The sequence below is a fragment of the Balaenoptera musculus genome, chromosome 6, assembly GCF_009873245.2.
Source record: "Balaenoptera musculus isolate JJ_BM4_2016_0621 chromosome 6, mBalMus1.pri.v3, whole genome shotgun sequence".
In the NCBI taxonomy this organism is placed as follows: domain Eukaryota; kingdom Metazoa; phylum Chordata; class Mammalia; order Artiodactyla; family Balaenopteridae; genus Balaenoptera; species Balaenoptera musculus.
In genome coordinates, this window is record NC_045790.1 from 80,043,217 (window position 1) to 80,331,574 (window position 288,358).

A 288,358-nucleotide genomic window follows, 5' to 3' on the forward strand; every position below is an offset into this window, starting at 1 on the left:
ACACCATGTGTGCGCCTACACTCAAGCTATCCTCTTGGCCTTTGTAAAGATATAAATATGTACCGTATGAGTTATAATGCAAGTTGCTTTTATGTTTCTAAGTTGTTTATACACAAACACAGAAACAAAAATCTGAATTACTGCCTAAAAGTTAAATCTCCCTGCTAGTAGCTCAAGAGCTCTATCTTCCTGTGGGAATCCCTCTCTACACCCCTCCCTCCAAACATACACAACCCCTACCCTTCCTTAACACAGTAACACCAAACACAACTGAATGTTTTAAGTGTACATCATACATTTATTACCAACAACCCTCTCAACTCCAAAATTGGGCACAGGGATTAAAAATAAAAATTCATTGCACTACTTAGTAAAGCATTACTAGTAACTTTCATAAAAAATGTACAAACTTTGTTAAAAATTTATCAAGCCTTCAAATGATTTGGTTACAGATATTTATAATACGTACATTTAAAACTATATGTTAACTGATACAATGGAGTATGATTTGAGGAAATGACTCAGCAAATGATTCCAAAGATACACCCCTGTAAGCTTTCATAATCTGAAAGAAACAGCAAAATGAGGTAACCAAATGTACCAACAGGGGGAAAATAGCTTTCTAACAGGCCTAAAGATATCTGTGAAAAATATTCTCATAAGTGAGTTGGTAGATCTCTTTCAAAATGTTATAAGAGGCCCAAATGTAAGAATCTTAACAAATCACATTTCAGAGAGCGTATAAAATCTAAATATGCTTTCACGTTTTCCAGATTTTGCTCAAAAAAATTCAGGACAGAAAATCCTAATGAGATCTTGATACCTGGAGGCCTTGTTTTTTGTTTTGTTCTGTTTGGGGAAGAGGGGGCGCTAAAAACAAACAAACAAAGATGGTATTTCATGCATAGAAAAACAAAAAACACAGCAGAGTTAAGGTGGTAAAGCCAAAATTGTTTTAGGAGGAAAGAGGAAGAAGGCAACAAACCAACATCTGCCTGCTATCTGGTGCATCACCCAAGGTGTCAACAGCTGGGTATGAATCAACTGTTCTTTCTTTTCTGCTAGCCACAAAGTTGCTCACTGTGGCTAGTCTAAGCTGGTTCAGAACACATGCATGTATGCTCCTAATATGCACTAACCACTTAATAAGCAAGTCTGCACACATCCTTAAGAGCCCCATGCAAGGAAGACATTCCCAAAGACAGATCAGTCACGAGAGTGCAACAATTAATTCAGGATTTTACCAAAATAGACCCTGCTGCCTCCTAAATTGCCAACAACCTCTCAAAATTTTAATGGAAAAGGGGTATTAAGAATTCATCAGAGGGAGGGAAGAAAGAGCTACTTTTCCTAGTCATTAGTACAATGTGCCTTGTTAATTAGGTATCTATATAAATTAGAAAAAGTGCTTTACTTGCATGCTTCAATAAAATGAATACTGAGTGTAGTAGTGTTATGTTAGATCTGTACAGATATAAATTTTTTGCAGCTATATAAAAGAGTCTATGTATAAGATGGGCTTTTGCCATTTTAAACATGATTTCTTAATTAAAAAAAATAAAGATTAAACTATACGTGATTTGTAATGTAGCGGATTATTACGCCAATAATTTTGGTCTTTAACACACTTTATTCATCAGGAACAGGTGGAGGATATTCTAATGATTTAAAAGTAACGTGCATTTTACCACTGTTTAGATGTATTTCTGATGCACTGACAAATACAGGGGCAAACAGAAGGTACACAAAATCCTACTTGTATGACTAGATAGAGGCAACAGTGTCTGGAAAAGGGCAAAATTGTGCTTCTGTGTGAATTGACTTTACTGAACTCTAAGCTGTGATGAGCTTATAGAGTCTTCAAGGGAAGGCAAGTAGCACGGCAGTAACAAGTAGTTAACACTGAGTAGAAAACGGACACAGAGCCAACTGAAAGCTGAGTGAGGCTGGCAGCAAGTCATTACAGTCCCGACTGGAGTTATGCAGCTTGTGCTACTGCAAACAGAGCAAGGACATCAACTGCAGGAAGAGGCAACGTTGACCACACTAGAAGAATGAGAGAGGAATCCAAACATTGCTGGAAAAATGATTTTAAACAATCTGAATTATGCTCAATGAACCTATTAAAAAAACCCACACAGCTATGTATTATTTTCAGATCAACTAAATGAAGGTCAATTCCTGTTTTACATCATTATTTTTTATACAAAAATCAAATCTTCATTTATACTGCAAGTATTCTGGACACCTGTTAAATTAATCTTTTTCTCATTCAAACAAAAATTAAAAAGAAAAGCAATAAAACATCAAAGCACATCAGGTCTAAAGAACTTGAGCTGTCACAGCACTTGATCCATCCTGGAAATGAGGATTTCGATGAGAAGCACATTTACTGAGGGGAAAAGAACTAGACAACTTTCAGAACTGGAGCTTGGCAGAACAGAAATATAGTTTTCTTAAAACAATTTAGTTGCCTATGGGAGCTTGAACAAAGAACATATCAGAAGTCAAGCTGAGTTAACAGATTTTGTTCTGGTGGAAGTAGAGGAGGTGAGACTTCATGGGACCAGTGGTATTCTTAGAAATATATTACTCAAATATCTTCAGAATAGACTACAAATCTAAACATTAAAAAAAAAAACAAAAACACAAGTACTTCCGGTAAGAAGCTTACTGGAAAGGTAAAGGAAAAACAAGAGAGTATCAACATTCAAATCATTGATTGAAATGCTAATATTGCTAATTGATGATGTATGATATTGCACCTTCTTTTTGGAAACAGCAAGTTGGAGATTTAAAAATTTCTTTTTCACAACAGAATCAAAATATCAGGTTCATGGAGTGAGAATCTGTTACACTTTTTTCCTTAAGTGACCCACTTGGGATCACCAACGAAGAGAAGGTGACAGCTGCCTGAAGCAAAGGAAGAAGGCTTTTCTCATTCCATTCATTGGGAGGGAAGGGGATGGAGTATTCAATGCTTATAATTGATGCACCCTTAGCAATCAGTGTGCAACAGCAAACACAAGGGAAAAAACCAGTGTACAGTACTAGTGCTGTTTAAATAACACACCAGATTATACATTGCAGCATAATTAAAACTACACACACATTCTTGGTACATGCTGGTATATAGGATCTCATACACACTTGAGCTACCATGCCCTCACACAAGTAGTTTCACACATTCTCTCTCACACACACACAGATACATTTATCACCAACAGTCATACGCTGCATTCATTTCCACTCACAGTTTCTGAAGGCTCTATATAAGGTAGATTGCTATATCATCTGGAGCTACCACTTTTTATAAAAGCACATGCTAAAAGATCACGTCCACTGTAATCTTGCAGCAACACTCGGAATGATCACACAAAAACCAGGGAATGTTAGTGCACACACAAAATTAAGCTAAAGAAAAAGTCTTTGGAGTTCCAATCACACGGTTAGTATAACAATCCCATAATTGTGAAGACTAATTGTAAGCTTTTATAGTTGATTAAGTCACACAGTGCAAAGAAAGGTCCATTGACCCTTTTGGTAAAGGGAGGGCTGGAAGCCACACAGATTAAGTTCAATGGATAGTCCATATATACATGTGATGAGGAACACCCAAATTAAATTTGTGCTCTTAGGTTGGTCACTCTGAATCCCGATGCACTTCTGAAGCATCAGCTCGGCAGATTGGGCAAGTACGATTTGCCTAAAACACAGAAGAGAAAACTTGTTTGAATTCTGACTTATAACAGTGAAACATATTAAAAGCAATAGAACTATTTTTACTTTCCACATAGTTTTTACATTCTTTGTTTCTTTAAGAAGGTACAAAGCAATCATTTAATCTTTTAAAATATACTCCACAAACCTCAAAAACAATAATAGCCTATGAATAATTTTTTAATAGGTCCGTGTCAACATACAGACAAAACTACCCATCACCAGGTTAGACAAATTTAATAACTGGCTTAAAACTCCATCTCAACAAATGGCACTACCATTGGCTGTGCTGCTAAAATCAGAAACATAAGCAACACCTGCTCTCTTACGTTCTACGAAGCATTTTTCATCAAATACTCTCATTTCTACATTATGATAGCTCTCAAATCAAGTACTCTTCTTTTCATCCAACTTCTACTGTTTCTTCTCCATCTGGCCCAGAACATCCTTATTTCATCTCTCTGTCTCTCAGAAATTATCTCCTCTATTCCATTCTCCAAACTGTGGCCGTGATCTTTCTAAAACATATCCTCTCACACGTTTTCAGGATCAAGTCCAAACTCCCGCACACTTCACAGTGACTTTGCAATAAGCTGGCTCCTGGTTTTACCTCTGAACCCTTCTCTTCTCTTGCCTCTCTCCCTCACACTCTAGCCATCAGCCACATGGAACCCGTGTTTTTCTGGTCATTCTCTGTTCTCACATGTCAGGGCTATGCATATATAATAACCTCATTTTTCTAAAAAGTCTAGACTCTTTGCCTTCAGGATTCACTTTGGACTAAACTGGGTACCCTTAATCTGTGCTCACACAGAGGACTGATTCTATTTTATTTTAACTCATCTGTCTTCCTCACCAACCGTGAAGTTATCTAAGCCAGTATTATCATCTCCTACTCAGAATAATCTAAAACAAACAAACCATAAAGTTTACTAAATTATTTTACTTCATCACATTTTTATGCAACTATTATAAAAAATAGAAAATAAGAAGTCCCTGAAATAATTTTACCCTGGCATACTATTAGAATTTGTGCCTTTGGACTCCCCCCCACCCATATACACAAAGGAGAAAATGGTCAGAATTATGTAAAAGCACTAGAGGTTTATTTCTCACGTAAATCTCTGACAAAGAACCTCCAGTGAGGTCCCCTCTAAACTCTTAGAAGAAAGTTAGGACATACTGATTATCAAGGACAGAAAACCCATTTTCAGATTTTGCTCAATCACTCCCACGTTGATGACTGTAGTTCATTTCTACTGGTCTTTTCTCTTAATTTGCAGAAATCATACTGAAAGCTGTGTTTCAGTTTTGTCTCCTTAATCACCCTCCACCAAACCATAGACTTACTCTACATGAAACTATGATGAATAAGAAAGAAAATGCGATGTCATTCTCTTCAGATGCCATCATTTTACCTTAAGCCATTTGTCGACACACTTGGCATGGAACTCGTGGTTACAGGGTAAAACTCTAAGTAGCTGCCTTGACTCAAAATCACACATGCATACTACACACCTAAAATAAAGCAAAAAGATTGTTTAACCATAAAACCAAGTGGTTTCTATTTTGTTACAAATGTCGAAGCCTACAAAACCACTTACCATCTCACTTATCAAAATATTTAAATTTTAAAACAAAATAATCTATCAATACGTCAAAAAAAGCATGATGTTAAGAAATTTAGTAGGAGTGCTTTGTTTTACTGAGTGAGAGATCATCAAGAAAATTCCTGGCTTAACATCCAAGACAACTTTAATACTGAAGATACTATTATATTCAACAAATGGTGTTGGAACAGCCGGATACCCATATGCAAAAGAATGAAGTTGGACCCCTACCTCACACAATATACGAAAATTAACTAAAAAATGAAAAGCCTAAATGTAAAAGCTAAAAACTATTAAACGTTTAGAAGGAAACACAGGAGTAAATCTTCATGACCTTGGAATAGGCAATGGTTTCTTAGAGACGGTATCAAAAGCACAAGAAACACCAACCAGAAAACGCAGATAAACTGAACTTCATCCATTAAAAAAAAAGTGCTTCTAAAGATGTCAATCTATAAAGTGAAAAGACAACTAACTCACAGAATGGAAGATATTTTTGAAAATCATAAATCTTACAAGGACTTATATGTATAATATACAAATAACTCCTACAACTCAATAAAGACAACCCAATTAAAAAATGGACAAAGAATGTGAATACACATTTCTCTAAAGATATATAAGTGGTCAATATATAAATGGTCAATAAGTATAGTAAAAGAGCTCAACATCACTAGCCATCTGGGAAATGGAAATCAAAACCTCAGTGAGATACCACTTCACTCCCACTAGGATGGCTAGAATCAAAAGACAGAGAGTAACAAGCGTTGGTGAGGATGTGGAAAAACTGAAAACTTCTATACACTGCTGGTGGGAATGTAAAATGGTATAGCCAATTAGGAATGAAGTGATACAGTAAGGGGCTGAGCCAGGGTTTAGAGGGTTGGGGAGAAATGGGGAGTGGTTACTAATAGATGAGGTTTCTATTGGGGGTGATGAAAGTGGTGTAAACTTGATTGTGATGATGCAAATCAAATTCAGAGTTGCAAAATTCTATGAATATACTAAAAACCACTGGATTATACACTTTAAATGTGAATTGTATCTCGCAGAGTTGCTATTAAAAAAGATACTATAATAAGGAGAATCTTCAGGTAAAACCCTCAAATTTTACAGGTATGAAACTTTTCAATCTAATATAATTCTAGTGTTTGAATTTAAAACCTTAAGATTTCTAGGCCACCTAAAAATCCAGAACAACACTGTCCAATAGAACTTTCTCAGGTTACAGTAATGTTCTACATCTACATCTTCTGATATAGCATCACTAGCTAGTGCAACTAAAAATTTTAACTTTTATTTTATTTAATTTAAATAGCCCCATGTGACTAGCAGCTATCTTACTGGACAGCATAGGCCTAGAGTATGAAATAGTCACTACTTATCTTTATCAAGTTATCTTTGACTTCCAAGCTTTTATTTCACAAAAAGGTGGAAAAGGAAATTTAACACAGAATGAGGTCAGAAAAATATACTTACAAAGTCTGTTCTGACTGGTGGTTGTTAGGATTGAACCGGTAAGAAGGAAGTTGTTCAATATCTGCTTTAGTTAGTCCTCGAGGCTTGGCCTCTCCCAGTCGCTCTGCTAGGTTTAACAGGGCCTACAGAGGGAAAGAGAGACGTAGCTGCATTTTTCTTTAAATTTTATATTCCAATATATATTTTTTTAAACTACCTTTATTATGGAAAAATTTTAAATACATACAGAAGTAGAGAAATAGTATAAAGAAATTACTTCCATATGACCATTACCCAGGCTCAACAATTCACAGCTAATTTATTTCATCTTTTACTGTCCACTCCTAAACCCCAGATTATTTTGAAAGAAAACTAAAACATGGTATTTCATTGGTGAAATAGTTCTGTTTGTTATCTTTAAGACAGTCTGTCAACCTCAGCATTTTGGACATTTGGGGCTGGATAAAATTTTGTGCGAGGTTTTTCTGTGCACTGTAGGATGTTTAGCAGTAACACTGGCCTCTACAAAAATATCTCCAGATGTTGCTAAATAGCCTCTAAGGGATAAAACTGTCCCCAGGTTGAGAACCACCACCAATCTAAAAACTAAAACACTTTTTACAAGAATATAATCACACTAACTTCATCACACCCCCAGAATTAGTAATTCCTTAATTATCAAGTACCTCTGATTGTTTCAATTATTTTCAAAACACTTTTTGAAATAGTTTGTTCAAATTAGGATCCAAATAAATCCATGTTACCACTGCTTGACGTCTCAAGTATCTTTTTTTACTCTTTTATTTGTTAAAGAAACCAGGTCAATGGCCTGTAGAAATTCGCAGTCTGAATTTTGCTGACTGAACCTCCCCATCCCTGACTCGTGTGGTTTAATAACGTTCCTTCCTTGTCCCCTGTACTTCCTATAAATTGGAAGATTTTACTATTTCCATCGTAAGGCTCAGCATGTCTAGTTGTTATGTTAGTTAGCACTGATGGAACACTGCCTAGATCCATTAATTCATTAAAGATGGCAAAACGGTAATATTCTATCACTCTTTCTTCATTAGATGAAATACTTCTACACTGATCAGCTGCCTCATATTAAACTATACTCAGTAGTTTAATTTATATAAAATAGGCAGGATAAGACCAATGAGTTTATTTTTTCTTTTATTTTTTCTTTTATTTTTTGAAGTATCACTCATGAATTCATGGATTTTAACACAGTTGATACGTTTCAACACATTGCAGCTATTATGCTTGATTTTACACTAGTACCTCCTTTCTCCCAGTTTTCAATGGCTCTAATTGCTCATTTGCTTTATCCTACAATCAGGCAGCCATGTGCATGCTGCTTCCCCTCGTTTTTATTTTTTTAAGGCTGCCACAGGGTTAAGAGAATAGGTAACAAAGAAATCATGATGGACAATGAGAGGAATAAATTTAATTTCCCATAATATCAATAATCAATGCTGTGATAACTGTGTGTTTTAACATGATGCCGCTGCAACACTGCTTTCGGTACAGCTTTATTTGGAGAATTGTGTCATCTAAATAAATTGCTCCCCCTTCCCCATGCATGCCCCTAAGTCCTTCTAAATGCTAGTAGATGGTAATTTGTTAAATTTAATTGATGCTGATTACAATTAGCCATAAAGTTTATGATAGAGGTGATATATCTTTTACACCTATATTTTATATTCTATAGGACACTTACGTCAAGTAATATAATTTATGACCATTATTTTAAGCCCTTATTGGATGGAGAATGTAATGATAATTGAGCCCTCAACAAACCTACATGATCTGAAAGCAAGACAACTGAAGGCAGGACATGATTAGTATGTATTGTTTTGTAAGACCTATGAGATCAAAAAGGAGGGAGAGACTCACACAGACCTGGGAATGGGCTAGAAATGCCTTTCACAGAGGTAGCAGGTTTTTAACTGGTTCTTGAAAGATGGCCATGTGCAGGAAGGGGGAAAAGTTCTTAAGCAGAAGAATCAAGGGGAATAAAGGCACTGAAGCAAGGATGTATAGCGCAGACTCAAAAAATGGTGAGTACTCTGGACTAGGGTGTGTTGTAGGCATGTATACTATGAGACAAAACCAGAAAAGCAAACAAGACTATTGACTGGATTAAAGTATGCCTTTGCAGAAGATTAAACATAGTCAACCCAAAATACAATTTAGAAAGGGACTCCTGGGACTTCCCTGGCAGTCCAGTGGTTAAGACTCCGCGCTTCCACTGCAGGGGCGCAGGTTTGATACCTGGTCAGGGAACTAAGATCCCGTTGCCACATGGCGGGGCCAAAAGATAAAAATTAAAATTAAAAAAAAAAAGGTACTCTAATGCCAAACACAAAATATTTTTCTTATACTAGGATGGTATCACTGTTTTTTTTCCACTGATACGTATATGATTTGTTTAACAAAGAGCTGTCCTTTTCAGCAACATGACTTATGACTTAATTTTAATACAGAATGCCTGAAGGATAACCAACTCCTTTTCTTACTACTCTGTTCAAAACTAGCATAAACAGTGTAGGAACAGGAAATTATTATAGTCCCTTTCTCAAGAAATCTGAGAATGCAATCCAAAGGACACTGCAGTGTGACTGTATATGCAGAAAGTAACATAATGGCATTTTATAAGGATATAGATAGCATTTGGCCTGATCTCTTCCACATGCATTTAAAAAAAAAAAAAAAAAGGTGCTGCAAGACTGTGTTTGCGTATGTGTGTCTTTCCTCCCTGTTCCCAGGTTCAATTCACCTAAAAAAATGAACAACAAAAAAAACCCTGTTCCAGTATTCATATTGCATAGAGACTCATAAATAGAGTGAGGCTGGGGTAAGGCAGTACCAAAACAAAGTCACATAGTCACTCATATTCAACATTTCCAAATCCAAATGTGCCTTCCAACCCTTAAACTGTCTGTCCTATTCCTAACCTCAAATAAATATAACAATGTCAACATTGTCTATTTGCCCCATCATCTTTGAGTTTGCCTTCTGCACAAGCTATTGTAGTCCTTTTGCAAAAGCATCTTCTCTTGCAACCTTCCCACTCACAACCCTGACACTACCACAAACCATTCAATGATCAAATCCTGTTGATTCTAGTGTTAAAATGTCTTTCAAGATGTACTCTTTTCTATTTGCAGTTCCCATAGTTCAGAACTTGCATGGTTTCAGAACATCCACTCATAATTCACCATTTTCTCATTTACATTCTTTCACAGGAATTGTATGTAATTCTAATAGAGCACCAAAGTCTATCTTGTTATCATAACTGTGTGGTACATGCTGAAATATCTTTAAGGATGAACAGTATTTTTGACACATTTGTATCTTAAAATATACAATGGATTTACCTAATAAATGTTTAATTAGATCAATGAGTTGAGTAGCACAATATTTTTATGCATACAAAATTCCCCAAATTAATTCACATTTCACCTACTAACCTCGTAATTTTCTACTTCTCCATCTTCCACATCCAATTCAAAACTGAAAGTTGGGCCCACTGCAGGTGGCACTGGAAGCATTGATCTGCAATGAAAATAAGCAACACAAGCATTGATAATGCATTAATACATTATTTCAATGAACAGGATGAGAAGAACAAGGCCAGTGCTAAATGGATAAAGAATGGTCAGTGTTGATCAGTGACAACCTTTTAAAGAAACTGACTTCACTAGTAATAAACAATTAAAAACTGACATTAAAAAAATACCATTCACAACAGCATAAAAAAACATGAAACATTATGGATGAATTTAACTAAACATGTGCAAGACCTGTATAATATAAACTGTAAAAATACTGCTAGGATAAATTTTAAAAGATGAATAGAGAAATATACCATATAAGTAGGCCAGAAGACTCAATACTGTTAAAGACGTCAATTCTCTTCCAAAACTCACCTACAGATTTCATGTAATCCCTACCAAAATCCCAGCTTTTTTAAAGTATAAACTGATCGCTGATTTTAAAATTTATATGGACATGCAAAAGACTTTAAATAAAATCAGTTTAAGAACGAAGTTGGGAGACTTATACCATCTGATTTTAAGACTTACAATAAAGCTACAGTTATCGAAATAGTATGATATAGGCACATGGCCCTCTGGTATAGAGACAGCATTCCCCAGCCTTCCTAGAAGGTAGTTACAGACATGAGACTAAATTCTGGCCAATGGGATGTAGGCAGGAGTCATACACGCAACTTCTAGGAAGTATCCTTGGAAGGAGGCAGGTAGGCAGAGAGATCCATCTTCCTTTTTGCTAGCTGGAATGTGGATGTAATGGCTAGAGCCTGAGGAGTCATCTTATATCATGCAGAGGAACCCATAAAATGCTGAAGACAGTAGAACCATTCCTCAGGGTGACGGAGCTAACAAACCACGTTTGAACTGCCTACTTCCAGACTTTAATTACATGAGAAAGAAATAAAGAACTGTCATATTTAAGCCGTGGGTGTTTCTGTTACAAACTTAATCCTAGAAGAGTATTTCTAAGGCACAAATACAACTTCTTTCTCCCTCTTCCTCTGAGAGAAGTAGCAGCATCAAATGCTAGATAACCAAAAGAAGGCAGCAAGTGATGCCAGCTGTAAAAGATGCAAAAAATTTAAACTTCTCTATCTTTTGATTTGTTAAACCTATCTTCTGGCTCACAAATTTCTCCCCCACACCCCCCAACTTCTACCTTGTCCTTGCTCTTTCTTTCACCCTTAAATGGTCCCCCCCACCCCAACCTCTTAACATTAAATAAAAACAAATATCTAACACACTCTAAATTAAATATATACTACACAGAAATATTCATAAAGGAAAGAGAATCTCAAGGATGTCAAAATTCAGAACTCATTAAAATAAGAAAGACAGAACTTACAACACATATGGCAGTAAGCTGGGATGATAAGGGGGAGGTGGTATTGGCTGCTGGGATCGATATCTACTACGTCCTGTGAGCCTCCGAGGCATAAATGGAGGATAAGACTGTAGAGAAAAAAATGGTAAAACAATTTAAGATCATTCTACGTTCACAACTTTTTAAGCTGTCGAATAAAGTCTCTTCTTTTTTAAAAACCTAGGAAGTTATTTACTGTTCAAGTGGTATTTAATATTTCTTAAATGTTAACATAGATGCGACAGCTTGTTTAAAACATACACTTAGGTGTACTAAATATAATTTTCCAACTGACTGCAAGAATACATTTAAAACTCTAAACGTGTAGAGTTATACTGAAACAGAACTCGAGGGGCTTCCCTGGTTGTCCAGTGGTTAAGACTTCGCGCTCCCAATGCAGGGGGCCCGGGTTCCATCCCTCGTCAGGGAACTAGATCCCACATGCCACAACTAAAGATCCCGCATGCTGCAACTAAGACCTGGCGCAGCCAAATAAATAAATAAATATTAAAAAAAAAAAAAAAAAGAAACAGAACTCAAAACAAGTAATCAAGTAATAAATTAATAACAATGAATGAAAACTTACTACTCCAAAGGAAACCTCCTGATGCAAAGGATCATGTGTTAAGAACTGCAAAGGAGCTGATGGAGGCAATGTTGGGGGATGGGCTGATGGCGGGTAAGTAAAACCTCCTACAGGAAGATGTTCTCCTAAGAGTTCCACTTCGTTTTCTATCCTTTGCAGAGGCTGAGGGGTGGGAAAAAGCAAACTAATATACTTCCAATATTTAGACAGATTGTGCTTTATAACAACAAAAATCAAAAACCCCAAAAGACATCTTTAAGGTCATGCATTTCTTGATGTTTACATCAATCTAAATTCATACATGTGGACATATAGCCTATAGTAAAATCTTACTGCCTTTAACTGAATTTCAGTAAGAAAATCTCTCAAACATGTTATTAAACATTTCCACTATCCACTAAAGGATACATTTCTTTCACTATTTGAACGTTCTCTAAAAAATGATAGAAGGAAAGACAAAAAGTCATGTAGTAAGCCAATTATATGAAAGCTAAAATTACTTTAGTCATGGCACACTGACCTACATCAGATTTTCAGACACAACCTTTAACAGATGAAATCAAACACAGTACATATTGCAAATGAGAACTAAATAAGGCTAAATGGAATAGAACACAGCAGGCTGTACACTATAGTAGAAAGCTTACAGGCTTTGGCATTAGACAAACTCTTGGTGCTGCAACTAATGAGCCATGTGGCTTTTATATAAATTACTTAATCTGAACCTCAATACTGTCATCTATAGAACTGATATGTTCACAGCCTACTTCAAAAGTGTGTTGTGAACACTGAGACAATGCTCAAAAAGCACACAGTGCTATGCAAAGCACATTTGCTATAGATTTGCTTATTCTGGACATTTCATATATGTGGAATCACACAGTATGTGCCCTTGTATCTGGCTCCTTTCAAGTATGTGCCCTTGTATCTGGCTCCTTTCAAGTATGTGCCCTTGTATCTGGCTCCTTTCACTTAGCATAATGTTTTCAAGGTTCATCCATCTTGTGTTTGTGTAGTTTGTGTATCAGTACTTCATTCCTTTTTATAGTTGAATAATAATCAACTGTATAGATATGCCATGCTTTATCCATTCATCAGTTAATGGACTTTTGGACTGTTTCCACTTTTTGGCTATTAGGACATTTTGGGGATAATGTTTTCATTTTGATTCTCTTGGGAACATATATTCTTAAATGTTAGTCTAACTTCTTTCCACAGTTAGAAAATGGCAACACAGTATTCAAATACAAGTAACTGCTAACACTTTACTTTGGAAGCTTATGTATGCTTGTATGATGGCTAAATTTAGTTTTAACCTTGAATTCCCAGGTATGGGAAAAGCTTCCTAAGGAACATCCTGGCATGAATCCTGTCCTGATTCTAATAAAAGATTTTTTGGTAGGAGTAACTTGAACCCTAAGTAAAGGATGGTCAGGCTCTGCTAGAGTGACCGTCAAGCTCCTTTCACAGGGCCAACAATTTCCACTCCAGTTCCACTCTAACCATTTCTATATGTTCTTTTCCCCTGTTCTCCCTTAATGCCTGATGGTTCAAATGTTCAACTTGGCCTGTCCAAAAAAACAATGGGGTCTTCTTCCTGTGTCCTTCCTTCCACTGATACAGTGCTTACCTCTTCCAGCCCCGTGAAATAATATGCCTCTCAGCTATATTCCAGCCCCAGGACAGAGTTAACTATATTAATAGACTATCTCATCTACTTTTCATCAAAACACAGTAGAAAACCAGCCTTTGGAAAAAACAATTGCGGTTCAAAGGATTACTTTACTTGCCTAAATGAATATAAATATTATTCTAACAAGTATAAATAATTTTATAATATTTTCATTTTCCATTTTAGAAACACATGAAAGGAAAAACCAGACTGTATTTTTTTTTAGATTTACTACCTAAAGGACTGCAGATACGAAAGGACAAATATGATTAGATAAGGAACATATAAAATAACTAGAAAAACTTAAGAAGCCAAGATAATTCTAGGTAAATTATATCTATATATATTTGTATCAGTGGGGATTCCTTAATTCTTTTAAGAACCAGAGAAGTGCCTAAGTTATAATTTTTAAATGGTAACAACTTACATCTACTGAATTAATCTGTCTTTTAGGTCTAAACATTCTGTGAAAGTTAAAGATATAAGAGTAGAGATACTTACCGATCGTGACTGCTGTGTTTGAAAAGGGACAAACTGGCCTGGAGGTGGCAAATGAGGAGGATGATGGGGAGAAAGGTGAGGAGGATGTAAAAGAAATGGATCGCTAGAAATAAGGGGTGGAAACGCAGCGTATGGTACTGGTAAGTGCTGAACTGAACACGCTTGAAGCATCTGTAAGAGAAATCATTATTTTTTGTTAAAAGTATTAGAATATATAATTAATTTTTAAAAAACCTATACAGTGAGATTGAAATGCTATTGCCATATCCCTCCCAAAAATCATACCAAAATGTTTTAATAGCCTATATTAACAATGAAATACTAGTGTATTTTTGCATCTGTTAGTAAAATAATGGTAACTAGTAGTTATTCTGGATCTCATATAGTTCTTATAAATCAGTCAAAACACCTACCTTTTACTTAAGCTTTTGTAACACCTATGAAATGGAGGGAAAGTGCTGCAAAGAAGAGGAATCTCTTTCCACTTGGTTTAAAATATAGCAGATATTACTACTTTCCAAGAAGCTCTCCTTTTCAATCTTGTAGATTTTTTTATTTCTAAGAGCCCAACTCACAACTAAATGCTTTATGGTCTCTCAATATTTTAGTCTGCTAATTTAGAACACTGGTTCTACAATCTATTACTGAGAAACCAAGCATGGGTAAATTAATCTGTTAAATTGGTGTTGGTGTTTGTATGTATGTGTTTGTTTTAATCTCAAATTCAAACAGGGATATTAGGATTATATTAAGATTTAGCAAAGTGATTTACTTTGAAGACATTATTGACCTTCAGCAAGTCATTTAAATCCTCTGGTTTTCAGCAACCTCATTTTTGAAATAAGGAGGCTAGACTGGGGGCTGGTAAAGGATAAAGCATAGTTTGTAAGAGGCAGAAAGAAGTGAGCGTGAACCCCCGTTTTCTCAAGCTAATTTTCTCTCTGATACTAAGCAAGTCATTTTCAGTTTCATCAGGCTTCCTATAGTGAGGAATAAGTAAGACCAAGTATTCAAAGTGCCTGTTAAAACCCAGTAAGTGCTGAGACTATTAATGTTGATCACTAAAGTCTCTGAGACTTTATTACTAACCAGTCCAATATCCTATGTTAAAACCCCAAGCCCAATCTTTATCAAGGTTTAATTATAAAGTGCTGATATGTGAGGAACATGCTTTGACCTTCAAAGGATATTAAAATATGTGTAATTTAATTAATGTAAAAACATATCAAGTTTTAAAGCTAATTTTATTAAACTGTTACTGTACAGGTGCTATTGAGATTTCTGTTGCAATAAAATTGCCTTTTTTTACTTGAAAGTGAAAAGGTACAAGTCTCTCAGGTTTTGCTTATATAACACATTTAGCCACTCTACAGAAGGACTGCACAGACTTACTGGAGGAGGCACACTACAGACAGGGAGGTGCTGTCCACTGAAAACCACAGAGCATCCTGGGACCTGCTGTGTACTGCAAGCAGGGATGTGCTGCCCTGTGCAGAGGGGAATCCCATGTGGTGCCACTGTTGTTACTGTGTAAGAAACAGGAACAGTGCCCTGATGAAGCTATTAGGAAAGAAAAACAGAACATTAGAACTTATAACTGTTTGGATAAAACATCAACTATTAAAAATTAAGATCTGGGCATTTATTGATTCTCCTCTTCACTGCACATATTTTCACAATGTACTACAGTTTCAACCAAAATATTCTCGTCAAAAGAAAAAAAAGGTGACTGTTTCAAGAGTACTATATGATACCCAGTGACCTGGGTCTAAAGTCTTCCCTCAAAAAGACTTAAAAAGTCCAGGAGAATAATGAATTGCTATATTAACTCTTCTAGCCTGCTGTAAAGAGCAGAAAACTTTTCTAAAGAGGACATTTGGAAAAATGAAACATATCTTCTAATAACCTGGTCACTTTCAACAGAAAAAAAAACTTTTGTTTAATTGCAACTAGTGAAACAATGTAAAGTATTGATAGTATTTTTAAAAAGTTAAATAATTTCCTTCTCTCCTGGCCAGTTTTATTCCCACCCTACCTATCTGGAAGAAATCAATATTAATAATGTGTTCTCCCACATCATTCTCCATGAGTATATAAACATATGCGAGCATGATTACCATTATTGTCATGTTTGGTTTTGTTCTTAACAGAAATGAGATATTACCCTGCAACTTACTTTTTTCAATTAATATTGTAGATATCTCTTCAAGGAAATTGAAAGCAATTCATTCTTTTTGACACTAACAAGATATTTCAAGTACACTCATCACTTTAACACAGTCCTATCATTTATATACTAATGGACATTCAAGTTGTATTCACTCTTTTTACCAATTCAAATACAACCATAAAAAATGTCACTGAACATATATCCTTACATATTAGTTTCATTTATTTCATAGGGGTGACTGGGTAAAGGGGTGAATGTATTTTAAACTTTAGCAAAAGTCTGGATGGATTAAGTCACAATCCCAACAGTAACAATAGGACTCCCAGCACCTCCATTCCAGGTAGATGCATCTGCATTACAAGCATGCTTACCTACTAGAAGAATGGGGGAGGTTAAAAAAACAGTATCACAACCGGCTTCCTTTAAATTTGCATTTCTCTGATTAGAAAGGTTGAACATCTTTTAATATGTTTATTAACCACTACAGATTTATGTAAATAATCTATATCCTCTGCTCACTGCCCACTTTCTACAAGGCTGTTCATTAACATTATAGTTTGGCTTTCTAATTAGAGATATGTGTAACAAAAATATTTTCCCAGTCTATGTTTTATCTTCTGTTAAACCCTTTGTTTAATGGTAAATAAACCCTCCCTTTTCCTCTAAACTGAAATACATCTTTTTTCCGTCAATAACTTCCCAAACATACCTGGATCTATTTTCTGCCAAATTTGTGCTGTGTCAATTCTAGTATCTTATTAGAAAAGTTAGTATCTAGTAAGACAAATTCTTCTCATTACCATACTTTCTTTTCATTTTACTTTTGGGCCATTTTCACACATTTATTCTTATGTAAATAACCTCAAGTAATTTTATCCAGTTTCAAAACCCACTGGAATCCTAATTTATATTAATTGTATTAAATGTTATTTTACAAAGGACATAATTTTATACTACAGCTTTTCATTGGAATATCATGTCATTACATGTTCAATACTACAGTACTGTACCTTCAAGAAATTAGCTTTCTTCATAAAGATTATATTATTCTTATTAAATTTATTCCTCAAAATTCTTTTTTAAGTTTGTAGACTTTGTTATATTGCTGATAGGTTATTTTTCTCTATTTCCATGTCAAATTGCCTTTTTTCTTCTTTCTTTTTCTTTTTTGGCCATACCACGCGGCATGCAGGATCTTAGTCCCCCGACCAGGGATCAAACACTTGTCCCCTGCAGTGGAAGCTCCGAGTCTTAACCACTGGATCGCCAGGGAAGTCCCCACGTCAAATTGGTTAAGTGCTAGTAATGAGAAAAGTTAGTAATTTTATGTTTCTCAAATCTAACAACGTTATCCAATTTTTTAATTCTAGTACTTTAAAAAATTAGAATCTCCTTTTCTATGTATACAACTATATTTGCTAAGACTCAACACAATTATTTACTCTTGTCTTTCTGCATTACTAATGAAGAACCTTCAAAAATGATGCTCACAGGCACCTATCTTAGATCTGATTTTAATGGATATGTATACAAAATTTTTTTTAATGTTCTGGATTCTAGTCCTTTCTCAGAAATAGTATTGTGAATATTTTCTTCCAGACAGTGGCTTGCTTTTTCACCTTTAAAATACTGTCTTTTGGATGAGCAGAAATTTTTTATTTTAATGAAATCCAGTATGTTGGTGTTTTATCAAGCAGCTAGTACTTTATATATCCTGTTTAAGAAATCTTTGCCTACCTTATGAAGACATCTCTTTTATTTTCTTTATCTTTCACATTTAAATCTAGAAACCAACTTTATTTTTGTGTACTATATGAAGTAGAAGCCAAGGTTCAAATTTATCCACATAGATATCCAGTTGTTTCCACACCATTACTGAAAAAGACCTTCCTTTCTCTCCTGGAATTCCCTTGGCATTTTTGCCAAAAATTAAGTGACCAAAATATATGTCTAAGTCTATTTCTCACAATGAACACAAGTTCTTTAATTTATCAACAGTTCTCTGTATAGTTAGTGCTTTTCCTATGTCTTAAAGAAAGCCTTCCCTACTTAAGGTCATGAAGCCATTCCCATTTTACTTTCTTAAAAGCTTATATTGCCATTAACATTTACGTCTTTAATCTACCTGGAACTGACATTTGTGGATGGTATGAGATAAAGGATCCAGTTTCATGTTTTCATTTGGATATCTAATTGTCCCAGCATCATTTATTAAAAATTCTCTCTTCTCCCAACTCATCTGCAGTTATATATCACATATAAAGTATTCTTAAACCTGTTATAGTTTATCTCTGGGCTTTATATTCTATTTCACTAGCATATTTAATTATTCTGGCAAAAATACCTTCATACAGCTTTATAATTAGTCCTAATAATTGGAAGAGCTACTCTACCCACCTTGTTCTACTTCAGAATTATACACCAGAGGTTCTCTTAATTGTAGTGTGCATTAGAATCACCTGGGTTAAAAGAGAATGCTGGATCCCTTACCTAGTAAGTCTATTGTATAGTCTGAGAATTTGCATTTTTAACAAATGTCTAGGTGATGCTGCTGCTGCTGATCAGCTGATCCAAGACATACTTTGAGGACCAAGTGGCCTTAGAGATTCTAGACCAGAGCATTAGTTGGCCAACTATTTCATAAAGGGCCAGAAAAGTAAATATTTTAAGCTTGTGGGCCATCCTGGTCCCTGCAAAAAGCAGCCACAAATGACAGATAAATAAATAAGCATAGTTGTATTCCAATAAAACTCTACAAAAACAGCCAGCAATAGTTTGCTTTTCCCTGCTCTGGATAATCCCAGGTCCTTTAAAATGCCATAGAAATTGCAGAATCAGCTTCTCAAGTTACATCAAAAAACTTACTGGAAATTTGCTTGGGAGTACACTAATTCTACACACCCTGTATGTCAGTTTTGAAAGCAGACAGTTTTTACAAATTTGGCTCTTTCAAGCCAAATCTTTTAGTATTTAGACAGTTTTGTAATCTTCTACATAGAGGACTTGAACATCTTCTGTTAAGATTCTTAACTTCCTTCATATTATTTTGATTTTTCAATTTTACTTTCTTATTTGCATATTTATTATGGAGAATTTCAAATATGCTCAATACCAGTATAATGAACCCCCATATCTAGCACATAGCCTCCAAAACCACAAAACCATATATCCAATCCACTCCCATCAACTTCTCTTTCCTGTACTTTGCTAAAGCAAATCCCAGGAACCTATCACTTCATAAATATTTCAGAACTTATTTCTAAAAGACAACACTCAAAGCACTCAAAGTTTTACCATTAATTATGCTGTTTGAAATAGGTTATGTGCAACAAACATAGAAGATGGCTGTGTGGGAATATGTGGAGCTAGCATCTCCCCACAACTAGGGCACCTGCCGGCCACTGGTGGGGGACTCTGACGCCCAAGGAGATGGGAGGAACCCCAAAGTGAACTAGTAGGATGTAGGGGGACTGAGTGGGGAGGAGAAGTGGAGGCCAGACAGGATCAGTGCCCCTGAGGCCGGGGAGATCAGGAGAGGCAGGTGGGAGGGACTCTACGGGAAGAGCATGAGAGAAGCAGAGGGCAATCGCCTGGCCCATGCGGGCCAGGGAGCCTGCTGAGCTCCCAGGCAGGTCCCCTGCCCTCCAAGGCCCCGTCCAGGCCGTGGAAATCAGGAGAGGCAGGCGGGAGGGGCCCTCCCAGACCAGAGGAGCAGGAGAGGTGGGAGGGAGTTTGCCCCACCCACTCGAGCCCAGGAAGCCTGCTGGGCTCCCAGGTGAGGTCCCCTGCCCTCTGAGACCAGAGGTGGGGGGCACACCTGGGTCCTTTCTGTTCCTTGAGCCTAAGCCCCACCCCCCCCACAGCCCCCAGGGCCTTTTCCAGCCCTGTGGGGCCTGAGCATTGGCCCCACCCACTGCCCAAACCTCGCCCTTGCTTAGGCCCCGCCCTCCACAGCCAAGGCCTCCACCCACCTTTTTTTCCTTTTCCCCCCTCCTTTTTACTACTGTGGTACTGATGTACCTTCCAGTTGTTGATTCATCTATATTTTTATTTTTATATTCTTCCTAACATATCTGTCAGTTTCCTCGTCTAATTTTATTTTTTACTTTGTTATTGTTGTGGTTCCCACCCCCACCACCGTGCCCCAGGCGGCTTGCGGGATCTTGGTTCACAAGCCTGGGGCTGGGCTGAAGCTCCTGCGGTGGGAGCTCTGAGTCCAAACCACTGGACTAGCAGAGAACCTCAGATCCCAGGGAACATGCATCAGAGTGAGGTCTCACAGAGTTCCTCATCTCAGCACCAAGACCCAGCTCTACCCAACAGCCTACAAACCGCAGTGTTAGAAGCCTCAGGCCAAACAACCATTAAGACAGGATCACAATCCCATTCATAAAAAAAAAAAGAGAGAGAGAGAGAGGACGCAAAAAAATATGTCACAGATGAAGGAGCAAGGTAAAAACCTGTAAGACCAAATAAATGAAGAGGAAACAGGCAATCTACTTGAAAAAGAATTCAGAGTAATGACAGTAAAGAAGATCCAGAACCTCGGAAATAGAATGGAGGCACGATTGAGAAAATACAAGAAATGTTTAACAAAGATCTAGAAGAACTAAAGAACAAACAGAGATGAACAACATAATAACTGAAATGAAAAATACACTGGAAGGAATCAATAACAGAATAACTGAGGCAGAAGAATGAATAAGTGAGCTGGAAGACAAAATGGTGGAAATAACTGCTGAGGAGCAGAATAAAGAAATAAGAATGAAAAGAACTGAAGACAATCTCACAGACCTCTGGGACAATACTAAATGCACCAACATTCGAATTATAGGGGTCCCAGAAGAAGAAGAGAAAAAGAAAGGGCCTGAGAAAATATTTGAAGAGATTATAGGTGAAAACTTCCCTAACATGGGAAAGGAAATAGTAACCCAAGTCCAGGAAGCACAGAGTCCCATACAGGATAAACCCTAGGAAAAACACAGCAAGACACATATTAATCAAACTAACAAAAATTAAATTCAAAGAAAAAATATTAAAAGCAGCAAGGGAAAAACAAAAAATAACATACAAAGGAATCCCTATAAGGTTATCAGCTGATTTTTCAGCAGAAATTCTGAAGGCCAGAAGGGAGTGGCAGAATATACTTAAAGTAATGAAAGACAAAAACCTACAACCAAGACCAAGGATCTCATTCAGATCCTACGGAGAAGTCAAAAGCTTTTCAGACAAGCAAAAGCTAAGAGAATTCAGCACCACCAAACCAACTTTACAACAAATGCTAAAGAAACTTCCCTAAGCGGGAAACACAAGAGAAGAAAAGGACCCACAAAAACAAACCCAAAACAATTAAGAGAACGGTAATAGGAACATACATATCAACAATAAACCTGAATGTAAATGGATAAGATGCCCCAACCAAAAGGCACAGACTGGCTGAATGGATACAAAAACAAGACCCATATATATGCTGTCTACAAGAGACACACTTCAGACCTAGGGACAAATACAGACTGAAAGTGAAGGGATGGAAAAAGATATCCCATGCAAATGGAAATCAAAAGGAAGCTGGAGTAGCAATACTCGTATCAGATAAAATAGACTTTAAAATAAAGACTGTTACAAGGGCTAAGGAGGGACACTACATAATGATCAAAGGATCAATCTAGGAATAAGATATAACAATCATAAATGTTTATGCACCCAACTTCGGAGCACTTCAATACATAAGGCAAATGCTAACAACCACGAAAGGAGAGATTGACAGTAACACAATAACAGTAGGGGACTTTAACACCCCACTTACACCAATGGACAGATCATCCAAACAGAAAATAAAGAAGGAAACACAAGCTTTAAATGACACAATAGATCAGACAGATCTAATGGACATTTATAGAACACTACACCCACAAGTGGCAGAATACACTTTCTTCTCAAGTGGACATGGAACATCCTCCAGGACAGATCACATCTTGGGTCACAAATCAAGCCTAGGAAAATTTAAGAAAATTGAAATCATAGCAAGCATCTTTTCTGACCACAACGCTATGAGATTGGTAATCAATTACAGGAAAAAACCTGTAAAAACATAAATACATGGAGGCTAAACAGTGTGCTACTCAATAACCAAGAGCTCACTGAAGAAATCAAAGAAGAAATTTAAAAATACATAGAAACAAATGACAACGAAAATACGACCACCCTAAACCTATGGGACGCAGCAAAAGTAGTTCTAAGAGGGAAGTTTATAGCAATTCAATCTCACCTCAAGAAACAAGAAAAATCTCGAATAAACAATCTAACCCTACACTTAAAACAACTAGAGAAAGAAGAACAAAGAAAACCCAAAGTCAGTAGAAGGAAAGAAATCATAAAGATCAGAGCAGAAATAAATGAAATATAAACAAAGAAAACAACAGCAAAGATCAATAAAACTAAAACCTGGTTCTTTGAGAAGATAAACAAAATTGATAAACCCTTAGCCAGACTCATCAAGAAAAAAGGGAGAGGACGCATATCAATAAAATTAGAAGTGAAAAAAGAGAAATCACAACTGACACTGCAGAAATACAAAGTTTTATAAAAGACTACTACAAACAACTATATGCCAATAAAATGGACAACCATGAAGAAATGGACAAATTCTTGGAAAGGTACAATTTTACAAGACTGAACCAGGAAGAATTAGAAAATATAAACAGACTTAACATAAGTAATGAAATTGAAACCATAATTAAAAATCTTCCAACAAACAAAAGTCCAGGACCAGATGGCTTCACAGGCGAATTCTATCAAACATGTAAAGAAGAGCTAATACCGATCCTTCTCAAACTCTTCCAAAAAATTGCAGAGGGAAAAACACTCCCAAATTCATTCTATGAAGCCACCATCACCCTGATACCAAAACCAGAAAAAGATATCACAAAAAAAGAAAATTATAGACCAATATCACTGATGAACATAGATGCAAACATCCTGAACAAAATACTAGCAAACAGAATCCAACAGCACATTAAAAGGATCATACACCATGATCAAGTGGGATTTATCCCAGGCATGCAAGCATTCTTCAATATACGCAAATCAATCAATGTGATACACCACATTAACAAATTAAGGAATAAAAACCATATGATCATCTCAATAGATGCAGAAAAAGCTTTTGACAAAATTCAACACCCATATGATAAAACTCTCCAGAAAATGGGCATAGAGGGAACCTACCTCAACATAATAAAGGCCATATATGACAAACCCACAGCAAGCATCATACTCAATGGTGAAAAACTGAAAGCATTTCCACTAAGATCAGGAACAAGACAAGGATGTCCACTCTTGCCACTATTATTCAACATGGTTTTGGAAGTCCTAGCCATGGCAATCAGAGAAGAAAAAGAAATAAAAGGACTACAAATTGAAAAGAAGCAGTAAAACGGTCACCGTTTGCAGATGACATGATACTATACATAGAAAATCCTAAGATGCCACCAGAAAACTACTAGAACTAATCAATGAATTCAGTAAGGTTGCAGGATACAAAATTAATGCACAGAAATCTCTGGCATTCCTATACACCAACAACGAAAAATCAGAAAGAGAAATTAAGGAAACACTCCCATTTACCACTGCAACAAAAAGAATAAAATACCTAGGAATAAACCTGCCTAAGGAGGCAAAAGACTTGTACTCAGAAAACTACAAAACACTGATGAAAGATATCAAAAATGACATAAACAGATGGAGAAATATACCATGTTCTTGGATTGGAAGAATCAATATTGTGAAAATGACTATACTACCCAAAGCAATCTACAGATTCAATGCAATCCCTATCAAACTACCAAGGGCATCCTTCACAGAATTAGAACAAAAAACTTTACAATTCGTATGGAAACACAAAAGATCCCGAATAGCCAAAGTAATCTTGAGAAAGAAAAACAGAGTTGGAGGAATCCGGCTCCCCGACTTCAAACTATACCACAAAGCTACAGTATTCAAGACAGTATGGTACTGGCACAAAAACAGAAATATAGATCAATGGTACAAGATAGAATGCCCAGAGATAAACCCACGCACATATGGGCACCTAATTTACAACAAAGGAGGCAAGAACATACAATGGAGAAAAGACAGCCTCTTCAATAAGTGGTGCTGGGAAAACTGGGCAGCTACATGTAAAAGAATGAAATTAGAACACTCCCTAACACCATACACAAAAATAAACTCCAAATGGATTAAAGACTTAAACGTAAGACCAGACACTTATAAAACTCTTAGAGGAAAACACAGGAAAAACACTCTTTGACATAAACCACAGCAAGATCTTTTTTGACCCACCTCCTAGAGTAACAGAAATAAAAACAAAAATAAACAAACTGCACTTAATTAAACTTAAAAGCTTTTGCACAGCAAAGGAAACCATAAACAAGACAAAAAGACAACTGTGAGAATGGTAGAAAATATTCGCAAATGAAACAACAAAGGATTAACTTCCAAAATATACAAACAGCTCATGGAGCTCAATATCAAAAAAACAAACAATCCAGTTAAAAACTGAGTGGAAGACCTAAACAGACATTTCACCAAGGAAGACATACAGATGGCCAAGAGGCACATGAAAAGATGCTCAACATCACTAATTAATATTAGAGAAATGCAAATCAAAACTACAATGAGGTATCACCTCATGACGCTCAGAATGACCATCATCAAAAAATCTACAAACAGTAAATGCCAGAGAGGGTGTGGAGAAAAGGGAACCCTTTTGCACTGTTGGTAGGAATGTAAACTGATACAGCCACTATGGAGAACAGTATGGAGGTTCCTTAAATAACTAAAAATAGAACTACCATATGACCCAGCAATCCCACTACTGGGCATATACCCTGAGAAAACCATAATTCAGAAAGAGACATGTACCACAATGTTCACTGCAGCACTATTTACAATAGCCAGGACACGGAAGCAACCTAAATGTCCATCGACAGATGAATGGATAATGAAGATGTGGCACATATATACAATGGAATATTACTCAACCATTAAAAGAAACGAAATTGAGTTATTTGCAGTGAGGTGGATGGACCTAGAGTCTGTCATACAGAGTGAAGTAAGCCAGAAAGAGAAAAACAAATACTGTGTGCTAACGCATATATATGGAATCTAAAAAAAAAAAAAAAAAAAAAAAAAAAAAAGGTACTGATGAACATAGTTGCAGGGCAGGAATAAAGAGGTAGACACAGAAAATGGACTTGAGGACATGGGGTAGGAGAGTGAAGCTGTGGCAAAGTGAGAGTAGCATTGACATATATACACTACTGAATGTAAAATAGTTGGCTGGTGAGAAGCAGCAGCATAGCACAGGGAGACTGGCTCGGTGCTTTGAGATGACCTAGAAGGGTGGGATAGGGAGGATGGGAGGGAGGCTAAAGAGGGAGGGGATAGGGGGACATGTGTATACATATGGCTGACACGCTTTGTTGTGCAACAGAAACTAACACAGTATTGTGAAGCAATTATACTCCAATAAAGATCAAAAAAAAACACAAAGAAATAGGTTATGTGAACTCACTGTAGATCTATTTCCGTTGGTTTTCATTTGTAGTCCTTTTTTCCTCACGTACTTGGTTAACTTTGTTTACTGCTTACTGTCCTTGAAAATTTACTGGAGGGAATTCTTTGAAAACTAGCCTGAAGATTTCTTCCTCCAAAGAGAATCTGCATGTTTTCTAGGCCCCTGAAGTCCAAAGTACTTTCACTAATTTCACAGTCTGATGTGAATTTGGCCGCAAATTACATTTGTTTCTGGTCACTCTTATTCTAAGGATACAGCCCTCTAAGGTGCCTATTTTATGTAAGAAGGGTCATCTATGTAGGAAGGGACTCCTTAAACTTAGTGGTCTCTGATTCCTGTTCTCTTGTGCCTCATGATGGGACTTAAAATTGAAGTTCAAGTTTGCATAAATGAACAAAATGCCTTCAGGATAGAACTAGCATCCCTACTCTCCCTTAAATTTTGACCTGCCAATTCCTTCTGATCTTTAGGCTCTTTTGATGCTTTTAGGATACTGTTAATAATTTATCTAGTATAGTCAATTGTCTTCAATCAATGGGGATGCTCTCAATAACCTTGCCTACCAGCTCTAGAAAATAAAACTCCCTTTTCCATTGTAAGACCTTTTATTGGACATGAATGATGGCTAAATTTTATATTTTTGCATCTATTAACAAAATATTCTCCCTTTAGAGTGTTGATGAAATCTATTACCTTAAAAGATTTCCTGGGCTTCCCTGGTGGCGCAGTGGTTAAGAATCCGTCTGCCAATGCAGGAGACACAGATTTGAGCACTGGTCTGAGAAGATCCCACCTACCACGGGGCAACTAAGCCTATGCACCACAACCACTGAGCCTGCGCTCTAGAGCCTGTGAGCCACAACTACTGAGCCCACGTGCTGCAACTACTGAAGCCCGTGAGCCTGGAGCCTGTGCTCCACAACAAGAGAAGTCACTGCAACGAGAAGCCCACGCACAGCAACAAAGAGAAGCCCCCTCTCGCCGCAACTAGAGAAAGCCCGCGCACAGCAACGAAGCAGCACCAACGCAGCCCAAAACAAAACAAAACAAAAACAAACAAAAAAAAGTTTTCCTGATGTTGAACTTATCCTGCATTGCCAGGATAAACTCTAATAATCATTATTTCAACTTTGCTAATAGACTATTTTAGTATAACACTAGCTATGGTTTATTATTTAAAGTATCTGCATCTGTATTCAAGAGGGAAACTAGCTGAACGCTTTCATCTGTTGTACTGTCTGAGGTTTTATTATTAAGGTTATGTAAGCTTCACAAAATATACTTTGAAAATTTCTATCTTTGTCTATAATCTGGAATAGTTTAAATTGGAACTTTCAGTTCTTTATAGAGATTAGACAGAATTCAGATGTAATCTATAAAGACAGGTTTTTTATTATGCCTTTAATTTCTTCCATAGCTATTGGTCTGTTCAGGTTTTCTATGTCTTATGTTGTTCTGGTGTTTACATACGCAATTGTTTCAATATGTAGACCCAATAAGTAACTTTACACAAACGAGATACCATCTTTTCTGAAATTAAGTCTTCTCCTTTTCTTTCTTTGGTTCCATCTCTACCCTCTTTCCCTTTCCCTTCACTTTAGCACTCGCCCCCCCTCACGCCTAGTATATATTTCTCCGTATTTTTCTTTATGTTCAGAGTCCTATGTATACAAATATTTAATCACCATGTTTTACAAAATTAACATAACACTTTCCTCAATTTTGTTTTTCTTGCTCAACAGTATCTTGCAGATATCACTCACATTCCTGGCATAATTCTAAGTAATTCTTTGTAACAGTTACATTCCATGGTATGAAGGTATCCTAATTTATTCTACTATTCTACTAATGATAAGCAATCACTTCATTCATACTTTGTTTCTATGGATTTGCCTATTTTAGACATTTCATATAAATGAAATCATACAAACTGTGAATCTGTGGCCTTTTGTGACTGGCTTCTTTTACTAAGCATGTTTTCAAGGTTAATCCATGCGGTAGCATGAATTAGTACTTCACTACTTTTTGAGTGAATAATATTCCACTGCACAGATATACCGTATTGCATCTATTCATCTGCTGATCGACGTTAAGTTATTGTTTTCTGTACATTTAATTTGCATTTAGGCACTGTATCAAATTCTTTCAAACTAGAATATCTTGTGTTTTCTTCTACTACAATTATATAATGAGAGGGAGAAAGATACAACGATCTCTTTCAATGTTTTATATCCATTACAATATCATTCTGCATTTGGTAGAACTCCTAACGTAACACTGAATAAAAACGAACAGAGCCAAGTATCTCTCTAGTTGCTGATTTGTCACTCACAGATTAGGATACTTGCTATTAGTTTTATTTATTATAATTAATTTCCTTCTTGCTCTATTTTGTTAGAGTTCTTAGTAAACTTTAACTGACTTTTCAACATCTTTTGATTATAATCATATGCTTTTTCTTCTATTATTTGCTGATGCGATATGATTTTCATACAAAACTATCGTCTCTTACTTGGAATAGATCTTATTTGGTCACAGTTTATTACTCTTTTGATATGGTGCTATAGTGTATTTTCTAAACATCTATTTAGAAATTCTGCCTATGCATCAGGGAGTTTGGGGGGATTACTATCTTTATTTGCTTTTGGTATTAAAACTACGCTGGTTTCACAAAATAGAGAATTTGACTTAAAAAAAAAAAAAAGCCGCCTGGAATTATTTGAGCGCTCTCTAAAGGTTAGAGAAAACAGCTGTGAAGCTATCTTGTCACCGTGCCTCGGTAAATCTCTGATTAGCTTTCACACTTCTGTGGTAATTCAAATTTTCCTGTTATTCTTGGGTCAATTTTCGGAACTTCCTTTAAGTTTTCTTTTTCCCCCCCAGGGTTATATACAAAATTTCATTATAATAGTTAATAATGAAGCAATACTTGAGCACTTACCACTTGCACTAGTTTAAGTGCTCAGAATGGATTAACTCTTAATTCTTTCAACATCCCTTATGAAACAGGTGCTGTTTTCATTTTACAACTGAAAAAACTCTTTGAATGTTTCCTACATATAGAGATATGTCTTTTTATCATTCCTGCTCTTCTTTACATTTGTTCTTTTTTCTATAACCAAGCTCAGAAGAGGTGTGCCATCATTACCAACTTTTCAAAGCACAAGGCTTGGGTTTTCTTTGTGCTACTTCTCTTATTAAAAGAATAGATTTTCAAATCATTAATTTTAGTTGTTTGCCTGGTAAGTTATTCATCCCAATTCCTGTTGGTTTATTCTGTAACATTTCACCCTAATTACTCAAGCAATTAAGTGTTCATAATGAAGGTTTATAAAAATTTCTTGGAGAACAGCTTTGGCCTGTCCCACTGACTATGGTATGAAGATTTTTCCTTTACAACCTTGCCTCAAATATTTCAGTGTCATTTTTTAAAATCTTTTTTTTAAAACTTATGATTTACAGTTTTATCAGATTATGACCACAAAAAATATGGTCTGGAAAAACTTTTCTTTTTTAAATAAATTTATTTATTTATTTATTTATTTATTTTTGGGTGTGTTGGGTCTTTGTTTCTGTGCGAGGGCTTTCTCCAGTTGCGGCGAGCGGGGGCCACTCCTCATTGTGGTACGCGGGCCTCTCACTGCCGCGGCCTCCCTTGTTGCGGAGCACAGGCTCCAGACGCGCAGGCTCAGTATTTGTGGCTCATGGGCCTAGCCGCTCCGCGGCATGTGGGATCCTCCCAGACCAGGGCTCAAACCCGTGTCCCCTGCACTGGCAGGCAGACTCAACCACTGCGCCACCAGGGAAGCCCCAAAACTTTTCTTTTTAAAACTTATTATTATGTGATTAATTTTTTAAAAGTGTTTCATGAACATAAAGCGAAAGAACATGGCTGAAGGAAGAAGGATGTCTGAGCAAAATCATATTTTCTTTCAACTGTCAGTATACGGTACTTTGTTTTCCATCATCCAGTACAGTAGATTTTAAAAAAAAAATCAAACGCTAGTCTGATTTGATTTCCTTTCCTTTGTAATTTCTGCTGTCTATAAACTTGGAAGATTTTTTTTCCTTATCCTTAAAATCCAGAAACTTTATAAGAATATGTCTAGATTTGTCTTTCTTTTTAATAATATTTACTTATTTATTTTGTCTGCGCCGAGTCTTAGTCGTGGCATGCAGGATCTTTTAGTTGCGGCATGCATGTGGGATCTAGTTCCCCCACCAGGGATTGAAGCCGGCCCCCTGCATTGGGAGCATGGAGTCTTACCCACTGGACCACCAGGGAAGTCCCTAGATTTGTGTCTTTTTTGACCTCAGAAAATCATACAATTTTGGTCTCAGGCTCTAAGGACTGGCAAACCCTCTTCTCAGCTAGTCCCTCAGTTCCTGGAAGGAACAAAGGGAAAGGAAGCTCTGTACCTGTCATCTCGGTGGAGACCTAGAGAAACTTGTCAGCAAAGATGCACCCAACTGTCTTGCCTACTGAATTACTCCAGAAGAAACCGGAAGGGAGAGGGAAACAGGAATATAGACTCAAACCACCAAGCTGTCTGATATCCGCTATAAATCCTATATTCATCATTTTAAACCAACTATTACAATGAAGTCATTCTGAGCTTTCACAACCTTGATTCTAACTTTTTAAAGTTCAACTTTCTTCTAAGGAAGCTGTGTAGAATTTAAATTTTAATCCTCAGTGAAGAATGATGAACTTACCTAAAATAGCTTCATTTTGGGTAAAATTGTTTCCTTTTAGGTAAAATTAAAAGAAATCTACAACAAAAACCAACCAACCTCAATAAACTGCTACCAACTTTCAGCATCTGTATTTCCTGGGCATTCTGTTACTATACCTGATCATGTATGTCAACCATTACTGCATTCTGCTGGGGTGGATGAGCAGCAGGGTGTAATAGACGGGGAGATACATTCGGAGGGTGGAAGGCTCGAGGTTCCTCTATTGCTTGCTGCTGTGCATAGGGGAGATGGTGATAATTTTCATCTTGACTAATGGAATTATGTCGAGACAGACGATCCCTTCTTCCTCTCTGGCGCCTGACAGGAGGACTGTAATATAGCAAAAATGTCAAAAAGGTTGTTATAATGTTTACTGTTGTGATCCATCAGGATTCTGTATTGTCTCTCGTTGTAATCCATTAGTAGTATATGCTAAGGTAGGCTTGAGTATTAAAGAATTGCTGTGGTTCATCATCAGCTCTGAACACTTACAAATTTAAATAGAATGTATATGTTTTTTAAAAAATAACAGAAGTAAACAAAATTGATATTCAGCTCTGAGATTATTTAGAAATCAATAGCCAATCACTGTCATTTTGGGGGAGGGGGTTTAATTGTATAAAATTGATCCTTTTATAGGCAAATATAGTCAAATATCAGCAATTTCATATGGTTTAACCTATTATTTTGCCTCCTTTATTTTATAAACATTTTAGAACAAATTTTAATTTGCATATGTACCTTGGCCGTAATCCACATGTGCCTAATGGACATTTTATGTTGTCTATCTGGCTAAGACACATAGAAAAGACATAGTTCCTATATGCCCAAAATGACAATTTTAAAAAATGAGAGTAGAAAATACATGAAAAAACTAAAGAACATTTAATTTGTTGACAACTGCAAATAATCGAGTAATTGGGTAAATGCTGAGAATGGAAATGATGGCAAAATAGCATCAGCATAAATGTTCCAGTAATATACAGAATTTTTAGGTAGAATCTGGTCACTGAAGGAAACCACTTTTACTCCCCATGCACTTGTCATGGACATAGTTTAACACAAATAACAAGTTATCATGAGTAGACTTCCATCTTCCACTTCCCTACAATTCCACAATTCAGCTCCACTGCTTTTTACAATGGCTCAGCACGCATAACAATTCGAAAACGCAGCAGGCCTCATTAAAAATGTACTCCACATTAGGCAAAAGAGGCCAAACAGCCCCCTTCAAGACACAGCTGCACACAGCCACCTCAGCAGTATTTACTGAGGACAGGTCACCTTTCCCTTAATTGTTGCACTCTGCACCTCTAAATCTGTTTCTTCTCACTCTCAACTGCCCAATCTTAAAAACAATAAGGGACACTCCTTTGCAATATCAACTCCTCTACAGAGTTGTTAAAACTAACCCCCAGGTTCTCGCTCCATTCACTGCTTCCTCTATCTTTATTTTCAGCGTAACTCTTTTTTGCATTTCTGCTTCAAAACTCACATACTGTATTTCACTGATTTTCAGATGCCATCCACCTTTGAACTCACTTTAATGTTTTATTTTGAGATAATTTTAGTATAATTTTTGCGTACCCCTCACCCAGCTTTCCTTCATGTTAATATCTTCCATTAGAATAGAAAAATTATCAAAATTAAGAAATAAACCTTGGTATCATACTGTTAACTAAACAACAGAATGTATTCAGACTTCACCCAGTTTTTCTACCAATATCCCCTCACGGTCTAAAAATCCAGTGCAGGATGCCATTATTGCATACAGTGGTCATGTTTCCTTAGTCTTCTCCAATCCATGACAGTTCTCAGTCTTTCACGACCTTGATACCTCTGAAGACATATTTACTCTGCAGAATATCCTTTAACCCGGGTTTGTCTGATGTTTTCGCATGATCTGCATGATGTTATGCATTACTGGAAAGGATATCACAGAGGTGATAGGCCCTTTTCAGTGCATTGTATCCAGGGGCACATGACATCACATGCATCACTCATGCCTATGTATTTAACACCAATCACTTGGCTAAACTGGTTTCTGCCAAGACCCTCTACTACAAAATCACCATTCTTCCCTTTGTAATTACCAAATATTTGGGGGGGAGATACTTTGAGACCATGCAAATATTCTGCTTCTGCTAAAAGTTTTGCCAATAACTTTAGCATGCATGAATGGACCTTTAGCTATCACTATTATGATATTCTAATGGTGATTTTCTACCCCCCTCATTTCTTCCACATGTATTAATTGGAATTCCATAAGGAAGAACTATTCCCTCTCTCCCATTTATTTGTTTATTCACTTATTTATGAGTATGGACTAATGGATATTTATTTTATTCTTTAGGTTATAATCCACATTATTGTTTTATTTTGCTGTTAAAATTATTTCAACTTTGTCCAATGGGAGCACTTTCAGTTTAGCTCCTGTGCCCTTTTACTATTGTTCCTTACTATATGGACAATATGCTCTAGGCTTATCTTGTATTTTCCCTATACCAACTCTGGAATTAACAAGTTCTCCAGAGCCCTGGTTCCTTTGATTATGGAATGGTATTTAGAAGGTAAGTGCGCTGACTGCTACACTATTTTTAGTCTCTCTAAGAGAAAAGAACAAGAAAATTTATCTATGTATACTAACTCATGTATATGTACATATCTTTATACCCGTAAAAATATTTTAAAGGACTGTTTAATGTATCACTAAAAAGAGGAGGAAAGCTGCCAATTAGATTATGCTATACCATCAATTTAGAGACATTATGATGTGAAAAAATGTGCACCTTACAATCAAAATAGAAAATATATGCCCAGATCACTCATCTCCCAAAAAAACACTCAGCCTGTCCACACACTTTAAGGGTCCCTTTTAATATTGTTTTATTCTGTTGTTGCTTCTTGCTCTCACTTCCCTACTCAAACATAATTTCAATAACTCAAACTTAACACAAATTAAGACCCAAGCTCTCATGCTGACATGTAAGTTCCTTGACAATTTTGGTCCTTGTCTTTCCTGAATTGCCTCTCATTAAATCTGTTACGTATGCCTTTGTAACAGAACATTTAGAAAGCAGAATTACTGGAAAATCTAGAAATAATAAACAGTAATAAGATGGACAAATATTTCTTTCAGTTGACTTTTATATCTATGATAGGTACTACTTTGTCACTTTGTTTTAGATGTATCACTTGTAAACAGCACAAAGCTGTTCCCTCCTGGCCTCACTGACCTGCCTTTTGTTGGACTGCGTTTTCTATATATGTTGTTTATCTGTTTCATTGTGTGGAAGCTATATATTCCAGTTCTATTTTTCTAGTGACTACACTTAAATTTTTAAACACATACTTCCATTTTTTGGAAAACATCTAGATTGCACATTTTTACTTCTCTCTGCTCTGTCCCCATTTTACATTCAGATCTTTCCTGAAATTTTTTCTTTTTTTTAACAATAGACCTTTATTCAGACTTAGCAGTATGTCTTTTTTGTTTCCTTTCCTAATCAAATGGTATTAAATCCTACTTCTTGCATTTATTCTTCCACTTCCTAGAGTACAGTATTTAAAAATTCTTTCAAGAAGGTTCTCTTTTTTTTTCTTTTTTTCTGTCTTCTTTTTTAATTGTAGTTGCTGTACAATATTACATAAGTTACAGGTGTACGATACAGTGATTCACAACTTTTTTTTAAATTTATTTATTTTATTTTTGGCTGCGTTGGGTCTTCATTGCTGCTTGCAGGCTTTTTCTAGTTGCGGCGAGCAGGGGCCACTCCTCGTTGCAGTGCGCAGGCCTCTCATTGCGGCGGCCTCTCTTGTTGAGGAGCACGGGCTCTAGGAGCACGGGCCTCAGCAGTTGCAGCTCTCGGACCCTAGAGCATAGGCTCGGTAGTTGTGGCGCACGGGCCCAGCCGCCCCGCGGCATGTGGGATCTTCCCGGACCAGGGCTCGAACCCGTGTCTCCTGCATTGGCAGGCGGATTCCCAACCACCGCACCACCAGGGAAGCCCTGATTCACAATTTTTAAAGGTTATGTTCCACTTATAGTCATTATAAAATATTGGCTATACTCCCCATGTTGTACAATAAATATATCCTTGCAGCTTATTTTATACCTAATAGTTTGTACCTCTTAATCCCCTACCCTTATATTAGCCCTCCCCCTCCTCCTTCCCTCTCCCCACTGGTAACCACTAATTTGTTCTCTGTATCTGTGAGTCTGCTTCTTTTTTTACATTCAACTTGTTAGCTGTATTTTTTAGATTCCATATATATAAGTGATGTCATACAGTATTTGTTTTTCTCTGACTTATTTGACTTGGCATAATGCCCTCCAAGTCCATCCATGTTGCTGCAAATGGCAAAATTTCGGCCTTTTTTATGGCTGAGTAGTATTCCATTGCGTGGAATACACACACACCCTTTATCCATTCACCTCTTGATGGACACTTAGGTTGCTTCCATACCTTGGCAATTGTAAATAATGCTGCTATGAACACTGGGGTGCATATGTTTCTGAATTAGTTTTTTTGGATATCTACCCAGGAGTGAAACTGCTGGATCATATGGTAGTTCTGTTTTTAGTTTTTTTGAGAAATCTTCATACTATTTTCCACAGTGGCTGCACCAATTTACATTCCCACCAACAGTGTATGAGGGTTCTCTTTTTTCCACACCTTTGCTAACATTTGATTTTTGTGTTCTTTTCAATAATAGCTGTTCTGCCAGTTGTGAGGTGATATCTCATTGTGGTTTTGATTTGCATTTCCCTGATGATTAGCAATGCTGAGCATCTTTCCATGTACCTGTTGGCCATCTGCATTTCCTCTCTGAAAAACTGTCTACTCAGGTCTTCTGCCCATTTTTTAACTGAGTTTTTTTTTGACATTGAGTTGTATGAGCTGCTTATATGTTTGATATTAACCCCATATCGGTCATATCATTTGCAAACATCTTCTCCCATTCATTAGTTTGTCTTTTCATTTTGTCGATGAATTTTGTGCTGTGCAAAAGCTTTTAAGTTTAATTAAGTCCGACCTGTTTATTTTTGCTTTAATATTCTATGCTTTAGGAGACAGATCCAAAAAATACTGCTGCAATTTATGTGAAAGAGTTCACTCTAGGAACTCTAGGAATGTTTTCCTCTAGGAGTTTTATAGTTATCTGGTCTTACATTTAGCTGTTTAATCCATTTTGAATTTATTTCTGTATATTGTGTTAGAGAATGTTCTAATTTTATTTTTTTACATGTAGCTGTCCAGTTTTCCCAGCACCATTTACTGAAGAGGCTGTCTTTTCTCCATTGTATATTCTTGCCTCCTTTGCCATAGATTGACCATACTACGTGGGTTTATTTCTGGGCTTTCTATCCTGTTCCATTGATCTATGTGTCTGTTTTTACGCCGGTATCATACTGTTTTGACGACTGTAGCTTTGTAGTATATAGTCTGAAGTCAGGGAGTATGATTCCTTCAGCTCTGTTGTCTTTTCTCAAGATTGTTTTGGCTATTCAGGATATTTTGTGTCTCCATACAAATTTTAAAATTATTTGTTCCAGTTCTGTGAAAAATGCCATTGGTATTTTGATGGAGACTGCACTGAATCTGTAGATTGCCTTGGGTAGTATGGTCCTTTTAACAATATTAATTCTTCCAATTCAAGAACACAGTATATCTTTCCATCTGTTTTTGTCATCTTCAATTTCTTTCATCGGTGCCTTATAGTTTTCCAAGTACAGGTGTTTTAACTCCTTAAGTAGGTTTATTCCTAGGTATTTTATTCTTTTTGATGCGATGGTAAATGAGACTGTTTCCTTAATTTCTCTTTTCGATAGTTTGTCATTCATGTATAGAAATGCAACAGATTTATGCATATTAATTCTGTATCCTGCAACTCTACTGAATTCATTGATGAGCTCTAGTAGTTTCCTGGTGGCATCTTTAGGATTTTCTATGCATAGTATCACATCATCTGCAAACAGTGACAATTTTACTTCTTCCTTTCCAACTTGGATTCCTTTTATTTCTTTTTCCTGTCTGACTGCTTTGGCTACGACATCCAAAACTATGTTAAGTAAAAGTGGCGAGAGTGGACATCCTTGTCTTATTCCTGATCTTGGAGGGAACACTTTCAGGTTTTCACCATTGAGTGTGATGTCAGCTGTATGTTTGTCATATAAGGCCTTTATTATGTTGAGGTATGTGCCCTCTATGCCCACTTTCTGGAGAGTTTTTAATCATAAATGGATGCTAAATCTTATCAAAAGCTTTTTCTACATCTATTGAAACGATCATATGGTTTTTACTCTTCAATTTGTTAATGTTGTGTATCACACTGATTGACTTGTGGATATTGAAAAATCCTTGCAACCCCAGGATAAATCCCTCTTGATCATGATGTATGCTTATTGTTCAACATTCTTCATCTCTGAATGTTTGTGTATATTCTTAAATTTCACCAAGATCTTGCTAACACTCAGTCTTTCTTCAATTCTTTTTTTTTTTTAATATTTATTTATTTATGGCTGCATTGGGTCTTCGTTGCTGCACACGGGCTTTCTCTAGTTGCGGCGAGCGGGGGCTACTCTTTGTTGTGGTGTGCAGGCTTCTCATTGCGGTGGCTTCTCTTGTTCTGGAGCATGGTCTCTAGGTGCACTGGCTTCAGTAGTTGTGGCACGTGGGCTCTAGAGCGCACGCTCAGTAGTTGTGGCGCACAGGCTTAGTTGCTCCGCGGCATGTGGGATCTTCCCGGACCAGGGCTCAAACCCACATCCCCTGCATTGGCAGGCGGATTCTTAACCACTGCGCCACCAGGGAAGTCCTTCTTCAATTCTTGAAAATGATTTTGTACTATTTCTGTCAAAATCGTTCCCTTCTATTGTTTCCGCCTGGAAATATGATTAGACATATTTAGAACTGATGACTCTTGTCTACATTTAAATTTCTTTTCCACACTTTCCATTTTGCCCTTTTACACTACATTCTGGGAAAATTCCTTCACTTGATCTTCCAGGGACCAAGATGCTTTTTCTGCCTGTTTATTAATTTTGCCAACTAAGATTTCCAGTTGATTTTTATGGATACAATCTCTTCCACTTCTCTCATTTACACTTAGTCTAAAATTCTATTTTGTTTATTCTCTTAATTGTTTTATTTCTTCTATTAACGGTTTCTTCAAGTTCTTTCTTTTATTGAGTTTCAGTGCCCTTCTTTCACTTTGTTGGCTTTCCTCAAATGTTTGGTTTTCCTCAAATGTTTGGGAGTGATGACAAATCACAGGACAGGGGTTATCAGAAGGAGGGATTTTGATGTTCTATTTTAACCTAGGTGTTGGGCACACCTGTGTGTTATCCTTTTAAGTGTACACTTGTTTTACAAGTTCTCCTGAATGTACGTCACATTTCACCATAAAACAATAGGAAAGATTACGGCAGGGGCTCAGGCTGTAACCTTGAAACAACCAACCTTATTTCCCCATGCTATTACATTTAACAGCTATAAAATATTTTACCTGGTTGGCATAACATTATTTTACTTAAACATTCCCATATAATTGGGTAATACTGCACCAGATAATGTAAAAGTCTTCGTGTGTCAACAGAATACAGCTCAGGAACAGGTTTATCTTGTCTCATTTGGAACAATGAATGATGGGTTTTAAGATTCCTTCAGTATTAGTTTCCTAGGACTGCCCTAACAAAATACCACAGACTCACTTAAACAACAGAAATTCATTTTCTCACAGTCCTAGATACTATGTCCAAGATCAAGGTGCCAGCATGGCTGGTTTCTAGCGAGAGCTCTCTTCCTAGGGTCTCCTCTTATAAGGACACTAATCCTCTTGGATCAGGGCCCCATCCTTATGATTTCATTCAGCCTAAATTACTTCCTTAGAGGCCTCATCTCTAAATACATCCACACTGGGGGTTAAGGCATCAACCTATGGATCTTCAGGAGACACAAACATTTAGTCTGTAATACCACCCTACCTCAAGATTATCAGTACTTCTTATATTATCAACATCCTGGACATATAAACAGTTGTCTCACCCCAAGTATGCTTTATTTCCTTGGAAGAAGAAAGGTATGACCTCAGGCAACTACTAAAGAGGAAGCAGCTCAGGAAATGTATTCCCCTGGGAAGGAAAGGCAAGGGGCAAGTCCTATATGGAAGATAGGACTGAAAGTCAAACTAAATTTCAGTCACTCTTCATATCACAGGCTCCACAATTTTAAAGAAACTTAATTAAGCTCCCAGTTGCCTTAGAGGATACAGAAGGAATATGTGGAGAGAGGTTATTCATTTCTAAGAATGGAGTGGATAAGAATGGCACGAAAAAGAGGTTGCTCATTCCAAAGACTATGGTTCTATATTTCCTTACAGTTGTAAACTATAAAATGCATTTTTCAGTAATATGGATTGAAGGCTAGCCCACAAAAAGTCTTAAACCTTAAGGTAGTTGAATTCACATATAATGGTATGGATTGATTTTAGGTAAACCACTTTAGCCTCTTTCAATTTCTTCTTCTGTCAATCACAAGCTAAATGAACTCTCATGATGGACTGTAGAAGTCTAAACGACTTGTAATGTTGTTTCTCGTGTGTAAGCATACAAGTAAAAAGGTGTTGATGTATTTATAAAATTCCTACAGAAAAAATGCTTTCTGATGTTAAAAAAAAACTCACAAATCTACCAATGACCACAAATTTAATAAGTAACTGTAACCAACTAACCTTCTTCTGTTGCGTGCAGGTGTGTTGCATCGTTCCCCTGAGAAGTGATGTTGGCTTGGTCGAACTGAAGGGGGCTGCCTATTTGATGTCATCTCCCATGGTCGCATTGGTGGTGAGGGAGCTGGTGATGCTGATGTATAATCAAAGACTGAATGAGAGAGGCGCTGTCTCTTGGGACTTGGACTATCTTCACTCTGCCAATGTAACAAAATCAGTCAACTGAATAAAATCTTTTAAGGATTTTTGCATTACTGTTTACATGCATCGGTGTTTAAGTATGTTTACCACAAAGTGTAAAGGAGGAAAAAATACACTATCAACCTGAATTAAATACCTTTAAAAGATACGAGGGGTGGGGTGGGAAAGGGAGATGCACAGTAAATAATATCAAATGAAAAGTTAACTCTTTCTTTAAAATCATCATAAAATTAACCAGGTAACAACACACAAGGTACACAATAGGGCAATAAACAATTTCTATGGTACTTGACCACCTCTTTAAAACTCCAATTCAACTGAGAAAATCTACTACTTCCTCCCATCAGTTAATAGTTACTCTTTTAGGCATTAATTCTTAGCTGAGAGATCAATTTAGGAAGGGGTATAATTTAAGTAGGCCCTTGATTTGATTTAAAATCACACTTGCCTGCCTCCTTATTCCTGTTGTTTAAGGCCATTAGATTTATTATTTAATAATGTTTATGTGGACAAAGTAAAATGTATTTAAAACATTAAAAAACAGTCAACTGATCTAGTTCATCAGTTCTTAACTAGAATATCATAGAATATCTTTGGGAAAGACATGGCATTTCAGGTAGATCATGGGAGTGGTGGATAATTAAAAACCCATACGTGTTAATGTTGAAGCACAGTCTCAAGTTTTCAAGGGTTTAGCTATAAAATTGGCATGGATCACTTAATTGAATTATTAACTCTCCAGGATTCCCCACACAACTCAATTTTCCAATTGAGTCTCTAATCAAAACTGTCAAAATTACAAGTTAACTGAAAGTCTGATGAGGGCTGTGTGTTTTCTAATAGAGCCTCTCCTATCTCCAGTCTACTCCTGCAAATTCTAATCATTTGGGCATTAGGGAACTTTTGACTGCCACCTGCTGCTAGAACAAAAATGTTAATATTAGCTAAAGAATATATGAGGTTACATACTATGTTAGATTTTAAAATATAAGCATATAAAACAGAACTGATTAAACTGATAGGAATGAAGCAAACTGCTAAATGGTTACTTTTGATCATTCTAAATTATTTAGCAGATGTATTCAAAAACCATGTCATTTTCCTTCTATACTTAAGAATATTATAATTCAAATTTGTTATAACTAAAACAGAAAATAGTTTTCAGAACCATATACAAATGCTCTTGTAACTTTCTTCACACTAACCTTATTTTCTCCCTATATTTAATGGTGCTATTAAAATTAGTTGTTTTTAACCCCTTGATTTTAATAAGAAAATCAGTTATGTTCTGATAATCCTAAAACTTAGAAAGTGAAAAATAACCATTAATATTTAGATATTCTGATTAAAACAAAACAGCAGAACAACTAAGACTTGACAAACTCATACATGAACTACACATAAGCATTAGAAATGTGATCTCCACGTGTGGTAAAACAGACTTGATTAACATTGACTTTTTGAGGTACAAAATGCTAGCAACCAATCATAATCATTGGCTTTCATATGTATAAACCTGTACCGCAAACCTTGATGCAAGCTAAGATATGGAACTCTGAATTCTAAAAATTCACTGCCCGAATGGAGAAGAATGCTACAGATACACAAAATAACTAAGTATTGAAAAAACACTTAGGCTATCAACCTTTACATATTTCCAGTGATGTTCAAGTTGTGAGTTAGCATATTCTTATTTTACAACAAATGCATTACTTTTAAGAGTGGAGATAAGGAAGATGACTGAGAAAGTTTCCCATCCCTTCTCTTTGTGTTGTGAAAGGTTCTCAGTGTGTAAGAGGAGACAAAGACTAGGAAGTGAAGGGAAATATGTGGAAGTGAGCTCTTCATTAGTATTATGGTAATAAGCCTTACTTTTTCACTCAAAGTAACAGGATACCACAACTGATATTTAGGGACATGGAATTACTAAAAAGTTATTTTACTATATGCAATATGGTTTCATCATATTCCTTATCAATTTTAATACTCTAAGGAACTGCATAAAAAATCCTCAGTTTCCAGAAAAAGAAAGGGGGAGCAACCTACAAAGAAAATTAGATTAGCATTAGACTTCCCACAGAAAACAAAAGATGCTAAAGTGCTCTGGGGGAAAATAATGTTGAATCTAGAGTTTTATATTCCAATCAAATTATTAGTCTAGTGTAAGGGAAAAAACAAAGACCTTGCCAGATGTACTAAGATTCAAAGTTGCTTCTCACATATTCATTCAGAAAATTTTACTTGACTGATTTTTACGTATGCGTGCATGCTCTCTCCTTCACCTGGGGACATATATATAAATACAGGATCCAAGAAACAGAAGTAACCCAGAAGTGCAATGAAAAGAAATCCCAGGGTGATGGCAGTACAGCAGGTCTGAAAAAAAATCATTACAAATTAGAACGAATCAGAGGACTCTGAGAAAAATACCATACACAATGTGGATTCAAAAACAGTATGATTGAGAACTTACAAGTTCTTAATAAAACTTAAGCCCACAGCTCTCTTATCATAAGAAATATAAAAAGGCAATCAGGGACTTCCCTGCTGGTCCAGTGGTAAAGAATCTGCCTTCCAATGCAGGGGGACGCGGGTTCAATCCCTGGTCGGGCAACTAAGCCTGCACACCTCAACGAGAGAGCCCGCGTGCTGCAAACTACAGAGCACACGCGCTCTGGAGCCTGCGCGCCACAACTAGAGAGAGAAAACCCGCACACCACAACTAGAGAAAAGCCCGCGTGCCCCAATGAAGAGCCCACACGCTGCAACGAAGATCCCGCATGCCTCGATGAAGACCCCGTGTGCTGCAACAAAGACCCAATGCAGCCAAAAAAATAAAGAAAATAAATATTAAAAAAAAAAAAAAAAGGCAATCAGAGAGTGGAGGACAAAGACGAAAACAAATCCATATCATTTTGTCACCTAAAGCATCCTCTGAGTAGGATAGGTAGTCAAAACATTACAACTCCTCCTCCATGGGCCAAACATGCTACTTGGTTCTGCAAAGACTATACAAGTATTCCTAATACTATGAAGAATGTTTACTGGTTTTCAATTATTATAATCAACACAGGACAAGGCATGAAAGATCACTGTTGTAGTTACAGAACAGAAATAAGTATTGTAAACTTTGATATAAAGTAACTATAACGACTTCTGTGACAAAATCATGGACTAAAAGTGAAAATCCTAACATAAACATCTAGAAATAATGGCTTAAATACAAAAAACAAAAAAAAATTTTTTTAAGGTATTGCTGGATTCAGAGAAAAAGAGAAATTTCCAAGGACCAGAAACAAAGAGGAAAACTGAAAACCAGGTTTGTTTTTTGATATTCGCAGGAGGGACAGAAGATAAGGTCTTATCACTGACACCCCTGCATAAGGCCAAAATTTCCAAAGTACTATGCTTTCAATAAAAGGGAAGACTAGAAGAAATCAGCCATTGGCACAGAGTGTCTACTCTGTATGTATTGAGAACTGGAGGAGGGATCACATCCCTGAGAACTCAAACAACAGGTTAGCTCCTCACACCAAGGCTGGGGTTCAAATTTTTCACTACCCATGTTGTCTGTGAACCTCTAAACTTAGAAATTAATATAAAAACTGATTTAGAATTATGCTACCACAACGACTCTTGACAGAAGTAAATGCAAAGCAGAATCTGGAGGGATACTCCCATTACCTAGGACAGTGGTTCTCAAACTTTTGCATGCATCAGAAACACCAGATTGTTGGGTCCACTCCCCAGTCTCTGATTCAGAGAGTTTGGATTGGGACCCAAGAATTCTGCATTTCTAACATGATCCCATATGATGCTTGGTATTGCTCGTCTGGGACTACACTCTGAGAACCACTGAACTAAGAGATAAGGGACTCTCTTAAGAAAAGTCCCTAAGGATAAACTCACCATTACAGAAAAATTTGTTTTGAAATCTCAGGGGGGAGCAGTTCCCTCCTGTCCCTGCTGACTCTGTGCCAGTAGGCTGACTTTAGAAAGTACTAGATGTTGACAACTTAAACCTGTAAGATGTTGAGTGAAGTCAGGTACTAGTACTGTCTCTACTGGTACAGAATACTGTAGAGATACTACAGTACAGAATACGGATGCAGATTCAGGGATCAAGGGAGGAAGGAAGGAAGGACAGAAGAAAATTAGCTAGCTAGCTTTTATACTCAGTATTCAGCATCTGATAAAATGAGTACAGGATTACACCTCTGTAACACCAAATCTTTATAACCAAAACATCATTATTAGAAGTGAAAACAACCCATAAGAAAGTATTCCACAGTTTCAAAAAAGCAAATCAGAAATGATTAAATGCTAAATACCATGGGAGAAAAAAAAATACAAACACACGTGCATATGTATAAACACACACACATAAAATATAAATAATATTTATATATATGTCAATCAGGAAGTCTTGAAGATAATGCAAACTTTCCCCAAAGCAGAAACAGGTTCCAAGTTCTAGATTAAAAATGGTGATTGAAAAGTACTTCTGATTTCAGCAAACACTAGTGAGCCCCAAGGACTTCTCAAAGGAGCAAGGGGGCAACTAGAGTCGGGGAGGTAAAATCTCCAATAACCTGGTCCGCTCTCCCCTCATTATTCAGGACTACCATTCATCTCAGATTTACAAATAAATAAGCATAGCATGATTTATGAGTTCCCAATCCTCTTTTGAACTTCCAGACTCTATTTGCCTTATTCTATCTGACAAAAGATTAAGTTTCTCATTCCACAACCATTAAATTTAAATGGCCCGCGAGAGAAAACACTTACTGAATTCCATTAATTTAAAATAAGAGACATGAAAGCACTTAGAAAACTGAAACACTCTACATAAAGCAACTTGCTAATAAAGAACCACCACCAAGACAGATCCCTTTTTGTAAATAATAAGCAAGTAATTAATAACTTTACATTTGAATCACACAATTTACAAAATGATCTCTACACATTCTTTCATTTAATTTTCCACAAACGAAAAGTCTTTGTTTAAACTATATTCAAATTTATGTAAAATGTTTCTATTAGTGAAGATGTACAAAAGACAATTCAGTGAATATACTGCCTTTGAACTACACAACATATATATAGTCCTGTTTCATATACTTCACAAAGGACTTTAATTTTCCAATGCACAGCTTTGATTCCTCAGCTCAAAAGATTTCAGAACAAAATCCAACCTCATAACCACTCAAACAGTACATCCTCCTGGAATGTTATTTTACTTGTAGGTACGGGAGGGAAAAGAGACTTCAAATATTCTGTTTTCAAAAGTTACCACAGGGGCTTCCCTGGTGGCGCAGTGGTTGAGAATCTGCCTGCTCATGCAGGGGACACGGGTTCGAGCCCTGGTCTGGGAAGATCCCACATGCCACGGAGCAACTGGGCCCGTGAGCCACAATTACTGAGCCTGCGCGTCTGGAGCCTGTGCTCCGCAACAAGAGAGGCTGCGATGGTGAGAGGCCCGCGCACCGCGATGAAGAGTGGTCCCCACTTGCCGCAACTAGAGAAAGCCCTCGCACAGAAACGAAGACTCAACACAGTCATAAATAAATAAATAAAAGAACGTGAATTTCTTAAAAAAAAAAAAAAAAAAAGAATTAAAGATTTAAAAAAAAAAAAAAAAAATTACCACAGCATGCATTAAAAAAAAAAAATCAGACCTTTGCTTTTTGACATGGTTCAAGTTTGTGTTTTTTCATAAAAGGCCAAAGAACAGAACAATTTTATGTGCAGTGAGTGCTTGCAAAGGGAATGTAGTGGTATAACATATTGCAATTCCATCATAATGAAGAGGATAAAATACCGTGTGAAAATATTATGTTTCTATATTCATTGGCCATAACTGCTAACCCAGCAGTGGCTTCCTGAGTTTAGGGAGGCCTGTTTGGCTAATTTCTGAATAATGTATTAACAACCTTAAGTCCCAGATTTTTCTTAGAACATCACTGGTTCACAAAAACTGATTTACATTGATGCTGTAATTGTACTGTTTTCAAATGCTATATTTAGTTCCACAGAAGCTATAAACAAGGATCAATGAAATAATCTGAAGCATAAACATGAAACCAACAAAAACAGAAAAGCTGTTAAGAACAACCTGAAATCAAGGGATCCCTGTGAATCAAGGGATCCCTCCACATGGAGTCATTCTGCAGACAACTGAAGCTCAGACTAGATATGTTAATCAGTACTTTTTGGTATACTACAGATAGATGGTACGTCGACGAAGTTACAGGCATTGACAAAAATTGCTCAAAATAGTTTATACAATGAAAAGGAGGCCCAATACTGAACCCTGAGAAGCTCCAACATTTTACATTGACTACCTGATGAGAGGAGAGTGGAGTGTGATGGTGAAAGCCAGTGTAATGGAGTTTCAAGGGTTCAACTAAGAGGTCATGTAGAATGAGGGCTGCAAAACATCCACTGTATTTTAACAACATGGAACTCACTGACTTGAAACTATTTCTTTACAACATGATTTAGTATCATTATGGTATACTTCCCTTTATGACAATTTTTGGAAAAGTTTTTGTTCCTGTCTTTCCTTTGATGATCTTATGAATTTAAGGATAACTCTAGGACTTCCCTGGTGGCGCAGTGGTTAAGAATCTGCCTGCCAATGCAGGGGACATGGGTTTGAGCCCTGGTCCAGGAAGATCCTACTTGCCATGGAGCAACTAAGCCCGTGTGCCACAACTACTGAGCCTGCGCTCTAGAGCCTGTGAGCCACAACTACTGAGCCCGTGCTCCACAACAAGAGAAGCCACCACAGTGAGAAGCCCGCACACCGGAACGAAGAGTAGCCCCCACTCACCACAACTAGAGAAAGCCTGCGCACAGCAATGAAGACCCAACGCAGCCAAAAGTAGATAAATAAATTAATTAATGGGGGGAAAAAGGATAACTCCGTAAAGCTCTAAAATAAAAAATTTCTTATATTTTTGGCTAAAATTTTTATTAAGTCTATAAATTTGCTGGAGAAGAGACATTTTTACAGTAGTCTTTCAGAAATCTAATATATTTCTTTATATGTATAAATCAACAAATTTCAATCACCTAACTTTAGTAAATTTACAAAGTAAAGTTATCAAATAGCTGTATTAAGACACGTGCGTGCATGCACACACACATACACAGCCCTGAAGAGAAAAGGGAACCCTCCTACACTGTTGGTGGGAATGTAAGTTGGTACAGCCACTATGGAAAACAGTATGGAGGTTCCTCAGAAAACTAAAAACAGAATTACCATACAATCCAGCAATCCCACTCCTGAGCATATATCCAGACAAAACTCTAATTCAAAAAGATACATGCACCCTTACGTTCATAGCAGCATTGTACACAATAGCCAAGACATGGAAACAACCTAAATGTCCATCAATAGAAGAACGGATAACGAATATGTGAGGGGTGTGTGTGTGTGTGTATACACACACACAAATGGAATACTACCCAGTCATAAAAAAGAACGAAATAATGCCATTTGCAGCAACATGGATGCAACTAGATAATCATGTTAAGTGAAGTCAGAAAGAGAAAGACAAATACCATATGATATCACTAAAGTATGATACCAATGAACCTATCTACAAAACAGAAACAGACTCACAGACATAGAGAACAGACTTGTGGTTGCCAAGGGGGAGCAGACTGGGGGAGGGGTGGAGTGGGAGGTTGGGGTCAGCAGATGTAAGCTTTTCTATATAGAATGGATAAACAACAAGGTCCTACTGTATAGCACAGAAAACTATATTCAATATCCTATGATAAACCATAATGGAAAAGAATATTAAAAAAAAGAATGTATATATATGTTAAACACACACACACCTGAAATCAAGGGTTGTGCCACACCTGAAATTCAAGTTCCCCACGATGTACATGACTTTTTAATGAAAGCATACAATCTTCAATCACAATCACTGAATTGGTTGGTAGCATGAAACTGTTAATTTTAAAATTATAGGGGGCTGATAGCAAACAGATATGAGGGAATTTTGGGGGGTGCTGAAACTATCCTATATCTTGATTGCAATGGTTCCCACGTCTGTATGCGTTTGTCAAAACTCACAGACCTGTACACGGAAAAAGGTGAATTTTACTGTATGTTAATTATACCTTAATTTTAATTTAAAAAAGTTACAGGAGGCACTTTGATTCTAATGTGCATCTACTCAAACCTCTTTTGTAGGGAAAAAAAAAAAACAGAGCAAGAAGTACACAAAGCCACCATTTTTAAAGGAACATTAAAATACCAACTAAATGTACACCAGGAAACACACAAGAATATTCATGGCAGCACTGTTTGTAATGATAATAATAGAAAACTGGAGACTACCCAAATGTCCATCAAAAAGAGAAGGGATAAACTACAGTACAGTACATTCATATAAATGCAACGCTAAAAGCTGGAAAATGAATCTACAGGACACAGCCACATGCATCAATATGGATGAATCTAAAAATGACAAAAATACACAAAGTATGATACCATTTATATTAAGTTCAGAAACTAAATAGTATAGTATTGAGGTATACTATATGTGGTAAAAAAACCACACAGAAAAGCAAAGAGATACTAAACACAAAATTCAACAGAGGTTTACCCAAGGCACAGGTTTGGGACAGCACCTGAATATACTATGGAAGCTTCTAAAACATTGGCAATAGCTGATTTCTTCAGCTAGATGGTGGGTTTTTAAAACTTATACATATGTCTTCTTTATATTTTATAACTTGCATATATGAAATATTTCATAATTTTTAAAATTAAAAAACACGCAAAATTTGAAAGATTTTGACTAGAGAAACAAGTAAAAAGGAGCAAAGTGCAAAAGTCTTTAATAAACAAGGACAGTGACACAAACTTGGTAAGTAGTGGAGATGAATGATAAAAAGAGATCAAAAACAGGATGAGCTTTTTGTTCAAAGAAGACTGGTGATTAAAAACAAGGATCCAGGAGAGTATCAACACTTTCCTTCACCTCTATGACCATCCTACCTACTAGCCACATACCCAATCCCATGCTTGGAGCAGGAAAAAGCAGTAATTTCTTTACCCTTAGAGAAGGCTACAGGGAAAATGATGTCCTCATAAAAGAGACTAGTTTCAGCTACAATATGGAAGTGGAGAGGGTGCTTTAAGAAAAAAATGGAAGAGGTAGGTGAGTCTGTTTAGAATGGATGGAGTCAAGGGGGAAGGAAAAGCAGGAAGAGTTGGGAGGAAAGGAACTTGGAGGAAAGCCGAGAGAAAACAATGCATTAAGGGAATAACTTTCTGAGGATACGACGTGGCTGCATAGGTTCTCGTTTTTACATGGCAACTAAGTTTTATAAGGATGAGAACCATAACTGGAACTAAGAAATCACACCCAATTATGGTATCAGAATTGGTTGAAGGTATCTGACAATATCTCGAAGGGGATGTGAGGATTTACTTTGCTTCATGTGGAACAGTGGTAGGGTAATAAGTGGGCAAAGAAAATCTCCAGTCTCTCTTGGGAGCAAAGTACATTGAGGGCCTTATTCTAAAGTTAGAGAAAAGTAAGATTTAAGTTAAATTAGGACTATAAATAAAAATTTACCAGCAATACCTTTCACCTTTCTGCAACATCCAAATGGAATTGGGTCTAACTTTTTGGTTTTATTTTCAAAACATGGGTTTAATTCTTTTTTAAAAAAACTAATTAATTTATATATTTATGGTTGCTTGGGTCTTCGTTGCTGCACGCAGACTTTCTCTAGTTGCGGCGAGCGGGGGCTACTCTTTGTTGCGGTGCACGGGCTTCTCATTGCGGTGGCTTCTCTTGTTGCGGAGCTCTAGGCGCACGGGCTTAGTTGCTCTGTGGCATGTCGGCATGGATCAGGGCTTGAACCCGTGTCCTCTGCATTGGCAGGCAGATTCTTAACCACTGTGCCACCAGGGAAGTCCCAAAACATGGGTTTAATCTATTGCATTTGGCAGCTACTCTTTGCGTTTAAAGTTAATATTGAGTTAATATTAGCTTAAAGACTCAAAGGAGGTATGGAGAACACAGAAAGTGTCAAATAACTGTTTATTAGTGGCAGTAGCCACGGTACAAAGTCAATTTCTTCCTTAGTTACACTGGTCTATTGCTAAAGATCAAGCTCTTGCAAGCTAATGATGTATCCAAAATGGCAATCAATATGCCATTCAATTCAATACAGATGATGTCTCTTAACATACACTGAACTGTGTTTACAGAATTATCTGTTAATATCCAAAGCTGGTATGATATAGTAGACAAGAAATAGCAAAAGTTGGATTTGAGTTTCTGTTCTGCCAATAACTAGATATGTAATTGGGCATCTCAGCGAGATTCTCTGAGCCTATTTCTTCATCTAGAAAACCATCCAGGACTAGTTTATTATGACGGTTAAAAACAAAAGGAGAGGGGCTTCCCTGGTGGCGCAGTGGTTGAGAATCTGCCTGCCAATGCAGGGGACACGGGTTCGAGCCCTGGTCTGGGAAGATCCCATATGCCGCGGAGCGACTGGGCCCGTGAGCCACGGCTACTGAGCCTGCGCGTCTGGAGCCTGTGCTCTGCAATGGGAGAGGCCGCGATGGTGAGAGGCCTGCGCACCGCGATGAGGAGTGGCTCCCGCTTGCCGCAACTGGAAAAAGCCCTCGCACAGAAACGAAGATCCAACACAGCCAAATAAATAAATAAATAAATAAATAAATATTTAAAAAAAAAAAAAAAACAAAAGTTCATTCCATCATAAAAAAAAAAAAAAAAAAACAAAAGGAGACAATACACACAAAGCAGAGAACCTGGCACAAATATTAACAAGGAAAGCAGATTAAAGAGCCCTAGATCACCTACACACCTACCCTCAGAAATCCTACACCTCCAATTTAATGTGTCACAAGCATTTCTCTTTCAGAACTAGTCCCAAGTCCCAACCTGTCACTCCCACACAAACAGAAAATGAGCTAGCTCTATCCAAAAGTCCTAGCTTTGATTAGCAACTCTCACTACCTCAGGTTTATATACACATGTACAATTACATCACTTGGCCCACAACCGTAGTATACAAAAGCAATTCTGTAACTTAGTTTCCTTTGTGGTAGTAAGGACTTCCATTACTAAAACTTGCTTCTCTAGGAATAATGGATTGTAAATGTAGTAGCCAATGATTTGATTTATGTGAGCATATCCTAGTATTCTTGTTAATAACCTAATGACAGTTTAAATCCATTCATACCTTAATTTGTTTTCATTTTGTATGTAACCAAATTTTTAAACACATTTTACCCACAGGTATAAAAAGTCACAAAAGGCAAGTAACCATGTTTTTTCTTTGAAATATGCATTACCATCAAACTCTGGATGCTAAGCAAATAAGTAGTGATGGCTTTAAAAAATACCTTACATGCTTCCATTTTACCTTCCCTATACAATTTCACATATTCTGTAATATCTTCTACCTTCTTACAGAACTTGACCTATTAGGACAAGTGATTAAGACCAAAAGATCAAAAAACAAGAATATTAAGTGGTCAAATAGTAACAGCAGCTCAAGACAAGACAAACATTCTTCAGAAAAGCTGGCTGAAAAAGTTATGTTAAAGACGCCCTCTAAGAAGAATACTTATTCCCACATACAATAGAAAATAAGAAGTAAGAAGATTCTGAGAATTTTGTTTCAAGCCTTCCTAGAAACAACCTAGAATGTATCTTGTGGCTTTCAGCCCTATGAAGGGAAAGGGTAAATATATAAGAACCTGGAAGAAAGCTTTGAAGTGAGCATCCTCTTGAACGGTAGTGTTCTGATCACTTGGGAGGAGAGGGAACAGGCTCTGAAGTCTCACCCTTTCACAAATCACCTTGTTAGGATGGCCAGGTAGAGGTGCTGAATTGGCCCCGGGAGATATCTGGGAAAAAGAGGGAGAAGAAAAGGATAGTTCATGGCTAGCTGCACCAATGTGGAGAATCATGCCTATGAAGGACAGTCTGGATTTTCTAAGTATTTGATGATTTTGTTAGCAGAGACTGAAAAGAAAGAAAAAATTAATCTTAAACATCAAAACAAATATAAGGATGACAAAGGTTGCCTCTGGCAAAGGATCTCTCTTATAAAAACTTTCTTTAAAGGCAAAATAGCACTGCTCAAGAACGCAAAGTCCTTCCTATGTTTCCCATATAATATCTATTGATATCTTTTCTGTTGGCATTAATTCTGAAACCCTAAATGATAGATAAGACTTCACGTCAAGAAAACCTGAAGTAAAAATCACTTAAGTACAGAAAGATTAGTGTCTTCCTGGCGATGATTAATTTTTCATTCTCTTTTTAAGCTAACCTTCCAAATGATCATGCAAGGAAAGAGAGATTTCAGAACATCTATGGCAAAATTTCTATAGTGATCACAAGTATAGAAAACAAGATTTTCATTGTGGATATCTCAGCTCTATTCAACACAAACCTAGCAACCTTCCTAATGAATAAAGGACAAGATCATAAGCCTCAAAGTAAATGACTGCATGTTTTAAATGCTTGACGAGATTGTGAGTTAATCCCCTTAAATTCATATGTAAGTATACTTAATCTGTAGTATTTTTGATCACAGACATCATGAGTATCACCTGTTCCACTGTGCTGTGGCATGAACTGCCTTTGGGGGTTAAGGTTTATGTACCCGCTTGTTCCTACACTAAAAACCATGTGCTTTAAGGCTGTCTTGTTTTTAGTTTCATTGCTGCACTCATTCCCTTACATGTTAAGTGTCTATTCTGTGACAGGCACTAAAACAAAAGATAGTCATGATTTCCTACCTTCAAGAAGTATATGCTACAAAAAAGAAACAAAAGCAAATCACTGTATAAAAAAGTATCTTTCTGTGATAATGGTCCATACTGGTGCTTTGGAGAGGTATTGGTAACAGTGTAGTCAAGAAACTACAAAATGTTCAGTGTAACTGGTCAGTAAGGAAGTAGCCAGAGAGGAAGGCAGAGACAAATCATAAAGTGGCATGCTAATTACATGAATAATCCTGCTATAATAACCTTCTTTAGCCCCTTTATACATTTTTGTTTCTGGTTTGCTATGAGCCTGGTAAACAGATAAATGACCAGGCCTGTTGCTAACAGTAAAATTACTTCCAAAGACCTTCCTAGGATTGAAAGCAAAAAACTTGAGGGCAGTAACTTTAGAATTCATTAGTACTGCTCCACAAAATGTTGTGGACATGAACTAAAGCTTATCTCTGTACTATAAACATGAATGTGCCAATATCCTTTACCACTGTGATGAAGCATGAATGACTGAATCAAGGAATATTTACTCACTGCCTCTTATAAGCAAAGAGCTATGTGAGAAAAGAAAATAAAACATGGATCCCACCCTCAAGGAGCTTATTCTAGTTAAAAAAAAAAAGATGCAAGCAGCCAACTACAGAAAAATGTTTTAAATGCCATAATATTTATGGCATTAAAATATTTAATGCCATAATACAGGCAAAAATTAGAATAGAGGTAGGAGCCTTGGGTTTATCTGAGGGCAAGAGTAGAAAATATTTCAAAGGAAGAAGTATTTTTCACATTCCTGACTCATTCAATGTAAGGAGTGCTTTTGCCACTTTAAAGCAATTCTCTCGTCTCTCAAAATGGTCTGTTCCTTGATGTAGGCTTCATGTTCTTTCTGCAATCTTAAGCTTACACTTTGCACAATAAGTACATTTGAAGAGTGTTTTAACAAGGCCATCTACCTTCAACTATCATACCTAAAGCAGTCTCACAAACTGCTACTACAAGAGTTGGCTGGGAAAACAGATTTCAGTAATATGTAAGTAAAAAATTGGCAAACCCTGGTCCTTGCGGGGGGGAAGCGGGGAGAGTAGGGGGAGAGAAGGGAAGAGAGAATTCTAAGATGGTCTCCAAGATTCCCACCTCTGGTGTATATCTCTTGTATAATCCATCCCTCCCTGGTATGTGGGCAGGACTGTAAATATGGTGAATTTCATTCCCATGATTAGGTTAAATTATATGACCTAAATTACACAAACCCTTTCACACAGGTGAAGGGATTTTCAAATATAATTAAGATTCCAAGTCACTGAATGCTAAGTTAATCAAAGGGGAGATTACCTTGGGTAGGCCTGACAATCAGAGAAAGCTCTCAAAAGAGAAGTTGAGCCCTTCCTAAAGAGATTCTCCTGCCAACCCTATAGACTAAGCTGCTGTGTTTTGAGAAGTCATATGAAGGGGGCCATGTGGTAAGAGACCTGAGGGGGCACCTAGGAACTGAGAATGGTCACCAGTGCACAGCCAGCAAGAAAGTGGGGGAACCTCAGCCCTATAATCACAAGAACCACATTACACCAACAACAGTGAGCTTGGAAGAGGCCATTAAGTCTCTAATAAAAATCACAGCTCCAGCCAAATAAGACCCTGAACAGAAGACTCTACAGCTAACCCATACCAGGACTTCAATCCATGGAAACTGTGAGATAATAGATTTGTGTTTTAAGCTACTAAATTTGTGGTTATTTGTTACACACAATAGAAAACTAACATAACATACATGTATATAATAGAATAAAAACTGTTGTGCCATACTCAAGGAGTTTCTTCTCCAAAATCTAGCTGTATTAGTTTAATTATGAAAGATGACTTTTTATCTAAGCAATACAGCAGTTTCTAAAACCTCAATCTGGTAATAGTAAACTTCATGCCAGGAACCAAACTGGGCTTTCTGATCTTTACATACTGCAAGTTAGGGTTAACCAACTTGCTTAAAGCGAAACATCTCATAAACACCAGAGCCATAATTTGAAGCCAAGTCTATCTGGCTCTAAGGTTCAGACTCAACCCACTAAACCACCTTCTAACTGAAGAATTTGAAAAGTAACATTCTTCTTTATAATCTACCTAGTTGGATTAGTAAGGAACAACTATTCCACAATGCCTATTTAAAGCTATTTTAAACATTTAAAAATAAATGTTTCCTTGTAAGTTGTTTCTGACTTCCACTACTTCCCTAACTCTCCCTCAGTTAAGATTACTGAGGTTATACTATATCTGAAAATCAATACAGTTCTATTTTTCCCTAACCTACGAACTGCTGAGCATTACAAAGACATGGTAACTTCAGCCTTCTCTCAGGATGCACCTATATTTAAAAAGTCCTGCCATGAAAACATTCCTGAGATGGGACTGAATCTGCAACTCCCTACACTTCTCATTTCTAATGTTTATTTACATACAACTATACGACTAATTCACCCAGCATAACTGTTTTCTGTTTCACAAGACTAGAATTATAGAAAACAGTTTAACCTTTTAAGCAATAACACATTACTATTTTAAGGACATCTTCTGTTTAATGCGGCCTTTCCCTGTCTTGGTAACCATAATATAACCAACAATTTAACCTTTGTGTTACAGTGTAGTATTATTGTTAATGTGGCAAATTGTTGTAGTTATTGTGTTAAAAATAACATTGGACTTAGGTCCACATATTGTCCCAGAACTTGCTTCCTCCAAAATCACTTCTGATGACAGCTTCCTTCATTTACATTTTTCTCATATAAGTGAAGTAGAGGATATACAGGTGTATGATCTCTAGACCAGTATTAAATAATGTACTTTCCACAAAATAAATTGCTCAAAAGGCCAAACGGCCTTCTCCAAAATGGCCACATTACTCTCCAGAAAAAAAATTGTTCACTGTTACAAAAGCTGCGTACCATCTGCTCAAAGGCACTCAAATCATAGGCTAACAGACAAAGGGAAAAAAACAAAACAAAAAATGACAAGGTAGGTGCTTGGTCAACGTTGACTCCAACAAGTGCCTTACTCCTCTAGGTCCAAGTCTGGGTACCTAAAAAATGAAGCGGTCGAATCCAAATTATCTAAAAATCCAAATATTCTCACTACTTCCATGATGGCAAATATTAATCTCCTGGAAAGTAATCAAGGAGATTTCATTAACAACTTAACAGTTCGAATCTGACAAATTCTGAGATTATATTCCAAAATATGAGAAAAGCCATAAGCACAAATATGTTCATCACATTACAGCAACAATTTAAAAGAGAACTAAAAGTAACCTAAATGTTTAACAAATAAGTATTTGTTAAGTGAGATTATGGTATGTGTGCTTGGCGGACTATTATGCAGTCATTAAACCATTCAAGAACTGGTACTACTTACCGGGGAAGGACCATTACTGTCCAGCAATGGGACCCTCTTTTTTTAAAATAAACTATTATTCCCATTCTTGAGTTAAGGCAAACAACAAAATGGGCCCATGTCTTTCTGGGAACAGAGCAGAACCAGGGCTGGTGAAAATAGCTGAAAGGCTCCACCCTCCTTTCTCACCCCACAGTCCAACAAATTAATGGGAAAGGGGGGAAGGGAGGCACGTGCAACTAAGGAAGTCTCTAACCATTACATGTACCGAGCAGGTGAACATAAAGGTTAGGAAAAGTTAAGACTTACACATTCTTTTAATAAATTTTTCTTTCCTTCACTTCCACAATCCAGATTTGCACGCACAAGGATTATTTTCCCCTCAAGGAAGTATGTCTAAAATCATTTTACTTACTCTGGTAACCTCAAAGTAGATTGCTCTAAACCATCTTTTCAAGATTTATCTCTTAAGAATTACATGGATTTGGAAAATATCTAGACCATGACCAGTCCAAATCAATAAAAAATTTATACATATATACACACACATACACACATTTGAAAAGATGAAGTGTGACTGAGTGCTTTATAAGTCTTACTGAATAAAAGTCACAATTAATTCAAATACTTACTGCATGTCTACCATGTGCTAGATGCTGTGAAAACAAAAAGAAATATTTCTTGCCCTCAAAGAGATTCAGTCTAGGGAGGGACAAATTCAACAGGAATAAATGAGGACAACAGGGACCCCTAACATAGAGGGGAGAAGGAAAAGTGTTCAGATCCTTTAAAAAGGAACATGAAATGACAGAAGAGCTAGGGGAAAAATAAGACTGTGTACATGGCCCCTCTTTGTCTACTTGCTCAAAACTCACTCGTTAATTCATTATAGAGTTCAAGCATTTGCTTGATCTACAGATAGACAATGTGATGTTAGGAATCTAACATTTGCTGAACAAATTAACTAGATTACCACTATAGAGTTCAAGTATGTGTTCACAATCCATACACTCTGTCGAGAGAAAACATAAAGCAAGCTATGATTTAACCAAAGATGAACCTACATGAAAACAGATGCCTGATACATGTGGTTAGCAGGAAACAACCAGAAAACTAGTGACTAGACCCAGACACTACACAACAATCACAGGACTAATCAAGAACTACCTTACCGGGGATTCCCTGGTGGCACAGTGGTTAAGAATCCGCCTGCCAATGCAGGAGGCACAGGTTCGAGCCCTGGTCCGGGAAGATCCCCCATGCCGCGGAGCAACTAAGCCCGTGCGCCGCAACTACTGAGCCCACATGCCAAAACTACTGAAGCCCGCGCACCTAGAGCCCGTGCTCTGCAACAAGAGAAGCCACGGTAATGAGAAGCCTGCGCACCGCAAAGAAGAGTAGCCCCTGCTCGCCACAACTAGAGAAAGCCCGCGCGCAATAACAATGACCCAACACAGCCAAAAATAAATAAAATAAACAGTCTAGCGATGTAACCAAAAGCCTCATCCAAAGCAATTGCAGAGACACAACAGGTCTACGCTCCACATTATGATGCTAACACATTCAATTATGTCTAACTGTGCCATCCTCTGTCCACCCTTGCTCAAAAATCAGGTTGCTCTAGTAAAGAAAATTCTCAATATTTATTCAGATTAATAACTTCCAACTTAAGTTTAGCTATAAAAATTGGATGGGTATATAAAACTCAACAAGTACAGAAACACACTACCTTCCAGAGTCACAGAAGATATCAGAAGTGGAGGGACCACAGAGAACATTTAAATCCAACTCTCATATTTTACAGATGAGGACTTGAGGAGCACGTGGCTAATTTGTGGCAAAATTTATTCAACTATAACCTCTCAAGGCTACCGAGTCTTTTAGAAACAAGCCTTACAGAAAATTACAAATATCAACTTAAAATTGAACCCATATAATGAATAGATTTAAGGTTTAATAGGTTTTCAAAAGTGAAATATACTATGCCAATACATTTATGAGCCAGCAAGAGCTGGAGTACATTAAATGATACAATTCCTACTTAAAAATCTAGTCAGTAATTTTCATCTATTTACTGCAAGTATTGCACACATGCCAGCTGCAATGCAACTGATCTGATCCTTATATTTGGTCTTGTATTGTTACTTCTATAGAAGCCCAATTTCTTCCTAATGGAAAACAGAAACAATTTTACTTTGATCCCAACTGTCCCTAGATCCTCATTAAGTTTTGATTTCTTAAAAACTGAGAGAATGGATTTAAAAAAAAATTTAAGACTAGTTACCAGGGCTGCTACCTACTTAAAGGAATTTTGCGGTAACTGTGTTAACAACAGTATCTGCAATCGAGGCCAAATAGTATCCAAAAAGGCCTGCAATTCTAAGGTAATAAACGACTGTGAATGATTTGCATACACTTAAATTTTCGTATATTAAGTGCGCCTCGTAAGAAAAGAGAAAAGGCAATTCAATATTACATTATTCGTTTCTATTTACGGTGCAAGAACTAACATACCCAACTTTTAATGTTAACAGTATACATCATTTTGGAGCATAAAGAAAAAACAAGGTCTTACAAGTCCTACACACGTAAACGAAAACTTTATTCTCTTTGGCCCTCAATACTCTGAAAAACTCTCGGCTCAAAACCAATCTCTTTCATTCTTCAGCCCTGAAAGGAAGAATTCCCATCCCCTGAGAACAAAACGCAGCCTGTTCAGAAACCCGCGGCGTCACAAGGACGGAGACAGGACCCTTCTGACCGGGTTCTGCGTTCTCCTGAGTGACATCATTTCACCTGCGCCTGGGCAAAAAGGGAGGGAGCGAAAGAGCGAGGCCATCTGCCAGACGCGGCGGGCCGGCGCTCCCGAGGGCTGTGCCCGCACCTCCTCGCCTCTGCCTCGGGAACAAAGAGCGCCGGGCGGCCCGGCCGCGCCCCGCTGAACACCAAGCAACCTCATCTCTAGCGCGGCCCCGCAGGCTCCCAACGGCCCAAGGCTCGGCCCGTCCCGCCCTCGTGCGGGAACCAACGGCTGCGGCAGCCAGTACCTGCAAAGGAAGGCTCCGCCCTGCGGGGCTACTCCCGCGGCTCCTCGCCGGGCCACCGCCTCCTATTGTGACCGCTCGTCCAGCCAGCGGCCAGCTTGCCAGATCCTCTGTTCCCGGGCCTTCTCAACCCTGGAACCCGGGCTCCGACCGAGGCGCTATCACGGCGCTTCCTTCCTCCCGGCACCATCACACGGGCCGCGCCAAGAAACGACGGCTGCACGCCCAGAGCTGACAAAAGTCGGCTAACGCCTCGGGGGCTCCATCCTCTCGGCCCCCGCGCCCTAACCGCCCCGGCCGTCACACGACCCAGCACCGCTGCACGAGGGGGGCCCCGCCCCGCTGCGCCCCTCCCCGGTGCTCGCGGACCGGACGCGCCGGCGCAGTACCCTCCGCTGCGCGCGCAAGCGACGCCCCCCGCCGCTAGGCCGCAAGATGCGCGAGCACACGGCCCTCCCACTTCTCGGGTCTGGGTCGCTCCCACCCCACCCTGCCCCCTCTCCGGAACAAACCTCGCGATCCCAGGGCGCGAGACCGCCAGTCGCTCCGCCCCTTTCCCCCACGGCTGATCGCCGCGCGCTGAGCCCCCTTTGTTTCCACCCGCGGGGGGAGGGGGCGGGGCGGGCTACGTTCGTCCAGGCGCGCGACCCGGACTAGTTCCGGCAACAGAGCCGTCGCGCCGCACCCCTGCGCAGCCCCGCCCCGCCCCGTCCCCCCGCTCCTGGCGCCCGGAAAGGCTGCCGCCATGCCGGGCCGCGGGCGGGCCGAGTCTACGAGTTCTATGTATTTCTCCCCAAGTGTTGCTGCAAGTCCGTGCGTACCGCCTCCAGAACTCAGCCATCAAACAGTAACTGACCTCACTCAAATTCCCAATATAGTATGTATTCATGTGGCCCAAATGTTAGGAATTTTTATTGACGTAGAGAGAGGTGATTTGGCCACGGTGTCTTTGGCCAACGTGTCTCAATGGAGAGGCAGGTTCAAACCCAACTTGTCCTACTGTAAGGCTCAATTAAACAGTTATTCATATTGTGCTGAGGACAGGAAATGAGATAGGTACGAAGACCGAAGCTGGCATGGTGCCTGTCCTAATCACGTTCGAGATCTAAAAGAGGAAGTAAGATCTTCCATAAAAGCGCAATAAATACAAGGACAAAATAGTTTAAAATGGTATCGGAGGAAAAGAGGGCAGTCAAGGGGACATTATCGAAGAAGTGGGTTTAAAGCAGATAGGAATTATGTCTTCAAGGATGGTGATCATATTTCAGTCCAATCATCAAAAAACCCAGGTTCTGGTTCTTTTGGCATTACTTAAACCAGTCTCCTTCCTGCTGTGGGCCTCAGCTGCCTTCTGTAGAAAATCAGGGAACCAGACTAAACTGATGTTCCAGGACCCTGTGAACCTCTATGCATTGATATGAATAACACGAAAGGGTAATTATTTGTGAACATCTGTCTCCCATATCACACTGGGCGACCTGTTTTGACTCTGTAACCCTAAGGTCTAAACCTACAGCCTGAAATACAACAGCAGGTGCTTAGCAACTGCTGAATTCAAAGTTCCAGCAATAACATCACAGGTTTTTACAACTACTGGACAAAGAGAGGCTAGAATGAGATAACAGGCCCCCATGAACAAGTCCCCTCCCCCAGCCCCACGCCCCCATTATGTAGCCCAGTTATCTAGCTGACTCTTCTCCCAAAGCCCTCTCTGCTGGTCTTCCAAAGCAGCCAATTTGGAGATGATTACATCTAAACTTTTAAGGTTTTTTTTCCCCCTCATTTCACAGTACAGAGTCATAAATCCCAACCACACCTTTAGGTGCATCCAACGTAATCCACTTCTAACATCTGGATCCCCCACAATACCCCCTTTACTGCTGTGGATTCACCTAGCATTACAGATCTTCCAACAGAATCTCAGCTATACAAGCTTCCTTACATAATACAGCTTTTCTTGTTTACTTGGACATGGGCTATGTAATGAGAGGGGGAAATAGAGACAAAAACTGGGAACAGGGAGGGAAATTACCACTTGGAAGCTGTCCAATCCTAAGAGTCAGGTTCCTCAAGTGCTGAATTTCAGCAGCAAATATCTATTACAGTCCTCCAGGGTTCCTAACCCTTAAGCTTATGTGAATTCCCCCTGGGCTTCAGCCAATCCTCTGTCAGGCACTCTTTGGGAACCCTTCTCAAATGGCTGAGATCTTAGTTAACTGGGATCTGAAGGCTTCACTAAGAAGTCTGTCTACATGTAAACAATGCTCCCACACCTCAAGGTTGAATAGTTGGAAATTTGTACTGCAATTTCTTTTCTAATTGATTTTCTTAACCAGAAAATCTGGTACCCTGCTAATAAACACCTGATGAGTGGGTTATGTTTTAAGGTGGGCCACTGACCACCTAATGTGGCAGGAAGTAAATTATACCAGAGCAGTGGCTCAACCCCAGTCCACCTAAAATTCTACTTGGTGTCGGTCCAAAAAGGTGGGAAGCCTTGTTGGAGAGGTGTCCAATGGATCTTTCTGCAATGATGGAAATGTTCAACATCTGCAGCATCCAAAGGGTAGCCATTAGCTACATACATATAGCTACTGAGTGAGCACCTGAAATGGGGCTAGTGCAACTAATGCATTAACCAGGATTGTTTAAATAGTCACATGTGGCTAGGGGACAGTACAGCACTTGTGCGAAAAGTAGTTGCTTGTAGCAAGAACTTTTGAGAATTCTGACTCCAAGACTGCCCTTTAAAATTCGTTTTCATAACAGAAATGAAAACTGTGAATGCCTACTAAAAACTTCTTCCTGGGGTACCTAAGTCATTTAAGTCCCCTCAACTTCTAAAATAAAAATATACCAATATGTTGCTTACCAAACAGGAAGATACTGCAGTTCCTTCAAATGTATCTGGTCACTGGGATTGTCTACCCTGGTGCCCTACCAGTCTAACACATGGGAATGACAGCTGAGATTTTTTATTGGGCAGCATGGGATCCAGAGATAAATTAGGTGGTATTGATATCTTTACAATATTGAATCTTCAATCTGTAAGTAAGATGAACCCTTCTATTTACCCAAGTTGTTGATTTTTTCAATAATGCTTCACAGTTTTCTGTAGAGGTCTTGCACATTTGTTCTAGGGTCTATTCTAGGTTTTATATATAATTATTAATTATAATAGTTTTGTTAATTTTTTTTCAGTTTTCTACATATACAGTCCTGTTGGCAGAAAATGACTCTTCAATTTCTTTCTTTCCAACGTGTTGTCCTCTTGTCTGCACTTGCTAGGACCTCCAGTACAATGCTAAATAGATACAGTGAGAGCATGCATCTTCGTCTTATTCCAAAACTGGAAAGCTTCCAACATTTCACCATTAAGTATGGTGTTGGCCGTAGGTTTTTTGTAGATTCCTTTAGCAAATCAAGGGAGTTCTTTTTTATTTCAAATTTGTTAAAAGTTTATCATAAAATGGATATTTAATTTCATCAAAATTTTCTGTATATGAGATAATCATGGATTTTCTGTTACTGGGTTTACCTTGATTGTTTTTTGGAGGTTAAACCAATTTTACATTCCTAATAAAATCATGTCATATTGCACTACTCTTTTTATATATTGTTGGATTTGGTTTGCTTTTTACATCTGTGTTCTTAAGTGAGATTAGCTGTTATTTTCCATTTTTTGTAATGTCCTTATCAAGTTTTGTTACAGATATTATGCTAGCCTCAGAAAATGAATCACAGAGTATTCTCTTTTTCTATTCTCTACAAGAGTTTCTATAAGATTGGTGTTATGCCTCCTTTAAATGTTTGGTAGAATTTGCTGGTTAGCTATCTGAACTTGGAATTAGATTTCTTTAGTAGTTATGGATTTCTTGTCAGATTTTCTGTCTTTTCCTTATTTCTTTTTTATTTTATTTTCTTTTTTTTTGGCCGCACCGAGCAGCATGCGAGATCTTAGTTCCCCGACAAGGGATCGAACCCATGCCCCCTGCATTGGAAGCACGGAGTCTTAACCAACTAGACCACCAGGGAAGTCCCTTTTCCTTATTCCTAACAAAAGCAAAACAATTATAATCTTAGGACATATATAAGGAAGATCTCATTCTGAAACTCACAGGCAACAAGAGAAAAAAATAGATAAATTGGATTACTTCAAAATGAAAACATCAGTGCAACAGAGTGAAAAGGCAACCTACGGAACAGGAGAAAATATTTGCAAATCATGTCTGATAAGAGGTTAATATCCAGAATATATAAAGAACTACAACCAAACAAAATCCAAAACCTGATTATAAAATGGGTAAAGCACTGAAATAGACACTTCTCCAAAGATGTACAAATGTCCAGTAAGCACATGAAAATATGTTCAACATCACTAGTCAGGAGGGAAATACAAATCAAAACCACAATGAGTTACTACCTCACACTCATTAGGATGGCTACTATTAAACAAAACAAGTAAAAACAGAAAACAACAAGTGGTGACAAGGATGTGGAAAAACTGGAATCCTTGCGCACTCCTGATGGGAATGTAAAATGGTGCAGTCACTTTGGAAAACAAAATAGTGGTTCCTCAAAACATTAAAAATAGAAAAAAAAAAAAAAGAAATGATCTAGCAATTCCACTTCTAGGCATATACCCAAAAGAGTTGAAAGCAGGGTCTAAAAGAGATATTTGTGCACCTATGTTCCAGCAGCATTATTCACAATAGCCAAAACGTGGAAGCAACCCAAGTGGCCATCCATGGATGAATAAACAAAATGTATTATACACATACAATGGAATATTATTCAGCCTTTAAAAGGAAGGAAGTTCTGAGGCATGCTACAACATGGATGAACTTTGACAACATTACGCTAAGTCAGTCACAAAAAGACTTCACTTGTATGAGGTACATAGAGCACTCAAATTCAGAGACAGAAATTAGAAGGGCGACTGCCAAGGGTTGGGGGGAGAAGAGAATGAATTATTGTTTAACGGATATAGTTTGCATTTTGCAACATAAAAGAGTTCTACAGATTGGCTGTACGATGTGAATGTACTTATTAACACTACTGAACTGTACACCTAAAAATGGTTAAGATGGTAAATTTTATATTGCAGATTTTACCACAATTTTAAAAAATTCTTATCACAACAGAAAAAGGGATATTTAAAAAAATATAACATCACTCTTTGCTTAAAACCTTCCAAAGGCTTCCATAATACACAGAATTGAAACTTCTTCCCTGGCTTACCAAGATCCACTTAATCTAGTCTGTGCCTACCCCTTCAACCTCATCTCATACCACCACTTCCTCCCTCATCCACCTTGCTTGGGCACATCAGCTTTCCCTCTGTTTGTTTCAATTTCTAGCCTTATGGCCTTTGCACTAGCTGTTTCCTCTCCCTAGCATGTTCTCCTATGGCCCAGATTTTCTTGATTTGTTCTTTTCCATCTGTCAGATCTTAGCTTGTCACCTTCTTAAAGGCCTTCCCTAACACCTAATCTAGAGTAGCCAACTGCCCAATTACTTGCACAGTGCTTAAGAGTATCTGATTATTTACTGGTTTACATATACAGTTCATTTTCTGTCCCATCCACAAAAAATAAGCACCCAAAGAACAAGGACCTTCTTTGTCAGTCTTTTCACCATGGTAACCTGGTGACTCAATTATCCCTGGCACATAGTAGGCACTTACAAGTATTTGCTGAATGAATAAATGCACAATTTTAAAAAAATGACCTAAAGCTCCACAATTAAAGACAAGTTAAATAAATTACCATGAACCCTTATGGTGGAACATTATGTAGACATTTTAACTGATGTTTCATGTATATATAATGTGCAGATTATATTTTTCAAGATGGCCATGAAACGTTCTCCCATCCTTCATTCTCTTCTTATTATGTAGACATTCCTCCCCAGTGGTAGGATTGATGCTCCCTCCTCTTGAATTTGGGCAGGCCTGTAACTATGGTGGAAGTGAAGCTTTGTGACTTCTGAAGTTAGGTCATAAAAGGCCATACAGCACCTGTGTGGTCCTCTTGGGACAGTCACTCTTAGAATCAAAGCTACCATACTGTGAGGAAGCCCATGCTACATATAGGTGCTCAGGCTGAGGGCCCCAGTTGAAGTCCCAGCTGACAACCAGCATCAACCATCAGACATGTGAGTGAAGACATCGAGATGACTCCAACCTTAGCCACCATCTGACTGCAAGTGCATGAGAAATTCCAAGCAAGAGCCCACCTAGCTGAGCACAGGAAACCCCAGAACCATGAAAGATACTAAAAGATATGCTTTGCACCACTGAGTTTTAGGATAATTAATTACACAGCCATAGATAATCAGTGCTTTAGTTTTAACCATCCAGAGAATGCAAAGAAAAATTTGAAGAAAAAAATGTATGTTAAGAGTGTTATCTATTGAAAGATGGTACGGTTACTTATGACATATTCTATTTCCCCACATTTCCCTAATGGAACACATGTAACGATATAATACGAGGCATATGGACTTCCCTGGTGGTCCAGTGGTTAAGAATCCACCTGCCAATGCAGGGGACACAGGTTTGAGCCCTGGTCCGGGACGATCCCACATGCCGCAGAGCAACTAAGCCTGTGTGCCACAACTACTGAGCCTGCGCTCTAGAGCCCGTGAGCCACAACTACTGCAGCCCTCGTGCCTAGAGGCTGTGCTCCACGACAAAGAGAAGCCACCGCAATGAGAAGCACGACGAAGAGTAGCCCCCGCTCACCGCAACTAGAGAAAGCCCGCGCGCAGCAACGAAGACCCAAGGCAGCAAGCAAGCAAGCAATAAATAAATAAATAAATATAATAATAATAATATGAGGCATAGGGAGATTTTTTAAGCACAAGGGGCAAGAACAATAAAAGGACCTTTAACTGACATTTTTTAACTGACCAGAGAAGATTTAGGAATGGCCAATAAACATATAAAAAGATACTCAGCATAGTTAGTCACCAGAGAAATGCAAATTAAAACCGCAATAAGATGCCACTTCACACTCATTACAGTGGCTATAATTTAAAAGACAACTAGGGGCTTCCCTGGTGGCGCAGTGGTTAAGGATCCACTGGCTAATGCAGGGGACACCGGTTCGAGCCCTGGTCCGGGAAGATCCCACATGCCGCGGAGCAACTAAGCCCGTGCGCCACAACTACTGAGCCTGCACTCTAGAGCCCGCAAGCCACAACTACTGAGCCCATGTGCCACAACTACTGAAGCCCGCGTGCCTAGAGCCCGTGCTCTGCAACAAGAGAAGCCACCGCGATGAGAAGCCTGTGCACCGCAACGAAGAGTAGCCCCCGCTTGCTGCAATTAGAGAAAGCTGCACACAGCAACAAAGAGCCAAAGCAGCAATCAATCAATCAGTCAATCTATAAAAGACAACCAGGAAAAAAGTATTGGCATGTATGTGAAGAAATTGGAACCCTCAAGCATTTGTTGGAATGCAAAATGGTGCAGCCACTTTGGAAAAGTTTGGCAGATCCTCAAAGTGTTAAAATCATGTGAAAACAAAAACATACTCACAGGCAAATGTTCACAGCAGTGTTATTCACAATAACCAAAGCATGCAAACAAATATCCACTAACTGGGGAATTGATAAACAAAATGTGCTAGATCCACACAATGGAATATTATTCACCCATAAAAAGGAATGAAGTACTGATTTATGCTACAACATAGACAAACCCATGAAATCATCATGCTAAGTGAGAGAAGCCAGACACAAAAGGCCACATATTGTGTGATCAGAACAGGCAAATCCATAGAGACAGAAAGATTAGTGGTTGCCTGGAGCTGGCGGGAAGGAATAATGGGGAGTGATTGTTAATGGGTATAGGTTTTTTGGGGGGTGGTGGTGATAAGTGTTCTAAAATTAGATAGTAGAGATAGATAAACAATTCTTTGAATATACTAAAAACCACTGTTTGCAAAGATGAAAAATATTTTACACAAATATAATTTTTAAAAATCTGGTTAATACTAAAATTCCAATTGCTGTTACTTCTGGGGAGAGGGATTGAAGGTAGTGCTGCATATCTTTTTACAATCAACATGTAATTTTTTAAAAAACTGAAAACTTAAAAGATTAAGACAAAAGGAAGTATATAGTCATGGAAGAAAAACCAGTAGCACATTTCCCATCTTTCTGAAAGCAGTCTGTGTGGGAATACCTGTACACAAATTGGATTGGTACCGTCTTCCATGACAAAGGGCCTGAAGGCTAGCAAAAGGAAGTTTTGTCCAGAAAAGACTTCTGCTCTGAGTAGCCATTCACATGCAGTTTAGAAAGAACTCTCCATTTCCCTCTCTCAAATGGCCAGCCTTCCCAGAAGTATTACCAGGCCACTATGGAAGAGTGTACCATTGAGGCTACAAATTAATTCATCTCACCTGAAGGAATAGTCTCCTTTTACCAAACTGTTCAATGTTTTATCTCATTCTCAGGACAGACCTAATCCCCCATGTCAAGCTTGTCCTCACTGTGAAGATGACTACTTAATAATCCCAAGGTGACATTAGCTGATTTAGGTTAACTTCAATATCTAAGTGAAACATAAATATGCTATCACAATCACATTTTTGTGTTATTCTTTATACTTTTAAACTGCTTCTACATAACCATCACATTTGATCAGTGCAATACAGCAATATACAATGTGAGGTTTCTTATAAAGAAGCACAGATTTCTGAGTATGAATCAGGGCAGGGGTGTCAGGTTAGAGAAGCCTGGAGTAACAAATAGTCATGAATCACAATGGAGGCCAAAAGGAGCTGGTCAAGAAAAAACTGACAGGCAAAGATTACCTGCCAAGTGACTTGGTTCACTGTGATTCTCCAGGGCCTTCTCCACTTGAAGATATTTTCTCCTGAGCATGTCAGAGTTGAGTGGGTAAAGCTACATTAGGAACAGATTTCTTCAGATGGTCAAGTACAGACTCTGAATTAGGTAGCTTGTGTCTGAATCCCAGTTTTACTAACTGGGTAACCTTGGGGAAACTACTTAATCTATGTCTCACATTCCTCACCTACAAATGGGGATAAAACAACCCCTATTTCAAAGGGTGTTTAGAAGGTAATCTTCTCCCAATACTCCTATATCCCTTACCTGATTTATTATTCTTCATAACACAAATGAACTAACAGTATCTTTATTTATGTCTTGCCATCTCCCTAACCCACTTACAGAGAGCAAGCTCCATAAGAGTAAAGATTCCTGTCTGTTTTGTTCAATACACTGTCCCCAGTGCCTAGAACAATGCTTAGCTCATAGTAGGTACTCAAATATTGATATATAATAAGTAAGTGTTTGCTACCTGGAAATTATGGGGTATGACATTGTGAATGAATATAAAAATATTGCTGGAGGGCTTTGTGTGAATTGCTATGCCCAATATAAACTGAACATGAGAGTATGTAACTCACAGTAGTTAACAGTAAACCTCAGAGCTGGAAACAGCTCCTTCCGGCACTGTAAGTTACAAGCCGATGTATAGCAGCAGAGAAACTTAAGTTGGAAAACAAGCCAAACCATGGAATTTGGGGGCTTGCCACCACTTCCAAGGTTGTAGAATGGAGGTCCGACAAATGGACTGGCCCTTTTTCTCCTTGGTTCCACTCACATCACACATGAATTAGTTAAAATTCAGACAACGTTTAAGAAAAATCAACTTTTGTTCCCAAATCTGAGAAATGGACCATGCCTGAAAGCTAAGTGAGGATAATAAGCGAAGCATCAATATGTGTTTTGACAATGTGCTCAGAATAGCTAGACAATTACTTTACATGGCTTGTATCAGGGATAGAAGATGTGATCTAGCTGCAGCACTCCAGGGTGACTCCTGAACAAGTCTCTTCTCCCACTGGGGTCACAGCTTGCAAGTTTATTTTAAAAAGAGGGTTGAATTAGCTGTACTCTATAATCCCTTCAGTTCTCAGAGAGAGAGAGAGAGAAACACACATACCTATCCAAGTGGCATATATCAGGCAGCAGGTTTTGTTGTTGCTTTTGCAAAACCAATACCCATTTATTATAGAAAGAAAGAAGTCAGAAGCTGCTACAAACACAGAAATCTGATTCTTGTCCTATCCACCACTCTCCTCCCCAGAATGATGTCTAATGATCCTATTCAAAGCTGCAATCTGTAACATCCAACTCTTGGTGGTCCTCATCCCACTTATTCTGCTGTACGTTTCTTTAATCCATTGTGCTTATTGTAGCATACTATATAACTTATGTGTTATGTTTATTTTTATTGTCTGCCTCCCCCAGTTAGACTGCACACTCATGAAAAAACAGCAATCTTTGTTTTGTATCCTGATATATTCCCTAAGTGCCAAGAAACATAGCTGCCTATCAACAAATATTATTTGCTGACTGAATCAGTTGAATCAATTATAAATATAGTCAAGAGACCCTAATCCATTCTCTCCACTTCCCTCTGGGAAACCATCATAAATATATGCATGGTAGGCAAGAGAGGAGAGCAGTTTCTGACAGTTCTTTGATCTGCTGATCAAGTGACAAAAATCCCTAAAATTTCTCTTCCCTCCCCCCATGTATTTCAGGAAAGATCCTATCCTAAAAGCACAAAATCAGTCATACAAAGATTCAGAAATGAGGAGGAAAACCCTTTTAAAGTAGAAAAAAAGTATCTGGCAGAAATGGACAGAAATCTCATCTCTAGACTCCAAACCTGGAGACAGAACAGAGAATAGTCTGGCTTCTCCACTGTAAATGAACAATGGATAGAGGCATATTATACCCAGCTGCGGAAAGAAAGTTTAACCCCCAAACATCTTTACAATGATGTAACACAATTCTTTGTAATATTACTGACCGAAAGTGATTTTGCCTTTTCTATCAGTCTTATTTTCAAATGCTCGTCTAAAATCTGTGGTATACTGAATGTTAGGGAGCTAACTATATAGTTCAGAAGTCTTTTTCAGTGGCTTGTTTCTAAAAGAAGTTAAAAGTTAAACCCATGCCTCTGGATTACTATCATAATAAGAGAGAATCTGGAATACTAAAAGCATACCACTCTCTCTGTAAACAGACTGAAATCTGACTGAGCAAAGCTCACAAAGACAGAGAGATCAACACACAGAACAAAAAGGCCATTTGGAAAATCCCAATGATCAACCAACATCTTGATCGAGCTCCAACAGGATGAGGGAGGAGGATCTTGATTACAACAGCACAGAAAAACAGCACTTGGATTGGTCTGCCTGGGGAAACTACCAGGGGAGTGATACATTCCTGCATACAAGACACAGGAAGTGGGAGGGAGACCACTGGAAACTGATGATGGAAAAGACTAAATTTAAGCCCATCCAATATCAGCAGCCAGAGGTTCCAAACACCAAGCCCACATTAGTATCTACTTCAAGGGCTGGGCCATCAAGGGTGCTGATGAGTACTGGAAAGCCCCCAAAGACCAGTTTCTTTAGAGATAAAAAGAACACAAGCAAAATACCAAAAGTCTGGGCCTGATTTAAAAAATAAAAAAGGCCCAAAGCAGGCTTCTTTTGCATGAATCAGACAGGTTCCACCGTCATTCCTCAACATTTAAATTGGGCTTTGGAAACAGAGCAAAAAAAAAAAAAAAGAAGTAAGCATGAGAATGAGCCATAATACAATCAACTACAAAACAAACCAAATTGGAATGTCTGAGATATTTCAAATTGGAAACAGATACAAATTGCTGAAATAGTTATCAGCTTTGGGAGCACCTGTTCGTATATTAAGATAATCCATCCAGGCTGTGCAGGAAAAGAAGCGCAGTGACAGAGACAGGAACGGGGGTAAGGAAATGGGTTATCAGTAGTCCAGCCCACCTCCTGGGAATTATCTGCAAGTTTTCTGGAGCAGTCTAGTGAGCTGGCACACAAACCAGCAAGGCTCTCTGCATCTCAACATTGTGCCCCCCAAGTCACACTCTTCTGCCCCTACGACCAGAGTTATGCAAGTGAATCCAGTGATATAAGGGCAGCATGCATTTTCACCATTGTAGACATCAACACGGACCTCACCTTGTCACTGTCATCATGACAAATGTGGTCGTGATGGATGGACTGGCACTGAAAAGAAGCACCAACACTACCTACAAGAGAAAGGGAGGAAAAGTTAAGATGCAATAATTCCTTACATTTAAACTGCTTTACCAATTAAAAGTGCCTCTATATCCATCATCCCATCTAATCCTCAACAATACTCGGAAATAGGCAGGATAGGGATTGTTATTCGTGCAGTTTGAGCAAAACAAAACACAGACAGGCTGACTTGCACAAAGGAGCAGTCAGTGAAGTGGCAGGTCTGAAACCAGAACCCCATTATTCAAACCCCTAATTCACCACTTTCTACTACACTGAGTGGTTAGTTTTCAGAGTAAATAAGCCACCTAAATAAGCACAACAGCCTTCAATAGGCAAACTTCTATTTAGAAAAAAGTATACTGCTTTTCAGACTACACATACTTTCTTTGAGAAAAAAATTGACCCTATAAATTTTCAGCATACAAATAACACAATCTAATACACAATCGTAAGATTATAAATATGTTTTTATTACTTTAAAAAGTACACATTTTTAATATACGCAACCATTTGTTAATTTGAAGAACTATCTCCTAATAACTGCTCTATGACAACAGTGACATTTCTAACCAATAGGAAAACAAATGACATTAAAAAAATAATCTTGGAGTAAGAAAAACCTTCTGAAAGATGATAATACTAAAACAAGAAGGCATAAATGAAAAAAAATCAGCATGCATGACTGTGGACCAAAGATGAGCAAAACCCGTTCTCCCTATGTATGAGAATTCAACCTCAGGTTAATCCCTGTTAACCTGATTAAACAGCATGCCACCTATGTTACCTGGCAACATTTCTTACGACAGAAATTACCAAATTAGTAAATTGTATCTGGACTGGAAGTACAATAGCCACTTAGTAGGAAGCCACGTTCTTGAACTTCTCTGAGTATTATGACATGTTACCTAATTAGGCATGTCCTGGCAAAAGACCCTGGAAACTATGCCCACGGAGTTCTCAGCACCACACAATGTGAATCTCATCTCTTTGAACCTAAGCTGTGAGAAGAGTACTTCAGACCTAAGCTGTGAGAAGAGCACTTCAGAAAGAATGAACTGCTGCGAGGACTCCCACTGTCTTACTGATAAGTTATAGCTTCTGTCCTATATCCTTCTGAATAAATGTTGCCAAGTGAGACCTACGGTGGTTTTACCAGTCTGAATGTGCAAATGTTTAGTTGAACCTAAGAAAACATCCCCCTGTCACTCCTGTGGACGTTACACTAACAAATAAAATTATAAAATTTACAATGCCATCAATTCAGATGTCCAATTATTCTATATGCTTGAGAAAGAATGCTGCCAACTAAACTTTGACACATTTTCTTAATAATAAAAATTTCTGTTTTACACTTATTGAAATAACTCTTTTAGACTTTAAAGGTAGGTTTTTATCATATATTACTCTTATGCATTCATAAAAAGAAAATAAGAAAATAATTGGCAATAACAGAGAAAATTATTAAAAACTACAAAGGATAAAAAGTCCTAGGGGAATTCCCTGCAGGTCCAGTGGTTAGGACTCGGCGCTTTCTTTCACTGCCGGGAACCCAGGTTCAATCCCTGGTCAGTGAACTAAGATCCTACAAGCCTTGCAGCATGGCCAAAAAAAAAAAACAGTCCTTACTAGATAACTTTACCAGATAATTTCTTCAAATATACAGAATCAATAATCCCAGTGACAGTGACTATTCCTAACTTCCCAATATAAACTGTTGTTTCCCAACTCATTTTATATGACATTGATTATAAAATATAAAAAGGATCAAAATAAGAAAACAACCTCACTGAAACACAGGAATAAAAATACTAAATAAAGTTGTAACATACAGTATATATGTGTGTGTGTGTGTGTATATATATATATAGATATAGATATAGCATACTGACAGCATATGTAATATAGTGTGTCACTATAATCTACTCAGCCTGATTCCTTAACTAATTCAATAAAAGAAAATTTATCAACAAAGTATTAGCATAAAAAAACAATTTTAAAAAGTCTGATCACATCAAAAGATCTTTCTAATTTCTATTTCTCGGAAATATTAATAAGCTTAACAAGTTTTTGCCACTGGATGACAATTCTGGGAAGGATGAGATGGGGGAAGGTACAGTTGCCAAAAAGTTACAATTATGGATAAGAATAATATAAACCATAGAGTTCCCACTGGTACTGATAACAGTTAACATCATTTCACATATTCAACAACCATAATTTGGAAGAAAGAATATATATACGACAATGTTCCCAAATACTAAAATCTCCTGGGATAGTAGAATGACAAATCTAATCACAACATAAACTATTCTGTCAAAAATTCGGTAGATGAGGGCTTCCCTGGTGGCACAGTGGTTAAGAATCCGCCTGCCAATGCAGAGGACATGGGTTCGAGCCCTGGTCCGGGAAGATCCCACATGCCACGAAGCAACTAAGTTCATGTGCCACAACTACTAAGCCTGCGCTCTAGAGCCTGGGAGCCACAACTACTGAGCCCACGTGCCACAACTACTGAAGCCTGCGCACCTACAGCCCGTGCTCCACAACAAGACAAGCCACCGCAATGAGAAGCCCATGCACTGCAACGAAGAGTAGCCCCCGCTGGCCGCAACTAGAGAAAGCCCGCGTGCAGCAACAAAGACCCAACAGAGCCAAAAATAAAAATAAAATAATTTTTTTAAAAATCTGAATTATTAAAAAAAAATTCAGTAGATGAGTTTCAAGGAGTTAGTAAAAATTATACTTTCAGTCTCCTATTAGTCTAATATCATGTAATACTAAATAAAGTTAGACTGGTGAAAAGAACCCTAAGAACTGATGATTATAAGCATACATTTAGATACCTTTCAAAGAGGTACCAAAACAGACATTTATCTTACTCTTATGCAAAACCGCTGTATTTAACGTATCATGTTATGTGTGTTTCTCTTGGACACAGTCTAAGAAAAATGAAACTTTGTTAGAAATAGTTCACATAATACCATCTAATAACTATGAGGGAGACCACCATTTGGGACCATTGTCAAAAACTTGGACTCCATGAAGTTGGAAAGATGAAGGTTGAGATACATTATTTAGCAACTTAAAAATCTCTTCCAAAAGAGAGTATTAAAAATAAATGAATAGATATCCACATACAAAAAAAAAGAACCTAGACACTAACCATACACCTTTCACAAAAATTAACTCAAAATGGATCACAGACCTAAATGTAAAACACAAAACTATAAAACTTCTAGAAGATAACAGGAAAAAATCTAAGTGTCCTTGGCTTGACACCAAAGCATAATCCATCAAGAAAAAATTGGTAAAATGGACTTCAATAAAATTAAAAACTTCTGCTCTGTGAAAGACACTTAAGAAAATGAAAAGACAATGCCACAGGCTGCTAGAAAGTATCTGCAAAATGCGTATCTAATAAAGGACTGATACCCAAAAGTATTCAAAGAACTCTTAAAATTCAACAGTAATGGGAATTCCCTGGTGGTCCAGTGGTTAGGACTCGGTGCTTTCATAACGGGGCCCTGGTTTGATCCCTTGGGGAACTAAGATCCCACAAGCTGCGCAGGCAAAAAAAAAAAAAAAAACCGAAAAACAAAAAACTCAACAGGAAGAAAATAGAACCCAATTTTTAAATGGGCAAGGTTTCTCTCTTTGATTTTTTCCCCTGAATATCAGAATTCACTCCTTTGCCACAAAGGGAAGGGCCCTTTGCTGGAAAACAATGCAGAAGCATCCCAGAGGCAAATGAAAGCACAAAAGCACCAGTTTCCCTCTCCAGCTGTCCCTGCCCCATAAGAAAAAGAATGTAGACAGATCACTCAAACTGAACTCCTGAAGAATAAAATACAGATTGTAAGCAACTTTGGATAGCTAGTCAGGGAAAGAAGCACACAGAAGCAAAAGAAGAAACCTTCTATACTAAAATAAAGGAGCCAATTTTTGAAAATTGAAAGAATCTAGCCAAACATACATTAAATGACAGTGTTTACCACGAGTTTTCTGATGTTTTCAAATGCATTTTATAAAGTTATTATTCCTGCTCAAGAACCTACCCTGGCACTCCACTACTCAAGGCATAAAGTCCATGTCTGAATCCTCCACTCCCCATGAGAAATGTAGCAGGATGCTTCCACGCAGACGAGGCTTGTTCCTCCACCTGGTGAGCACTCAAGTGCTCTCCTCACACCAGCATGACAGTTCTCTCTCTAGGTTCTTAACCAAGACTTACATGGGAATAAAATTTTATCTTTATTTTCATTAACTTGAAACTAAATGTAAAAAATCTACTCTATTATGAATATAACAATAAACCACATTAGGATTGACAGTACCTGTGATTTTGTCTCTAATAAAAACCACATATATTTTCATATAATACAGTTGCTGGAGGTATATTGCAATATCATTTACACTTATCATTACTTTAAATTTACAATAGCTATTAGGCCCACTGCTAGAATGTATTATTTAATACATTAAATATAATAACAAATATATTTTTATCACAAATTAGTTTTTAATATTTTGATAACTACATTCCAGTATGATTGGTTTTCTTTGTAATCTCATGTATTTTATTTTATGCAATTAAAAGTATTCTCCTGGGAAGGGGCCTATAAACTTCATCTGATTACCAAAGGAGTCCATGACACACCCAAAACAGTTACAAACCCCCAAAATGGTTAGCAGAAAGTGCTGGGACCAGAGGGAGAACCAGATCAGGAGTGTTATAAGGGAAAATAGATGTACAACATCTTGGGAAGAGTCAGACAAGTATGTGAAATCGAGGGAAGAGAAGAGAAGTGAGGGCTCAAGTCGGGGTATGAAGCCCATAGTTTAGAACTAGGAAACACAAAGACGTCGAGGTTGAAACAGTGGCGGCAAGTGGAGAAGTTTCCGAGCAACTGCCAAGAATATCAGATAGTGTTTTAAGTCCACAGGGGTAAAGGTAGTGAGGTAAAGCAGAGACATTATTTGTCATGTTCCCGGAGACCACTATACTGCAAAATCTAATGGTCAATTCTGAATCCTCACCTTTCTTGATCTACTGGCAGCATTTGACCCAGCTGACCCTACTCTCCTTCATGAAACCCTTTTCGTCACTTGGCCTCACAGAAGCTTCCTACATCACTGACTGCCACTCAGTCCCATTTGCTGGATTCTCATCTTCCCATTATAAAGGTTGGAATGTCCCGAGGATCAATCCTCAGGCTTCTCTTTTCTATCTATATTCACTCCTTTAGTGATCCCAACTAGTCCCGTGGCTGATGACACCAAAATCTTTATTTCCAAGCTCTGACTCTCCCACCTCCCACCCCAAGGAAACCCAGATTTCTATATTCTGCTACCTATTCGAAATCACTTAGATATCTAAACAGCATCTCAAACATAACATGTCCAAAACTGAGCTCTTGATCTTCTCTAAACCTGCCTCCAGTTTCAGTAAATGGCAGAACTATTCACCAGCTGCTCTGGCCAAAACCCTTGGCATCTTCCTCAACTCCTCTCTTTAATTCACATCCCACATTTGATGAGTTGGCAAATCCTGTTGGTCCCACTTCAAAAATATGCCTGAAATATAACTACTCAGCATCATCCACTGCGGCTACCCAAGCCAAAGCCTGGACTAATGCAATGGTTTCCTGACTGGTCTTAGTTCCACTCTTTCCCCATGAACTTTCCCTACCTCCTCCTCAGTCTATTTTCCACATAGTAGCACGAATGACCCTTTTCAAGGTTCAGATAGATCATGTCACTCCTCCTTTGAAAACCTTGTTCCGTCTCTCACTCAAAATAAAATCCAAAGTCCTTACTCCTTGGTCTACGAGGTCTCACATGACCTGTGTATCCTAGACCTTTCTGATCATGTCTCCTACCTCTTCTTCTTTCCTAAAAGGGAACTAAAACACAATAAACACACCTGTAGCAAATTATCATGCTATTATGTTATATCCTTAAAACACTGTCAAACAACACCATTTCTTTATATGCAGTAATAAGGCCTCTTAGTGCCAGGCCCATCTAGAACTCACACCCTCTTTGTTGACATGCAGCATGGTTTTCCAAATGTCATGTTCTCTCAAGGATAATTGGAATGTATCAATAACTGAAACTCTTCTGCACATTGCTTTGAAGAAAAAAAATGTACTGAGTTTGTGAAACATTAACATATAATCTTCTTAGATAAACATCAGCAGAAAACCATTGTTGAGATATATGCATATTCCTCGAAATCTGGGTATAAAAAACGAGGGGCATTAAACCACAAAACTGAACTGCAGAGACTTGGGCAAAGTGTGCACATCTCTTTAAAAGTGGTTAGGCTCTTGAAGTTGTCATGAAAATGTGGCATTTTGAGCACTCTTAGAATTATTCCTCAATGTGCACATGTAAGATGGGGGTTTGCATTGTAATAGTACTGGGTTAACCTAGAAGTATGAAGTGAGCCCCTCTCAAGCATTTCCTAGACTCATTTTTGGTTTTGTTTGTTTTTTTTGGCCGCACCATGCAGCTTGCAGGATCTTGGTTCCCTGACCAGGCATTGAACCCAGGCCCTTGGCAGTGAGAGCGTGGAGTCCTAACCACTGGACGCCAGGAAATTCCCAAAGATTTGAGGGTTTAAAAGTAAAGGTTTTGAGGTACAAAAGTGGACAATGGGGAGAGCAACAGCACCAACCTAAGCACCACATGCTTTCTGACACCTGTTCTACAGGACCAAAAGCAGCGGCTCCCACTGGCCAAACTTTTACCAGTTTAAGCATTAAAAACAACAACAACAACAAGAAAAGACTGTAGCTAACCAAAACACATCATATCAATGAAAATCTGGGAGTCCCTTAATAGCAACTTTTAAAAAATCATGCATTTATCCTAACTTTTAGAGTAACTGAATAGCCCTAGTTCTACATTGCAGAAGAATGCCAGCTAATAGATACAGAAGGAATTTCAGAATTAGAAAACATCATTTTGCAAGCCCCATAAAACTGTTGATTCAGGCAAGGGTCACCAATTAGGCTAAAGTCATTAAGTGCATGGCTGATGGGGGTTTGTAAAGTGCCAAAGTAACGCTACCCACGTTATCTATAGTTGCAGGGAGAACCTAACTACAATGTAAAGAGACCTAATCCCGTCACCTTAATCCAATGGCCAATCTTATCATCATTAACAGTGGGCCAACCAGATGTGACTTCTGATGTGATACACTGTGAAATTCAGACATAAGCTCTATTTGGCATCCAAGCAAAAAATACTTTCCTTGGCTCCATCGAACTATTGGATATAATTGGCAGTTTACAGGAAATACAAGGGATAGACATCACAGGAAGCAATCAGCTCATCCAAAAGTTGGTTCTGCAGAAGTTCTCAATAAGTCGGTGTTATTATTATTATAAAAGGAAAAAGAAAAGATAGGAACTGTGCTAGATTAAAAGAAATTAAAGGAAATAGATACAATGTGCATACCAGATTGCTTATTAGTTTAAATAAACTAGTTAAAAAGGATATTTGGGAGAGAATTGGAAAAATCTGAACATGGTAAAATTAGATGAGATGAAAACTTACTGAAATAAAATGTTAACTTAAAAAAAAGCGGAGCTTCCCTGGTGGTGCAGTGGTTAAGCATCCACCTGCCAATGCAGGGGACATGGGTTCGAGCCCTGGTCCAGGAAGATCCCACATGCCACGGAGCAACTAAGCCTGTGTGCCACAACTACTGAGCCTGCGCTCTAGAGCCTGCGAGCCACAACTACTGAGCCCGCATGCCACAACTACTGAAGCCCGCGCACCTAGAGCCCGTGCTCCGCAACAAGAGAAGCCACCGCAAGGAGAAGCCCGTGCACCACAACGAAGAGCAGCCCCCACTTGCCGCAACTAGAGAAAGCCCGCGCACAGCAACGAAGACCCAACGCAGCCAAAAAGAAAATAAAAATAAATAAATTTATTTTAAAAATAAATAAATAGGGCTTCCCTGGTGGCGCAGTGGTTGAGAATCTGCCTGCTAATGCAGGGGACACGGGTTCGAGCCCTGGTCTGGGAAGATCCCACATGCCACGGAGCAGCTGGGCCCGTGAGCCACAACTACTGAGCCTGCGCGTCTGGAGCCTGTGCCCCGCAACGGGAGGGGCCGCGATAGTGAAAGGCCCGCGCACCGCGATGAAGAGCGGTCCCCGCACCGCGATGAAGAGTGGCCCCCACTTGCCGCAGCTAGAGAAAGCCCTCGCACAGAAACGAAGACCCAACACAGCGGAAAATAAATAAATAAATAAATAAATAAAAGTAGCTATTAAAAAAAAAAAAAAAAAGAATTAGAAACTCGGCCCTGAAAAAAAAAATAAATAAATAAATAAATAAATAAATAAATAAATAAAATAAAATAAGATTAAAAAAAGTGGAGTAGAGAATATGAATACTATGCTTTCATGATGGTTAAATAAATACGTATATGTGTACACAGATATACAAAGGAAATGTTCAGAAGAATATACACCATGATACTAACAATGGTAATCCCTGGGTGACAGGAGGAAATTTTTTTCTTATTTTTTGCTCATCTATATTTTCTGATTTTCCATGATGCCCATTAAAAAAAGGGCCTAGCTCCAAGGCTAGCTCCCAGTATCCCTAGGAATACTAGACCAAATAGGACAAACAAACTCAAGAAAAAAGACTCAAAAAAAAAAAAAGCAAGAAAGAAAAGAGGGAATTCCCTGGCAGTCTAGTGGTTAGGGCTCCTAGCTTCTACTGCAGGTGGGGCACAGGTTCGATCTCCGGTTGGGGAACTAAGATGCCTCAAGCCACACAGCAAGGCCAGGAAAAAAAAAAAAAAAAAAAAAGAGGACTCCAACAGCACCCCCATGACCATGAGCAGGATTCTTGAGGTGAACTATCCATTATCTTCTCTCTCCTTTGAGACCCTGTCTACAAAATAATCTTGGTGGCAACTGTTAGGATGTTCTGCTAAGATGCAACCGTTAGCCTAAGTGTAGGCAGGGATATTTTTAGCCCATTCTTTTTGTTATTAAGCTCCAGTCCAAATCTGTAATGGCTTCTGACAAAAGTACCTTGGCGAAGGCAGTTGAGACCAACCTATGAGCGCTTACCTGGCTCGTTCATGAAACCCCTCAAAGGTGATGTCTCTCTCCTCTCCATCCCATCCTCCCCCAAACACATACAGAGAACTGGGAGTAGAGACATAGATAGAATCACTCGCCTGGCCTGGCTCAAGGACAGCATTGGGCAGGTAAGGACTGAACCTCATGCCTCAGTGATCTACCCAGGGCTTTTTATACACCAGTTAAGTACACGAGATGATGACCAAGGCTTGGAACAACTATTGTCCACACATACCAAGGAGGTCAAGTGATTAACTGGGGTCACAACTGGGCCAAGATGGAAATCATGTCTCAGACAGACTCTCCTTGATAATCCAAAGACTAGCAAGGGAGAATTCAATTATGCATTGTGGCAGATGGATTTATAAGTTCCAGCAAGGAGACAGTAAAATTCAGATAAAAGATGCTAGGTCTTACACTGCTTTTAGATTCTTTAGGACACTGGTACAGGCCCTTCCACATAGTGGGTATTCTATAAATTTAATTAATTATTCTGAAATCTGGTCCCATTTTCTGAGGTATTAACAACCCTTCCAAATTAGTCTTTTGAAAACTTAATTAGCCTACCAGCCACCACAATCCAAATAATTGGCATAGATACTAAAAAGCACCTGAACTCAATCAATAATATAAAAAAAACTAAACAGCTACTTTTTTGTTCATTCTACAATAAGAGAGACAGGTAGACTTTTTAAAAATCCAGCCCCAGGAACTTGCATGTACTTTATAAGTAACTGTCACTGTAATTACTGTCCAAAAGAGACTCTCAGCACTTAAGTCTAATTTTTTGGTTCTGCTCCCACATACTGTTTTTTCAGGGCCCTTTTCCTTTCACTCTAGCAGAAAGAATTTTTTTTAAGTGCCTGATTTTGTAGCAGGACACGAAAACATATTGAGCCTTATCCAATACTTGGCCTGGGGGCTGCTACACTCTGGAACATGATCTCTCTGGGTTTTAATCACATCCCTTGCAGCAGCCTTCACAACTGCTACCGGGATACCAGAGTATATGGCACGGCTTTGAAGAAAAGTGCCAGGAAGGTTCCGAGTTTTAACAACCAACAATGTCCATATATCTGCTCCAAAGATTTAAGTATCAACCAATTGTTAAAACCCAACTTTATTTACACATCTATCCTCAATGCTTCAAGCTTTCTCCAAATGAACTTACAAAACAGGCTGCACTATTTTTAGAAATCTTACTTAAAACTTACTAGACAAACTCTATTAGCTAATAATACACTTTAAGACATTATTAGGGACTTCCCTGGTGGTGCAGTGATTAAGAATCTGCCTGCCAACGCAGGGGACATGGGTTCGATCCCTGGTACGGGAAGATCCCACATGTCATGGAGCAACTAAGCCCGTGCACCACAACTACTGAGCCTGTGCTCTAGAGCCCGCGAGCCACAACTACTGAAGCCTGCGCACCTAGAGCCTGTGCTCCGCAACAAGAGAAGCTACTGCAATGAGAAGCCCGCGCATCACAACGAAGAGTAGCCCCCGCTCGCTGCAACTAGAGAAAGCCCGCATGCAGCAACGAACACCCAACGCAGACAAAAGAAATAAAAGGCATTATTAATGTAAGGTAAATGTTTATAAATAACATGCGAGGAAAAAGCCAGTCTTACTCTGTAAGTGACGATCAGTTGCTTATTGATTTTTACAATAAGTAATGATACTTCTAGCTACCTAGAGCAGAAAATTCAATTTCAGAGTCTCAGGATGTTTTGTTTTAAACAATTTTGTTGAGATACAATTCACATACCATTCAATTCATCCATTTAAAGTGTAAAGTTAAAAGTTTTTTTTTGGAATATTCACAAAGTTATGCAACCATCACAATCAATTTTAGAACATTTTCATTACCCTAAAAAAGAAACCCAAGGCCATTACCTCCTTTTCCCCTTCCATGAGCCCCTGACAATCACTAATCTAACTTGTGTATATGCCTATTCTGGACATTTCATATAAATGAAATCATAAAATGTGGTCTTTGTAACTGACTTCTTTCACCTAGCTTAATGTTTGCTTGCAAGGTTCATCCATGTTATAGCATGTTATCAATTCATTTCCTTTTTATGACTAAATATTCCAGTGTATGGATAACCATTCATCAACTGATGGACCTTTGGGTTGTTTCCACTCCAGAACTATTGTGAATAGTGCTGTTATGACATTCATTTTTGGGTCGATGTTTGTTTTCATTTCTCTTGAGTGGAACTGTTCGGTCATATGTACCTCTACTCAACCTTTTAAGGAACTGCTTTCCAAAGTGGCTGTATCATTTAACAATTCTACCAGCAATATATAAGGATTCCTCTAGTTGTTTCTTGAATAGAATGAACCTTGGAGTCAGACCTAGATATAGTTCAGTCATTTACTGAATATGTGATCTAAGGCATGTCATTTAACGTTATCACATGCCTTCCTCATCTCTAAAGTGGGAAGAGTAATATCTACTTACACCTACTTCACAGAGTTGTTCTGAGGACTATTATTAAGAGTAAATATATAAAAATGCTCACAGCACAGTGCCTGGCACATAGTAATTCAAGAAATGGTGTTATAACTAACACTTCTATTCAAACCAAGGCTGCTGATTTTCCTGTGAGACACTGCCTAACTCCTTAATTTTTTGCTAGAACTCTTTCATTGCACTCATCATACTGTAATTTTTTGGTTACATGTCTGTCTCTCCAACCAGACCATAAGATCCTTAATTTATCTTTTCAATTCTGGCAGGTAGCACGTTTCCTGGCTCATGGCAGGCACTAGGTAAATGCAGAAACAAAGGAAGGCAGAAAGGAAATAAAAGAGAGAAAGGCGGGGGTGGGGTAGGGAGGAGAGGGGAACAGAAAGCAAAGGAAGCCTTCCTGATTCGTCCCTTCCCTTCCCTGGTCTGCACTTTAATCAGTCTCTCTACCCTCCCACCCCCAGTGAGATTTAATTATGCCTTCCTCCGTTCTCCCACACAAGCTGCTTAGGCCTCATAATATGTTTTGTATATAATAGTTAAACACATAGAAATTCGATTTCCCCTTCTGGACTATATTTTCTTTGGAGTCAGACACTGAGCCTTATTCATCTTTATAACCTCTACAGAGCCTAATGCCAAGTTTTGTTCATAGAAAGCCCTACTAAAAAAGTTTACTGAATACACAAAGACTTTGTGCAACTGATTAGCTCTGATTTTATGCCTAACAAAGGATCAACCAAGTGAGGCAAGGAGTATGCTTCAGCTGGATAGATGCAACAAGACACAAGCTGAGGGAAGTACCCTTACTACTCGCCCTCAAGGCTATAATTCTTGAATTGTCCATTTTAAAGAGAGCCCTGCACATTTGCTGAGTACCTACTGTATACCAGACACCTATGTACAAGACACAGCAAAAAGCAAGCAAGACCCCTTGCTCTATGTAGTTTACAGCTCAGTGGAGAGCATTTGCCTTCTATCCTGAAGGTTCTAATCTCATTTATACTCCAGAAATTTCATCTCTGCAATTGCTTCATTCATTCAGTAAGTATTTATCAAACCCCCACTGTGTCAAGTCTATCCTAGGGACATGGGATAAATAAGACAAGGTCTCTGCCCTTCATTTACCTTATATTTAAACCAATTCTATAAAGACGCATTTCCCAGTCAACTCTGTGAAATGCCATCATGTAAAAGTAACACATGCACATAAGCTTAAAAAATAAAAAAGAATGAAGTGGTTTATGATGAAAAAAGAACTCTTCTACTGCCCACCCCCCCCACCTGATCTCCCTTCCCAGAGGCAAGTATCGTCAAATCTTCTAGGCATTTCCTCCAGTACTGACCTCAATTTTCCTATATAATATGCATATATGACTGCTGTTTGGCTATCAAATTTTATGAGTTATTTATTGAATTTCTGTCATGCCACTATCAGACGACTAAACTCTTCCATCACTCCTGTTTCACTTCCTATCTCATCCAGTCCTCCAACATAATGATGTCATATTTTGTGTTTGTATCAAAATGATAGTCATCGAAATTTCAGAAACAGATAAGCCCTCCTAAGGAGAGTAGAGTTTTCTAGGCAACAAATATAATCTAGTTCTTTGCAATTCTGTGTTTTCTTATCTAGCAGGACTTACAGATTTTTATTTCTTAAAAAATGTAACCTGTTTCAGAAACAGACTAACAGATATAGAGAACAGACTTGTGGTTGCCAAGGGGGAAGGGAGAGGGATGGACTGGGAGTTTGGGGTTAGTAGATGCAAACTATTACATTTAGAATGGATAAACAACAAGGTCCTACTGTATAGCACAGGGAACTATATCCAATCTCCTGGAGTAAACCATAATGGAAAAGAATATAAAAAAAGAATGTATATATGTGTATAACTGAGTCACTTTGTGTACAGCAGAAGTTAGCCCAACACTGTAAATCAACTATACTTCAATTAAAAAAAAAATTCTGACTTGCCTCAAAAAAAAAAAAAAATCACCAGTTTCAAAATCACAAAACAGGGGGCTTCCCTGGTGGCACAGTGGTTGAGAGTCTGCCTACCAATGCAGAGGACACGGGTTCGAGCCCTGGTCTGGGAAGATCCCACATGCCGCGGAGCAACTGGGCCCGTGAGCCATAATTACTGAGCCTGCGCGTCTGGAGCCTGTGCTCCCAACAAGAGAGGCCGTGACAGTGAGAGGCCCACACACCGCGATGAAGAGTGGCCCCCGCTCTCTGCAACTAGAGAAAGCCCTCGCACAGAAACGAAGACCCAACACAACCATAAATAAATAAATTAAAAAAAAAAAAAAGCAAAACCTTTCAAAAAAAAAAAAGATCTTGGTTGCTTTAAAAAAAAAAAATCGCAAAACAATTCATTTAAATATTAAACTTCCCACATAATGCTGTCAGCTCCTAATGCTAATAAAGATAGCCTTTTGCGGGTATATTCATAATTGTGTAATAACGTTTTATAGATGAATCTTCCACTAAAATTAGGCTTTTATCACTCCTAAGTGGTAGCAGGGTGTTCTGTTTTGTTTTTATGAGGAAGGCACCAAAATGTGAAGAGTGAGTAGAAAACTAAAAAATTGGGGAAAGTTCATTGTAAAGTATCCAGGGATGCACTAAATGATCTCCATGGGAAAGCTGACATTAAACTCATGATCCAAACGAAAAGAGAGCCCAATTCAGTTTGGATAGAGCTAAACCACTCAGCTCCTTTTCTGAAAGATGACTGCCCATTATTAAAATAGTAATGATAAACTTAAATAGCATATTCTGAATTATCATCTTAGATTCATTTATATCCATTTTTTCCTTCTGTAATGTGTGGAAGATATTCTAATTTACAGAAGCATAGTCAATAGCAGGAAACAGACACAATAAGATTAGCACTAAAGAATGGGAACATAAAAATAAATAATATAAAAATGAATTATCATCCATCTTTTAGCCTTGCCATGGCAACCTGGGTCACTAATCTTTGAAGTTTGTTTCTTGACCTGCTAGATCTGAAAGAAAGCAGTTTCTACCACCAGCAAAAAGTCAGGCCCTTCGTTTTTCCCTTTTGGTTGCCCCTACACAGCTAAACATTGAGGAAGCAAATAGGATAGGAGTGGCTACTTAAAAGTCCACTCAGGCTGCAGTGGCACATGGCCAGCCCTTCCCTCCCTCTCCTGGCATTTCAGCTGATCAGGACAAGAAAAGTGAGAGGATTCATGCATCAATCTTACTATCGAAGATGCCACTTCTCACCCAGCATCAGATGGGTCATATGTATACTATCTGCTTTTTTTCTCAACAAATCTTACAATTAAAGTATCTTCTTATATCAATTCTTGGTTATCTATGATGATATTAGTGAGACCAAATACAAATGCCAGTATGTAAAATCAACTCAGAGGAAAATCTACCTAAGCTTGGTCAGTTACTGTTGTATCTTGCCTAAAATTATTCACACATCCTTAACTGTAAAATATTTATCCTCCATCTGGGTAACCAATCCTTTCCACCTGAATTCAAACCTTTCTAAGGGCAACACTCTAAAAACCAGTGTTGTTCACTTATCACCTGATGAGTGATAAGCCAATTAATGCTACTCGCTGTCAGACTGAGCTTGGTGCTGGAAGGAGGGTAAAGGCAGCAAAAATATGGTCCCCATCTTCAGGCAGCTTTCAACCTAGGAAGGGAAACAAGGCCTAAATATCAGAGGTTGACCCTAAAATAGCTTGTCAAGAAGTTTTACTTCGGACTGTAAGTGAATGGTTTTTAACAGATTCTCACAGGTTCACTACTCTAAAATCAAGTATTCAAGATTCCTCCCCCCACACTTCATCCCAATCCCCTTACAAGCAGGAAGAGCTTCAGGACATTCAGTACAGTACAGAGAAAAGCTTTCACTGAGCTGAGCAAAAGGCCTGGAGGTAGGAAAGCACGCTCATTCTCAGATACATTTACTTCCACAAAGCCAAAGAGGTAGGGGGTGGGGGAAGTGTCAACGCCATTCCTAACTAGAAGGAGAAAAGTTCCCTCTACCCAGCTGGCTAGGTAAGAGGCCTGACATCTTCCCCTGCTTGGGTAGAGATGCCCTCTCTCTTGCTCTCACTACCTTAGAGTGCCATGGCCTGGGGGAGGGCAAAGCAATACACAAGGTAAAAAGTTTTACAATGCAGACCTCAGAAGCTTAAGAATTATTATTAGGTGCATGTATCTTTTTGAATTATAGTTTTTGTCTGGATATATTCCCAGGAGTGGGACTGCTGGATCATATGGTAATTCTATTTTTCGTTTTCTGAGGAACCTCCATACTGTTTTCCACAGTGGCTGCACCAACTTAACATTCCCACCGACAGTGTAGGAGGGTTCCCTTTTCTCCACACCCTCTCCAGCATTTGTTATTCAAAGACTTTTTAATGATGGCCATTCTGACTGGTGTGAAGTGGTACCTCATTGTAGTTTTGATTTGCATTTCTCTAATAATTAGCAATGTTGGGGCTTCCTTAGTGGCGCAGTGGTTAAGAATCGCCTGCCAATGCAGGGGACACAGGTTTGAGCCCTGGTCCGGTAAGATCCCACATGCCGCGGAGCAACTAAGCCCGTGCGCCACAACTACTGAGCCTGAGCTCTAGAGCCCATGAGCCACAACTACTGAGCCCATGAGCCACAACTACTGAGCCCACGAGCCACAACTACTGAAGCCCATGCACCTAGAGCCCGTGCTCCGCAACAAGAGAAGCTACCTCAATGAGAAGCCTGTGCACCACAACGAACAGTAGCCCCCGCCTGCTGTAACTAGAGAAAGCCTGCACACAGCAATGAAGACCCAACACAGCCAAAAATAAATAAATAAATAAATTTATTAAAAAAAAAAAATTAGTGATGTTGAGCATCTTTTCATGTGCCTATTGGCCATCTGTACTTCTTCTTTGGATAAATGTCTATTTAGGTCTTCTGCCCATCCCTATGTTCATAGCAGCACTATTCACAATAGCCAAGACATGGAAACAACCTAAATGTCCATCGACAGATGAATGGATAAAGAAGATGTGGTACATATATACAATGGAATACTACTTGGCCATAAAAAAGAACGAAATACGGGGGCTTCCCTAGTGGCGCAGTGGTTGAGAATCTGCCTGCCAATGCTGGGGACATGGGTTCGAGCCCTGGTCTGGGAAGATCCCACATGCCGCAGAGCGGCTGGGCCCGTGAGCCACAACTACTGAGCCTGCGCGTCTGGAGCCTGTGCTCCGCAATGGGAGAGGCCGCAGCAGTGAGAGGCCTGCGCACCGCGATGAAGAGTGGCCCCCGCTCGCCAGAACTGGAGAAAGCCCTCACACAGAAACGAAGACCCAACACAGCCAAAAATAAATTAAAAAAAAAAAAAAAAAAAAAGAACGAAATAATGCCATTTGCAGCAACTTGGATGCAACTAGAGATTATCATACTAAGTGAAGTAAGTCAGAAAGAGAATGACAAATACCATATGATATCATTTATATGTGGAATCTAAACTATGACACAGGGACTTCCCTGGCATTCCAGTGGCTAAGATTCCGTACTTCCAATGCAGGGGGTGCAGGTTCGATCCCTGGTTGGGGAACTAAGATCCCACATGCCGTGCAGTGTGGATAAAAAATAAAAAATAAAAAAAAGTAAATAAACTATGACACAAATGAACCTATCTATGAAACAGAAACAGAATCACAGACATAGAGAACAGACTGGTGGTTGCCAAGGAGGACGGGGTTGGGGAGGGCTGGAGTGGGAGGTTGGGGTTAGCAGCTGTGAGCTTTTATGTATAGGATGGATAAACAACAAGGTCCTACTGTATAGCACCGAGAACTATATTCAATATCCTATGATAAACCATAATGGAAGATAACTTTTTACAAAAAGAATGTATATATAACTGAATCACTTTGCTGTACAGCAGTAATTAACACAACATTGTAAATCAGCTATACTTCAATTAAAAAAAAGAATTATTAATTAGACATTTCTCTCAGCCTTGAATACTACTACATAGTATACTGCTACTCTCTAACCCACAAACTAGAATAGGAGATAGAATGAGCCACAGGGGCCACTTCATATTGCCGTATTTCAAATCTACTCAGAATAGAGCTATGCATGAAAAGCAACAGAGAGGAAAACTACAGAACTACAAATAAACAAGAAGTGAATTTTAAATTAGAACATGAAAATTATATTCAAGCTAATTCTAACAACATCACTGGCAGAAAAACAATTTTTTTTACTTGCTAATACTATATTTAGACTTAGAAATGAGAAGTGGAAAAGGAGCAAGGTTTTGTGATGACACAGGCTTGGGTTTTAACCCTTGTTCTTTCATTCATGGGCTGTGAGACCTTGGGCAAGTGAGCTTCAATTTTTTTCTTTACCTGGGAAGGGGTGTTAACACCTATGACACAGATTGTTGCAAAGTTTATACGACGTATGTAAAAAATTTAGCACTGTGTCTGGCACAAAGGGGGTTAATAAGTGGTTATTCTTATAATATATCAAAGAAAAAGTTAAAGTACCAACCTCCTTTTCCAGACCTCCAGAAATTGTCTGGCATAGTCTGTAACTAGGAAAATCTTACCAGTATCCATCAATATGAAAGTGGTTAAGTAAATCATTGCTATTCCTTCCTATGATCTACTTATTATACAGCACTCCTAAAAGTTACTGACACAGAAAGGCCACCAAGATATATTGTTAAGTATATATATACTGAAAAAAAGCAAGCTGCATAACAATAAATACAATAAGGTCCAATTTATCTGGGAATATATACAAACTGTTAACAATAATTATCCTTGAAAAGGATAATGGGACTGGGGGTATTTACATATTTTATATTGTTTGCATCTTCAATTACAAGCACTACTTGCATAATTGAAAACTAATAACAAAAGAGAAAAAGGTATTACCTGTATAATTAAAATGAAAATTACTGGTACAAAGCACTTATATAACCCCAGACACTGATTTAACCTCTCTATCCAAAACATGTTTTTCCTAAAGTAGCTCATGGTCTGACACCCCATGAACACCCCACGAGCAGACTTATTTTTGGCTCCATCTGCTAGCCAATCTAACACAGCCAAGGCAAAGCTGGGCATGGCTCCTTTAATCACGATAGTGGCTAGGAAGTGTGGGAATGGGGTGCTGGTGTGGGTAGAGGAGAAAGTGGTAGAAGAAATGATGAGAAAGAAAAAAAGAGCACCCTTCTCTATTTCATACCGTACTCTTGGGGTAACAAAATGGTCTCTGCCCACACTGGTAGGCACCTATTGTGGCCTCAGCCATCCATATGACACATAGCCAAACTCTCCATGAATGTCAGCTGCTAAGTAAAGACGTAATTCATGTAATTTCATTTAGCAGGCTTTTTACCTGTTCAGGGTTACTCTGCCAAACCTTTCTTAACGTTGAATCATATCACCTTGGATGGATTCCAAAACTATTTTTCTCATCTCATATTATTTTGCCAGACACTGCAAACAGTCCAACATACATTCATAAAAACATCCCTCAGTATAAAACTTGTACACCTCCTTCAAAAAGGCTTGCTTTGGGAAGTTAATTCTAACGCTAAAAGACGACTCCAAGTCCATCTAAATCAGCCTTCTATTCAAAGAAATCACAGCTACTTAAGGAATGACTACCTTCAAGAAAGATTATTTCCGAATATATGAAATCATTTGTGCTTCCAAAATGATTTACAGTGCACATTAGGTGGTACTAATAGCTGTTACCACTGAGTGTTAGCCTGCTCTTAGACACTAATGATGATATATTCTTGTATGTATTATACTTTATTGAAACATCAATTCATAAAACTCTTTCCTAACATATAACTTTAACATTACCATTCCTCTGCATGGGAACTGTCAATTGTTTTCTGCTACTTATAAGATTGAAAAGTCAAATTTCTCAATCAGGCATTCAAAGTCCTATACAATCTGCCCTGGTCAATCTTCCTGGTCTCATCACTACCAACATCTTACCAAAGCCTTTTGCTCAAGCCGGCTTGAACTTGAGTTCAAGTTCCTGTTCTTTGAACTCATCTTCATCTGCCTGAATTTCTCAAGTCAACACATTTTAAAAATCCTACCTGAATTCTGCCATCTCTCAATACTCACCTCAAACCTCAGAAAAGCTAGAATCATGTTCCCTATGAACATTTTAGCAATGATTACCACTGGGGTTTAGGGGATCATTAAATAAAATCCCTTCCTCCCAGCTACCTACCTACCTACCTACCTACCCACTTCTGGAATAATTGAGAAACAAGACAGAAAAGTCAAATAGATGGAGATCAAACTGTCAGCTTTATTATAGGTAAAGCTCATATTTTTAAATGTAACTTAAAGGCATAGCAACAATGTCTTCCTAAAACTTCACCCAAGAACTGAGCTAATTCACTGGCCCAATCACAGTCACAGTCGGAAAACCACAGGTTTCCCCACACAGAGGTCAGTTTCTGGAAAACATAGAGGAACAGGCTACTGGTACCTTGCTCCCCAGGAAAGGAGAGAGGAGAGGGACTGAGAGCTAGGCCCTGACTAGTTCCTTGCCCAAATTATCCAATAAGATCAGCCACTCCTCCCTGGACAAAGATGGGCCAAGGGAATTACATGGAGTGATATCCCTCTACACGGAAACATGAATCTAGGCTGAAAGAGATTTCCACCCTTCAAAAAACTGCCTGTATAACTTTATTAGCAATTTATCAAACATAGACCTATGCCACTTCTTCTATAGATGACTTAAAATGTTATTTTTATGTAAGACTTTTACTCTTTTTATGTACTTACTATGTTTGTTATCTCCAAGTAGATTTTAAGCTCCTAGTGGGCAGCATATTAAATGGATTGTCCACAGGCATAGCAGTGCCAAGATTTAGAGTGAGGATAGCAATACTATGAACCAGATGACAATATCTCTCATGAATTGAGGGGAACAGGATGAGAGAAATGTCTGTGCCAGAAGTTTTAGTGGATGATCACAAAGAGGGGTAAAGGGCAATATGGTATAAACCTCAAAGACAGGTTTTTACACAAAGGTATTAAAGCAAAGGTAGGAAAGTTGCAAGAGTAAGAAAAATGACAATGCTGCTGTATATATACTTACATTAAAAAGTAAAAACAAAGCAATTTAATCTTTATATCGTTTATATGCACAATTCGACAACCACTCAGTTGCTGGGACATGGAAGACTCAAATGACAGCTGGAAATCACTACAAGCAGATGAAAAGTCTCAATTAACATACATAGCCAGAAAATTGTTTCAAGCTATCAAACTTTATAGACCTGAAAGCAACGAAAAGAACGTCATTAAAATGCAAAGAAGAAATGAACTCAAACATTGAAAAGCAGGCATAACCACTGAACTGAAAACACATTCCTTAAGATGGCAAACAGACTCATCTGCCTGGCTTCCGCGACTGACGGAGGCAGAGGTGCTCAGGGAGAGCACGTGGAGAGGAGAGGAGAGGCCTCAGATGAGAACCTGGTGAATATACCATGGAAGATGGGCTGCAAATGCAAGGTACAGATGCTAGGCGACAACAAACGAGTGAAGTGCACAGCATGGAGCCAAAGCACTGGAGCAAACATGTGCCCCTCCCAGAGGAGCAGCTCTGAGGATCACTGCCACAGGGGAACGGCGACCCAGTGCAGCCAGGTCATTTCCTCCCAAAAGTTACATTCAAATTCTTAATATAAAATATTATATTTTTATTATTGGCAACTACTATAAACATTTTCAAAACACTTTGAAGGCCAAATAAAACATGTCAACAAACCACATTTGAACCACAGATTGCCAGTTTGCCATTGCAAATTTGAGGCATGAACAAAGAAAAAGCCACCAAAGCACCTAAAAAGAAATACAAAAAAGAGACAGTGAATGATCAGGACAGAACAGTTCACTGAAGCAAAGGCAGAAGGATTTCAAGAACACTGATAAACAGGAAGTTCAACTAAAAATCAAGGCTGAAAAGTGTCTAAAGAATTTAATTCACTAGAAATTCACTGATAGAATAAAGGCCTGGAAGAGACAATAAGCTGACAGCTACTTTGTAGCAAAAATACTTCAGTAAACTGCCATTTTTGAAAACTCAGGGTTCAGAAAATTTTGCTAATCTAACAAAATTTTCCGCATATCCCTGATTAAAAATCAAAAATCAAATGTAGACCGTAGCTTTACAAATACTACAACTGTATAGTTTAGCTTTTCAGAAGAAAAAAAAAGTAAAATCTGAATAAACAAAGGAATATTCTCCCTCCCCCCGCCAAATGCTGTTATTTCTCTTTATTAACCTGAAAACAGAGCATGATTTCATACAACTTTAAGAACCATTCTCCTTTCTTTTGACAGCCACCTCTGAAGATCACTTATGATACACTCTGGTTAATCCATTATCCCTTAGGGCCCAGCAAATTCTGCATAGATCACAAAGGCTCAAATCTCCTAAACTACACTGGCTGACCCAGGACACATGGTACCTCACCAGGGTTCAGCATCCACAAGGGTGGACCACGTCATTCTTTCTTATCATGGGACAGCATGTTATGATGATACTCCCACCCTAGAACGGCAGAGAGGGTACACACGAATGATGTGACTTAGGAACACTCAAAGACAACTTATCAACAAGAACCATCAAGTAGAAGCAAAGAACAACAACAAATTCCAGATGGGAAGAAATTAATCATGAGATCCTTTCTGAGAAAATTTGAACATGGCAGAGAAATTGAACATGGTTAGGGAAACAGACAATAGAAATACAAAGTAGATTTCATGGCCATGTGTCCCCAACTTTGAGAGAAAATGATTTCACATAATTTTTTTTCTTTTTAATAATGGTTACTTATCAACTGAATAATCAAATGAACTTATCACTTGTTCCAATCTCTTTCATATTCATAGTTCTTGATTCATAAATCATAAATCTTGATTCATAAATCAAGATTCATAAATCTTGATTCATAAATCAAGAAATCCTTTGTCAGACAGTGTACACAATTTGAGATTGGATAACTGGTTGCCACATGTATCAAAGCAATGGAGGCTACAACACTGGTATAGAGATGCTTACAAATATATTATGGAGTTGGGATGAGAGAAAGTGTAAGTAAACAGTCCATGCTAAGACAGGGAAGTCAAGCCATAGACCAGAAAGACCTGGGGAGGGTAAGAGGGACAGAACCAGCTATTGCAAGACTCTCCTTAAGCACGGAGGCACATGGCTCTCTGAAAGCCAGGCTACAACTCCTTAATCCAAGTTTTCAACTCAGAACTTCTGAGTGTCAGCTGATCTCAAGGAGTGTCACAAAACAATAAATAACAGCAGTGAACATGTTCCTTTACAAAAACAACTCACAGCTTTAACATGTCACCTGAAGTGACAGCCTAGAAAAAGATGTATTGAAATTCTTCCCCCTTTCATCCAGGCTTGAAACACATCACCTTCAAATGGAACATGAGAGCCAGTCCCACACAGTGCAATGCTTAGGACTTGAGTTGTTTAGTCCTCCCATACTCATGCTGCCTCTAAACTAGTCCTTGTTTTCCTTCCTCCCCTTCCCCCAAAGTTTTGGCTCCTGCATAGAAAAGTCCACCAGGCTTTGTGATGCACTAAAAACTCACATGCTGTTCTGTGTTCCACATGCACAACTGGACCTCACTCATGTCAGGGAGTTTCTCTGTGAAACAGTCCTGCAAAGTCGTAACTATGCTAACAGCCTCCAGGCAGGACTTCTGGCCCTTCAAGCACAGGCTCTGGCAATGTTACACTGATTTTTATCACATGAAGGGTTATTTTCTGTTCCTGGAGTTTTAGGGCAAGGAGTTAATAATATAAAGGGCTCATACACAAAGTGAGGATTTTCCTGACAATTTCTTAAGAGTTGAGGACAATGTGAATTCAGTACAGTAGTTTATATGAAATGCTTTTTTTTTTCTCCCCTATGCTTCTTGGGAAAAAATTTTTGAATAAGGGAATGGTTTGGAGACAACTGTTTATTTCTTTGCATTAAAATAAAAATGAAATCTAAAAACCGTTTATTATAAAGTTTAAATACATGCACATTAGACTGATTAAGCTCTGTGATTAAGTGTGGTTAGAAATTTTGACTCCAGAGTCTCATCACTGTGCCTGAATAGCATGATCTAGATACTCCTCTGTGCTGCCACAGACCTCTGCATAACACATCAAAACACATCACAACGCTTTGCTTCTCCTGCTACACCAGGAGCTGCTTGACAACAGAGCCACGACTTAATGTTTTGCTAAACCAAGCCCAACACAGTGCTGGGCACAGAATAGATGTTAAAAAAACACTTCTCAATGGAAAGACATGATACTCATTCTGAATTCAGAAGACAAATTTCTAACTAAAATTCTGCTATCTCTGAAGGATTCCAAATTAGCAATAAATATCTACACACCTCAAGCCCTAGATGTGTGGGCATTTGGTAATGTGATGTTAGTAAATGGTAAGTAACAAATGACCTGATAAAATAGATAGCCAAGGAAAGGAATAAGCCCTTAGAGAAGCAAAGAAAATACAAGTACTTTATGGACTCTGAATTTTTTTTTAAACAATCATTTCAATTGTTTTTTTTTTTTAATTTATTTTATTTTATTTTTGGCTGCGTTGGGTCTTTGTTGCTGCGCGCGGACTTTTCTCTAGTTGCGGCGAGCGGGGGCTACTCTTCCTTGTGGTGCGCGGGCTTCTCATTGCAGTGGCTTCTCTTGTTGCGGAGCACGGGCTCTAGGCTCACAGGCTTCAGTAATTGCAGCACGTGGGCTCAGTAGTTGTGGCTTGAGGCTCCAGAGCGCAGGCTCAGTAGTTGTGGCACACGCGCTTAGTTGCTCCGCCGCACGTGGGATCTTTCCGGATTAGGGCTTGAACCTGTGTCCCTTGCACTGGCAGGCGGATTCTTAACCACTGCGCCACCAGGGAAGCCCTGGACTCTGAATTTTTGAGCCCCCTTAGCAAGCTTGGGATTCAAAACAACTACTGCATAAGTAACAAATGTAAACCCAGAAAGGAAATGGTCTTGCCAACTACCTTTTACTTTCTCTGTTTTCTTTTCAAACCCAATAACCTTAGGACCAAGGCCAAGAAGAAGCTTGAGATTTCCACATTCAAAAATCTATTAACTGTATTAAGACCTAAATAAAAATTTATTCATGTGAACTTCAAAATTGGGTTTGTTTTCACTATGTGCATAATTACTGTCATGGGCAACCAAGAGTAGCTGCTTCTACCCTGAGAGTATTTTTTAACTAAAAGCATGGAAGAGGGTGATTCTTCATTGCAATATTGAAGCCTACATTCAGCTTAACAGCTCTGGATGGCACTGCTGAAAGGAACCTTTCAAGCTCATCAGATCTAGGGAATTCCTTGGTGGTCCAGTGGTTAGAACTTCACGCTTCCACTACAGGGGGCACGGGTTTGATCCCTGGTCAGGAAACTAAGATCCCACAAGCCGCACGGCATGGCCCCTCCAAAAAAAAAAAAATCTACCTCTACCAGTTTCCACTGAGCACAAAATTGAAGTCCACTGAGGTCAAGATACTTGCCCTGGGGCATAAAGAGAGCTAATGGGAGAGCAAGGGCAGAACAGGTCTTAAAAGCTGAGTGAAGCCAGTGATTTACTACCCCAAACCATCTCTCTGCAGCTACTAAATGTGTGTTTATTGTGATAAACTGTGTCAAAGTTTTATGCAAATGCAACACTGAAATGATCAAATATAGCAAAATCTTTCCAAGCAGACTTCTCAGAAAAACTGCATATTCTAGTTGATTTAATTTTCTGGTTACCAAAGGTTTGTTTTGATAACTGAACTTCACAATTATCAGGAAAAAGAACATGAGAAAAGGGAAAAAGCAGAATGAATACATACTATCTTGCTCCTAGACATGCTATAAAGTAGTGATGGTACAGTACAAACAGCCGGCCTTACCACCGACTGATGAGCTGTGAGGCATTGTTCAAGCCAATCTCTCTGGAATTCAGTTTTCACATCTTTAAAAAGAAGAGGTTGAACTAAATAATGTAAGATTCCTTCCAGCTCTGAAACTCAAAGCATCTAGAACACTAAACATGTTTTCTTATTATTTGCAATGTTCTCCAGAAAGTGCCTACGTCCCATGCCCTCCTCCCATAAAAGTTTTGAGTATATGATTATCACACATTGAACTAGACCTGAACGGTAAACTGCTTAAAACACCCAACTAATACCTGGATCTCCCCTACAAATACTTTTAACTCTAATGAATAATGGTTTTGGTTCATAAAGGAACTGCTCAGAGATCTGCCATGGTTTAAAACATTTTGGGCCCTACAATGGGGTGGGAGTGGGGGAAGTTGCTCAACTAGATGGAAGAAGCTTTCCAGACCCCTCGCTATATCTAAGGAGTTCCAATTTTGTGTTTTATTTATCATGTTTTGCTGTTCTCAGAGTAATTCTGGAAGCTCACTAGGTCTTTCTCCCAAAAAATGAAGACAGCATAACAAACACATATAAGTTGTTTTCACAAGAACCATACTACTGAATCTCCTCATGTATTTATATGCTATCATATACTGTTATGAGGTTGGGTTGTCCCCCCCTTTTGTATTTTTTTTATTGTAGTGAAATATACATAACATAAAATTTACCATTTTAACCATTTTTTAGTGTATAATTCAGTGGCATAAATTTTATTCACAATGTTGTGCAACCATCACCACTATCTATTTCCAAAACTTTTTCATTACCCCAAACAGAAACCCTGTAACCATTAAGCAATAGCTCCTCATTCTCCTGTCGTTTATTTTTTATAATTATAGTCTCAAAGGCCTTAATAACTTTCAAACTATGGTATGCTGCCACCAGGTGGCAAGAGAGTGTCATGGCTGCCCAAGATTGGAACTTGTTTCAAAATAATCCAAGATAGGTATGGGGGAAGTAAGTAAAAGTGTAGATGAAATAAAACTGTCACAGTCTGGTCAGGAGTTCATTATACTAGTCTCTCCAAATCTGTACATGTTTGAAATTTTCTATAACAAATATTAAAAGTGTGCCTACAATATTACAAATACAGAGATTTCATACATTTTTAAACCCTAGAAAGCAAAATATACATCAATATTGCACAGATAATTGTTTTTCTTCAGGTATTTTTAAAACCTGGGAAGACATTTTATACCTAAGTATCGATTATACATTAATTTTAAATCTTGTAATTAGATGGCAGATTTCCAAGGTTACATATTTAAACTAGTTAGCAAAAACTTTGTGTTATATCCAACTAAACCTCATCAGCTACAAATGTGAAAAATCAAATTTATCAGCATTCAATTCCCACATGTATGTAGAAATAAATTTCTGAGTAACTGCAAATGCATTATTGGACTTTATCTCAATTAAGAAGCTTTTGTTTCTTTAATAGTAAGCACAAATATACAAAGGAGCCTCTCAAACATCTCCAGGGGAAGGAAGCTAGGAGGCAAATAAGGCAGTTTAAAATTCTACTTGTGGGCTTCCCTGGTGGCGCAATGGTTAAGAATCCGCCTGCCAATGCAGGGGACACGGGTTCAAGCCCTGGTCCGGGAAGATCCCACATACTGCGGAGCATCTAAGCCCGTGAGCCACAACTACTGAGCCCACGTGCCGCATCTACTGAAGCCCGTGTGCTCTACAGCCCGTGCTCCACAACAAGAAAAGCCACCGCAATGAGAAGCCCGCGCACTGCAACGAAGAGTAGCGCCCCCCCACTCGCTGCAACTACAGAAAGCCCGCACACAGCAACAAAGACCCAACACAGCCAAAAATAATAAACTTATTTTTAAAAAATAAAACTGTACTTGTTTTCCTTCTTTCTTTCTTTCATAAATTGCCAGTTGACCAGATCACAGAAAAGTCAGCTCAGTAATTTTTAATTTTTCTAGCATCAGTAGGGAGTAGAGGCTGCACTTGGATGAATTTTCTTGATATTCAGCTGATCTAACAAATAATTTTTATTTCTACCATCTTTACTGATATTATTCCGAAGTATAATATGCATTCTTCTGCTTTATAAAACATTAAAAGTAATTAAAAATTTTTCAGGGTACATAATCATCATTAACATCAATTATCAAACTCTGATGTTTGCTGCTGTAGAATCAAGGGAGACTTAGACATTTGCTTTCCTGAATGCCAGGCTCTTGGTTTTTCTCTTCAATGATCCTAAGCTCTGACTTGCAAGGGAAACTGCCTCCCCACCTGGGTTGAGGGTTTCTCTTGGCCTCTTCCTGCAATTCAGCTCTCAGCCTACTGAACTCAGTGAATCTAATGAATGCCCACTGCTTCTGTTCCTAGCTAGCTCAAGTGCCCCACACCTCCATGGGTCCAGAATGGCTACATACACATTGTGCCAGTTATGAAGACCAACAGACTGGGTTGTTTTGGCCACTCACCGTGTTTACCTATTTAATGGTGGATGTGTTTTAGTATTATAAGATATGAAAATCTTAGTGATAAGAGTTCAATCTTCCTATTTAATACATGAGTAAAAGCCCAGGAAGATGAAGTGACCCATCCAAGGTCACAGGATTATTTACTGACAGAAAAGATATTAATAGTCAGAACTGCTGGTTTCTAGTCCAAGTGCTTTTTGCACTACTTACATGAACATTCACATCCTCCAAGATTATCAAACAATAAGATACAAGCTGATAAAACCATTAAGAGTGCCAAATTTTACCCAAATTCTTTAAATTCAGGGACACTAGTCCTTCTAGGAATAAGACAGTAAAACCCTAAATTCTGATTTCTGCTAGATGAACTTGTATTAAGGTAGGACCAGCTTGATCACAGGTATTTGCTTTCTTCCAGAACATGGAGACACTCAACTCATAGGAAGCAATCCTATTTAAACTAAACAGGGAGTTCCCCGATGGTCTACAGGTTAGGATTCAGCACTTTCATAGCCTGGGTTCAGCCTCTGGTCAGGGAACTGAGATCCCACAAGCCAAGTGGTGCAGCCAAAATAAGAAAATAAACAAACAAACCAAACATAAAATAAAACTATCTCACAGAACCACACATTCTACATATAGGTAACAGTTTAGAGTAGAACATGCTTTAAACAGACTGCCTCTGACTGAATTTAAACCATCTAATTGGCAACTCATCTTTTTTTCTCTTTCTGGCTGCGTTGGGTCTTCATTGTGATGCAGGCTTTTCATTGCGGTGGCTTCTCTTGTTGAGGAGCACAGGCTCTAGGCCCGCGGGCTTCAGTAGTTGCGGCTCGCGGGCTCTAGAGTGCAGGCTCAGTAGTTGCGGCACACAGGCTTAGTAGCTCCGTGGCATGTGGGATCTTCCCAGACCAGGGATCGAACCCGTGTCCCCTGCACTGGCAGGTGGATTCTTAACCACTGTACCACCAGGGAAGTCCCAGCAATTCATCTTTTAATTTTTAACTCCTTTTTTACTGAGTTATGAGAGAATAGCATGCATCCATCCTTTCAAAAGAACTACACCTCATACCATGGAATTCTGAAAGTCTGCAAATGTGCACAGACGTTAATATTTATTTAAATAGTTTAAATGTCTTTGTTCAAAATAACTTAAAACCCTTATGTATAAATTTTATGGTAAATCTCGTTCATGTTAATCTTTACGGCACAGGTTCTCACATTGAAGTCCACAGCCCTAAAAAAAATTTATCAATGGACTTTAGGAGGTCTGTGAACTCCCAAAAAACTGTACATAAAATTCTGTGAGTATATGCACAGATGCATGTGTTAGGAGAGAAGATCTACAGCTTTATCAAAAAGATCAGCATCATGGCTTTCAGTAAAACAAAGTTTTCAGGCCGTGGAGGCAAGGCAGCTAGTTCACTGCTGGCTGCAGAATGCCCAACAGCAAAGGTTTGCTCTCTTTACTCATACCAACCTTTCTGGAATGCAGAACCTCAACAGAGTGGTAATCTTGAGAGACCAAAAGTTCCCTGGTCACAAGACTGGGAAACAAATCCACTATATACACTAAGTCCACTATACCTTCCCACCAACCTATCACCACATTTAGTCTCTTAACAAAAGAGCATCAAGATATTTTTTTTAATTTATTTATTTTATTTTATTAATTTTATTTTTGGCTGCGTTGGGTCTTCGTTGCTGCGTGCAGGCTTTTCTCTGGTTGCGGTGAGCGGGGCTACTCTTCGTTGTGGTGTGCAGGCTTCTCTTTGCGGTGGCTTCTCTTGTTGTGGAACACGGGCTCTAGGCACGCGGGCTTCAGTAGCTGTGGCACGCGGGCTCAGTAGTTGTGGCTTACAGGTTCTAGAGCGCAAGCTCAGCTGTTGTGGCGCATGGGCTTAGTCGCTCCGCAGCATGTGGGATCTTCCCAGACCAGGGCTCGAACCCGTGTCCTCTGCACTGGGAGGCAGATTCTTAACCACTGTGCCACCAGGGAAGCCCAAGATATTTTTTAAGAAAGCAAGATTGCTCTCCGTGGCCACACACTAAAAAGATGGGGGAAGGGGTGGAGACATGATGGGGGAGTCCCTAAGGTAAAGAGCCTTCCAGCATCCATGAACTAGCAAAAGCCCACCCTGAAAATACTTTATCTCAACTACTACTGCCACCTCTCAGGGTTAAATTTACTAACCTGTGTTAAGATATTAACTCCTTTTATTGTCCAAAAATAAAACCTCTTTGTCAAACATTGGGGATGGAATATTGCCTCATTTGGTACTTTGAATATTTAGTATTGTGAGAATAAATTGATTATCATGATTTTCTAAGTGTGATCACAAATCCCCTTAGAATTTTCTGAGAATGAAGAATTATTTTATATTTAACACCTTGGACGCATATGAGAGAGGGAGGGAAGGAAAGAAGGGAGGGAGGGAGGGAAGGAAAAGTATATATATATGTGTGTGTGTATTAGAGAGTATGTGTACATACTCCATACTCCATCACATACAGACCACATAAAACATTAACTCTAAATACTGTATGTTGCTTACACAGAAATCCTTTCCTTCCACCACCACTCAGTAATAATTGTTCACTTTAGAGGTTTGTTAATTTTTGAAATTTTTATTTTCATATTCTTCTTCTACTACCATGTAAAATGCTAAGAATGAGTTTTAAGTGATTTCAGTATTCTTGCAAAAGAAAATAAAGAAAGGATTATTTAGTCAGGAAATCTGTGAACACAAGATTCTCCACAGTGATTGGTAACATCAGCATAAATGCTCTGTTTTACACCTATGTATTTTTAGGCTATTGCTATCCAACACTTTAGAGGAAAAATTTTTATCTTAATGCAAAAAAAAAAAAAATTTTTTTTTAACTTAAAAGGCAGAGAAATTCAATTCATTCACCAAAATTATGCCTCTTAATATCTGAAAACTATACTCAGGGCCAAAATCAATGCCTCCAATTAAAGATCACAAATGTAATTAAAAAAACATTTTTCTTGTGGTTTATTAAGATCATGATCAACTGCCTACAAAACAATATTGAAAATTAAAAACTGTAATGACCAATAAATACATTAGAAATTTATAGGCACAGCATAATTGTTTGATATAAGCACACAGAGTTAATTACCTGTACACCTTCTCCACAACTCCATGCAGGTGTCTGACAAACAAGGTAGTGGAGAATATTAAAAACAGGTTGTTCTTAGCAGAGGGGAAAGAGCGGGGTGGAGGGTGAAATGGATAAAGGAGATCAACTGTATGATGATGGATGGAAACTAAACTTTTGGTGGTGAGCATACTATAGTATATATGTTAGTAGAAATATAATGTTGTACACATGAAACGTATATAACGTTACAAACCAATGACACCTCAAAATAAATAAATTAGTAAATAAATAGGAAGGAGGGAAGGAAGGAAGGAAGAATAGGTTGTGCTAGTTGCAAAATTGACAGTTTACTTCTCTAGCGTAAGTGACCATAAGTAGGAAGAAACTAACCTAATCCAAAACTTAAGCAACCAAACAGGAAATTCAGAGGCAGGAATAAAAAGAACTTTCTTTCATTTCTATTGGTTTAGTCAAGGTATCATATACACATACATACTGGAGTAAATGTAAATAGAGTGACAACAAAGTGTGTGGGTGCAAGTGCCTGCCCCACACCAGCCCCTACCACAAGAACAGGGTTCATTCAGAGAGTAAAGTAAAACACAGTGGTAGAAAACAGGTTTTTCCTAGGCCCAGGAACACTTAATGGACTGGGAGAAGCAACTAGCTTAATCAGTGACATGAACACGTAACATATAAAGAAACACAGGGCCACCTGAAGGTGGCAATAAGCAATGAGAAACAGGTACTAAGACCATTCGTGTCATGTCCAGCTCTGCCCAGAGGAGAGGACAGGCACAAATCTGGATACTAGAGGCATCTACTGCTGAGAGGAAGAGATTTTTCATCAAGCCCCCTATCACTGAGATGAAATTCTCACAAGATGAACTACCTGTTTTTGTTCTAATTCCATTCTATGCTTATTCTATACGGAGCAGCTACCAAGTGCCAGGCACTATATAAACCCTGGGTACATCATGATGGTGAAAACAGGAGACGTTAACTCCTCATGCTGCTTGCAGTCTAGTAGGGAAGACAATTTCTAAAGGGGCGGGGGAGGATAGGGGGACCCGAGTCCCTTTCATTCCTTCTATTCTTCCCAATGCCAAACTTGTGGTCAGAAGGAGGTACTTTAGGATAATATACCAAAGTTAATACTAGGAGAGCTGGCCAAATAAGAGGGAGGTCTTGGTCTATCCTATAAATGTTCAGTTTTGAAGAACATGATGATCAAAACCACCTTACTGGCTGGAGCCAGGAGCAAGTCAACCCAGGCCTGAACACAAGCTGTCAAAGATCTCCCAGTCTTGGGCAAAAAAAAAAAAAAAGTTATAGAAAAGGAAGGAAGATCAGAGAATGGGCTTCTGGGAACTCACCCAAGACAAAGTGGAAAATTATTTGCAGCCTCTTCTGAATTCACTTTCTCTGTGATCAGTTACAATGAAGACCAAACTCTTCTGCTAAAGGACAGGACAAGTATCTGGGCCACATATGCAAACCCATGAATGAGTAATTGTAAATTGTGGTTAAGTGCTATGAAGGAAAAAACAGGGTGTAATAAGAGAGCAGAGAAGTAGAACCTCCTTTAGACAGGGTAGCCAAGGAAAGCCTCAGAGGAAAGCTGAGCACTAATGGATGAGTAGGAACTGAGCACTCAAAGGGCAGAATGAGAAGTTTATGCAGAGAAAACAGCTTGTGAGAGGGAAAGGAAAAACTGGGTAAGTTCAAGTGCAACAGGAAGCCAATGAATGGCTTTAAGTAACCATGTGACCCAGTCTTTTAAAAGCTCTCTGGCTGCTGTGCAGAGAAAATGGGAGGGAAGCCAGAGAAGTGTGATGACCAAATGAAAGGCTAGAGTGGTAGTTCAGGGGAAAGGTGAGATGGATACGATGGAAAGAAATGGAAGGGTACAAGATACATTTTGGAGGTGAGATGAAAAGGACTTGGTGAAGGATGTAGAGGGAAGAGTGTGGGAGAAAAACAAAGGTGCCAGAAATGACTCCTAGGTTTCTGGTTTAAGCAATTGGATGCCATTATCTGAGGGGGAAAATGGGGGGTAGGGGGGGAGACAAGTTCCCCCTCAGTTTTGGCTGGATAATAAGTTTAGTTTTTGACATGTAAAATATGAGCTCCTTGTAAAATATAAATTTGGGAATTCTCAGCATATAAATGATATTTAAAATACTTGGTAACAAACGATATCATCAAGAGAAAACAGAAGAGATGAGGGTACAGGACCAAGCCCTGAGCAACTCAAACCTGTAGCGATTGAGGGGCAGGGGCTAACAAAAAGTACACACAAAGGTGAGAGGAAAACCAGGATTATGTGATTACAGAAGTCAAGAGATAAGGATTCAAGAAAGAGGGAGAATTCCATGGAGAATTCTGGTAAGACACGTACTGAGATGTGGCCTGAACCACAGGCCACATCAACTCACCACCATTGATCTTGGCAAAAGCAGTTTCCAGAAGCAGAAAAAAGGGTCAAGTAGATGAAGGCTGACTTCCCAGCTATAACCAAGAAGCAGGCAAATCACTTCATCTCCTGCTCAACCAAAACAGCCTCTTAATGGCTTTTCCTCCTTCAATCCTTACCCTTCTACAGCCCATTATCAACACAGCTGCTAGTGACCTGGCTAAAAAGAAAGTCACATCATATCATCATTCTCTGCTCAGTGATCTCATCTCGCTCAGAACAAAAGTCAAAAAGAAAGTCTTTATAATGGCCTAGAAGATCACTATCTACCTCCTGCCACTCTCCTCCTCTAGGCCTCAGAATTCCCTCCTGCCCCTTGAAGCCTCAGGGCTTCTGCATCTGCAGTTTGACTCCCCACTTCCTTCAGGCCTCAGTTCAAATGTCACCACAACAAAGAGGGCTTCTTTGGCCAATGGATTTAAATAGCACTTGCTCCTTTCATTCTTTGCTCATCTTTCCTTACCTACTCTATTTATCTTCTTAGCACTTACCATCTTTATGACATATTATATATTTATTAGTTATTGTTTGTCTCACATCATCAGAATGCAAGCTTCATCATAAGAGCAGAGGTTTTACCTGTTTTTGTTCACTACTGTATAACCAGTAAGTAGGCCTAGTACACAGTAGACATTCATATTTATCTGTTGCATTTAAATCATTAGAAAGGCCCTTTCACATTACAAATTAATAAACTTGTACTTTCAGTATGGATATAAGTCTTCTGTTATTTAGACAGCATGAGTCTTCTGATCACCTGTAGACATGCAGAAAAATGCCCAGTTTCTGGGCCCATGAAATTGAATACTATCCCCTATGCCTTGGAAAACTCACAATATCATCCTGTGGGCCATCCCCTATAGACTCTTCAAGGAGTATTTCCATTTAGATTTCAATATGAACTGTTTTCAATATGAACTTTTGGCTAAGGCAAAATACACCAGACAAAAACTATTTGTAATAACTCAGAAAAGGGGTCATGGACGGAACAGTGGTACTGATGAATCACACAAATATGAAGACAGATATATACATATTATATTTGAACAAAGGCAAGTAGATATGATGCTCTGGGATTAGTTGATTCTTCCAAATAATGGAACCATGCTCTCCGGTCTGTCCATCTGGTTTCCCTATTCATCTCTCTGATCACAAAGAAACAGACTATATCATTTTTCTCTGCAAACCCCCTACCTCAGGCTGTTCTCCCTGGAAGGGTAACTGAATGAAAAATATTACCTTGAAACTCCTGATGAATTTAGAGCACACAAAGCTCTGAATTACATCAATGAAATGAAAATCTTAACCATACCTTTGAAATGTTTAAATCAGTCATACAGATCATCAACTCATGTAATCTTATACATAATCTGTGAAAACATGGATCCTAAAACTACAGTACTCACCCAACGAAATGATTCACAGTACTCACCCAATGAATTGATTTACATTTATTGCATAGCTAAGAATGGAAGGCAACAGCAAAACAATTTAAAATTCTATTGTAAAGGGACTTCCCTGGTGGCGCATTGGTTAAGAATCCACCTGCCAATGCAGGGGACACGGGTTCAATCCCTGGTCCAGGAAGATCCCACATGCCACGGAGCAACTAAGCCTGCATGCCATGACTACTGAGCCTGCGTGCCACAACTACTGAAGCCCGTGCACCTAGAGCCCGTGCTCTGCAACAAGTGAAGCCACTGCAATAAGAAGCCTGCGCACCGCAACGAAGAGTAGCCCCCGCTCGCCGCAACTAGAGAAAGCCCACACGCAGCAACGAAGACCCAACGCAGCCAAAAATAAATAATAAGTTTAAGAAATAAAATAAAATTCTATTGTAAATCTGGCTACATAATTACATGAAAACATTTAAAAAATCATTCTCAAAAGAAAATATGCAATTTATAAAAACAACAGATAAATAAAACTATAGATTATATTTATATAGAAAAAATAAAGAGTGGAGAAGTATAGATGTACTGAAATGCTTGTATAAAAATTATGAGGACACTAAAGATACTATTTAGCTCTGCCTCTGACAATTAGAGAAAGTTTAAAAGCCTTTTTAAAATCTACATGGATCAATAACACATGAAAAGATGCTCAATATTATTAGCCACTAGGGAAATGCAAATCAAAACCACAATGAACTACCAATGTACCCCCAGTAGGATGATTATGATAAGAAAGACAGATAGTAACAGGTTTTGATGATAATGTGAAGAAATCAGGACTCTCATACATTGCTGGTGCAAATATAAAATGAAATGGTGCAACCACCTTGGAAAACAGTTTGGCAATTCCTCAAAAGGTTAAACACAGAGTTATAATTTGACCCCGTAATTCTGGGGTGGTGTGTGTGTGTGTGTGTGTGTGTGTGTCTTAAAGAAATGTAAACATATGTCCACGCAAAATCTAGTACACAAATGTTCACAGGAGCATTATTCATATTAGTCCAAAAGTGAATGCAACCCAAATGTCCATTAATTGATAGATGAATAAATAAAATGTAGTATAGACATACACTGAGTATTATTTGGTCATGAAAAGGAATGAAATGTTGATATATGTTACAACATGGATGAACCTGAAAACACTATGCTAAGTGAAAGAAGCCAGTCATAAAAGACTGTATATTGTATGATTCCACTATAAAAGGTCCAGAATAGGCAAATCTATAGAAAAAGAAAAGTAGGTAGTTGTTTCCTAAGCTTGGGGTGGGAGGAAATGGAGACTGACTGCCAGTGGGTACACGGTTTCTTTTCTGAGCAATGAAAAGATTCTGGAATTAGACAATGGTGATGGCTGCACAATTATGAATATACCAAAATACTAAAAGCCATTGAACTGTACACTTAGTATGCGTGAACTGTGTGATATGTGAGTTATATCTCAACAAAGCTGTTAAATTTTATAAAAGAATGAGGTAGGGGGCACAATGGAAGGTGTCTGGGGTAACTGTAATATCATATTTCTTGACCTGACTGTTGGTTACACAAGTGTGTTCACATTGTGATGATTCACTGATTGGCAAACTTACAAGATGTGCATGTTTTATAAATATATCACATGTCAAATAAAGGTTTTAGCAAAGAATAACTAGGTCTATAAATACTGACTTGGAAAGGGATCCAAGATATAAAGTGGAAACAAAGTTTCAAAACCGTACAAACAATATGGTCCCACTTTTTATAAATTTATACACATACACATATATGTATGTGCCGAGTAAAACACACACACACACACACACACACACACACACACACACATGAGTATACACACAAACCTGTTCTCATTGATCTCTGAAGAATTCAGACAAAGGGACTTAATTTTCTCTGATACATAATTCTGTAATGTTTGAATTTTTTGCAATGTGCATTTTTATAATCAGAAGACAATAAATGTATACATTTAAAAAATCTTTTAAGGTGTATAGAAAGAATTTAATAAAGAACAGAAATTCCTCAATCAGTATACAAAAACAGAAATAATAGATCCAAGAATAAAAGATAATCATTTTTTTAAAAAATAACAGCAACAATCATTTGATTGCTTACTATGTAGTTGGCACATATATTAGCTCATTTTCATTATACCTATTTTACAGATGAGGAAATAGGCCGGGAGATTTTAATCTAATCAAAATAGAACAAAATATAGCTTATGAAGAAAGTTCATAAAATCATTTACAGAGAAAATTTTTAAAAGAACATAATGAACTCACTCATACTTCTTTTTAAATCTGGAAAAGAATTTAATTTTCTTAAAAAAAAAAAAAAAATTGGGGGCTTCCCTGGTGGCACAGTGGTTGAGAGTCTGCCTGCCAATGCAGGGGACACGGGTTCGAGCCCCGGTCCGGGAGGATCCCACATGACGCGGAGCGGCTGGGCCCGTGAGCCACAATTGCTGAGCCTGCGCGTCTGGAGCCTGTGCTCCGCAACGGGGGAGGCCGCGATGGTGAGAGGCCCGCGCACCGCGATGAGGAGTGGCCCCCGCTTGCCGCAACTAGAGAAAGCCCTCGCACAGAAACGAAGACCCAACACAGCCATAAAAATTAATTAATTAATTAATTTTTAAAAAAAATTTGCCAAAATCGACTACTTCCCCCCCCCCCCAACACACACACACACACACACCAAAAACCGAAAACTGAATGGAATAAGCTAAAAAACAAAATAGAAATGGTTACTGTCCTTCCTCCCAAAAGGCTATTTTTCCATGCTACCAAAATCCTTATATCAAGAATGGTACAAGGAAGGAAACTTACAGGCCTTCTCTCTTGTGATTATATACCAAAGCCCTAAATACCAACAAATCAATCCAGTACTATGAGCTCCATTACAAAAATTTAGGGATAATTCCATACTAAAAATTGATTAAAGTAATTCAGCACATAAATAAGTAAAAAGAGACATAACGTCCAAGGGTAGATAACTGAGTTGGAAGGCATTTGACAAACTTATTCTTTCTAAGAAAAGCACTTAATAAATAAAAATACTACTTCTTTAACTTGTTAGCTTTCAGACCCACAGTCAACCCCACAACGAACAGTGAAACACAACTGAGGCAGCCTCATTACGCTACAGTCAAATACTGAATATGACATTTTCTGGATGTTACAGTGTAGCCAATGAAATAAGAAAGAAAAATAATAGAGGAAAGTATTGAAAAGGAGTCTAAGTTAGCAGCATTGTCCAATAATAGAGTTGTCCAACTGGTATACCCAAGAAAAATCTATGAAAAATTACTAAAATGACTGAAAGAGCTCAGGAAATTGGCAGGTTTTTAAACAAAAATCAGCTTTTCCTAACATCAGCAAAGCTCAAAAATATGATGAAAAACATCCTACTGTCAAAAGCAAGAAGAGGGGCTTCCCTAATGGCACGGTGGTTAAGAATCCACCTGCCAATGCAGGGACACGGGTTTGAGCCCTGGTCCGGGAAGATCCCACATGCCGCGGAGCAACTAAGCCCGTGCGCCACAACTACTGAGCCTGCGCTCTAGAGCCCACGAGCCACGACGACTGAGTCCAAGTGCCACAACTACTGCAGCGTGCACACCTAGAGCCCATGCTCTGCAACAAGAGAAGCCACCGCAGTGAGAAGCCCGCGCACCACAACAAAGAGTAGCCCCCACTCGCCGCAACTAGAGAAAGCCCGCGTGCAGCAACAAAGACCCAACACAGCCTAAATAAATAAATAAAATTTTTTTAAAAAGCAAGAAGAACATAAAATACTATGGAATTGACATTATGTGAATTAAACTGCAAAGCCCTACTAAGGCACATACTATGGCACTACTAAGCTCTACTAAGGCACATACTATAAGAAAAGTAAGGGGAAAGAAATCATGTTAATAGATTGATAGATGTTAATAGTGTGATGAGATTAACTATTTCCAACTTCATAAATTTAATGCTTTTCCAATCTGTGTATCAATGGGATTTTCGCAGTAATCCTCACAAAAACTTTTAAAAAATATATCTGGACGGTGGGCAAAAGCATGTAAGGAAAGGCAAAAGTCTTTTTTCAAAATAATAATAACTACAAGGAGTTGCCCTACAAAGCATTTATCCATATAAAACTACAATAAGTAAAACATATAATATTGGTGCCAGAATACTGACAGATCAATAGAACAGAGTGAGAAACAGATCTAAGTATTAATGAAAATTCAGTATATGATTAAAAATGTCATGTTAAATATATAAGGAACTGGTTAAATTGTGGTATGTCCATTATTAAATACAATGGAATATTACAGCTATTAAAAATGAGGTAGATTACACTGATGTAGAAAGATGGTCGCAATATAGTATGATGTAAAAAAAAAAAATGTAAAGAATAGGAAGTACAATATAATCCCTTGTGTTTTATTTGTTTATTTGACAGCCACGTTATGTATAGAAAATGTCTGGAAAGATACACATATACTAAATAGCACTGTCACTACCTCTGGGATTATAGTAAGGAGAGGAATAAGAATGGAGAGTCCACCAGTCATTACCCCAACAGTGAAGAGATGGCAAACTCAAATTAGAATAATCTGAAGGGGGTTTATTTATAAAAGGAATAATTACAAAGTTGGGAGGTGAGGCCTACAGAAACCATAGGGGATGAACAGGACTAGCTATAGCATAACAATTATCACTCTGGCTCCCAAAAAGACAGGACACAGAGAGTACCAGAACCTAGGTAATATAAGGCCGGCTACCCTGAGAAGAGAGAGAATAAATATTCTGACCTCATTCTTCTCCTTCCCTTCAATCTCCTCTTAAGGCTGAACCCAACCAGAAACCAGAAGACCTGGGAACTCTTTCCCTGGGGCAGAGAACCAGGTGGAAATGGGTGAAGGACAGGCGTGGAGAAGTAAATAGAAGGTACCGGGCCCAGATTTCTTTTACCTTTTTATAAAATTAATTACATAAATAGAAGTACAATATCTTCATTAAAAATGGAAAACTTACATAGAAAGCTAAAATCCCACCCTCCATAATCCTGGATCCTTCTCCAGAAGTAATCATCTTTATTATCATCATTTTTTTTTTTCCAACATAGCAGTCACAAATTGGGCCCTAGAGTCAGACAATCCCTTAGCCCTTCCTAGCTCTTTGACCTTAGACAAGTTGCCAAACCTTTTCTTTTTTAATTAATTATTTATTTATTTATTTATTTATGGCTGTGTTGGGTCTTCGTTTCTGTGCGAGGGCTTTCTCTAGCTACAGCAAGTGGGGGCCACTCTTCATCGCGGTGCGCGGGCTTCTCACTATCGCGGCCTCTCCTGTTGCGGAGCACAGGCTCCAGACGCGCAGGCTCAGTAATTGTGGCTCACGGGCCTAGTTGCTCCGTGGCATGTGGGATCTTCCCAGACCAGGGCTCGAAGCCGTGTCCCCTGCATTGGCAGGCAGACTCTCAACCACAGCGCCACCAGGGAAGCCCCATTATCATCATTTTGATGGGGTTTGTCACTGACTTTTTTCTAGACAGACACACATACTCACCACAATAAAACACACAGAATTGCTTTAGGAAGTGTTGTTTGCTCAACATGAACAGTATTAACCACCCTATTACTTTCTGCAACCTTTTTGTCTCACCATTTTCAGTTCAGCTATAAAATAATGCTCAAGAAACCAAGAGGAACAGTTTGAATCTCCTCAGGGTTGTTTACACCCTACCTCAGTGGTTCTCAAAATATCCCCACCCTCCCCCAACCACTGCATTAGCATCACCTAGGAATTTGTTTAAAAGGCCCCACCCTAGTACAGTGAATCAAAAGTTCAGGAAGTGGGGCCCAGTAACCTTCCTTTTAACCAGCCCTCCACATGACTATTATGCAGGCTAAAGTTTGAGTGCCACTACTCCATCACCTGTGCCCTTGCTAGGAATCTGCTTTTTAACTAGATCCCGGGGTGATGCGTAAGTAAACTGAAGTGTTAAGAAGCCGGTCTACCTCTGAGCCATAAACCTAACCCCAATCCATATTACCCGCACCTATCCGCACACAGGGTATTATGAGTGGTTTCTGGGAATGGGAATGGGGGAGGCCAGCAAAAAGAGCAGTGGTTTTTAACCTCTTTGAATTTAAATCTATCACTCCTGTGGGAAAAAATCAGCACTGCATGCCCTAGTTAGGCAGAGCATGTTAGCAGTGTCGTCTTTTGTGCGTGACAGATAGCACATAACTACCTTTAAACCACCCTGGAAATGTACCGCTCTTAGGTGTCAATATTATATCATAAGTTCTCATTTTTCTTTTAAAATAAGTTAATTTCAATGTTAACCCCAGGCATAATAAAATTACGTAAGACTAGCTAACCTCTGTTTGTATCACTAATACTGTAATGGGAATCCATTATTTTAAAACAAAGCGCAGGCATACACCTTTTCTGCTCTAACAAGGATACTTTTATCAACATTTACAAGTGTATCTACCCTCCACTTCCATGCTGCAGCCTCCACCTCTACAGAGCTTGTGGGGAGGGGGAAATGTCCCCAGAATTCCACCTTTAACTTCCTGCTGCCTCCCTCAAAGGCTGACATTTTCTTTCAAAACCTGCACCCTAAAGCCCCTCTTCCTTTGCTCTTGTCTCATTTTTCTCCACGGAGTCTTCAGGTCTGTCCTGAGTCACAGGCAAACATGTTGACTTTCTCAGGAAATCTGCCAAAGTAATGACATATACATCTGTGCTTGAGAATCATACTGTCTCATTGCTTAGGCAGCCTGATTCCGGCTAACACAACGATCTGCTTTTTTAAGGCACTTCCAGTTTCACTTCTAGTTCCTACCAGGCTTATGCCCCGCCCCAAGGCAGCACAGCCCCCTCTCTGAGCTTTCCTGACACAGGAAGTAGCACAGTCAATTCTGTGGGGCCCAAACCCAATTTGACTTGCCTCTCCCTTCTTAGAGCAATCTCAGAATCAAAATTTCTAAAGCTCCTTTTCCATCTGATAACTTTTCTTCCATACAAAAAAAGTTTTAATCAAGACAAAATAAATTTGGGCCTTGGGTTTTTAATTACATAGCATCAGGAAAAATAATATAACTATTCTATCAAACAATTCTATTTCGAAAGGAAACATGTTTCTAATAAAGATGTTAAAAAATGAAAAAAATGAAAAAAATGAAAAATAAAAAAAAGGAACATTACATCTCAAAAGTGCTATAAAAAGATTTTGGTATGGTAAAACTAGTTTGATTTCTATCCCCACCCCACACAATTGTTTCTTAAAATCATTTATGGCAATTGAGACAGAGTTCATTTTTTAAAGATTTTCTTCTACCAAAAGCTAGACTCAAAATATGTACAGAATTACCTAAACATTCTACAGTCAAATTCTGACTTTAGTTTTATCTCATGGACATTAATAACTTCATGAATTAAACACAGATTCACTTTAAGGCAAATCTTTTGACTTGTTGCCTTTGTAGGGTTTTGGGTTTAACTGTTGTTGTTGGTTGTTGTTGTTAAGCACACAATGGTGGCTTTTATTTAAAGTTAAAGCTCAAAAATATCATGGAATAGTAATTTGTTTTCAATATATGCATAGTTTTTAATAGAAATATCGGATAATTAGATCAAAAGAATTCATGACTCATATTCTTCATATACAGCAAAGACAGTCAACTATGTCTTCCATTAGAGCCCCAAACATACTGTAACTCTGGAGATGTTCTGATGCTAAGGTTCTTAAAGAAACACAAACCAGTAAATGGGTGGAAATTCCTCAATTATCTGGATTTAATCAGCTTTTATCCTGCCTGAATAGAAGACTATCTTCCTCCTATGAATTAATTCTCATATTGCTTAGTAATTTGAAAGGTGGAGAATTCATTTTTCTTTTCCAACTATCCATAAACAAAGAAAAAGACTGAGTTGGCAGTGCTCAACTCAAAAACAGGACATGTTCCAAAAGTCTAAAACTACTGTACCTCGTTTTGACCTTAGAATCCCATTTTCCCATAGAACATTTTCTAAATGGATGGCCCACCAACGCCTATTAAGCCCACAACATAAACGAAGTAATATTAGAAACACTATAACTGCTTGAGAAAATTTAATCTCAGATTCCAACTTGGGCCACCTAAAGACAGAATTTTCAACAAGCATTCCAACCAAGTTTGAAGTAGTTCATTTGGGAACCACTACGCTACATTATCTTCCTCAAATAATCTACTATGTCAGACAGCATCAACACAGCACCAGGCTCTCCAACTGATGCCTGAAATATTCATATTCTATACCACTGAATAAAGGGATATGTTTATACTTTAGCTTGTGACAAATTAAAGTTTATTATGGAAATTAAGAAGGCTAAAAAGAAGTCTAACATCCATTCTTGTACTAATTTCAGAGAGGGAGGTACTCATATCCACAAAAAGGTGGGATTCTGAATAGGGCCTAATCTTTCTATGAGAAGTTTTGTATCTGCTTAAGTGACCAAACAAGCACTGAGTTAAGATCAATGTTCAGAATCACAGAACATGGGAGATTTTCTAAGAAGCAATTTAACTATGCCTGATCTGAGGTGAACCCACTCCAATGCAGGTACTCCTACTCCTTATTATGTGAAAAAGTAATGAATGACTAAAAAGAAAATTAATTAAATAATCCTAACACAAAAATTCAGATCTTAAAAGGAGTGTATTTCTCAGGAGGAACAAAGGTAAAACTGAAGACTGCAAATTCTCTCTAGTGGCTAAGACAGTGGTCACCTTTGCTTATGTTCAATCTCGTTAACCAAAACTTAACTGCTATGTTTGCTTAGGCTATCTATAAAGCATGATGGCTAAAAATACAGACTCTGGAATAAGACGGCTTGGGTTCATATCCTAGATAACACTCTTAATAGCTGCGTCATCTTTAGCAAGTTATTTAACCTCTCTGTGCTCCAGTTTCTTCATCTGCACAATAAAGATGATAAAAGCATCAACCTTAGAGGACTGTAGTGAAAATTAAATAAATTAATCCAGGTAAGCCACTTAGAACAAAGCCTTGCACATAATAAGCACACAGTAAGTGACCACTGTTATCTAGATATTAAAAAATAAGCAGGATTTGGAGAAGATAGGAAAAATTAAAGCTGAAGCAACAATCAAACGAACAGAGGTGAAAAAGTGATACACACACATGGAAACAGGGCATTACTTACACTTCCCTGCAGAATATTCATGAAGAATAGTAGAGATTGGAATAATGAAGACCCAATTATGCTGGCCTTGACTGCCAAACCAAAAAATATTTTACTTACAAGGCAGCCACTTAAATTTGTGACCTGATTAGATCTGTGCTTTAGCAATGTTAATTATCATGATTATATCATATCACTACTATTTATGCAATTTTGATGTTCTCAAACCCAAAAATTTGTTTGGTCAACTAACACACTGTCGGAGTCTATTGCTAAACTGTTGTGTATGTGAATCAAATCTGAAATCCTCACTGTGTCTGGTACATAGTAGGCATTCAATAAATGTTTTATTGTTACTTTTACTGGCCACCAGAGCAGTGAAGTAAACAGTCAGAGGTTATATGTATATGTATTGTAAGAAATATGCATTATAAATGAAGCAAATGAAATAGCCAAATAACAGCTCGTAAAATGTTAAGTCACTGCTGAGCAGTATACTTGCCTAAAACAGGGGTAATCACCCTTACTTTTCATTAAAAGCAGATAAAATGGAACCTTGTATATTTTTAAATCTCATAAAATTTAGCTGTCAGATTTATACAGTCTTTTTAAGGATTATTTGGGCAATATCTTTGTAATGGACTACCCAGTATTCTTATGTGATGATAAATTTAAGGCAGATTTCCTCAAGATATCTGCACTCCCATGTTCATTGCAGCATTATTCACAATAGCTAAGATAGAGAAAGAACCTAAGTGTCTGATGAATGAGTGAATGAAGAAGTTGTGGTATATACATACAATGGAATATTATTCAGCCATGAAGAAAGAAGGAAATCCTGCCATTTGCAACAACATGGATGAAACTGGAGGACATAATGTAAAGTGAAATAAGCCAAAGAGAGAAAGACAAACACTTTAAGATGTCACTTATATGTAGAAGCTAAAAATAATAATAATAATTTGTTTTTTAATATAAAAGTCAAACTCATGGAAACAGAGAGTAGAATGGTGGTTACCAGGGCCTGGGGAGTGGAGGAAATGAGATGTTGGTCAAAAGGCACAAGCCTTCAGTTATAAGATAAGTTCTGAGGCTCTAATGTACAGCATGGTGACTATAGTTAATAGTACTGCATACTTGAAATTTGCTAAGAAAATAGATCTTAAGCATTCTCACCAAGAAAAAAGGTAGTTATGTGAGGTGATGAATGTATTAATTAACCTGACCATGGTAATCATTTCGCCATGTACACAAACATCAAACCATCACATTGCACACTTTAAATACATAAAATTTTATTTGTCAATAAAAAAGGGAGAGAGAGAAAGAAAGGAAGGAAGGAAGGAAAGAGAGAAAGGAAGGAAGGAAGGAAAGAAAGAAGGAAGGAAGGGAGGGAGGGAGCAGAAGGAAGGAATGAAAGAAGGGAGAGAGGGAGGGAGGAAGGGAGGGCGGAAGGAAAGAAGGGAGGCAGGAAGGAAGGAAGACATTTGAGACACTAGTAAAAGTAATATACTAATAGTTAACATAGTAAAAAAAAGTGTTCACTAGAAGATTGATTGCCAACAGATCTCAGAAGCACATCATGACAGGATGGTTGATATAAGAGGTTACTAAACACATATCCCCAGATTCACTGATTTTTTTCTGGTGGTGGTAGGGGGAAATCAGCTTCCCAAGATGTCAGTCAGTGCTAACTTTTAGAAACTTAAAAAAAAAAAAAAAAAAAAAAAATTAGTAAGAGCACCCCATGGATAGTAAGCAAGTTATAGATTTGGCTTTCTTGGGCAATCAATCATTCTGGCAACACAAGCATAAAACAAAGTAGGCCTGGATTTCTACATACCTTCTTGTAAAGTACTTTTTTTTTTTAATATAAGTTTATTTATTTTTTATTTATTTATTTATTTTTGGCTGTCTTGGGTCTTCGTTGCTGCACGCAGGCTTTCTCCAGCTGCGGCGAGTGGGGGCCACTCTTCGTTGCAGTGCGCGTGCTTCTCATTGCGGTGGCTTCTCTTGTTGCGGAGCAGGGGCTCTAGGCAAGCGGGCTTCAGTAGTTGTGGCACGTGGGCTCAGTAGTGTGGCTCGCAGGCTCTAGAGCACAGGCTCAGTAGTTGTGGCGCACGGGTTTAGCTGCTCTGCGGCATGTGGGATCTTCCTGGACCAGGGCTCCAACCTGTGTCCCCTGCATTGGCAGGCGGATTCTTAACCACTGCGCCACCACGGAAGTCCCACTGTAAAGTACTTTTCACTTACAGTTTTAGACTAGAAAAAAAAAAGTTCCCGCTGTCTTGTGCTTTTTAAAGCTTCAAGTATCTTGCAAGTATTAGAATTTAAAACCTTGAAATGTATTCACTTAAACACATTCCTGTCAGCATTACCAACAACGCTCCATTATCCATTTTGGTACTGTCTCCAGATGCTTTTAATCCCCGCCTGACTTCTCCCTACCAACAAGTACTTGGATACCATCTTTACCCTGTCTGCCCCCATTACTTGGTTGTGCTTAGGGAATTATAATTACAGTGATCCCGCCTTTAAAACATCCTCAGAGCACAAAGCCTCTTTGTATGATTGGGGGTGAGGGGGGCGCCTTCCAGCCTCCACAGCAAAGTGTGGGTGGTGGCAACATAGGCAGCAACGAAAGAAGAGGAGCTGGGGCCGCTCTGGAGGCCTTCAGGTCTGGTTCAATACTGTTCGAGGGGTTTTACTTGTGGGTGTCCAGCCCAAAGGTTCTACAAAGCCTCTGCACCCCTCCCATGAGGAGAGTAAAGAACAGGACCTGTTCTGACAGATGGAGAGATCACCACCAAGCCCAAAAGGGCAGGGAGCAGAAGGAAGCATGAAAAGGGGGAGAAAAGAAAGCAGTAGCTGAAACATACTCCTTTGTGCTGTTCTCAGTACTTCAGGTAATGAAGTCTCTGACAGTGAAGCTATCACCCCAATGAATCAGTGGCTAGTACTGGTATTACCAGCACCCAGTAGGTGCTCACTCAAACACGTATTCAGGCGGCAGCAAAAATCTACATAGGAAGACAAATCTATTAAAAATTTAAAAAAATAAAATAGCCTAAAAGCCAAATGAAAATACTTTTTAAAAATTATTAGAGTCCCATCTTCTAGTTGCAAAAGTGATTATGCAATGAATACTTGTTTTACTTTGCCTCCCCTACTACTTCAGTGTAGTCTTCAAAACTGCTCGCTTTCCAGCTCTGTGACAATAAAACAGACTTCAACTAAAGATCAGTGAGCACCATGTGCAAACACTGAAATCAAAGGTGCTGAAGCAGAACAGATACTGACAGGTGACTGTCAACTCAAGGTACATCCCAGAAGCACTACAAAATGTTCTACTACTTAATTGCTTGCAGCTCTCTCTTCCATGCATGTATTTCTTCCTCTTTACCACCTCTTCCCTTCTTTCAACAGGGTCAAATGGTTATATCAAAACTTACAATCTCTCCCTCATTTCTACGCATATTTTATCACAAAAGCAGACAATACAGCGACAGCTTTCCATATCATGACTGGAGGGGGCTACTGATAAAACTCTAGTATAATCCCATCATTCTCCTCCACCTGCCCAACATGGTTAACTGTCCCAAGCAGTCCCTAGAATAGCACTAACATCCATTTAAACTAAGAACAGAAAAAAAACCCTGCAACTGCTTTGGGTGAGGCTTATAGGTGAGAACTGTTTATTCTCCTTGTGTGGGCATAAGACTAGTTTTGTTAAACATTTTCAGTTTTATTTACATACATTTTCTTTAAAAAAAATTTCTTCAAGACAGCAACAAAAGCACAATGGAACCCTCTATCCATCACCCTCAATCATGTTTAAAAATAATAATAAAAAAGACAATAGAAACCACTTCAAATTGTACCTCTCCCTTGAGCCCGCAGAACAGCACTCTTCCATGACAACTGTTCTGAAAAACACACTGCCATTATTTGCAAAAGCAGTAGGAAGTCCAGTCTTGTCCTTGGTTCAGCACTCCCCCTTCCTCTCTCTCCAAGAAAAAATGAAACAGCAGGAAGCGTAAACAACCGCTTAATGGAAAATACAAATGGGCAAATATTTTCAAAATTGGCTAAAAAGCCTCAGGTCTTAAGAAATTCAGGAATACTAGTGTAGGGGGAAATAGGAAGAGAAAAATAGTATCGTATTTCCCCCTCAAAGTGAGCACTATGTGACTGCATGAGCAAATGTGGCACATAGCTACTTTCTCTCCTTCACTTACCAGATGCTTTTGTCTTTTCAATGACTTCTTTCTCATTGTCTTTCCATAAATAATGGTATTTATCAAATTGTTTATTCTGTACAATTTCTCCAGACCCATAACAAATTTTACAATTTTGAGCTGAACTCTTTGGTTCAACTCTTCGGTTCAACTGAGCATGGTAATGAAAAGCCAGGGGTAGGCCCTTTCCCATGAAAAGTTCACATAGAGAAAACTCTTTTGGAGTCTCAGGCCTAGCAGCGACCAGCCCTCTTCGCAGAGCCTGTGGTGAGTATGGACGGGTAACAGCTGGACCAACAGTTCCAAAGCCACAGGGCCATGCTAGTTCACAGAGCACCTTTGTGAGGATTAGAAAAGGATGCCCCCACTAAGGGGACACAGTTTCCACACAAGGTGTTCATCTTGGTAAGCGGAGCACAAAATGGGTTTCTACTCCCACTTGCAAAACAAAACAAGCACCCAGTGCTGAGAACAAGTTATACAACCCTAATCAGCAGCCTTGCAAAAGTGTACCTGGGGCAAAACTGCACCTCCAAAGTAGGTCTCCAGAAAGAAGAACGTCACCAACAACAAACAGCATTTCACAAATTTCATTACCAGAAATCCTCACACATGTTAATATAAGTTCATTCATAAACATATTAGGACCAGAGGAAAAAGGGTCTAGCAAAGAAGGAAAACTAGCAAATTTGAGAGAAAGGAAACTCTTCCATCTAGAGGAATAATCAGTTGTTCCTAAAGCCCCCAATCTTTGACTACAGGTTCAAATAGCTGAACTTCAAATGCATGTGCTAAGCTAAAACATGCAAACAATCACTATCATCTGCAGAGAAAGGCATGATCACATACATTTACCTTTGGGGGTTTACTTTCTCCAATTTGCTAGTTTTCCTTCTCAGTCAGACACTTTTTTGCTCCTATCCTAACTATAAAACCATACACAGTGATACATGTGGTTAAAGTTTATAAAACCTGATAAACAGCCTTGGTGGGTGGTGGGCCCCTTAGCTACCTGCATGAAAATAAGAGGAACAGACAACCTGGATTATGAAGGGTTTAACATTCAATGGCTTCCAACCCGATCATTCTTTTATGCCCTACAAAAGAGCTAAATATCACATGGGTCCAAATTAGTCCCAGTCATGCAGGAGGGGCAACAGAAGGCAGCCTGGGGACTAGGCTGGGCAAAGCTGAGAAGAAGTACAGCCCACAGTCAGAAGAAACCTTAAGGCAGTGGTTCTCAAACTTTAGTGGGCATGAGAATCTACCAGGGAACATGTTCAGAATCAGATTTCTGGGTCCCTCCCTACATTTGATAGATCAGAATGTCCTGGAGCACTTATATTTTGACAAAACTCAAACTGCTGACCTAGGTCCACCAGAAAGTTTAGAAAGACTGGGAAATCCTCCATGTGCCTATCAGCTGTTCCAAAATAAAAGTCATCCATCACAAAACTAGGCTTTGCAGGTCAGAATGGGGTGAGAAAAGGATCACCAGCCAGCATGCCTAACAGGCTGTGCTGGGCTGGATCCTGTAGCTAGAGTTTCACTATTATGGGACAAAAACCCTCTGCTATGTAAACAAGAAATTGTTTTGCATGTGAGAAATATTTCAAACATCTGAAAAATATTTAAATATCTCTGTACCCTACATCCAAGATAAGCAAATCTTAATTTGCAATTATCTGATTCAGGTTTAATAATAGAATACTAGATATAACTAAAGCCCTCTGTGTACCCCTGATCAATCCCATTCCTCACCCACTCTCTCCTGAGAGATAACCACTACTCTGAATTTGGTGTTAGCTGTTACCATGAATGTTTTTATACTATTACTACATATGTACACACACAGACAATATTATTTTGCATGTTTTCAGATTTTATGCAAGTGGAAACATTCTCTAATAATTCTTCTGTTACTTGCTCCCCCAGCCCCTGTTATGTTTGTAAGATTCAACCACTTTAATGCATGTGGTTATAGTTTATTTTTCACAGTGCTCTAATATTCAATTGTGTGGGACTATCTAACAATTTATGTATTTCCCTATTGGTGGACATTTAAGCAGCAATAAACATTCTTGTACTTCTTTTGTACTTATTTTCTTGGACAAGTATGCAAAGATTTCTTGAAGTATATACCCAGAAATGGACATTTTAGGTAAACAGATTTGCTTGCCCTCCTTCAGCTAGACATCACTATGCTACTCTCCAGAGTGACTGTATCTGTTTACATTCCCACTAGCAGTATATAAAAGGTGATTTCCCCATAACCTTACTAACACTTGGTTATCACAGCATTTAATTTCTGCCAATCTGATGAGTGTGAAATGGCATGTCACTGATGTTTCAATTTGCATTTCCCTAATTTTAAGTCTTTGACAAGTAAATTTTCATACTTTTATATATATCTGTCAAATATGTTTTTCTCAGTTTTTTAGAAAAATTTAACCCATCTTGTCTGAATCAGGGCAGTTCTTCCTAAAGAACCTTGCCAACAGCCACAACTGGAAAGCTGAGGTGCGGGAGGGCAGCAAGAAAACAGCTGACTTAAACAAGGAATCCTCTTGGACAAAGAGCCCTAATTAATGCATTTGCTAATTAGTCTTTCCCTTCCCTCTTTTGTCAAGGCTTACTTCCAAGACAATACTACGGGCCTGCAGCCTTAGAACATGAGAGAGAATGGGGGGGATGGGGAGTACCCAAAACATTATGTAAAAGTACTTACAACTGTCTTTACTCAAAGAAAATGATGTGATTGCAGACCAATACTTATTACTCAACCTTGTAAGATACCATCCACCTCTAACAGACTCCTTTCAAGCTCATTACCTTTGGCTCCCTCTTTGAAACAGCCCAATCTTTTTCTCTACACTAGACACTGTCCCCCTCCCTTCAAACAACCCTTTCATCTCCCTTCCCCCACAGTGACTAAATTTCCTCCTTTTCCCCCCTTCTACAGCTTCTATTTTCTAGCTCCACAGGACCCTCTTCATTGACTATAACACTATTCTCTCTCCGTTGCCTCTAGAACCCCAAATCCCTTTCCAAGATGCATCCACAATAAAAACCCACCCGAAAGAAAAACGGGAATCCCATGCAGTACATGGCCCTCTTCCATGCCAGGCAGGTGGGTGACCTGTCCCAATCCTCTCACTTCCTACCCCTTCACGCCTGGGATAGCTGTTCTTTCTCTGGGGGTTCCCCAAGTGTGACAGGTCCAGACCACCTGGGAAAACCTCATTTGGCTTTCTGTGGCAGAAACGTCTTTACTAGGGCCGTATATATATATATATACACTTGTTTGGGGCAGGAACGAAACTCGGGCCATTTCGTGAAAAAGACACCTTACAGGCGTCTCCACAAAAGCAGGCAGGCCTCCCTCCTATTAATTCCAGCTGGATTGGTTTAGTCCGTGCAGTGGTGGGAAAGGTGGCCTGGCAGAGACCAAATGGTACCCCCAATAAGAACTTTCCGAATCTCTGACCCACTCACTCAAGAAAGCCCTCTTCCCCGAGAGGGCAACCTCACAGGAGTCTCTCCCCCTGCGGCTCCCCAGGACACCACCAATCCCCCAAATCAGCCGCCGCTCTCCTCCGTCCCAGCCTGCAAGAGATCCTTTCTCCTAAGCCAGCCCCAAAAGCGCTGGGTGGGCGTGCCTGGGGCCGGGGCCTAGCGCCCCCTCCTCCGCGATCAATCTCTCTCGGTTCTCCGGGGCTAGGGGTTCTTCCTCCTCCCAGCGCCCCCTGCTCCGGGCCCGCGCCGGCCCAGAGTGACCCTGGGTCCCAGCCAGGTTACGACTTTCGCCGGCTATGTGACCTTGGGCAAGTCACTTCCCCCTGTAAACCTCCGTTTCCTCCGCCGCCCAGAGGAGACCTAGAGAGGTCCTGCCCTGCCCACCCTAGGGGAGGGGGTTACCCACCAGGGGGGAAAAGGCTTTGTGAGCCGCTCCGCGCAGCGGAGACGCAGGGCTCACACGGGCTCCGGGGCCGGACTAACCTGACCCGGACAACGCTCCACCCCCGCCGCGGGGCCGGGCGGCTGGACCACACGCCTCTGGGCGCCCTCCCAACACACACACCCGAGACCAACCCACGCCCCTCCCCGCCTGGTCCGCTCCTGGACCCCGTACCTGCTCCCGGCGCTCTGCCGCAGGCGCCGCCACCCTGGGCGCCCGCCCGGAGAGGCCCGTGGCCCGGAGGGCTGAGGCGGCCGGCTGCGGCGGGCTCGGGCCGGGGCGGCGGCGGCAGGGGGCGCGGGCGGCGCGGGGCCCCGAGCTCGGCGGGGCCCGGCCTGGGAGACGACGACTGAGGCTGGAAGTGCGCGGCGGCCGCGGCTGCTGAGGCGGCGGCGGCGGCGACCGCGGCGGCGGCGCTTCCGCTCATGGCGGGGCCGCGAGCAGCAGCTCCGCCTGCGACTCGACTCCGGCGCGGCGGGCGCTGGCTGGGCCCGGGCCGGCAGCGGCGGTGGCGGCGGCGGCGGCGGCGACGGAGGCGGCTCCCGGAGGGGGAGGAGGCGGAGCCGGGAAGCGGCGGCGGCAGCGGAGGGGGCGGGGACGCGGAAGGGGGTGGGGACGCAGCGCCGCCGCCGCCAATGGGCGGCGAGCTCCTCGGCCGGCCGAGGCTCACGGGCTGGGCGGGCGGCGCCGTGGGGCATCTTCTGCTGCTGAGGCGGGGAGGCTAAGGGCCGCCCGCGGGGAGAGCCGAGTTTCGGGGGCTGCCCCGCCCCCGGTCCGCCTCCGGGGTAAGGCCGCGGGCCTCCGGGGCAAGGCCTCGCGCCACCCAGGCCCGGCTGTGCCTGGGGCTCCGCCGCGGCTGCCTGTGGCGCCGATGTCGGCGCCCGCGAGTTTGCCGGGGGCTTGGCCCGGGTAGGTGCTGCCCGCCGGCTCGCCCGCCCGCCCGCAGGCTCCCATTCCACGGGTTGTGCCGCTTCGGCCTCCTTCCTCCACCTCTCCCCACTCTAGAGCCACGGACTCCTCTCCTCTCCCTCTCTTGGCTGTTTCCTCAAAGTTTTTCCTTTTCAGACACTTAGGAAAGAAACTCTCCCTTCCCTTCTTGGGCTGTGTCTCAGTGGTAAATCAGTCCCTGTGGACCCAGAGAGGGTAGCAGAAGCAGAAACGAAACAGATGGAGATGCGCTGCCTTCTCTGAGTCTAGAGACCCATCTTGAATTATGAGCAGAAGCGAGCCTGATCCCTCGCCCCTTTCTCTGACTTTATCTTCCTCTTTCTTACTTTAAACCCCCTTGTTGCTAAAAGACAGGAAACCATCCAACTCGGCTGTGCCTAGTCTCAAGAAAGGGAGGGACTGTGAGGTGCAGAAAGGCTTTCGAGATGTGCTGACAGTTTTCTTATGAGAGAAGAACTCTGCAGATTCATGACCCCCTTGCACCCTCCTCTCCTTGGATGTGATGTTAGTTACTGAATCCATTTTCCTTTCATGTTTCTCTGACTCTCAAATCAAAGCCATAGGGGAGCAAAATAAAGTCAGTCCTGTACTAGGAGTGCCTCTAAGTACAGCCGTGGGGGTAGGAGTGCAATTAAACTGCTGAATAGATCATTCCAATAAAGTATTATGCTCAGCCTTTCCCAACATGCAGCCACCAACTGGGGACTGAGCAGGTAGAGAGAGAGCTACAAGTTGACAAGGCATGGTGCTACAGTGGTGGGCTGGCCGCATGAGAGAAGTGGGGATGAATCTTCGGCAACATACATTTCAAATTACACCCTAACACTTAACTAAGTGTATGATCTTTTCATTTATACAATCGTGACCAATGCTAGACACTAGGATACATTGATAGAGATACAGTACAGGACTTTAAAGAGTTTACAATCTCCTTGGAGGCTGGTGAGATATATTCTTAGAAGTTAAGAATTTAAGGATGAGTAGGAGCTTACCAGGTGGAGCAGACTGAGGGAAAGTGGACTGGGAAGACATTAAGATTATAATCAGCCAAAGCACCTAGTATTTCCTGAATCCCACCCTTGACTTTCTGGTCGCAGAGAAGTCAGGTAACATCATATTACTAGCTGGGTTTGGTTCCCAATGCCTACTGTAGAATGCCCGTAAGCTATAGCGGTCTTAACTCTTTTGATAGGTCTCACAGCCTTGAATGAAATCAGGCCTATTTCCACTCCAAAGCCCAAGCTCCGGTTTCAGCTCTTACAACTTCAGTTTGGTCACATGTTTTGCCCACCATCCCTAGAAGAAAAGGGGCAGGAAAGCAGTTTGATCCAGTAACCAAAGAAGCCCACTGAGGCTGCCTTGCAGGCCAGGAAGAAACAAGGGAGAGGGCCAGGCCAGGCCCTGGGCCGCCTCACCTTAACAGTTAAGGGATGCAAAAGAAAGAATGGATGACATCATGTGTCCTGTGACCTTTATCTCTGAAAATTTCCATCCTCCAGCAATGATCGGGAAGAGAGACAAGCATGATGTGTTTAGGAAACCACAAGTTTAATAGGGCTGGAGCACAGCCTGGGTGGTGAGCTGAGAGATCAGACTGGAGAGTTAAGAAGAGACCAGAAGACCATGAAGAGTCTTGAGTGCCGGGTTGAGGCATTTGAACTTACCCCAAGTAACTAAAGGGAGCTATTGAAAGGTTTAATGAAAGTGACATGATCAGATTAGACTTTGGAAAGACTCTGGCTGCTTTGTAGAAAATAGACTGGAAGGGAATAAGAAGAGAGGTAATGAAACCGGGTAAAAAGCTATCATAATAGGCAAGGGATGAAAGTGACCCAAACTGAGGCAGAGATGGTAGGAATAGATATTAAGGTAGTAGAATCACCAAGACATAGCTGTTGAGGGAGGTGAGAGAGAATCAAAGATGACAGATTTTTGGTTTGGGCAACTGGGTGATAGTGGTGCCATTCCTGAAGGTAGGGAATGCAGGATGGGGAAGAGAGAACTATGATCCTGGTTAATTCAGTTTATTTCTCTAATCCTCACTAACCTCATTCGTATAAGGCAGAAGGGCTGAGGGAGTTGCCTAGAGTCACTACTGTACAATTACTAATGTCCTTCTAAGATTGGCACCGGCAGATTTACAAGGAGAGGCAAGATACCAGAATTGCCCTTTTCACTTTTTGTTTCCATTTTGTTTTATTATGGTAAAAAATACATATCATAACTTTATCATTTTAACGATTTTCAGGTATACAACTCAGTGGCATTAGCTACTATCTTAGTTCGGGCTGCCATAACAAAATACCATAGGCTGGTGGTTTAAACAACCGAAATTTATTTTCTCACAGTTCTGGAGGCTGAAAGTCCAAGATCAAGATGCCAATGTGGTCAGTTTCTGGTGAGAGCTCCCTTCCTAGCTCATAGATGCTGATTTCCCACTGTGTCCTCACATGGTGGGGAGAGAAAGAGAGCAAACTCTCTGGTGTCCCTTCTTATAAAGGCACTAATCTCATCTTGAGGGCCCCACCCTCATGAGCTCAAAACCTAAAATCTCCCCAAGACCCCATCTACAAATCGTATCACATTGGGAGGTTAGGACTTCAACATATGAATTGGGTGGGGGGGGGTAGGGTTGCATAATTCGGTCCATAGCAACTACATTCACAATATTCAACCATCACTACCATATATTTCCAGAATATTTTCATCATCCCAAACAGAATCTCTGTATCTATTAAACATAATTCTCCCACTCTCCCCTCCCCCCAGTCCCTGGTACCTCCCTCCATTCTACTTTCTGTCTCTATGAATTTGCCTATTCTAAGTACCTCATACAATATTTGTCCTTTTGACTTTGGCTTATTTCACGTAGCATAATGTTTTCAAGGTTCAACTATGTTATAGCATGTATCAGAATTTCATTTTTTAAAGCTGAATAATACACCATTGTATGTATACACCACATTTTGTCTATCCATTCCTCCATCAGTGGACATTTATGTTGCTTTCACCTTTGGCTGTTGTGAATAATATTGCTATGAACATTGGTATGCAAGTATTACTTGAGTCTCTGCTTTCCATTCTGTTAAATTCTACCTTGGAGTGGAATTGCTGCATCATATGGTAATTCTATGCTTAACTTTTTGAGGAACCACCAAAATGTTTTCCACAGTGGCTATACAATTTTACATTCCCATCGACAATGCACAAAGTTTCCAATTTCTCTACATCCTCATCAACACTTGTTATTTTCCATTTTTTATTTTTTATATTAGCCTAGCCATCCTAATGGATGTGAAGTGGTATCTCATTGTGGATTTGATTTGCATTTCCCATTTCACTTTTCAGCCCAGCATATCTATTACTTGCATTTGTCTTCCAGCATGGTTTGCAAAAATTTGGGGGGGGGGGTGTTGGTAAAGGAGGGAGATTGTAAGAAAATACTGAAAGAGTTATTTCCTGAAAACTTGTAACAATGATAGACTTCTAACTTTATTATTTATTTATTTTTGGCTGCATTGGGTCTTCGTTGCTTCGCGCGGGCTTTCTCTAGTTGTGGCGAGGGGGGGCTACTCTTCGTTGCCGTGTGCAGGCTTCTCATTGCGGTGGCTTCTCTTGTTTCGGAGCACAGGCTCTAGGCGCACGAACTTCAGTAGTTGCAGCACGCAGGCTCAGTAGTTGTGGCACACAGGCTTAGTTGCTCCACAGCACTTGGGATCTTCCTGGACCAGGGCTTGAACCTATGTCCCCTGCATTGGCAGGCAGATTCTTAACCACTGCGCCACCAGGGAAGTCCCACAATGATAGACTTCTAATATGTAAAACCAAAAGAAGAGCAAGATAGTCTTGGCTATGCTGCAGAATAACACTCTGCAACCTTAGCAACTGAAGGACTCCAGATGAGTGACAGTGACAGTCATAACCATGCCCAGAAAAGGCAGTGGAAATAGCAATGCCAAATGGAAGGGGCTGGAGCTGGAGATGATGAATTTAAGTACCAATACCATGTGACTGCACTTGTTCACAAGCACATCACAAACACCTGTGAAACACCTCTGAGGTTTCCCTGAAACACCTGGGGCTATATATTGCAGGGTGTGGGTGAGGGCAAAGGAACACAGGCTGACCATTTTTCTTACTGTTACAACACTAACAAGTGTTAGTTTCTATTTGCTTAGGCTAGATTCCTAAAAGTAGAATTGCTAGGTCAATGTTTTTAAAGATTTTACTTTCCAGAATGATTGTAGTAGCAATTTATTTATTTAGTCATTTATTTATTTTTACTTAAATAGAGGGGATTAACTCGATCCTATTCCTCACTTGCAAAGCCTCTCACATTGGTTTATTTATTTTTTATTCTCTCTTATCCATATTTTCCAACCTCGTTCCCCTTTCTCACTGTAGGAAAACATTCCAGTCTGTTTAGTGTACATCCTTTTGTCTGCAGGTGTTTATTTGAAATGTGTACCATTGTTTTAGATGCATGTGTTTTTTTCTTATGTAGATAGTATTATAAAATATATTTTTTCTTTTTTTCTTCCTTGCAGCAACATGTTTTTAAGATCTAGTCCATTGCTTCTAACTACTGCATAGTACTCATCCACCACATTTTGCTCAAGGACTTCTTCAGTTATGGACACCCACATTGTCTCCAACTCCCCACAACCAAAAACAATACTGCTGTGAATATATTCATATATGCCCCTTACTGTGACCTGTGAGAATTTGGGGGGGTTATATATCCAGTAGCAGAATTGAATATTTTATAGTTTTTTCTCCTTTATACAGTTTTGATTTTCATTTTTTGATTACTGATAAGGATAAGAGTGTGTGTGTGTGTGTATGTGTGTGTGTGTGTGTGTATGTGTGTATTTCTTTAACCAGTGTATTCTTCCAGGAATTTTCTGACCACATTCTTAGCCCTATCCTCCATTACTTCTTTAAAGACTAATTTGGTCTGTAATTGATTGTAACACATTGAATAAATGTGATACATGAGTCCACATGTGAATCCATAATGATACTCAGAGAACGAGTGAAAGGAGAAAAAACTCATTTGCACCAATGGGAATACTATGACACCAACTTCTTTGTCAGGAAATTGATAATTAAAGAGAAAGAATGAAGCATTTAACCTGAGATTTTTTGAAGAAATTAGGTTCATTCCCAATTGATGAGGGAAACTCTCCTTTATAGAAGAATATAGCTAATAAATGTAGAAGGACTGATAGAATTAGAAAATCACCATTTTGCAATCTCCAATAAGATAATTGATTCAGGCAAGGATCATCACTGAATGTTAAACTATTAAAAAAGAAAGAAAGAAAAAAGACCAATCTACCATTTTATCAATTTCGTACCACTCACTTGCCCTAGAACACTTCCAGTTTGGCTGCTACTCCCACCATTCTATTGAAACTGCAATGCTTAAAGGACAATGATGACTTCTCAGTTGCTAACCACAATGGCCTTTTCTCATCCTCCATGATCTCTTGATGGTATTTGACATTAGAGGCCACCTCCTTTTTCTTGTAACTCTTTCCTTTCATCCACAAAAGACTGGTTATCTGTTGCTATATAACAAACCAACTGTATTATTAATAAGTTATTATTATTGCTCATGATTCTGAGGGAAAACTGGGCTCAGTTGGGTGTTTCTCACTCAGAATCTCTTATAAGGTTGCAGTCAGATTCTTGCTAGGGCTAGCGTCATCTGAAAGCTCGACTGGGATAGATATCCGAGATGGCTTCCTCACTCACTTTTCTGGTCCCTAAGCTGAGATGGCTGGAATAGCTGGGAGTTAACGGGGCATCTCTTTTTCTCTCAATGTGGCGAGCTTGGGCTTCCTAAAAGTACCATGGTCTCAGGATAGATAGACTTCTTACAGAGTGCCTGGCTCCCACTAGAGTAAATGTTCCAAGTGTCCCAGGTCAAAGCTGCAAGGCTTCTTATGAGACAATTAATGGTCTCTTTCTCATCCACTATGTATCATCCACTATGTCCAGCACTGGGCTCTTTAGAGGGGAAAAAGAACCTAAAGACCCTTCCAAAGATGAGTGTAAAACCTATCCATATTTTTATTGTTTCATTTTTAACTATGTGTGTATCCATATCTAAACCCAAAGCAATTTTGAAATACTTTATATCAAGTCTTTCAAAAGTGTTAAATTTAGTTTTCATAGAACCAGGAAGTCTATCTTTTTGCACTTGTGTTTCTGCAGTTACTTAATATTTAATTAACTAACATAATTGCAGTAATAAATACAACTAACATAAACAGTTTGGGGGACAAAGTACCAGAAAGCAGCCATTGGCTGTGAGTGTTCAGTATACAAGGGCATAAATCAGTGTATTTTACATAGGGAATGAAAAGCATTGGTTAATCTGGTTAATCAGTTAGAAGAGTTTCTAACTTACCTTTTTTTTTTATTTTATTGCATTTTAATTAATTAATTAATTAATTAATATTTATTTTTGGCTGTGTTGGGTCTTCGTTTCTGTGCGAGGGCTTTCTCTAGTTGCGGCAAGTGGGCGCCACTCTTCATCGCGGTGCGCGGGCCTCTCACTATTGCGGCCTCTCTTGTTGCGGAGCACAGGCTCCAGACGCGCAGGCTCAGTAGTTGTGGCGCACGGGCCTAGTTGCTCCGCGGCATGTGGGATCTTCCCAGACCAGGGTTCGAACCCGTGTCCCCCGCATTGGCAGGCAGACTCTCAACCACTGCGCCACCAGGGAAGCCCTAACTTATCTTTTATTGAACATTTTGAATTGGAAGTAACAGAAAGCACGTTAAGAAACATAGAATGTATTGGCTTCATTCAGGGGCTCAAATGATGTCATCAGTTCCCAATCTTCCTCCATCTCTCAGCTGTGCTTGCCACCATGTTGGCTTCATGCAAGATTCCATGTGGTGGCAGGATGGTGATGGCAGCTCCTAGCACAGAAGAGAAAACATGTATTCCTCTCAGAAATCCTAGCAAAAGACTCACAACTCATCATTGGCTAAGATTGGGTACGTGCCCACCTCTGTACCAATCTGTGGCCAGGGCACTGTGTTAACCTGATTGATTAGGACTGAGTTCCATGCCCCGCTGAAGCCCTACCTAACCCCATGGACTAAGAAAAATTGCCTTGGAATGTTCCAGCATGCAACTATAGAAGTCCATTGCTGCAGTAATTATTGAAGGAAGGACAATGTGCTCCTTGAGGGCAAGTATAACTTCTTGTTCCTCCCTGTACTCCCTCCCCAACTAACCACCGCCCTGTCTGTTTCCCTCCACACAGCAGGCATTACTTACGGTGAACTAAAAATCGCAGGCATCTTTCTCTTCATTTACTGTGCACCTTAAGGCAGTTTATAGAAGACTTGCTCTTGGTATGCAAAATGCCAGTCCCCATTTGCCTGAATTTTATCTTTTGATCTCTCATGCTGTCAAAAGGTCTCAAAGCATGGGCTTCAACAGGGTTTGGACTCAAAGACGCACAGAGCTGAACTCTGTATAGAATCCTCTGAGTAAAGTCTTTCCTCTCCATCTCAAGTCTTGCATTTTGCCTTATAAGGCTGGTTATGGTGAGGCAGTTTTAATTTCATCCTCTGGGTTTGTACTAGAGTCACTTTTAAGGACTCTCCTTGGGTCTTTCCCGTAGTCCTCCTCCCTCCCTTCCCCCTTCCCTTGGTCCCTCCCTTCCCTGTAGCCACAGCTGCTTGACTCCAGGGCACTCAGGCACTGTCGCCTAGGCAACGTAGGAGGGGGCTTCAATCTACTGTCTCCCCAGAGGGGCTGGGCTGGCCCTGAGCCAGGAAGAGGCAGGGGGCAGGGGACCTGACCGGCCCTGCGCAGAGTGTGTCGGGAAGTAAACAGACCATTGGTGTGTTGCCTGCCAGAAGAGATGGGGAATGTCATGGCTGTGATTGTCTGTGTTGTACTAGCAAAACGCCAAAGATGCTATGGCTGGCTGAGAGAACAGGAATGGGACAGGAAAAAAGAAGGCCTGATGCATCTTGGCCTGATGCAGTATCAGGGGGTTAAATGGCTGAGGTTCTGCATTAGTTTCCTGGGGCTGTGGTAACAAAGTATTGCAAACCAGCCGGCTAAAAATAATAGAAATGTATTGTCTCCCGGTTCTGGAGGCTAGAAGTCCCAAATCAAGGTATTGGATGGATCACTCTCCCTTCAAAACCTGTAGGGGCATCCTTCCTTGCTTCTTCCTAGCCCCTGGTGGTTTACTGGCAATCTTTGGCGTTCCTTGGCTTGCAGCTCAATAACTCCAACCTCTGCCTTCATGGTCACTTGGCATTCTCCCTGATTGTCTCTTCATGTGGTCATTTTCTCATAAGGACATAGGTCATATTGGATTAGGGGTCCACCCTACTCCTGCAGGACTTCATCATAACGAATTACATCTGCAACGATGCTATTCCCAAACAAGGTCACATTCTGAGGTATGGAGGGTTGGACTTCAACATACGTTTTCTAAGGGGACACAATTTAACCTCTAACAGGTTCCCAGAAGGGTATGAATGACGGGTTTAGAAGTTCCTGTAGTACAAAACAAAGGCCTGGAAATGTTATTTGACTGAACTAAGGAAGATTTGGAACACCAGGCTGAGGAGCTTGGCTTTTACTTAGCAGAGGGGAGTCAAGAAGGGTCTCGGAGCAGGCAGCAGTGTGACCACCTGTGTGACTGACTACCTATGAGACCCAGGATTTTGAGTCATTTGTTGCTTTTTATTTTTTAGTACCAGTGGAATGAACCCCTTCTTTCTTCAGTGCATAATCCCTAACTGTCTAAGTCTCAGGCCAACCACATAGTTGAAGCCTGGAAAAGCCTCCAAAATGAATAGCACAGAGTTTGGCACAGTTCAGAAATAAGACCGCCACTTGGCAACTATGTCAGCCTTAATTGCCTCATAGTCAAATGAAGATAATCAGAGTACCTATCTCATAATATATATCATATATATGTGCGTGTGTGTATATATATATATATATATATATATATATATATATATATATACATATATATTAGAAGAATGCCTGGCAAAGTAAGAGCTCAACAAATGTTCACAATTATTATGCAAAGACGAACTGTTCATTTGGCGAAGAAGGCCAGGAAAAGCAATTATTATTAGTGGTGGTTGTTAGACTTTAGATCCTGGAACTACCGCCCCTTCCTTCTCCCTTCCAGGAATAACCGTCTCCCTCATCTGCACAGCACTTTTCAGTTTTCGAAGTACTCTGTCATTCATTCTCCTTCTGTGTAATCCTCTTGACAGTCTTGTGAGGCAATCAGGGCTTTCATTATTGTCTCCATTTCGCAGATGAGAAACTGAGACCCAAATGGAGTAAATCAGCTGCTTTCAACATTTTTTCTTCTGGAACATTTTGAGAGATGATGCTTTCAGGTGGACACACACCCCAGTGTAATTCCTGCCATATCTTCATCTCTTTCTCTCCCTTTGGAAAGTATTTGATGTTACACAGCCTTTAAGAAAGGCAAGAAGAGCTGTATGCAATTCATGTGGAACTATATCTTTGATATACTGTTGATGAAAATAAATCAGACTGCAAATTTACTATTTATAGCAATATTCTATGTATGTTTACACATGCATAAAGCTGTCAGAAAGGCCACATAGGAAACCGTTCATAGTGGTTAACCCTGGAATTGAGGAGTGAGACGTGGCAGAGTGGATGGAGGGAGCATTCACTTTTACTTTACACGATTTGTAAATAATCATGTATTATTTTTATAATGAAAACCTTATTCAGTTTTGAAAATAAAGCATTCAGTGTGCAAGCAACATTATTATATGCATACCTTGAAACTGCTCTGATTTTCTTCAAGGAAATCATTCATGAACATGCATAGAATATCTCTGGAAGGGTATTTAATAAGAAGCTGATGACAATGGTTGCCTCTCAAGAGAGAGAATGGGGGACTGGTGTTCGGACTCAAGGATGAGAGGAAAATGGACCTTTCACTGTATACTCTTTTATAAGATTTAATTTGTTTTTAACCAAGTGCATGTATTATGAATTCAAGTAAATTGGGAGAAAATTCCTAAAAGCTTCAGTGATTTATAATTACCAATGAATAATTTGTAACTCACCTCATGACCGATTACAACACACAAGTGCTTCCCACTGGATTAGATACTAAGCAGAGTGCTAAGATCCAAACTCAGGACTTCTGACTCCAAGTCTGTGGCTTTTTATACTACATTATTGCCCAATGCGGTTGCTTCAAGGGCTGCACCCTCTCATCCCCAAAACCCCTCAGGCCCACCCCCCAGGCTCAACAAACCATGGCAGTAACATCACAATTGTCATGGCAGAAAAGTCAGGACTGTGGAGTTAACTCCCCAGCTAGTCTTTAACCAACCACACTTCTGTATTGTTTCTTTTTTTCACATTGAGATATAACTTACATGTGGTAAAGTGTACAAATGTTCATCTCAGTGAATTTTTATGTATGTTCACCTGTGTAATCACCATCCAGTTCAAAATATATACCATACCATCTTTCCAGAAGGCTCCTTCAGGCCCCTCCTGCACATACCACCCCCTAAATATAACCCCTATCCTGGCTCCTAGCCGCCGTAGATTAATTCTGCCTGATTTTGAACTTCACATAAATGGACTCATAAAATATCTACTCTTTGGTGTCTGTCTTCTTTTGCTTAACGCTGTATTGTGAGACTTATCCATGTTGTATGTAACAGTTGTTTGTTCATTCCAGGAGTGGAAGTGCTGAACCACAGGGTATATGCACACTTAGCTTTATCTATACTGCCAAACAGTTGTTCACTATTGTTGTACCATTTATACTCCTACCCGTAATACAAGAAAGTTTCAGATGCTCCGCATTCTCACCCACACTTGATACTGTAAGTCTTTTTAATTTAAGCCATTTTGATGGGGGTCGCAACTCAATCTTGATCCGCCCTGCCACACCTCGGTTCTCTGGTTCCCCATCTGCTCAATGTTCTGGTCTAACAGCCCCTGAATGGACTTTTCCTACTCCTGATCAATGCTTCCTGCTCTTCTTTCCTGGAAGAGAGCCCTATCCTGCTATAACCCCAGCTATGGATTGAATTGTAGCACTCACCGCAAACAAATCTGATTTCTGCTGCAGGCTGAGACCTGATTCCAGTACAGACTAAGCTCTAATACTGATCACAGACAGGTCTCTTTCCTAATCACAGACTACATTCATAGCCCACCACAGACTGAGCCCTACTCACAGCTACCCGGTGAACCCTGACACCAACCACAGTCTGAGCCATGACCCCAGTAGTAGACCAAGCTCTAATGCTAGACGTAGCCTGAGCCCTGAACCTACTCACAAACTAACCTGAGCCAAACTCAGACTGATAAATACAAATGGATCAAGCACAATGTTAGAACTTACAGCTGACATTTGAACAACACAGGTTTGAACTGCACGGATCTTCTTATACGCGCATTTTTTTCTCAAATACTATAAAATCCACTGTTGAATCTGCGGTTAGTTGAATCCGTGAATGTGGAACCGCAGATATGAAATACAGTAACTGGGGGTATGAAGGAACCCCGGGTATGAAGGAACCCCGGGTGAGGAGCGCAGACTGTAAGTTACAGAGGGATTTTCAACCGTGCAGTGGGTGGGCACCGCTAACTCCTGCGTTGTTCCAGGGTCAACTTTATTAGAGAAAGTGAAATTACAAGAATAAAGTGCACTGTGAAGTGAATTACAATCTCTATGGTCTCTTCTTGGTTCACTTCAAATTTTAACTGGAACTAAATTTTGCTAAGTTAGGGAAAAAGACTATAATCAACCCCACCCTGACATGTTGTAAAGAACAGGCTGGAGGCGGGGGAGTGTGGCTCAAGGAAGCCTAAAGCTGAGCTAGCCCTGCAGATGGTGGTGGAAAGACAGGCAACCTTCTTCCTGTCCTCACAAGATGGCAGGTTTATTTTAAGGGTGTTTTTAACAGCTTTAAAAAAATGGATTCAGAGAACACTGGGGGAAGCCTCTGATTTTTGGGCTTCTGCCATGGTGCCTTTTTTTAAAAAAAAAAAAAACAATGGTATTTGACTCCTAGTGAGATTTGTTCCTTCATTACATTCTGATCATATTGCTTTTTACATCCCTCTCCCTGCAGTGGCTGTTGGAAAGGAAAAAGGAACCAGAGCTTTCAAGAATGAACGCTTAGAGGTTCTGTTTGCCATTTGTCTGCTAATCAGCAGCAAGCTAAGAACACAATTTTCACTTTTTCTCATGCCCTTGAGAAAAATCTTGATTTCACCCAGAATGCTAGGAGAAGTACCCTGAATGGACTGTATCCTGTGAAGGACGGATGACGAGTCTGCCGTGCAAAGTCGACCTTCACAAACGTTTTCTCTCCTGGACAAAAATCCTAATTGGCTTGAGATTTATGATTTTCTACACATTAACTGGGTAAGGAGCCATGTGCTATTACGGACAGGCACTGGGCTGGGAGTCAGGAGACCTGAGCATTTCTGCCACCATTTGCGACCTGGTGCAAATCCCTTTCTCTCTCTAAGCTTCCTGTCACCATCTATAATAATAAAGTTCAAGTGTAGCTGTTCATAATATCTTTTACATACTTTACCTGATTTAATCCTTACAACAATCTTATAGAGATAAGAACTATTATTATTCCCATTTTACAAAAGAGGTAGCAGGGATGTAACAGAAAGTAAGACTTGCCCAAGATGACGTAGAAGTCAAGTAGTTTTGTTGTTATTTATCATTAATTTGCTCATTGACAAACATTTATTAAGCATCTTCATGTGCCAAATACTGATTTTAACTCAAGGAACAGGGACATTTTCAGACCTAACCTTGTTGGTTAACTATTCTATAAAGGTCAGCATGTCAGCTGAAGCAGGTATGAATAGAGCATTTTACATTCTCCTTCTCTTAGGACAAATTTGGGCTAACTTTACAGCTCTGTCTCCCTGGAAGTGTAATAAAGGTGCAATATCAGCTATTGTAGTAGGCAGCATTGCTTATAGTAAAAATAACCCCTGATTGGTAAAGTGCATCTGGCCCAGGATATATAAGTACCTGGTGAGAAGTCATGGCTCTGGGCCACCCTAAGCACAGTGACTCTTGAGACTAGGTTCATCTCCCACAGAGAACCTGAAAGCTATGCCTGTGGGACACAAGGTATTGATTCCTATTTGGGACAGGGCATTTCTAAGCTAAGGCTGTTGCCCCATTCACTGGTGTGATTTTGTCTCCTTGGGCCGGGGGGGGGCCAAAGAAGACTAACCGCTGGATTACCACAAGAACTCCTGCTGAAGAGAAGTACCAGGTGCTGTCCTGTTGGCATGCTGTTTCTTATCTTGGCCCCTTGTTAGTTAATCTGATGCCAAATGAGGCCTATGGTAACTGAGTGAGGCTAAATGTCTAGTCGAGCCCAAAGAGCACCTGCTGATGGACATTTCAGGAACAAATCCAGGTCACGAAGATAGGATTCCAACCCTGTTTTTTCTGACTCCAGAGCCACAGTTCTCAATCTTGGCCACATACTAGACTCAAACTGAAATATTTGAATCACTTGCCACAATCGACACAGCAATGGAAAAGAGCAAAACACTGCTACACACGACATGGATGGATCTCTCTGACATAATGGTGAAGGAGAGAAGCAGACAAAAAAGAGTACCTACAGGCTAATTCCACTGATCTGAAGTTCAAAAGCAGGCGAAACTAACCAGAATAGTGGCAATTGTTGAGGGGTAGGTATTGACTGGAAGGAAGTACAAAGGAGCCTTCTAGGGAGCCATAAATATTCTGTCTTGATCTGTGGTGGTTACATGAGTGGGTGTATATATTCATAAAATATGTGAAAGCAGAGTTAATCCAGGAATGCAGAAGCAGAAAGATAGGCTGGACCCAAAGGTGGGTGGGACGTTTAATGGGAGATCAGGCAAATTTGAGGCCTTGGGTTAGAGGCTGTATCTTCTAGAAAAGCTCCCACTGATTCTTCAGGGTAGAGAGTGCGAGCCCCATGGTGCAGTGTGTGAATAGTGTTTCAATCAGAGAGACCCAAGGCTTTGAAGAGAAGAGAGATAGGGGTACATGACCCGCATGATCAACTCCCAAGGGAAGCAGGGAAGTAGCACCTGGAGATGGAACCAAAAGGCAAATCTCTACTATGCCAGGAGCTATTCATATAAAACACAGGGGAGGTAATATTTTGTGAATATCAAGTAACAGCTTTCAGGATGGTGTTTTACTTTGCATGTGTCTCCCTTTTTTCCCCATCTATTTTGTAAGAGACTTAATTGCAGGGAAATTTAATAAAATAATTTATAAGGCCTTATTTTAGTCAGTTTGGAGACCAGACAGTACCTGAAATTAAGTCCTGCCCATGGTTGAAATGGATTCATTCATTCCCGGCTTCAGGCTGGAACAAAACTGCCATAAAACCAAATTGAAAGGGAGAACCCAGGAGTCATGTCTTATGAGAAATGGCTGAGAGGGTGGAGGTCATGGTCCTGGAAAAGTAAAGATCTGGGGGAAGAGGACAGGGCATGAGAAGTGTCTCCAGATATCTAAATGTTTGCCCTGTAAGAAAAAGGCAGATCTGCTCAGGGTGACTTCAGAGGGGAACAAGGATCAGTGAGTAGAAATTCTGGGAAATAAGAGTGCAGTGAGGAGAACCCTCCATGACGAATTAGAGACCTCACAATTTTCCCAAAATGCAGTTTATTCATGCATATTTTCATTTACTGTGCTAGGCTCTGGGATACAGGGAACATGACCCCCAAGGTCACTTATGGGGTTTACTAAATGTGGCAGAGACTGCAGATTGCCTATCTAACATTTATTCTCCTCTTCTCTCTTACTGACAAAATTCTGATTTTGTTATGGGCTTTAATGTGTCCACCCAAAATATTACATTGCCCAATCTCTTATTTATTTATTGGCTGCGTTGGGTCTTCCATTACTGTGCGCGGGCTTTCTCTAGTTGTCGATGTCTTCTCATTGCAGTGGCTTCTCTTGTTGCAGAGCACAGGCTGTAGGCGTGCAGGCTTCAGTACTTGTGGCACACGGGCTCCAGTAGTTGTGGCTCACGGGCTCTAGAGTGCAGGCTCAGTAGTTGTGGCACACGGGCTTAGTTGCTCCGCGGCATGTGGGATCTTCCCAGACCAGGGCTCAAACCCATGTCCCCTGCATTGGCAGGCGGATTCTTAACCGCTGCACCACCAGGGAAGCCCCTGCCCAATCTCTCTTGTAGTTAGGGATGACCAGTGAGATGTGAATGGAAGTTGTAGGGTGAACTTCCAGGACATCTCCTTAAAAGAGGCTCACTTAGATAATAGAGGTACCATTATTGCCCTCTTCTTATTTCTGCTTAGAATATAGATGGAAGGGCTGAAGTTTGAGCTGCCATCTTGGGTCATGAGTTGCCCTTCAGAAAGGAATCCACTGAGGATAGTGGAAGAGAAAGACATAAGGATCTTGGGTTTCTAATGACTGTGAAGTCTCCATATTAGCTCTATATTGACTGTCTGTGGACTTTTTTACAAACTTCTACCTTGTTTTTTAAGTTATTTGTTTAGGTTTTCTGTTGTATGTAGCCATTTCTACTCCTGATACACTAAGCAAAACTTCTTTTTAAAACTAAACTTGTATAAAACTGAGATCCATTTTAGCTCAAACAGCTGTATACTATGACTGTTATTCTCTGAGGTCCCAGTATGGTATCACCTTCTATATGAAACTTTCCCAGATTCTTTAAGAAGGTTAAATCTCTCCCTCTTTAGTCTCCTACAGCACTTTGTTTATTCTGTTAGGATAACACTTATCAAATTGAGTCTTATGACAGGTCCCTGACACACACATTTATGATTCCTGCTCATTATTGATTGTATAGGCAGAGTGTGATGAGTGTTTAAATGGGGAGGGCACTTGTGTTGCTGTCCAAGGTCCTGAACCTTCAAACACACTAGGACACAGTTGCTTTCTCCAGTCTCTGAGACATTAATTCTTTTTTTTTTTTTCTTAAAAAAATTTTTTTTAATTTTCGGCTGCATTGGGTCTTCGTTACTGTGCACGGGCTTTCTCTAGTGGAGAGCGGGGGCTACTCTTCATTGCGGTGGCTTCTCTTGTTGCGGAGCACAGGCTCCGGGCACGCCGGCTTCAGTAGTTGTGGTGCTCAGGCTCAGTAGTTGTGGCTCGTGGACTCTAGAGTGCAGGCTCAGTAGGTGTAGCACACGGACTCAGTTGTTCTGCAGCATGTGGTATCTTCCCGGACTGGGGCTCGAACCCGTGTCCCCTGCATTTGCAGGCAGATTCTTAACCACTGTGCCACCAGAGAAGTCCTGAGACACTAATTCTATCTGACCAACCTCACCAAACAATTCTGATGAGGCAAGGAAGAAGCAACAGCAGGAAAAAAAACAGTAAGAGCTGAAAGAGAGAGACAAATGGACAGAGAACAGAGGCTGCTCAGAACATTTTTGATGAAAGGAGGCCAGGGAGGAAAAAAAAAAAGTTTTCTTTTGACAATTTCAAATAATGTCATCAGAGTTAACAAAGATTGATAGATGAGTCATAAATTTGTGTTCTAAGTGATGCAAAGCTGTGTAAGTATTGATATGAGCAACTATATTTGTGCAGACAGGGAAGCAGAACTTTATCTAGGTGGAGATGGCAGGAGGAATGATCTTCACTGGATTTACACCAGTGTGCTCATGCTTCTTCTTTTCAATCCTTTTTTAAAAAAATTTATTTAATTAATTAATTTATTTTTGGCTGCGTTGGGTCTTCGTTGCTGCACACGGGCTTGCTCTAGTTGTGGAGAGCAGGGACTACTCTTCGTTGTGGTGCGTGGGCTTCTCATTGTGGTGGTTTCTTTTGCTGTGGAACATGGGCTCTAGGTGCGTGGGCTTCAGTAGTTGTGGCTCGAGGGCTCTAGAGTGCAGGCTCAGTAGTTGTGGCGCACAGGCTTAGTCGCTCCGTGGCATGTGGGATCGTCCCGGATCAGGGCTTGAACCTGTGTCCCCTACGTTGGCAGGCGGATTCTTAATCACTGCACCACCAGGGAAACCCCTTCTTTTCAATCTTGATAAATACTTTGTGATTTTTAAAAATAGTGCCACATAAGAAGTTGGACTGTGACTTATGTTTTACAATTCCTACAATTGATTTCATATATTTTTCATGTTCTACCATATTTCCATGTTTTTATTGGTTATATGTATACATGTTATCTCTCCCCCAAACTGGAGAATGGATATTCTGCCCATAGTCCCTCCTCCTTGCAACCCATCCCAGTTACTCACCCTGTGTTTGGCTTGGCTAGCCACATGAGTCCCCTTGTACAAGATTTTTACAGTGCTCTTGATTTAAATACATCCTAGGGGGCTTCCCTGGTGGTGCAGTGGTTAAGAACCCGCCTGCCACTGCAGGAGACACGGGTTCAAGCCCCGGTCCGGGAAGATCCGACATGCCGCAGAGCAGCTAAGCCCATGCGCTACAACTACTGAGCCTTTGCTCTAGACGCGAGCCACAACTACTGAGCCCATGTGCCACAACCACTGAAACCCACGCACCTAGAGCCTGTGCTTCACAACAAGAGAAGCCACCGCAATGAGAAGCCCGCGCACCACAATGAAGAGTAGCCCCCGCTCGCCGCAACTAGAGAAAGCCCGCGCGCAGCAATGAAGAGCCAGTGCAGCCAAGAATAAATAAATAAATGTATTAAAAAAAAATAAATGCATCCTAGGTGTTTAAAAATGCATTATCTCAGTTAATCCTTTCAACAGCCCATAATATCAGTATAATTATTCTCAATACAATTAAATTCATGTCATGGATCTTTGAGGCTGTTTGTGAATTGAAGAGTTGAAACAATGAATAGTAGTTCACAAATGTCAAGGGTCTGTTCTAATTTACCTGTCTCCCAAAATAGCCTATGAAAACTTTGAAGTCATGAACCATATCGTATTCATCATCATATTTTCAACAATATCTAGCATGGTTCCTGACACATAGTAGGGGTTCGAAAGTATTTTTAGAATAAATGAATGAATTAATGGAAATATATAATCATTAGCATTGCATTTAAATCATTTAAATAGGGTGCATTTATGAATAATAGGTCAAAGACACATAAGGGAAATCTCAAAATAGTCTTAACTATAGTGAAGGATTAGAAAAACATCCTACATGATATTTCCACTATATGAAATAATGCATTCTTGAAAATTAAGACAGGGAGCAGGAATAGTTAAAAAATACCCTTCACATCTAGGTGTCACTCCTGTGATGAACCAAAATAATTTAGCTTACTCTAAGGAATAAAAGGGGAAGCCCTCAGTCCCATCTCCTTCCTTTCCCTTCTTTCCCTCCCATTTTCCCTTCTCCTTCCTCTCCTTTCCCTTCTGTTCCCATATTCAAACATTTATTGAGATCCTACTGCATTAATGCCCTATGAGGATTTCAGCCCTTGCCTTCAAAGAGTTTACTCTCTAGTCAAGAGGGGAAAACGTTCAAAAATAGCAATATCTACAACCATAGTGATAGCATCTGATTCTGTACAATAACATCAAACCCACAGTTTTGCCTGGAGCTGCCCTCTTGCTCAACATGAATCCCATCTTGGAAGACTTACCTGATCTTACCTCCTGAGCAAAGGACAAAGAAAATTCTTTTCCTCAGTATCTAAGTACTGATTTGATTGAATTACAATAATAGCAAGGCTTTCCTCTGGGATTAAAAGCTACGAAAAGCCCCAGAATTATATCCAAAATGACTAGAGCTACTCGAAAGAAGGATTATAGCAACTAAAAGGGGACTTTATAGCTCCTCCAATCCAACCCCCTTATTTTTCAGATCTCGAAGCTGGAGTCCAGAGAGGTGGAAAGATTGCCTCCAGTCACACAGCAAATCAGTGGCAGTGCCACAGCTAGAGCACAGGTTTATAGGCTCCCACTAAATACTCTCTTTATTTTCCACTATTTTTAAAGTTCCCAAGGTTTACTCAGGGTTAACATGTACATCCACAGGCTGTGCCCTGAACAGCTCTGATGTGACCATGATGCAAATGGCACCCTTAGACTTTTGCATGCAACAGCCCTGCTTTTACCAACGTGCTCCTGAGATTATTTTAAGTAGTTCAGGACAAACATTTAAGGATACTAATAGTTATGCCTTTATTTTAATGTTTAGGAAACATAAAAAGCACACTAAACTTTGATTTTATGGATAGGGGTATTAGATAGTAATCTAAAGTTTACTTTAAAATTTAAGTTGAAAGGTGAATGAATTAAAATTAAAATATTTTTTAAAAGGCATGCAACTGGTAACAGAATGTGATAAAAATCATGAAAGAAGTATACAAATTACTGAAGTTTAGGAAACATTGTGTTTATCATATCGTGCTGCATCCCTCTAAGATAAGATAAAGTATTTTTACAAATTTACCTGCTCAGGACATTGTGAGAAGATGAGTTTTTAATGTGAAAGTGATGATTGAATGGTTGGATATATGTATATTTAGTAGAAACAGGTTAAAAGCAGTTAGGAGAGGATACTTTATTCAGGAAGGTTAGAGGGCAACTAGATGGGAGAGTTAGGTCTGAGTTTTGGTGTGTCATGGAAAAGATTATGATTTTCAGATATGCACTCTTGGATTAGCAAAGGGTTAGGTAAAAACCTTGTGACCTATTTCCTGTAATTGAATGTGAATATTTATCAGAAGAGATAGACTCAAATCCTGCTTCTGCCACTTCCCAGCTTGTGCCCTCTACCAAGTCACTTAACCCCTTTGAATTTATTTTAAAAAGCTGTGTTGTGAGGAATAACTATGAGAATATAAAAATGCCTTGAAAGAGAGAGTGAGAGAAAGACTGAAAGAGAGAGGTAGAAAAAGAGAAGAATGATGAAAGACAGGAAGCCAGGTTGGATGGACTGTCAGAAGAATGGGAGCTGGTGAAATTATCTCAGACTTTATGTGCTGAAATAGTCATTCTTGTCACAAGCTGCTAGATTTTTTCTTATGAAAACATTTCTAAGGTGGCAGATGAATATATATATATATATTTTTTTAGATGGATATATTTTTAAAAATTTTCCTGAAACATAACACTCCAAAAGGATGTGTTAGAGAAATGCCAAGAAAAGAAGGCAGAAGGAGGTAAAGTCCTTAGATGAAGAGGAAGATAAAATGATTTATACATGGACCTATGGAGGCAGAAGTCTCACCTCCTCCACGAACCTTCCTGACCTCCTGGGTGGAATTGACTATCTCCTCTTGGACTCCCACTAGACTTGCACACTTTCTACTAGGGTTGGTACAATGGTTTAGGAGTTTCTCTGTTTGCCTGTCATTCCCATTAGATAATACAGGCATGCCTTGTTTTATTGCACTTCACTTTATTGTGCTTCGCAGATACTGAGCTTTTTACAAATTGAGGGTTTGTGGCAACTGTGCATTGAGCAAGTCTATTGGCGCCATTTTCCCAACAGCTCACTTTGTGTCTGTTCTGGTAATTCTTATAATATTTCAAACTTTTTAGTTATTATTATACTTGTTATGGTGACCTGTGATAAGTGATCTTTGATGTTACTGATGTAATTGTTTTGGGGTGCCACGAACCAGGCCCGTATTTAAGCCCCTTGAGTACTGGGACTGCATCTTATTCACCTTCTGTATTCTAAGTTACTTCCACAGAACCTGGCACATGCAATATGCTTGACTAATGTTTGTTGAATGAATGAGCGTGGGTCAAGGGACTTAACACCATATCCTTTGAGGGATGAAAGGCAGTCCAGAGGACATTTAACCTGGAGAAGAGATAACTCTGAGGAGGTATACTCACTATTTTTCCAATATTTGTAGCACTAACTTGGGGAAGTGTATTTGACTGTTTTATTTTTGGCTGTGCCGTGCAACATGCGGGATCTTAGTTCCCTGACCAGGGATCAAACCCGTGCCCCCTTCATTGGGAGCTCAGAGTCTTAACCACTGGACCGCCAGGGAAGTCCAGAGGAAGTGTATTTGAAATGGGCTCTGTGGTCCCCATGGCATAGCTAGGACTAAGAAAGCAACCTGGACTCGTTATAAGGAATTCTAACCGTCAGAACTGGCCATAAATGTTATGGCTTATCTCATTGAGGCAAAGGCTCATTTCTACAGAGACTAGATACCACCTTTCAATGTTTCAGATACTGGATTAGATGATCTCTGTAGTCTACCTGTCTTCTACTCTTCTTTTTTGCTTGTTAGGTTTCTAGCTGATTTTAAAACATCTTCCCACTGGACACCTCTATCTATTCTTGGAAACATAGACCTTACAGCTGGAAGGAACCTCAGAATTCATTTGGTCCAATCCCTTCTTTGTACCACTCTACATATGAGAAAACTAAGACCCAAGTCAAATAGCTAGATTATGGTGGAAGATAGCCCTAGAACCCAGTTCTCTAGGGTTCTCTTCAGTGCTGACCAAGATATGGTGCCACTGTGTCTTGAGCAGTAGGACCCTCTTCCCCTTCCTTGTAGTATGTCAACAGGTACTGTATCTCTATTTCCCATTCTCTCACTTCAGAATAAAAATTGAAAGAGAGAAATTGCAGAATTAATGCAGGCTTATCCTGAAGTAAGACAGAGAAAGAAAAATACTGTATGATATCACTTATATGTGGAATCTAAAAAATACAACAAACTAGTGAATATAACAGAAAAGAAGCAGACTCACAGATATGGAGAACAAACTAGTCGTGACCATGGGGAGGGGTGGGGAGGGGCAACACAGGATGAGGGAATGGGAGGTACAAAGTATTGGGTGTAAGATAGGCTCAAGGATGTATTGTACAACACAGGGAATATAGCCAATATTTTGTAATAATTGTAAATTGAAAGTAAGCTTTCAAAATTGTATACAAATTAAAATTTTTTTAACAAAAAAGAGGAAAAAATACAGACATCATAATGAAAATACCATTCTTTTGATAAACCATTATTGCATAGTGGTTAAGGGCTACGAGCTTGGAGCACAATGCATGACTGATTCACAGCAGATGTACCCATGTCCATGATCTCTGGTGCAGGGCTTCATGTGCCCCAAGGCAGAGGCACCTGTTTTTAATTTACACAGGTGACATGGGATTGAAACTTGAGGGTCAGAGAGACCTGGATTCTAGTTACTCCACATTTCTAGTAGTGTGACATTGGGCAAGTTAATTAGCCCTTTGATCCCCAGTGTTCTTATTTCTAATATGAGAATAACTATACCCCCTCCCCAGGGGAGTGGTAATACTTAAGTAAAATAGCATGTAAAACTCTGAGCACAGTATAGTAATAAGCACTCAATATATAACTTAAAGTCAGCCCTAGTCTTTTTGTTTTTCTTTCCAGTCTCTTATCAGATATAAAAAGAGATAATTGAAGAAAACTTCTCCTCAACATTCCAGCCTCTTCCATTTCTACTGGAAATAATCCAGCTCAATCTCAGTGTCTGTCTCTGTGAAAACTTCCCCTGCACCCTCACTAGATGACATTGCATAGTCACTTTACTCTATGAGCTGTTTCTTCACCTGTAAATGAAGGCAGGAGAGGAAGGAAGGTCTATTTGCTATTTATAGCAACCTGTTACAAGTATATCCTAATTTTGTAATGTAAAAAAGAATAAAGGATTTTTGAAAATTGGACTAGAGTGTTATCTAAGGTCCCTCCCTGCTCTGACAATATTTGAGTTTGAGAATCCAAACCTTCCTCTCTTTCTTCCACTCCCATTCCTTTCCTCCATCCCCACTCTTTTCTCTGGCCTTAGAACATGAAACTCAGTAAGAGTGAACCATGCAGGTGGAAGGATTGTAGGAAATGGATTTCTTCTTGAACCAGTCCCAAGAATCACTGTAGCTGGAAGCACAGGGAAGCCCAGGACAGATCCAGTTGCCTCCCTTAGCTGGAGCACAGCCTATCTTTTAAATTGGAGTGCTTTTCTTTACAATTTCACTATGTCATCCCTATCTAGTATCACATTTCCTTTAGGGAAATCCAGCCGTTGAGTTAGAAAAATACAGACCTAAAAGTGCACAAACTGGGTAATAAAGAAAACAAGTTTCGGGACTTCCCTGGTGGTGCAGTGGTTAAGAATCCACCTGCCAATGCAGGGGACACAGGTTCGAACCCTGGTCCGGGAAGATCCCACATGCCGTGGAGCAACTAAGCCCGTGAGCCACAGCTACTGAGCCTGCGCTCTAGAGCCCGTGAGCCACAACTACTGAGCCCGCATGCCACAACTACTGGAGCCCGCATGCCTAGAGCCCGTGCTCTGCAACAAGAGAAGCCACTGCAACTAGAAGCCTGCGCACCACAATGAAGAGTAGCCCCTGCTCACCGCAGCTAGAGAAAGCCCGCGTGCAGCAACGAAGACCCAACGCAGCCAAAAATAAATAAATACACCTATAAAAAAAACTAATTAGACTTATTATCATAGAGTAAATGCAGGTGGGATGATATCACATAAAATGTAACTTTAAGCTGTCTCTGAGAGCTCCATCTCTGACATTCCACCACCTTCTAAAAACCCACTTTTCTAATACCCTATTCCCAGCTGCTTGTCTGACAGCAGTCTTAACAAATCCTTTCCTAATCCTCCAGGAATTCTGCTGAGTAATGTTACCTCCATCTTCTTACAGAGGTGTTTTTAAAGTGGGAGTCCAGAAGAGTTATGGACTCTGTATGAGGATGAGGGCAAAGCATCACAGGGATTACTGAGGAAGGAACCTCCTTATCCCAGGTTTCATGCATTCCAGTGGAGGGACCCCCGAAAACAGAGAAGCAGTGGCTTATGACTTGTGCCTGGTGCGTCTGGAGGAAGGAATAGCACAGATAGGGCTTTTTGTTTGGCACAAGCCCACATGGACCTGGCAGATATTCTGAACTGTTCCTTTATACCTCATGTGTTACTGGAGATCAATGATTGCTGGGAGCTGAATGAGGAGAGGTGCAGGAGGTGTATTAGAAAAGGGTATGGGATACTTTTATGGGTGATGGATATGTTCATTACCTTGATTGTGTTGATGGTTTCATAGGTATACAGGAATGTCAAAACTATCAGATTGTACACTATAAATATGTACAGTTTATTATATCTCAATTATACCCCAATAAAGCTGAGGAAAAAACTAAATAGGTAAATGCAGAGAGGATTGTGAAAAAACATTTTCTATAATAACATGATTTTATTGTAAAAATCAATGAGAGTCACCTATAAAATTTACATATACACACATAGAACATGGAAAAAGAATGGTTAACCAGCTTTAAAATCTTGAAGATAAAGAGCATCATTGGGTTTTTAAAAACTCATTTGTTAGGGGCTTCCCTGGTGGCGCAGTGGTTGAGAGTCCGCCTGCTAATGCAGGGGACACGGGTTCGAGCCCTGGTCCGGGAGGATCCCACATGCCGCGGAGCGACTGGGCCCGTGAGCCACAACTGCTGAGCCTGCGCGTCTGGAGCCTGTGCTCCGCAACGGGAGAGGCCGCGATAGTGAGAGGCCCGCGCACCGCGATGAAGAGTGGCCCCCGCTTGCCGCAACTGGAGAAAAAGCCCTCGCACAGAAACGAAGACCCAACACAGCCAAAAATAAATAAATAAATAAAATAAATTGAAGAGGAAACATTTTTTTAAAAAAACTCATTTGTTAGAATTATTGTAATGCCACATCTTGCAAATAGTTTGCAGGAAAAACTGATTAACATAAAGGAAGATGGAAATTTACTAGCTGAATTTCAACGAAAAGCAGTAGGAGTGTAAAATTGAAAGAGGAAATCAGGTTTCGATATACATATCAAAGTCTTGGATCTACATATCGCTGTGAAGCATCTTTTATAGCTAGGACAGCCTCAAAACAAACATCCAGTAAAGCTGAAATGAGAATAGACCTTCAAACATCTATATCACAAATTATTTTAAAAGTTTTAAAAACAGCAAAATACATTCAATATATGGTACTCACTAAAATATTATCATTGGTTAAACAAATGCTTTTTTCTATGACTAATAGATAAAATAAGGTAAAACTAAATTTTTAAAATAATGTTTGAGATAGTACTTTTAATAGGTAAAATTTTTAAAATTAAGAAATAAAGTCTGACTAATTCCAGGGCCAAATATTAACAAAGTCATTTGGCCTCAAGCATAAGCCATGTTCTCCAACCTAGACTTTATGAATAATAAAAATGACATTTTACTTTCAATCAGCCAGTTCCTCTGTCTACATCTCAAATAGTTCTGAACTGAGCAGGGAAAAGGGGAGAGTCATTTATTAACCTCCCAGTAGTGGTGACATTTTGCTTGATTTTTGAAGACTGAATAGAAGATCACCAAGTAAAGATGTGGGAGAGGGCATGACAGGTAGAAGGAGAAGCATAATCAAAGTTACAGAAGCATTAAAGAACCTGGTGCACCAAGGAAGTGCATGGCTGGAGATTTAGGGTGTATGTTGAAAAGTGGCAGGAAAAGAGGCTGTTGAGCCATACCCTTGGGTCTAGATCAATGCTAAACATTCGTGTCTTAAAAGCAGGGGTCATATCCATCATGTTCTGCGCTGACTACCTGATGCCTCGAACAGTGTCTGGCTCAGGGGAAGGAATAAATACTGTTTTGCACTATGTTTAATCAATTTGAGTATTTCACTGGGGGTGATGGGAAACATTCCCTGTGGGTGATGGGTGAGTTCAATTCTTCAGCCTTTCCTTTTCTTCTGTGAGCTAGCCCATATCATTTTTTCTTAAGTTAGCCAGAGCTGATTTCTGTTGCTTGCAACCAAAGAACCCTGCCTGATTCAGCTCCCTCAATATCTCTTCCATGAAGTATATCAAGGGCATCCAAAGTGCTTTCAGTAGTGGGCTACAAGTTCAGAAATCCCTGGGTGTGTGCCACTGGCATTTAAACTAATAAACATAGAGAATAAAGAGGGTCCATATGTGTGCTAGATGGAAGTCAAGTGTGTGTGTTTAAGTCAAGTGTGTGCAACATATGAATGAGCAGAAACATTAAACATAACCTTTAGGAAAAGAAAACAGGCAAGTCCAAACAAAAAGAAAGCAGAATATGCATTATTCATATTACAAAATAAATTCAAGGAAAGCAAAATCTATTTAGATATTTACCAAAGGGAGAGCACTACATAACAAAGCTTATGGGAATGGGCCAAATCTCTACTTTCAGGAAGATTAACAATCTTAATTTTCCTTATTATAGAAATAAGAATGAAATGTCTGAACTGAGCAGTCAAGTTAAGAAACTTGATGAAAAGAAGGGAGCAGACAGAATAAGAAAGGTGTTCGGCTGCAGTCAGGGCCATGGTAGGGGGCAGGGTGAGGAAGAAGGGCCTCTCAAATGCATAAATCATATGGTCAGAAGGGTTCAAGGACAACCAAAAGAGCTCAGTGTCACAGAAGCAAGGAAACAGAGTTTTAATGAAGTAATGAGTTGCAGAAAGGGGAGAAACCAACAGCATTAAATGCAAAAGAGAGATCCAATAAGAAAATTACTCAAATTTCTACAGAATTTGGCAATTACCAGCAAGAGGTCATGAGAGTTTCTTCTAGCTTCTCACAGAAAGAAAAGACTTTTTCAGAATTAAAAAAAGGACATGGAGTTAGTGGTTATTTCTCATGTTTGCCATCCAGCATCTTATTAGCCTTCTTATGGTAAGTGCACTCCAATTTTGTTACAAAAGAGGCAGCCATGCAGAAACTTGCAGCCATGTTGTTCAGATGAAGGTGACACGTTTCCATGTCTGGGGTTGATGTGGCACTGTGGGTTGGATAACCTAACATCATTCCCATCCCTCTTCTCCCTTACCTGCTCCCTGCCCTGTACTCACTTTCCCGATTACTTTATAGCAAGCAGTGGCAATGCAATGTGTGACACAAAGGAGACATAATGTCTAGACAGACATGATGAGTAGAACTGGGGTGCCCATCTTGTAAGAAAAAGTAGAAAGATCAAGAGAATCACAGCTCTACCAGCCCTGAATCGTTGCTCACTGGATGGACACCAGTAGCTGTGTGACTCTAGTCGTTTTATGATGTGAGAAATATAAACTCCTGATGTATGAGAAGTATAACCTCACCCTTCGGTGGGAGGCATATCAATCACATTGCAAGAAGAGAATGTGCAATGGGATAAGTATATTGATGCAGCCATCTCTGGAAAAAACAATCTGCTACAGACTCTATCAGTTTCATGTTACAGAAACTCCAAGACTAACTGGCTTAAAGAGAATAAAGAAATTGGGTTCAAATGACATAGCTTAAGATTTATTCAAGCCTTATCTGGAGTCAGCCCTACCCCTGGAGTTTTCACATATGTGACTCAATAAATTTCTTCTTTGTTTAAGCAAGTTAGTCTTGGGTTTTCTGTAACACAAAACCGAAAGAGTGTAGCAGATTATTTTCCCTAAAGATGGCTGTATCCGTGTACTTATCCCACTGTATGTTCTCTACTTGCAGTGTGACTGGGTCTGTGTTCCCATCCCTTGAGGCTGGGTGGGGCTTGTGACTGCCCTAACCAGTGGAGTATGGCCTGGTGATGCTGTGTGAGATCCTATGCTAAGGTATCAAAAGGTACAGATTCCACCTCTCTCTTTCTGTTTGCCATTGTAACCCCCAACTATATTGCAAGGAACCCTAAGCCACATGGAGAGGCCATGTTTAGGTGTTCTTGCCAACAATCCCAGCTAAGGTCTCATCTGACAGCCAGAATCAGTCACTAGATGTGAGTGAATGAGCCTTCAGCTAATTCCAGCCTCTAGTCTTCAAGTCTTCCAGCTGTGACTCAAGATATCAAAGGGCAGAGACAAGCCATTCTGGTGGTGCCCCATCTGCTATCCTGACCCACAAAAAACATGAAAGATAATAAATGATTATCACTGTTTTAATGAAACTAGATATTGGGTAATTTGTTCCATGTTGCTAGATGAACTAATACAGAGTCCTAATTAATAGGATTGGGGTTCTATGTGAGAGTGGTTTAAGAACGGTGAAATGAGAAATAAGATTGCAGAGTGTGAGTAGTGAATTGGAAATGAGGAAAATGGAGCCAGATTGTAAGCTCCTCGGGAAAATTTGCATGAAAGCATCTCCCTGGTGTTGAAAAAGGATAAAACAAGTCTGAATCCAAAGCAAACAGCAGCCTTCATGCTTTTGCTCATCATCAGAAGAATAAGGTTATGAGTTTGATAGAATCCAGAAGAAGGAACTTCAGCTAATAAGTTTCATGAATTCCTCTGAATTCAAAAAGGCATTAAGAAGGAATTAAAAGTGAATCAGTGAAACCCTCAAGAAGAAGGCATTTATTTGAGAAGCTCTCTGCTCAAAACCTCCAGCAGACTGCATCACCTATGGTTAAGATCAAGCTCTTCAGCCTGGCATTCAAGGGTCTCTTTGTCATTTCTGTTTCCCAGCCTTCCCTTTACATACACTGTGCTCCAGCAGAACTGCAGTGTGCAGAATGGCACTACTCGATATTCTCCAATCGCTCCTTCACTTTGCCACCTCTGGGTCCTTGCCCTTGTGGGGAGGAAGCTCTGGGACCCCAGCCTTGGTCAGAGTGCTGTTCAGAGCCCGTGCCCATCCTCACCTCAGCCAAGGTCGAGAAGTCCCCTGGAGACAAGAATCAATGCTATGTGGTCTTAGGGCCTCCAGCCTTCTTCTTATGTGACTTTTAAGTTGAGGTATAATGTATATACAATAAAATGCATTGCTCTTAAGTATACAGTTCTATGAGGTTTATTTATTTATTTATTTATTTTTGGTTGCGTTGGGTCCTCGTTGCAGGCTTTTCTTTTAGTTGCGACGAGCAGGGGCTACTCTTCCTTGCAGTGCACGGGCTTCTCATTGTGGTGGCTTCTCTTGCTGTGGAGCACAGGCTCCAGAGCGCAGGCTCAGTAGTTGTGGCTCACGGGCTCAGTTGCTCCATGGAATGTGGGATCTTCCCGGCCCAGGGCTCGAACTGATGTCCCCCTGCATTGGCAGGTGGATTCTTAACCACTGCGCCACCAGGGAAGCCCCAGTTCTATGCGTTTTGACCGTTGTATTCACATGGTAACCACCAGTCCAATGAAGCTTTAGAATATTTCTGTCACTTCAAAAATTTCCCTCATTCCCCTGCCCCTTTCCAGTCAATCCTTGTGCACCTCCCCATCCCCCAGAAAACAACTGCTCTGGTTTCTATTACCATAGATTAGTTTTGCCTCTCTTTGAACCTCATATAAATGGAATCACACAGTATGTATCGTGTCATGCTTCTTTCACTCAACATGTTTCTGAGATTCATCTGTGTTTTTGTGTGCATTAATTTTTCATTTCTTCTTATTGCTGAGTAGTATTCCATTGTATGAACGTAGCACAATCTGTTTATCCATTTCCCTGTTGATGGAAATTGGAGTTGTTTGCAGTTTTGAACTATTATGAATAAAGCTACTATGAACATTCTTGAACATTTCTAGTGGACATTTGTTTTGATTTCCTAGGAGTGGAATTGCTGGGTCATGGGATAAATGAGGGTTTAACTTTGTAAGAAACTCTAAGAGTTTATCTAAGTAGTTGTGCCATTTTATGCTCTCATCACCATTGTATGAGAGTTCCAGTTGTTCTATCCTTGCCAATATTTAGCATTGTTAGTCTTTTGGTATTGTCAGTGGGTGTGAAATTGTATCTCATTTTGGCTTTAATATGCATTTCCCTGATGACTAAAGATGTTGGGAACCTTCTCATGTGCTTATTCATATATGCTCTTTTGTGAAGTATCTATTCAAGTCTTTTGCTATTTTTTAAATTGATCTGTACATGTAGAATTCTTTGTTGCCAAGGTTACAGATACAGAATCCAGAAGCCCACCTGGCATTCACCTGGAGCTGGCACACGGGTTCAAGGCAAGAAAGGCCAAGGGTCTATAATCAAAGAATCTGAATCTACTTAGGAGTTAGGCTACACAGCATCATGTAAACATTGAGAATTGTGTCTTTTGATATTGGACATGACACAGTGCACCTGGAAAAAGAGCAGAAATTCTGAATATTATACTACAGTAGTAGCTCCCAACATTGGATCCAAATTATCCAAAACTCTGGAGAGTTTTCATCTCCAGAGATTGTGATTAAATGATGGTGGTGCAGCCACGGCATTTGGAGTTGTACAAGTTTTCCAGGTGACTCTAAAATGCAGCCAAGGTTGAGAATCACTTTTCTAAAAGGAAAGACATTCACTCATTACTGGGCATCTGCTATGCTACTTTGCTAAACATCAAGCTCATTTAAACAGAATATTAGGTGTCTTTTTCACATAGGTAAGTTATTTAGAGAAGCTGGAGATTTCTATTCATTTATCAACATCAAGTATCAAACTGCAGAATGTGGACCATGATCAGTTGCTTTTCGTTCCTGGCTTCATAATTCTCACAAGACTTCATCTCATCTGTAATAATCATGTTTGAAATAAAGTGAGGATTTAGTCTTCAGTTCTAGACACATTCTCCACCCAACAGTTAAAATGAGATGTAAGAATCATCTTTATTTCTTGTCTTAAGCTAAAGTGGAGACATCCCATGTATTTGTAACTTACTACCAAGTTCTATCCCCCCAAAAGCCAGATTTCAAATTTGGGAAAATCTGTATAGAAGTTATGATCTAGGGTAAGGGTCAGCAAATTATGGCCAGTAGGCCAAATCCTTCCTGTGGCCTAAATCCAGTACAATGCCTGTTTTTCTAAAGTCTGTGAGCTAAGAATGATTTTTACATTTTAAATGATTGAGAAAAGTCAAAATGAGACTAATAATAAGAATTAATCAAGGTCCATAAAATTTTTTGAAACACAAAAACACAACTGTTCATCTACATATTGTTTATGGCTTCTTTTGCAGCCAGAGGTTAGGACCACGAAGCTTTAATTCCTTAACGCATCAAAATAGAGACTTCCTTTTACCCAGCAGTAAAACCTTAGATTCTCCTCCAAAAAAGCACCTTGTGATCACACTATTGAACTGGAGGAGAACCCTTGTGACACAGGTAGGGCAGATGAGACATTGTGACACTCTGTAGTGGGCACACCTTGTAATCAAAAGTTAGCCAACTTCAAAAAGACTATTTGATTACAGGACTTCCCTGGTGATGCAGTGGTTAAGAATCCGCCTGCCAATGCAGGGGACACGGGTTCGAGCCCTGGTCCGGGAAAATCCCACATGCCGTGGAGCAACTAAGCCCGTGCGCCACAACTACTGAGCCTGCGCTCTAGAGCCCGAGAGCCACAACTACTGAGCCTGCGTGCCACAACTACTGAAGCCTGCGCACCTAGAGCCTGCGCTCCGCAACAAAGAGAAGCCACCGCAGTGAGAAGCCCACGCACCACAACAAAGAGTAGCCCCTGCTCATGGCAACTAGAGAAAGCCCGCACGCAGCAACGAAGACCCAACCCAGCCAAAAATAAATAAATCAAAAAAAAAAAACTATTTGATTACAAACTCTATAGGTAAATGGCACCATTTCTTTTTAAAAATCACAAGAGAAAAATAATAAGAAAAATCCTACATATTAAAAAAGACTTAAGAAACATTGCCACCAATTACAAAGTATAGATCTTTATACTTTGAATCCTGATTAGAGCAAACTGGGAAAAAAATGCGACGATTGAGGAAATGTGCACTCTGGATATTTGATTATATTAAGAAAGTTGTATGAACTTTTTTACATGTGAGAATAGCATTGTGGTTATGGTTTAAAATAATTCTCATTTTTAGAGACGTCTAAAATATTTATATGAAAAGATACAATATCTGGGCAGGAGGGTAGCAGGCAGGGGTATAGATGAAACCAGACTGACCATGAGTTGATAAGTGTTGTAGCTTGTTAATGAGTGTATGTGTTCATTATACTATTCTGTCCATTCTTGCATATATTTCAAAATTTCCAATATAAAAAGTCTCATTTTGTTTTTTAAAAAGGCTTTTTGAAAGAGCAGCAATAACATTTATTTGAAAGAAATCAGTTATTTGTCCAACAAAATATTTAGAATTCTTGTAAAAGCATTATAGTATTTGTGGAGGTGAGTAAAACATTAGAGGTTTTTATTTTTTTAATAGTTATTTATTTAGGCTGCACCAGGTCTTAGTTGTGGCACGTGGGATCTTCGTTGCGGCGTGTGGGCTCTTTAGCTGCAGCATGCAGGCTTCTTAGTTGCAGCATGTGGGCTTCTTAGTTGCAGCATGCATGCAAGATCTAGTTCCACGACCAGGGATCGAACCCGGGCCGCCTGCATTGGGAGGGGGGAGTCTTACCCACTGGACCACCAAGGAAGTCCCAAAACATTAGAGATACTTTTGATAACTGAGTTTTGCCTGCATGATATTTTCCAGTGTTTCATTGGGAAGGGGCTGCTTTCCTCATCATTTTCTCCCCTGTTGGGATAGACCAATCCACGCATACATACCTATGCATTCGTTGGGCCATGGATATGCCTTTCTAGGGATAATTGCTGTTTATCATCACTGTATGCTGGGGAAGGTGAGTGAGAGGGAAGGAAGATCTTCCATGTAGGCAGCAGCAAACCACCATCACAAGTAAGGTAAAGACTGCAAGGAATCCTATAGGCAGGATTCGCTCTGAGGTTTCCCAGTTCACACAGCTAGTCCTGGAGTTATTTATCCTGCATATCCACACAGTTCTCCAAGAATACTTCACGGTGGGTATCTCTTAGTGAGTTATGGATGTCTCTTCTCTTTCCAGGTGAAAGCCACTACAGAGCAGTGAAAACTTAGGAGTTCCCTTTCAGGCTATCGTAGTCCTAAATGGTACCTGTGATTTGGAGAGGAGTCAGTAGTACTTAGTTTTTAGTGCTTTTTGGTGTGGCTGTGGCTTCTTAGCTTTTAGTACTTTTGATGTGGCTGTGGCTTGTCTCCAATCTCCAGGAAGGCTTGCAATGAGATATGCGTATCCACATGGGTGGTCTGGTACAAAGTACAGCAACGGGAGTGGCCGAGAAAGAATTTCATAAGGCAAATCGCCTTGGCAGGTCTTTCTCAAGAATTCCATTTGTGTACCCAGTTTCCCAAGCTGGAATGAATCTGTTGATAGAGTCCAATCTTGACTTGGAAGCCTGCTGAGGCCCATGGTCCTTTCAATTACAGTGTGCATGTACATCATGAAAATTGGAAATGGCTCGACTATTTAAGGCTGTACTGTTGCAAAGTTTACTCAGTCCTTGCTTTGCAGTCTATTTGCCAGAGTTTTGGGGGTGACACAAAATATGTTGAAATTTGATGTTTAGGTAAATATATATTATACATACATACATATGTTGGAAAATTTGTCCTATAAAAGGTACCCATACCTTTTTATTAAAGGTAATAGTATTTGCTTTCCAGCAGGGGATGCCTTGAGCCATTGAGAGTAGTTATTTCTTGCTGCCTAACAAACACCCCAAAACCCAGTGGTTAAAACAATAATATATTATTCTGAGATCTGTCTGAGATCACAGCCCACCAGAGGGTTAGCAATGACACTTTCCTCCTCCTCTCCTCAACTTTACACTTTTAAATCTTCCTCATCCTCATCTTGCTTTCTCCAGACTCCCTGCTCTATCCTCAGCCGCTTTGAGCAGGCAACTCTCAGAGCCTCAGTTTATCTACCTGTAAAATGGACACATTAATTCCTGCCCATTTCATAGTCAAGTTCCATGAAGATGAGGACATGCTCCGAACACTGTCAAGGGCTGGGCAGGTGGTGCCGAGGTAGTGGAAGATGCTGCAGAGACCTGCCCAAGGCCCGCTTGAGGTGGCAGGTGAACAACAGAGACAGAGAGAGATACAGATATATATATATATATATATATATATATATATATATATATATATATATATATATATATATATATATACACGTACATATATATGTGTATATATATTATAGAGATATGTATGTGTGTGTATATATATATATATAGAGAGAGAGAGAGAGAGAGAGAGAGCCAGAGAGAGAGAGAGAGAGGGAGAGAGAGGGAGAGAGAGAGAAAGAAAGATTTATTATGAGGAATTGGCTTGGCTCGTGCAATTATGGTGGCTAGAAGGCTTATAATCTGCTGTCTACAAGCTGAAGACCCAGGAAAGCAAGTGGTGTAATTCAGTCAGAGTCCCAAAGCCTGAGAACCTGGTGAGCTGATGGTGTAAATCCTAGTCCAGGGGTAGAACAGGAGATGAGATGTCCCAGCAGTTCAAGCAGTGAGGCAGGAAAAAAGGGGTAAATTTGTCCTCCCTCTGCCTTTGTTCTATTTAGGCTCTCGGTTGATTGGATGATGCCCACCCAAATGCGGGGGTGGGGGATGTAATCTGCTTTGAGTCCACCAATTCAAATGCTAATCTCATCCAGACATACCCAGAAATAACATTTAATCTGGGCGCCCTGTGGCTCGTCAAATTGACACATAAAATTAGCCATCCTGCATGGTATGGATGTACCACAGTTTATTTAACCATTCGTCTATTGAAAGACACTTGGGTAGTTTCCAGTTTAGGGCTATTGTGAATAAAGCTGCTATGAACATTCATGGACATGCTTCTGTGTGAAAATAAATGATCATTTCTCTGAGGTAAATGCCTAACAGTGAAATTGCTGGGTCATATGTTAAGTCCATTTTTGGTTTTAAAAGGAACTGCCCAACTATTTTTCAGAGCAGCTGCACCATTTTACATTCTCATCAGCAACGTATGAGCGATCCAGTTTTTCTGCATCTTCACCATCACTTATTGTTTTAAATTTTAGCCATTTTTAATATTTTGGTAATCAAAATTCCCCTGTATATTTCCGAAATGTTCCCTAGGTAGCACTGCTTCCAGTGAGAATAGCTAGATCACTGGTTCTCAAACTAGACTGCCCACTGGGATTGCCTGGGGAACTTATGCCGGCGTCCCTCCCTCAGAGACTAGCCATCGGGAAGTTTTTTTTTTCATTGGGAAGTTTTAAAGTTCCCCAAGTGATTTCAACACACAAACAGATTCATGAAACACTGATGCCATTCTCATAACTCCATCATTTTAGTCCTAAAGTTTCAAGAGCTCATGAATGAGATAAATTCAAGGACTGAGATAATTGTCTCTAGAATAAAGTAAGATTTAAAAGCCAGAGCTGTATTATATTCACAGCAGAATGTCAGTAGAGATCAAAGGGGGAAGTAAAAAGAACTGTGGCCCAACAAGCCATGTTATAAGAAGAAACTTTAAAAATGGACCTATAGGGACTTCCCTGGTGGCGCAGTGGTTAAGAATCCGCCTGCCAATGCAGGGGACACGGGTTCGAGCCCTGGCCCAGGAAGATCCCACATGCCGTGGAGCAACTAAGCCTGTGTGCCACAACTACTGAGCCTGCACTCTAGAGCCGCCTGCAAACCACATCTACTGATCCCGCATGCCACGACTACTGAAGCCCGTGCGCCTAGAGCCTGTGCTCCTCAACAAGAAAAGCCACCGCGTTGAGAAGCCCGTGCACCGCAACAAAGAGTAGCTCCCGCTCGCCGCAACTAGAGAAAGCCTGCATGCAGTAAGGAGGACCCAACGCAGCCAAAAATTAATTAATTAATTAATTAATTTAAAAAATAGACATATATAAGACTAAAACCCAAACCAAATTCTATAAAAACAAACTACAAAAATCTGGGGTGCATTTCAATTCCTAGAATTATGATGTAGTGGTAGAAAGAGAATGGGTTTTGGAGTTAGAAGTCCTGGTTTTTCCACTTAAAACCTGTGAGATCTTGGATGAGTCACTTGGTCTCTCTAAACTTTATTTTACTCATCCCTGAAATCTGTAGCAAAAGGTTACTTTAGGGGCCTTTTGCAAAGATCAAATATATTGATATGTGCTGTATTTTTAATCATAACACGCTGAAATTATGATACACTTATTTTTGATAAGAAAATTAGAAATATTTGCTATCTGGGCAGCATCTGGCTCACCCCAACCAATATTTAGAGCATCTTTGATGTAATATTTGCTGTACATTATAAAGTTTCTTTTTATAATTTCTTAGTTTTTATATTTTTACTGTGGAAATCTCAAACATACACAAAAGTAGAAAGAATAATGTAATTTGATGCTTCTTAAGCATTAAGTGTTCCTATGATTCACCTGGGGAGCTTGTTAAACTACAATTCTGACTCATAGATCTGGGGTGGGGCCTGAGACTCTGCATTTCTAAAAAGCTTCCCTGTGACTGACATGTTGCTGACCACAACTACCATATATTTGTGCTGCCCTAACAAAATACCATAGACTGGGTGGCTTAAACAACAGACATTTATTTCTCAGTTTTGGAAGCTAGTAAGTCTGAGATCAGGGTACCAGCATGGTCAAGTTCTGGTGAAGGCCCTCTTCCCGGTTTGCAGACAAGCTGCCTTCTTTCTATACCCTCACCAGAGGGAGATCTGGTGTCTCCTCCTGTTCTTATAAGAGCACTAATCCTCTTAGTGGGGGCTCCATCCTCATGATATCCTAATACTTCCTAATACCATCACACTGGGTGTTAGGGCTTCAACATAAGAATGTTGGGAAGACATATATGGTCCATAACACAAGGATATAATGAAACTCCAAGTACTGTACTTAACTTCAACAATAATTAACTCACGGCCAATTTTGCTTTTGCCTCCTCATCCCCTTGCCCTCCGCAGATTATTTTGAAGTAAATATCAGACATCCTATCTTTACAAATATATATCCTATATTTCAATATGTATCTTTTAAAAAAGAGAGATATTAAAGTACTTCCTTTGAAAAAAATAACCACCAGACCAACCCCCCCCAATTCAACAGTGATTTCTTAATATTATTCAAAATCCAGTCAGCATTCATATTTCCCTGAACGCTTTTTTTATTGTGATATGTTAATTTGTCTCTTCAGTCCTTTTTTAAAAAATTTATTTATTTTATTTATTTATTTTTTGGCTGCATTGGGTCGTCATTGCTGCACGCAGGCTTTCTCTAGTTGCGGTGAGCAGGGGTTACCCTTCATTGCGGTGCACGGGCTTCTCATTGCGGTGGTTTCTCTTGTTGTGGAGTACGGGCTCTAGGAAAGTGGGCTTCAGTAGTTGTGGCTCACAGGCTCAGTAGTTGTGGTGCATGGGCTTAGTTGCTCCATGGCATGTGGGGTCTTCCCGGACCAGGGCTCGAACCCATGTCCCCTGCATTGGGAGGTGGATTCTTTTTTTTTAAACATCTTTATTGAAGTATAATTGCTTTACAATGGTGTGTTAGTTTCTGCTTTAACAACAAAGTGAATCAGTTATACATATACATATGTTCCCATATCTCTTCCCTCTTGCATCTCCCTCCCTCCCACCCTCCCTATTCCACCCTTCTAGGTGGTCACAAAGCACCGAGCTGATCTCCCTGTGCTATGCGGCTGCTTCCCACTAGCTATCTATTTTACATTTGGTAGTGTATATATGTCCATGCCACTCTCTCACCCTGTCACATCTCACCCCTCCCCCTCCCCATATCCTCAAGTCCATTCTCTAGTAGGTCTGTGTCTTTATTCCCGTCTTGCCACTAGGTTCTTCATGACCTTTTTTTTTTTTCCCTTAGATTCCATATATATGTGTTAGCATACTGTATTTGTTTTTCTCTTTCTGACTTACTTCACTCTGTATGACAGACTCTAACTCCATCCACCTCACTACAAATACCTCCATTTCATTTCTTTTTATGGCTGAGTAATATTCCATTGTATATATGTGCCACATCTTCTTTATCCATTCATCCGATGATGGACATTTAGGTTGCTTCCATGTCCTGGCTATTGTAAATAGAGCTGCAGTGAACATTTTGGCACATGACTCTTTTTGAATTATGGTTTTCTCAGGGTATATAGCAGGTGGATTCTTAACCACTGCACCACCAGGGAAGCTCTCTTCGGTCTCTTTTAATCTGAAGATTCCTCTTCCAGCCTTGTCTTTTCCTTGCCCTTTTTTTTTTTTTTTTTTTGTTAAGAAACTAAGGCATTTGTCCCGTAGAGATTTCCATACTCTGGTTTTGCTGCTTTGCATCCTCATGAGGTTTTTTAACATGGCTCTTTCATTCCTGTATTTTCTGTAAATTGGTAGTTGGATCCAGAGCCTGAATTGGACTCAGGTCTGCTTTTTTGGCAAGGCTACTTCAAAGGTGGTGCTGTGCACTTCATCAGGAGGTCCATAATGTCTGGTTGTCTTTCTGTACATAGCCTTTTAAAAGGAGTCGGCTATCCAGTGAAACCCATGATTGGGGCATGCTGCCACCAGGTGGTAACAGCACACATAGCCACAGGTTCAAGCAGCAGAACAAGAAACACTTTTCAGCAGAGATCCCAGAAGGCGGGACATGTCTTCCTCATTGAACCTACATTAAATCACCATGATTTTCATTTTTTAAAATTTTATTTATTTATTTATGTATTTTGGCTGCGTTGGGTCTTCGTTGCTGCGCGTGGGCTTTCTCTAGTTGCGGCGAGCGGGCGCTACTCTTTGTTGCGGTACGCAGGCTTCTTATTGCGGTGGCTTCTCTTGTTGCAGAGCATGGGCTCTAGGCACGCTGGCTTCAGTTGTTGTGGCACGTTGGCTCAGTAGTTGTGGCTCACGGGCTCTAGAGCGCAGGTTCAGTAGTTGTGACGCACGGGCTTAGTTGCTCTGCATCATGTGGGATCTTCCCGGACCAGGGCTCGAACCCATGTCCCCTGCATTGGCAGGCGGATTCTTAACCACTGGACCACAAGGGAAGTCTCCTCATTTAATTCTAACAACTCCCAGGAATGTTAATCACTCTGTCCATGGTAAAACAGTGGTGAGGCCGGGATTTGATGTCTATGCTTTTTCTCTCTACCATTTCTGCAGCCTGCTACCTTCTCATTTGGTTTGTACTGGAGTCACCTGTACGTGCTGTCCTCCCCCAGCTTACAGCTCTACTGATTTTTTTCCTGCTCCCTTCCATCCCCCACCCCCATTCATTCTTCACCTATCCGTGCCCTGGGAAGCTGGCTTCTGTGGATTCTATCACCAGGCTGCCTTACCTGCTGGCTTCCAATGACTTCCAACTGAATTCACCCCGATTTACTCTTCATGCTTCTTCCCCACCTCACTCTGTTTCCGAATGCTGCTTTCCTCAACTACAACTTCTGTGCCAGGTGGCCCCTCTTCCATGGCTTTTCACCCAGCTTCAGTTAATACCTCTCTTGCCCCTCAGGCCTCAGCTTCCTGCTATTCTATTCCCTGGGAGTCTCAACTTCCCCTTTAGTACTCTTACTCCACCTACCTCAGTAAAGAGTATCTTCATTAAGATGGCTCTTAAAACCGTGCAGCTGGAGGGGCCACGTGTTTCCTGCTGGGATTCTCTCCTTCTCTTCACTCTTGTCCTCACCTTTCATTTACTCCTCAGTTGACTTCAGTGAGGCAAGCCCCTTAGCGCTTTTCTGAAAGGTTACCACCGGTTCCATCTTCCCTAGCAAATGGTTAACTCTCAGTTCTCATCTTATTTTTAATCTCCTAGCAGATTTTGATGCACTCCTTGATGCACTTCCTTTCCAGGCCTTCCCAGTCACCATGGACTCCTCCTTGTACCTTCTCAGCCACTCCTTCTCTTCCTGACCACATCGTGGTGGCATGTCCCGGTGTGCAATTCACAAACCTCTTCTCCATCTCCACTCTCTTCCTACTCATCTCATCTAGTCCTGGAGCTTAAATACCACCTCTGCACGGATGACTCCCCAGTCTGTCTGTAGTCTCAATCTATCTCCAGAGTTCCAAAATCACATATCTAGCTGCCTACTTGCTGTTCCAAAATTAACAAAGCCTCAGATAGAACTCTTGATTCCAGACCTCCTCCCACCCCCTATATATAACCATCTTAGTCGATGATATCACGATTCACCCAGTTGCTCAGCTCATAAACTTTGGAGTTATCCTTGACTCCTCTCTTCTCCTCACTCCCCAAGAAGATTCTTCCTTCAAAATATATCCAGCGTCCCAACAACTTTTCACCATCCACTACTGTCACCCAAATCCAAGCCACCATCATCCATTTGGACAGCAGTAGCTTTCTTGACTGGTCTTACTGCTTAAACTCTTCCCATTTCCAGCTGATTGCCTACACAGCTGCTTTCTGGTCTTTAAAATGTAAATCAGTCATATCACTCCCCAGTTGTGACTTTACATCACACTTGGAATGCAGTCTCAAGTATGTCATGGGGCTGCAGGGCCCTACGCAATCTGGTGGCTCCCAACTCCCCACCTAACTGCCAGCCTCTCTGCTCTTGCTCCCTTCGTTCCAAATACATGGGCCTTCTTTGAACATGCCAAGCCTGGTCCTGCTCAGAACCTGTCTCTGTTGTTCCCTCTGTGTAGAATGTTCTTTCCCATCTTCACATGGCTCTCTATTTCTGGCCCTTCACACCTCTGCTCTCTCATCACCTCCTCAGAGGGGCCTTTCCAGATGGCCTTATCAAAAGCAGCAGCTCTCTGTTTTGCTATATACATTAGTTTGTTTTATTTTTTAGATTCCACATATAAGTGATATCATACAGTATTTTTCTGACTTATTTCACTAAGTATAATATTCTCTAAGTTCATCCACATTGCTGCAAATGGCAGAATTTCATTCTTTTTTTATAGCTGAATAATATTCCATTGTATATGTATATACATCTTCTTTACCCATTTGTCTGTTGATGGGCACTTGGGTTGCTTCCATACCTTGGCTATTGTAAATAGTGCAGCTATATATAGCAAAACAGTAACAGGCTCACAGATATAGAAAACAAACTAGTGGTTACCGGTGGGGAGAGGGAAGGAGGCAGGGCCAAGATAGGGATGTGGGATTAAGAGATACGAACTACTGTGTATAAAAGAGATGAGGAACAAGGATATATTGTATAGCACAGGGAATTATAGCCATTATCTTATAATAACTTTTAATGGATTATAATCTGTAAAAATACTAAATCACTACGTTGAACACCTGAAACTAGTATAATATTATAAATCAACTACACCTCAATAAAAATGAATAAATAAAAATAAAACAGCAACTCTCTCTCTGCATCACTTTCTATCCCCTGTCCCTGCTTAGTTTTCTTAGCATGTGTCACAATCTGAAATGAAATCACTTATTTATGTGATTTCACTAGAAGGTCTTGCCCACTAGAAGGTAAGCTTTTTGAGAGCAGGGATGTGCAGGCGCTCAGTAGATATTTGTCTAGTGGGTTAATGAGTGAGTGGTATCACTTTCATTTCTGTCTCTATACACAGAAAGCACTTGGCATATGCTTGCTCACTGGAGAGTCTTAGAATCCAGGCCCTGATTTTGAAGGTTCCAAGCCTGGTGCAGGCCCCTCTTGAACTTGGGGGTGGATGGTGTGTGAACTCCCTAGGATCCCCTAAGGAATCTGCAAGCCCTTCTCAAGGGCATGGTGGTATCATGACTATGGGGTTGGAGGTTTCAGAAGACTGTCAGTGAGCCTTCTTACTGTGGCCACAGCCATTTCTTCACCCCAGCCCTCCTATTTGTCCTTCAGTTCAGATCTACACACATCCCAGAGTCTTCTGCCCTGCTAGTGGGGAGACAGAGCCGAGGAAGCCCTGCTGTGACGAACTCATGGCAAGGAGGTGTCCACAATAATTGTTGCAGAGGAATGAGTGCACAACAGAGGCCAAGCAGACAGGTGCAAAATGCCTCAGCTGCAGCCCATCTGGTCCCAAAGTACTGGTCTGAATCTTTTTGCTCTTGGATCTGCTGCCTTGCCTGAACCTAGAAATATTCCTCAGAGTGAACAGGTTGGGCTTTCCACACTCCAATCCAGCTTCAGAGATTCTGGGAATCCTGGCTGGCATGAATAGCTTCTGAACAGAGAGTTAAAGCTATTTTAAGATTTTGTTTGTAGCCAGGGAGGGTGATCTGTGGGCTCTGGTGACTGTAGAAGATGACCCTCCAGATGACCTGTTCTTCTGATGGTCATGGCTCTCAGGCACAGTGTTGCAGCTGAATTGGAGTTGGGAGACAACGCAATATCACTTTTTCCTTGGCAGATGTGGATGCTTATTTATTTACATGTCATTTAAAACGTATTGAGTGTTTAAAATTTTTATTTCTTTAATTGAAGTATAGTTGATTTACAATGTTAATTTCTGGTGTACAGCTAGGTGACTCAGTTATACACATATATACATTCTTTTTATATTCTTTCCCATTATGGTTTATGTATTCAGTTGTTATGTTATGACATAACATAACATTTTTTGTGATGTTTTAACTATATTCCTTCCTCCATGTGGTTTACTACTCTCCCCTCAACTCATCCCTCCACACCCTCCTTCATTCAAGGTGCTGCCTTTTTTGTTGTCTATGTCCTTATGGAAAGAATGTGATAGAGATGAAAGAAAAATCAAAGGAGTCTCTCTTGCTTTGGTGTCCAAAAATGGGTGCACTTCCATAGAGAAGACTCCAAGAATAGACAAAATCTCTGTGGGAGAGAGCAGGCTTCCTGAACCCCATACTCAAACAGAGAAGAGATTTCCCTGAGGCTGGAAAAAAGAAAAGACAAAGGGGAAGTCCTGATGATGGAGACCTTAGTGGCGTTCTGAGGGACAAGCCCTGCCTTCTGGACAGAGCCCCAAGAGGTAAAGCTGAAGCCTGGGAGGAGGGAGCACCCTGATTCCCATACTCTTAGATGGCACAGAGGGGAAAAGAGCTTCCAGGCGGAAGGCCTGGCTGTCAGGAAGGAGAGAAGTAGCAGGAGCCACTGGCATGGGCTGATGACCACGGGTCAGATGCTTACCTCCATCATCTTAATGGGATGAGGGAGAAATTGAGGGGTGGACTCCAAAGACTATGTTTCTGCTCCTTTAGCAAAATGGGGATTTAAAAAAAAAAAATGGGGATTTAAATTCAAAATTAAGCCGAGTTCTCTCTCTCTCTCCCTCTCTCGCTCTCTCTCTCTCACACACACACACACATACACACACACACATACAGTACTTCAAAAAGAAAGTTTATTGAGTTCCTACTGTGTACCAGGCTGGATAAGCCACATAGACACGGACTCTGGTCTCTAGAGTTACAGAGTCTCTCTGGGGGAGTAACACTCGACCTATTGGCCACGAGCCTTGGTGCTAAGTGGGCTACTGGAGATGTGAGCATAAGGCTGTATGATCACAGAGATGGAAAGTGTATTCTTCTGAGAACTATACCTCAGGCTTCACAAACTTAGAAGATCCCAGTTTTGGGGTGTTCACAGCAGTCACCAAACTCCCAGAAGACTACTAGAGAAAGCCAGAGCTTGTAGATTCCTTCACAGGAGGACAACAGACACGTGGGCCACTCTCAGCTCCCAGAAGATTGCTTAGAGTGTGCAGGCTAGAGGCAAGGTGCTGGGATGCTGCTGTGGGACAGTCCCCTCTGGCTCTGAAAGGGCTCAGAATTCTCCCTGCTGCCCTGCTGCCCTGCTCAGTCTCTCCTCTGGTGACAAGTCCTTCACCCATAGGGACTGGATACACAGTATTTATGTCTTAGAAGTTGGCCTTCTTTCCTCAATGCTCTACTCAGGTCCCTTTCCTTCTCCACTTAAAAAAAAAATTGAGGTGTAGTTATTTACAATATTATATAGTTTCAGGTGTACAACATAGTGATTCAAAATTTTTATAGATTATATTCCATTTAAAGTTATTATATAATATTAGCTATAGTCCCTGTTGCTATACAATATATCCTTGCCACTTAATTTATACATAGTAGTTTGTCCCTATTAATCCTCTATCCCCATCTTGCCCCTCCCCCTTTCCCTCTCCCCACTGGTAACCACTAGTTTGCTGTTTATATCTGTGAGTCTGTTTCTTTTTTGTTATATTCACTGCTTTTATTTTTTAGATTCCACATGCAAGTGATATCATACAGTATTTGTCTTTCTCTGTCTGACTTATTTCACTAAGCATAATACCCTCCAGGTCCATCTATGTTGTTGCAAATGGCAAAATTTCATTCTTTTTAATGGCTGAGTAATATTCCATTGTATATATATACCACATCTTTATCCATTCATCTGTTGATGGATACCTAGGTTGCTTCCATGTATCAACTATTGTAAATAATGTTGCTATGAACATTGGGGTACATGTATCTTTTTGAATTAATGTTTTCATTTTCTTTGGATATATATCCAGGAGTGGAAATGCTGGATCATATGGTAGTTCTATTTTTAGTTTTTTGAGGGACCTCCATACTGTTTTCCACAATGGCTGCACCAATTTACATTATTGCCAACAGTGTACAAAGGTTCCCTTTTCTCTACAGCCTCACCAACATTTGTTCTTTGTGGTCTTTTTGATGATAGTCATTCCAACACATGTGAGGTGATATCTCATTGTGGTTTTGATTTTCATTTCTCTGATGATTAGTGATCTTGAGCATCTTTTCATATGCCTATTGACCATCTGTATGTCTTCTTTGGAAAAAGGTCTATTCAGGTCTTCTGCCCATTTTTTAATCAGGTTTTTTTTTTGATATTGAGTTGTATGAGCTGTTTACATATTTTGGGTCTTAACCCCTTACTGGTCATATCATTTACAAATATTTTCTCCCATTCAGTAGGTTGTCTTTTTGTTTTGTTGATGGTTTCTTTTGCTATGCAAAGATTTTAAGTTTAATTAGGTCTCATTTGTTTATTTTTGCTTTTGTTTCTCCTTCCCTACTTTTGTCACTGACAACTTATTTTCCTGGATTAGTGTTTCTCTGATAATTGTGACCCTTTTACTTGGCTGGCTTTTGTTCTCCTGGTAAAGATTTGAGGGAAACATCTTTATTTCATGGGCAACACACAATCTTGCTCTTTGGGTGGGCCAGATTTCTAAATTTTGGTGATTTTCATAAATTCTATTCTTTCCAATCAGAGCAACACTTCCTGCCCAGGTTCCCGGGTTCTGGGAGTGCAGGCCATTTAGAGAGGATTATCTAGCTCTGAAACCACTGTCCACATACAGATTTTTTTTTTCTTTCCATCCAGAAGGTCATTCATTAAAAAATTTTTTAAATTGTAAGTAATCATACCTGTTGCAATTTTTTTTTTTTTAACTGCAGGTATTGCTTTAAAAAACAATTCAGTTTTGGAAGGGTAATAGACAAGCCTGGTATAAAATTCAAAATGTATAAAGCCAAAGTGGTGAGAAGCCTTTCCTTCCCTTTCCTCTGGTCAACCAGTTCCCCAGAGGCAATCTCAGCTACCAGTTTATTTTGTCTATGTATACATTATAAATCTTTCCCAGTTTGTTGTTTACTTTGCAATTTATTTATTTATTGTCAGATTGATGTTATAACACTTTTATATAATCTATTATTTTTAGATCTAAAAATTAGTTTAAAAATGCATGTAATAACCCGCACACAAATGTTCATAGCAGCTTTGTTTGTAATAGCTTCAAACCGTGATCATCCCAGATGGCTTTTGACAGGTGAATGGTTAAATAAGCTGTGGTACATCCAACCATGAAATGCTCCTCGGCAATAAAAAGGAATGCACCATTGATGCATGCAACAGCTTGGATGAATTTGTTTTGCAAAATGTTACCACTGGGGGTGTGTGACATAATAAGAAATACATATTTGGTGTCTGCCCTCCCCACTCCCCCTTTCCTGGCGCACAGCTCTAAAACCCTTGTAATCTCTGAAGTGGTAAGTGTGTTTTTGTTGTTAATGAGATGACCAGTGGCTGGAGGATCCTGGAAAGCTCCTAAGGATGGGGGACTAGTTTTTGCTTGGAAAGTCAACCATGTAATTAGAGGGTTGGAATTTTTAAAAATATTTATTTGTTTATTTTATTATTTATTTGGCTGTGCCGGGTCTTAGTTGCGTCATGCGGGATCTTTAGTTGCAGTGTGTGGGATCTTTTAGTTGTGGTGTGCAGGATCTAGTTCCCTGACCAGGGATCGAACCCGGGCCCCCTGCATTGGGAGCATGGAGTCTTAACCACTAAACCACCAGGGAGATCCCGAGGGTTGGAAGTTTTAGTCAATCATGCCTACATAGTGAAGCCTCTATAAAAAACTCTAACTGAAGCTTTCAGAGAGGGTGCTAAATACGTCAAGGTGCTGGGAGGGTGACGGTCCTGGAGAGGGCATGGAAGCTCTGCGCCCCTTCCCATACATCTTGCCCTATGCATCTCTTCCATTTGGCTGTTCCTGAGTTGTATCCTTTAATAATAAATCAGTAATGTAGTGAATAAACTAATTTTTCTGAATTTTGTGAGCTGCTCTAGCAGACTATCGAACTCAAGAAGGGGGTCATGAGAACCCCTGATTTATAGCCGCTTGGTCAGAAGTACAGGAAGCCTGGATTCCAGATTGGCATCTGAAGTGGGAGCAGTTTTGTGGGACTAAGCTCTTAACGATTGGGGTCTAATGCTAATTTCAGGTAGATAGTGTCAGAATTGAATTGAATTGTAGACACCCAACTGGTGTCAGAAGTGTTCAATGTGAGTAGTAGTACAGAAAAAAGTTTTGGTTTTTTTTTCCAATTTAGAGAGAAACTGAGCAAAGCATACAACAGAACTCTCTGCATTATTTCTTACTACTGCATACGAATCTATAAGTATCTCAATAAATATTTCAACTAAAAATACACAAAATAGAGTAGTATAGAAAGTAAACACTGAATCTTCTTTCCATACCTTATCCTAATTCCATTTTCTAGAGAGAATGTTAACACTATAAAGTATATCCTCCCAGACATTTTCCTATACTTACACATTTTTCTAAACAAAAATGGGGCTGTGTTTTTGTTTATATCAGTAGCTTATTTTGTTCACTTAAAAAACAGACATTGTTTCATGGCATTTAGGGTTGCCAGATATAGCAAATAAAAATACAAGATGTTCAGTTGAATTTGAATTTTGGATAATGGATAATTTTCTTACTGTAGATATGTCCCAGTATGTTGCCATTTTATTTGGCAACCCTAATGGCAGTACACTTACCTAATTCTTTTGAAAAATTGGTTGCATAGTAGTCCACTGATATTTAGCCTTTTCCTATTGATGAGGGTATTCTTTAGATCAGAGTGTTCATCATAATTCTCAGTAATTCATAAAGTCTCTTATATTTGTATGGTACCTTAAATTATTCAAACTTCTCATATTTCATTCAACAAAAATTAACTGAGAATTACAGCAGAAAAATCCTGGGCTTTGGATTCCTGGCTGTTATTCTTATCAGATACTTAAACTTCTTGAAATTCAGTTTCCTCATTTGTAAAATGGAAATAAGAATACCTACTCTGCAGGATTATAAATAATGTGTATACAACCCCTAGTAGTGCCTAGCAGAGAATGGAACTCGAGATAAATCATTGTTATTTACAGTAATGTTAAGATCCTGTGGTAGGTGCTAAGGGATAAACAGAATTAAGAAACATATTCCTGGGCTTCCCTGGTGGCGCAGTAGTTGAGAATCTGCCTGCCAATGCAGGGGACACGGGTTCGAGCCCTGGTCTGGGAAGATCCCACATGCCGCGGAGCAACTAGGCCCGTGAGCCACAATTGCTGAGCCTTTGCGTCTGGAGCCTGTGCTCTGCAACAGGAGAGGCCGCGATAGTGAGAGGCCCGCGCACCTCGATGAAGAGTGGCCCCACTTGCCGCAACTAGAGAAAGTCCTAGCACAGAAACGAAGACCCAACACAGCCATAAATAAATAAATAAATAAAAATTAAAAAAAAAAAAAAGGTTGCTAAGAGAGTAAATCCTAATAGTTCTCGTCACAAGGAAAAAAAATGTTTCCCTTTTAAAAGAAAAAAAGAAACATATTCCTGACATTTCTGGGTTACTTTTAATTTTGAAATAATTTCAAAGTTATTGGCAAGTTGCAAGGATAGAACAGAACAAGGAATTCCCACATACTCTTTACCCAGATTCACTAATTCTACATTTTGTCCTATCATCATCACCCTCCTCCTCCTCCTCCCCCCCACTGTCATGTTTTCCTATGAACAAGAACATTCTCTTATACAACCATAATTTAATTATCAAAATTAGGAAATTTAACAAATTCCCAAAATAGTTTTCAAATTCAAATTCCTGAAGTATTTTTAATAGGTTTTTTGGAGCTATCTCCTTTTCTAGTAGGACTATGGCCCAAAACTTAATTTTGTGTGGCTTCCCATTTTCTCTTGGATTGGATATAAGAATCAAGGCATGGGTGCTTCCCTGGTGGCACAGCGGTTGAGAATCCACCTGCCAATGCAGGAGACATGGGTTCGAGCCCTGGCCCGGGAAGATCCCACATGCCGCGGAGCAACTAAGCCCGTGTGCCACAACTACTGAGCCTGCGCTCTAGAGCCCACGAGCCACAACTACTGAGCCCTTGTGCCACAACTACTGAAGCCCGTGCGCCTACAGCCCGTGCTCCACAACAAGAGAAGCCACTGCAATGAGAAGCCTGTGCACCGCAACGAAGAGTAGCCCCCGCTCGCCTCAACTAGAGAAAGCCCACGCGCAGCAACAAAGACCCAACACAGCCACAAATAAATAAATTTATAAAAAAAAAAAAAGAATCAAGGCATGGTTTGTAGCCTGAGGTGTGCTAACCTGACTAGCCTCAGAAGAGAAACAGCATTGCTATGAACGGACTGAAGCCTTTGCTTCCCATCCCCACTGATGACTCAGCCGCAAGTGGTGCTGACATTCAGGCATTCATTCCACCACCAGAGAAGCACAGCTCTCGCCCTGCCTTGCCAGGCTCGGATACTCTTATGCTGGCAGAGTGGCTGCGTGCGCTTCCTCTGAAATGCACAACTGCTCATCTCCCTTTCCTGGTCAGCACCCCTCCCAGCTCTAGCCTGGCACACAAGGCCCTTCACAAAGGGTTCCCTGATTACTGGCTCTTCCTTTCCTGCCACACCCCTTGTCTCCTGTGCTCCACCCAACATACCTTTCTCCCAGGAGACTTGTGTTTTCTTGCCTCTGTGCTTCTGCACATAGAGCTCCCACTGTCTGGGGAATGCTCTTCCCTCGTCAAATTTTTCTTTTTCTTTGTTTTTCAAGGCCTAACTCCAGTACAAAATACTTCAATCCCCTGGTCAGAAATAATTGCTCCCCATTTTCAGCTCTAACCAGCATGGCTGAGTGCACTTGTATTTGGTGCTTGTCTGGTCCTTTATTAAAGTTGGTTGTCTATGGATCTGGCTATTCTGTCTTTGAGATTCCTTGGGCAGAAGACACATCTCTTTTCTTCCCTTTTCTGGCATTGCCCTGAACAGGGTGAGGCATAGGGTAGACACTGGTGACTGATAAAAGAATGAATAGCATGAATTACCCTGTGTGAGAGGGGCAGACACTTGGTTATAGAGATGATGCATGTAAGTCCACATTAATCGTTCAAAAAATTGTAGAGGGTTTTATTATTGCTGCTAATGGTGTTATTATTGGTAGAGATGTTACATTCCAAATGGCCTGACCCACCCAGTTAGTGACTCAAGAAACAAGGAGCAGCAGAATCATATCCAATCTCCTTACTGTCCATTTGAGGAAACAGGTTCACAGAGGGGCAGGCACTTCTATCACTTCTATCAGGTGACTATCAGGTCAGGTTCCACAGCTCAGAGCCCTGCCTCCTTGCACTGGACTGTCTTGTCTTGCAGCCTAATTACTCTCCTTAATTCAGTAATACTCAAGCTCTTTTGAATATGTACACTCAACATAATTTTGAAAAACTTTAAGTAGGTATCTAAATTTTCTCACCATACTTTTAGTAATAATTTTTATAACCTCCTTTATTTATATAGAATTCTAAGTTAAAAACTGTTATTTTCCTTAGTACTCTTAACCATGTGAGGCAGACAGGCTTGACTATATTAGCCCCATTTTACAGGCAAGACTGGAAACATTCCCATATTTAGTATAAGACAGATCCAGGATATAAGCCCTGGGCTTCCACAATCACAGCTGCTCTTTTCCCATGACTTTTTGATACATCATTTTAAAGTCATCTGATTTTACAATGTTTCACAGTATCAGAGTAACATCTGTAACATCTAATCCTGGCAGGTTAACTCTTGAGCCAACCAATTTAATTACCTCATAATCTGGCACATTTTAAGGCACTGTTAATACCTCCAATTCAATCTCACAGCTATGTTCATAATAGGGAAGAACTTTTTGTATTCTATTACAAGTTAATCAGTAAAGGGATGTTGCCTATAAGCTTAAATTAGACATAACGGCCAATCTCTGGGAGCCCTGCCTCCCAGGTAATGAGCATTAAGCTAAAATACCTTTGTTTAGCTGACCAGGCTCACCTGTGAACGAATAACACATCCCCTCCGGAGGCTGACGGGAACCAGGAAGTGTTTGACTTTACGCCCTCCCCTTTCAGTATAAAAGAAGCCTGAATTCTAACTCAGGTAAGATGATTCTTTGGGGCATGAGCCCGCCATCTTCTCAGTTTACTGGCTTTCTGAATAAAGTGGCTATTCCTTGTCCCAACAACTCGTCTCTCCATTTATTGGCCTGTTGGGCGGTGAGCAGTATGAGCTTGGGCTCAGTAACATGTTTGAGCGTCCCATGAACCAAAACTGCAGCAGAGCTGATCTTAAAGGACCAGGGGACACAATAATAGTTAAGCATGTTTTCAGCTCTTAAGCTGGGCCTGGCACACCCTCACCAACTGCTTAGATGGCAAGTTGAGGCAACTAAGTGAGTGACAGGAGCAGAGGGAAGGCCCATTTAGGGGTGGTCACCGATGACAAACACAAGCAGGGTCAGACCCTCTTTTTAGGTCTAACATCTCCAGGAGTGTTGGTCCACATTATTACTTGCAGGGTAGACGGCAATACTTCTGGAGTCTAGAATATATAAGGAAAGGGTCCAATTAAGCTGCTCGCCTGCAGCCTAAAAGACCAAATAGTGCTAATTTCATCCATGCCAAACCAAGAAAATGGTTCACTCTTTCCTGATTTCGGTTTAAGAAGAGGACTGATCATCAGAGAAACCAGAAAATTCCATCCTGAAGCCCAGCAGAACTAAATGGTGGGCATTTCCCTGAGTCATAGATGGCACAGGGACTCAGTAATCTACCACCGTGTTCTTAAAAGGAAACACTCATTTGGCTTGAAGGGAAAAAATTACCTTGGTAAGCTTTGGTCTTCCATAGGACACGGAACCAGGAGAGACTAGGAAGGTCAGAGCCTGGGTGACCAATCGTGATAGTGCAGGACTTCTTCACATAAGGTGCATAGGTCCCTGAGTAGGGTCTACAAATACTCTAAACTTCTAAGAGAGAATTGGAGTTTCTGCATGTTTTCCTGGGGAAAGCGTCCTTTCCTTCTCATGGATCCAAGAACAGGTTAAAATCCTGAGCTAAAGAAAAGCATTAAGCCAGCTGCAGGCAAGGATAAGGAAGCCATCAGATACACTCAGAGCTCTGTGTAAGTCTGAGAGCTCACAACGCTGTCACTGAAGTTAGAACATGGACTCACAGCAGAGACAACCGAGCACTGCTTTTGTGCTCTTCTCTCTAATTGTACTTAAAATTCTTTCCAAAACAAGGCCTTAGGAACCCCTAGGTTCAAATATGTCCCTGGGGTTGGTCAACTACTGTCTTGTATTCATGCTTGGGTATTCATTCACCAACATTAAACCCCAGGATAGAAGATGTGACAAAGCATGCCTCCTCCATGGCATGAGTCTTTTGCTGGTTTCAGAGGTGGATGGTGACCAACACCGAAAATACACAGGAATGTTTCCTTGGACCTGGGGTGGGATGAAAAGTGCCTGCCATGACTAGCACCATCTTTTCCCTGACACTTCCCCTCCAGTTTCTGAAGATATAGTAGAAAATAATCTTTTTTGAAGATACTGGGTAACAATTCCATAAAACAAAAACACATGCTTCCAAATGCACCGTGCTTTCAGATATTCTGGGTTTAGTTCAGCTGCCGGATGACCTGACTGATGCTTTCTCCTCGATAGCCAGGTGAGCCCACCTCCTTGAGGAAACGCACTCTATTCTTGGTAGCCTGATGGGCCACTGAGAGTTGGAAAGGGCGCAAAATCCCTGAGATCGACTGAAAATTCTTCCTCAGGAAGGCAATTTCATGAATGAGGTCTCCCAAAGCAAATGAAACCAAACTTCCCCAGGTGCTCCTCAATCACTGTGTCGTCTGTCCGATGGTTTTGTTCTTGACCTTGGCTTGTCCACATTTCAAGATGAATTCCCAAACAGACTTCAGATTGGGAAATCCCCAGGTCATATAAGGTTCCACTATCCAAAGCGTTTTTATGGTTTTAGGGGTTACTTTCACAAAGACACCACTGAAAATCTTATTCAGGGGAAGTCTTGCAATGGTCCTCTGCACCAGTGAACTCACCCCATTAATCCTTTGGATGCATACAACAAAGGCCAAAGAATACTTATCTGGCACTTTCAAGCCATGATGTTTCACTTCTAGTCTTCTGAGGCGCACCCTGTCACATAGCTGCTGCCAGGAATCATGTAGGAACCATTCTAGTTGCTTAAACTTGAGCCCTTTTCCATTCCTCTGTTCCTTCTTGTGCAAAAGCGCCTGCTTTGCCTGGGTGGCTTTGAGGGCCTGATAAGCCTTCCTCTTTTTCAGGAGGTTTTCTGGAACCAAAGGGATCTTCCTTCTTCGCTCTTCCTCCATCTTTCCCATACTGCGGCTACTGCTCATGCGCAGCCCCACCAGGTTGGGAAGAGAGGAACGGCTCTATGTTTACTTGACCATAGAGACGTCTATTCTAGCTCAGGGGTCCCCAACCCCCAGGGCGCAGACCGGTACCCGGCCACACAGCAGGAGGTGAGTGGCCAGCTAGCGAGAGCGAAGCTTCATCTGCCGCTCCGCATCACTCGCATTACCGCCTGAACCATCACTTGCGTTACCCCCCCTCCCGCCCCATGTTTAAATTGTCTTCCACGAAACCGGTCTCCGGTGCCAAAAAGGTTGGGGACTGCTGTTCTACCTCATGGCGGGGCGACCAGGACTGCTGCGCCTTCTTAGCAGCAGTGAACCGCGGAGGCCTTGCTAACCCTTATTCCTGCCAAGAGTTGCACAAAACTTCCTTCGCACTGCCTCCAAGCTTTTTAGAGCTGTGTCATCTTCAAAACCCAGCCCTTTCCGTTTCAGCTGTATTCTCATAATGCTGGAGGCCAGGTTATAAACACTGAATGGCTTCCCACCATGCATTCTCTCGTTATAATTTTAAATAGTCACAAAGGTTTTAATTTTTGGATTAATTGTAAATATTTTAAAAAACAATTGGTTATTGTAAACCTCTGAAAGTAAAGCTGTAAGTCCTGAAAAGATATCCAATGGATTGGAAATACCGGAATGATTTGATACCCACTATTATCCGATGAAAATTACACGAACAAAATAAACAATTTACTTTTTTTTTTTAAAAGACCACCTTCTTCCTCATTCTTTTTTTTTTTAAATTAATTTATTTATTTTTATATTTTTATTTTTGGCTGTGTTGGGTCTTCGTTTTTGTGCGAGGGCTTTCTCTAGTTGCGGCAAGCAGGGGCCACTCTTCATCGCGGTGCGTGGGCCTCTCACTGTCGCAGCCTCTCTTGTTGCAGAGCACAGGCTCCAGACGCGCAGGCTCAGTAGTTGTGGCTCACGGGCCTAGTTGCTCCGTGGCATGTGGGATCTTCCCAGACCAGGGCTCAAACCCGTGTCCTCTGCATTGGCAGGCAGATTCTCAACCACTGCGCTACCAGGGAAGCCCAACAATTTACTTTTTAACTTGCTTGTTTTCCCTCTTTTTTCTCCTAACTCATATTTCGGTTCCACAGAATGTTATCTTAGTGTAATTTTTTTTTTTTTTGCTTGAAAATCTTTTATCCAGTGCAATAGCACACTTCATTGCAATAAAAATACATATACAACACTATTCCACTTCACAGGTAGGCAGAGCAGAAAAATTTAGGGCAGTGAAACTACTCTGTATGATACTATAATGGTGGAGACATGTCATTATACATTTGTCTAAACCCATAAAATGTACAACACCAAGAGGGAACCCTCATGTAAATTGTGGTCTTTGGGTGATAATGTAGGTTCATCAATTGTAACAGATGTACCACTCTGGTGGGGGATATTGATAATGAGGGAGGCTATGCATGTGGTTGGGACAGAGAGTTTAGGAGGAATCTCTGTACCCCTCAGATTTGCTGTGAATCTAAACCGTTCTTTAAAAAAAGAGTGTATTTAAAAAATACATATATAAATTTATACTTAATATTTTTTTCTTTCCTCTTGCTATAATTTTTTTTTCCTTCTGGATTATCATTACAATTGTAATTCATACAACCCATGAAAGTCACATAAATAATGACCAAACAGTAAAACGTATTAGAAGGACTTCTCCTGTGATGCTAGGTAGGTGTTTCTGGTACCTTGAGCTATCTAATGGATAATTTGTCCCCTGGGGGTTTTATTCCTCGTGGCAACATATTTTAGTAAGATTTTTAGAGGGGAGAGGTATACTTGTCTTTTGTTGGATGGGAGAAGGGCCACTGGGCAAGGGGAGGACGAAAATGAGAACTGTGACTACTAGCGACTTCTCTGCAAATCAATTTTAGGAAAGAGAACAAGTTGAATTATGTAAAAACTTTGTATGTTCACGGCACCACGAAAATCTTCATGTGCTCTCCGGGAAGGGGCACTCCAGGTCGAAGACCAAGGCCTTAAGTTACCTCTCAGCAAGCTCCAGAGGTCTCTTGGCCATCCCACTCCCTGGCCAGCCCTCCCCGCTCCCTGTCCTAGGGCGACCGCGCCCCCGCCTCGCTGCGACCGCCCAGACGCCGCTGCGTCCCCGCCCCTTCCGGCGCGCGAGGTTTGATTTGCTTGGCGGGCGGAAACGGCCAGAGCGTGACCATCCAAAAAGTTCCTAGGATCTCTCTGCGCTCGCCGCTTCCCTTCGGACGGCAGGCCGGCGCGTCTGTCTTTCTGCCTGGCCCAGTCCCTCCCGGCCCTGCGCTCTCAGGTCAGTGTGTCCCGCGTGAGTGAAGGCCGGGGTCCCGGCCGTGCGAGGCGCGGGGGACGGCGGCTCGGGCCCAGAGTGCTTCTGGCTCACAGGAGACTGGGGAGCTTCACCGGAGTCCCACCTTATGAGCACGGTTCCTTGGATGAGACAGCCTTTCCGACCCCTGGTTCTCTCCTCTGTAAGTGGGATAGGGGTCGTATCCGCCTCCGGGTTATCGGTGAGGTAAAGCGCTTGCCACCTAGGAGGCTGTGATAGATGTGAATTCCCATTCCATGTTTCCATGACACTGACGGTCTCCGGGAAAGAAGTTCAAAGAAGGGTTTCGAGTTGTTTCTGTTCGTACAACTCAATTTACTAGGCAGTTCAGTAAAAAAGGAAATGTGTTATGTCTTATCACCCCCTTTTCAGAGTCCAAATCCTTCCTTTTCCTTCACCTTCCCAAAGTAGTGGCTTAAGAGGCTTAACACTAAAAGGGGAATATGCACCGAATGCTATAGCACTAAAAGGAGTGACCCACCGAGAGACCAGTGGGAAAAAGGGAGACTTCCAAAGGAGGGCGTCCCAGGAGAGTGATCAGGCCTCTAGCTCCTAGGATGAATAATTGTCCTTGAGCTTCACAATTGGTATTTCTCCTTGGTAGTGGAAAGGGGGAAGGTAGTGCCTGGAGTTTTGCTTAGAGCCCAGTGTTCCTAACTTTTTTGTTCATATTTTGGGTTCTATCTCTGTTGTGTGGGATAAATCAGAAACATCCTTACTGCACCTTTATGGGCGTGTCTCACCAGTGGATCTGTCCTTTCAGTATATCTACTATGGACCAACCAGATGGCCAGATCAGTCCCTTACTACCTTTGGGAGTGAATGCCTCTTTACTGGTGCTCCCAGAAGCCTCTGCAAGGGAGCAGGACAGTATGTTAATTAAATGTATTACAAGGCCACATTATATGCCATTCTGTATTTTACTTCTCATTTGAAATATCCTCAGCATCAGTGTCACACCAAGCTTACTAGATAATGTAAATGTATTACACAGCAGGTAATAGCATAGCCCAGATACGACTATGTTCGTAGGAAAATGCCCCCAGTTTGTTGCTATCTTATAAAATTTACTGATAAACTTTCTCCCACTATCTAGGCAATTCCTTCTTTCCTCAGAAAAGTTCAAGACCCCAATTGTATATAGCTCCAGTTCTTCTACTTAGTCACATTCAGAAGGACATTCAGGTGTCTGGGGTCTAGTTTCCTTCTTCATTATCCACAGCTGGGAGGCTGTCTTCCACATTGACTGATCATATACCTCCTTTAGCAGCAAGTGGGTTACTCCAGTCAAAAGTCTTTCATGTGTTTTGTATTTCCAAACTCTAGAGGATAAACAGGGAGAGCACTTCAGAATACTTAGAACCAGCTCCACTTCCACAAAATTTAAAAGCCAAGTAAAATCTGCTATCATTATAGCAGTTTTGCAATGTAAACACCAGTTTTCTCATACAGTAGCAAAAATGATGTTCCCTGGATTCAGTAGATACAATTTAGGGCCACATTGGTATTACTCACCTAAAGACATGGTGTGATTTGAGGGAAGGGGGTAGATAAGAAAATGGAAGGAAGAAAAAGAGGAGGTGTGTGATTTAGTCTTACGCTGGTGTGAGTTGATCTCTGCTAGTTGACTGGAGACCATAACCTGGAAGTTCAAAACTCATTTGGGAAAAATCTGTCAAGAAGTTGGTTATGACACTCTTATATCCCTATCTGGGAAAATGAATTCCAACATCATACCAGTTGCTTTCTCTTTCTGAGTGTGGCAATTTGAAATAGCCCAGTCCTTTGTATGGAATTTAGGCATGTGCAGTGGTGGCAATTAGGAGTCTTACTTATACTTCCTAAGGCCTACTTCTTTCCCTTTGTCCATTTCCAGCTCATGTTATTTTGTTTGTTTCTTTGTTTGTTTGTTTTTTGGCTGAGCTGCGCAGCTTGCAGGATCTCAGTTCCCTGACCAGAGATTCAACTCAGGCCACGGTAGTGAAAGCCGGGAATCCTAACCATTAGGCCACCAGTGAACTCCCTCCATCTCATGGTTTTTAAACTTTGAAATGTCTGCTTGTGTTTCCTCTTTAACCCCTGGGTTCTGAATACCCCAGTACTGCATTAGTTGGGGCTTTGCTCTCTAAGGAACCTGATAGCCTACTTTTATAGCAGAACACTTTCTAAACAGATTTATAGCCTAACATTCCCCCATTTCCAAAGTCCTGCTCATTCTCTTCTCCATCATCAGGATCCCAAAGATTTCTTAGCCTTGTGTTGACCTCTATACCTTTGCTGCTATTTTTGCCTGTTTTGAAAATTCTTAGTCCTGCGATTCCTGTCTTTTGGGGGTGTGGCTCCACTTCATTCCCAATTTGCTCCAATAACAAATGCCCTGTAAAAGGTTTCTGAATTAGTAAGCATATTTCTAATCCTGTGTCTCAGGTGCCCAGGGAGAATAAATATGTCCTCTGTGCTGTCTCCTTGCCTGGAACAACTTTTGCCACTCCAGTGGAAGCAGAAATATTTCATTTTATATCACCAGCTTTCTGCTAGTATCAGGACCTGTCTTTGCTTCCTTTGTTTGCCTACGCTGTTGATGCAGATTCAGCTAGATTAAAAGTTCCACCTGCTTATTAAGTTGGTCCAATGCCACCTCTTCCTAGGAAATGACTAATATTGTTTATTGGATCAGAATGTCTTTTGCCCATGATCTTTATCTTTCTTGCTATTTCAGCTTTGATATTGCTACTAAAACCTTTTTTTTTTTTTAAGCTGATTTTTTTCTTGGGTTTTGATACTTTTCCTTCCAGAACTTATGCTCTAGTGTTCATTTCACTGCCCAAATTTTTGAAGGCTTTTTACTTGCTAAATAACATACCTTTTATCTCCAAGTAAAATGATTCCTGGAATCAGAGTGCTTTAGGCATTTTGAAAGGAAATTTAAAGGGATCTTAAAAAAAAAAATCCTCTGTGTCTCTTGGGCTTTTGATAATTTCCTTCATTTTTTTCTCCACCTCAGTTTAAGAAGATTACCCATCTTCATTGTAGTAAGGACCTTCCCTATTGCTCTTTTCCTTTATAAACTCACCACAGTCCTGAGGTTGAACTCATACTCTAGGTCTTCCAAAGTCATACCGTTATTAAGGTTTAATAACATGCTGGCCACTCAGCTCTGGATGAGCCAGGATGAAGGACAGAGAACTTGAAAGTAGTAAACATGGTGTTGGCCACTTAACCAGTCCCAGAGCCTTCAGCAGACTTGCTAAAGCTCTGCCTGTTGGTGAAGGGAGACTGTCTGGCTCTAGAAATGAGCACTAGCACCAGGTTTCCACTACTGAGAGGCATTAATTAAGATGTATGAGTTTTGCCCTTTCCAGGTAGAACTTTGCCCAAGTCCCAGTTGGCTATGCATATACTTACCTAATCTTTCTAAGTGTTACAGAGAGTGGGGTCCTGGGATCTTGAACTCTGTGGTGCCATCCCTAGTCCAGTGCTAGGGCACAGAAGGAGATTTGTGCACAGGAGTCAGACCAGGCAAAGGAGTTTATCACTAGCTGGATCTTGGACTCAAAGCCCTTTGTGAACTCTAGAGCCCTTGGTGTGCTGTGCTGACTCAGTGACCTCCACTTCCCTGGACCCCCTCTGATTCCTGCGTGGCTTTCTAAAGGGTGTGGAAGCATCTTTTTCCAAGGTTGAAATCTCAAGTCCTGTCCTGTCACACTAGCCTCTAGGAAGAAGAGCTCCTTAGAGAAACTGTATCTATATAGGTTCAGAGAGCTTGCACCCCATGACTACCTATAAGAAAGCTCCACTTTGCAGTACCTAAACTCAGGTCCTAGGACTTAACCTATATAGGAGCACTTCCAAATTTATTTAGAAATCTACTTCCTAGAAACTTTCTTTTTAGTAGTGTTGCTTTTTTCCTTCCTTGTTGGCTTCCATAAAACTATTCGAATTCTTGCTTTTCTAATTGTTATCTCCATGCTCTTCCTCTTGCCACTCAGAGCTATAGGTCTGGTATGGGTAAGGCCTTATCTGTCTTAATTGTCTGCCTTTCACTTTACAGTCTTTACTGTAATTGATTTTGTGTGTGGTGTGAGGTAGAAATCCAATGTTCTTTTTTCCCATATGCCTAACCAATTGTCCCGCTCCAAATCTGCATTTCCTTTTCCTTTTCCTGGTACCTCTGAAAGCAGTTTCAATTCAGTACATGTCAGCCTTTTCTTCCTCTGGGATCTTTGCACCTAAATTCCCTCTTTCTGGAATGCTCTTCCTCTCATTCTTTTTGGGTTAACAATTCCTGTTAAGGCCTATCAACCACAGACCATTAGGGACACGTCTGTAATTAAAAAACAATTAGGTACACTTAGCTTGCTGCAGCAAGAGAAACCATACACCCTAGGATCTTGGGCATCTCAGTAAGAGTGAGTTGAAAGGGGCTTATAGGATTTGGGCTTGTGCTGGGGAAGCAAGGACCAGTTTTTTGTTTGTTTGTTTGTTTTTTTAGTTGCGGCATGTGGACTTCTTAGTTGTGGCATGCAGGCTCTTAGTTGCAGCATGCGAACTCTTAGTTGCAGCGTGCATGTGGGATCTAGTTCCCCAACCAGGGATCGAACCTGGGCCCCCTGCATTGGGAGCACGGAGTCTTACCCACTGGACCACCAGGGAAGTCCCAAGGACCAGTTTTGGAATGGATACTGTCAAAGAGCAGGAGCATTTCAGCATTTGGGTATCTGAGGAAGCAGGAAGTGGGAGGAATGAGGTAGTGCTGAGGATGTCGTTGGTGAGAAAGCAGCAGTCTGTCAAATAAAGGAACATTATCATTTTAACTGCTTCATATAGAAACATTGTTTACATGGTCCTGCACAGTTCCTATTGGAAACATTGTTGAAGTTTTGATGAGAAGGGCTGATTTTCTTTTTCTTGCTTCTCATTCTTTGAGTTAGATCTTGACTTAAACGTTACCTTCTCAGTGACCCATTCTAACCACTGTTGCTTATTTTCCCCAGTATTTATTACAAATTTTATTTATTTATTTATTTATTTATTTATTTATTTATTTATTTATTTATTTATTTATTTATTTATGGCTGTGTTGGGTTTTCATTGCTGCGTGCGGGCTTTCTGTAGTTGCGTCGAGCGGAGGCTACTCTTTGTTGTGGTGCACAGGCCTCTCATTGTGTTGGCTTCTCTTGTTGCGGAACACGGGCTCTAGGCGTGTGGGCTTCAGTAGTTGTGGCTCGCAGGCTTTAGAGTGCAGGCTCAGTAGTTGTGGCGCATGGGCTCAGTTGCTCCACAGCATGTGGGATCTCCCCGGACTAGGGATCGAACCCGTGTCCCCTGCATTGGCAGGTGGATTCTTAACCACTGAGCCACCGGGGAAGCCCTTTATTACAAATTATAATTATTTAATTCATTGTCTGTTAATTTGCTTTTTGTCTTCTCCACTGGAATGCAAGATCTATGAGGGCAAGAACCACATTTCTTCTCTGTTATATCCTTGGTGCCAAGTGCAGGTCTGGCACATCATTGGTGCTCAGTAAACACATCTGTATGGATAAATGAATGAATACAAGAAAGTTCAGAGTTAATAGTCTGATTGCATTAGCAGTTCTGCCAGATACACTGCTAATCTCTAGTTAAAGTCAACTAGGAGCTTATCCTCCCCAAATAAGACAAAGCTGGTATGAATATGACTTCGTGTGTACTCACCCCATGGTGTTTTGTAATTGTAGTTAATTTTAAAACTCAGGAAGGCAAAAATCAAATAAGACCTCCTAAGACTTTTACAACTAATTTTTTATTATTTATTTATTCATTTACTTATTTAATTTTTATTTTATATTGGAGTATAGTTGATTTACAATGTTGTGTTAGTTTCAGGTGCATAGCAAAGTGATTCAGTTATACATACACATATAATCATTCTTTTTCAGATTCTTTTTCCATACTGGTTATTACAGAATACTGAGTAGAGTTCCCTGTGCTATATAGTAGGTCCTTGTTGTTTATCTTTTTTATATATAGTAGTGTGTATGTGTTATTTTTATAAATTATTTGATATATACTTAAGAGTATAGGGACTTCCCTGGTGATGCAGTGGTTAAGAATCTGCCTAGCAATGCAGGGGACACAGGTTCGATCCCTGGTCCGGGAAGATCCCACATGCAGCTGAGCCGTGTGCCACAACTACTGAAGCCCACCCACGTGCCTAGAGCCCATGCTGCGCAACAAGAGAAGCCACTGCAATGAGAAGCCTGCGCACCGCAACAAAGAGTAGCCCCTGCTCGCCACAACTAGAGAAAGCCTGTGCACAGCAACAAAGACCCAACACGGCCATAAATAAATAAATAAATAAATAAATAAATAAATAAATAAATAAGAGTATATGTAACACACATAAGTTGTGAAGCATAATAATAAAATATGTATCTCATTACATATATCTTAAAATTGTATATCATTGGAGTCTTAATTTGCATATCCCTGATGACTAATGAAATTGAGCCTTTTTTCATGTTTTTATTGGTTATTTGTGTTTCTTTGTGAAATGCCTTTTTATTTCATTTGCTTATTCTGTGGGGTTGTCTTTTTCTATATTGTTGTGATGGAGTATATGCATTCTGGATAGAAGTCCACTGTTATAAGTGTTGCAAATATTTTCTCATATTTATGTTGTTTTTTTCTTAAATGATGTCATTGGATATGCAGAGGTTCTTAATTTCAATGTTATTTAATATTTATTTATTTATTTAAATAATGCTAGCTTTTTAAAGTTTATCTATCTATCTATCTATCTATATACATATATATTTTTTTTGGCCTTGCCACACGGCTTGTGGGAGTTTAGTTCCCCGACCAGGGATTGAACTCGGGCCCTCGGCAGTGAGGGCATGGAGTCCTAACCACTGAACTGCCAGAGAATTCTCTGTTATTATTTTTTATGATTAGCACTTTCTGTATCTATTTAAAAGATCCTCTTCTATCCTGAAATGATGACAATATTACATTAAAACTTTTAAAGGTTTACCTTTCATATTTAAGTCTTTATTTGATCTGGAATTGATTTTTATGTATGGCGTGAGATAGGAATCCATTTTCTTTTTATATGGCTAATCAGTTTTTCCAGTGTCATTTATATGCCTAAGACTTATTTCTATTTGTAGTTACAAGAATGAAGGAGATAGTCTCTCTCTTTTTTTTTTAATACGGTAGCTCTATTTTTATTTTTTAGGGATCTCAATAAGAATGAAGGAGATAGTCTCTTAATAGTTCCTTTTTTGATCATGTACTGTTTTTGTTTTTGTCTTATAGGTTCTTTTTATAATTTTGAGTAAACTTCCAGGAGGACTATGAAAGATTATGATGAACTTCTCAAATACTATGAATTATATGAAACTGTTGGGACAGGTAATTATTTTCTTCTTGGAGAGGATAGGTCATCTATTTGAGAGTATAGTGTATTTGGGCAGCCAAGAGCTTTTTAGCCTAACTTACGTAGTTTTAAAATTCAACCTATTTTAGTAAGAAGAAGTGGAGCAAGAGAGAGGAGAGTTGTAGGAGGGGCCTTGTGGTTCATTTTATTTAGAATAAAAGTCATTAGAGAGTTTTGAGCCAAGTAGTGGTCTGACCTTTTGTTTTTAAGGTTCACTCTGGCTGCTTGGTTGTGAAAAGACTGGCTGGGAGAGGGCAAGGACGGAAAAACATAGATGTTAGGAGGTTATTGCAATAATTTAGGTGAGTGATACTGGAGATGATGGTGACTTGGATGGTGATAGAATTGAAGGTAGTGAGATTCTGTGTATAGAAAGGGGTGGGATTCCGTATACAGACATACACATATGTACATATAAGTATAGTTTATTGAGGCATAACATAGTAAAATAAGCAAAGTGTACTAATTTTGGTGGCGTTTTTGTACACATACACCCATATGTTCCCTGCTCAGATCAGGACATAGAAATTTCCAGTCAGTGCCTGCCTCCTTTCCCCTAAGGTAAACATTAGTATATATTTGAAGACAGAGCCAGTGTGATTTGTTGGAGGGTTGGATATGTGGCGTGAGACAAAAGGGAAGGGCTAAAAATGGCTTCTGGATTTTTGGCCTGAGCACCTGGGACGATGGAGTTGCCATTTACTGAGATGAGGAAGACCATGGGAGGGACTACCAGGAGCTTCTTTTTAGAAGTACTAAATTGGCGGTTTCTTTTAGATACCTAAATGTAGACATTTATCCAGCTTTTGAGCCAGTTTTGAAACATAATTGCTTATTTTTACAGTTTTAACACTGAATGGAAATTTCATATTACTTGTCTTTTGTCTCTCCAACTTTATATTGTGTTCTGGCAATGTTAATTATAAAGCAGGTTTAATTGCAGTGTTAATTATAAAACACATTTCTAAAGAATGAATTCTTTTTTCCTACTTCTTCATTGCAAAATTAAAGATATCCTATCATGGCAAAGAAGAGTCTTTAGTTAGTCATTGAATGAGGAGAGGTTAGGATCATGGCCAACACTTTGGAAGCAACAAGAAGAAAGGGCCACAAACTTCAGGAAAATATAGATCAATAGAGCCTTATAAAAGTATGTGGAAAGGTATTTGTGCCTGAGTTCTCAGTTTGCTCTGATGATGATATTTAAGTTAGTTTGATTCTCTCTTCATAATACATTTTCCCATACTTAGGTGGCTTTGCAAAGGTCAAACTTGCCTTCCATATCCTCACTGGAGAAATGGTAGCTATAAAAATCATGGATAAAAATGCACTAGGGGTAAGTTTAACATTACTTAAAAAATATTTATAGATCAGTTTTGTGAATTAAAACTTGAATTTGCTCTAATGTTCTAGTTACTGCTCTTTTATTAGAATAACATTTCCATAGCCAGTTATGTATAAATCTATGGTTTTAAATAGTAATCTGGGGACTTCCCTGGTGGCACAGTGGTTAAGAATCTTCCTGCCAGTGCAGGGGACACGGGTTCAATCCCTGGTCTGGGAAGATCCCACATGCCGCCGGAGCAGCTAAGCCTGAGCGCCACAACTACTGAGTCTGCGCTCTAGAGCCCCCGAGCCACAACTACTGAAGCCCACGTGCCTAGAGCCCGTGCTCCTCAACTAGAGAAGCCACTGCAATGAGAAGCCTGCACACTCCAACAAAGAGTAGCCCCCGCTCGCTGCAGCTAGAGAAAGCCTGTGCGTAGCAATGAAGACCCAATGCAGCCAAAAAAAATAATAAATTAATTAATTAATTAAAAAAAAAGTAATCTGGGGAAGGGGTTACTTTGTTCTTAATTTTAATACAGGGCAATGGCACATATTTGAAGTCGACAGGGTCCATTTTCCTGTAGTTGTTTCATAGTCTTGTAGGTGTTTCTGGGTTTTGATATCTCCCTTCTTTATCTTCTCATGATACCCTTACTAAATGTTGATCTACTTTATAGTATAGATCGATCTTATGTCCCAGAATTTTATTCAAAGAATAAATTTTATTCAAAATTTATTCTAACTTTTATTAGAAATTATGAAATCCTTTTCTTTTTTTTTTTTTTTTTTTTACAACTTAACAGGGGGCCTCTCACCTTCTGAGATGGCCCACACTCTGTCTGTGGAGTGCGTTTCTCTGAATAAATCCACTTCTTTTTTTTTTAATTAATTTATTTATTTATTTTTGGCTGTGTTGGGTCTTCGTTTCTGTGCGAGGGCTTTCTCTAGTTGCGGCAAGCGGGGGCCACTCTTCATCGCGGTGCGCGGGCCTCTCACTATCGCGGCCTCTCTTGTTGAGGAGCACAGGCTCCAGACGCGCAGGCTCAGTAGTCGTGGCGCACGGGTCTAGTAGCTCTGCGGCATGTGGGATCTTCCCAGACCAGGGCTCAAACCCGTGTCCCCTGCATTGGCAGGCAGATTCTCAACCACTGCGCCACCAGGGAAGCCCTGAAATCCTTTTCTTAATCAGCCTTTTTTTCCTCTACATGAATGCTTCTAGGATTGAGTTGCTCATTACCTTATAAAGCAGCCCATTTAATTTGTGATCTTGGCTATAATGTGCATAAAGTTTTCTGTTTTTCTATTAAGGGAAGATCTGTCTCTTTTGATGGTCTTTTGGGCATTATATACCCTTCCCAGTGTTTAAAGTCATCCTGAGTGGTCTTTTTTTTTCTAATTCTTTCTACCATCCCTTGTATGGTTTGGTTTCTATGCTTTGTTCTGGTCTCTTTCTGCTGAGAATTCACTAGTCTCTTAGTATGCATCTGTGATTGTTTCTTTTTTTGGGAGATAAATTAAAAAAATTTTTTTTAAATCTTTTTTTTTGTCCTCTGACCAAAAATCTCTGAGTGTTAAAAAAAGTTTTTTATTCTTTGCGATTGAGTTAGCATTATAATTATTATTAGTATACAGCTGAGTAAAACAGCACAGACATTCTATGTGTTGATAATTATCAAACATAAAAATCAGTTTACTGAAACTGCATCTTTATATTAGACACGTTGGATTTTTTTGGGGTCTCTCTTGTTGTTAGGACAAGGCAGAGTTTAATATCAATTGTTACTTTATTTTTAAGGATGGAAATGCTGATTAACATACATAAATTAGTCAAAGAGAATATGTTTTGTTATAATAACGTCACTCAATTCTTTGAACTCCTTCTGAAATATATGCTAAAATCACACAGTGATCTATATCAGCAATTATTTTTAATAACCTATCAACTGACAATTCAGGCTTTCCTTCAATATTTTTGTTTTCAGTGCTCAATACTATATTTATTAAACTAATAAAAAGGTATTAAAAAACATTTTTCTTGAGCATTTAAACATTGGTTACAAAACTGATTAATTCCCTAAAGCAATTTCAACTTCAGTTATAACTTTAGTATGACTTATTTACTTGGACACAGCAAACACTTAAATAGCAGACAAAATGTGAACTGTTATTACAAAATGCATTACCACATCAGTACTCAAAACTTATTCTAAAGCATCAATATGATGATATTAATTCATTATTTCTAAACTTGTTTTTGTATTTTTTATTGTTACTATGCTTATTTTAGTTACTTCCTAGGACTTTAAAAATATTTTGATTACTTTCAGGGTTTTAGTCATCAGATTCCCACATTCCCCAAAAAAGAAGAAAAAAAGATTATCATATCAAAATAGTCAAAGTTACAATTGATTCTTGGTTAAGAACTAATATCTGGTTGCATGGCCCTAGATAATTGGATATTAAACCATAGATCATTAGATCAAGTCCCTTTTTATAATAAAATTTTACTTGTTTACTTCATGGATATCTGGATTTCTATCTTTAATATGGACTTTGAAAGTTTTTCAACTTGGTTTACCCTCCTCCCCAACCAACTTCTTATTTTGAAAAATTTCAAGCTCTTTGAAAAGTTGGAAGATTGAGACAGTGAATACCTTTTATCTACATTCACCAATTTTTAGCTCAGCATGCTTCTTAATGGACATTGCTCAGACCCAAGTGGTAGCCAAGGCATGTACACTGAGTAGTGTTTCTGTCATTTTCCTTGTTTGGAATGCTAACCTTCTAAAGGGAGTCAGAGATTATTTTAATTTTTCTTGATGTTGTACTATTGTCCCACATTGAACTTGTCTTTCATAAAACCCTCAAGGCCTTTTTAAAATGTACACACAAATAAGTTTTGTTTTATATTTCTATATTGTTGAACAAATTGTTTTGAGGCTGTTGATTGCTTTTGCTACTTAGTTTTAAAGTTGGTGATATTGATGCTTGGAACACTTCCCAAATAGGTTTATTGCTCATTTAATGAAATGTTTTGTCACAGAGTGATTTGCCCCGGGTCAAAACAGAAATTGATGCCTTGAAGAACCTGAGACATCAGCATATATGTCAACTCTACCATGTGATAGAGACAGCCAACAAAATATTCATGGTTCTCGAGGTCAGTAGTATGTTCCAGAGACCTAAAGTTATTTGGTCATTGTCTTAGTCTGTTTGGGCTGCTATAACAAGATATCACAGACTGGGAAGCTTCTGAACAACAGAAATTCATTTCTCACAATTCTGGAGGCTGGGAATTCCAAGATCAAGGCACCATCATGGTAGGGTGAGGGTCCTCCTCTTGGTTCATAACTGGTACCTTATTTCTGTGTCCTTATATGATAGAAAGGGCTTGGGATCTCTCGAGCCTCTTTTAGAAGAGCACTAATTTCATTCATGAGGGCTCTGCCCTCATGTCCTAATCACCTCCCGAAAGCCCCACTTTCTAATGCCACCATCTTTGGGGGTTAGGATTTCAACACATGAATTTTTGGAGGGACACAAACATTCAGACCATTCTCACTCATTTTATCAATAGTTATGGGAAAAGTACATTTCACCTGAAAGATTAAATGTTAAGTGGCTTACCTGTTTGAGTTCTGTAACAATTTAGATCAAGTAGGCATATATAATAAATTGGAGATACATTGTGAATGTATCCTTTCTGATACCCTCCTAATGGGATGGTGTACTTTAGTGGACAGAATATGTTAGAATTTGTTTCTAGAGGGAAGGATTCATTTCAGTTTTATATGATGTATTAGCCTAGGGCTGCCACAAATGTGGTTTAAAACAAGAACTTACTGTCTCATAGTTCTGGAGGTTAGAAGTCTGAAGTCAAGGTGTGTACATGGTTGCTTCCTTCTGAATCCTCTGTTCTATGCCTCTTTCCTAGTTTCAGATGGTTGCTGGCAATCCTTGGCATTCCTTGGCTTATAGATGCACCATCTCTGCCTCTGTCTTCAAATGGTGTTGTCTTACCTGTGTGTCTGTGTCTGTGTCCAAATTTATCTCTTCATACAAGGACACAAACAATTGGATTAGGTTCCACCCTAATCCAGTATGACCTCATTTTGACTTGATTACATCTATAAAGACCTTATTGACATATAAGGTCACATTCACTGGTACTGGGTGTTAGGGCTTGAACATATCTTTTTGGAGGGACACAGTTCAACCCACAGCCTATAGGTAGACTTTAATGTATGTGTTATTTGAACCAAACTCTTTTCAAGTTTTAACCTGCCCCTTTTGGCTTGAAATGTAAAGTCTTTAGAACATGTATCATTCATCTCATTTCATTTTCCTTAGTCTCAGCCAAATAATTTGTAACTGCACATCATTTTGATAGATTAGCTCTGTTTTAAAAGCACATTTTAAAATTCATAACGCTGAAAGTTTCGGACATAGGACCATTTTCTCTTTATTACACTGTAGATCCACCCACATGGTTTACAGTGGTGAATTTAAAGCCTTTTTAAAAGTTAATCCTTTTGTCCAAATTAAATACTTAAAAAAACCCAAAATCCATGAACCTGGGACAAAATTTAAAGGATACAAGAGAGGGGACTTCCCTGGTGGTCCAGTGGTGGAGAGTCCACCTTCCAATGCAGGGGATGTGGGTTCAATCCCTGGTCGGGGAACTAAGATCCCACATGCCGTAAGGCAACTAAGCCTGCATGCCACAACTACTTAGCCCACGTGCCTCAATTAGAGAGCCTGCGTGCCGCAAACTACAGAGCCCCTGTGCTCTGGAGCCTGTGCTCCACAACTAGAGAGAGAAAACCCGCACGCCACAACTAGAGAGAGGCCTGCGCTGCAATGAAAGATCCCACATGCCTCGAGAAAGATCCTGCGTGCCGCAACTAAGACACAGCCAAAAAAAAAAAAAAAAAAAGAAAGAAAATAAATTAAAAAAATTCATATTAAAAAAAAAAAAAGATACGAGAGAGTATATATTGAAAAGTAAAATTCTCTCTCCCCTCTATCCCAGTCATCCTGTTTCCTTTCCCTTATGTCAATCACTTACTTTTTTGGTTTCCTATGTATTTTCCATGTACTTAGAAATACCTATGTATATTTTTTATATATATATATATATGTGTGTGTGTGTTTTCACATATATTTACGTGTATGTGTAGCTTACTGGTTTCTGTCACACAAATGGTCACATACTATAATATTATTCTGTACCTTTTTTTCCCCCCTATTTAACATTTTAGCTTGGAGACCATACATAGAGATTTTCGGTGTTTTTGTTTTACTCTATTTTGTATTTCTTTATTTGAAAATACAAAGTAGGCTGTTTTCTTTATGTAAATCTTATTGGATAGCATTTAAAAAATTGACTATTTAGGTATAATTTATATACAAGAAAATGAACACATTAGGTACATAGTTTTTGAAAAAGGTACACACCCATGTATTTCCCACCCCACTCAGGGTATAAAACATTTCCACTACACTAGAAAGTTTTCTCCTGACCCTTGAAGTTAATCCCTGTTACCCCACCCTCCCAGTGCCCTTCTCAACAACCACTGACCTGATTTTTATCACCAGAGATTAGTTTTACCTATTCTAGAGCTTGATAAAAATAGAATCATACATTGTGTACTCATGTATTTGGCTTCTTTTATTCAGCATAATGCTTTTTGCAAGTCATTATATCAGTATATTCTCTTTTACACCTTGCTTTTTTCACTTAATATTGGAGATTGTTTCATATCAGCTTATAAAGAGTTTCTTTTTTTTTTTTTTTTTTCCTTCTTTTTATGGCTGCATGGAATGCCATTTTATGTAGTGTGAGTACCTTTGGGTTGTTTCCAGTCTTTTGCTGTTACAAGCAATGCTGCTGCAGTGAATGATCTTAAAAGTGCATTGTTTTTTGATGTGAGAGTGTATCTATAGGAACAGTTCCTAAATGTGAACCTATGAGGTCATAGGCTATCTCCATCCGTAATTTTAATTGATATTGCTAAAATGAAATGAAATCTTAAATGGAAACCCCCATTTACAGAATAGTGGAGCTGCTCTGGTGAAGAAGGGATGGAAAGCCTAGATAGAGCTTTGTGCTCTGGTACCCATTCTCTCGTAGCCTCTGAGGAACTTGTGTATAATTAGGTTCATTCTGATACAGACTGAAAATCACTGATCTTCAGGATGGAGAAGCAATAATTGCTGCTGGGTTTTTGTTTCAAGTAACTACACTAAATGTGAGTGCATTAAGATTAGAATGGGTTTTAATACTTTGCTATAAAAATATAAAAACCCTGAATGAACTTAAAATCACAGCGGTAGTTGGTTCTACTTCTACTTACTGGTAATAGAACTGCTCGAGACCAAGAGCTGTTGTTCTCTTTCTTGGAATACTGAGAGCCTATTTTTGAATGTGCCTTACTTAGTTTGTTCCCTTGCTTGTAAATTGAATTAATAATATCTCTGAGTTAGGTATAATTTTTTATTTTAAATTCCTCTGAAGCGATTTCTGTAAGTAGTAACAATATTTATGTGACTATTGCTCTTGAAGTATTGCCCTGGAGGAGAGCTGTTTGACTACATAATTTCCCAGGATCGCCTGTCGGAGGAGGAGACCCGAGTTGTCTTCCGTCAGATAGTGTCTGCAGTTGCTTACGTGCACAGCCAAGGCTTTGCTCACAGGGACCTCAAACCAGTAAGTGACTGCTTCACAGATGGTCACCTGAGAGTTCAACATCATTTACCTGTCATTACTAGGTTTCCAAATGTTCTTTCTGTTTAGAATTTGTCTGGGTTTTGCTTTTTGTTGTTGTTTTTGTTCTATTCCTAATGTATCACTTCTTTTTCCTCCTTGACTTTTGACTCCTGGTAGGCTCTTCAGGTTGGACTTATTATTGGCATTCTTTTTCTCTGTCAATTATGTGTGACATTATAAATATCTTTGTAGTCAGCTGCAGAATATGAACCTCAGGGTTTTATTTCTAGGAAAGAAGAGTTTTAGTATTTTCTTTGAGAATATTGTCATTGAGTAATTTCCTCTCAATACTCTCTTCCTGACACCATCTTCCTTTAATTTTAATTCCATTACGCTTCAGAAAGGAACAGTTCAGTGGAATGGACAGACTCAACTTTTCAAGGACAGAATAAAAAGTTGATACTCTTAAGTCTGTAGGCTCTGACTGATATGCATGATGGTGAACATGGATTTTAATGTTATTTGGTACTAGGGTTAGGGACCTAGAATTGGTCTAACAAGATATGGCAGTTTCTATCCTTTTCCCTCTGTTTATATCCAACCCTTTGATTTGAGTTCACTCTTTTTGTTCAAACTTGCTTTTGGCACACATTCTGTTTGCTTGTAGTTGAACCTCAGAGCACCACAGAGAAAATGGTTTATGCTAATGTGTCTTGAGGGGAAGCAGGATAGTTATCAACATTCATCTTCTCTTCCCTTATGTTCTTCTTGTCATTTCATTCTTTTTTAATGATTTTCATTCTTGTTCCCACACTCTTTAATATAAACAACCTTAAAGTGATTTTAGAAATAGCTAGAGGTGGGATGTGATATAAGGAAGACAGTATATAGTTATGAAAATATCTTTGTTTTTTCAGGAAAATTTGTTGTTTGATGAAGATCATAAATTAAAGCTGATCGACTTTGGTCTCTGTGCAAAACCCAAGGTAAGTGCAGAGATAAAAATGCATTTATTTCCTTTGTCAGTGTACCTCTTAGTATGTTATCTTACACTGACTTCCACTTAGTCTTTATTGAACCTGGTTGCATCCATTGAGAAGAATGTTAAACTTCATGGTTTTTATAAGTTCTCTAGATGATTTTAATATATAGCCAAGGTTGAAATCCACTGCTCTAGGTCTAGGGTTGGTCCTGCTGAAGACCCCATGGGTATGCTGTGAGAGAATTTACAGCACCTAGGTGACAGGAGGCCATCACAGTGTGAATGCAGAATTGACCATGTTCTTTCAGTTAGAGTGTGTTGCCACTAGATGATGCCTTTTTTCATTTAGATATGAATTTTGGGAATTTAGTGCAAATCTGTTCTTTATTGTCCAAATGGTTATATAACTAACAGTTAGTTACATTTTGAGAGACAATCCCCTTTCCTTCTAAAAGAAGAAGGAAAAAGTCCATATGCACTTTAAAATTTATACCGTGATATATTTCTTTAATTTGCACTCCATAGTTAGGTACTGGTGTTCTCCAGCATACCTTCTCTTTGAGGTGACTTTGAACTTCCTCCTGTGTGGCTGCTGTAGGAAGCTTCCTCCCGAGTTCTCTAATGATGGTACTCACAGTCCCTACAGTGAGCTGTCTACCCTCATTAAGGGTGTTGAAATTTCAGATCTGTCTCAGCCCTTTGGAGTCCCATGATTATTTCCTGCCCCAATCAGAATTAGCTGCGTGCAAAGGGAAGCAGATTTTGCCCCTTTGGCTGAATGTCTGATTCTTTCTGATTTTCCTCTCCTTCCCTTGGCTCTTCAGAGATTGTCAGTCGAGTCTTGTGTCTGGGAACCAAGTGCTAGAAGGCATTTTTTTTGATCAGCAGGCAATAAAGATAAAGCATACTTTGAGCAGATAAGCTGGTTTAAGTCATGTTCATCAAGGAGGCAGTGGAGAGTGTGTGTGACAGACTCCCTTAGCCTTTATTTATGGCTGCCACAGATTCAACCCACACAGACACCATCTCAAAAAGCAGGGATTGGCTGGGAGAGGGTGGCCTCAGCTTTCCTAAGCTGAGGAGCTTACTTCTGGGTGTGCTGTAGCAGTTGTAAATGAAATCTCACAATTTCACAAGTCATCTGCCATTTGTAGAACTCTGTATAACTGTTGGGCAATGGTATCATTTTCATTATGTCTCCATATTTCTGTGGGAGACCAGAGGAGGCTGAGCAGATTCCTCATTTGAGCAGTCTGGAAGCTCAGGTCGTGATTTGTGTTATAACCGAGTCTAGAAAGCAGACTCCCAAGGCACTATTCTGTGTAGCATTTGCTCTCTTCCCTCTAGGGGAAAAGAAACTCTTCTGTACTTGTAAAGATTTGATATTGGAGATAGGGTCCCATAGAGAAATAACCCTTTTTCCTTGCGTACTTGGGAGTGGGGAGACATGGGTGCTTGGATATATGCTAAGCTGATTATTATGCAAATGGTGCCTAGGGAAGTACGAACCTGACTTGACTGAGCTAAGGGGAGAAGGATTTTTTTTGTGTCGGGTTGTCGTGGTATTGGAAATCAGAGAAGAGGAAGCCACACGTGCATGCATGAACGTAGGCAGAGTATTGAGTTAGCAGCAGAAGTCTTTTATTATTTGGGGTAATTCTTCACCTAGCATCTCTCTGCTTGTGCTGAAGAATATTTATCAGGGTTTTAATTTTCTTAAGGGCTGTAGTTAATAAGTATTTCATTTTTATCTTATTGGCAGGGTAACAAGGATTATCACCTGCAGACATGCTGTGGGAGTCTTGCTTATGCAGCACCTGAGTTAATACAAGGCAAATCATATCTGGGATCAGAGGTAATTATTCACTGATTAATTCAATATATAACCAATATATGTTTATTGGTGACCTGTAGTGAGTCAGGCACTGTATGTTGAGGGTGTAATGAGGTAAGAAATAAACTTGTTAATCAAAGAGCTGTCTATTCAGAGAGTGAGATATGTAAAGTAATAAGTGAAATGAACAACTTGCAATAAATATAATAATACACAGTATACTTATGAAACAAGGATATATTTCTGATGTCCTTGTTGTGGTTGCTTTTGTGTTTAACTGTGCCATAGTTTTAGACTGATTAGTCCAGCCAGGTAGAACATGAAGCCAGGATTATAGGCACAGTTTTCAGAGATGCTGGTTAGCACAGAGAAAACCTGTACTTCGTTCACAGCCAACTATTCAAGGCCAGCAGTCCCGTGTAAGAGGCCCAGGCTCAGAAGGCCTGGGCATTGCCTGCTTAACCATTGGCTACCGCAAGCTAGTCAGCCCCTTCCACTCTCTGGAGTACTGGTTTTGCTGATATTAGTATCATAAAATGAAAAAGGTTTAGTTGTCAAAAGGCCTGGAAATGCTGGGTTGAACAGTTTTCTTTAGTTAAGGACATCTCCAAATCTTAATATGTTCCTGTACAGTGTCATTTGAGAGTAGAACATCACAGACAGCAGCTGGTCTCAATTTTATGCACCTACAGAATCCACTTTCTACATGGAGCATCTTTTGGAACTGGTGTTATGTGGGAGAAACTTTGAGATATGCCGGTTTACTTAATTTGTAACATGAGAAGATGGGGACTAACTTGTTTTTGGTGACCTTTTATTTGGATATAATCTCAAACTTACAGAATAGTCGCAAATGTGGAATGAGGAACTTCTGTATATATTTAGCCAAATTCATAATTGTTTACATTTTTCCCTATTTGTTTTATCATTCTCTATGTTTATATGTATGTGTATTATTTTTTGAACCAACTGAGAGTAAGTTGGAGACATCATACCCCTTTATCATTAAATACCATGTATATATTTCCTAAAGGAAGGACTCTCTCTTTTATAACCACACTTTAGTTATTGAAATCAGAGAATTTAACATTGATACAATTTATTAAATATTTATTTATTTATTTATTTATTTGGCTGCATTGGGTCTTGGTTGCGGTGTGTGGGCTCTTCGTTGCAGCACGTGGGCTCCAGGGTGTGCGGGTTCAGTAGTTGTGGCGCACGGACTCTAGAGCGCTTGGGCTTAGTTGCCCCGTGGCATGTGGGATCTTAGTTCCCCGACCAAGGATCGAACCTGCGTCCCCTGCATTGGAAGGCGGATTCTTAACCACTGGACCACCAGGGAAGTCCCTGATACAATTATTTAATCCACAATTCATATTCAGATGGTGTTAACTGTAAGGTCCTTTATAGCTATATTTTCCCTCCAGTCCAGGATTCCATTCAGGATCATGCATCGCATTGTTGTGTTTCTTTGGTCTTCTTTAATCCGAAAGAGTTCCTTAGGCCTTCTTTATCTTCATGACCTTGAAATCTTTGAGGAAGCCAGTTATTTTGTAAAATGTCCCTCAATTTGAATTTTTTTAAAGAGTCAATTTTATTTATTTACTTATTTTTGGTTGAGTTGGGTCTTTGTTGCTTCGAGCAGGCCTTCTCTAGTTGCGTTGAGTGGGGGCCACTCTTCGTTGCAGTGCACAGGCTTCTCATTGCGGTGGCTTCTCTTGTCACGGAGCATGGGCTCTAGCGCACTGGCTTCAGTAGTTGTGGCACACGGGCTCAGTAGTTGTGGCTCACGGGCTCTAGAGCGCAGGCTCAGTAGTTGTGGCTCACGGGCTTAGTTGCTCCGCGGCACGTGGGATCTACCCAGACCAGGACTCGAACATGTGTCCCCTGCATTGGCACGTGGATTCTTAACCACTGTGCCACCAGGGAAGCCACCTTTTACTTTCTATCTCTATGAGTTTGACTATTCTAGGTACCTTGTATAGTGGAATCATACAATATTTTTTTGTGTGTGTGACTGCTTTATTTCACATAGTGTAATATCTTCAAACTTCATCCATGTTGTGTAGCATGTATCAGAATTTCGTTCCTTTTTAAGCTTGAATAACATACCATTGCATGTATGTATCACATTTTATTTTTCCATTCATCCCTAGGTAGACACTGGGATTGCTTCCACCTTTTGGTTATTGTGAATAATGCTGATAGAAACAAATATGTCTTTGAGACCTTGCTTTCAATTCTTTTGGATATACACCCAAATGTGGAATTGCTAGATCATATGGTAATTCTATTTTTAATTTTTTGAGGAACTGCCATACTATTTTCTGTAGTGGCAGCAACATTTTACATTCCCGTAACAGTAGATAAGGGTTCCACATGATAGATCCTTTTTGTAATTTTCATTTAAGCACCACAAAAATCCTTTGGAGCGAATACTGTTACTCTGTTTCATAAGATAAAGAAGATAAAGAAATTGAGGCTCAGAAATTAAGTGCCTTTGCAGGGTCACAGCTGGCAACTGGGGGTCAGGATTTGAACTGAGTGAGGCTTTACTGCACACCTCTACTCTTTCCACTGTTCCATTCTGTCTCTCAGAAGGAGTGGTAATCATATGCCTGATGCTCACAAGATTCCTAGAGGTCTGGTGATGAGGCCCTGCTGGTTTGAATGCATCAAGATTTTCCTATAGGATCTTGTTTTCTTATTCATTTTAGTTCAACTTTCCATCCTTCTAGGACAATTTCTTAAGGACAGTGTACCAAGGAATTGTCTGGGGGCACTTGTTAAAATATGCAGAGGTCAGGGCTGTGCATGTTTAGAGATTTTGGTTTTGTTTTCTAAGGTGAGGCTTTAGCAATCTTCATTCTAAAAAAAGTGCTTTAGGGCTTCCCTGGTGGCGCAGTGGTTGAGAATCTGCCTGCCAATGCAGGGGACGTGGGTTCGAGCCCTGGTCTGGGAAGATCCCACATGCCGTGGAGCAACTAAGCCCGTGAGCCACAATTGCTGAGCCTGCGCGTCTGGAGCCTGTGCTCTGCAATAGGAGAGGCCGCGATAGTGAGAGGCCCGCGCACCACGATGAAGAGTGGCCCCCACTTGCCGCAACTAGAGAAAGCCCTCGCACAGAAACGAAGACCCAAACACAGCCATAAATAAATAAATAATTTAAAAAAAAAAGTACTTTAGGTTATTCTGTTGCTCATGGTCCAGATCATGCTTTAAGGAATGTTCTATGGTAAACATCTCTAATTCATTTTGTAATTTCTCAGAAGAAGTGGTTTCAAACCCCTCTTCCCCCCAGTTATTTTTTTCTTATTTGGCAGTTGGTAGCTTATAGATTTACTTGCATTTGCTTTGGTTTATGGTTTTAGTTGATTCATTTATTCTCATATCCATTTCAAAACAGTGAAGTGAAGGTGCTTTGATGCGTTAGCTGAAGAATACTTTTTCTGCTTTTTTTCTCTCTAGTAGGCTTTTGTAGATTTCTATGGGGATGTTACTACTATTTTCTTCATCTTTTCCTTTAACCTCAGACGTAATCTCTCTTTGACCTCTTCTTATGGCATTTGATGAGGCCATGTTAGCCCACTCTTCCCTGTGTAGTCTCTTTACCTTGACTATAACACCCTGGTCAGGAGTGCCATGCCGTCAAGACTCAATTTATAGATGAAGCATTTGATATCTTTCAGGCATAAATGGTTAATTTCTGACCTCCTGCAACTTGGAAGAAAAATCTGGTGTTTGCTTGAAAGTAAATTGTTCACTCAGGGCTTCCTAGTTGAGTCCTAATAATTTGATGCGATTTGGTAGGCAGGACTAGGTGTGAGATTTGTGTTATTAGTATAAGGTACTACCTAGATGTGTGATGATGCTGAAGTTATTTTAACTCTGTTTCTCTCCCCTCTGTCCTTTCCCCCACTTTTTTTTTTCTTTAAACATGCTACATGCTGCCCTTTTACCTCTTAAAATTTTCCTAAGGCTCAAATGAGGGTGAGAACTGTGACTTCCAGTCATCGGTGGCATGGATATCTTACATAAAGGCTAAGCTCCTTTCTGGGACTTCTTTTTCTTGCCCCCTCCCCTCCCCTCATTTTAAAAAATTTTTATTGGAGTATAGTTGCTTTACAGTGTCGTGTTAGTTTCTACTGTATCCTTTCTGGGATTTTGAGATTTGTAGGCTATTTGTGCTGGCAGGCTAATTTCTATTCTCGATCCTTGAAAAGTCAATTGTTGAACTTATTAAGGTGTCTCTACATAGAGAGGACTTTACATTATAGCTTATTTACATTTGCAGATTATCAGCAGTAAATTTAAGACTTGTTTTGAACATCCTCATGCATGTTTACATAATCCTCATATGTAATAAACCCTCAGTAGCACGATAGTTTTGTCTTTCAGAATCAGAGACCTAGGGACTTCCTGGTTGTCCAGTGGGTAAGACTATGCACTCCCAATGCAAGGGAGCCCAGGTTCGATCCCTGGTCATAGCGAAACTAGATCCCGCATGCATGCTGCACTAAAAAAAAGAAGAAAAGATCCCCCATGCCACAACAAAGATCCTGCATTCTGCAACTAAGACCCATTGCAGCCTAAATAAATAAAAAAAAGAGTCAGAGACTTAGCCTTATCTTCTTCCTTATCATGCCCAATCCAGCCCAGCCAACTAGAAGTGATTTTCTATTAAGCATTAGAGGGGAGTGCACTGAACTGGTCACTCTGAACTGAACTGGTCACTGGTCAAGAGACCTATCTGGGTGGCCTGCCATTGACTGGGTGACTTTGGACAAGCCTTCCTTTCTGGGCTTCAGACTGTACAAGGAGCAGGTTGAATTGGATGATCTCTGAGCTCTTTTCCAGCTCTGTGAAGATTCTATGTAGTGCCATTTTGAAATACGTTCTAATTTTTTTTAATTATTATTTTTTTCTCCTTCTCAGGCAGATGTTTGGAGCATGGGCATACTCTTATATGTACTTATGTGTGGCTTTCTACCATTTGATGATGATAATGTCATGGCTTTGTACAAGAAGATTATGGTGAGTATTACAAGGCACAGAATTTCATTGTAGAAGTTTTCTATATTGCAAACTATATGCTTGTATTTATAAAAGTACAAGAATAGGCAGAAGTAATGTATGCTGCTAGAAGTCAGGATAGTGGTTACTCTTTGGAGGTGGTTAGTGACTGAAAGAGAGACATGGTGGGGCTTCTGTTTGGTTTTTGATCTGGATGATGGTTATACTTGTATTCAGTTTTTGAAAACTTATCAAAGTATACCTTATGATAGGTGTACTTTTCTATATGAACATTATACTTCAGTAAGAAGCTTAACAAAACAAAAACAAATGGGAAAGTAAACATGTAAGCTGATTTTTCTGGTAAGAGTTTTTGTTTTGTATCCTGAAATGATGCCTTAGTAAGTTGCTGTGTTAAATCACATTTTTCTTTAGAGTTATGTTAAAATAAGAGAAACTGTTTCTTTTTGAAGGTAAAATTTTACTTTAAGGTATAATAAAACCACAGTTAAGAGTACTGTAAGCTTTGTTAAAATCATATATATCAGAGATAGAAAGTAGATTTGTGGTTATGGGGCTGGCGGGGGAGGGGTGGAGTGGCAGTGGGGAGTGACTGCTAATGGGTGCAGGGTTTCTTTTTGGGTTGATGAAAACATTCTGGAATTAGATAGTGGTAATAATTACACAAGTTTGTGAATATACTAAGAACCACTGAACTGTACACTTTAAAAGGGTGAATTTTATGTTATATAAACTAATTCAATTAAAAAAATCATATATAGGAAGGAAAATAGTAAAATTATTTTTAAAGAGTTAATATTCAAAGCAAGCTAACAAAAGAAGACATGTAAAGAGGAAGAGTACCATATTGTGTCCATAGCAAACCAAAGTCAGACCAGCAGAGCAACTTCTCTGAATGCGGCTTGAATTCCGTTCTGTTTAACAGATATTTCCTAAAGGTCTTCTTTGTATGAGATACTGAAAGATGTGAACAAAGATCTATGAAACTTAATCATTGTCTGCCAGATTTCTTGTTGGAGACAGATACAAGGCTATCTAAAAAGGGGAAAGGGTGAGGGGTGCCGTTTTATAACAGAGGTTAAATGAAGTTAATACAGGAGTGGGTGTGGGATTTAGGAGAACATCTTATAGTAAGTGAGGTTTGAGCTGGGCTTTAAAAAGAAGGTTAGAAGCACTTCAGAAAGGGTTGTGGGGGAGAGCATGCATGGTAGACAGTATCAGCCAAGGGGTAAGATGGGAGAAGCGTGGGAAGAAATGGTCAGAAGTTTTATGTGGCTGGACCATTAGATCTCCAACACCCTTTAGGTAGGGAGACTACCTAAATCAGCTCTCATTTCTGGAAAGTAGCACACAGAATTGAAAGTGGTACAACCAGTTGGCTCTTTGCCTACCCTACTGAACAACCAAGTCTGAGGGCACTGAGTTCAACCTGCAGTTATTTTATTTATTTGACTTAATAGTTTTTCCTGTATCCCACCCTGCAAAAAGCTTTAAAATCAGTGCCAAAACTGCAAGAGTAGTTTTGGGAAGTGATGGAATTGCAGTAGTTCCAATTTCTTGAAGGCTGAGGAGCTCTGATTCTGCAGGATCAAAGAGAAGTCATGTTACCAGTAGCTGTTGCCACTGTTTTGGGGAACCGTGAGTGCTTGTGCTTCTCCTTGGGGAGGGGAGATGGATGGGGCAGTGGGCTGGAGGCCAACCTCCTGGAGCCTGCTGGGGTAGCCAAGACAGCCCGTATTTCCTCCCATCTCTTCTCACAAAGCCTCCCCTAAACTTTGCAGGGTAGCAGTTGTTGCCTTGGCTCTGCTTCCTGCCTGTGACAGCAGTTCCTGACCTCACAGAGCCACATTCCCCGTGTCAACAACAGGATACAGGGAGGGTAGTGTTAGGATTGCTTTGTAGTTTCAACTTTAGTTAACAGTTGTGGAGTGGGAAGGAGGCTTGGTCTTTGGGCAGCTCAGTAACAATTTTCCAGTTACACTTTCAAAAAACATTAGGTTGACCTCTTGAGTTGTTCCCTCTTTTTGCTACTCTTTCTATAAAGTAGAGCTCTGTGTTTTGTTCTGAAAATAACTTCAGTATTACAAGCTACTAGTATGTTTTACCATATTCTTTTTTTGCTGGGGGTACTCCATGCCAGAGAATAAACTGACAGACAAGGTTCTCCAAAGATGAAGTAGAATTGGATCTGTTTGGTAGTATGAGATCTTATACCTTCTAGAATTCTAGAAACACAGTGTGGGGACACATGATCATAGAATTTCCCTGTTGGAAAGGATCTTACCAGTCATGTTTTCTCCTCTCTGCTTCTTGTTTCATATTTAAATCCTCACTAAAACATCTCTTGTCCTGGCTATGTCCAGGTAATCTCTCTCAGGGCGGGGGAAGCCTTAGCTGATGGACTTAGAGTAGTGGTTCACAACCCTGGCAGCATACCAGCATCTCTTGGGGTGCTTTAAAAAATATAGGGTCCAGGGCTTCCTTGGTGGCGCAGTGGGTGAGAGTCTGCCTGCCAATGCAGGGGACACGGGTTCGAGCCCTGGTCTGGGAAGATCCCACATGCCGCGGAGCAACTGGGCCCGTGAGCCACAATTACTGAGCCTGCGCGTCTGGAGCCTGTGCTCCGCAACGAGAGGCCGCGATAGTGAGAGGCCCGCGCACCGTGATGAAGAGTGGCCCCCGCTCGCCACAACTGGAGAAAGCCCTCACACAGAAACGAAGACCCAACACAGCCATAAATAAATAAATTTAAAAAAAGCAAACCTTTAAAAAAAAATATATATATATATAGGGTCCAGGGCTTCCCTGGTGGTGCGGTTGTTAAGAATCCGCCTGCCAATGCAGGGGACAAGGGTTCAAGCCCTGGTCCGGGAAGTTCCCACATGCCACGGAGCAACGAAGCCTGTGCGCCACAACTACTGAGCCTGCACTCTAGAGCCTGCGAGCCACAGCTACGGACGCCCACATGCCTAGGGGCCATGCTCCGCAACAAGAGAAGCCACTGCAGTGAGAAGCCCACACACCGCAACGAAGAGTAGCCCCCACTCGCCGCAACTAGAGAAAGCACACACGCAGCAAGGAAGACCCAACGCAGCCAAAAATAAATAAATAAAATTAAAAAAAAAAAATTTAGGGTCCAACTCCTGGAGCAGTTAAATCAGAATCTCATTGATATTTTTAAAATCCAGGATCTCTACTTTCTATCTGTGGACTTTGGCAAATTACTTAGCCTCTCTGTGTGTCAGCTTCTTCATCTGTAAAATGGAGGATAGTAGTCATAACATAGCGTTGTTAGGATTAAATGAGTTAGTTCATTTATCGTAGTGCTCAATAAATGTTAGCTATTATTATTATTATTTTTATTTTTAATGAAAGGCCCAACAATCTTTTTTAAAAAAAATGTTTATTTATTTATTTATTTAGCTGCGCTGGGTCTTAGCTGCGGCACGCAGGATCTTCATTGCCGCGTGCGAGATCTTCTTTGCAGCGTGCGGGATCTTCTTTGCAGCGTGCGAGATCTTCTTCGCAGCGTGCGGGATCTTCTTTGCGGCATGCAGGATCTTTAGTTGCAGCATGTGGGCTCTTTTAGTTGCGTCATGCGGGCTCTTTTAGTTGCGGCATGCGGGATCTAGTTCCCTGACCAGGGATCGGACCCAGGCCCACTGCATTGGGAGGGTGGAGTCTTAACCACTGGAGCACCCGGGAAGTCCTAGCTATTATTATTGACATATGTTTCTAAATTTGGTTTGCCAGTATTTTGTTCAGGACTTAAAATTTGTTCAGAGATTAATATGTAGTTTTCCTTTCTAGAACTATTTTGTTTGTTTTTGGTTTCAAGATTCTACTAGCCACATAAAGTTGATTGGGAGTATTCTCCCTTTTACTGTTTCTTTTCTTGTGTGTGTGCGTGGGGGCAGTATAAGGTTGGAGTTTTTGGGTGTTATGGAATGTGCTTGGAAGTCCATCTCCACCAGTGACTTCTTTATGGGAAGATTTAAAAACAGTAAGTCAGGTCACATCCCTTTATTGGAAGCTCTCCAGTGGCTTCTTTCCCGTTTCACTCAAGTACTACAAGCCAGAGTTCACCCTGTGGGCTGCAGGTGTTATCCTAGGTGAACTGGCCTCCCATTATCTCAGTGCCCTCATTGCTTACTCATCTTAGGATGAAATTCTTAAATCTTAAGTCTTAAGTTCAGTCTAGTTACTGAACACCTAATCTGTGCTAGGCACTTTTCTAGATGCTTGGGATATATCAGTGAATAAAACAGATGGAAGGTCCCTGCCCTCATGGAGTTTATATTGTAGTGGTAGGGAAAAAATAGTGGTGGTGGTAGAAAAAGATAATAAGCATAATAAATAAATTATATTAAAAGATGATACTTGCTTTAGAAAAAAGAAAAAATTGAGCAGGGTAAAGAGGAATCAGAACAGATGGGGAGGGGTGTGGAGGGAAGAGAAGGGCTGGTTGCATTATTAAATATTAAATAAGGTGGTCAGAGGTGAGATTTGAGCAAAACTTGAAGGAGGTGAGAGTGTTAGTCAAGAGGCTATCAAGGGAGAGAATGTTTCAGTCAGAGGAAGCAGAGCAAAGGCTAGTAGGTAGACGCATGCCTGGTATAGTCAAGGGAGGGCAGAGGGCTAGTGCCACTGGAGTGGAGTAAATGAGAGCCGTAGGAAATGAAATCTCAGGGGACAGGAGCTCCAACTGCCTTGGGCTCTGTAGCCATCATAAGGATTTTGGCTTTTTCTCCAAGTGAAATGGGGAGCCACTAGAGGGTTTTTTTTTTTTTAATATATAAATTTATTTATTTAATTTATTTATTTTTGGCTGCATTGGGTCTTTGTTGCTGTGCGCGGGCTTTCTCTGGTTGCGGCGAGCGGGGGCTCCTCTTCATTGCAGTGCATGGGCTTCTCATTGCAGTCGCTTCTCTTGCTGTGGAGCACGGGCTCTAGGTGCGCAGGCTTCAGTAGTTATGGCACCCGGGCTCCGTAGTTGTGGTTCACAGGCTCTAGAGCGCAGGCTCAGTAGTTGTGGCACATGGGCTTAGTTGCTCTGTGGCATGTGGGATCTTCCCAGACCAGGGCTCCAACCCATGTCCCCTGCATTGGCAGGTGGATTCTTAACCACTGCGCCACCAGGGAAGCCCCCACTAGAGGCTTTTGAGCAGAAGAGAGACATGGTCTGGTTTAGATTTTATCAGGACCACAGTGGCTACTGTGTGGAAATAGGCTACAAGGAGCCAAGAGGAGAACCATGGAGACTGGAGAGGAGGATATTGTATATTGTAGTAATTTGCAGATGAGAGATGGTGGTCATTGAGGTAGTGAGAAGTGGTTGGATTCTGGGTATCTTTTTTTTTTTTTGGCTGTGCTATGTTTAAGATTTTTTTTTGGCTATGCAGGAATTGTTTTATTTTTGTTTGGTCAGATTTATCAGTCTTTCACTGTCATATTTGGAAAGGCTTTCCTACATAGATTATTTTTTAAAATTCCCATGTTTCCTTCTAGCATTTTTATTTTTATTTTTTTTACGTTTAAATATTTGATTCACTTGGAATTTGCTTTGCTGTTGTTTCTTGCCTTTAAACATCACTAAAAAAATTGTAGAGATTTGTTTTCATATTCTGGATCCTTGTTTTTAAAAATCTTGTAATTGTGATGACAGTGTAGCCATATGTACTTGGATTTGAGGTTCACTGTTAGCAATAATGTGCATAAGTGTATTTCAAATAGTCTTGATAATTTCAGGTTTTAAGACCACTTGTTAGATCTGATTAGGTCTTTTTTTTTTTTTTATAATTTTTTTTTTTAATTTATTTATTTTATGGCTGTGTTGGGTCTTCGTTTCTGTGCGAGGGCTTTCTCTAGTTGTGGCAAGCGGGGGCCACTCTTCATCGCGGTGCGCAGGCCTCTCACTATCGCGGCCTCTCTTGTTGCGGAGCACAGGCTCCAGACGCGCAGGCTCAGTAATTGTGGCCCACGGGCCCAGCTGCTCCGTGGCATGTGGGATCTTCCCAGACCAGGGCTCGAACCCGTGTCCCCTGCATTGGCAGGCAGATTCTCAACCACTGCGCCACCAGGGAAGCCCTGATTAGGTCTTTTTTTAACCTTGTGTTTCGGCTGATGGCCTCACACTAAGAGTAAACGTGTCAGCTCTGTTATTGTTGTTTGCTTGTGCTTGTAGCAAACAAACAACCTTTAATCTGTGGTTTAAAAGATTCTTTGCAAGAATCTTTTAAAACCAGTTGGCAATTTTGTGAAGATTTAGTTTAGTTAAACCAGATACTATGATCTGTAAATCCATTTAACTGGGCACAGTAGTTCACAATAGGCACAGAGTGGTGCAAGGTAGAGCCACTGTCACCTGTCATGTGTCACTGTCACAGTCAAGGAAGAATGACTTCATTCTGTAGTTTATGTAGGGACTAGTGAGGGTGCCATTGCCAATCCATGTACTAAATTTTAATAAAGCTTAATTTTTGTCTTATTTTTTAGATAGAAATGAATATAAATGAAAGTCTTAATATATTCTTTCCATGCCCTAGTGTGTCTTCTTACATGCCTTTGAAGACCACCAATCAAGAATAATGAGTGGTCAACTCTACATATTCTTTAGATGGTCTCTCAATTAATATAACCCCTCTCAGCCAAGTTATTGAATATCAGTAAATTAGGGATTATTCTCCCTGGAAATTTACTGAAGTTATGGCTGAGTTGAATAAGAGCAAAAGCAAATGTCAGTATAACTGGTGCAGGAATTGACATCCTTCCGTGAACATTGAGTCTTCCAAGGATACTTGATTTCTTGGTGATGAGTATTTGGGAATTGCAGTAAAACATTATGCCGTAAAGGATGACTGTAATAGGGAGTTCCCTGGTGGTCAGGGAACTGGGAGCTGAGATCTCATAAGCTGTAAGGATGACTATAATAATTTTATCCAAGAAAAATTTTGAATACTTGCCTTGATCATGCAAAAGTCTCAATAAAGATGTCTGACTTTGAGCAGTCTACCTTCCATATACCCTGTGGATATATACCTAGTAAAACAAAATGAGGTATGGATTTACTAACTATAAACTTTGATTGTAGAATAATTATGTCTCCTTTATAACAATGATTATACAGGGCTATAATTCTTTTTTTTTTTTTTTTTTGTCCTAGAATAAACTTTACTTGATCATTCTTTTGATTGCAAGGTCCTATTTCTCATACATATTTTAACATTTTTTTTCCACACACACACACACACACACTGTATTTTATTTTTACAAGAGATAAATAGACTGACACCAAGCATTGTACATGGATGACCACAACAAAAGCAACAATGATTGCAATTACCAAACATGAAACACACTCATACTATGTCATAATATTGACATTCAGTCCAGTAATCCTCCACTGTAACAGCTCCTTTACTTTGCAGTGAAAATTGATTTGTATATTCTTTGCCTCTGAGTCCTTGTGGGATTTTTTTTTTTTTTTAATTCAGACAGAAAGTCACAAAAATTATACTCATCCTCATCAGTTCACTCAGTCCCATGTAATTAATTTTTTTTTCATCTTGATCTTTTGTTAGCACTTTTATGAGTTCATCAGTTTTTCATTAGAGTTCTGAAAATGCTTATTCATTCAGTTCAGCAGTACGGTCAGTTACCAGAAACCTGTACTTGTCAGAGTTTTTTCCATGAATTTCTTGAAGATGAAACCCTTTTATAGGAACATATTTGCAAAAGCATCAGAGTACACCCAGAACTGTCTGTAAATGACAAAAGACTTAAAAATGACCACAGTTAAAGATTTGATGAAAGTTCATAATAATGCAGTTGACAAGAAAATTAGTTATTTCTGAGATATACATTTTAAAGTAATAACTAGGATTATTACTTATAACATTATACCAGAACATGTAAGATTTTTAGAAATTTCATGTAATGTCTGAAACATTTATATTAACATATTTCCATACATATTTCCATACAAATACAAGATTTTTAGAAATTTCATGTAATGTCTGAAACATTTATATTAACATATTTCCATACATATAACCCAATGAAAGTTTAGTATTAGTTGTTTTGTTTGTTTGTTTTTTTATACTGCAGGTTCTTATTAGGCATCAATTTTATACACATCACTGTATACATGTCAATCCCAATCGCCCAATTCAGCACACCACCATCCCCACCTCACCGCAGTTTTCCCCCCTTGGTGTCCATATGTCCATTCTCTACATCTGTGTCTCAACTTCTGCCCTGCAAACCGGCTCATGTGTACCATTTTTCTAGGTTCCACATACATGCATTAATATACGATATTTGTTTTTCTCTTTCTGACTTACTTCACTCTGGATGACAGTCTCTAGATCCATCCACGTCTCAACAAATGACTCAATTTCGTTCCCTTTTATGGCTGAGTAATATTCCATTGTATATATGTACCACAACTTCTTTATCCATTCGTCTGTTGATGGGCATTTAGGTTGCTTCCATGACCTGGCTATTGTAAATAGTGCTGCAATGAACATTCGGGTGCATGTGTCTTTTTGAATTACGGTTTTCTCTGGGTATATGCCCAGTAGTGGGATTGCTGGGTCATATGGTAATTCTATTTTTAGTTTTTTAAGGAACCTCCATATTGTTCTACATAGTGGCTGTATCAATTTACATTCCCACCAACAGTGCAAGAGGGTTCCCTTTTCTCCACACTCTCTCCAGCATTTGTTGTTTGTAGATTTTCTGATGATGCCCATTCTAACAGGAGTGAGGTGATACCTCATTGTAGTTTTGATTTGCATTTCTCTAATAATTAGTGATGTTGAGCAGCTTTTCATGTGCTTTGTGGCCGTCTGTATGTCTTCTTTGGAGAAATGTCTATTTACGTCTTCTGCCCATTTTTGGATTGGGGTGTTTGTTTCTTTAATATTGAGCTGAATGAGCTGTTTATATATTTTGGAGATTAATCCTTTGTCCGTTGATTCATTTGCAAATATTTTCTCCCATTCTGAGGGTTGTCTTTTCGTCTTGTTTATGGTTTCCTTTGCTGTGCAAAAGCTTTGAAGTTTCATTAGGTCCCACTTGTTTATTTTTGTTTTTATTTCCATTACTCTAGGAGGTGGATCAAAAAAGATCTTGCTGTGATTTATGTCAAAGAGTGTTCTTCCTATGTTTTCCTCTAAGAGTTTTATAGTGTCCAGTCTTATATTTAGGTCTCTAATCCATCTTGAGTTTATTTTTGTGTATGGTGTTAGGGAGTTTTCTAATTTCATTCTTTTACATGTAGCTGTCCAGTTTTCCCAGCACCACTTATTGAAGAGACTGTCTTTTCTCCATTGTATATCTTTACCTCCTTTGTCATAGATTAGTTGACCATAGGTGCGTGGGTTAATCTCTGGGCTTCTATCTTGTTCCATTGATCTATGTTTTGTTTTTGTGCCAGTACATATTGTCTTGATTACTGTAGCTTTGTAGTATAGTCTGAAGTCAGGGAGTCTGATTCCTCCAGCTCTGTTTTTTTTCCCTCAAGACTGCTTTGGCTATTCGGGGTCTTTTGTGTCTCCATACAAATTTTAAGATGATTTGTTCTAGCTCCGTAAAAAATGCTATTGGTAATTTGATAGGGATTGCATTGAATCTGTAGATTGCTTTGGGTAGTATAGTCATTTTCACAATATTGATTCTTCCAATCCAAGAACATGGTATATCTCTCCATCTGTTGGTATCATCTTTAATTTCTTTCATCAGTGTCTTATAGTTTTCTGCATACAGGTCTTTTGTCTCCCTAGGTAGGTTTATTCCTAGGTATTTTATTCTTTTTGTTGCAATGGTAAATGGGAGTGTTTCCATAATTTCTCTTTCAGATTTTTCCATCATTAGTGTATAGGAATGCAAGAGATTTCTGTGCATTAATTTTTGTATCCTGCAACTTACCATATTCATTAATTAGCTCTAGCAGTTTTCTGGTGGCAGTTTTAGGATTCTCTATGTATAGTATCATGTCATCCGCAACAGTGACAGTTTTACTTCTTCTTTCCAATTGTATTCCTTTTATTTCTTTTCCTTCTCTGATTGCTGTGGCTAGGACTTCCAGAACTATGTTGAATAATAGTGGTGAGAGTGGACATTCTTGTCTCGTTCCTGATCTTAGAGGAAATGCTTTCAGTTTTTCACCATTGAGAATGATGTTTGCTGTAGGTTTGTCATATATGGCCTTTATTATGTTGAGGTAGGTTCCCTCTATGCCCACTTTCTGGAGAGTTTTTATCATAAATGGGTGTTGAATTTTGTCAAAAGCTTTTTCTGCATCTATTGAGATGATCATATGGTTTTTATTCTTCAATTTGTTAATATGGTGTATCACATTGATTGATTTGCATATATTGAAGAATCCTTGCATCCCTGGGATAAATCCCACTTGATCGTGGTGTATGATCCTTTTAATGTGCTGTTGGATTCTGTTTGCTAGTATTTTGTTGAGGATTTTTGCATCTATGTTCATCAGTGATATTGGTCTGTAATTTTCCTTTTTTGTAGTGTCTTTGTCTGGTTCAGGGTGATGGTGGCCTCATAGAATGAGTTTGGGAGTGTTCCTTCCTCTGCAATTTTTTGGAAGAGTTTGAGAAGGATAGGTGTTAGCTCTTCTCTAAATGTTTGATAGAATTCACCTGTGAAGCCATCTGGTCCTGGACTTTTGTTTGTTGGAAGATTTTTAATCACAGTTTCAATTTCATTACTTGTGATTGGTCTGTTCATATTTTCTGTTTCTTTCTTCCTGGTTCAGTCTTGGAAGGTTATACCTTTCTAAGAATTTGTCCATTTCTTCCAGGTTGTCCATTTTATTGGCATAAAGTTGCTTGTAGTAGTCTCTTAGGATGCTTTGTATTTCTGCAGTGTCTGTTGTAACTTCTCCTTTTTCATTTCTGATTTTATTGATTTGAGTCCTCTCCCTCTTTTTCTTGATGAGTCTGGCTAATGGCTTATCAATTTTGTTTATCTTCTCAAAGAACCAACTTTTAGTTTTATTGATCTTTGCTATTGTTTTCTTTGTTTCTATTTCATTAATTTCTGCTCTGATCTTTATGATTTCTTTCCTTCTGCTAACTTTGGGTTTTGTTTGTTCTTCTTTCTCTAGTTTCTTTAGGTGTAAGGTTAGATTGTTTACTTGAGATTTTTCTTGTTTCTTTAGGTAGGCTTGTATAGCTATAAACTTCCCTCTTAGAACTGCTTTTGCTGCATCCCATAGGTTTTGGGTCGTCATGTTTTCATTGTCATTTGTCTCTAGGTATTTTTTGATTTCCTCTTTGATTTCTTCAGTGATCTCTTGGTTATTTAGTAACGTATTGTTTAGCCTCCATGTGTTTGTGTTTTTTACGTTTTTTTCCCTGTAATTCATTTCTAATCTCATAGCGTTGTGGTCAGAAAAGATGCCTGATATGATTTCAATTTTCTTAAATTTACTGAGGCTTGATTTGTGACCCAAGATGTGATCTATCCTGGAGAATGTTCCGTGCGCACTTGAGAAGAACGTGTGATCTGCTGTTTTTGGATGGAATGTCCTATATATATCAATTAAATCTATCTGGTCTATTGTATCATTTAAAGCTTCTGTTTCCTTATTTATTTTCATTTTGGATGTTCTGTCCATTGGTGTAAGTGAGGTGTTAAAGTCTCCCACTATTATTGTGTTACTGTCGATTTCCTCTTTTATAGCTGTTAGCAGTTGCCTTATGTATTGAGGTGCTCCTATGTTGGGTGCATATATATTTATAATTGTTATATCTTCTTCTTGGATTGATCCCTTGATCATTATGTAGTGTCCTTCCTTGTCTCTTGTAACATTCTTTATTTTAAAGTCTATTTTATCTGATATGAGTATAGCTACTCCAGCTTTCTTTTGATTTCCATTTGCATGGAATATCTTTTTCCATCCCCTCACTTTCAGTCTGTATGTGTCCCTAGGTCTAAAGTGGGTCTCTTATAGACAACATATATATGGATCTTGTTTTTGTATCCATTCAGCCAGTCTATGTCTTTTGGTTGGGGCATTTAATCCATTCATGTTTAAGGTAATTATCGATATGTATGTTCCTATGACCATTTTCTTAATTGTTTTGGGTTTGTTTTTGTAGGTCCTTTTCTTTTCTGGTGTTTCCCACTTAGAGAAGTTCCTTTAGCATTTGTTGTAGAGCTGGTTTGGTGGTGCTGAATTCTCTTAGCTTTTGCTTGTCTGTAAAGCTTTTGATTTCTCCATCAAATCTAAATGAGATCCTTGCCGGGTAGAGTAATCTTGGTTGTAGGTTCTTCCCTTTCATCACTTTAAGTATGTCATGCCACTCCCTTCTGGCTTGCAGAGTTTCTGCTGAGAAATCAGCTGTTAACCTTATGGGAGTTCCCTTGTATGTTATTTGTCGTTTTTCCCTTGCTGCTTTCAATAATTTTTCTTTGTCTTTAATTTTTGCCACTTTGATTACTATGTGTCTCGGCGTGTTTCTCCTTGGGTTTATCCTGTATGGGACTCTCTGCGCTTCCTGGACTTGGGTGGCTATTTCCTTTCCCATGTTAGGGAAGTTTTCGACTATAATCTCTTCAAATATTTTCTCTGGTCCTTTCTCTCTCTCTTCTCCTTCTGGGACCCCTATAATGCGAATGTTGTTGTGTTTAATGTTGTCCCAGAGGTCTCTTAGGCTGTCTTCATTTCTTTTCATTCTTTTTTCTTTAGTCTGTTCCGCAGCAGTGAATTCCACCATTCTGTCTTCCAGGTCACTTATCCGTTCTTCTGCCTCAGTTATTCTGCTATTGATTCCTTCTAGTGTAGTTTTCATTTCAGTTATTGTATTGGTCATCTCTGTTTGTTTGTTCTTTAATTCTTCTAGGTCTTTGTTAATCATTTCTTGCATCTTCTCAATCTTTGCCTCCATTCTTATTCCGAGGTCCTGGATCATCTTCACTATCATTATTCTGAATTCTTTCTCTGGAAGGTTGCCTATCTCCACTTCATTTAGTTGTTTTTCTGGGGTTTTTTCTTGTTCCTTCATCTGGTACATAGCCCTCTGCCTTTTCATCTTGTCTATCTTTCTGTAACTGTGGTTTTTGGTCCACAGGCTGCAGGATTGTAGTTCTTCTTGCTTCTGCTGTCTGCCCTCTGGTGGTTGAGGCTATCTAAGAGGCTTGATGGGAGGCTCTGGTGGTGGGTAGAGCTGACTGTTGCTGTGGCGGTCAGAGCTCAGTAAAACTTTAACCCACTTGACTGTTGATGGGTGGGGCTGGGTTCCCTCCCTGTTGGTTGTTTTGCCTGAGGCAACCCAACACTGGAGCCTACCTGGGCTCTTTGGTGAGGTAAATGGCAGACTCTGGGAGGGCTCACGCCAAGGAGCACTTCCCAGAACCTCCGCTGCCAGTGTCCTTGTCCCCACGGTGAAACAGAGCCACCACCCGCCTCTGCAGGAGACCTCCCAACACCAGCAGGTAGGTCTGGTTCAGTCTCCTCCAGGGTCACTGCTCCTTCCCCTGGGTCCCGATGCACACATTACTTTGTGTGTGCCCTCCAAGAGTGGGGTCTCTGTTTCCCCCAGCCCTGTCGAAGTCCTGCAATCAATTCCCACTAGGCTTCAAAGTCTGATTCTCTAGGAATTCCTCCTCCCGTTGCCGGACCCCCAGGTTGGGAAGCCTGACGTGGGGCTCAGAACCTTCACTCCAGTGGGTGGACTTTTGTGGTGTAAGTGTTCGCCAGTCTGTGAGTCACCCACCCAGCAGTTATGGGATTTGATTTTACTCTGATTGCGCCCCTCCTACTGTCTCACTGTGGCTTCTCCTCTGTCCTTGGACGTGGGGTATCCTCCTTGGTGAAGTCCAGGGTCTTCCTGTCAATGATTGTCCAGCAGCCAGTTGTGATTCTGGTGCTCTCGCAAGAGGGAGTGAGAGCACGTCCTTCTACTCCACCATCTTGGTTAATCCTACTATTTTTCCAGGGCTATAATTCTTGATTTGTGATGTTAAAATGATGTAATCCACATGTAAGAAGAATACTTGGCAGGAGGGCATGCATTCAGTTCTTTCAAGTCATACCCAGGCATTAGGGGCAAGTTAAACAGAAGGGTGGGTAGGTAGGCAGGGAGGGGGTGTTCGGGGGGTGGGGACATATCTATGTTTTATCATATTGAAAAGTACTAGCTGTTCTGTCAAGAAATCATTCCTCCCAAACCTCACTCTTGAGTAAGTAGTATAATGTACAATTCTATAGATGTGTGAATAGCTAAGAGTCTGTGTTGGAGCTTAATTTACTCCTTTCTAGAGTGCTAAATGCAAGGAAAGTTTGGTTAAAATCTTAATCGGTCTTCTTGGCTAGGAGTATAAAGCAGAGGTTGGCAAACAATGGCTTGCCGGCCATATCTGACCCACCACCTGTTTGTTTAAATAAAGTTTTATTGGAACACAGCCAAGCCTATTTATTTGTTTATATATTGTCTGTGGCTGCTTTTGCACAACAATGGTAGGGTTGAGTAGTTGTGACAGAGATTATATGGCCCATAAAACCAAAAATGTTTACTATCTGTCCCTTTACAGAAAAAGTTTGCTGGCTCCTGGTATAGAGTTATTGATCTGTAAAAGAATGATCCTCCCTCAAGCCTGTCTGCTCCTTTCCTAGAACATTGGCCTGAAATGCCTAGGCTTGTCATTTGTCAATGAAGCGACATTCAGTTAATTGTTTTTATGATGAAAAACAAAGTATGTACGGTAAAAAGTTAAAACAGTACTAAGGAGTATAATTTAAAAAACACACAAAACTTCCTGCTTCCTTTCTTTTCTTCCACAGAGGCAACTATTTATAAATTTCTTCTATACATTTGCATAAATTATTTGTACTTATACAAACTTTTATGTGTCTATATCCTTTGGAATTATATAATTCACACAGTTAGTGGACCTTGCCCCCTCCTTTTTAAATTTAATGCTTTACTTTGAAGATTGTTTCATATTGGTACATAGCAGTGTGTATAGGTTTTCATTTTTCTTTTTTTTAGGGTTTATTTATTTATTTATCTATCTATCTATTTATTTATGGCTGCGTTGGGTCTTTGTTGCTGTGTGCGGGCTTTTTCTAGTTGCAGCGAGCGGGGGGCTACTCTTCATTGCAGTGCAGTCTTCTCACTGCGGTGGCTTCTCTTGTTGCAGAGCATGGGCTCTAGGCACACGGGCTTCAGTAGTTGTGGTGTGTGGGCTCAGTAGTTGTGGTGCACTGGCTAAGATGCTCCGTGGCATTTGGTATCTTCCTGGACCAGGGCTCAAACCGTGTCCCCTGCATTGGCAGGCGGATTCTTAACCACTGCGCCACCAGGGAAGCCCTACATATTTCTTTTTCTGGGCTCTTTATTTCATTGTATTTAACTTTTTGTCTATGTTTGTTTTATATGTAATTGTTTTAATTACTGGATTTTGTATAATACCATTTATTTAATGTTTGGTAGAATTAGCTCCCTCTTATTCTACTTTTCCCCTAGAATTTTCCTGGCTATTCTGCTATAAATTGTTTTTCCCTGGTGTACTTTTTTATTTTTTAAATTTTTAAAAAATTAAAAATTTTTTGGCCATGCCACACGGCACACGGGATCTTAGTTCCCCTTAGTTCCCCGACCAGGGATCGAACCCAAGCCCCCTGCAGTGGAAGCGCAAAGTCTTAACTACTGGACCACCAGGGAAGTCCCTGTGAGTCTTTGACAGTGCTTCCTTTTTGTTTTGGAAAACATTGTTGTTAAATTATAGTACATCTTTGTAACAGATATTCTATAGCCATAAAAGTGAATAGGAACCTCTTTAAATACTGATATGGAATGATATCGAAGATATATTGTTAAGGGGAAAAGCAAGGTGTAGAACAGTATGTATAGTATACTGTCATTTTTGTAAAAAATAAAAGAGAGGGAGGTATGTTTATATTATTTGGAGTAATGTGGAAGGAGATATAAGAAGTTGCTAGTTCCTGCTCCTTCTGGGGAGGAAAATTGGGAGAGGGAAGGGAGAATTTTCATTCTGTGCTCTTTTGTACCTTTTAAGTTTTGAATCACGTAAAGGTTCTACTTCTTGCCTAATTGCTCTGGCTAGGACTTCCATTACTGTGTTGAATAGAAGTGGTAAAAAGTGGGCATTCTTGTCTTGTTCTTGATCTTAGAAAAAGCTTTCAGTCTTCCACCACTGAGTATGATGTTAGCGATGGATTTTTCATATATGGCTTTTACTGTGTTGAGGTAGTTTCCTCCTATTCTTAGTTTGTTGAGTATTTTTATCATGAAAGGGTGTTGAATTTTGTCAAATGTTTTTTCTGCATTAACTGACATGATCATGTTTTTCACCTTCATTCTGTAAATGTGGTCTATCACATATATTGATTTGTGTATGTTGAGCCAAACTTGCATTTCAGGAATAAATCCTACTTGGTCATGGTGTATAAATCTCTTAATATGCTGTTGAATTTGGTTTGCTAGTAATAATTTTTTAAAAAGTAGAATAATAAAGTTTTGTGTGAGTCTTGAATCTCTAAAGCTGATGTGGAAAGTGGGGGAGGTGCCTTCGGCAGGCCAGGTCTGAGTCTCTATCTCTAGATATACAGAAGTAGAGTTCTATGCTTATTTGGGGTGTGCTGAAGTCTCCTCTGCCTAGAGCATCTACCTCAGTCTTTCTTTTGTTGTTGAAATTCTTTGCTTTTCTCCCCCAATTCCTTTTTTTTCCTCCGGGGAGATAGAGCATTCTGAAGTATGTGTTTTTCATATTTTTGTGACCCTTGCACATGGTTGCTTATTCTATTACAAAAGTAATACTAAACGTTCCTGAGTTTTTCTTATTTGCCAGACTCTGCTTTGATTGAGGTAGTTGCTATTATTGTCCCCCTCTTATGGATGAGAAAACTAAGGGGCAGAGACCTTACATAACTTACTCAGGGTCTTATAGCTAGTAAGTGGCAGAGCTGGGATTTGAACTCAGCTAGGCAAGCTCAGAGCCCGTTCTCATACCACCATGAGATACTGTTTCTCATCTCTGTAGTTGCTAGTCTCAAGAGAATCGTAGACTCCCAGAGCAGAAAGTGATCCCCATCCCAAGCTTCTTTTTGTGTCCATTAACTTGGGAATGTTCCCAGACATCCCAACTTTTCAGATTTACCAGGACTATATTTACCAGTTCTCCTAATTCATATTAGGTATTGTGCATCAGTTTTTCTACTCAATTTAGGTGTCACCTCTGGTAGAGCAACTTGTCCTCATTTTCTTTATCAGTAGTGTTAAAGCATTGCAGTAGTCAGTTATTTCCAAGGTCCAGTCCATCTCTGAATAGCTATAAGTTCTCTGACTTCTATTTATTCACATTCAGTTTTTCTTGTTTGTTTCAGCCTAGTATTCTCCTCTGTTGATATTTTGAATCTTGATTCTGATCTCATGTAATATCAGCTGTCCTTGCCAGGACTGTGACATTTTGTACATTTCTTAAATATCTCTAATCCAAGTTGTTGACTAAAAAGCTGACTAGAGGGCTTCCCTGGTGGCGCAGTGGTTAAGCATCTGCCTGCCAATGCAGGCAACACGGGTTCGAGCCCTGGGCCGGGAATCCCACATGCTGCGGAGCAACAAAGCCTGTGCGCCACAACTACTGAGCCTGCGCTCTAGAGCCCACGAGCCACAACTCCTGAGCCCATGTGCCACAACTACTGAAGCCCGCGCGCCTAGAGCCTGTGCTCTGGAACAAGAGAAGCCACCACAATGAGAAGCCCACACACCGCAACGAAGAGTAGCACCTGCTCGCTGCAACTAGAGAAAGCCCACGCGCAGCAACGAAGACCCAATGCAGCCATAGATAGATAGACAGACAGACAGATATTTTTTAAAAATTAAAAAAAAAAAAAACTGAATAGATCTAGACCACCCCTAAGTGTTCTGGGTTTTTAGCCTGTATCAGATACGCTTAACCAAGATTTTGTGGTTTTATCCACAAAGATAAAATAAATGACTGTTAATACCTTATTGAAATTAAGCTACACTATATCCGTGGTGTTCCTCATTTACTGACTTAACTTTAAGCTTGCCTTTTTTTTTTTTTTTAACCTATCTGGACCCAAACTTCTATGCTATTTATTTGCCTTCATTTGCTATTACTGCAAGTTCACATTCATATGGCAGCCATGGAATTAATGCTCCTAATTATTATTATATATATAAAATATATAATATATATTATAAATATATATAAGTATATATGTATATATTTTTTGGGGGAGCCGCGCTGCGTGGCTTGTGGGATCTTAGGTCCCCAACCAGGGATCAAACCTGGGCCCATGGCAGTGACAGTGCTAAGTCCTAACCATTGGACTGCCAGGGAACTCCTGATGCTCTTAATTATTAATGTACTGTTTCACGAACACGAGGTGAATGTACCAACATACAAACTTCAGTGTTCTCTACTTTTATTTATTTATTAGTGGATCCTGGATGAATCCTTTGGGGGAGGGGACTTATCTCAAGATAATATAAAATTGTTACATCCTAATAGTAGATATTAGGTCCAAGTTTTGATATTTTTGGTAAATGAAACATTTCTTCGGTGCAGTGAGTATGGTAGAAAATGTCTAATTCTTGTTCAATAGAGATTTAGCCTTCCTAATTAATATTATTTATTAATACTGTATATTCTTTGTTTCTCCTACTCTGAATTTCATTTTTTTTTAGTTTTTCATGTATTTGCAAGTTGAAAATTGATTCAGATTAGGACTTTTATGCATTATTATGGAATTTAATTTCACACATTATAGATTTTGAAATTTATTGTAATCTTGGCTCAGAACTATTGTTCCGAGTCACAGTGTAATACAGTCTGCTGGTTGAATCTAATTAAGGTGTCGTATCACTTGCATGCAGTATGTATCTTTGCCTAGAATGTTTTAAAATTCCTCACTTGGGAATAACACTTCCCTCAGTTCTTGGTTTGATTGAAAAACCCAGCAATATTTGACACACTGTATGTAACTCTTGTTTAAGAGGCAGACTTTGTTTATCTTTTGTGTTTGTTGACTATTTTAAGCAAAATGCTAAACTGCAGTTTCCAGCGTGGTTACTAATAGACTGAGTATTAACCTTATTAATGTCGCATATTCATCTGCTGTCATTGCATTCAAAGACAAGCGTGACTGTATTCCAGTTCTGGGTACACAAATATTAAGGAAATATAACTAATTTAGTAAATGAAAGTTGAGTAGCTTGAAAGTAAAATTGCTTTCTAACAAGTATAATTTATAATTTTAAAGAAAATGAGCAAGTTATCTCTTTATGAGATAATACTTTACAATTATAGGGTTGACTGCAGTACTATTATTATGTGTTGGAGAGGTCGATCACCTCCCTTTCTTAGTACTATATGAAAAAACAATTTCAAGGCCATTAGTATTCCCAGGATTATCTCACTTATTAGCACACAGATCTTTTTTCCTCCTCCCACTTGGTTTCTCCCTCTATTACCTGTTTCTTAATCTCATTTGCAAGGTAATCAGCCCTTAAATAAACAAGAATTCTCCAAAGATTGAGCAGAAACCAGGGTTAAGGGGCACAGGCCTGGTTAACACAGGGCCTTTTGTGAAGATGCTCTTCCCCAGCAGAATTGTTCCTCTCAAGGCCTTTTCTATTTGATCCTTAGATATATACTTTCAGTATTTAAATAAGGAGCCTTTCTCCCTGTCTATTTCTAGGTATCCTTAGAACTTCCAGTGCGGTGCAATAGAAAAGTATTGTATCTCTCTTCTAGTCCTGTCTCTACCCCTTTATTGCTCTATAACAGTGTTTCTCAACTTTGGCACCACTGACATTTTGGACTAGATAATTCTTTGTTGTGGGGGACCGTCCTGTGCATTGTGGGATGTTGAGCAGCATCCCTGGCCTCTACCCACTAGATGCCAGTAGCAGCCCCCAAATTATGACAATCAGAAATGTCTCCAGACACTGCCAGATGTCCCCTGGGGGACAAAAATCACCTCCAGTTGAGAACCAGTGCCTTACAACATTGAACAGGTATTTGATTTCCCTGGCTGAGACAGTTTCCTCATCTGTGTAATGTAGCTGCCTACTGCACAGGATAAAATATATGTACAAGTGCTTTGTGTATTTTTAAGTACTGTGTACAAATAAGAGGTTGGGGTAAGCCTGGCAGCAGAACTCAGCTCTGGACTTTATTTCTGCCAGTATTTCAGTGTAGAGAATGAAGCTGAGAATGTCAGGTCTTGGTGATGGGGCACAGGCCTCATGCTTTGTTTGTCGATAGTACTCTATAGAGCTGTTCTGTCCAAATGGAGAAAGTGGGTGGGTACGTTTCAGGAGGTGATGTGAGCAGGACATGACTAGTTGATGTGTTCTTACCAGGCAATGCTGAGATCCTGAGGCAGCTGCAGTGGGGCAAATCTCTATTGAGAGGGCATGTGCATCCTCAGAATGACTCTAGCTTTTCTTACTATACTGAATATTTAGCACCCTGGCATGCATGGCTTTGCCAACATGCCACCTTTGCTCTGCTACTTTTTTTTTTTTTTTTTAAATAACTGGAGAAGTTTATTTATTTATTTATGGCTGCGTTGGATCTTCGTTGCTGCACACAGGCTTTCTCTAGTTGCGGCAAGTGGTGGCTACTCTTTGTTGTGGTGTGCGGACTTCTCACTGCAGTGGTTTCTCTTGTTGCAGAGCGTGGGCTCTAGAAGCACGGGCTTCAGTAGTTGTGGCTCATGGGCTCAGTAGTTGTGGCTCGTGGGGTCTAGAGCACAGGCTCAGTAGTTGTGGTGCATGGGCTTAGTTGCTCCACGGCATGTGGGATCTTCCCGGACCAGGGCTCAAACCCGTGTTCCCTGCATTGGCAGGTGGATTCTTAACCACTGTGCCACCAGGGAAGCCCTCTGCTACTTTTTTGAGTAGCCCTATCTTCCCCTCCTATTTATTTCAAATTGAACAAACATTTATTGTCTCTTATGTGCAAGGCATTGTGCCAAGTGCTTTCACATACATTCTCTTCCATTCCTTTTATAACCCTGTAAGTGGCATTACTGTACTTGTTTCACAGTAATAGTAGTAATAGTAGTAGTAGTAATAGTAATAGTAGTGGAGGCAGCAGCAATAGTAGAAACTAGACGGTATTGAGTTCTTACTCTGTGCGTGTGCTAAGTGCTTTATATGTATTAAATCATTGAGTGCTAGCAACAATTTATGGAGTTGATACTGTTATTATACTTCTTTTTACAGATGAGGAAACTGAGGCACGGCAAGGTTAAATAGCTCATCCACACAGCTAGTAAGTGGTAGACCCTGGATTTGGATCTAGGCAATTTGTCTCCAGAGCCTACTCTTAGGAACAGGGTCAGAAAGATGACATAACTTGTACAAGCTCAAGGAGCAAATGAAAGGCAGACTAGGATTCAAACATAATGTATGACTCCAGTCTCTGCCTGTTTCCAGTGTGCCAAGCACCACACTTCTCATTCACTTATCTTCCCTGCCTCTCTCTGGATAGGATTGCTTCTATGATGCTAGCTTACAGCACAGCACAGGGGATCTATTAAAAGATACTTCGTGAATTCAAGTTGGGATGATAAAAGGGGTGATAAATAAGAGGCAAAGAGGAACTTGGAACCAGCCTCGTGGAGCTCTTGTTATTCAGTGCTTTGGTCTGAAAATTCACTTTTACATCTGATTTCTATAGAATTCTGCTACTTTTAGTTAAGAATGCTTTTGTTTTGGATGGTAGTTTTTGAATTTAAAGGCATAACATTTATTTTATTACATAGTTCTGGTTATGGACCTGTTATCTGTGTGTTGGAGCAGACCAGAAAGGGCTAGAACCTGGAACCAGATTTATCCTTGGGGTGGGCAGGTGATGATAGGAGAGAGGTAATGCAAGTAAGTTAAACCCTTATAGATGGTATATTAGTTTCCTAGGGTTGTCGTCACAAAATACTACAAGATAGTGGCTTAAAACAACAGATATTTATTCTCTCACAGTTCTGGAGGCTAGTCTAAAATCAAGGTGTTAGCAGGGCCATGGTCTCTGAAGGCTCTAAGGGAGACTCCTTCTTTGCCTCTTTCTAGCTTCTTGTGTTTGCCTGCAATCCTTGGAATTCCTTGGATTATAGATGCATCACTCCAGTCTCTGCCTCTGTTTTCATGTGGTGTTCTCTCCTCTGTGTCTAAATTTCCCCCTTCTTATAAGAACACCAGTCATATTGAATTTAGGGCCCAGTCTAACCCAATATGATCTCATCTTAACTTGATTACTTCTGCAGAAGCCCCTGTTTCCAAATAAGGATGCATTCACAGGTTCCAGGTGGACATGAATATTGGGGGGGTCACTATTCAACCCAGTGCAGATGGTATCCAGAGAGTAAGAAGCAAATGGCTTTGTGTGCAGTCAGCATGAGGAGAGACCCACTGGAGTAGGTGCAGGTTCTGACCAGTGAGTAAAGCAAGACAGGACACTCTAGAGGTTGTGCAGGTTGTGATCAGAAATTCAGGTAGATCATGACCCTTTGATCAGTGTAAGCAGGTAATAGAGTCCTTACTCTAGGCCGGTCTCTACTTTCTATGGGACCCTGGCAAAAGCAGGCTACAGTATTTGAGGTACCAGGCAAATGATCAGTTTGCCAAGAAAGAGAACATGTCAGGTACCAAGGATTTGAATCATGAGTGGCATTTGGTCTCAGGAATAAGGAAAAGCTCAGCTGAGAGAGTGGGGCCAACTAGATCAGGGCCAGCCATGCAGCAACTGTGACTCGCTGCTGAGTCCCAGCGAGGTGGCTGAAGCATCCAAAAATCCCCCCTTCCCAGGGATAGGCCTGGAGCCCAGGCAGCACTGAGCCTCCAGTGCTTGGTGGATGACGGATAGTAAGGAGAAATGAATTAGAGGCTTCATTATTATAATTCACAAACAAACTGTCAGCATCTGACATTGGCAAGTGTTAAGGTGCCCTGGCAAGGTATAAATAAGAGTGGTATCTCTGGGTACTAGTGAGTGCTTTAGATAAAGGAGAATGAAAAATTTAATAACATTAAATGTCATTTGTAAAATGAAAGCTCTTGCCCTTCCTAGGAAACACTTTGTAGGTCAGCCTGTCTGCTCTCATCAGAGAGGCTGAATCAGAGGTTGAGTTGTTTTAACGTTAACACCTTTTCTTTTTAAATAAATTGCTTGATAACACTTCCTTGGAACTTTGACTATTTCTTTAACATATTCAAAATCCAGCCTGTCATGTAGTTCTAGGATTCTGAGTGATCTATACTGTCTGTTTCTCCCCTCACCGTTAAGCTGGACTGATTTTTGTGAGAATTATGTCCTAGACAGTTCATAAGAACAGAGAACCCCAGTGCTGGTGCTAGTTGAAGCCTTCTTCACCTACCTGCTTCCACCGTTTTAGCCTCGTTCAATTACTGTTGGGTGTGTGTGTGTGTGTGTGTGTGCATGCGCGTGCGCGCGTGCTTGCCCTTGTCTCCCTGAACCTATAATATATTTCTAACCCAGGATCCTCATTCAGGTTATTTTGTCATTGATTATTTTTGGGAGCCCTCTGGATTCCATCAGACCATGTTCCTTAGTTTCCAAAGTTATCACAAACAATTCTGTGGTGAATGTTACTGTTCATAACACTAATAAAGTTTTGTATGCCACATTATTTGCTTAGGATAAATTGCTAGAAGTGAAATTGCTGGATCAAGGATATGCGATCTTGAATGCTTTTTACACGTATTTCCAAATTACTCTTCAGAAAAGTTTATGCTCTCTCGTTGTATATATAAGCGCTCTTATTGCCGAACTCTAACACTGGATAATTTTTTTGAAGTTTATCAACTTGGTAGATCATATTTTTGTTTAAATTAATTGCTTTTTTTTTTTTGGCTGCGTTGGGTCTTCGTTGCTGTGCAGGCTTTCTCTAGTTGCAGCAAGCCGGGGCTACTCTTTGTTGCAGTGCGCGGGCTTCTCATTGTGGAGGCTTCTCTTGTTGCGGAGCACGGGCTCTAGGCGTGCGGGCTTCAGTAGTTGTGACGTGTGGGCTCAGTAGTTGTGGCTCGCGGGTTCTAGAGCACAGGCTCAGTAGCTGTGGCGCACGGGCTTAGTTGCTCCACGGCATGTGGGATCTTCCCAGACCAGGGCTCGAACCCATGTCCCCTGCACTGGCAGGCAGATTCTTAACCACTGTGCCACCAGGAAGTCCCTAATTGCTTTTTTATTGCTAGATTAGTTGAACATATTTTCATGTTTATTAACCATTTAAAAGTTCTTGTTTTGGGAATTACCTGTGAATATTCTTTGCCCATTTTCTTTTGGAGTGTATGCTTTGATCCCATTTCTTCTTTTATTGAACAAATATTAATTGAGCACCTTTTATATGTTAGGGCCAGACAATGTTCTAGGTGAACAGCACAGACAAAATCCCTATGATTAAAGAGTTTATATTCTAATATAGTGAGGCAGAAAATAAATATGTAGTATGACAAGTAGGGATAAGGACTGTAAAGAAGGTGCCATGAAAGGCAGGTAGAGATGATGGTGGGCAGGGATGCTATTTATAAAGGTGGTTTGGGGAGGCCTCACTGATACCACTGGTATTTAAGGGGAGACCTGAAGAAAATAAAGGCACAAACTCTGCTGATATTGGGGAAAGCATTATAGTGGCGGGAACAAAGAGTGCAAAGGGCTTAAGGCAGGATTGTCTTTGACTTGTGACGTGATCATAGTTTGGTGAGTGCGGGAGAGAGTTAGGAGGTGAGTTTGAGAGGTAGCAAGGAGTGGGGTGGATGTGGGGTTACAGACTACGTAGGGCCTTGGAGCCAGAGTAAGGAATTTGGATTTCATTCTGAGTGAGATGGGGAGCCATTAGAGCGTTTTGAATAGTGAAGTGATATGACCTGACCCAACGTTTTGAAAGAACATTGGTGTTGGTAAGTAGAGACTAGACTGTGAGGGACAGTGATGGGATCTGGAAGACCAGTTAGGAGTCTCTTGCAATATATCAGATGAGAGACCCTGGAGGTGTGGTGCAGGTAGTGACAGGTGATTCTGGATATATCACATAGAACCAGTAGATTTGCTGATGGATCGGACGTGAAGTGTGAGGGAAAGAGGAGCTGAAGAAGATCCAAGGTTTCTGACCTAAGGAGCTGGTAAGGCAGTTGCCATTTGCTGAGAAGGGGAAATGTGGGAAGGAGAGGATTGGTGGTGATCTGCGAGAGCTTTTTATGTGATGAAATGTATTAATCTTTTGCCATTTAGGTGGAAAGGTTTTTTCCCTCAATTTGTTGTTAATTAACTTTGTTAGTTGTGTTTTGCTGTACAGAAATGTCAGCTTTTAAATCTTGTCATCTGTTAATCTTTATAGTTTTTTGGTATTGCTGTCATGTCTAGACAGGTTCTAAAAAATAATCACCGATGCTTTCTTTAAGTATTCTCATGGTTTAGTGTTTGCATTTAACTCTTTAATCAGGGTAGAATTAATTTTGATATAGACTGTGAATTATAGTTCAATCTTAATTTTTCTCATATAATTAACCTGTTTATCCTAGCATCATTAAACAATTTGTTCTCTGCTAAGAAAAATGATTCTATCATTTCCTTTGAATTGGGAAAGAGGGGTGTGTGACAGGTTGTGTGAAGAGGTATTATATCACGTATTTGTGTTTAGCAAGCCCCTAGTCTTGTTTTGGTTGATGACTTGGTGACTGTAATGTCTGAGTGTGACAGGTTATAAACATTTATCTCCTGAGTCTCTTCCATTCCCAAAAGAGGTACTTGCCTTAGAAGGTGGCTTTCATCAGTTCCCTCAATGATTGTGAATTCTGCCTTGCGGATGATATGTGACCTGTTTTTAACCACAGCCTGTGTCCTCCTACCAAATATACTTTTCTGTGACCTACTTTTGTCAACTGACAATTCCTCTGGGATTATAAACTAAAATTTGCTTCAGCAATACAAACACTGACTACAGTGTATATACTTCCTGTCCATTTAATCATACTATAGATTCCAAAGCCCTGTAACATTTACGTTTGCCACTCTTACATTCTCTGTGCTCTAGCCCTTACCTGATATGTGGATACTTTAGAGGTGACAATAGTGTTTAATTTACTGGATTTTCTTCTTTAAGGCAAGAAATGGGTTTCTTATGTTATTAATAATGTTTACCAAATCTTAAACTTGGGTGAAGTCTTCAAGCTTGGAAGTAAACCTCCAGCATGTTGTTAACCTTAGAAATTTGTGTCAAGGCTGATTGAACCTAAATCTCTTAAATGCTTTCTTTGTTTTTTGTAGAGAGGGAAGTATGAGGTTCCTAAGTGGCTCTCCCCCAGTAGTATTCTGCTTCTTCAACAAATGCTACAGGTAATCTTTATTTATTTTAAAATAATAGAAGTCTTTTGTAATTATTTGATTTTAAGATGTCTGTAGTGCTACCACATTTATCTGTCAGCTGTAAAAAATTCCATTCATTATATCTACTCTGCAGATATTCTCTACTAGGTGCTTTCTCTGCAAGTGCATTTTTTTAAAAAGACTGCTACCATATATCTTTGCTGATTTGGTTTTTCTTCCTTTTTCCTGAGCATTGTCTGTTTTCTCTAACCAGCTCTTGCTCCACTGTTTTCTGTTTTCTTGCTCCCATTCTTTTTCCATTAGATATATAGTAGATACGGAATAAATGCTTAAATGAGCTGATGTACAATTGAGTGGGCCCCATGATCTAGTGCAGTGGTTTTCAAACTTTAGCGTGTATCAGAATTGCCAAATGGGCTTATTGAGACACAGATTGCTGGGCACCACCCTGAGAGTGTCTGATTCAGTAGAGCTGGGGCTGGACTAAGAATTTGCATTTCTAACAAGCTCCCAGATGACACTGATGCTGCTGATCTGGGAACCACACGTTAAGAGCCACTGGTTTGGTGTTATGATCTCTGAGGGTGAAAGACAGGAGTGCTGAAGTCTAGTTATCCACCCTACCAATCAATAGGCATGCCACCTAACCTGGTTCTGACCTGTAAAATGGGGATTCTGAGCTTGGCCTCAGTGCTTGCTACATAGTGTTAAGTGGATAAAATGAGATTAATGGGAAACACTTTGAAAAATATGAGTACCTTATTAGCAATATTTTTTTCATTATTATGTATTCAGTTTTTCCATATATTAAGCCATCTCTACTTTTTATTCAAAATTTACCTTAAGCTCACCTACCTTAAGTAGGGCAAGACCACCAAATCTCCATAATGAGATTGAAAACACCTCATCCTTTCTTCTAAACTCCCCAAAACTTAATCTTTGTTGATTAATTTTTCTCTCCTCACATTTGAAAATTACAAATGGAAAAGAAAGGTGTGCTTTTCAACTTGTTATATGTGATTGTAAGCTCATCGGAGGTAGAGATTGCATATTCAGTGTGAATGCCCTGCATTGTGCCTGCTTGAATATTAAATTGGTGAATATTTCCTGTGAATAGGTTTTCCAGCAAAAGACTATTACATCATACAATAGATTGACTGAACTTCATGAATAATGTCCATACCAATGAAGTTCATGTTTGTTAAACATTTATCTTCTAAGCCCGTGTTGGTAGCTATAGTTTTCTTGCCTCTATTCCCTTTTAAAAGAATTTATTCCAAGGCCATTTTAAGGTCTTTGACAGCATTTCTGTGATGATAAAGTTTACATCTGTTCTGATGAATTTTGAGTTCTCAGAAGGAAAGGTGTTCTACGCGCTCTATTTAAAATGTTAATCTCCAGCTACCTCTCAATGGCCACTAGGTGGACCCAAAGAAACGGATTTCTGTGAAAAATCTATTGAACCATCCCTGGATCATGCAAGATTACAACTTTCCTGTTGAGTGGCAAAGCAAGACTCCTGTAAGTAAAATGAAATCCAGTAAAATTAAAAAAACAAAAACAAAAACTTTGTGTGGATTCAGGATGGACAATGATGTGGTCTGAATACAAAAGGAAATATATTTTGTAGACTTATCTGTTAGACTGGTGTTTGGGAGATTGTAACTGAATTGTATATTTGCCCGTTAACCTCTAGGACAGTGGCTCCTAACCGGGCCTGCACATGAGAATCACAAGGACCTTAAAAAAAAGTGCCTGTGCCCTGTCCCACAGCAATTAATGGATATTTTTTAAAAGCTCCCTGGTGTTTCTCACGTAGTCAGGATTGTGAACAGTGCTCTGGGAATCTTAGGCAAGTTACTTAACTTTTCCAAACCTATATATTCGTCTGTAAAAAGTAGGTTAAACCTGTTCTTTCTATTTCCCAGAGTAGTTATAAGGTTATAGAGGTTCTCAAACTTTTAAGTCTGAGGGCCCCTTTATGCTCTTATTATTCACTTATTAAAATATTTATTGATCGATTCATTTAAAAGTAACAGTACTAAACCTATTACAGTTTATCACAAATATTTTTATGAAAAATGACTATTTAAAAAATAAATTTAGTGGGAAGACTAGCATTGTTTTACATCTTTGCAAATTTCTTTAAAGTCTAGCTTAATAGAAGACACTTGGATCTCACCTGCTCCTGCATTGTTTTGCTATGATGTTTTGACTGGAGATCCTCAGGGGTCTGCAGACCATACCTTGAGAACTGGTCTAATATATATATGAAAGAACTTTAAATAACACAAAGTGCTACGCAAGTTTAAGCAATTATATTAATAAGTATTCCTACATTAATGTTTTAAAAAATATTTTTTAACAAATGGCAATTTGAACTTGGTAAAAATGTGAGCATTACTGAAGGGTATGTATAATATTTTTTAATTGAAGTATAGTTGATTTACAATATTGTGTTAGTTTCAGGTGTACAGCATAGTGATTCAGTTATGCATATGTATATTTTTTCAGATTATTTTCCACTATAGGTTATTACAAGATATTGAATGTAGTTTCCTGTGTTATATAGTAAATCTCTGTCGCTTATCTGTTTTATGTAAAGGGTATGTATACTTGGTATATTAGCAAACTATTGCTGCATAAAAACCCACCCCAAAATTTAGTGACTTGAAACAATAATAATTTACAATTCTGTGGATCAGCAGTTTGGGGCTCAGCCAGACATTTCCTGTGTGAGTCTTACCTGGGGTCACTCATGTGGCTGCAGTTAACTGGTGACTTGACTGTGGCTGGATGGTCTAAGCCTCACTCAGAAGACCAACTGTTTGTGCTGGTTATTTATTGGGCCACACTGTCCAGCAGGCTAGTCTGGGCTCCTTGATATGGCAGCTGGATTCCAGAAGAAGCCAGAAAGTGGGCAAACCCTAACACTTAAGCTTTTTTTTTTTTTTTTTTTTTGGCTGCACCACGTGGCATGTGGGATCCTAGTTCCCCGACCAGGGATCGAACCCGCACCCCCTGCATTGTAAGTGCAGAGTCTTAACCACTGGACTGCCAGGGAAGTCCCACACTCAAGCATTTTTCAAGCCTCTGCTTGCATTGTGCTTACTAATGTCTGGCCAAAGCAAGCCACAAGGCAAAACCCAGAGCCAGTGTGGAAGGTGTAGCCATCAAAGTTGGTACAGTTCTTATCCTCTTTTCACAGATAAGGAAATCAAGAAATTAAACATAACTACTTAAGAAATAAATCTAGTGAGAAGAGTGGCACTGCTTTACATCTTTGCTGATTTCTTTAAAGTCTAGCTTAATAGAAGACACTTGGGTACTCATCTGTTTCTGCATTCAGTCTGTTTTGATATGTTGTTTTGATTAAAGCATATGGAGAAAATGCAGCCTTACACAGATACATAGTTAGAAAAGCATTTTAATGCTTTAAAGGAGAAGTGTTTTAATAGCCTTTTCAGATAATTGAGGATTTTTTTTGATAATCTACTACAACGTCTGCAATGGAGAGGGGTATGTGCATGGGTCAACAGAATAGCTTGGATACATGCCACATTGTAGACCTGGTACAGCTGTGGGGAATTTGCTTTCTGGAAGAATTACACCAGTAAATATAAATACTTGGAAAAATAGACTATGTTTGTTTTTAACCCCTTCTCACTAGTCTGCCCACTGTTATGACCATGCAGCCTGATCTGAAATTCCTCCAGATTCTCCTGTGACTGTCAACCCCTAAAATCTCTCTTCTCCATATTTCTTTTAACCTTCCAAGACATCTTCAGTATCTATTGAGCAAACACAATTAGAGCTGCAACTTAATGCTAACAACCATCAACACTGAGAGCCTAGGACAGCAGAGTATACGGTGTCTGAGCAGCGCAGCAGCAGGGCCAGGGGAGCTGTGATGTGCCCTTGTGAGGTGGAGAACGTGGGTGGTGCACATGCCTGTGTTCAGCCATTGGGGGTCATCATTTCTCCACGTGTGGGAGGGCTTTGCACGTCTTCTCAGCCGTGATCCTTAATAGGGTAGGATATGCTACTGTTTGCAGTGGAACAGATGCCCAAATGAAGAAAGTCTCTGATTTCAACAACACAAAGATTATTTTAAATTGGGGCACAGTATAAGGTAAGATACATAGTTTTGAGTGTTCCAAAAAAGTATATGATTTTCCTTACATCTTAGTATAATAATTACTAATATTTATTGAATGCTTACTATAATAGAAAAGTGTGCTACTGTAGTACTATAATATAATATAGACAGAGCCCTTAGGATAGTACCCTTAAAGGCTTTGTGTTTTTAACTCTATTAACTCATTTAATCTTCATACAAACCCTCTGAAGTAGGTACTGTTATTGTCCCCATTTACAGATGAAGCAACTGGACACAGAATCATGAAATAACTTGCCCAAGGTCAAACAACTAGTAAGTGTAGAACCAGGATTTTAACCCAGACAGAAGGGCTCCAGAATATAATGGATCTGACAGGCCAACTAATTCAAACTCAGGGCCTGTATTCTGTGTAGCTGTAGCCTTTGTGATGAACATTAGTTGTCTGGTCTCTGTTGGAATAGCTACTGGAATAGAGTCATGGAGAGGTGGCATTATGGTGTGGTAGGAAAAACCCTGGGCTAGGATGAAAAATGCCAGTTTCAGGCAAATTGCATAAATTTTTCTGAGTCTTCATTTTCTCACCTCTAGTATGGGTATTCTAATGCCAGTCTCTTCTGTATGTTTGGATCATGTTTTGTCATCTATAGAGTGCCTTTAAATGTTATGTCATTAATCTGTCATGTCTGCCTTGCAGTGCTGTCACAGGGATCAAATGAGTTATATACAGAAGAGCTATAAGGGATTATTGCTTTTCAAAATATTTGCTTTTCTGCCTCAGTATTGTGCTTCATCAAGAGTGAACTATAAAAAATAATTCAGATTTACTTGGATATTTAAGATATAGATGCTATTCTGTAACTCTATGCATGATCTCCTATCATTTTCACACGTAGCTCTAGTACCCAAGTATTGTATCAAATAGAAGTTATATTCAGTTCTATTTTCTGCCCTACTGAATAGGAAATGTAGTAGGCACGGATAATCCAAAATAATTGGCTAGCTTTGGGTATGTATTTTTGTACTTAATTTAACTGGAGCATGTGTGGCTGAGAATTCAGAGTACTTAAAGTGTTGAGACCCTTTGGAAAACTTGAGATAAACCATGTTTTTCAGACTTTGGTGTCTTGTCCTACTCTTTTCATTCTTTCCAGTTCAGGAACCCAGCAAAGAAGATAACATCTCCTTCCTACCCTTCCTTCCTTTCCTCCACACACCTTGTGGTAAAGTTACAGAGCAAGAGGCTATGGGGGAGAGGTTTTTGTTTTTAAGAAAGTAACTTAAGATCATGGAGGGAACCCCAGAAATCATTTCCTTCATGCTTGAGCAGTGGTATCAACAAGAAGATACCCAACTGGGTGGTAAAGTGTCCAGGCTTCTGAGGTTGAGCCCTTTCTGAAGCAGGAATCTACGTTTTGGGGAGCTGCTAAGGTCAAAGCAACACAATGAAAACTTACTTGTGGCATTTTTGACTTTCATAAAACCATCAGCATAAACCTTTGTGGTCTCCCCATTCTCCCTAGCCCTTGAGGTTGAGCTTGTACCAGCCAATCATGCAGGTCATTGTCTGTACTGTTCCTCTAGTTTCATGATGGCAACATGACTTTCTCTTGAGTCTGATGTTACAAGTGTGGTGTCCAGAACAAGGGAAGGTCATGATATTGCTCTGCCGCATGCTGGTACCTTGAAGGTCAGTGAAAATCTGAACTATGTGATCTAAAGAAAGGGCCAGAATGGTAAGGGGGGTTAATCATTAAAACAGTGGTTAAAGGAACTGGAAAAGAGAAAACTTGGAGAGGACAGGTTGTTGATAATAGGAATATTCAAATTTCTGAAAGTTCTAATACCAAAGAGGAAATAGAATTATGACCGTTATAGTAAAAATAGTTAACAGTTTTTTGAGGGCCTACTCATTTAAGGTGATGTACTAGGTACACCACATAGGTTACATATATTGCAAGGCAGGTGCCATCTCTGTTTTACAGATGATGAAACTGAGGTTCAGAGCAGTGTAGTAATATGCTCAAGGTCACACAGTTATTTTGTGATGTAATGATTAAAACCAAGGTCTCTCTACTTCCAAAGCCTGTCAGCTGTCAGATTGTACCAATTCACAGTGGATAGGGGTCACAGGGAGACAGACCTTAGGGGAGGAGGAAGAAGCTAACCATCTCAGCTCTTCCGGAGAGGAAGACTTTAAGCAGAAAGCGAAACATCCCATATTGGGGCTGTTGTGAAGCGAATTCTTACATTGGAAAGATGACTTTAAAATTACATTCCTTACGATTCTTTTCCCATATGATTTTCTGAACTCCTATTCCAGGTCCAGGCCAGACCCTTCCTGCCTTTTCATTCTCAGTGATCCTTGTTTGGTTCTGAGAACTCATTTCTGGCCCCATCTCTGGTGAGGTCTCATCATGCAGGGATCACAATACTTGGATAACTTCTGTCCTTAAGCAAAATAAAGTTTGTGTAGCGGCTGTGTCACTTCTTCCTTTTAAAAATTGTGCTTTACTGGTACCTTCAGCATAATGATGATTGTGCAGCATCCATGGCACCATCATAAGGGCTCCTTGGATTGCGCTAAACCCAAACATAACCTGGGGGACAATATGCTACAAGTCTGAGCCACTCTTTTACCCAGTCTGTTGTCCTGCCGGTGGTTTTAGATGCCCAGATGACTGCTCCTTTATGTAAATGCCGGTCCCTGTCTTGCGGTAGGGGAGGAGAATATAGTCCCTTGGCTGCACAGCAGAATTGTAACAGTTGATCAGATGATGAGGGGGATGTGAAGGGCTGGGAAAGAGAGCTCATCATCTTCTTGAACTTCTTATTGTTATCTGCTTATATCTTTAAAAATTGCGGAGAATGTTTATTCGTGTTTTTTTTTTTTTTAATTTATTTATTTATTTATTTATTTTTGGCTGCGTTGGCTCTTTGTTGCTGGGCGCAGGCTTTCGCTAGTTGCGGCGAGCGGGGGCTACTCTTCGTTGCAGTGCGCGGACTTCTCATTGCGGTGGTTTTTCTTGTTGCGGAGCACAGGCCCTAGGTGTGCGGGCTTCAGTAGTTGTGGCTTGTGGGCTCTAGAGCGCAGGCTCAGTAGTTGTGGCGCACAGGCTTAGTTGCTCCGTGGCATGTGGGATCTTCCCGGACCAGGGCTTGAACCCCTGTCCCCTGCGTTGGCAGGTGGATTCTTAACTACTGCGCCACCAGGGAAGCCCGAGAATGTTTATTCTTACCCAAGAGTTTGACAAACTCATGTTGTTTTTACGTGTTGGTGTTTGATTTTACCAGGTAATTATGGTAATTTTAAAATTTCAAAACCATAAATATTTTGTAATTTTTTGTTAATAAAGTTAATAAAATTTTTTTGTAGCTTATTCACCTTGATGAAGATTGTGTAACGGAACTTTCTGTATATCACAGAAACAACAGGCAAACAATGGAGGATTTAATTTCACTGGTAAGAAATACAACATGAATTTGAGAGTAATATCTTTTGTTTCATCATTGTTTTTTATTTTATCAGTACATTAAAAATAGTATAGCATTTTTCAGACCTATGAGTTTATCATGGGTGTAAATATTGCACTTATTTTATGTTTATGTGTGTTTTCCACTCAACTCTTTTTTCTGATATCTGGTGGATATACTCTTTAAAAATGAGATTGATCAAAGAGACTTAAAATGGAAAAAAAATTTTAAGAAACAGAACAAACGAGTCCAGAGAATTGACAGAGTTTCAGTTTTGACTACTTTAAATTCTCTAACATGGAACTGTGATTCTTTTGTAGAAATGAGGTAAACACAAAGCAGTTTTCATTTTACCTGAAAGCAAGCTTGTAGCATTGCATCACCCCCAACCTTATGAACCAAATACCATGAAATCATCATCATGATTTCTGGTATTGGATCATTTTAGCTCTTTCAGATGCTTAATCTCTAGATCACACACGTGGTTTTTTTCTAGAGATAGAGGCACTCACAGCTGTCTCTGAGTACAATCTACCACGATGGGCAGGGATCGCAGCCAGCATGGCTCCTGGTTCAGTACTATGTCTCTCATCACCTATGAATTGTATTTGTTTTTTTCTCTTTTCTAACTTGAAAGGTAAAGGCCTTAAGCAAATTTCTTTTTAAACTAACCAAAGCTTTACTAAGCCACAATTTTTTTCAGTGAGGAGGAGATATGAAGGAATTCTTTTGAATGACATAATACGTCTTTTGAATGACAATTCCAGACAAACGGAACATGTCTGGAAAACAGAATGATAATTTACTTTTTCATGGAATGAAAGGGGATGATAAGAATTGGGAACTGCTGCCAGATATGTCAGGTCCTTAGTATTTTACAATGAAAATTCGAAGTTTTCATGGGAACAAGTTTAAAAAAAATTACATGACCTTTTCTTTGGAATGCTCTTTAATAGAAAACTATATTTTGGATTCAAAAAATTTCTTTTTAAATTTTTTTTATAGAAATTTTCAAACACCTACAGAAGTAGAGAGACTAGTGTAATAACAATGGTTTTCCATGTACTCATCATCCAGTTTTAACAGTTATTAACATTTTGCCAATTTTTTCTATATTCCAACACTACCCTCCATCTGCCCTTTTTAGCTAGGGTATTTCAAAGCAAGTCCCATATATCATGTCATTTTATCCAGAAAAAATTTAGTATGAGATTCACAAACTTTTAAAATCTGAATCTTAAAAGTAACATACTCAGAATTTCAAGAATCATTAGGAAGAAAAAAGTCTTTAAAATAGTATCCTTTATGTGGTGTCTACATATAATTTTCAAACTTAAAAGTGAAATGGAAATGGGAATTGTTTTCTTACTTCTGATAAAGAAAACAAAATAATGAGGCGATAGAGATTGTTTTCTGGTGTTACATCTCTTTAAAGATCTCAGTTATCCTGAAAGCTAGGCATGACCAACATCAAGAATGTGTGAGGAAAGTAATGGTTTTTCTTCTTGTGTACTTTCCCCTCATTCTTAAATGCCTGTTTATACTTATTTTCCAGTCGTAAGGATGAGTAGACAACATCTTCTTAACCTTGCCTGAACATTGTAATCACCTAGGAACTTTAATCCTGATGCCTAAATCCCACCCCCAGAGATTATTATTTCATTGTTCTGGGGTATGGCATAAGCATCACAATTCTTAAAAGCTTTCCAAATGATTGCAGTGTGTAGCCAGGAGTTGAGAAGTATTACTCTAGATTCTTGCTCTTCAAAGTGTGATCTAGAATCAGCAGCATCAGCATCACTTTGTGCTTGTTAGAAATGCAGAATCTCCGTCCCACCTCAGACCTGCTGAATCAGAATCTGCATCTTGATAAACCCTAAGTGATTCATCTATACGTTAAAGCTTGTGAAGCATTGGTCTAAGTCAGTGGTTCTCAACTGGGAGTGATTTTGCCCCTCAGGGGACATTTTTGGTTGTCACAACGGGGGTGTGTGTATATGCTAATGGCATCTAGTGGGTAGAGGCCAGGGATGCTGCTAAATATCCTAGAGAATAGCCAGTCACCACAAAGAATTATCCGGGTCAACTATCAATAGTGTTGAAGTTGAAAAATCCTGGTCTGGGTGGTCTCAGAGAATTCACATTGGTTCTAGGTACTTTCCAGTTTAAAGAGCCTTGGGAAAACCAGGTTTGAGATCAGCCGTGGTCTGTTATATTTTTTTTTCTGGCATCTTGGGAGCTCTAGGGGCTGGCTAGACAGGACAGAGATCAGTTTAATGTGATCCATGCTGGGTATGGTGCTGCTGATCTTTGTGTAAAGAGAGAGAAACAATATTATTCCCAAACATTCAACTCATGGAACTACCACTTTTATATTATATCCATGGGCATTCTTAAACTGCTTTTTGTATGTGGAAGTGAGAGTCTCTCATGTATCATGATTTTGAGCCATCTCATAGTCCTGTTGAGATTTCCTCCTGTGGTGCTAGAGCTTCCACTTCATAGCTTTCCTTACTTTTCCCCGATCTTCCAGCCGTGAGTGGCCCTGGGTTGTGGAGCAGCCAGTTATCTATCTGGCTTCGCTGAGGGTCGCATGTGCACACGAGAACCTACAGACCAAGACAGATCCTTTCCTCTCACCCCTGCAGTGCAAACACCCATGTGTTCTGGTGGTGGAAGTTTAAAGATTGAGGGCCTCGGGAGCAAGGTCAGGAGAAGGATGGTGGGCCACTCCTCAATTTCTCAAACCCTCTGTTCCAGTAGCTGCCTCTCCTCAGCCCAGGTGCCCGGGCAGTCCTTTAACATTTGGCTTGCCTGAACAGTAACTGGGGATTTTAAAATGTTTTTTGTTTTCTAGAAATGGAACCTTCTTTATAACAGATAAACCTGTTGCTTTACTTTCAGACATTTGACTTTCAAAAGAGGGAGCTGCCTAAAAGATGAGACATTGGTTGCATTAGACTTGGGGATCGACACCACCTGAAAAGCATAACTAATGTGTTGATTTATCTGTTATTAAACGTAGAACTCCCCTGTGCATCTTACTGTAATAAGTAATATGAAGTGGCTATGGCAAAAAAGTTATTAAAAGGATGCTTTTTTGCCTAGGGAAGTAGAGTTTCCAGGATTATAAAACTCTGAGGCCTGTTTAGAAAACTCCACCTAAAACTCTTAACGCCTTCCAGGTATTGTTTACAATGCCTGGGTTATGCCATTGTTGACAAGCAAGTGGCAACTTGTTTCTGAACAATTGTCTCTTATCAGTTTATGGCATCTCTTTCAAAAAGGCAGCTATCACACATGAGACCATGGATATGGGAGGTGCAGAAAAAAACCTTTAACGTAGCTTCTGGAAAGTAGAGAGTGATTATAACTATGTAGTTTTCACCTGGTTTCCAAGTACCTTCTCTATGAAACCTTCTCCGTCCTTCCTTTCCCCCAGCCTTTCTGGATTAAAGGCAATATTCCATGATACTTTATCACAGTGTTATACTTCTTCCACTAGATTGATAGATCCATTATGTAAATTTCAAAGCATATACTATGATTGTGGCCATCTAAAATGTTAACAGATAAAATTTATTAATAAAATCAGAGGTGATAGTAGACCTCTTTGGATCGTGTACTTTGTGAGGTACATAGCACAAAATATTATTTAGCATTAAAATTTAACACTTTTGCAGGGCAGAGTCTCAAACTCTTGAGTACATTATTTAGAAACTTTCAGTTATTCACGTAGATTGAACAGACATGTTTACATCCAACACTTCCTAAAACCTCACTAAAATAACAATAAAGGAATAAAAAGGCAAACAATTCACAATGAAGAGAATAAAAGAGGAGACAAAAGAAATGTCAGTAAAATTTTAGAAGTTACAAAATAGCTAAGTGGCAGTTGACCTAGCATTTTGGAGAAAGCTGAAAGCAAAGTGCCTGCAGTGGGAAAAGGCAGTAAGCAAATTGATTAGAGCCCTGGAGCTCCAGAAAGGCTCAGGAATCAGAGGTCCTGGGAACCTCTGGAGTCAGGGAAGTGAGCAGGGTGGAAACAGGAAGATTGGTTGAAAGTCTGTATTAAGAGCAGTTAGATTGCTAGGTCCCTCTGTTTACATTGTGCTGTATGATAGCCACCTCTTCTCCACTCCAGCAGAAGATTGGAGACATTGAACGAGAGGCACTCTTGTACCAGATGCAGCTCAGGTGGGGGTGATGAGCCATTCTGAAATGGATGCATTGACACACACATTCCTCTTACTGAACAGTGAACCACTGCCTGTAACTCTCTTCCCTATTCAACTCTGAGAATGCTGGGATCAGGATTTTATCCTAATTGCAGTGGGGTTGGGGAAAATATTGGGAGACTCATCTCTAGGGAAAAGTCAAGAGAAAAGACCTGCTATACCAATGGTTGGGAGTTCAGGTTCCTGTCTGTTCACCCTAGAGAGAAGCCCATAAGGTAATGAGCAGGCCTAAACTACACAAGAGTCTTAAGTAGCTGCGTAGTATACTCTTTGCTTTCAAATAGAGACAGACAGCCAAAGATCACCAGACCTTTGAGGACGGCCTCTAACATGAAAGTCAAAGATCAAAACAAATGGGGTGGTGGGAGAGAAGGAAGAAAAAGCAAAGATGCTCAGAAAAAACAGATAATGCAGAGAGTGGAAGAAAATAGCTAAGAAACAATAATTAATATTCTCTGAGATAAGAGAAGCTATTTCTTTTTTGAAATAGGAATAAGATGACTAAATTAGTGACATTTTAAGAGATACTCTTAAAGATTTAAAATATGACTACAGAAATGAAATGCTCAGTAGAAATGTTTGAAAATGAAGGTAATGTGAAATCTTTCAAAAATAGAACCTAAAGCAAAGAGATGCACAAAGAAAAGAGAAGGGGTAAGAAAGGTCCAACATAGACATAATAGAATTTGCAGGAAGATAAAACAGAGAAGAAGAAGGGGAAGGAAACCATCACAGAAATAGTACAAGAAGAACTATTCCAGAACTGAAAGATATGAGTTTCTAAGAATGAAGGGACTTAACTAGGGTTTGGCAAAATGGATGAAAATAGATTCACACAAAGGCCTGTTTTAGTGAAATTTCAGAAAACTAGGGGGAAAAAGGAGATCCAAAAAGTTTCTAGAGATAAGAAACAAAAGGTCATACACAAAGGCTTGGGAATCAGAAAGACTTTAGATTTTTCGATAACTGTACTAGAAGCTAGAAGACCATGGGACAATGCCTTCAAAGCTGTGGAAATTATTGTCAGCCTGGAATTCCATACTTAGCCAAACCAGAGTCAAGCATGTGGATAGCATACAGTCATTTATCAGACATGCAAGATCTCAAAAAATTTACCTCCTCTTCATCCACACTCAGGAAGTTGTTGGAGGAAATGTTCCACCAAAACAAGAAAGTAAACGAAGAGAAAGGAACAGGTAGGATCTAGGAAACCAAGGGGTATATTGTAGGATAGAAGTGAAGGGAACCCCTCAACCGACAGTTGAGTTGCAGGCTGAGAAGCCAGCCCAGAGTGGAGCATAGAATGCAGACATCAGGTGGAATGTCTCCAAAAGTGAGACAGAGGAGACAGATTAGCTGATGTGTTGTGAACATGTTGGGAGGAGGTGAAGAGTGTTGGAGAGTGTGGAGTTGAGTTAGTAAGATGACTAACTGCTTCTTTTTTATTTTTAACTTCAAGAAAAAGTTCCAAAAGAAGAAAATGCAAGGATAGCACCCTGTGTGGTTTGGTTGCAGGGCTGATATTCAACCAGTATGGCCATACCGATTATTAAGATACTAGAATATTTGTATACTGATTGGTAAATAACTACTACACTGAGTGCCCTCCCTGTTGCCCTGTTACCTCCCTTAGGCCTGGTACCTCCCTCCAGTCCTGTCTCATATTCAACAATTAAAAGGTTAATAATTGGCATGGCAGGGGTTTCCCAGGAACCTACTCATATTTTGGCCTCTGTTTTGATTCACTGGGGTCAGGGTACCAATTAAATATTTTGAATATTGCCTTTACTTAGTTGCAAATACTATTTACATAATCATAATAATGTAAATGTTGATTTAAGTAAAAATTATAAAACTATAGTAGGAGGATACAGGGAAATATGTTCGGGGGAAGGAAGGAGTTGTAGTAGAGTTAAATTCTTATTTGCTATAGTAAGAAATCTAGAGATAATATCCGAATCTGAAAAAAATTAAAGCTGTATAAGCAATTAATTTAGAAATATAGAAAAAACAGCCAAAGGTGCCTTTTAGGGAGTGGAAATTGTGTGTGTGTGGGAGTGGTGTAGGGGATTGCTGTCTTTCATTATATGCTTTAAAGCCAAAAAAATTTTCTAAATTCTGAATGTTTGTTACATTGAGGAAAAAGTTAATTTAAAATAAAACATTATTTCAAAAGGCAAGTTTAGTCTTCTAAACAATTTGATTTTCTTTTCCTCCAGTGGCAGTATGATCACCTCACAGCTACTTATCTTCTACTCCTAGCCAAGAAGGCTCGGGGAAAACCAGTTCGTTTAAGGCTTCTTTCTTCCTGTGGACAAGCCAACTCGACTGCAGTCACAAACATCAAGGTGAATGTCAGAAGCTTTTGTGTGAGTGCCTTCTGCTTTTGCCATGTGCCCACCTTGTTCATAAGTGGATACATGCCAGGGAAGTTAACTTTGCTGGTGTCAGGGGCCCACAAGTAAGACATTTTTATGATTTAAATATTTTTGATGAGGAAAATGGGAAATTCTGAATGTGAACACTAGTATTTTGAATGTCTACATGGCATTAAAAAAAAAAATTTCTCCCTCCCCTTTTTTCCACAAAAGTAGCTCCTGATGTAGAATAATTTTAAGCCACAGATAAGCTAAAGGAAAATAGAATTTACCTGTAAAGCTACTACCACCTATAGATAAAATAGTTTATATTTTATTGTATCTTTCCAGTCTTTTTTTAGTATGCTTGTTTATATAATTTATGTAAATTATAGGACATATTATACTTTATATAACATGAAGTATTTCAGTGAATATTTTGATACTCACTTATATTAAGGGTTTAGGTTGTTTGTTTTGAGCAGCAGCTGTAGCTCATGCAACTCAAATTCCTTGTATGAGTTATAACCGAATTATTTTTTTCTATTTTGTTGTCTTTGTCTCATTTTCCTTTGTCATGAACATTTAGAATGGTGGGGAAGCCTTACATATTTGGAAGCACCATGTCATTCCTAAGTGCTCAAATAAGTGTCTGTTTTCTGTGTGATTCTTTGTATCTCCCATGCCTTAAAATTCCACCTTCCAAATACTTTGCCAGATAGGTGTGGAGCTTTGTAATATAATCTTCCCTCCATTAATTCAAGTTGCAGTTTAAATGGTTTTAACATTAGGAAACTGTACTTTTGTCATTCTCAGAGAGGAGTTGGCCCTCTTCATGGAATCCAGTATAGCAGAAATGATTATGTGTGTGAGGTGATATTTTTTTCTTTAGATCTCAAAACTCTATTTTAAAAAAATGTTCAAATGCCACCTCTTTCATAATCTTTTTTTGAACGCTGAATGCCCCCCCCCCCGCCCCCGCCACCGGCATTTCCTTTAACAACTCAATTTAGACTTCTCTTCAATCATGTGCTGCAGGTATAGTGTGTCTTTTGTCCCTGCCAGACCTAACTTGTCTCCCTTCTCTCCGTAGTTGGTCTTTTGACCAAATTAAGAACCAGAAGTGTTGGTGTAAGGGGCTGTTGTGTAAAGAAATCTCTGAAGTGAGATAATCTTATTGCTGGGTTGTTTTTCTAATCTGTTCTTAGAGAGTTGTACTGGGCTGGTGAATATCCCATGCCCAGGCAGATCTTTTACCCATGGACTCCATGAATCATCCTATCCCTCATCCTGCTCACAGGGCAAACCCTTTAAAGTCTCACACCCAAGTCAATACCTTTGGGTCTCAGAGGACACAAAAACATAAACTTTGCTTCTGATCAAGGTAATTTCAGAAAGATATTAGATACCTCCATACTTAGAATAAACCTCAGCTAAATTTTAAGGTTTATGACACCCTAGTTAAGGTTTAAGACCCTAGTTTAAAAGGTCTTAGACATTTTCCTAAGCCATTAGATTTTCTTATATGTGGACTGGCGTGGTCTCAATTCATCTGCATATGTGAGTCATAGAGTATCCAAGTAGAAATGATCTGGGAAGATATTTACTCTTATCTTCCATCTAATGAGCATTTATTTACCTAATAATTTAATCATTTGGGCATTTATATTATTGAGCCAATTTTTATAGCCAATAAAGAGATATTTTAATGACAAGCAATGAAGTAGAAATCAAATTTTGGGGTTTTTTTCTGGTCTTTATGCAACTCACTAAGGCTTGAAGCAAGCTATATAGTCTCTTTGTGCTATTCTCCTCCTTGATAGAATCACTGTTTTTTCTCTGGAGTGTTGTTTATAAGAAAGTAAGTAATTCTGAACTGTTAATCAATAGATGCCACTTTCAGTGAAACAATAATACAATCTGATCTGAGAATCACAAAAGACCATGTATCATCAACATCATTAGCATTTTCAGGCCCCGTGCTAGCTCTTGGGAAACAAATCTGTATAAAGGGTAGTGTTTGCTGTCTAATAGTTAAGTTGAGGCAAGATATACGTATAGATAATACTACATCGTAGTAGGTGGCGGGTGCCAGCTAAGCGCTAGAGGTGTGCAGTAGGGGCTTTAGAGGGTGAGAGTGGTCACCATGGGTGATCTGAACTGGATCCATATTTAAGTTTAGAAAAATGCAAAAGAAGGAGCACAGAATTCAGGGCAAGATAAATGGAATTAGCAAAAACTCAGGCACCTAAATGTGCTCGATGTATTCTTTTGACAGTGACTAGACTTGTTTGGTTAAAATAAAGAGTTCAAGGGGGAAAAGTAAAAGAGGAAGAGAGTGAATGGGTGATCTGGAAGGGTAGCTGAGAGCTACATTGTAGGGAACCTTGAAATGCCAGGTCAGAGGGTTACACTTTATGCTGTAAGTAATGGGAAACTGGGTTTTTGAGCAAGACATGACATGTCACCAACATGACTGATTTTCAAAGTTCATCCAGTTGTATATAGGATTGTTCAGTCAGGGATGTTTATGTGCTTTTATTCTCTACTGCAGTACCCTGACAGCCTTCATTCATATGACACTGTGCTTTTCCCTGCTGGGCATAGACTTAGCTTTAGTATTTTTCTCAGCCTAGCACTCAATGTGGCTAGTTCTAGTTGATGGTAATTGACAACCCTGGAGAACTCTGTCACCCCTGGTTGAGAGGGTGGGAAGATTGGTGGCAGGGACCATATTGTCCAGTTGAATAGTTCAGGTATGAGAAGATTTGTCCTTGAATCAGAAGATTAGAAAAGAAAGGATGGAATATAAGAAATTCAAGTACAGTTGCTTGGCCAGGCTAACTAGATATTGAAGGAAAGGAAAGGAGTGAAAAATAAAAAATCCAACTATACTCCATAGTCTTAGAATTTAGGGTATATCTAGTGTACTCCTAGTGTTTTGAGGGGGAAGAGTGAAGGAAAATAAATGACTGGTGGTATTATTAGCATAGGACCCCGAATAGCCTGTCTCCAGGAGATCTTTCATAAGTCTAATTTATTCCTAATAGAAATTGCAAGCTACTCAGTATGTTCTTGCAACCAAGAAACCTGTATTTCAGAGTCCCTTCCATCTTCTACTTTGTCAGAGAGCTTCTTATTTATAGATTTGCAAAAGAGTTATTTGTCTGGTGTTATAGTGATTATCTGATAATGATACGCTAAGTAGATTGCCATATAACATAAGAATGTTCCAAGGCGTCTTGTTTGAGAGTCAGAGATTCTCCTATCTAATAATTAGAATTAAAATTTTTTGACTTCCTGTTTTGGGTGGTGATCTCCTTCAGTCTACTGTCTCTCATTTGTTTCTGCTTCGAGGACCTTGCCCTGTGCCTGCAATATACTCTTTTAAAATTGAATCATGGTGGTGGTGTTTCTGAGTTCTTCTATTTTTGAATAGTCAAAGAATCTGAGTCTAGAAGATGTGATCGCCAGTGATGAAAATTATGTGGCTGGATTAATAGACTATGAATGGTGTGAAGACATTTCATCAACAGGTGTGGCTACTCCACAAACACCACAGGTTGGTTATTTTTATTACTGTTTAAAGTAGAATGTGTTATCTCAATTATAAAAAATATCTAGGCTCTAACATAAGATCTAGTTTGTGCTTGCAAATTTAATGAATTCCTAAGCCATTGAAAATATTAATGGGAGATTGTTGGAATATAAATGAAAGGGAAGCCAATTATTTCCAAGTTGAAGAAAGCCAAGATTCCATTTTGGAGCACTTCACTGCTTTATTTTCCTTCCTTTCCCTCCCCTCCTCTTTAAAAAATGAGGTATAATTTACATGTCCCTGTTGCTCCACAAACTTATCAATACTTGATATTTTTTGTTGTTTAATATTTTCTAATCTGGCGAGTGTAAAGTGATATCTCACTGTGGTTTTAATTTGTACTTTTCTGATTATTTATGTATCTTTTCATATATTAATCAGCCAATGGTTTTTCCTGTTTTATGAAATGGCTTTTTTGGTGTCTTTTGCCTATTTTTCTGTTGGATTGTTTCTTTTTTCTTGGTGGTATTGAGGAAGTTCTTAATTTAATTTTAATTCTAATCCTTTGTTGGTTGTGTGTTGCAGGTATATTGTCTGAGTTTGTCACTTGTCTTTTTACTTTGATGGCAGAAGTCATTAATTTTAATGTTACGAGTTGTCAGTATTTTCCTTTATGGTTTATAATTTTTGTGTATTTTAAAAGAAATCATTCTACAGAAGGCATAAATGCATTCACATATATTGCTTCTAAAAGTTTTAAAGCTTTTCCTTTCACATTAAGTCTTTAGTCTGTGGAGAATTAATTCTCTTGTATGGTATGAGGTAGGGAATCAATTGTTCCCTCTTACAATCAGTTGCGCCAGCACCATTGACAAGTCCAGTCTTTCTGCACTGATCTACAATGGCACTTCTATCATATATCAAGTTGTTATATAAGTGTGTCTGCTTCTGAGAAATATTTTGTTTTATTGGTATATTTGTACGAATACCATATGTTTTATTTCTTTAGTTTTATAATATTTCTTTTATCTGGTTGGCCAATTTGCTCCCATCTTCTTCTTCTTTAAGAATGTCTATTCTTGCTCCTTTGCATTTCCATATACATTTTAGAATCATTTTGATAAATTTTACATTTAAAAATTGAAGTTACATTGACTCTAAGATTCAACTTGCGAAAAATTGAGGTCTGTATCCTCAAATCCCCCTATCTGTAAACACAGAATACCTCTCTATTTATTAGGTTTTAGTTAATTGCTTTCAATAAAATTTTATAAATTTCTCTAAAATGATCTTACATATCTTTTACTAGATTTATTCCTGAGTACTTTTGTTTTTTTATTGCTATTGGGAATGGTAGGATTTTAAAATCACATTTTTAAACTGTCTGATACTGGTGTAAAGATATGAAACTGATTTTTGTGTATTGATCTTATATTCAACAACTTTCCTAAACTCTTTTAAATTCTTATAGTTTGTATATTCTTTTGAGTGTTGTAGAAAATTATATCATCTATGGATGACAGTTTTGTTACTTCCTTTCCAGCTCTCATGCCTTTAATATCTTTTTATTACTACACTTAGTAGTCCTAGCAGTATAGTAAGCATTCTTCTGTTCTTCCCAATTGTAGAATGATGCTTCTAATATTTTATCATTCAATATGATGTTTGTTCTCTCTTTTTCCCTCCGCTTTCCTCTTCCCCTTCCCTGTTCTCCTTTCCCTTATCCTTCTTTTCCCTCTCTCCCCTCTGTGCCCCCCTACCCCATATTTTTCAGATTAAGACCTTTTTTTCATCTAGTCCTGGTTTGCTAAGATTTGTTTAAAAATTATGAATCTCTGTTGCAGAAAAACGGTTAGATAGAATTCATCTATTGAGATAATCATCTGGTTTTCTTCTTTCCATTTGTTTTTTTTTTTTTTTTTTAATGTCTGAAACATTTATATTAACATATTTCCATACATATTTCCATACAAATACAAATATACGATTTTTAGAAATTTCATGTAATGTCTGAAACATTTATATTAACATATTTCCATACAAATAACCCAATGAAAGTTTAGTATTAGTTGTTTTGTTTGTTTTTTTATACTGCAGGTTCTTATTAGGCATCAGTTTCATACACATCAGTGTATACATGTCAATCCCAATTGCCCAATCCAGCACACCACCATCCCCACCTCACCGCAGTTTTCCCCCCTTGGTGTCCATATGACCATTCTCTACATTTGTGTCTCAACTTCTGCCCTGCAAACTGGCTCATCTGTACCATTTTTCTAGGTTCCGCATACATGCATTAATATACGATATTTGTTTTTCTCTTTCTGACTTACTTCACTCTGTATGACAGTCTCTAGATCCATCCATGTCTCAACAAATGACTCAATTTCGTTCCTTTTTATGGCTGAGTAATATTCCATTGTATATATGTACCACAACTTCTTTATCCATTCGTCTGTTGATGGGCATTTAGGTTGCTTCCATGACCTGGCTATTGTAAATAGTGCTGCAATGAACATTCGGGTGCATGTGTCTTTTTGAATTACGGTTTTCTCTGGGTATATGCCCAGTAGTGGGATTGCTGGGTCATATGGTAATTCTATTTTTAGTTTTTTAAGGAACCTCCATACTGTTCTCCATAGTGGCTGTATCAATTTACATTCCCACCAACAGTGCAAGAGGGTTCCCTTTTCTCCACACCCTCTCCAGCATGTGTTGTTTGTAGATTTTCTGATGATGCCCATTCTAACAGGAGTGAGGTGATACCTCATTGTAGTTTTGATTTGCATTTCTCTAATAATTAGTGATGTTGAGCATCTTTTCATGTGCTTCGTGGCCATCTGTATGTCTTCTTTGGAGAAATGTCTATTTAGGTCTTCTGCCCATTTTTGGATTGGGGTGTTTGTTTCTTTGATATTGAGCTGAATGAGCTGTTTATATATTTTGGAGATTAATCCTTTGTCCGTTGATTCATTTGCAAATATTTTCTCCCATTCTGAGGGTTGTCTTTTCGTCTTGTTTATGGTTTCCTTTGCTGTGCAAAAGCTTTGAAGTTTCATTAGGTCCCATTTGTTTATTTTTGTTTTTATTTCCATTACTCTAGGAGGTGGATCAAAGAAGATCTTGCTGTGATTTATGTCAAAGAGTGTTCTTCCTATGTTTTCCTCTAAGAGTTTTATAGTGTCCAGTCTTATATTTAGGTCTCTAATCCATTTTGAGTTTATTTTTGTGTATGGTGTTAGGGAGTATTCTAATTTCATTCTTTACATGTAGCTGTCCAGTTTTCCCAGCACCACTTATTGAAGAGACTGTCTTTTCTCCATTGTATATCTTTGCCTCCTTTGTCATAGATTAGTTGACCATAGGTGCGTGGGTTAATCTCTGGGCTTTCTATCTTGTTCCATTGATCTATGTTTCTGTTTTTGTGCCAGTACCATACTGTCTTGATTACTGTAGCTTTGTAGTATAGTCTGAAGTCTGGGAGTCTGATTCCTCCAGCTCCATTTTTTTCCCTCAAGACTGCTTTGGCTATTCGGGGTCTTTTGTGTCTCCATACAAATTTTAAGATGATTTGTTCTAGCTCCGTAAAAAATGCCATTGGTAATTTGATAGGGATTGCATTGAATCTGTAGATTGCTTTGGGTAGTATAGTCATTTTCACAATGTTGATTCTTCCAATCCAAGAACATGGTATATCTCTCCATCTGTTGGTATCATCTTTAATTTCTTTCATCAGTGTCTTATAGTTTTCTGCATACAGGTCTTTCGTCTCCCTAGGTAGGTTTATTCCTAGGTATTTTATTCTTTTTGTTGCAATGGTAAATGGGAGTGTTTCCATAATTTCTCTTTCAGATTTTTCATCATTAGTGTATAGGAATGCAAGAGATTTCTGTGCATTAATTTTGTATCCTGCAACTTTACCATATTCATTAATCAGCTCTAGCAGTTTTCTGGTGGCAGTTTTAGGATTCTCTATGTATAGTATCATGTCATCCGCAAACAGTGACAGTTTTACTTCTTCTTTTCCAATTTGTATTCCTTTTATTTCTTTTTCTTCTCTGATTGCCGTGGCTAGGACTTCCAGAACTATGTTGAATAATAGTGGTGAGAGTGGACATCCTTGTCTCGTTCCTGATCTTAGAGGAAATACTTTCAGTTTTTCACCATTGAGAATGATGTTTGCTGTGGGTTTGTCATATATGGCCTTTATTATGTTGAGGTAGGTTCCCTCTATGCCCACTTTCTGGAGAGTTTTTATCAGAAATGGGTGTTGAATTTTGTCAAAAGCTTTTTCTGCATCTATTGAGATGATCATATGGTTTTTATTCTTCAATTTGTTAATATGGTGTATCACATTGATTGATTTGCGTATATTGAAGAATCCTTGCATCCCTGGGATAAATCCCACTTGATCGTGGTGTATGATCCTTTTAATGTGTTGCTGGATTCTGTTTGCTAGTATTTTGTTGAGGATTTTTGCATCTATATTCATCAGTGATATTGGTCTGTAATTTTCTTTTTTTGTAGTGTCTTTGTCTGGTTTTGGTATCAGGGTGATGGTGGCCTCATAGAATGAGTTTGGGAGTGTTCCTTCCTCTGCAATTTTTTGGAAGAGTTTGAGAAGGATGGGTGTTAGCTCTTCTCTAAATGTTTGATAGAATTCACCTGTGAAGCCATCTGGTCCTGGACTTTTGTTTGTTGGAAGATTTTTAATCACAGTTTCAATTTCATTACTTGTGATTGGTCTGTTCATATTTTCTGTTTCTTCCTGATTCAGTCTGGGAAGGTTATACCTTTCTAAGAATTTGTCCATTTCTTCCAGGTTGTCCATTTTATTGGCATAAAGTTGCTTGTAGTAGTCTCTTAGGATGCTTTGTATTTCTGTGGTGTCTGTTGTAACTTCTCCTTTTTCATTTCTGATTTTATTGATTTGAGTCCTCTCCCTCTTTTTCTTGATGAGTCTGGCTAATGGCTTATCAATTTTGTTTATCTTCTCAAAGAACCAACTTTTAGTTTTATTGATCTTTGCTATTGTTTTCTTTGTTTCTATTTCATTTATTTCTGCTCTGATCTTTATGATTTCTTTCCTTCTGCTAACTTTGGGTTTTGTTTGTTCTTCTTTCTCTAGTTTCTTTAGGTGTAAGGTTAGATTGTTTACTTGAGATTTTTCTTGTTTCTTTAGGTAGGCTTGTATAGCTATAAACTTCCCTCTTAGAACCGCTTTTGCTGCATCCCATAGGTTTTGGGTCGTCGTGTTTTCATTGTCATTTGTCTCTAGGTATTTTTTGATTTCCTCTTTGATTTCTTCAGTGATCTCTTGGTTATTTAGTAACGTATTGTTTAGCCTCCATGTGTTTGTCCTTTTTACGTTTTTTTTCCCTGTAATTCATTTCTAATCTCATAGCGTTGTGGTCAGAAAAGATGCTTGATATGATTTCAATTTTCTTAAATTTACTGAGGCTTGATTTGTGACCCAAGATGTGATCTATCCTGGAGAATGTTCCGTGCGCACTTGAGAAGAACGTGTAATCTGCTGTTTTTGGATGGAATGTCCTATATATATCAATTAAATCTATCTGGTCTATTGTGTCATTTAAAGCTTCTGTTTCCTTATTTATTTTCATTTTGGATGATCTGTCCATTGGTGTAAGTGAGGTGTTAAAGTCCCCCACTATTATTGTGTTACTGTCGATTTCCTCTTTTAGAGCTGTTAGCAGTTGCCTTATGTATTGAGGTGCTCCTATGTTGGGTGCATATATATTTATAATTGTTATATCTTCTTCTTGGATTGATCCCTGGATCATTATGTAGTGTCCTTCCTTGTCTCTTGTAACATTCTTTATTTTAAAGTCTATTTTATCTGATATGAGTATAGCTACTCCAGCTTTCTTTTGATTTCCATTTGCATGGAATATCTTTTTCCATCCCCTCACTTTCAGTCTGTATGTGTCCCTAGGTCTAAAGTGGGTCTCTTGTAGACAGCATATATATGGGTCTTGTTTTTGTATCCATTCAGCCAGTCTATGTCTTTTGGTTGGGGCATTTAATCCATTCACGTTTAAGGTAATTATCGATATGTATGTTCCTATGACCATTTTCTTAATTGTTTTGGGTTTGTCTTTGTAGGTCCTTGTCTTCTCTTGTGTTTCCCACTTAGAGAAGTTCCTTTAGCATTTGTTGTAGAGCTGGTTTGGTGGTGCTGAATTCTCTTAGCTTTTGCTTGTCTGCAAAGCTTTTGATTTCTCCATCAAATCTAAATGAGATCCTTGCCGGGTAGAGTAATCTTGGTTGTAGGTTCTTCCCTTTCATCACTTTAAGTATATCATGCCACTCCCTTCTGGCTTGCAGAGTTTCTGCTGAGAAATCAGCTGTTAACCTTATGGGAGTTCCTTTGTATGTTATTTGTCGTTTTTCCCTTGCTGCTTTCAATAATTTTTCTTTGTCTTTAATTTTTGCCACTTTGATTACTATGTGTCTCGGCGTGTTTCTCCTTGGGTTTATTCTGTATGGGACTCTCTGCGCTTCCTGGACTTGGGTGGCTATTTCCTTTCCCATGTTAGGGAAGTTTTCGACTATAATCTCTTCAAATATTTTCTCTGGTCCTTTCTCTCTCTCTTCTCCTTCTGGGACCCCTATAATGCGAATGTTGTTGCGTTTAATGTTGTCCCAGAGGTCTCTTAGGCTGTCTTCATTTCTTTTCATTCTTTTTTCTTTAGTCTGTTCCGCAGCAGTGAATTCCACCATTCTGTCTTCCAGGTCACTTATCCGTTCTTCTGCCTCAGTTATTCTGCTATTGATTCCTTCTAGTGTAGTTTTCATTTCAGTTATTGTATTGGTGATCTCTGTTTGTTTGTTCTTTAATTCTTCTAGGTCTTTGTTAATCATTTCTTGCATCTTCTCAATCTTTGCCTCCATTCTTATTCCGAGGTCCTGGATCATCTTCACTATCATTATTCTGAATTCTTTTTCTGGAAGGTTGCCTATCTCCACTTCATTTAGTTGTTTTTCTGGGGTTTTTTCTTGTTCCTTCATCTGGTGCATAGCCCTCTGCCTTTTCATCTTCTCTATCTTTCTGTAACTGTGGTTTTTGGTCCACAGGCTGCAGGATCGTAGTTTTTCTTGCTTCTGTTGTCTGCCCTCTGGTGGTTGAGGCTATCTAAGAGGCTTGATGGGAGGCTCTGGTGGTGGGTAGAGCTGACTGTTGCTGTGGCGGTCAGAGCTCAGTAAAACCTTAATCCACTTGACTGTTGATGGGTGGGGCTGGGTTCCCTCCCTGTTGCTGTGGCGGTCAGAGCTCAGTAAAACCTTAATCCACTTGACTGTTGATGGGTGGGGCTGGGTTCCCTCCCTGTTGGTTGTTTTGCCTGAGGCAACCCAACACTGGAGCCTACCGGTGCTCTTTGGTGGGGTCAATGGCAGACTCTGGGAGGGCTCACGCCAAGGAGAACTTCCCAGAGCCTCTGCTGCCAGTGTCCTTATCCCCACGGTGAAACAGAGCCACCACTCGCCTCTGCAGGAGACACCCCAACACCAGCAGGTAGGTCCGGTTCAGTCTCCCCCAGGGTCACTGCTCCTTCCCCTGGGTCCCGATGCACACATTACTTTGTGTGTGCCCTCCAAGAGTGGGGTCTCTGTTTCCCCCAGTCCTGTCAAAGTCCTGCAATCAATTCCCTCTAGGCTTCAAAGTCTGATTCTCTAGGAATTCCTCCTCCCGTTGCCGGACCCCCAGGTTGGGAAGCCTGACGTGGGGCTCAGAACCTTCACTCCAGTGGGTGGAATTCTGTGGTATAAGTGTTCGCCAGCCTGTGAGTCACCCACCCAGCAGTTATGGGATTTGATTTTACTCTGATTGCGCCCCTCCTACCGTCTCACTGTGGTTTCTCCTCTGTCCTTGGACGCGGGGTATCCTCCTTGGTGAAGTCCAGGGTCTTCCTGTCAATGATTGTCCAGCAGCCAGTGGTGATTCTGGTGCTCTCGCAAGAGGGAGTGAGAGCACGTCCTTCTACTCCGCCATCTTGGTTAATCTCTCTCCATTTGTTGATGTAATATATGTTATATTAATAGATTTGATGTTAAACCAATCTTGCATTCTTTAGATAAGCCCAGTTTGTCATGATGTATTACTATCTTTTTTATACATTGCTGGGTTTAGTTTACTAACATTTTGTTTAGGTTTTTTGCTTCTATGTTCTTAAATAAGATTGGCCTATTCTTTCTTATATGATTTTTTTTCTTTTGAAAACTTTAATTTTATTATTATTGATACATAAGTAATACATAGATACATTCATCTTGTAAAAAATTCAAACAATATGGAACTGCTGAATAAAGAGTGAAAGGCTTTCTTCTCCTCTTCTTGCATCCCATCCCATCTTATATTAATCGTATCTGATTGGCATTAAGATTGCCCATCCCATCTTATATTAATCGTATCTGATTGACATTAAGATTATAACTAGTCTTTGAAAATGACTTGGGACATATTCTTTCTTTTTTATTCTCTGGAATGGTTTTTAAGAGCTATTAATTATATTTTCCTTGAATGTATGATAGAACTTATTCTGTAACTATCTGGGCCTGGAATGTTTCTGTGAGAAGCTAGTCAACTACTGATTCAATTTCTTTTGTATTTATAGGACTACACAGTATTTCAATTTCTTTTCGTCAGTTTGGTAAATTTTGTATTTCTAGTGTCCATTTCATACAAGTTTTAAAATGTTTTGGCATAAAATCAACAGGAGGATATTATGATCTTGCTAGTATCTGTAGTATCTGTGTTTATGTCCCCCTTTTCATTGCTGAAGTGTATTTGTTTATTGCAACTCTTTCATTTTTTGGATCAGTCTTACCAGAGTTTTGTCAATTTTATTAGTCTTTTCAAAGAACCAACTTCTGGCCTTATTGATTCTATTATATTTTAGTTTCCATTTTGTTATTTTCTGCCTTTATTTTTCTATTAGACCAATCTTATTAAATTCTGTTGTTAAATCTTCTACGTCATACTAATATTTTGTCTGCTTGACCCATAAATTTATCTGCTTGAGGGTGGGATATGTTAAAAATCTTCTAATGGGATGGTAGTTTGTCATTTTCTTCTTGTAGTTCTGTTTTTGCTTCATATATGTATGTACGAAGCTATATAATTAGCATACAAGTTTAGAATTTTTATTCTGGTGAATTGAACCTTTTATCATTTATAGTGATCCTCTTTATTACTAGTTATGTGTTTCTCCTTGAAGTCTATTTGTTTCTCTGATATTAAGATAGCTATATTGATTTTTTTGGTTGTTATTTGCTTGGTTTATATTTTTTTATCTTTTTATTTTCAACCTTTCATGCCCTTATATTTTAGGTATCTCTTTTTTTTTTTTAAGATTTTAAATGACTTTTTTGAAGTATAGTTGATTTACAATGTTATGTTAATTTCTGCTGTACAGCAAAGTGATTCAGTTATACATACACACATTCTTTTTCAGATTCTTTTCCATTATGGTTTATCACAGGATATTGAATATAGTTCCCTTTGCTATACAGTAGGACCTTGTTGTTTATCCATTCTATATATAATAGTTTACATCTGCTAATCCCAAACTCCCAATCCATCCCTCCTCCACTCCCCCTAGGTATATCTCTTAAAAAACAACATATAGCTAGATTTGGTATGCAAACTGAAAATCTTTGTCTTTCAAGTGAGAGCTTACCAAATTTACATTTATTTTGGTTACTAATGTTCTTATTGTGTATCTGCCGTCTTATTTTGTGCTTTCTATTTGTCCCACTTTTTCTATATTTTTTTCCTATATTTCTTGTTTCTTATGTCAATTTTTCCCTTCATTCCATTGGTTTCTATTTTAATATTTACTCTAATCTTTTAACATGCTATTTAACTTAACCAAATAAAAAGTTAATCTGTATCTTTACTTTTCTTCTAAACATATGAAATCCTTAGAACACTAATCTCTGATCACCCTCTCTTAGATTACTAAATACTGTTGATATGTCAGTATTTTAGCTATCTATTTTTTTTAGTTTTTCGTTTTGAAATCTTTATGTATTCACAGAAAGTTACAAAAGTAGTAAACGGAGGTCTCTTGGACCTTTCACTCATTTTTCACCACTAGTTACATCTTTTTTTTTTGAAAAATGTATTTTATTTATTTGTTTATTTTTTGGCTGCGTTGGGTCTTCATTGCTGTGCATGGGCTTTCTCTAATTGAGGTGAGCGGGGGCTATTCTTTGTTGCAGTGCACAGGCTTCTCATCACGGTGGCTTCTCTTGTTGCAGAGCACAGGCTCTAGGCGCGTGGGCTTCAGTAGTTGTGGTACGTGGGCTCAGTAGTTGTGGCTCGCGGGTTCTAGAGCACAGGCTCAGTAATTGTGGTGCGTGGGCTTAGTTGCTCCGCAGCATGTGGGATCTTCCTGGACCAGGGCTCGAACCCGTGTGCCCTGCATTGGCAGGCGGATTCTTAACCACTGAGCCACCAGGGAAGCCCCAATAGTTACATCTTGCATAACTGTGGTACAATTTTTTTCAGCTCTATACATTTTTAACTTCATAAATTGCATATTATTTTTAGAATGTATACTATCAGTATTTATTTGATTGACTCACATTTTCTTTTGTTTACTTACCCTTCTTATCTCTCAAACCTTCATTCTAAAATTATTTTTCTTCTTCCTGGAGTACATCCTTTAAAAATTCCTTTAGTGGAAGTCACAGTTGATGGCAAACACTCTTTCTAAATTGGCTAAAATTGTCTTTATTTCACTTTCATTTTTGGAATGTAGTTTCCTTGTGTATTGATTTCTAGTTTATCAGTTATTTTACACTCTGCAGTTTGAAGATATTATTCCACTCTCTTCTTGCTTCTGTTGTTACCATTGAGAAATCTCTGTCAGTCAGGTTCCTTTCTAGTTAGTCTTCTCCCTGGCTCTTTTTAGGGTTTTCTCTTTGTTTTTGGTGTTCTGCAGTCTCATTGTTAGGGTTACTGTCTCTGTGGGTAGTGTCCTCTAGAGTTGTACAGCCTAGTAAATACAGATATGGATTTCTTTTTATTTATCTTGTTTATGATTCATTGTGTTTCCTGTATTTGAGGATTTGTATCTTTAATCAATTTTGGAAAATTCCTTGAATAATTGCTGCTTTTTCATCGTCTTTATTATCTATCTCTGGAACTTAGAATAGGCATATGTTAGACCATCAAATTTCATTTTCCATTTATTTTAAACTCTCTTTCATATATCCCATATCTTTCTCTCTGGACTTCATTCTAGATCATTTCAGATTTATTTCACATTCACGTTCTTTTTTTCATTTCTATCTAATCTGTTATTTGACATGTCTATTGAATTTTTCATTTTTATCATTATGTTTTTTATTTCTAGAGATTTTTATTCTTTTTCAAAACTGCTTTAATATTCCTCTTTTCATGTTTTCAATTTCTTTTATTATTTTAAACATATGAACATATTTATATTCTCTACTCGGTAATTTCAATATCTGACATCTTTATGGGTCTGATCCTTTTGTTAATTTTTTTCTGCTGACTTTTGCTCATGGTGTTTGTATCTTTTGGCTTTTTTTTTTTTTTTTTAATAGGCTCATTTTTCTTGGAACTCTGTGCGAATGCTTCGAAGCTTGGATTAAGGGTCGAGGTCTTGGGTTGTGTTGGATTGAAGCTTTTCTTTCAGCTAGGAATTGTGTTTGCTTCTGTCACGTCACATTCCTGGAACACAACCAGTTTAGGACTAGGACTACTTTAAATCAAATTCTAGGCTTGAAATTTCTGGAGATCATGCAGGTAGTATGAATTTGGGCTCCAAACCTGTGTGAAGACTGTCCTGTGGCTACTTAAAAGTTATTAAAGGAAACTCTCTTTTCTCCTCCAGAGCCATGGCCAGGACAGACACGTTTTCTTGCCAAGTCCTTTGCAGGGCAGGTTTATATTTAATTCACCGTTTCATTTTAGTTATAGCCCCTCCTGGCTTTACATGGGAGCTTTGGCTCTAATTTAGCACCATGCGTGGGTCTAATCTACTCCTACTGTAGATTATACTAGAGAGTAGGTAGATGCCCTTAGGGCAGCGGACAGTTTCAGCCTTGATTACATCTCTGAATTCCTGCTCCTGTTTTTAGTTTGGCCTCTGAGGATTTTCCTATCTTTTTTGCAAGCTCGACCATAAATTTAAAAGGATTAAAATATATTTTCTATCCAACATTTCTGTTAGAGTATTTTAACATGGTTTTTCTGAGCCGGTCATTGACTAAAGTTTTATTTCTTGTTACATATTAGAGACAAACTGGCAGTCTAGGTATGGGAAGCAATTCTTAGGGATTTATATGTGCCCATCCTCAATTGCCTAGAATCTGGGTATGTTTGATTAAATACGGCCCGAAACATGTTGAAAATTACCTGTCAATAGAACAGCCTAAAGTGATCTACATGTACTAAAGAGAACTGAATATACATTTTCAAATTTCCTGGTATTGCCCATAATATCCTTTTGATAGTGTTTCATTTTAATAAAAATGGTGCAAGGTAATTTGCAAATGATTAAGGCATGTTGTAAAGAAATTGACTTTTCTTCTTCAGTGTGCTTTATCCAGTAACTTTTATTTTCCAGTTTGCCAAGCATTGGACAGAGTCAAATGGTCTGGAATCTAAATCATTAACTCCAGTATTATGCACAGCATCTGCCAATAAATTAAAGAACAAAGAGAATGTATATACTCCTAAGTCTGCTGTAAAGAATGACGAGTGCTTTTCATTTCCTGAGCCAAAGACTCCAGTTAATAAGAACCAGCATAAAAGAGAAATACTCACTACACCAAATCATTGCAGTACACCCTCAAAAGGTATTTGCTGTGTAGATTAAGCAGTGGTAAAACATCTTGAAATTCCTTCTTCTTATCATGCTAAATAAACATATAGCAGGTCAGAAATGGCTAGCAATGCTCTCAGGAATTGCTAGGAGAAGCCAGGCTGCTTTTTAAGCATATGTTATTTGCATTAGTTGAAATGAAAGCATATTAATCACCTTCGAATTTTTTGTATACTCAGTATACAAAGATGAAAACTGTTTTCATAGATATTGTTGATTAATTTTATTTTCTTGTTCTTATGGAACCAGTGAGAGTAATGCTGTATGGTCATAGAGAGTAATGCTGTATGGTCAAACAAAACAAAACCCCCGATCTGTTTTTAAAAGCTTGGAATCTTATATTTATTATGAAGTGAATATTATTATCTCTAATTGGTATACTTTTAGATCATGAACAAAAAGTTAACTAATGAGTAGTAACCAGATTTGTTAATGCAGGTTTGTCACAAACTATCTGAGATACAAATACTAGAATAAAGCACCAAATTTTGGAATAGGGAATATAAAAATAACCAAAGCTTACAACCTCTTTAATAACTTTTGTCAGCTTTCACAGGGGACTATTCTCTTTGCCTGATGGGAGTTGAAAGGGCTATGAATTGAATTAACACCTCTCAGTAATATATTCATTAAAGGCATAAATACAGATTGACTTTTATTTATAGAAAGGAGAATCAGTAATCATGAAATATTATTTATGTGATCTATTTAGATTTTTCATATGATATTTATGATAAAATCATAAGCACGGCCTCAGTTTTACAGTGAAGAAAAAGAAGAGCCACACATGTAAAGCAAAATGATTTTGTTTTTATTATAAATCATCTGGAAACATTTCTTTAAAGAATTAGAGCCTTAACATCACTGGGCAAGTGATTACAATATTTCTGAGCCAATGAATGAGGTGATATATGCATTATTGATGGAAAATTTGAAACTATAGCATGTCAGCTACATATGGTTTGTGTTTGTTGTTTTTCTAATAGCTAGAAACCAGTGCCTGAAAGAGACCCCAGTTAAAATGCCGGTAAATTCAGCAGGAACAGAGAAGTTAATAACAGGTGTCATTAGCCCTGAGAGGCGGTAAGTGTTCAGTTTTGTATAGCTGGTTTAGTATATGTAACCAGATTTCCTTTTTTCATATATGATAAACCCAGTTAAGGTAAACCATCATGTAGATTCTGTCAGGGACTGTAGGAATGTCTGTATGAACGTGGTCTGTGGCCATTACTGAGGCTGTTGGCACTGCCTTTCTCAGGGTGGAATTGTGAGACTCATCAGCAGTATGACTGGCACCTTAACTTAAAATACAGTTCCTGTGCTGAGGCCCATCTTTCCCTACACTTCTGCCAGTGGAGTATAGACATCCACTAACAAACAGCAGTCACTCAAATAGCAAAGATCCTAAAGGGTGCTTCAGATAAAGCCCATTCCTCTTGTACAAACAGGTCTGCAGCATAGGTGACCTTTCATTATCTTTTATAGCTATTTTTTTGAGCAGGCTCCATTTTGAGGATAATTGGGAGAATTAGAATGTGAACTAGATATTAGATGCTATGGCATTATTATTAATTTTCTTGATATCATAATGATATTGTGGTTATGTAGGAAGATGTCCTTATTCACTGGCGATGTATGCTGAAGTGTTTCAGAGTAAAGGGTTGTAATTTTTTTTTTTTTAATATTCATTCATTCATTCATTCTGTGCCAGGTCTTAGTTGCAGCACGCGGGATCTTCATTGCGGCACGCAGGATCTTTAGTTGCGGTGTGTGGGATCTTTAGGTTGCGGCATGCGGACTCTTAGTTGCGGTGTATGGACTCTTAGCTGTGGCATGCAGACTCTTAGTTGCAGCAGGCGAACTCTTAGTTGCCGCATGCATGTGGGATCTAGTTCCCCGACCAAGGATTGAACCGAGGCCCCCTGCATTGGGAGCACGTAGTCTTGCCCACTGGATCACCAGGGAAGTCCCAAGGGTTGTAATATCTTCAGATGGATTACTTTGATGTACATATTTTTAATGTACTTATTATATATATGTAGAGAAAGCAAATGTGGCAAAATATTAACAATTGTTGACTCTAGAAGGATATGTGGATGGTTATTATACTTTTTGTTCAACTTTTCTATATATTTGACACTAAAAAAAAGGTAGGGGAAAAATAGTTTTGGCAGTTGACTTGGGGGAAAGGTGATAGCTACATTTCAGTGGGAGATGGCTCTCGTGCTCCCTGAGGAAGACTAAGATGGCTTGGCCCAGGCATACCTGAATGAGATGCACCTAACAGCCAGGACAAATGCACCTCTGTGAGGGACCCAACAGGCAGGAAGTCCAACTCTTACTCGTGGGTTCATTGGTTTTTTTTTTAAGGTGTCGTTCAGTGGAACTCAACCTTAACCAAGTACATGTAGAGAATACTCCAAAAAGAAAAGGAACCAGAGTGTTTGGGAGCCTTGAGAAGGGGTTGGATAAGGTTATCACTGTGCTTACCAGGAGCAAAAGGAAGGGCTCGGCCAAAGATGGGCCAAGAAGACTAAAGGTAAGTGGACTGGAATTCTTTAATATGGATTTTAGAAGCTGACTGCTAACTGGACTACTTTTTTTTTTTTAAAGGGAAGTACTGAATGAATGAATTGATTAGTATTTTTTATTTATTTATTCATCCATTTAGCTAATACATATTTTTTGAGCACCTAAAATATACATGTTACTATGCAGTGGGCTTTGAGAATGCAGAGGTAAATTAGATACAGTTGCTCCTTTGGAAGAACAAATAACTAAAATTCAAATATTAAAGTTCACATAGGGGGATTAATCACAGAGGCAAAAGAGGAGGTGGGGAAGCATGGGGCATATATAAGGAACTGCCTTCAGGATGGGGGCTTGAGGTCAGTTGTCCTATCTCTGGTACATAGGAGAGTCCCTGACACATGGGTACCTTTGTAGGCCCTCACGAAATATCTGAATGCATGGGAAGTTAATTTGAACCTTGAGTGTGGTGTGTGTGAGGAAAATAGCAACAGGTCAGGAAAATAGGCTGGCTAAGACGTTTGGACCTTACTTGACAGACTTATTATGTTTTTAGAGCATGTTTAATGTGTCAGTGGTGTGGACAGTATATTTGGTGGGGATAGGAAAAGAAAAAGAAGTGATTAGTAGATATAAGGTACTTCTTACTCTCTTGGATTCTCTCTGAGCATTCATTCAAATATCTAATGAATGACATTTTTGTTTGGGGGAAGTAAGAGGTGAAGGGAAGAATAAGACACAGCTCATGTCTTTGAGGAACTCATAGAGTGGCAGTGAAAACAGGCAGGGATGTTACTCTGATCCACAGGGCTTATTGCTGTAATAAAAACATGTTCCAAGAGGTGTGGGGCCCAGAGGAGGGAAGAGCAGATGGTGGTGTTCCCCATGATGTGGGGACTGGGTCTGTGTTTAGATTTTGCACTGAGAGTCTCATTTTGAGCAAATCTGGGCAGGTTTGGGGGAAGAAAAATGCTGAGCTGCTGGGTGGAAGGGTGCTTCAGGGGAGAATGTTCTGAGATCACATTTATGTCCTGTCTTAAAGTGAGAGAAGATAGGACTTCTCCATTAGTATTTGTTGCCTTGTTGAACTTACATAATGCACTGGAGTTTTATGTTGCATATGGCTGTTTATTAGGCATATTTTATCTTTTTATTCTAAGAATTCTCTAGTTGGAGACAGTTGTGAGGTATTTCAAACCCTGATGTTGGGATTATGAAAATCATGCTGTCATTTCTCTGAAAATATTAAATAAAGAAAATTAAGGAAACTTGTCCAATTATATACATTATTGAAAAGCTCAGTGGTTATCAGATACTAATAGATGATATTCTAAAAATGTTCACCAATGTAAATTATTTGGAACTTGAATGCATTTTTTCAGTAGGAACTGCTGTGATATTAATTGGCTTTCTAGATATTTCCCAGTACTTCCAGGATGTAGGAGAAAAATCACAAGATTGGGAATGAGAAGCCTGGGTTGCAGCCTCAGCTTCATACAGTGTAGCTTGGATAAGTCATTTTATCTCTGACTATCTCAATTTTTTTATTTGTAAAAACTGGAGATAATGTCTATCCTGGCAGCTTCACAGAGCTGGGATATATAAATGAGACTGTCTGTATGAGATGCTATATTGCATATGAAATGCTTTCTAAATATAAGGTGTTCCAGTGTCAAGTATCATTATTATTGTCATTGTTGAGCATTTTAACCCCAATGTAGCAGAACCACAGTTGTAATTAGCACACCCCTAAGATCTGAAGCTTTATCTAACTTTGGATCTTTAACCCTTTCTAATGTTTTAAGTTTTTCAGAACTGAAGGACTTACTTTAGGAGATTATCCTCATTTTCCACCTAGTTCTTTTCTTTTCTTTTCTTTCTTTCTTTATTTTTGGCTGCATTGGGTCTTTGTTGCTGCGTGCGGGCTTTTTCTCCAGTTGCGGGGAGCGGGGGCTACTCTTCGTTGTGGTGCGTGGGCTTCTCATTGAGGTGGCTTCTCTTTATTGCGGAGCACAGGCTCTAGGCGCGTGGGCTTCAGTAGTTGCAGCACGCGGGCTCAGTAGTTGTGGCTCGCGGGCTCTAGAGCGTAGGCTCAGTAGTTTTGGCGCACGGGCTTAGTTGCTCTGCAGCATGTGGTATCTTCCCGGACCAGGGCTCGAACCTGTGTCCCCTGCATTGGCAGGTGGATTCTTAACCACTGAGCCACCAGAGAAGTCCACACCTAGTTCTTAAATTAAAAAATTATAAACTTACAGAAAAGTTAAAAGGATGGTACAAAGGGACTTCCTTGTCTGTTCAGTGGTTAAGACTCCGCGCTTCCACTGCAGGGAGCACGGGTTTGATCCCTGGTTGGGGAGCTAAAATCTCGCATGCTACATGGTGCGGCCAAAAAGAAAAAAAGATGGTACAAAGAACACCTTAATTTTTTAAGATAGAGAATCATATGTAGTTTAGCCCTCTTTTAGGAAGCAATCTATAAAAATCTGAAATTTAAATAGATAAAATAGGATTATTTCTTTATTTTACAAAGGAATCACTTGAATTGTGATTTGAAAGTGTTCAGTTTGTTATTATCTTGAAAAAGCCAATCTAATTTGGTGAAAAAGTCCTGGATTGGAAGCCAAGAGACAGAGGGGCCTGTCATAGCTGTGCCACTTGTTCGTTTTATAACTTGAAGCTGAGGTTCCTGAACTCTAGTCATTTGACAGTCACCTTCATGTCGGCATATCAGCATATCATCTGCACTGTTATTTATCTGGTACTTTCTTTATGTGATGCATTTAAAAAGCAGATTTATAGAGGTATAATTGACATGCAATAATCTGCATATATTAAAAATGTACAATTAATATACTTTGGCATTATATATGTACCTGTGAAACCACCACCACAATCAAGATGACTAACTTTATTTATCTATCTATCTATCTATCTATTTATTTATTTTTGGTTGTGTTGGGTCTTTGTTGCTGTGCGCCGGCTTTCTCTAGTTGAGGCGAGTGGGGGCTACTCTTTGTTGCGGTGCGCGGGCTTCTCATTGCGGTGGCTTCTCTAGTTGCGGAGCACAGGCTCTAGGTGCATGGGCTTCAGTAGTTGTGGCACGTGGGCTCAGTAGTTGTGGCTCCCGGGCTCTAGAGCGCAGGCTCAGTAGTTGTGGCGCACGAGTTTAGTTGCTCCGTGGCATGTGGGATCTTCCCGGACCAGGGCTCGAACCCGTGTCCTCTGCATTGGCAGGCGGATTCTTAACCACTGTCCCACCAGGGAAGCCCCAAGATGGCTAACTTTTTAAAAACTTGTATTTATTTAAAAGGAAACCATATGTCATTAGTTTTTCTAATCATATTTTGCTAAATCTGATTGGAACAAATATATAAATATTAAAATAAAAGTATTTATCCATGTACCACTTAGAGTTATATTGTATAACTCCAGTTATTATTTTTATCACATTTTGGGAAACCCCATCTTAAGAAACTTATAGCTCTTCTTTGGGTCATAGGTTCTTAATGTGAAAAGTAAGGTAGTTGGGTCTTTTCTAACCTCAGCATTTTGTTATTTATAAAAAGAACTGAAATCTGAAAGACATAGAAAGTATAATTTTGTTTGACAGTGAAGGTACTGCTAGAAAGGTAGAGATTTTTTTCTGTCTCCAAAACCTATTAAAACAGTGCCTGGGGAAGTTCCCTGGTGGTCTAGTGGTTAGGATTCCGGGCTTTCACTGCTGTGGCCCAGATTCAGTCCCTGGTGGGGGAACTGAGATCCCCCGTAAGCCGCATTGTGTGGCCAAATAATAATAATAATAATAATTTTAAAAATTAAAATTAAAAAATAAAACAGTGCCTGGCACCTAGTAAGCCATCAATAAATAGTTGTTGAATGAATGGATGGATAGATACTAATTAAGAATGAAGTTATTTCTGGACTTCCCTGGTGGTGCAATGGTTAAGAATCTGCCTGCCAATGCAGGGGACACGGGTTCAAGCCCTGGTCCGGGAAGATCCCACATGCTGTGGAGCAGCTAAGCCCGTGCACCACAGCTACTGAGCCTGCGCTCTAGAGCCTGTGAGCCACAACTAATGAGCCCTCGTGCCACAACTACTGAAGCCCACACGCCTGGGGTCCGTGCTCTGCAACAAAGAGAAGCCACCGCAATGAGAAGTCTGCACACCGCAACAAAGAGTAGCCCCCACTCGCCTCAACTAGAGAAAGCCCGTGCGCAGCAACGAAGACCCAACTCAGCCAAAAATTAATTAATTCATTTATTTATTAATTAAAAAAAGAAATTATTTCTGAGAATTATGCTGTTAGTGAATGAGAAGAAAATAACTTGACATTACTTTTTTAAAGGATACTTGTTATATTCATTCCTTCATAGAATTGTCATAGAATCACCTCCTGGGATTCTGTAAAATTCCTTAAATGATCAAGAAAGAATTAAGGAAACACATGCAACTATATACAAGTGAAATTTTCTAGGCCATTTGTTTTCTCACAGTTTACATTTCAGGAATCTTTATCACCGAGTAGGAAGGGGGAGATAGGTAGAGCTCAAAGATATAGACATTATTTAATATTTATTTACTTATTAAAAAATTGGTAGGAGAGGAAGATGCAAATATAAAAAGGGTGATATGGATGCAGTTACTAATAAACGTGATTTCTCCAAGCTTTCCCAGTGCCATCTCAATCCAACTTACCAAGAGTTGGTTGTAAATTCTTTCAGTGTTTTTCTTGAAATATTTCCACTTGAAACGGTACTATGTTGAGGAGTTTGGGATCTCTAAATGAGGTAGGATGGTCTTTGTGTTGATGTAAAGATTTACTTCTTAACCCCTTCTTTTTCTTTTCTAAGCCTCACTATAACGTGACTACAACCAGATTAGTGAATCCAGATCAACTCTTGAATGAAATAATGTCTATTCTTCCAAAGAAGCACGTTGACTTTGTACAAAAGGGGTAAGAAGCACGCTTGAATCTGTTACTTGATGTCTTTTGAACTTTGAGAAAACATAGGTTGATTCCCCTCTCAACCTATGTTTTTAATATAATTAAAAAATTATAAATTGTTTAACATAATTAAAAAATATATTTCTCTCGCCTCATTTTTCCAAAAAGCTTTTATGGTAGTGTCTGTGTTCATAATTTATTCTCTTTTGTTTTATATGAGCTATAGAAGTTTTTTAAGTGCCCATATTGTCACCACTTTCAAAGTTAGACTTTTCAAAATAGGAAAATCTGAACTTCTTCCAGTTTCTTTTGCATCTTCTATTTTTCTTTGATGTTCTGCTTTACAATAATATTTATAAGTTTTAATCTAAATTTATGAGACACCTCAAACAAATCAAGGATATATATAGACTCCTTCTCTTTATGACGTTCTATGACAGAACTGGTTTTCAGTACTTTAGAAAATTATTTCACCTTAGCTGTTTCCCACTGTTGAGTGAACTGCCATTCAGAGCCTCCTTGGTCACGATCTCATGGTCTGGACAGCCAGAACTCTTCTGGTTGCTTAAGATGTTCATATTTCTAAACATTTCCACTTAGTTATGTCTCTTTAAAATTTCATTATTAAAGCACTAACAAGAAGAGCCACTGATAGATTAACAAAAACATTTAATTGGAACAGTCAGTATAGAGTAAGATTTTAAGAAACAATCTTTTGCAAAAGTAATTTTACTTTTCATTATCTCTAAATGTTGGCAAGCGCTCTTATGCGAACCCTGGCTTTCTTCTTTAGGTATCATTATATCACATCTAACTCTGACCTGTTCTTCATGCTTGGGGTTTATCCACAGCGTTAGAACCTCTCACCAAATCTGTGTTAGAAAGCTTTCGATTATTTTTCCTTCAGCGTATGATCTATCAGATCGGTAACTGGCTATTCACCAGTAATCTGTTCCTCGAACTTCCTGATCCACCCGAAGATCTGCCTTTATCCTTCTTTTTTCTTTTTACCTTCTCTGTTTTTACCTTCTTTGCGACAAAGCAGAATAACAAAAGCTAAATTTTTCAGTGGTGTGGTGTCACTAATCTCGGTTATATTCCATTACTATCTTTTTCCAATGAGGAAAAATCACTTTTTATCTTTGATATGACTAAATTGCTCTATGCTTCATCTTCCCATCAGGAACCTTAACTACAGGGTTTACCTTAACGGCATTTCTGATAGCAACTGCTTATTTTTAGTAGATCAAGCCCCAGAGGACATAACTAAGTTAGTAAGAAAAAGAATGATATTTTAATACACCTTGTAATACGTGACAGATATAAGTAATTTCTCCCCATTTACGTGGAACAGTGCCTAATCGTGTGCCCCTAAATATTTAGGGAACCGAAATTTAGAATTGATCCTGTTGTTTATTGTTTGTATTTATATATTGAAGATCAGTAAGACAATTAAATAAAACTAAAATATAATGTAAACAAATTAAAAGTTGATTTACATGAATTCAATTTATGCAGCTTTGCAGGAACCATACCTATTTCTTAAGATGTGTGGAAGGCTTCATATAGACAGGGCCTTTCCATTATCAGAGTAGTTAATGTGGCAGTTCTAATTATATATGCCATATGTTTCAACCATGGGAATGTACTGTCTCATTGGACTTTCTTTTATAAATCTGCCCTAAAGTGTTGTAATGATCATAACCTCTTATTACTATTAGAAAAACCTCAGAAACATGTGTCCTACCAACAGGTTGCTGGCTTCAGCTTTATTTATATGAAAGACAGACGTTTCTGATGAAGTGCACAAAATAAAATATTCTTAATCTTCCCTCTGCTTTCCTTTGTTGTGAACATTGTGGAAATGGCCTAATGTTCACAGATTGCACCATTGAAAGACTTGCATAAAGGATGCCGGAAGATTTCTTGAGCATGAATGGCATGTATAGCTATGAAAAAAGGGCTTTTCTTTGGAGCAAGGGAGAATTCTGGTAAAACCTTTTCATCTGTATTCTTTTTTGAGATCCTGGTTAGCTTTTGGGAAAACACCAGTCATACTCCATCACTAAAGCATATCTAGGTCATCTGGAAACTGTAAGCAGGACTATATTGCTTAATACGAAATAATGGTTCATTTTCCCCACTGGCCTCCTTAGAGGCTTATAGAAATCTATTGTATTATACAGAATATTCATGGTTCTCCTGCTAACTGGCTTCTTATCTCGTTTTTCACAGCTATACACTGAAGTGTCAAACACAGTCAGATTTTGGCAAAGTGACAATGCAGTTTGAGCTAGAAGTGTGCCAGCTTCAGAAACCCGACGTGGTGGGTATCAGGAGGCAGCGGCTTAAGGGTGATGCCTGGGTTTACAAGAGATTAGTGGAAGACATCCTTTCTAGCTGCAAGGTTTAATTGATGAATGGTTTCCATCCTGCCTGATGAGTATGGGTGTGATACAGCCTACATGGAACCTGGTGTGATGGGTTTGATTTTTAAAGTCCTCTGGAACTGCGAACTCGTTTCTAAAGAGCTATCTTAAAGACCAATATCTTTTTGTTTTTAAACAAAAGATATTATTTCGTGGATGAATCTAAGGCAAGCCCCTCTGTCATTATCTCTTACTGTCTTTTTTAATCATGTGCTTTGTATATTAATAACTGTTGACTTTCTTAGATTCACTTCCATACATGAATGTAAGCTCTTAACTGTGTCTCCTTTTAATGTGTAATTTCTTTCTGAAATAAAACCGTTTGTGAATATAGCAGGCTTCTCCTCTTCTTTGTATTTGATTTTGATCCAAATAAAACCTCAAATGGCTTCTTGACTATTAAGTAGAGACTATTTGGAGTATGTTTTATCTGTTATCAAATATGCCTTGGGTAGAAAAACAGATAAGAATTCATTTGCATAATTTTTTCCTGTCTCTGATTTAAGTAGGATTTATTGAGATCGTTAACTAAGTCACAGCTGTGGTTACCAGAGTTAAACAACACATTTAATATGTTGAATAAAAGAGTATTGACTTCAGTATGTATGTTCGGTCAACAGTGATAACTATCTGGACTATGAACCCCCATGAAATGTTACTTTATAGTAATTTTCCATTAAGACTCAGCGTTGGCCTCAAATTTGTATTTTTATTTCACTTTATTGGTCTCTAAAGGCCGGTGCTCAAGTTACATTTGTATGGATTTTACAAATTAAACTAGTTGGAGAAAAAATAGCACTGTTTCTAGTCAGTAGTGAGGGAATGTTTTGTCATTCATTTATTCAGTAAACGTTTACTAAGTTTTTACAAGCGTTAGGTTCTAGGGCTGAAGATGATACTGTCTAGTAAACTCAAGGAGTTCAGAGTCTATTCGCAAGGCAGATACATCAACCAGTATTTATAGCAGAGAGGGCATGATCAGCTTTGTCTGGAGGAGTAAGGGATGATTTCTTGAAGGAAACAGTATTTGGTCTTGAAGGATATGTAAGAGTTCAATAGAAAGAGAAGACAGAGTGTGACATTCTTGGCAGCACGAACGGTATGTGCAAAGGCATGGAATTATAAAATGGCTTTGTGTGTTCAGGGTGGAGGCAGAAGGTGGTGCAGGGGAAAATAGCAGGAGATAAGAGTTGAAAATTTAGCTGGAAGTAAGTGATGCAAAACTTGAAGGAACTTGAAGGCTCCACTAAACTGTTTGGGTAAAGGAGAACTGTCAAGGGGTTTAATTTTTTTTATAACAGCTTTACTGAAATATAATTCACATACTATAAAATTACCCCTTTAAAGTGTACAATTCAGTGGTTTTTAGTATATTCACATTTGTGCAAGCATCACCACAATCTAATTTTAGAACATTTTCACCACCTGAAAGAGAAACCCTATACCCATCAGTGGTCACTCCCAATTCCTCCCCCAACACCAGCCCCTAGCAACCACTAATCTACTTTCTGCCTTTATGGATTGACTGCTCTGGACATTTCATATAAATGGAATCATATAATATTTGGCCTTTTGGGTCTGGCTTCTTTCAGCTTAGCATAATATTTTCAAGATTGATCATGTAGCATATTTTAGTACTTCATTCTGTTTTACTGCTGAATGATATTCCATTGTATGGATATATCACATTGTATTTATCCATTTATCAGTTTATGGATATTTGGGTTGTTTCTACTTCTTGGCTATTATGAATAATGTTGCTATGGATATTTGTGTACAAATTTTTGTGTGGACGTAGGTGTTCAGTTCTCTAGTGTGTATACCTAGGAGTGGAATTTCTGAGTCATCTAACATTTTGAGAAACTGACAGACTGCTTACCATTTTATGATCCCACCAGCAATGTATGAGGGTTCTAATTTTTCCACATTCTCTCTAACCTTTGTTATTGTCTGTCTTTTTTATTTTAGTCCTGTGAAGTGGTATGAAGTGGTATCTCATTGTGGTTTTGATTTGCTTTTCCCTAATGAGTAATGATGTTGAACATCTTTTTGTGTGCCTGTTGGTCATTTGTACATCTTTTTTGGAGAAATATCTATTTTGAGCCTTTGCCCATTTTTAATTGGGTTGTCTTTTTATTGTTGAGTTGTAAGAATTCTATGGTTGTAGATATAGATCCCTTATCAAATACATTATTTGTAATTTTTTTTCTGATTGTGTATGTTGTCTTTTTGCTTTATTGATGGTGTCTCTTGAAGAACAAAAGTTTAAAATTTTCTAAAGTCCAGTTTATCTGTTTTTATAAGATATAAGAGAAGATCACTCTTCTATTCCTTCAGCAGATGGCATGGTCTGGAACAGTGACTCTTAAAAACTTTTGACCATGAACCATAGGAAGAAGCACATTTTACTTTGGGATCCATCACATAAACATATTTATAAAATACTGCTTTACCTTAATATAAGAGATACTATTTTCTATTCTATTTTCTCTTTTAAACATGTAGTCTGACAATTGCAATCCTTGAATTGGAGTTTTTAGTATATTAAAATTTTTTTTTTAATTAAAGATCTTTTTTGGGGATCAATTCAGTCTAGAAATGCTGTTATTAATTCTGCCACCCATAGACTGGATCAAGTAAAAATAGGTTCCCTTACTGCTATTTAGGATAAATCTTGCTTTTCTTTAAGGAAAATGTTAATGGTTGCCATATCATCTAAAAATCTATCACTTAGCTCTAATTCTATAGAACCATTTGGAAAATTAAAGGGATGTGAGTTAATTAAATGAGGCTGGGTTAGTTCCTAAGAGGCAAATATGGTTTAGATTGTTGACACTAAACTAAATCTGCATAGTTGTAAGTCGGCTCCATTCTCCATTGTCCAGCCACACCTGGGCTTCTTTATAGGGCATATGTGAATCTTATGTCCAGAGGAAGGCAGTCTGAAAGAATGATGAGGGAAATTGTAAAGAATTGTTGAAGGAATTGGGAGTTTGGAACCTGGAGGACTCCCAAGGGGAGAGTATGGGTCTTGTTTTGGTGAGAATAGCAGGCAGAGAAAGTCCAGTGAAGAGTTGGAGATAGAGGTCATATCTTATTCATCTTTGTGTCTCCAGCATGTAGTAGTGTCTGGAACATAGTAGGGACTCAGTATATACTTATCGAGTCGAACCATATTGGACTTTTTTTTTTTTTTAATTTTTTGACCACACCGTGTGACATGCGGGATCTTAGTTCCCTGACCAAGGATTGAACCCATGCCCCCTGCAGTGGAAGTGTGGAGTCTTAACCACTGCACCACCAGGGAAGTCCTTGAACCATATTGAACTTAAGCTCACAATAAAGAGCTTTCAGAAAAACTTCAAGCTACATGACAAGAGAAAGGACACTTAGACATAGAGTGGTTTCCCTGTCATTGGAGGTGTTCAGACATGTTGGACAACCATTTGGGATAGGTCATAGAAGGGATTTAAGTACTGAGCTGAACCAATAGTCCTGAAGCTCCTGTCTGCTTTAGCATCTGAGGTCCAGTAACATCATAGAAGACGATCAGTTGTTTGGATGATGGGAGTAGAGTGACCGCAGAAGCTTTTGCAGCAGCATTGTAGGTAGTTTTGAATATTTTTGAAGTTGGGAATGATAGAATGGTGAATGAATCACAGGAGCAATAAAAGATAGTGTTTGTTAGCTGTGATAGGGAGAAATAAAGCAATGATCATAGTAGCTGTCAGGTATTGAGTGCCCACTGTGTGCCAGATACTGTGCTGGATGATTTGTATCAGGGGTCAGCAAACTATGGCTTGTGGGCCACCCTGCAGCCTTTTCTGGTAAAGTTTTATGGGAGCACAGCCAATATAAAATAGCTCATAATGTCTATTTTTGTGCTTCAGTGGCAGGGTTGAGTAGTTTTGACAATGTATGACCGGCAAAACAGAAAGTACTTACTATCATAAAGTATTGAAAGAAGAAGTTTGCTGACCCCTGATTTAGATCTATGTTTTCAAATCATCATAACATATATTATACACATTAACTCATTTATCTTTACACTAACTCTGCAAGGGAGGTGGTATCCTTTTTACAGGGGAGAATGCTGAGGCTCAGAAAGACGAAGTAACTCTCTCCAGGTTGTAAAACTTTTAAGTGCATTGGATTTGAACCAGGAATGACAGGCTCCAAAGTCCATGTTCTTTCCTATACTAGAAATAGAGGTAATACCTCTCTCCTGAAATTGTACCATATAGGAAAACATGATTATATATGATACTTATTAGATTGCTTTTTTATAGCAGCAATCTTACACAAACTGGTTAAGACATAGGAAAACTTCACTAATTCAGACTTTATTACAGTGTAATTTACTACAGTTGAGTGTGTTATGTGATTCTTTTTAGTAAAAGTAGCAAGTTCAAAGTGTCTTCCTCTGAGTAAGGAGAATACAGTCTACTAAGGGAATAAGAATTGAAAGACTTACAGCTTCTGGATTCCACAGTGATTTCATGCATTTTAAAAGCTTATTTTTATGATTATGATTATTATGTAATACAGGCCTACAGAATTTTATATTTAAAAGCCTTTCTTGCAGAGTAGGATCCACTCCCTTTCCTTTTCCGATTTCTAGAGGCTGCCTGCATTTCTCAGCTCATGGTCCTCATCCTCCATCTTCAAACAAAGATGATCACATTGGGCCCACCCAGATAATGCAGGATTGTTTTCCTATTATAAGGCCAGATTTTGCCAACTTTAATTTTGTCTGCAAGCTTAATTCTCCTTTTAATATCTCATTTTCATATATCCCAGGAATTAGGTTGCAATGTCTTTGGTCAGGGGACATTCTTCTGCCTATCACAATGGTCAACTGATTTTTGACAAAAAAGCCAGGACAATTTGATGGGGGAAGAACAGCATTTTCAACAAATGGTGCTCAGGTAACTGGATATCCACATGTAAAAATGAAGTTGGACCCCCTACCTCACACCATATAAAAAAATAACTTCAGAGACCTAAATGTAAAGGCTAAAATGATAAAAATTCTTGGAAAAACATACAGGATTAAATGTGACCTTGGATTAGGCAATGATTACTTAGATACGACATGAAAAGCACAAGCAACAAGAGGAAAAATAGATACATTGGACTTCACCAAAATTAAAAACTTGTGCTTCAAAGGACACCATCAACAAAGTGAAATGACAACCCACAGAATGGGAGAAAATATTTGCTAAACACCCATCTGATAAATGACTTGTATTCAAAATATAAAAGAATTCTTAAAAGTCAACCATAAGAAAATAATACAACTTAAAAAATGGATGAAAGATATAAATAGATGCTTCATCAAAGAAGATGTACAGATGGCAAATAAATGTATGACAAGGTGCTCAACATCATTTGTCACTGGAGAATTTCTAATTAAAACAAGATACCACTATACATCTATTGGAATGGCTAAAATCCAAGAAACTGAAAATATCAAATATTGACAAGGATGTGGAGCAACAGGAACTCATTCATTGCTGGTAGAAATGCAAAGTGGTACATACACTTTGGAAGACATTTTGACAGTTTCTTACAAAGCTAAACATAATCTCACTATATAACCTAGTAATTGTGCTCCTAGGTCTTTACCCAAATGGTTTGAAACTTAGGTCCACACAAAAACCTGCACGTGAATGGTTATAACAGCTTTATTCATAACTGCCCCAAATTGGAAGTCACAAAAATGTCCTTTAATATGTGACTGGATAAACAAGCTGTAGTACATCCATACAAAGGAAGAATATTCAGCAATAAAAAGAAATGAGCTGTCAAGCCATGAAAAGACATGGAGGAACATTAAATGCATATTGCTAAGTGAAAGGAATCAGTCTGAAGAGACTACTGTATGGTTACAATTATATGACATTCTGGAAAAGGCAAAACTGTGGAGACATTAAAAAGATCAGTGGCTGGTTGCTAATGGGATGGGAAGGAGTGTTGAATAGGTGCAGCACAGGAAATTTTTAGGGTAGTAAAACTATTGTGTGATACCATAATGGTGGGTACATAATATTATGCATTTGTCAAAATCTATAGAAATTTAAAGCACAATGAGTAAATATTAGTTGTCTTAATCTATTCAGGCTGCTGTAGCAATGTACTATAGAGTGGGTGGCTTAAACAACATTTATCTCTCACAGTTCTGGACGCTGGGAAGTCCAAGATCAAGGTGTTGGCAGATGCTTGCTTCCTGGTTCAGAGATGGTTGTCTTCTCGTTGTGACCTCACGTGATGGAAGGAGTGAGTGAGTTCTCTGGGGTCTCTTTTTTTTGGGGGGGGGGAGGGTGTCTCTTTTGTAAAAGCGCTAATTCCATTCATGAGGGCTTCATCCTTATGACATAATCACCTTCCAAAGGCCCCACCTCCAAATATCACATTGGGGATTAGGTTTCAACATATGAATTGGGGGGTGAGGGGCAGACACAAAACCTTCAGTCTATAGCATTACTATAATATGAATTTTTAAAAAATCATTTAGAAGATGGGATATCACAGGAAGAAATGTATACTGTGACAAGAGAATCTAATTGTATTACAAATGTATGAAACAACCTCACTAAAGGGAGTGGGGGAAAAGGTGCCGACTTAAGTAACTTTGGAAATGAGGAAAGTGTGTAAGACTCAATGCAAAAGGAGCCACACATAAGCACTCTACTCTAGATGATAAAGTTGTTTCCCATGGGCATACAGTTTAACACTTCTGATACTTGTATACTAGCACTGAAGTAAATGGGTTTTGGGTGGTGGAAGCCAGATTTCTCACTGTTGGAGTGGGGATTTACAGATAAACAAGGGAAGGAGGCTAGAATGATCCATGTGGTGTTTACCTTAATATAGATACAGATGGTTTCATATAGAAATATATAAAGCTGTGTATAATTACACAAGTTCATATTTGCACATATATTTCTTTGTCCTGTCAGCTGAGAAGGTCTCAAAGACACTCCGGCAGCAATAAGCAGACGGATGCTCAGATCTTAGTTCCTAATACCATTCTCTAATAAAAGGCACCAGGGCTTCTTGGAGAATTGGCTAATTCTAGGACTGGGGCTGGAAATAAGCAAGATGAATCTTGATCATCTCTTAGTGCCAGAAAGTAGGGAAGTGCTAACAACGACAATAACACTCACACTGATGGGGGTGTGTCATTAAGTGGAACAGTTGGGGTTGTTGGCAGATTTTAAAACACTTAAGATGTTTGAAATGGCAGTTATTGTAAAAGCTCTGTTATGTCCTAGCTGGGAGACTTTGAGCAATTGCTTGGCCTCTGAAAGCTTCAGGTTCTCAGCTGTAAAACAGAAAAAATAATGCCCTCTTCAGAGGGTGGTTGCAAGAATTGTTAGAATATATGTGCAACTCAGCACAGGGTCCGCCCCAAGGATCCGCAGACAAACTTCACAGTGTCTTCCTCACTGGACTCTGTGTAGAGTGGCTTTGCCAAAACGCAGATCTGATATGTATGCCTGGCCCTAGTCCTTCCACTACCAAACTTAACGCCCCCAAATGATTAGCCAGTTGACCCCATGCCATTTGTTGAATATTTAGTCTTTTTTTTTTTTTGAACACCTTTATTGGAGTATAATTGCTTTACAATGGTGTGTTAGTTTCTGCTTTATAACAAAGTGAATCAGCTATACATATACATATATCCCCATATCTCCTCCCTCTTGCGTCTCCCTCCCACCCTCCCTATCCCACCCCTCTAAGTGGACACAAAGCACCGAGCTGATCTCCCTGTGCTGTGCGGCTGCTTCCCACTAGCTATCTGTTTTACGTTTGGTAGTGTATATATGTCCATGCGACTCTCTCACTTTGCCCCAGCTTACCCTTCCCCCTCCCCGTGTCCTCAAGTCCATTCTCTACATCTGCGTCTTTATTATTTAGTCATTCTTGACTCACTTTTAACTTCATTTAGTTCAGCTATTCAGTCAACATTTATTGAATTTGAATTTGATACTTGGCACTAGATGGGATATGGGAAAGAATAAATGTATTATCCTGCCATCAGGGTGCTAAGGGTCTCAATGAAAAACACAACGGGCAGCACCAAGATGCATAGAAGTTCACAAATGGGCTTTTTTGGTGTCTCTTTTCCACCCGATCCTCATTCTAAGCCAGTGTTCCAAGAGGCACCTGTTTCTCATAACATGAGAAGGGTCTGGCTATGACCTCTTATTCCTACTTTGAGGCATTGTGAAGACTTCTCTAAGACCAGCTGTGGCATTTGTATCACTGTCTATGAGCCTGTGCACTTTAGCAGGAAGAGCACTGGATGCTGGGACTCAGGTGCTTAAAGAACTCAGCAGACCTGATTCTGCTGTATGATCTTGGGCAACTCACTGTCTCTAGGATTGATCCTATAAACATGAAACATACATGCAAATATGTACAAACCTCTTTCAGGGTTCCTCTTAGCTGATACTGCAAATGACATCAAGGTTTGACGTGTAATTTAGAATGATGGATTAAAGTTTAGCCAAGATAAGTAGCTCCGACGGAGTGGCTACAAACACCTCAACACGTGACGTAAATATAAGGATACTCTGGCCTGGACAACACACTGCCTCTATATTTAGATGTCCATTCTGCTGATCTGCTTGGTGTTCTGAATTCCCAGTCTGGTTTATACACTCTAAAAAGCCTCAGGCATAAGCTTGATGGAGAGAAATAACTTACATAGAAAGATATTTTGAATTACTAAGCTCAGAGTTATAGAGCAGAAAGGTGTAATTCCATAGGAGACTTTGAGAGAAGTTTGGTGGTTAATGGGAAATTTCTTATATGTGTCCTAAGAAATGTAAACCATACAGAAGGCGAGGGTATATACTCAGAGGTGAGAGTGGTGTACTTTGATATTTTAGAGTCAGAGGTGCAAAAAAAAAGTCTTTGGGGGAGGGGGGTGTCTCTCAGGATTTAATATTTTAATTTTATTTTTATGTTTTAATGTATTTGAAATGTTAAATTTGATTCTGTTTGGGGCTAGACGTTAGAATTAGGAAATATTGCTTTGTAGAATTTCAGGGGCCCTTGAGATAAATCTACTGCCTTCTCCCCACCCCTGCGCCTGTCCCTGCCATGTCCTTAGCTGAGAGGAGGATCTTTTTTTAGAGAGAGAGATGGAAAGAAATCATAGGGGACAAGTCCAGGGTGACAAGATCCACCATCCATCATGACTCCTGACCACGAACAGTTGGAGCCTTTCTCTTTACTCTGTGGGTTTTTTTTTTTTAATTGACCCTTTTTCATTTTTCCTACTTTAGAATTTCACATTATAGTCCTTTGTTCATTCTCCTCTTTTCTCTCGATAATGAAAATGGATATAATATGAACTTAAACTCACTTGCCCTGGGTCATTGCCAGTGCTTAATAAAAGTATATTAGTATTTGTAGTAATGATAATAACCCACAGATAATGATGTCGCTAAAGACCAAAGGGTCCCCTTGCATGAGAAGCCCCCCCTTCTAGTCACCTAGCTTTGCTGAATTTAATGGAGACCTTGACTGCTTCAGATAGTCATTGTCCCTTTTAAATTATCAAGGTTTCATGGAGACAAGCATTCTTCACTTAAGGGTTTTCCAGACTGTCTGATGTGCTGGGCTCTGGGTAACCTTGTTCCTATGTCATCATATGTCATGCTGTCTCTCGGAAATTGTTCCCTGATGTTTGCAAAAATGAACTACTTAAAGGAAAACTTAAAAAAATTCCTTTTAACTTACACACACACGCACATACACACACACACACTTAGTTCACTATTGGAAATGGTTACATTCAGATAAGTGGGTCAGGGTCATGAGGGGATTTGAAGCTGTGTGATGTGAGGAATGGTGGAAGGCATGGAGGTAGCCAGGCTTCATGGCGACAAGACTGAGGAGGAGGTGTGACAGGCATCTTCAAATCTGAAGATATGTGGAAGAGAGATTTGAACTTTTATGGGTGGACCCATTCGGTATAAAGAAGACAGAACGCATGGGTATAATAAGAAGCTGGATTTGGTTTGCTATGACAGAGGCCTTTCTCCTTAGCTGTCTGGAAAGGAAAGATGCTTGGCCAGGAGGTGGCCAGTTCCCTATCCCTGCAGTGCTCTAGTAGAAGCAGGACAGTCCCTCAACTGGGACTACTGAGGAAGGGTTGTAAGGATTTAGTGGTGTTTGAACTAAATCACTTGAGGTTCCCTTTCAACCCTGAGAAGCAATAATTCTAGTGGTTCTTGACATGAGAATCTATGATCTGATTTGTACATTGCAGCGTGGGAGCCCCAGGGCTTTCTTGATAGAAAGTTCAAGTCTAGGATCTGGCTTTAGGAAGGGGAAAATGGCCCTTTTCAATGGCCTAGCATGTCCCCTGGCCCCAGGGTGATATGCCTAGATCTCAGCCCAGGGAAACTGCAGCTGGATGTAGCCACTGTCAACTACTCTTTGAAGAATAGGTGATGGAATTGAAAAGAGATGGGAGAGGAAACAAGCCATTAAAGTCAAGAGAGGAGGCCTTTGAAGGAGGGATAAACAGCAGTGCTGGATCCTGCAGAAAGGACAAGAAGGCTAAGCAATGAGAAGAGGGCATGGGATCTGTCAAGGAGGAACCAGGGGCGGCTTCAGGAGTGCGGTGGGGCAGAAGCTAGACCTTAGGAGCACAAGAGAATTGCTGAGAAGTAAAGACAAGAAGTTCAGACCACATGCTCATGGATTTGGCTGCAAGAATGATTGGATGGAGCCTAGACAGGTAAGACCTATGAAGATGAAGATTGAAGGCAGAAGGGAAGGAGAATGAGGATGAGGATAAGTATCGGATCTTGGAGGCAGAAAAGTGTTGGGTAGGAGAAAAAGAGAGAACTTCAGTATGGCATTTCTGGTTTGCAAAGTGCTTTACAAATAGCAGTCCTTGATGCAATTTGATCTTTTAAGTACTAATATTCTACGGTCTGTGGATATCATCTCCATTTTTTTTCATATCCACAAATAGACTCCAAGCAGATGGGATGAGGTTTAAAGAGAAATCCTTTGGTCAGAAGGGGATATTAGAGTGTGGCTATGGAGGAAACTGTCCAGCGGTAGAGTCTCCAGGGGTACCACCACTGACTTGCTCATTGCTGAATTCAATTACTGCATTATCTCTTCCTGTCCCCTGACTCGGTTGACCACTTCCTCCATCTGGAACTCCCTCTGCTTTTGATTTTATTCTCTTCTGGTTTTCCTAACACTCCTTCTCAGTCTCCTTTTCAGCCTCTTCCTCTGTCTGCCCCTTAGATGTTAATGCCAAGCCATTAACATCTCTTCCTGCTCTTCGCACTTCTCTAGATGTTCTCATTTGTCCTGTGGCTCATGATGGTTCCCAAATCTGAATCTCTGGCCCAGACCTCTCTCCTCAGCTCCAAGCCCCCATGTCCACCTTTCCATTATACAGTTCCATTTAGATGTCCCATAGGCACTTAAAAGGCAATGTTTCTAGACCCAAACTTTTTATCCCCCCAAACTCTATTTTCTCCTATAATCCTTGTCTTTAGGGCGACTATACACCCCAGGTTACCTGGGATAGTCTCAGTTTAAGCCTGTTGTCCCAGCATAATTATTAATAATCCCTGCTTTTACTCTGAAAAATGTCCTGGTTTGAATGATATAAGGTCACTTTATTCATTTTTGACAGTGGCATGACCATTCAAATGCCTATGCCAGGAACTTCATATTTATCCTGAGCCCCCTCTTGCATAATTCCCACATTCTATATTGTTCATCTCACGCCAGTAGACTGAGACCCTGGAGGACAGGGACAGTGTCTTTTTCACTTTGATATTCCCAGTGTCAAGCACGGAGTCTGGCCTATAGAACACACTCAATAAATGTCAAGTAAAGGCTATGAAGATGGAGTTAAGGGATAGAATTAGAATCACAGAATATTAAAGCTGGAAGGGCAGGCCTTTAGGCCTGTCTTCTCATTTTATATAAGGAAATTGAGGCCCAGTGTGGTCAATGGACTTGACCAAAGTCACATGGCCAGTTAGTGGCAGGGTCAGTATTGGGCCCCATATCTGTCAGAACTTATCTAAGGCTCTTTTCTAGGTGGTTTCAATTTTCTTCATTAAGTAGAGGGAAAGCTTAGCCGTCACCCTTCATCAGGTTCACTGTGTGCGTATGCGTGTATGTGTGTGTGTCCTAGGGATTTGGGGTGTGGCATGGAGGGGGAAGAATAGATATTCTTGTTTCCAGTAGTGTTCAAAAGAGCTGAGCAGACCTTTCAAGGCTTATCTGAGAGGCATTATACCCGTTTTCTGTTGCAGATATTTTCACCTCCTTAACATTGCCAGACCAAGTGAAAATAAAATCTGATCTGACAGGAGCTCAGGTGTTATCTTTTTTTTTAATAAATTTATTTATTTATTTATTTTTGGCTGCATTGGGTCTTTGTTACTGCGTGTGGGCTTTCTCTAGTTGAGACGAGTGGCTCGCGGGCTCTAGAGGGCAGGCTCAGTAGTTGTGGCTCACAGGCTTAGTTGCTCCGCGGCATGTGGGATCTTCCCGGACCAGGGCTCGAACCCGTGTCCCCTGCATTAGCAGGCGGATTCTTAACCACTGCGCCACCAGGGAAGCCCCGGATGTTGTCTTTTGTTTGTGTTTTTAAACTTAGAATCAGATACTATGAAACACATCCTCAGCAAGGCGAATGGGAGGCTATGATATCCTTTATTGCTCCGTCTGACTCTTGTGTTGGTGGATGCAGAGATTCTAGAAAAGAGGCTGTCTGACTGCCTTTAGTAGAATCCTTTCCCCCTTCTTTTAGTTCACCTCTGATTCTTCTCTTAGTCTTGCCTTGGCTAAGACATCATTTGATTTTGAAAAAAAAAAATCATTCCCTTTTCTGAATTTTTTGTTTCTCATTTGTAAAATGAGTAGGTTAGGCTATATGCTCTCATAGCTGCTTCTAGCCCTGAATTCCATCATGTTAAGGCTTCTCTGTCCATTGCTTGGAGCAGACTTAGACATTCATATCTGTTATATATATATTGTATGTGTAAATATGTGTGTATATATATATATATACCAAAATCTATGACTCTGCTTTGTTCTTGGCCAGACTGAATATCTCTCCTATTCTAACACTTGATACTTAAACTCATCATTCCTTAAATGTCCAATCCTCTTTCTTTTCTAAACACTCTAATAAGCTTATTATTTCAACCATTTATATTTAACATTAAAGTTTAATCATGAAGTTGTTAACCATAGAAAATTATTAAATAAGTGAGTTTGGAATGAGCATGGAACAGCTGAAAAAAATGAGTGAGTATTTCAAAATGAACACTTTGGAAAAGAAATTTATGCATAGAAAACAATGGAGAATTACAATTAAGAGCTCTGGGGATCTCAAACTGATTTGTCCAGCTATTACATAGTCATTTCAATTTAAATTAAAATTGTAACTATTTTCTAGTCTACTAAAAATATGAGGTGTCACATTAAGAGTTTTAATGGTGCATTCTCTGGGGAATGCAAAAATGTGAGATTGTAGCACATAAATAACTATATAGTGAAGAGTGAATAAATTCTCTGCCAAAAATGAATATGATAAAAACAGAAATGACAGTGGATTATTTTATTCCCTCTAGTGAAGCGCAGCTCACACATTAGAGCAAAGAAATAGTTCACAGGGTGTCTAATTCCATATCACTTTGTCAGAGCTGATGAAAAGAACAACACAAAAAATTTTAACTGGTTGATGAACTCAGGCATAAATGAGGCCATATATTTTGTTCCCAAAGTAAAATATTTTTTTAAGCCTCAGAAAGTGGGTTGATATTAATATTTGATAGCCCTGATTCATAGAAAATAGGATTAGTCAAGGTTTTAACCACTGTAGAACATGTTTAAGGCAATCAAACTTCTAGAGGGGAAAAAAAAAGATTAAGTCAAAAGCAGGAGGTGTGGCTTCCTGGAGTAGGCTAAACCCTGTTTTGTCTCTGTGTGTGTGTGTGTGTGTGTGTGTGTGTGTGTGTGTGTGTGTGTGTGTTAATGTGTGGTCATGTATGCTAGAATGGTTGGTCAGAGTGGGTGGAATTCTGATGATAGAACACAGAAAATTTTGGATTTTATTGTAATACAAGTGAATTAAGAGAAAAGAATCGGCATCTGAACATCTGGAGAAAGGAGTTAATTGAAGTAAGAACCAGGGACAAAGGAGTTACTATAAGTTTGTTTGAGCTTGCTGGTAACCAAGATAAAGAGGAACCTAGTGGGTTTTATAAATCTTGTTGTTATATCAGTGTTTTCCTATTCCTAAGTTCCTGGAGGAATTTGTTGTTTAGAGCAGTGGTTCTCAAACTTGAGTGTACTTAATAATTATCTGGGGAGTTAAAAAAATAGTGGTGCATGAACCCTGCCTCTAGAGATTCTGTTTAATTTGTTTGGAGTGAGACATGTGCACCTATATTTTTTAGAAGCTCCTCAGGTGGGTTTAAGGCACAGCCAGACCTGTGGCTCAGTGATGTAGAAACTTAAGGAGAACAAATGAGTAATCGCTGTTCTGCAGAAGATGCAGAAACTCTTAATACAACCAATTATCATATTGATTCTTAATACAAGAGGGGTATTGATTTGTAATTCAGTGAAGGCATTTATAAAACAATTCAAATTCAGTTTTCCTACCACATCTGTATTTTCCGTAATCCATTCCTGAAAATCAGACATTTTGCACGCAATCACTAAGTGGGATCCAATTTTCCATCATTTTAAATGGGAAAAAATTTCAGTGTGTCACATGCAACCCAAACCTCTAAACCAAATTTTACTAAAACACAGTCAAATGCCTGTTTAAATTTAAGTTACAAATGATCATATTAGGATGTAAAAAGGCTTACAACATCCCTTCCTGTTGTTATGTGATAAATAGGGAGCTCAGCTTGGTGCTTTGTGATGGCCTATTTGGGCGGGATGGGGGGTGGGGAGGAAGGTCCTAGAGGGAGGGGATGTGTGTATGCGTACGGCTGATTCACTTCACTGTGCAGCAGAAACTAACACAACATTGTGAAGCAATTATACTCCAATAAAACAAAAAAACCCAAAAAAACAGTTGTTTGTGCACAGTGACAAGGCTTCACTTAGGGCCAGCTTCATCTGAGACACACCTCCTTTTTGTTGTCTCCTGGTCTGCTTTTCAAAATTTTGTATAAGATTCTGTTGATCTACCAATTATATTTGCAAAAAAACCTGGAGACTTTTCTCATGCATTGTTTTGTTAAGAATGTCATGATGAGTTTTTGTGATAAATTTTTTAATTAAAATTTTTTTCCTTTATGAATACTGGCTGAAATATTATGTTGAAAGATATGTATGTTTTATGAAGTTTGGGTATTCCTATTCTAAGAGGCATTCTACCAGGATAACGTTAAACAGGGAGACATTTTATATTTTAAAAGTCCAAGTTGGATGAACAGGGGTGAGAATTAAATTAGTAAGGATTTTTTTTTTTTTTTTTGGTGGCGAGTAACATAACACCCTCCCTAATTAAAGTAGGTATTCATGGCAAGAAGTCCAGAGGTGAATGGTCACAGCAACTTAATGTGATCAAGGGCTATGGCTATTCCCACCTGCTTTACGCTTTACTACACTCATGATGTTGGTGATGTCTCCCCTCATGGTCAAAAGATGGCTGCAGCAGCCCCAAGCACCGTGTCTTCTGTAAACAGAGTACAAAAGTAGGAAGAGAAGCCAGTGAGAGAACTCACCCTATTAAGTCTCTCTTTACATCAGGAGCAAAATCTTTTTCACAAACCTTCAAGCAGAATTCTTCTAACATCTCATTAGCAGAGATGGGTTGCATGTCTATCCATAGCTATAAAGGAGACTGGGGAACTGGTTATCTTGCACTTACAAGCTCTATCATGTAAAGAAGATAGGGGAGAGGAAGGGCCAGTAGCAAGGTCAATAGGGTCCAAATTCTATCATTAATGAGCGGTGTGTCCTTGGGCAGGTCTCTTACCCTCCATAAATTGATAGGGTTTTCTGACAGAGCACTTTTGCTTGGATTTGAAGATGTTACTTATAAAGATTTGTCTTAATTGGAAAAGAGAATCTCTTTGGAGATTCTCAGGGCACCTTGCCATATAAAAATCTCTAACACATTCTGCAGTAAAGACAACAGTTTAACTGTCCAACCCAGCATTTCCAAAATGCATTTGACCACAGAACCTTTTTTAAAAAATTCTATTTATTTATTATCATTATTTTTTCTTGGCTGTGCTGCATGGCTTGCACGATCTTAGTTCCCCAACCAGGGAGTGAACCCTGGGCCCCGGCAGTGAAAATGCCGAGTCCCAACCACTGGACTGCTAGGGAATTCCCCAGAACCTTTTTTATAGACCAGAAACTTGTTAATATGCAGCCAGTGTTCTGTGGAACTCTTCGGGAAACACTGTCCTGTTAGATTGAAGTTTCTTGAAGATAGGGCCTTCATCTTTAAATTTCTCTGAGTACTGAGTTAAGTTTCCAGATAACTGCCACTCATCATTCATAGCTTCAATCTCACTTCCTCAGGGAAGACATCTCATCCATCAAACTAGGTTGGAAGATAGATATAGATATATAAAATATTATCTATCTATCTATCTATATCTATATTCCTGGTCTATTTTGGTATGTGTCCTGTATAAATATATCCTGCCCTCTTCTTTTTTACCCTCCAGTTGCAATAAATTATCAGGTATGATTATGTATGATCTATCTTACCAAATAGACTGTAAGCTCCCTGAGAACAGGCATAGTTTTTTTTTGTTTTTTAAAATTTTTATTTATTTTACTTATTTTTGGCTGTGTTGGCTCTTCATTGCTGTGCGCAGGCTTTCTCTAGTTGCGGCGAGCGGGGGCTACTCTTTGTTGAGGCACGCAGGCTTCTCATTGCCGTGGATTCTCTTGTTACGGAGCACGGGCTCTAGGCGCGTGGGCTTCAGTAGTTGTGGCATGCGGGCTCAGTAGTTGTGGCACATGGGCTTAGTTGCTTCGCGGCATGTGGGATCTTCCCGGGCGAGGGCTCGAACCCATGTCCCTGAATTGGCAGGTGGATTCTGAACCATTGCGCCACTGGGGAAGCCCCAGGCATAGTTTCTTATTCACTGCTTTGTCTCCAGTGCCTATCACAGTGGCTAGCACATAGCAGGTGTTTAGTACATATTTTTGAATGAATGCATGCCTCACACATGGTGGACCATGGAGGTGTTTGTGTAATGGAAATCTTGTGTTTTGTTTCCTAGCACTAATCCTCCAACCTCTTCTTTTAGGATTGCTCCCTCCACTCCCCCCCCATTCTATTCATATGGTGGTTCCCACTAACGATTGATTCAGGAATGGGTACCTGGGCCAATAAGCCTCCTCCTGGGGCTTTTAAGATTTGGGATAGAAGAAAGGCCAGATTTCTTTCTTCTTAGTGGTTGAAAACAGAAGAGGTGAAGGTCAGGAATCACTGATAACCATATTTCCTTTCCTTTGAACCTGAGAATTGGAGAAGACTGATATGGGAATTGAGAGAGAGAGAGAGAGGGAGAGAAAATTACAGATACCAGCCAGAGAAGGGAGACGAAAAGTGTGGTGACCAAGATTGAGCTTCTGGGTTTTGCCCCTGGGACCTAGGTGCATTCTTGTTCTTGGGTTTCATGAGATTCTCTTTAATCCTTACACTAACTTCCTCTTTCTTGCTTAAGTTCATATGAGTTGATTTTCTGCTTCTTGTGAATCCTAACTAGTATAATTTGCTAAATGAATTAATAATTGAGCATGAGTCGGATGGAAAAAGAAAGGGGACATAGGGCATCTGGGTTCATGAGTGTATATAAAACAGTGATCAGAGAGGGACTGAGTTGAATTCCGACTTGGTGAACTAGGACACAAGCAGGGCATGCCAGATTCAGGAGAAAGAAACATTCAATCTGTTTATGCACAAGGTGGTTTTGAGGATCAAATGAGTTAAAAGGCGTAAATGTGCTTTAAAAGCTGAAATAGAAGGAATCTTTTCAGTAAACCCAAAATATGCATTCTGGTGGGGGGGGAGTGGTTGGTAAAAAAGACAACAAAACCCCCAAACCACAGGGATTACCATGAAACGTGAGGGCCACCGTTCTGCAGCCATCATCACCCCCTCTCACGCCCAGACCTCTGCTGCTTCCCTGCAAAGAGCACTCAGCCCCACGCTGCCACAGCACCTGGCTCAGCTGCTCTCTGCGTGTGTGTTCAAAGTCATTCTGCTTCTTCTTCCTTGTCTGTCCTGCCTGGAGACACTCTCAGACTGTGTGAAGGACACCATCAGGGCCACTGTAGGGTGACTCTGGTGACTGAATAATGCATGAAACCAGCAGTGGCCAAGGGGGAGACTCCCCAAGTGGGTGGTGGGTTGAGGACAGGGTCTGGTCTCCATCTGTGGGGACCT

The 288,358-nt window shown here is 39.4% G+C and overlaps 2 protein-coding genes and 1 pseudogene across 17 annotated transcripts; 1 reads left to right on the forward strand and 2 right to left on the reverse strand.

The window, feature by feature from the left end:
- Positions 1-1,061: 1,061 nt before the first annotated feature.
- On the reverse strand, positions 1,062-124,156 carry RNF38 (ring finger protein 38). Of its 10 annotated transcripts, none has more exons than XM_036855570.1 (13): positions 123,888-124,156; positions 71,154-71,224; positions 51,755-51,802; positions 39,685-39,878; positions 31,068-31,281; positions 15,860-16,027; positions 14,468-14,638; positions 12,295-12,456; positions 11,691-11,797; positions 10,262-10,346; positions 6,810-6,931; positions 5,139-5,238; positions 1,062-3,706 (listed from the first exon to the last, which is right to left on the reverse strand). In XM_036855570.1, the coding sequence occupies exons 1-13, from the start codon at positions 124,138-124,140 to the stop codon at positions 3,644-3,646; spliced, it is 1,758 nt and encodes a 585-aa protein (XP_036711465.1). In that variant the 5' UTR covers positions 124,141-124,156; the 3' UTR covers positions 1,062-3,643. The 10 variants fall into 10 exon arrangements, with proteins under 10 accessions (XP_036711465.1, XP_036711464.1, XP_036711463.1 ...); XM_036855569.1 differs by having other exon boundaries at positions 51,740-51,802; XM_036855568.1 differs by having other exon boundaries at positions 51,653-51,802; positions 123,888-124,155.
- Positions 124,157-176,610: 52,454 nt separating this feature from the next.
- On the reverse strand, positions 176,611-177,375 carry LOC118896498 (annotated as a pseudogene).
- Positions 177,376-179,546: 2,171 nt separating this feature from the next.
- MELK (maternal embryonic leucine zipper kinase) lies at positions 179,547-270,290 on the forward strand. Of its 7 annotated transcripts, none has more exons than XM_036855650.1 (18): positions 179,547-179,692; positions 187,028-187,123; positions 188,399-188,484; positions 191,521-191,637; positions 195,043-195,186; positions 196,104-196,172; positions 197,931-198,023; positions 202,938-203,036; positions 229,344-229,412; positions 230,826-230,924; positions 236,897-236,983; positions 243,452-243,580; positions 247,029-247,151; positions 259,751-259,982; positions 260,995-261,091; positions 262,379-262,547; positions 267,390-267,493; positions 269,720-270,290. In XM_036855650.1, the coding sequence occupies exons 2-18, from the start codon at positions 187,066-187,068 to the stop codon at positions 269,895-269,897; spliced, it is 1,953 nt and encodes a 650-aa protein (XP_036711545.1). In that variant the 5' UTR covers positions 179,547-179,692; positions 187,028-187,065; the 3' UTR covers positions 269,898-270,290. The 7 variants fall into 7 exon arrangements, with proteins under 7 accessions (XP_036711545.1, XP_036711546.1, XP_036711551.1 ...); XM_036855651.1 differs by having other exon boundaries at positions 179,554-179,870; positions 269,720-270,246; XM_036855656.1 differs by lacking the exon at positions 188,399-188,484 and having other exon boundaries at positions 179,554-179,870.
- The last annotated feature ends 18,068 nt before the right edge of the window (positions 270,291-288,358 follow it).

What these genes read in the sequence shown, in the direction of transcription:
- RNF38 (XM_036855568.1), bottom strand. Translation starts at nt 124,140, where the DNA reads ATGAGCGGAAGCGCCGCCGCCGCGGTCGCCGCCGCCGCCGCCTCAGCA. An exon ending in CGGCAGAGCGCCGGGAGCAG is followed by an intron (nt 71,225 to 123,887) that starts GTACGGGGTCCA and finishes TTTCTCTTGTAG; the next exon opens with GTAGTGTTGGTGCTTCTTTT. An exon ending in AGGAGGTTTCCTTTGGAGTA is followed by an intron (nt 11,798 to 12,294) that starts GTAAGTTTTCAT and finishes TTTTCTCTACAG; the next exon opens with TCTTATCCTCCATTTATGCC.
- MELK (XM_036855650.1), top strand. Translation starts at nt 187,066, where the DNA reads ATGAAAGATTATGATGAACTTCTCAAATACTATGAATTATATGAAACT. An exon ending in CTTTGTACAAGAAGATTATG is followed by an intron (nt 203,037 to 229,343) that starts GTGAGTATTACA and finishes TGTTTTTTGTAG; the next exon opens with AGAGGGAAGTATGAGGTTCC. An exon ending in CTGCAGTCACAAACATCAAG is followed by an intron (nt 243,581 to 247,028) that starts GTGAATGTCAGA and finishes ATTTTTGAATAG; the next exon opens with TCAAAGAATCTGAGTCTAGA.